Source organism: Podarcis raffonei, chromosome 12, assembly GCF_027172205.1.
Source record: "Podarcis raffonei isolate rPodRaf1 chromosome 12, rPodRaf1.pri, whole genome shotgun sequence".
NCBI classification, from domain to species: Eukaryota; Metazoa; Chordata; class Lepidosauria; order Squamata; family Lacertidae; genus Podarcis; species Podarcis raffonei.
In genome coordinates, this window is record NC_070613.1 from 34,442,525 (window position 1) to 34,686,308 (window position 243,784).

General features: G+C 41.3%; 3 protein-coding genes and 1 long non-coding RNA gene across 10 annotated transcripts; 3 read left to right on the top strand and 1 right to left on the bottom strand.

Moving 5' to 3' along the window:
* Positions 1-6,609: 6,609 nt before the first annotated feature.
* SP4 (Sp4 transcription factor) lies at positions 6,610-25,302 on the top strand. The gene is made up of 6 exons (XM_053410170.1): positions 6,610-7,122; positions 7,723-7,817; positions 8,114-9,647; positions 22,476-22,707; positions 23,180-23,379; positions 24,863-25,302. The coding sequence occupies exons 1-6, from the start codon at positions 7,116-7,118 to the stop codon at positions 25,108-25,110; spliced, it is 2,316 nt and encodes a 771-aa protein (XP_053266145.1). The 5' UTR covers positions 6,610-7,115; the 3' UTR covers positions 25,111-25,302.
* LOC128424229 (uncharacterized) lies at positions 10,678-12,256 on the top strand. Its single transcript, XR_008332954.1, has 2 exons — positions 10,678-11,064; positions 11,344-12,256. It is a non-coding gene; the product is annotated as an uncharacterized LOC128424229 (long non-coding RNA).
* Positions 25,303-33,121: 7,819 nt separating the features above from the next.
* On the top strand, positions 33,122-182,393 carry DNAH11 (dynein axonemal heavy chain 11). Of its 5 annotated transcripts, XM_053409651.1 has the most exons (82): positions 33,122-33,461; positions 37,127-37,267; positions 40,381-40,577; positions 41,341-41,530; positions 43,472-43,571; positions 45,065-45,276; positions 47,625-47,858; positions 54,784-54,951; positions 58,552-58,668; positions 61,067-61,204; positions 61,299-61,423; positions 62,376-62,571; positions 63,433-63,537; positions 63,882-64,277; positions 64,613-64,945; positions 65,083-65,337; positions 65,444-65,613; positions 66,120-66,342; positions 67,520-67,636; positions 67,745-67,831; positions 68,665-68,823; positions 71,046-71,129; positions 71,627-71,785; positions 72,768-72,890; positions 74,598-74,720; positions 75,158-75,382; positions 78,520-78,611; positions 80,522-80,648; positions 80,787-80,936; positions 82,344-82,577; positions 83,683-83,814; positions 86,579-86,739; positions 88,976-89,132; positions 90,937-91,082; positions 92,687-92,803; positions 94,258-94,396; positions 96,345-96,437; positions 97,073-97,267; positions 98,973-99,050; positions 100,014-100,146; positions 100,879-101,006; positions 102,271-102,419; positions 103,247-103,397; positions 104,153-104,284; positions 105,511-105,684; positions 106,920-107,124; positions 109,308-109,473; positions 109,790-109,892; positions 111,383-111,622; positions 112,731-112,892; positions 114,433-114,626; positions 115,536-115,698; positions 116,930-117,053; positions 118,535-118,677; positions 120,246-120,407; positions 127,318-127,551; positions 128,814-128,960; positions 131,571-131,684; positions 133,823-133,966; positions 134,369-134,551; positions 135,961-136,062; positions 141,706-141,840; positions 145,558-145,731; positions 145,967-146,202; positions 147,068-147,190; positions 155,732-155,936; positions 157,147-157,311; positions 158,197-158,337; positions 159,835-160,005; positions 162,517-162,639; positions 163,890-164,083; positions 165,087-165,235; positions 166,539-166,666; positions 168,049-168,276; positions 168,917-169,108; positions 174,550-174,669; positions 177,957-178,199; positions 179,564-179,746; positions 179,823-179,938; positions 180,364-180,476; positions 181,214-181,354; positions 182,093-182,393. In XM_053409651.1, exons 1-82 carry the CDS (start codon positions 33,228-33,230, stop codon positions 182,338-182,340), a joined length of 13,413 nt encoding a protein of 4,470 aa, XP_053265626.1. In that variant the 5' UTR covers positions 33,122-33,227; the 3' UTR covers positions 182,341-182,393. The 5 variants fall into 5 exon arrangements, with proteins under 5 accessions (XP_053265626.1, XP_053265622.1, XP_053265624.1 ...); XM_053409647.1 differs by having other exon boundaries at positions 181,214-182,252; XM_053409649.1 differs by lacking the exon at positions 168,049-168,276 and having other exon boundaries at positions 181,214-182,252.
* Positions 182,394-183,265: 872 nt separating this feature from the next.
* Positions 183,266-205,246, bottom strand: CDCA7L (cell division cycle associated 7 like). 3 transcript variants are annotated; one of them, XM_053409904.1, is made up of 10 exons: positions 205,002-205,246; positions 196,892-197,029; positions 193,863-193,982; positions 192,357-192,740; positions 191,148-191,222; positions 190,021-190,206; positions 189,088-189,219; positions 185,824-185,973; positions 185,483-185,619; positions 183,266-183,527 (listed from the first exon to the last, which is right to left on the bottom strand). In XM_053409904.1, the coding sequence occupies exons 2-10, from the start codon at positions 197,027-197,029 to the stop codon at positions 183,497-183,499; spliced, it is 1,353 nt and encodes a 450-aa protein (XP_053265879.1). In that variant the 5' UTR covers positions 205,002-205,246; the 3' UTR covers positions 183,266-183,496. The 3 variants fall into 3 exon arrangements, with proteins under 3 accessions (XP_053265879.1, XP_053265878.1, XP_053265880.1); XM_053409903.1 differs by lacking the exon at positions 205,002-205,246 and adding an exon at positions 204,728-204,847; XM_053409905.1 differs by lacking the exons at positions 193,863-193,982; positions 205,002-205,246 and adding an exon at positions 204,728-204,847.
* Between the last annotated feature and the right edge of the window lie 38,538 nt (positions 205,247-243,784).

Here is a 243,784-nt window from a genome sequence, read left to right on the forward strand (position 1 = left end):
AGTACAATAAATTGCAGCCTAAGAAAGCTGCCTTTGATGTCAGACAACTCTGCTTGTGCTCCAAGATAAAAAATACGTACACACAACCATAAATCAAGGTGCACTTCTTAGGCAGATGGAGATCTGTTCATGGCCATGCTCTTTTCCCACCTCCAAGGAAAAGAGGTTGAACTCTTTTATTTCTTAGCAACGACGTTTTCAAGCATCACATAATTCCAAGGAGTATCAGAAAGCAATTTTCTTTTCTCTCACACATAATAACTAAACCTTGAAGAAAAAGCAAGAATTTTGATACGATTTATAATTTGATTTTTTTTTAAAAAAGAAACTCTGTTTTTCTGTCACACGAAAAGCACTTCTCATGTGTCTATCATAATTCAATCAAAGAAAAAACAAGCATGACCACTATGAAAGAACAGGGACATTTTCTTAAGATATTGCTCTCAATTTCCCCTTACAACAGAAGAAAAACATTAAGTCACCACTGTACCCTGGGAAGATGACAGACTGGAAGTCAATGGCACTTGCAATTTAAATGTGTTCAAAACTGAGGTGTTGGTTGAAATGGGTTAGTGGGAATTAACTCCATGTCTACAGTCACTGCTAATCATTATTACCTCTAGACTTTGAAACATTTGGCTATGACATTCATGGAAGTACACCATGGTTAACACTGCTTACAGCCCTAGAGATGTATCCATGTTCCGAAACATTCTAATCAATGTCAAAAAAAAAACCCCACCACTGTCCACTGGGCAGTATCTAACTAAACAGATCCTCAGGAAATGCTTTTGGCTATGCAAGGGAAAAGCTGTTCCTCTTCTCTCCCCATGCATTCATGTATCTCCTTAAATCTGTTTTGAGTTTCCCCCCATTCCTCCAGAGCAGATCTGGGATCTGTGTGGAGGGCACAGGGAGAGGAGAGCGAGGGGAAGTTCTGTTGCACAAGTGCATGTCGTTTTGGTAGTTAGTGATTGATTTAGTTGGATAATGCCCATCTCTGGCAGCGTGCGAATACTGTATAGGTCAGCCTTGTAAATAAGCCCATTAAAGTTACTAGCCTGCAAAAAATTGGTAGCTTGCAGAAGGAGAACAGAGTTCCTGCAGCAGCACTTCTGTGATTGTGTGTATTTCTACAATTGGGTGCAGTTGCCTGCATGCAATTCCTTGGGGCCTATGGCCTTGGGGCCCAGTGCTTTCATGTGGCAATTAAAGCTGTAGTAAGCCTTAATTATATGAACAGAATCTTGGTTTTAAAAGGTTGTACTGCACACCAATCCTAGGTACTTTTTCAGGCAGGCTGGTCCTATGCAGTTAAGCACTCCTATGCCCACTGAAACAAAGGCATCAAACATGCCTACACTCTGCATAGGATTGTAGCTTCAATGTGTATTTCTTTATTATTCGGACAGCTCATTTCAGCACCACACTGCAGCTCTTTAAGCATGTGGGGAAACCTGTGTGGTGTTGGCATACGATGATTATTATGGAACTGTTCCCACAAAGGAAAATTAGCAAGTAGAGCCTGATTTTATGCAGAGTTACTCAGAAGTACCAGGGACGCAGGTGGCGCTGTGGGTTAAACCACAGAGCCTAGGACTTGCTGATCAGAAGGTCAGCGGTTCGAATCCCAGCAACGGGGTGAGCTCCCATTGCTCAGTCCCTGCTCCTGCCAACCTAGCAGTTTGAAAGCACGACAAAGTGCAAGTAGATAAATAGGTACCGCTCCGGTGGGAAGGTAAATGACATTTCCGTGCGCTGCTCTGGTTCGCCAGAAGTGGCTTAGTCATGCTGGCCACATGACCCGGAAGCTGTACGCCGGTTCCCTCGGCCAATAAAGTGAGATGAGTGCCGCAACCCCAGAGTCGGTCATGACTAGACCTAATGGTCAGGGGTCCCTTTACCTTTACCTTTTTACTCAGAAGTATCACCATGTCTTCAAGTGAACTTATTCCCAAATAAATGTGTACAGTCATACCTCGGGTTAAATATGCTTCGAGTTGAGCGTGTTCGAGTTGCACTCCTCGGCAACCTGGAACTAACGGAGCGCGTTACTTCCGGGTTTCGTCGCTTGCGCATGCGCAGACGCTCAAAATGACATCACGCGCATGCACAGAAGCGTCGAAAAGTGACGCGTTCGTGCGCAGATGCGCCGTTGCTAGTTACGTTTACCTCTAGATGCGAACGGGTCTCCGGAACGGATTCCATTCGTATCTAGAGGTACCACTGTATAGGATTTCAGCATAAGTTCCAATTACCCATGAAACTGAATCACTGATAAATACTGATACTGAAACTGATAAATACTTTATCTGAGAGTTTGCAGTACCCCACTATAAAGTGCCCACTTTCCCCCACTTAAGGACAAAGAAAGAGCCCTATCTCAGCCCTACCACGTCCAGCGTTGTTCTCACAATGGACATGCAGATGAACATAATAATTCTGCCTATAAGACAGCATACTGGCTCAGATACCGGAAGAAATATAGCCATTATGACTAGTAGCCATGGATCTTATCCTCCATAGGTTTGTCTCGGCAAAATGCTTGTGCCTTTAACAGCTGCATGGCAGGAGAAAATCCTGCAAACTGCACCTCCATGCTGAGAAAAGTATCACCTGTTGAAGTCTGCCTATTTCCTAATTGTTGATGGGAAAGGACGCCTGCCAGGAAAAAGTGGCAACTGCAGCAATCATTCTTCAGAAAAGGTTTTACGTTAAGGAATGTTGGAACATTCAGCAATAGCTGCCTATGCGCCTGGCCTACTTTGCTGTATAGAGTAGCAGGAAGCAACTTCCTCTCCAAGTGTGATTTTAATCAAAGGAATTTTGGTCATGATTTAAGTTGTCATGAACCTGCTCCCTTCTCTTCATATTGAATCTACACACACGTTTAAAGGTGGGCAGAAATACCTGGGCAGAAAGGTATTTCCTATTAAAATAAAAAATTACCTATCTTCTTTGCTAGTTTCTTCTAATGGCTTAGGACAGTGATGGCCAAACTCGGCCCTCCAGCATTTTTTGGGACTACAATTCCCATCATCCCTGACCACTGGTCCTGTTAGCTAGGGATTATGGGAGTTGTGGTCCCAAAACAGCTGGAGGGCCAAGTTTGGCCATCACAGGCTTAGGACATGCTTTGTGCAAATTACGTTTCACTTCAAGCAGTAGTCCAAGGCCACCTGAAGCAGGCAGTAGTAAGATCATTCCTTCACTGGAGCCAGAAGATCTCTTTTGTCCCCCATGTTGTTCAATATCTGCATGCAATTGCTGAGTGGAGTGTGTTGTCACCAGTATGCTGATAGGTAAAGGTAAAGGACCCCTGGACGGTTAAGTCCAGTCAAAGGCGACTAAGGGATGCAGCAATCATCTCGCTTTCAGGCCAAGGGAGCCGGCGTTTGCCCACAGACAACTTTCCGGGTCATGTTGCCAGCAAGATTAAACCGCTTCTGACACAATGGAACACCGTGATGAGTGCCAGAGCGCATGGAAACGCCATTTACCTTCCCACCATAGCGGTACCTATTTATCTACTTGCACTGGTGTGCTTTCGAACTGCTAGGTTGGCAGGAGCTGGGACAGAGCAAAGGGTGCTCACGGATTCGATCTGCCAACCTCTCAAACAGCAAGCCCAAGAGGCTCAGTGGTTTAGACCACAGTGCCACCCGGGCTGATAACACACAGCTGTTATTTCTTCTTTTCTGTAGGTGAAGCAGTGGATGTACTGAATCGGTGCCTGGTTGCAATAATGGACTGGGTGAAGGGTGAAAAATTTAAGCTTAATCTGAACAAAACTGAGATACTGTTAGTGGGTGGTTCCTCTGACCAGCTGAGTGGTGTGAGGCCTGTCTCAGAAGGAACAGGCTCATAGTTTATGGGTTTGCCTGGATCCATTGCTCTTACTTGAGGCTCAGTGCCTTCCAACAGCTTATGCTGGTGGCCCAAATATGACCATATCTGGACAGGAATAATTTGGTTGCAGCAAACTATGCTCTGGCAACCTCAAGATAGCCCTATCGCAATGAGCTTTACATGGGAAAATGGTCCAGAAGCTTCAATTAGTGCATAATGCAGCTGCCCAGTTATTAAGAGGTTTGCGGCGAACACCAATATCATAACACCAATTCTGTTACAGCTAGAATCATACGGTTGTATGATTCTGGGCCCAATTCAAAATTATGATTTTGACCTTTACAGCTCTTTATGGCTCAGGATCTTCTGAAACACCTCTTCCAATATAAATCTAACCATATCCTGAGACCCTCAGCTGATGGCATTCTCCCAATCTCATCTCTGAGGAAACCTCGGAAGAATATAAGAGGGGAGAGAGTATTTTTAGTTGTTGCTCCCTATCTTTCCCCAGTGAGGTGTGCCTGGTGCCTTCGCTAACTTAGCCAGTGTGGTGGCCTTCGCTAACTTAGCCACTAACCCTAGCCAGTGTGGTGTAGTGGTTAAGAGCAGTAGTCTCGTAATCTGGGGAACCGGGTTCGCGTCTCTGCTCCTCCACATGCAGCTGCTGGGTGACCTTGGGCCAGTCACACTCTTTGAAGTCTCTCAGCCTCACTCACCTCACAGAGTGTTTGTTGTGGGGGAGGAAGGGAAAGGAGAATGTTAGCCGCTTTGAGACTCCTTAAAGGGAGTGAAAGGCGGGATATCAAATCCAAACTCTTCTTCTTCTTCTATTTTCAGCACCAGGTTTAGGATGGTTTGTGTTGTTAGTATGCTGCCAAAGCTTCATGGGGTTGTTATGGGGGGAGGGTGGCGTTGTTTTGTATATCTTTATGTTTTGTATACCTTTTTTAATGAATGTGTTAATTTTATAATGTACTTAGGGTTATGTTTTTAAATATGTTTTTAAGTTGCTTGGAGACATCTGTGAAACAAGTGACTAATATCTAATAGTAACAGATGCCTTGGCTGTGATTCCTGCATTGCAGGGGGTTGGACTGCGCGACTTCTCGTGTCCCTTTCAACTCTACAGTTCTATGATTCTATGACTAATTAAGCACACTGCAGAGCTCAGGAAGATGGTGGGCATAAAACGGTGCTAACCAGATCATCTAGATGAGATCAGTGGATAGTGCTGGGTTGGCATTTTCCAACAGCTCTCAAAGCTGTAAATGTGGCAATGAAAGCAGGACAGTAACTGAGCTTGCAGCCACAAGTTCTCCAGATCTCACCTCAGAGGCTTGAATCTCCTGGAAGCCCAAAGATAGTGAAGGTTGTTACATAGGCTACTGCCAAAGAAGACCCCCAAGATGCAAGGAAATTACAGACTATCATTCTCATAAACCTGCAGATAGGGGACCTGAAATTTGTTATTCGATTCCTTCTCCCTGCTACTATGCTGTGTTTGTGTGTGTGGCAAAACCCCTCCTACAAACAGCTGCATGCTTTGAAAAGCACCAGGAGACCCAGTCATGGAACTACCACATAATGGGTACTTTCCTTCTGAACCATGGCATCTCCTGAACTAAGAAACAGTTCCAGAGTCTGTATATGAACATGAAGAAATGTGAACCAGAGTGCCTGTTACACCCTTGTTGGAATTCTTATTTGAATTTCTTTTTATTTCTGTCTTCTAGGTTTGTACCTTGCCACACCTGCCATAAACAAACTGAAAGAATATTCTAGATTTTGGTTGTTCAGAAATTCAACCTGTAGAGCAGGGATGAGGAACTTGCACCTCTCCAGATGGTGTTAAGACTCCAACTTTTTATTACCCTCAGCCAGAAAGGATGACAGGAGTTTTATTACAGCAACCTCTGGAGGGCCACAGGTATCCCACTTCTGCTGCAGATGCTTCCAAGTGCTTCTAAAGAAAACACTGCCAAAATGACCTTCATTCTGCACTCTTCTTTCCTTCTAAAGTTCAGAAAACAACAGCAAGGTTAACTCCCACGCTCGCAACGTGTAGCAGAGAAATGACAGGTCACAGCAAGAGATTAAGGAGCCTCAATCCAATCTAGGTTCAATTTACAGCAAAGCACCTGTCTAGGATTGCGCACGCGCGGGCTCTCTCGAGCACTACACTTCCCCACATGCAGCGCGCTGCACTAAAACCAATCACAAGCCAGGGTTCAAGCCCCGCCTATCCCCCGCCAAAAAACTCCTCCGAATTCGTATCTTGCGAAGGGGGGCAGCTGTCTCCCTGCGCCCCAGCAAAGGCAATAAATAAATAAGCGGTCTAGGTTAGCTAAAAGAAGAACTAATAAGGCTGCCCCGACCAGTTTAAGGAGCGAGGCCTTCCTTCCGAAGGATGGGCGCCAGCAGCGGGCGGGCGGGCGCGTCTGCGGCAGCGCATCCTTCCCGCGCTGTCAGTTACAGGCGCGCGAGTTGGCTCTCGCCTCCCCTTTTCATTCGTCGCCTGGCTCTCCTGGACTTGTCAATCAACGGCTTCGGCGGCCGGGAGCGCCGGCAGCGGCTAGCAGAGGGGCGGTTGGAGAACAGAAGCCTTTCGGCTTCGCCCCGCCCTTGATCCCGCCTTTCCCCTTCGCGCGCGCAAATCCCACCCCCACCAAGAAATCCCCCCCGCCACCTCACAACGGCGGTTAATAGCCCCGCTTCTTCCCCTCACCCAATACGCCCTCTAGCCACGCCCACCCACTCCCTCCTCGCGCCGCCGCCAGCTCTTCTGTATAGGCCGGCCGGCCTGTTTCAAGGCGAGGGCCTGGCTCGTGCGGCTCTCGCGCCGCCCTGGCTCCTCCCCTTTCCCCGCCTCCCTTTCCGCCAGGCCGGCCGCCCTGCTCTCTCAGAGGCTTAAGCCTGCTTTGGGTTCCTTCCTCAGTGGGTGTCAGCCTAGGCCTCGCCGGGCCCCGCCCCTCCTCCTCCTCCTCCTCCTCCACCCCCGGCGCCCTCTCCCTCCTCTCGCCCCCTCCCTCTTCCAGCTCCCAGTTGTCAATCAGGCGCTGGCGCTGAGGCCAGGCGGCGACGGCGGGAGGAGAGACGGGCACCTACGCCACAGCCCAGCGGCGGCCATTCGTGGAAAAATAGGCCGGCCTGCTCCTCCCAGCTCCGGCAGCGACCGGCCTTCTCGCCGCCGCTACACCCCCAGCACCCCGCCCTCCGTCCCTCCCCTCCTCCTCCTCGAGCCGCGCCTCAGCGGGCGTTAATGCGGGATGAGCGGTACGTAGCCCCCCTCCGCCCCTTCCCTCCCCCGCCGCTGCCCCCGCGCGCCTTCCCGCTTCCCCGTCCCCTCTGGGTCCCTCTGTCTCCCCCGGTCTATCCCTCCCTCTGCCCCTCCTTCTTCCATCCCCCCTTTCCTTCCCGGCCCTCCCTCCCCGTGCACATCCATCCCTCCTTCGTTTCTGTTTCCTCCCATTTTCCCCTCCCTTGCGCCTCCCTCCTCCTGCCCCTAAAGCATCCTGGGCCACTCAGTAGCCGTAGATGCTTTAGGGGCAGGAGGAGGAGGAGGGCTGTGGGTGGTTTTCCGCCACCACCACCCCCCCACCCGGCCCGCCTTACAGTCTCCGAGAGCAGGAAACCAATCAAGCCTCCCCTTTTTTTCTGGGTGTTCGCACGCCAGCCCCCCGTGGGCCGGGTTTCCCAAACCACGTTTTATTTTATTTTTATTTTTTAGGACTCCCTTTTCTGCAATAATAATAATATGGACTGAGTTAAGAATGGAGGGCTGGCGGGAATGTCCTGACAGATTTGCTCCTGGTTGCAGATTCAAAGTGAACAGCTATGTCTAATAGGTTGTGTGTTTGTTTTGTCTTTTGGTAGATCAAAAGAAGGAGGAAGCTATGCCCTCGGAGGGAGAGAAATCTCCTGAGGCTGAAAACAACAACAATAAGAAAAGCAAAACTGGAGCCTCTCAGGTAAAACATAGAGGAAGCGAAGCAAGGCTTAATTACTTTCAGTTCATTTCAAGGGATACTGCCTTGTGGCTTATAGGATGGGTACAAGTCTTTATGGCCTAGACATGTTTGGGGAAGGGGCAAGTTTTCTTGTATTTACTGCAGATGTTTGTGGGGGGCTATGAAACTTTGGCTGGATAAGCTATTCATTGCCATTTGTTCAGTGGTCATGTTTTCTAGCATTCTTTAATACTCAGGGATACTGCTTTTTAGTTTGCAAGTACTATTTATCTCCTAATACACTGTGTCTCTGTTAGGATTCTCAGCCTTCTCCTCTGGCTCTACTGGCAGCAACTTGCAGCAAAATAGGGACTCCTGGTGAGAATCAAGCAACTGGACAGCAGCTTATTATAGATCCAAGCCAAGGTTTGGTGCAACTTCAAAATCAGCCACAACAGTTAGAATTAGTAACGACTCAGCTTGCTGGAAATGCTTGGCAGCTTGTTGCGGCTGCTGCTGCTCCTCCTACTTCAAAAGAGAACAACATCCAACAGGCACCTTCTGTTGCTTCTAGTGCAGCAAGTCCCTCCAGTAGTAACAATGGAAATGCATCCCCTTCAAAGACGAAGACAAGCAATTCTTCTGCGGCAACTCCAGGACAGTTTCAAGTCATACAAGTACAGAATCCAGGAGGTACTGTTCAGTACCAAGTGATTCCACAGATTCAAACGACAGAAGGTCAACAAATTCAGATCAATCCTGCTACTACTACAACTCTGCAAGATTTACAGGGTCAAATCCAGCTCATCCCTGCAGGAAATAATCAAGCTATTCTTACAGCTACAAATAGGACAGCTTCTGGGAATATTATTGCTCAGAACTTGGCAAATCAAACAGTGCCAGTCCAGATTAGGCCTGGTGTTTCAATTCCATTGCAGCTGCCTATTGCCGGCACTCAGGCACAAGTTGTAACTTCATTGCCTATAAACATTGGGGGAGTGACTCTAGCATTACCTGTAATAAATGTTGCTGCAAGTGGTAGTACTGGACAGGTTACACAGTCCAGTGATAGCGGAGTTTCCAATGGAAATCAGCTACTGTCCACACCTGTCACAACCACTGCTGTTAGTACTATGCCAGATTCTCCTTCTTCCACTTGCACAACTACTGCCTCCACTTCGCTTACAAGCAGTGAAACTTTAGTAAGTACAGCAGAAACAGGCCGGTATGCAAACACAGCAACAAGTTCTGAGTCTAGTACTGAAGAACCTCAAACAGCCACATCAGAAACAGAGACTCAGAACTCTAGTCAGTCTAATGGATTGCAAAATGTGCAGGATCAAACAAACTCACTGCAGCAGGTGCAAATAGTAGGTCAGCCTATTCTGCAGCAGATACAGATCCAGCAGCCACAGCAGCAGATCATTCAGGCTATTTCTCCACAGTCTTTTCAGCTCCAGTCAGGACAAACTATTCAGACAATTCAGCAGCAGCCTTTGCAAAATGTTCAGTTACAAGCAGTGAGTCCAACTCAAGTTCTCATAAGAGCACCAACTTTAACCCCATCAGGACAGATCAGCTGGCACACAGTACAGGTCCAAAATCTTCAAAGCCTTTCAAATCTTCAAGTACAAAATGCTGGATTGCCCCAGCAACTAACCATTACCCCTGTATCTTCAAGTGGTGGTACTATAGCTCAAATTGCACCAGTAGCTGTTGCTGGTACACCAATAACGCTAAATGCTGCCCAGATTGCTTCAGTGCCTAATCTTCAAACAGTAAGTGTAGCCAACTTGGGTGCTGCAGGTGTTCAAGTGCAAGGAGTTCCAGTCACCATTACAAGTGTTGCTGGTAAGTGCTGTTAAGAATATCCTTTAGTGATGGTATTCGTGTAATGATAATATTTAACTATGATATGGGCATTTCTGCTTTTAAGTCTCAATAGCAAAATAGTAGATTATATATGCTCAACATTAACAATGCCTACAAAATACTGATTCCTTTTTGCTTGCACTAAATTGACTGCTGGAACAGAAGGTCCCTGGACCATCAAGAATGTGTTTTTGGGTGATGCAAGAGCCTGGGTTGGAAATGGGGAAGCCCCAGTGTCCCAGTGTAAAAAGTCCTAGTGTGTGTGTGGAGAACACAAGTGGCACCTTGAGTTTCAGCTATACGGTATAAGAAACAGCTTACAGTTTGCACTATTCAAAGTTACATTGGCTTGTGCTCAACTTTTGTCTTTCACCAACAGTTGTGGTTGGCAGCTCTAATTATTCTCATTATTTTAGCTGTCTCTTGTGAATGGGTGAATAAATGTGTACATGGTTTAAGTCATAAATCACTACTTAAAAGTCTTGATTACAATGCCTAAGTTGGAATGTGGCTATATCCTGCAACTAAAGAATAATTGAATGTATTATTACCTGAATTAATATGTACAATGTGTGTGTTCATCTAATGTTGTTCTGATTCTGTTCAGGAGCCTGGAATTCACTATGCAAACTGACTGCTTATTTGATTCTCCGTGGAAAAGTTGCAGATCTTTTTTTAAACCAGCAAAATGGAAATATAAATTATGTTGTAAGATGTAGAAACACGTGTGCAAGTTAATGCCCTGTCAAAATCAGTTGGAATTGCATACGATACAACTTGTATGTAGGATTGTAGTGTCTGAAACTTCTTAGAATTAGTTAATTGTTCCTAGTGCAAGAAAATTACTATGGCAAATAATAATTCTACTAGTGAATGAAATGAATTACAGTGGTACCTCGGGTTACAGACGCTTCAGGTTACAGACGCTTCAGGTTACACACTGCTAACCAAGAAATAGTGCTTCAGGTTAAAAACTTTGCTTCAGAATAAGAACAGAAATCGGGTTCCGGCGGCGCGGCAGCAGCAGGAGGCCCCATTAGCTAAAGTGGTGCTTCAGGTTAAGAACAGTTTCAGATTAAGAACGGACCTCCGGAACGAATTAAGTACTTAACCCGAGGCACCACTGTAAAGTAAGGTATTGTTCGTAGAAATGGAACACTTAATGTATTGAATAATGGTTTGGCCCCATTTCCAACTTGGAAAACAAGTAGGTATAACATGTATGGAGGGTTGGCATTTACATGCCATGTAAATCACAAAGAGGTATTTCTCGAAACCAGTTATCCCCACCCCCCCTTGAATAAAGGAGTACTTAAAGAATTGCTTAAAAGTAGCATTTCACATGTGTGATACATGAAATAAACCTCAAAACTTGTTTCACTTTAAGGATACAGTGGTGCCTCGCAAGACGAAAAGAATCCGTTCTGCAAGTCTCTTCGTCTAGCGGTTTTTTCGTCTTGCGAAGCAAGCCCATTGACGGCTTAGCGGATAAGTGGCTTAGCGGCTTAGAAAAGGGGGGGGGAGGGGAAAAACCCCGCAGGAACTCGCAAGACATTTTCGTCTTGCGAAGCAAGCCCATAGGAGATTCGTTTTGTGAAGCACCTCCAAAACGGAAAACTCTAGCGAGTTTTCCATCTTGCGAGGCATTCGTCTTGCGGGGCACCACTGTATTCAGATATAAAGCTTGTTCCCTCCTTGCCTTTCCCTTCCCTTGCATGCAGCAAAAACAAAAAAACATTTATGGTTTATTGGCAATTATAGCTGGTCATTTTGGCATAATTAGTCAGGTTACAATTTGGAAGTTTCTAAGTGCCATGAGGGAGAGGCAAGGGAAGGAGGTAGTGCGTAAGCCCAAAGCTCATGCAATGGCTTACCATTGTGTTTCAGTCGTCCCAATCTATGTTCTAGCATTTTCCATATAACTTGAGTTTTCATCTGGAGGTCGGGCTCAATTCTGATATATGTCCTGGAGACTTAAGTATTTGTTGCGTTCTGACAGGATGTAGTTGTCATGTCATGCTAAATTTTATAAAGGGAAGACGAATAAGTGGTAGTAGATACTGAATTGTTTACTTTTATTTCTCACTGAAGCTCCTCCTGAGAAGTTTGTCTTCTGATGGGCAGGAATGTGATTGGGAGGAAAAGGTTTGGGGATACATTTCTTTTAAAGGATCCCCTTTCCCTTTCCTATGCTTTTCAACAGCATCACTGAATAACCTCATCCCTGTTTTATAGGAATGTGGCAGCAACCCATATTCTGCTTCTGTCATGTTTAGCTTGCCCCGCAGTTATGGCTGGAGAATCTTTGAAAACTGATCTCTTGCTCTCACCTTAATTTATCGGTTGTATGGATTTGACGCCTTGCTGAATATGTATGGTGTGCATTATATAATACTTAATATTTTATTTTCAATCACAAACCTGGCTCTGCTGTTTCCAGGGCTTTTGCTTTGGCATAACTGCGCCATAACAGTAAGTGAAAAGTAACTGTCTTGATGTATGAAGTGAGAATTGTAGACAAGTTGTACAGAGACTGTATAAACAGCTGTTTCCTCCCCGCAGAACTTCAATAAAACATTACAAACTTGGTTCTATATAAGTTCATTTGTAGACATAAGCTGTAAATTGCATCCTGGTGTGCCATGTTGGGACTCCTGGTGTGTAGCTTCAGCGGACCAGGCCTCTTTCAGTACACATATTGGTGATTGCTGCCAGTTCCTTTACTGTTAGCAATAACTTTCCACTACTACTCTTCCCCCCCCCCCTTTTACTCCCTTGCTAAAACCATGTAGATTTAGTCAGAAGTAACAACCGTGGTCTCTCACATACTTCATTTTTAAACGATGGTGGGACCAGTGTTACTGGTTTAGTAAGAGATGCCCACCTGTAGAATAAACATAAGAAGAGCCTGTAGGATCAGTTCAGCAACCCATTTAGTCCAGCATCCTGTTTTTAGAGTGAGTTTGAAAGTGTCTCTTGAACATAGAAGACCTCTAGTAAGCGGCCTCTTTTTTGGACATAATGACCATTATTGTGTTACAGCATTTCCATCTTGCCTAGATAACATAGGAAGTAGCAAGGTGGCAGTAGATACTAATCTCTTAAGGACTTCATTTATTACTCTTCAGTAGTGTACATTATATTTATTAATGGTGAGGAGTAAGCAACTTTATGAATAAGGATTCCTTATATATTATGGCCACCAGCCAACACACATGGCTGGTGGCCATAATACATAGTCCCATCTTTCAAATTCATTACTACAGGGCAAGCACTAGATAGTCTCAAGTCCTGGCATCACATTGACAGAATGAGGTGCTAGGAGGGATTGTGCAAGTGAATAACTTTGGTTAAAATTACCATAATAGCTTTACCAAAAAAAACAAACCCTAAACCTCTATACAAATAGAAAACTAGCACAACAGCAAGGAGGCTGGATTAGAACTTTTCTCCCTAACAGGCTAGCTTTCTATTTGCATATGGCAGCATTAACAAAACCTGGTATCATCCAACAGAATCTGAAGCGAGTCAACTTTTACACCTTGTAATTCTGCTACCTCATTATTCGTATGTGTAGACGACACTCAAGACTAGCTGACCCCTCATGGGCTTTCCCACTTTCTACTCACTTAAACTTTTCTTTATTTTGTGTTTAAGTCCTCTGTTCAAATTGCAATGTGATATTACATATTATAATCGAAGGACTAATTATGGTTAATTCAGTGGTGACACAAGCCACTGAAAGTGGTGAAAGTGATCCAGAATCATCTCCTTATGAAGGGCAAATCTTCAACTGGAAATTATTTGAAACTAAAAGAGAATTAGCTGAAAGATATAGCTAATTCCCATGTTTAGCACAGGCGTTCTGTTTCAGAAAATGACCTTTGTTTAGCTATTATCTGTTTACCCAATTTTAATTCCCCTTTCCCCATATACATTTCCTGTGCTTTAAGTGTGGAACTTCAGAAAATTTAAGCAACCACTGATGCAGGCAAATATCAAAGTTTTCATCACCACCTTTTATTACAAATATCACTAGGTCTATATGTGTATGTTTAACAAGGTTTTCTACGTTGTGCTTAGTATTTCAGCCCTGAAAGGTTCATTTTCACTGATTCATATAACTGGGCATCAGCTTACTTATGATTATTCATAAACAGAGTACATAGTAGCTCTACTACTATTGTTGATCTAATTTAAACTTTAAGTCTGTTAAGGAGCTTGTTCTTTCTATATAGATTAAGACAGGACTGTTTCATTGTTATATGTTAATGTTTGTATAGATTCTTTTTGTCTGGTTGCTTGCCTTCTGTAACCTATACTGTTGTCTGAGTTGGATGACTATATTTCTGCCTATGTACTGAGAAGAAGAGTTACCATGTAGCTATTCTTCTGTAAGAAACGTGGAAAACAAGGGGCCTTGGAATAGTGAAAAGCGCTAAACATATAACTTTTAAAAAACAAGCCATTAAAAATCTTATCTGTCTCAGTTTAGAGCCCCAGACTATAGAACCTAATTATTTCATGTGAGCTCCATTGACCCTGAGCTGGTTCGCATTATATTGTAAGCCAAACTATGGTTTACCAAGACTGTATGGGCTTCTGGAGAGGAGCATGTTGCCACTTAGCTCCTCCCTGGTCTTTTTTACTGCTGCAGTAAACCAAGGTTTGGCTTAGCATGTCATCCATACTGGAATGAGTGGTTTTGCTCTCTCCTCACCATGAGTTGTCACCACACCTTGGTTACAGCTCATGGTTAGCTTAACCATGAGTTCCAGTTCAGATGACATGCTGTCAAACCTTGGCTTAGCTCAGTGTGGTGTTACAGTGAAAAACAAAGTTGGAAATTATTCTGTGCAAGACTGCTTTTTTATTTGGTCTCAGTAAGCCATTGTTTATTTGCCATGCTATTATCCACACTAAAAATTCATTAGCTTTGTACGGCACAAATGCTTGACTTCAAATTTCTCCCCTTCTTTTTTTCCCTTCCAAAAATAGTAGCTGTGGCAGACCACAGCAGAAATAGCAGAAGTTTGCTCTCCTGTGTCAAAGATACAGCTAGCACTAAAGTTCAGCTACTATAGGTTAAACTTACAATCTTTGGGAAACATTGAGCTCATAAATAAAGCTCATATCACTGAGGCACTTCTAAAACAGACTGTCTACTGTGTTTAATAACACAGGCTTTAAAGGCAATCCCTTGCTACTATTTATTATCCAAGCAGTTACCTAGCTCATTGAAAAAACCCTGTTGCATTCACTGAAGATATGTGCACAGTTGGGTTGTACGCCAGAACTGGACTTGCTACTGCTGGTTTTCAATATTGTATTTATACTTCGGGTCACAGCTCAAATTCTTTAAATCAGACATTTTAGCTTGCAGTTGGAAAAACGTTACAGCTCCAAGTACTCCTTGGCCAATTAGATTTTATTCTTTTCCCAATGTTTCATCAAAAAGGCTTTTCATTTCAGAGCTCTGAGCCTCTGTAAAAGAATTCCAAATAGTTTGTATCCAACCAGGCTGAGTCAAGGGATGGGTAGACTTGGTATTGTCAGGTTATAAATCTTCAACTGTAGCATGGGAGCAGCTTTTACAGATGAGACATGGTCTCTTGAGTCTCAGCAGTAGGATAATAAATTGTCTCAACAGTACTGGTGCTGTGTTAGAACACTGAAATGCCAGATGAGCTGAACAGTTCAATTACCAGTTTAATTACACTTTACTTGGAGAAAGGTGCTTACCTTGGTGCCATATCTGGTCTACATTTTGACTTTGGGGATACACTTTTCACCAAGTCTTATAATGCATCACAGTCCCTTAGTATTGACAGAGTAAAGGGCTGCACTAACACACAATGCTAACTAAAAAATGTATGAGTGACATTATTAAAAGGTTGGAATTGTGGCCTGGCCCCACTTTCACACATTTCCTCATGTGTTCCAAGTTGTCTGTACATAAGGCAACTTGCATAGGGTTCTGATCACATCTTTACCTAGAGATAATGATGGTTAATTTATACCACTTTTTGACCCAAAGGCTGCAAAGTGGTGAACAGCATATTAATACAAAATAAACACTAAAAGTATAATAAATCTATCATCAAAACAATGTAAAAAAGCAAAATCAAGATACACCCATACATCACACTGTATATGCGTTAGGAATGCCAGTTAAAAGGTAAAGGTACCCCTGCCGGTACGGGTCAGTCTTGACAGACTCTAGGGTTGTGCGCCCATCTCACTCAAGAGGCCGGGGGCCAGCGCTGTCCGGAGACACTTCCGGGTCACGTGGCCAGCGTGACATCGCTGCTCTGGCGAGCCAGAGCCGCACACGGAAACGCCGTTTACCTTCCCGCTAGCAAGCGGTCCCTATTTATCTACTTGCACCCGGGGGTGCTTTCAAACTGCTAGGTTGGCAGGCGCTGGGATCGAGCAACGGGAGCGCACCCCGCCGCGGGGATTCGAACCGCGACCTTTCGATCGGCAAGCCCTAGGCGCTGAGGCTTTTACCCACAGCGCCACCCGCGTCCCAGGAATGCCAGTTAACCCTGTGGCAAAGAAACAGAAAAATCAGCAATCAAGGCACCTCTTATCTCACACCAAGTGTGTATAACCCTCCTGTCTCACTCAGGGTGTGGGACTGGACAAGTTACACCAACAGGCTTTCACCCTGGGCCAGAAACCACTACTCTCTCCCGCTGTAGTTAACTAGTCAGTAGACAAAATACTTATCAGCTGAGTGTTAATAATAACCAGAGCCTGGAGAGGAAAAAAGACTTGCCATATAATACTTGTTCCCCTCCTGTCTCCTGTGGGGGGCGGGCAAGATCCCACAACAGCAGGTGCTCACTGTGAAGCATCACAACTTCCTTCTCTCTCTGCTACTGTCCCCAGGAGCAGGTAATAAACACCCCACTGTTACATAAGACCCTAGCTTTGAAAAAGCACCAGATCAACAAACTCAAAAAGGAGGTGCTGCCATCACCTTTAGTATCATCTTTTCAGGGTTGTCTGGAAAGGGGTGGCCTGCCACACTGAATACTGAGGGGCCCAGTCCTTGGAAAGAGCCACAGTTGCCCAAATCTTCCTTGTCTCCGTCCCAGCAAGCTGGGCTTTGTTGCAGCGTGCTTTTCAGCTAGGCAAGCAAGGTTACCAGGAGTGGGCAGGGGGTAGAGTAATGTTATAAATAGAGGCCACACCCATACGGGTGAATGTGCCTAGGCACCTGTGCAGATGAGAATTCAAAAGTAGGCTGGCAGTGGGGCCAGTCAGTGCCATTTCACTCCTTCCAAACATTCTTCTGTACAGAATGAATGTCTTCACAGAATCAGTTGCTCTTACAATTTATGCCTGTCTTAGGGGAATCTCAAGATCTGCCTTGTGGAACAGATGGCACTAGCTCTAGGTGGTTTCTGGTTTCAGTATGAATTATCAGTGCAGGCACTGAATTCACTTGGAAATGAAAACAGAAACATCCTCAAGAGTATCGAATGCAAGAGCAAAAACTGACCTGGCTTCTCTTTACTCTCCAAGTATTGTATTTCATGTGCAAAATGTCAGCATCAATATGAACAATACCTGTCATTTCCCATGAAAATGGAACGCTGGAAAGTTTTTAGTCAATCCTGTTCTGAACAGATGGAACCAATCAGAGATTTGGTGGCAGAGTGTGCATCTCTGGGCAGCACCCATCACCCATATTCTTTCACATTAGCTTAATGTAATGTAAGCTTGGAGCCAGTGTACTTGAATAATGATAATAACAATAATAACAATATTTACTATGACTTTTATTTTATTTTTATTTGTACCCTGCCCATCTGACAGGGCTGAAGGATCAAGGATCATCTTACATTATATATGCCCACTCAATTCCTTAGATTTGCAAGTGCCACATAATGTTCTTTCCATATTTCCAAGGAATCAGTCCTTCAGTGTGGTAGCACCTATGTCATGGACATTAGGCAGGCGCCTGCTAAAAACTGTTTTGTTTAAGCAAGCCTGTACTATCAAGTTAGGTAAATTTGATGTGTTTCTTAATATGTAATTTTATTTTATAATGTTAAAAACTCCTTTTATTTATTTATTGAAAATTATAAGGTTAACTTTTTAACATCTGATTTTATTGCAAATTTTAATGTCTATTTTATGTAAACTGTTCAGAGGGTTAGATGATTAAGTTGTACAGTATATAAATCCTATTAAAGAAAGAACGAACTAGTTGAAGCCCTTTCTAAAGAAAATGAAATACTGGGGAGTGATAGAAACCTAAATTTTCTATTTCAAAGAACTAATCAGTATATGACTTGGAAGGTGGTATTTTTTTTTCTTTTTTGCAGTAAAGGCCTTCAGTCTCAGAAAAGCATTTTGAAACTATTTTAGACAATTGTGGTGATTTTAATTCTTAAATGTATCATTCTGACTTATATCTCCCTATTTTTAAATTTATTTTTTAATGTTAACTTTTTAGTAAAAGCAAATACATATCATTTCATATAAGCTTTTAGAGATTTAAGCTTTCATGTGGAGTTTAAATGTGTTTTCTTTTCTATTTTGATATGGTCTGCAGACTAATTCAATACATTTTATTGGTCATTCAAGTTGTTTAGAACCACATTGCCACTTGCAGAAAAACATGGACCTCTACATTTGCTCTGGAGTTTTTGCAGGTGTTATTCACAGGGTGGAAAATGTGGCAGTTAGGTTCAGAGATATAAAGGCCTAAAATAAGCCTGGGGAAATAGTGGGGGTGTGTGTAAAAATTGGGTTTTCTGCTTTTCTGTTCACCTTTTAGTAAATTATGTTATTTGTATGATAAATGTATATGTGTATATGTCATTCTGCTGGCGTGTTGTAATGTGCTATTTGATTGCTGATCATCTTGAAAATGGTGTGGGTTTCAATTTCAAAAGGAAGGGCCAGATATACTATGGTGTTGTGTTTGGTTTTTTTAAAAAAAGGAAACCAAAATAGATAGACAACTGAGTTAGGGAAGTATCTTATATATTGGGTAATAAATTTTCAAAGTAAAGTGAATAGAAGATTTAGTACTACTGTATTTAAACTTGTGCTTTTATAAGAACTCAGGGTAAGCAACATTAGTTTAGAAATAAATCAGTTGTTTGGATTCAAAATATATGCTTCAAAACACATGCTTAGTAACATAGCTATAGCCATCTAAACCCAGTCCAATAGAAAAGCCTTCCACCATGTCCAACATCTGTTGACCATGATTTTTGAATAGACAATGCTGTGTATTCAATCTGATACTGAGTGTGTTCAGCTTTCAAAGCTTCTTAGTTAGGTCTGTCAGCCCTGTGTGATTTATTCACAGTAGAAGTTAGCATCCATCTATATGGTTTGTTTTGAGGAAAGGATTGACCCAGCTACAAGAGTAATCTTGTTATCTTAAACACATTTCCTTCAACATGAATTCCACTAAAATAGTAATTAATTTCAAGTGATCAGGGATCAGGCAGATTGAGAACATAGGTTTTTCACAACTTTTAAAAATGAGGGTAAAAGGATTCTCTCTTGTCTGTTCAGCCCAAATTGAAGCCTTCTGATTCCAGCCTGGTTTGCAGTTGCAAAATTTGCTCCAGCTTTCTAAATTGATCTTCACCATCAAACCATATATCTTTCATGTAATCCCATAGTAAGCTTTGTGCCCAGGACATATTTCTTTGAGCATGCCATGGTCTTAAAGGATCATAAATACTCACCTGAGAGTGAAGTAATCTCTAGATGATCCATTTTAAACCAAGGACTGTTTCATAAATTATTTGAGGACTCCCCTGCCTTGTCTTTCAAGAAAAATACTTCTCAGTCAGTCTTGCTCACTAGAAATATAAAAAAAGAAACTAGAATGATGAGTCTTCCTTTCTTCAAACAGAGCACTGGTGATGACAAAAAATGAGCCTTTTTCAGAATAAGAATAATTGTACCTTTCCTTTCACAGCAAGAGGTAATACAGGCTTTTGGAACAGTGCCCTCACTTTAGGTCTATACTGTTTTGCTGTCTTTTCAACGTAATTCTCTCAAACCTACCTGTGATTGACTAAACTGAAGCAGCCCACCAGTAGTGCCGATAAAAGTCCCCCCTCCCCTTATGTTGCCAGTCTTGAGTCTGAAAAATTAGGGGGAGCTGACAAGCACCTGTTAATTCACAATACATGGCTCATGGGCCATATTCAGTGAAGCATGCCTTAAGTTGTGCAGGCATATTCTGTATTGACTACAGCCAACCTTAGTGACCCATTTCTTCAAAGTTAATGTTGATTTTCACATGTCATTCTGATGATCAGTCACCAAGTTTAGAGAGATTCTTCTGGAGTTCTGTTGCAGCCTGCTCTGGATTTAATATTCTTGAATGCTTTAGTTTTACCTGAAACCTCCGGGTATAGGGTGGTACAGTGGTACCTTGAGTTACAAACGCCTCAGGTTACAAATGGTTCAGGTTACAAACTCCGCTAACCTTGAAGAGTTACCGCGAGTTTAGAACTTTGTCCCAGGATGAGAACAGAAATCATGTGCTGGCAGCGTAGCTGCAGCAAAAGGCCCAATTAGCGAAAGCACGCCTCTAGTTAAGAACAGTTTCAGGTTAAGAACAGACCTACGGAACGAATTAATTCGTAACTAGAGGTACCACTGTATATGAATTCAGTAAATAATAATAATGATGATACCTGCATAGTTGGCTGTACCATTTCCCACCTGTTTATCCAGATCATTTATGAATACATTTTAGTACAGTGGTACCTTGGGTTACATACACTTCAGGTTACAGACTCCGCTAACCCAGAAATAGTGCTTCAGGTTAAGAACTTTGCTTCAGGATAAGAACAGAAATCGTGCTCCGGCAGCGTGGCAGCAGCAGGAGGCCCCATTAGCTAGGGTGGTGCTTCAGGTTAAGAATAGTTTCAGGTTAAGTATGGATCTCCGGAACGAATTAAGTACTTAACCCAAGGTACCACTGTAATGGGTTTTACTTGCGTCTTGCTTGTGAAATTAAAACACAGTTCCACTAGGAAGATCAAAGGAAAATGAGTTATTTTGGAGAGCAGTGACTTTAGCAGTACAGTTGTACCTTGGTTTTCGAACAGAATGCGTTACGGGAGTGTATTCAAAAACCAAGGTGTGGCTTCCAATTGGCTGCAGTAAATTGTAAGCTGCACCGGATTTTCGGCTTCTGAAAATCGTTAGAAAACCAGAACACTAACTTCTGGGTTTTGATCGTTCGGGAGCTGATTTGTTTAGGAGCCCTGAGCTCCTTTGGGAGAAAGAGTGGGATATAAATTCAACCAATCAGTGTTGGAGAAGATAGTCCTTCATATGATCCTATCCTCAAGCCATGCGAGACTTTGGTAGTCAGAACCAGCACTTTTAATTGTGCCCAGAAATCAACTTTTAGATGTTCACAAGCTAATCAAATGACTTCCTTTATTGGAAGTATTCACTAAACTCTAAAACTGCTGCAACACATGAGCCTTGTATTCAACATTGAAATTTGAAGCTGATCCCACTCATTTCCATACTGCAGATTGTATTTCTGTTCATAAGTGTCCTGGAGGGATCAGCAGTGAGCTAGCCAAGTTTGCTGATGACACCAAATTGTTCAGGATGGTAAGAACAAAAGGGATTGTGAAACACTCCCAAATGAACTATGTAAAGGAGGGGAACAGGCATTAAAATGGCAAATGCAATTCAATGTAAGCAATTGTAAAGTGGCACACATTGTTTGCTTATGTGGTCTGAACTGGTGGTGCCTTGATGAAAATGTCAGCCCAAAAAAGATTTCTGGAAGGGAGAAAATTTGGTGCACTCCAAGAGATATTGAATCTTCCAGAAAGTTCTGATGGCTGGCCTAGGAAATGAGGAATCCCATATTATTATTAAATTACTATGTTATTAAAACTGTGTATCTTGTATTATCTACAACTTTTAAGGTGACATAACATTATTAAATTTACAGAGACCAGTTGAAGAGCAGCAGGTATAGGCAAATGCAACAGGTTTTATGCCCACAATTTCATTTATTTTTACACTATACTACAGTGTTTGAAACTACCATTGTTCTAGGCACATTTTGCAACAGGGAATTTCATTAGCGTGAGCAGTTTCTGAGCTCTGGGCGCAGTATTGCGCTTAAGATTTCAGATTAAAACTGCAGAGTGGAAGGAAAGGAGGACCTTTTTCTGCCTCCCCACTTCCAGCTACTGTCTGAAGACTGGAAAAGAGACCCTCTTAATAATATTAGGGGGGTGGGCAGGGGAAGAACTAGATGACCATGTGAAAAATGAACATAATATTTTAGCTGCAGTTTATTCATTTTCAGCTTTGTATTCTTGTTATAAAAAAGCATGCCTAGACATTCCGTTGTTGTGCCCATAACCTAGGTTTAAGGTGCCATTTCGCTCCTAGCTTTCATATCTCAGTTTCTAACACTGCTGTACTGTACTAGTACCAACTTTTACAGTAGTGACTTCCAAATTGGTAACTAGCTGCAGCCATTCTGGCAAAGTGCCACCCTGGACAAGGAATTCAGCAATTTTGTAATCATGAGTTCTCCCTTAGCGTTTGCAATTAGTATGACATAATTTGCAAGCCCAACTGTTTCCTTTTATATTAAAAAGGTGCTGGGTTTATTACCTTTTGGGAGAGACAGTTCTTCCAGTCCTAAAGTATTATGCATATAAATAAATTTAAGTGACTTTTCTCCATCTTACATTGGAATGAATATGATATTGAAACCATGTTGTGATTTTACTGTGATTAACTAAAGAAGTCACGTGTATTCTTATTTTGCAGGTCAACAACAAGGACAGGATGGAGGCGTAAAAGTACAGCAAGCTACACCAACTCCTGTCACTGTAGCAGTAGGAGGCATCACAAATGCAGCCATTGGTGCTGTTAGTCCCGATCAGATAATTCAGGTGCAGTTGCATGAAGCCCAGCAAGCTTCTGATCAAGACGTGCAACCTGGCAAAAGGTTAAGAAGAGTTGCTTGTTCATGCCCTAACTGCAGAGAAGGAGAAGGAAGGTAATTCCCATAATAGCTGTAAAGTGCCAAGCATCTTAGGGCCAACGGCGATCGTTTTGCTCTTGCATTTCTGTTCCTGCTTTGAACACTTGAGTAGACTGTTGTTTTAAACATCTCATTAAAAATCATTTCCCAATGATCTTTAACCTTTTTACATGCCCACAACATATGAAAAAAGTTCCCTCCATTTCCAACACAAATCTGATTCTGCTTTATACGTCTTAGCCAGTCTACTCGACTGTTCCTGTTGAAACGGGCCGGGATAATTTGTTTCATTCAATAATGTTTGCAGCTGACCTGCCATGACCGTCTCAAGTCACCTTCCCCCGAAAGCAGGTGTTTGTGACTGGTATGTCGCAATCTGATAGGGTTCAGGGTGGGGTTTTTCAGGAGTAGTTAGATCAAATTGTTTTTCTTAATGCGTTTTACAAAATTGTACTTTGGTTAACCATTAGTGTTTTGTGCTCGGTAGAAGCAGTAACGAACCAGGAAAAAAGAAGCAACATATCTGCCATATTGAAGGTTGTGGAAAGGTTTATGGGAAAACATCTCATCTCCGGGCACACCTTCGCTGGCATACTGGAGAAAGGCCATTTGTATGCAATTGGATCTTCTGTGGGAAAAGATTTACAAGGAGTGATGAACTGCAGAGACATAGGCGAACCCATACAGGTCAGTGAACAGTTTGTGTAAATGTTTTAAAGTGTATTTTATATTTTATAATATACTTATTATGCTACAGGTATATGCATTCTCATTTTTAAATGACTATAGAACTAAAAAGTATTTCTCCTAATCAGAACCTTGCATGGGTAAGAATGCTTTCTTTTATCTTTCCTTCATCTTCCAAAATTTATCTGTCCTGAATCTTCCAACATTCAGCTTCATCCCACAAGTTATGAGAGAGGTAGAAAAACTTTTCTCTATCCGCTTTTCTGTGCCACACGGAATTTTATAAACTTCTACCTTGTTACTTCTTACACATCTGTCCTCTAAACTAAAAAGTCTCAAACGCTGCTAAAGTCCCAAACTCTGAAACACTTCATCCCCTTGATCATTTTGGCTGCCCTTTTTTGAACCTCAATGCCACTTACTAGGACGAACAGGAGGGGCAAGGCAGCAGCAAGATTGAGGCAGCATGGTCATACTGCTAGGAGAGGCAGATGGATTCTGCAGATGAATTCACATGGCTCCAGCCTCACTGCCGTCTCATCCTCCCTGGTAAGCGACAGTGACACTGTTGCCTGGAGGCTGTTAACAGTTCTCTCCCACCAGCTTATGTCCAGTGAGATTACACCTACAGGAGACTTTCTCCTACAGAGCACAGTGATCAGTTAGTTAGATAATGGATGAGATAATATCTTCCGTTTATTACTGCCCAAGACAGCTGGGACCACTGCCTCCTGCAAGGATGTGTCGACCATACCCTGGATCCAGGAAGCTCATTTGACAGTACAATGGTACCTTCGGTTATGAAAGGGATCCGGAGGCCCATCTGTATCCCGAAAATTCTGTAATGTGCAGTGCTGCAGAGCGTTTCTGTGCACGCGCAAGCGGCAAGCCCACTTCCGGGTTTGCCGGGTTCGCAACCCGAAAGTTACGTTACCCGAAGGTAATGTAACTCAAGGGTCCACTGTAATGGATATGGACAGCATTTACCATGTTAGGCACTCTGATGGTCTCTTGGAGTTTTCTTAAGAAGTGCATATCTTCACATTCATGTCTTTGTAGGCCAATGGAAACATCATGTAAAAAGGGGTTACTTGAATCTGTTCACAATACTTGCATATATCAGTACACATCTTTACTGTGAGAAAAGTCACATGTAAAGGTTTTTTATTGATTTTCACATGATGAAAGAAAAAAGTCCTAAATCTTCCAGGAAGCTCATAAAAGTAGCAATTGCTGCAGATAGTACTAGCACTTTAAACTAAATTCATGTATGGGTACACATGCATGTACACCAGTTGTTTCGCTGTGTGGTCCCATAAATTCATGCTTCTGGTCTTCAAAATAATACTTTTAGAAAGACAAAATTAAGACAATATAACAAGTTGAAATTACTGTAGCTATACTGATGATTGGAGCCAGATAATTCTCCCATAATAGAAAAATTAATTACTGAACAGCTCTTGTTTTGTTTTTTCCACAATAGGTGAGAAGAGATTTGAATGCCCCGAGTGTTCTAAAAGATTTATGCGAAGTGACCATCTCTCCAAGCATGTCAAAACACACCAGAACAAGAAAGGTGGGGGAACAGCCCTCGCCATTGTTACCTCAGGTGAATTGGACCCTTCAGTTACTGAGGTGCTTGGATCTCCGAGGATTGTCACAGTTGCAGCCATTTCTCAAGATTCAAACCCAGCAACCCCTACTGTTTCAACAAACATGGAAGAATTCTGAAGGAACATTATTCAAATGCCTAGAGTTGCACTTAAGTTTACATACCTTTCAAGATACGAAAGTGGGCTGGTAAAAGTGTATTACAGAACAGGAAATCATGTAGTCAGTCTTGATTTCTGTAAGTATTCCAAGTTGGAGGACTAGCACAGGAAGTGTACTTTGTATAACAAGATAAAAAAAATAAAAAATAAATACAGGGCCAATTGTCATAGATAAATTATGGATACAGCAGATGAAGAAAAGATTGCTTCCACACTGTACTAATTTATGTAGCTATATCACGAAAATGATTTTAATTGGATTTTCCTTCTCTTTTCACATTCTATGTAAATGTTTGTTGTAACAACAAACAGTACAAATATACAACAGGATGTCTGTTGGTTAGGGTTGTTTTCACATGAATGTCTCTGGAATTTTCACAGGAACTTTCTTTGTTCAAACAGCACAACAAAAACGCATAATAATCTAGTAAAGATGAAAACTTTTTGTTTCTTTTTGGTTTGTGAAACATATAATAAACCTGGCCATCTTTGGTCATTTTTAAAAAATAATTCAGATGGCAGCATGTTAAATGGTTCTGAGGTGCACCTCAGATAATTTTGGCCACTACATTATAGTAGTGTGTATAATGACAATCAGTAAACACAAATTATTCTCTAGGAGAGATAAAGAGATCTATAGAGCCAGTGTATACTGTAGCAAATATTGAATCTTAGAAATATATTGACATAAGATTTTAATTAATTTCTATGTAAAAGTTAAATATAGGAACCTATGTGATAAGTCCTATACTTTTAACACATCCCATTTCAAGACATGGGTGATCCATTGCTAAGCCTTGGTTAACTTCATTTATAAAAAGTGTAATTTAAATATTTAAATTTTATTAGAATACTTGGAAATGGTGGGATATAGGATATTGTAGTAGACCTCATGCACCAATGTCAACCTTTTGTCAGTAGCAAATACTGTGGTTATCATACTGAGTTATTTAGACTTTGACATAACAGCCAAAGAAATGGATGAATACTTTCAACCAAAAATATGAATCTAAATTAACCTGTTCTGTTTCTTTCATTTCAAAAGCTACTTTTGGCTTGTCCAAAGGCACACTCAGTAAGGTTATTTGAACTGCAGGCCCTTGTGCCTTATCAGAAAATCCTTTTGAAAATCCCCTTGGTATCAAAAGCAGCTTGCTATATGGCATTGGGGGCTGCTATTTGAGAGGCTCAAGCCATAAGTCCCTTTGGAAGCATAGAGGTAGTTGCAAGTGTTGTTTTGGTTTTATTGTTGTTTCTTTTTCTTTCGGTTTTTTTTTTAATCCCATCAAAATCTTACATCCCCCCCCCAGTAGATAGGCTAGCAAATAAAATTATTTAAATATTTTTGTTGGATCAATAATTTTAATTCTTCAGAAACTAAACATATTTTAAAAATATGACTACTGTATATTGGTAGAGGTAAGCTATTACTTCCTCAGTATGCATTTTGTTAAGCCATTGCAGTTCAAAAAGCACCAGTTTGTTTTTTGTCACAGATTCAGCTGTAGTCACTGACTACTAGTTGACCATAACAACTTGTCGCCCTGGACAAAGATGCATATTCCAGATGAGGCTCACAATGCAGGGATAGGGATCCACTTCCAGATAAACAGCTGCATCCATATCGGCTACACATGCAAATTATTGTTTTTGTGCGTAGCTCTGCTTTTCTAGATTGGGGCATCTGTGCAAATTTGAGTATACAACAGAAATATGGCCAAATATATTTTGGAATTTAAAACATTTCCCATAGACATAAATATTATATTTTGCAAATCCACCGTTTGGTAAAGATCCCATGACTTTCTGGTTTTTATGTTTTTACACCAAAATATTTCAATGATGGAACTTGCAAGTACAGTGCAAGAAATTAATGTGTATCCTTTAAAAATTATGATTTATGTTTTTAACCTTATATAAACTCCCAGTTTTATGGCATTGCATGCATTTTTAAATACAAAGATCTACTGTTTTGTACTATGTACACTTAGGGATGCCCAGTGTAGTGAAATAGAAGCTGAAAGTCTTTTATACTTTCCACTTACATACATAGTAAAGAAAACAATTTTACACATTTCTACACTGTGGTTATAAGTGAAAGTTTCTTAAACCTTTTGTAGACATTTAACAAGTATTTCCATTTTAGTTGGGTTTTTATATATTATTTTGTATATTTTATTTAAAATATTTTCAGCTGATTTTATCTGGCTTTAAAACCTCAGACTCAATTTGATGATACATTTAATACAGATGACCATTAAGTAATGCTAATTATTATTTTTGCAGATCAGCTGCAGCATCAAACACATATTTTATCGTTAGGCTTCACAATCAGTGCTATAGAAGTAAAGCAAATAAAATGTTCTTAAAGAATCATGTTTAACTTAGTATTTTATTTTGTAAACAGAAGGTATGAGTGCTCTGCACAGCTGGTAAATATTCTTTTTTGCATATTTTATGTATGCAGATAGGAAATGGAAATTATTTTTTAATCTGCAGCAAATCCCTATTACAAGTGTATCAAAATCTGGTTGGCATCACAGAATCTTAATATAGATTAATCTGTGTTAGCAGGTGCACTTACTATTCCTGGAATTGGAAAGGTTTTAATAATCTGTTCTGCATACCATTCTGAGTCCACTTTTCAGTCTTAGAAGGATCGTAAATTTCAATGTCCTTTATTTGACTCAGTGGGATGTAACTTGTATGTAATAGGGCACAGATGTGCAGTAGTAGCTTATTTAATGCCACTTCACTGTTCATTCCCTTTGCCACCATTACAAGGTTTTGTTTTATCGTACTTATCAGTGCAAAGTGTAACTATCATGGTAGAACTCCAGTGTTGGAATAGGTTTTTTCTTTTCTTTTCAAAATGCTTTCTTGGGATAGGGTTGTGTATGTGTTTCCTGATTACATTAGAAATTGGTGTTAAGTCATTATTTATCACACTGTTTCATGAGAGAAGTAATAAAAGTGTGTTATTTAGAAGAAAAGGTTTATTTGTTAAACTTAGGTAAGCATGATGTTTGGGTCCTATTTTTCAATTTTATAACTGTTTTATTGCAACAATATTTGTATTTAAGTCTCCCATTTCTAATGCCTTGTGATTTTTTTATGCATGTCACTAAATTGTCATCCCGCAAAAATTGATGTGCAGCATAGGGTGTTAAATCTACATAAAGATTTTGAAACAGAAAAAAAAATAGTTGGTGGTAAAATTGTAAATGTTTTGCAGAAAACCTTATAAAAAGTTTTGTAGTAATATTTCACTTGTAAATTTTTTTGTAAGAAAAAGAGGGGGAAAGGGGGTGGGGAAGACAAGAAACACCCATTCTAGAATCTGCAAATTAATTCTGCCAGCAAAGCCTCTGAGGCATTAATTTTTACTATGCTAATTTGTATACATTTTGTGTGTTTTTGTGGATTTGAAACTAAAATTGTGTAGACGTTGTTGCCTGCAATAATACTTTGCAAGTAACCTATTAAAATTCTCTTGAGTTTGAATGTATGTTTATTTTTAAAAAACTTGTATTTATTTATAATATTTGTATTATGTGTACTAATTTAAAATATTTGAGTCCTATTTCCACTCAGACTCAGTATTCAAGCTGGTGTATACATAAACAACCTTTAAAACATCAAGATTGTAATAAGATAGTGTGTAAGCATATATCCTAATAAACATGCATAGGATTGTGCTATAAAAGTAATATGTAGTTCAGCAACAGGAAGACACAATCCTAATCAAGAACCATCAAAGGGTGAGAGCAGGTGTGCCCCCCACCATATATTTCTGAACTACAACTCCCATTAGCCCCAGCCTACTTGGCCAATAGGGACGTGGGTGGCGCTGTGGGTTAAACCACAGAGCCTAGGACTTGCTGATCAGAAGGTCGGCGGTTCAAATCCCCGCGACGGGGTGAGCTCCTATTGCTCGGTCCCTGCTCCTGCCAACCTAGCAGTTTGAAAGCACGTCAAAGTGCAAGTAGATAAATAGGTACCGCTCCGGTGGGAAGGTAAACTGCGTTTCCGTGCACTGCTCTGGTTTACCAGAAGCAGCTTAGTCATGCTGGCCACATGACCCGGAAGCTGTACGCCGGCTCCCTCAGCCAATAAAGTGAGATGAGCGCCGCAACCCCAGTCAGTTACGACTGGACCTAATGGTCAGGGGTCCCTTTACCTTTACCTTACTTGGCCAATAACCAGGGGTGATGAGAGTTGTAGTTTAGCAACATTGGGAGAGCAAAGTTTGCTCACACTTCGGTTAGAACCTCAGCAATGTGACAAACGTTTTATGTCTAGGCTGGGTCTTAGACAAAAAGGGTATTTGCATCTGTAAAGAATGAGCCTCCCAAATGAATCTCCCATCTGCACCTGTGGCAGAGGAAGTGCTAGATTGATGTCTTGCCTCAGTAAGAGTCAGAATGAGAGCCAATAAGCAAGCTTAATCCAGACAAGACTGAGGTACTGTTAGGGAGTGGATGTGATGTGGCCTGCTCTAGATGGAATTACACTCCCTCTGAAGGAGCAGGTATGTCATAATTTCAGGGTACTTCTAGATCCATTACTGTTGGCTTGAGGCTCAAGTAGCCTCAGTGGCACCACTGCCTTCCAGCAGCTTTGACTGTGGTTCCAACTGTGTCCCTTTCTGGACAGAGGCAACTAACTTGTCTTGTCTTTGCCCTGATAACCTCTAGGTTGGATTACTGCAGTGTGCTGCCCTTTAAGACAATTCAGAAACTGCAGCTGGTGCAGAATGTGGCACAACTGCACTGGCTACCAATTAGTTTCCAGGCTTAATTCAAAGTGCCGGTTTGGACCTATAAAGCCATATGCGGCTGAGGCTCTTCTTCATGTGACCCATCCACAGGCAACAAAGAGGGTGGCCATACGAGAATAGGCCTTTTCAGTGGTGCCTCTGTGGAATTCTCTCCCTAGGAAGACATTCCCACTGCCACCTTTATTTTTAGGTGCCAGGCAAATACTATCCTGTTTATCCAGGCTTTTGGCTTTTAATTTGAAGGGTTTCAGGAACTTGTGGCCCCTTTTAATATCGTGAAATCTGTTAACACCCGTCTTTAATTTTATAGAAGCATTTTCAGGCTTTTATTGGTTGTATTTGTCCTAATGTGTTTTAATGTACCGGTAAGTCACTTTGGGTCACTTTTGACTCAGTGAATCAGAACAGCAACATATGTAGGATCCAGGCTGTTAAGACAGCCCCCGTTTTCTTTTCCAAAGAAAACTAGCAACAATAAATACTAGGATTCAAAAATCTATGAAGGCTGCTTCTAATAACTCAATTAAATGACTGTCTTTAAACAGCAGACAATCCACTTCACTCCTATTCCACATCACAAGCTGCTTTTGAAGCTTCACTCAGTTTCAGAAGCCGTTTATCACTAACAATCTGCTTAATGGACAAATACAGGCAAGCCTTCCTAGAGGGAGATGAAGTTACGACTAACTTGCTAGTGTGTCAGGCGTGAGCCAGCAGTAAATCACACTGTGCAAGTTAAGAGTTAACAATTAGCAAAAACACAACCTGCAAAGGAGTGTCAGGCTTAATGAGCGCAGCAATCCATCTCCAATCATAGCTGCCAACCGTCCCTTATTTGGCGGGAAAGTCCCTTATCCAAGTGCCGTGTCCCGCTGCTGTCCCTTATTGATGATTTCCCTTAAATTTCCTGGTTTTCAAAGGAAGCAGCTCCTCTCCCTCCCTCCCTGCCGGCCAGGGAGGAGGGAGGCTCCAACTGTGTTGCTTGGCTGCGTTGCTCACCCAGTAAGGAGTCTAAGAACGACAGGGGTGGAGCTTGCATGCTTTGTGCCAATCAAATCGGCCGTGTTGCCTGGGGACTTGCCTTTGCTCAGCGCTTCCCAGCGGAGAGGTGATGGTGGTTTTCCTTGCTGCATCCCCTTTGCCAGGTTGCTGTGCTGTAGGAACCACCGCTTGAGGCTTCATTTGGCTGCTGGTTGACTAAAATCCCTTATTTTGGCTGCTGAGCCCTTATTTTCGAGGCTGCTGGTCCCTTATTTTCAGATCTGTAAGTTGACAGCTATGTCTCCGATAGGTCTTGCCCCCCATGAAGCAGTTGCTGAGACTGAAAATCCCTGTCTCCCCACAACTGCCTAAGTTTGCTCCTCTCCAGGTTTCCCCCCCAAGCAATCGAAGACTGTGTCTGCATGCTGCCAATCTCTCCTCTGCCCTTTTCATGCCTCTTCCTGTTCTGGGAGACAAGTGGGGTGAAGATTTTGTTGCAGCAGGAGGAGGCACTCATGACTCTTCACTAGCTGACTCATCTCTGCCTCTTGGCCACCCTCTTCTGCTTCCATCTCTGCTTCTGGACTTCTCTCTGCCACAGACTCCCCTTCCTCACTTAGCCCTGTTACCTCCTCAGCATCTGACACAGGCATAGGCAAACTCAGCCCTCCAGATGTTTTGGGACTACAACTCCCATCATCTCTAGCTAACAGGACCAGTGGTCAGGGATGATGGGAATTGTAGTCTCAAAACATCTGGAGGGACAAGTTTGCCTATGCCTGATCTGACACCTTCTCCTTCCTGTCTTCTCTCTGTGACCACTGGTCATGGTCCCAACACAACTCCCTAGGCTCTGAGCCTTCTTCCCTTGGTACCTCCCAGCTGGTACCTCCCACTAGTCCTCCCCTTCCCCCTCCTCCCCTTCGCCAGCTGGTACCTCCCACTAGTCCTCTGCGCCCAACCAGTCCATGACACAATGTCACACAAGAATCACAGCACATCTAGCTCCTGAAGATTTTTGTAATAATATTACTGATATTATAAAGGTGAAAAGGCAAAGGACCCCTGGATGGTTAAGTCCAGTCAAAGGAGACTGGGTTGTGGCGCTCATCTCGTTTTCAAGATGAGAGAGCCAGCATTTGTCCACAGGCAGCTTTCTGGGTCATGTGACCAGCATGACTAAATCGCTTCTGACGCAACGGGACACCATGATGGGAGCCAGAGCGCACGGAAACGCAGTTTACCTTCCCGCCACAGTAGTACCTATTTATCTACTTACACTGGTGTGCTTTTGAACTGCTAGGTTGGCAGAGCAATGGGAGCTCATCCAGTCAAGCAGATTTGAACCGCCGACCTTCTGATCGGCAAGCCCAAGAGGCACATTTTTCTTCAGCTCTTGAAAGCAAAAGTTCTAGTTGAATATTCTTCCTAGTCACTAGTGGTCTAAAAAACGGTAACAGGGAAGGAAACAAACCAACCACTGGCCAGTTTTTGACGCACTTCCCTAATGTTCTCCGTGAATCTGCAGCTTGCCTACTTCGCCATTTCAAAACTCTGAGAAACTGAAGCCATTGGCTGCAAGTTGGGCTTCTGCGAACACCTGCCCAGAAGCACTTTGATAGCGGCACCCGCCCTTGCCCAAATGAAAACACCGTTTGGAAACCTTATAAAAAACCAATGCATTTATCGAGCGGCTAGTTTTGCTGCCTTGAAGCGAGCCAGTCCATTTGCTAGTGGGGAGGACCTGCGGCGCGCGCGGGGGCAGAGACCCCCTGGAGGTGTGTCGCTAAACATCCGTGTGACGCACCAGGCATTTAAAAACCTTCGCCAGCCCTTAGCTTCTCCGTTGCCCCCCCCTTCCCCCCTCCCCCCCCCCCGGCGTCGCAGCGGCTGATGGTTCCTTCCTGGCAAGCCGTGGCCTTAATTGGCCAGGGCCGTGATTTGTTTCCCTTGAGGAGCGGCTTGTGGGTGGCCCGGCCGTGACTTTTTTCGCTCGTCCCCAGGGCAACGGGACGCCGCCGCTGATTGGAGCAGACAGAGCAGCGAGTTGAACCGGACGCTGGCGGGGGCGTGGGGAGCAACTCCGGGGCTGGCAATGAGGGCGAGGAGCAGCGGCAGCAGCAGGTGAGCTGCCCGCGCGCTAATTAGCGGGCGCTCCAGAACTGCGCGGGGAAGGCGAGGAAAGGGCGTCCAGCTTCGCGTCGAGAAGTTGGGAAGGCGCGCAGCCGCGAAGGAGAGCATTGCCAACGAAGTGCCCCAGCTGCTGCAGCTGCAGCGCCGCCGCCGCCTCCTCCTCTGTGGACGCCGGACTGGAGATGGAAGAGGACGAGGACGAAACGGCGCAGGAGAAAAGTTTCGCGGAGGACGCGAGGGCCCAGTTCGTGGGGCGCCGCGTGGCGCACTTGCTGAAGCTGAAAGACGACAAATGGAGCCAGTTCCTGGCGGAGGAAGACAACCAGAAGCTCTTGGAGGACTTTCTGGAGAACAGCCGCCTCACTTTGCTGGCTTTCTGCCTCCCTCTAGCAGGAGGGCTGGCAGCTGGGACGAAGGTAAATAATGGCCGAGGTGTTTGGGTGGGGTTTCCAGAAGAGGGGTGCCCTTCTGTGAGCTTGCAGTGCGCCAAGTGGACTGGTTTCTCCTTCGCCTCCTGTGGGCTCCGTCAACACCCAGCCATGTGGATGTGTTTGGTATGGGTGACTTCCAAATCTCGAAGCCACCCTGGAGTGCCAACGTGAATAAAATATTGGGGGGGGGGACAGGTAAGCCCCACCCCACATAATAGATCACATGTTGTGGGGCACACACATCATCTGAATAGCAATGCTCATCAACTTTAAGGGGTGTGGACCTCTCCAATATTTTATTGGGGGAGCTGAAGGGGCCTTGGATCCCATGGAGCCATTCTAGGAGATGTTAACTCCAAAACCCATCAGGTGTTGGGAAAAGGTGGTCATTCAGGTATGTCTGTACACAGACCTGATGTTCTACTATGTACACATCTCATAAGATTTTTTTTTATATTGATATGCTTGCGCTGTAGAACTATAACTTCAGATTGCTTATATACAAGTTCTCCATGTGATTGTACCTGTGTATACAGTCACTTTCTTGTGAATTGGGTTGAACATGACCATAGTCCACAGTGGACTGTTGTCATTTTCATAATTGGGGGGGGGGGGCTGCTCAGCTCAGTCAGTAGAGCATGAGACTCTTAATCTCAGGGCTGTGGGTTTGAGCCCTATGTTGGGCAAAAAATATTCCTGCATTGCAGAAGGTTGGACTAGGTCCCTTCCAACTGTATGCTTCTGTGATTTTATGATTCTATCCCACCCAACCTTCAGTGACAAAAAATATTGCTGGCTATTGTGGGCCTACCTATGGGCTGTACCCACCTGCAACCTGTTTGCTTTCTTTACAGCATCCATACATAATGAAGAAAATTGCTTGGTTTAGTTGTGGGGACTGTTCCTGAGAAGTTTCTAATTCATAGTTCTTACTTCAGAATGAGTTTGCCTTATTTAACACTAATCCCTAGACTAGAGCCATGTACCACTGGTCTGTCAATATATTTCCATTTGGTTATAAAAGGTGCACAGTTAATTCGTTGATAGAACCTCATCTCACATATCCTGTTTGAAACATGTTCAGTGCTGTAATCCTGTCTGGTTGCCCCAAAATATAGAACACCTTTCCTTTGAGACCTGCTAACGCCCAAGTCTAAGCTCTTTTTGGAAAATGTTGTAAGACCTTTGTGCCTGAGCTGGTTTTTTATTTATTAATATGCAAGTCTGATTTATCTGTTGTGAACTATAGTTTGATTGTGTTGTTTCTGTATTGTAACTCACCAAAAGCCTGAGCAATGTTACAGGTTACAAACTCAAACAAATGCCAGTGTGGCCGTTGTTTCTGAATCTGTAATGTAAACAATGTAGGTGCCTTTTCTGCCTGTTTGATGAAGAGCTTGTTTACTCATTTGAGAGACATTATCTTTTGTAAAATGCTATTGTGTATTGTATGTAACACTTGTTAATTTGCTTAGAAACTGAATTTCAGAAAGATTTGTATTGGTAATTGCTTCCATGTGATTCACAGCTTTCAAAAGTTTCTTTTCACAACTTACTTATCACAAGCTGTTAACTTGGGGTGGTTATGCTAAATTATCTCACCTTGACTTTACATGAGGTAAGATTGCAACTGGGATTGTGATGTAGCTGCTGAGTTATGATACCAGTTCATAGGGGAGGGGAAGTGAAGTCTAATACAGTGGTACCTCGGGTTACATATGCTTCAGGTTACAGACTCCACTAACCCATAAATAGTACCTCGGGTTAAGTACTTTGTTTCAGGATGAGAACAGAAATCGTGCTCCGGCGGCACAGCAGCAGTGGGAGGCCCCATTAGCTAAAGTGTTGCTTCAGGTTAAGAACAGTTTCAGGTTAAGAACGGACCTCCAGAACGAATTAAGTACTTAACCCGAGGTACCACTGTACTTCTTTCCTACTGCTGTGTCTGTGATGAGAAGGTTCATGGTCTGATTATCTGGAATTCTCTTTTCTTCTTGGTTTACTTTTTACTTCAGATTTGATCTTCATAACAACACACTTACTTTATAAATTTAGGTGGGGGGAAGGGCAAACAAAACGAGATACAACTCGTATCAATATGTTGCAACTAGAGTTAAAAGTTCCGAATTTCATTATAAGACAATTATTTTAAAACCATTGCATTGCACAAATAGAACAAAAATCAAAGCAACCCACTACAGTAGCTAATAATTTTGAAGTGTGCTTCATACTCTCAGCAATATGTAATAAATCTGGATCAACCCTAATTAAATAAGGTATCCAGATTAAAAAATGAGTTTACTAATTAGGGTTGCTATATGTCCTCTTTTTCCAGGACACATTGTCTTTTTCATGGGTATGTAAAACAAGTCGTCATAGAGATCCATAGTTAAAAGTAAAAGTCAGCAAATGTTTTCTTTTTTGCTCTTCAAAATATGGCAATCCTAAAAGTTTACTTTATTTTTCAAATTTATTAATCTAACATCAAGGTTATTAGTGTTGGTATACTTTGGTATAAATTGCCTCCATAATGCTGCATTGTAGGGAAATAAATGACAAGGAATAAGTTTCCATACATAGATTCTCCTTCAGTAGAGCAGCAAGGCTGTGACTAGGGATTCAGGGAATCCAGCAGCCCTATATACACACACACAAATAAAACACACATACACACACAGAGTGGAAGCTCCAATCCAGAAGCATATAAGCACCACAGCAGGATATACAACCATTAATTCACTTGTTGAATCTTCTGTACATCGTGCAAGTGTGCCCATCATTCCAGTCATCAAAAGGCTTTTTTTTTGTTTGGGATACATCGCAGCTGTCCTGGAAAACTTGTGCTCTATAGTTTCCAAAGTTGTTTATGGAATGTTGCAACATGCGAGCATGAATCTTGGCAGTCCTGGTACTGCGTTATGGTAATCCTCTGTAGTTGCAATATTATGGACCAAACCTATTGTGTTGAAGAGCTATTCCACTCTGGTCTGGTTTGCATGGAGCATGGTTGCTTATCTTAATCATGGTTCCTAATCTTAATTCACAGATTGGCACAGTTATAGTGTTGCATGCCACCCTACAATCTCCAAGCAGTGCAAGATCCCAGCGGTTCCAGGAGCTTGCCCAGAGTTCAGAGCTTGCCTCAGAAAGAAGGACAGTGGTCAGTGAAGACTGTGGTGTCTTCATATGACGTATGGTTTATTTGCACATATATGCAACGCGAGCCTATGATGGAGGGGTTCACGGCATTAACATCCCAATAAGGTCTTGCTTCTCCCATAGCTACAGCCTTGGATTCCAGCAGAAATCATGCATGGTTCTGTCTCTCAGCTGCCCAGCCTGCTTCCTGCTTCTGGTTCTAGCTCACACACCTCAATTCAGGCTTTTGTCTTTCTAACTACCAGTGAGGTAAGGGAGGGCCCCCTCCACTCATTTGTAGTCTGGCACAGAACCACATTACCCATTACCAAGAAACTTGTCTGGCTATTCCAGCAAATGGATTCTTGTTGCATCCAGGAATGCAAAGGGACTCTGGCATACAGCCTACCCTTACCCCCTACCCCCCCAACATTATATAAATTATCAAATGAATGAGTACATATGGTCACAATTCATTAACTTGAGAATTGTAACATATCTTTCTGGTTTAGATACCCAGTGGCGTGAAACTCAAAACCGTTTGTATTATGAAGAACACAGACTGTGTTGGAGCAGAAAACTTCAATGAAGCCCTCAAATTTGCAGAATTGTCTGGAGCACCTATGGAGCATGTAATGATTTTCTTAGAAGAGGTACTTCTAGCTTATGTATTTCTTTGTAATTTTAACTTCTCAGTCTTTAACACCAAATAGCTGGATTTCAAACCTCCCCCAAACTTGCGAAAGGGTGGAAAATCCTTTGTAACTTCCGATTTAGATCAAATGGTTTGACCTGGATGTTGGTTAATTGGGTTTATGAAGAAGGGGTAGCATGGGCCCGTAGTTATACAGAGCTGGGGGGCTGGTCTCTCAAGTAAAAAAACAAAACAAGGTATCTTTTACCTGAATATTCAACCCTCCTTTTTTTCCTTGTAAAGTAAAATATAAGGAAGAGTATGCAGACAGTAACACCCGGTAGCTCACAAAAGCAAACAGAATTTCACACATCACACTGACCATTGTTTAAAACGAACTATGGTTTAATGTGAAAGAGCATGTTGTTCGCATGGTGTATAAAATATCTTGCAGCTCTCCCCCCACCCTGCTGCACTTCTGTACAATGTTATCATCTGAACTTGGTTTCATTGTTTGTTTCCCCCAAACAATCCTAGAGCAGTAACCAAGGTTTGTTCTTGGCTTACTGCTTGTAGTTTGCTTAAAGAAAACCATGAATGAGCCCGTGCCGGGAAGATACAACAAGCCAGCCTGTGGTTTGTTTTGTCCGCAGCAGAAGGGGGAAGAAGCATAGTTGTCAACTTTCAGATTGAAAATAAGGGATCATCAGCCTCGAAAATAAGGGATCAGTAGCCTCACCTGTCCCGGGGACAGTCTACAGGATATCTAACAATCTGGGATAGCAGCGGGAAACAGCGCTGGAATAAGGGAATTTCCTGCAAAAAAAGGGAAGGTTGACAGCTGTGGGAAGGAGTGATGTGACAACTTTTTAGCACTCTGCCCCAACGTGCTAAGCATTCACATTAAATCATAGTTTAAAACCATGTCTTGTTGACGACACAGGAACCAGGTCATCGATTAGGATTTCTGCTTCAGGGTTTATTCTGGGGAAGTCAAAATGTCATTAATGAAGACTTAGTTTTCTCATAATATGTTGTAGAGAGCATTGTCCTTGCATGCTTTCCACTTAAAATGGCAGGCCGGGGTAGATGTTAATGAGAATGGCTATTTGAGAGCAAATTTACTTGTTAAATAAGTGATCAGTCTGCTTTTGCACTATTGATTACTCTTCTATTATATTATATTGATTACTCCCTCTATCATATACAAAATTGGTGATATCAAATGAAAAGGGATCCTTTAACCCCAGTTATGGAAACTTACACCTGGTGTCTCCTCTGTAGTTTTATATGTGGCAGGCAAGAACTTTTCTAATCCCCTAGGCTTTTCAACTACAGTGGTGCCTCGCAAGACGAAATTAATTCGTTCCGCAAGTTTTTTCTTCTTGCGAAGCACGGTTTCCCATAGGAATGCATTGAAAATCAATCAATGCGTTCCTATGGAGACCGTCCGGGGCCTTCCCCTCTGTCCCCGGACCTGTTTTAAAGCAAGGGGCAGCGGGGAGAAGATTGCTTCTCCCCGTTGCCTGCCCCGCAATCTCCGGGGACAGAGGGGAAGACGCGCACGCCTTCCCCTCTGTCCCCAGACCTGTTTTAAAGCAAGGGAAGGGGCAGCGGGGAGAATCGCTTCTCCCCGTTGCCGCCCCTTGGTTCAAAAGGGGTCCGGGGACAGCGGGGAAGACGCGCTGCGCTTCCCCGCTATCCCCGGAGCTTGCGGGGCAAGCTTCATTTTGCAAAGCAAGCCCATAGGGAAATGCATCTTGCGAAGCGGCTAAGAAAACGAAAAACTCCTTCGTCTAGCGAGTTTTTCGTCTTCCGAGGCGTTCGTCTTGCGGGGTACCACTGTAATTCTTAAATACTTTTTAGAAGCAGAGAGTTTTACTGTGCAGCTCAGCCTGTAGGCTTTAAACACTCTTGGTGTTTTGTTTTATTATATTTTATTGTTTATAATTTTAATGTTCTGAACTGCCCTGGGATATACATTATGAAGAGTGGTATATAAAAGCTCTAAATAAATAAATAGTCTCCATGTTATTCCTTTATTGCAAGCAGATTGGACTACAGACTGGAAATAAAAGGGTGAAATGGGATTTAGCAAGCATTAAGTTTAACCAGCAAGTTTGCATTTAGCAAACATTATCACTATGGGAGATGTATAGCAACAAGCAAGTGTATGTGAATGTAGTGATTACAAATCATATGTATTGTGCCACTGTGGCTGTTTACTTAACTAATTTATTGCACAGAGATCAGCTGAGAATTTCACAACAGCAAAAAAGCCTAGTCAAATATTTAATGTAAAGATCTTGCATTGCTCAACATGCTTTTGATTATTTCTTACTAGATACCTGACCAAAGTATTCATGCCATGTTGGGGTTTTTTATTTAAAAAAATTTCTTTATTTTAAAAAGACTCAAAAGTGAAGATAAGAGACAGAAATGCTAGCCATTTCACAATCAATCAAGGATCTTGGTTTTCCTCATTATCCCATGCAAAAACCTGACACTTCCTAGAACATACTACAAAAAGTAAAACTTGGAGCAATTTGTATCTCTATCCCTAATTCCTTTTTTAAATATAATAAATTACTTGAGTCCATCTATTAGTTTCCAGCTATCCAACACTTGTGCATATTCCCCCTTATCATCATAGATAATTTTTCTACTAATTAGGTTTGATTTACTTGACATTCAAGTGTTCTTCCATGACCTAAAGTACAATTTTTTTTGCCATTGTTTATATAAAGCCATGCCCAGTATAATCCAAAATGGAGCAGGATGGGCCTGAAAAAGAAAACATGTTGAGGCATGTCACTAAGAAACTGAAAGTGTTGCTAGTTTTGAAGCCTCCCCCCCCCCGCCCCTATCTGCAATGCATTTATATTAGGGTTGGCATATTTCAAAAAGTAAAAACCAGGACAACTCCAAAGTTGTCAAGCTTTTTAAAGACAAAAACGCCAAAAGAAACATGATTGACTTGCCTAATACCCAGGACAAAGCGCCACATTTCGGAAATTCGGCCCGGACGTCAATTCCGCCTTTGAAACCCAGGGAACATACAGATGTATGGCAGCCATAGTTTATATGTTGTGTTTTTCCTCTATCCCACCACTGTTTTCTCACTTCTTTCAGGTTGTACTGCCCATTCTTTCCAATAAGAAAAATAATGAAACGTGGCCACATGTTGTTTCCCTGGACATGGAACGGCATGTAGAAATCATGAAAAATAAGGCATATGTTATGACTGGAGCTATGTCAGGAAGAACTCTCCTTCCCATTCCAACAGTTGCAAGAGAGACGGAGTTGCATGAGATATGTACTGAAAATAAGTAAGGAGACTCACTCTCTCTCTCTCTCTCTCTCTCTCTCTGTGTGTGTGTGTGTGTGTGTGTGTGTTTACATCAAAAAAGAAATACATTTTGCTTCATGTTTGTTCAAGCAGAAGGTAAAACATTTTGGTTGAATCCTTAAAAATGCCAATAAAATGTGAGTGGTAGGAGTCACCTGTCAATGTGAAATGTACAATACCAAACGGATGTATTGATTACTGCATTATTTTTATTTTATTTTCTTAGAAAAGCACAAATTACTAAAGCCTATTTTACACCAAAATTAATATGGTATAGCGATAATCAACATTAGATTTTATTTCACAGAAAAATAAGTTGTTGTTTTTTAAAGGCAGATTTTATTAAACCATTAACAGTGATACCTTTTTAAAATGGCAAAATAAGAGTTTGAAACTGGATGGTCACAAAAACAATTTGGCTTACAATTTGGTTTGCCAAATCTGAACAAATTTGCCTGGTTGGACACTATTCATTTAGCATAGGGGTGAAATATGCTGGAAATGGGGTAGAACAGTTTTTAGTGTAAAACGGCACTTCCCAATGTAAAAGAGAGACTGTTCCAAGATGAAAAACAGGCAGAAAATGACACAAACCAAAAAATGTGATGGAGGGGTTTACAATGCTAAGCAATATAAACTGATCTAAGCACAAAGTCAGGCAGGAATATAGAGTGGTTAACATGCACTGTAAAATGTCACTGAATTTAAGAATGTGGGAATCCTGCCATTTTCCTAACTTGCAGGCAAGACTCTTTCACAAGATCAGTACTGCATGCAATAGAATCAATGGTTATCAAGTGGTCGCATCAAATACAAGACACTGTGGGAAGGAATTCAGCTGAAACTCTTCTTCATGGCTTTCACTCAGATCCTCAGGTTGAGCTAAAGTTTTGGGAAGAAAGAAAGGATAATCTCTTGTGCATATATGACCAGGTAAGCAATTAGCAATTCATGATCATTGTTGTACTTTTATCTTTGTATATAACATGAGTTAGAGCTGAAAATTTGGATAGTAGTTTTTAACTTGTAGATACTGCCAAGCAAGCTGAAGTTTGTTGTCTGTGCTCTGGTAATCTCTAGGTTAGATTACTGCAACATGTTATATGTAGGGCTGCCTCTGAAGATGGTTTGGAAATGTCAGCTGGTGCAGAATTCAGTGGCCAGGTTGCTCACAGTGGCAAGACGGTTTGAGCATATAATGACAATCTTGGCCTCACTGCACATAGTTTCTGGACCCAATTCAAAGTGCTGGTTTTGACTTATAAAGTCTTATACAGTTCAGACTGCAATACCTCAAGGACTGCCTCTCCCCATATGAACCGACCCAGACCCTGCAGTCATCATCTGAGAGCCTTCTTCAATGTGACCCCTCCACAAGAGGTCTGGAGGGTGACAACATGAGAATGGGCCTTTTCTGTGGTGGCTCCCTGTTGTGGAATGCTCTCCCCAGGGTGGCTTGCCTGACAGTCATCTTCAGGCGCCAGGCCAAAGGCCTCTATAGGGAGGCCTTTGGCCTTTAAATATCTGTGGCCTTTAGAAGTGGGTGGGATTTTTTTTTTTTAAATGTATTTCTCTTTCCTCTTGGTTTTAATGTACCCATGTGGGGTTCATTGTCTGTTGGTTTGGTTGTAAGTCGCTTTGGGTTGCCCTGGGCAAGATAAAAGTGACTTACAAAGTGAATAAAGGATAAATAAATTGTGACTACAACTTCCATTATCTTTGAGCGTTGGTCAGGCTGGGGCTGATGGGAGTTGGATTCTAGCAACATCTGCAGGGCTTCATATTCCATAAAAAAGGTAAAGGGACCCCTGACCATTAGGTCCAGTCGTGGCTGACTCTGGGGTTGCGGCGCTTATCTTGCTTTATTGGCCGAGGGAGCTGGTATACAGCTTCCAGGTCATGTGGCCAGCATGACTAAGCCGCTCCTGGCAAACCAGAGCAGCGCACGGAAACGCCGTTTACTTTCCCGCTGGAGCGGTACCTATTTATCTACTTGCACTTTGACATGCTTTTGAACTGCTAGGTTGGCAGGAGCAGGGACCGAACAACAGGAGCTCACCCCGTTTTTTGGCATTCGAACTGCCAACCTTCTGATCGGCAAGTCCTAGGCTCTGTGGTTTAACCCACAGTGCCACCCATGTCCCTTCATATTCCATACCCCTGCACTAAACTACAAGAGAATATTATATTCACCAAATACCTACAACTAGTCAGGTTTCCCAGGGATAATATTCCACACTTGGGGGGGTGCACCACTGAGAAGGGGGAGGCAGGGGAGGCCCCTAGAGCAAGACTGCTGATGGGCTTTAAAGAATGGCCGGGTTCATAAAGATGCAGATGGTCTGTCAGATACCTTGGTGTAAACTAAGCCATAGCAAAGTTTAAAAAATAAATAAATACTAGTGACCCATGTTCTAAGGGACCAGTTCCACTTGAAACATATTTTGAACTGAACTGAAGTTGCTTCAAAGACTGCTCCACATGCAGTATATAGCAGAAATTAGTTTTGATTCTTACCTGGGAGTGGATACCTGTGGTAAAGATAACTCTGTCCAGGAGGGGATATAGCAAGTAGAACCATGTACTTGATCCTTATGTTAAAAAGGGGCTGTGGTAGTTGAGATTTGGTGCAATAAACTTTCAGCCCCAAGACTCAACATTTTAAATAATTTTCTGGCCATCACCTTCAAGGGTATGATTTGTTAAGATTGGAAATTAATTTTCAAGTATATATCCAACGATTTGTGAAACCCTGCTGCTTGGTCTGTCCAAAGCTTGTTTATTTGAACACTGCCCACTGCATTTTGTGATAAAACGGATTCTTAAAACATACTGGATAGTTGCTGGAGATTCATTGTTCTGTTCTAATTCCAGCTTAAGAGTCCCATCGTTCAGAAAATGATTAGGATCTTAAAAGTGAAGATGAGCAGCTATTATCCCACTTTTCAAGACATTTACAAGGAAGTAGAAAATGGTAAATTTCTCTGAATGAAATGTGTACATTCTGTATACGTTTATGCTTTCGTGTTATGGAATAATCCATAATACTTCTTGATGTATTGCTGCAAGCATTAATTCCCTGACTGCGCTTTGGGACAGCCTTAGATATCCTCATAATTTATATGTATAAAATTTGGATATTTTTACTTCCATATAAAGCAAGATAAAATGTTTAAACAATTAGATTAACACAGAGTGTTTTGTAAACATTATTTAGAGACTGTTCCATGCGGTAAAACTGTTACTAGGTAGTTTTACTTCTAACATAAAACAGTTAAAGTTTGTGTATTACCCAGTTGGTCATGTTTTACTATTTTGTTTTCATATTGATCAAATGAAATGTCAATGTAATCTCATTATTTTTATAGGGCACTTTATCCCAAATGTACAAAGAGTTCAGTAAGTGATTAAGCTTGCATGGTCCTTGCTAGGCGGGTGAATATTCTTTCTTTTACACTTTGGAGGAAAGTATCAAAATTTGAATTTGAAAGTTAATCTTGTGTGTAAACAGCCACCAGGAGAAATCATTCTCTTGCATGTTGGCCAAAATTCATTAAAGCAGCTAGAATTTCTTCACAGATTTTGGAAAGTGTTGGCCATTAAAGGTGACACAGGAAAGCAGTGCTTCACTTTCATTTTTTAAAAATCCCCTAGATCGGAATAGATTATCACTTCCCTCCTAAACTGAGAGTAGCTGAAAGGAGACTTGGTAGTCTGTGATAACTAGTATGGCATTCTAGTATTCAGTGATTGGTTGGTTCATCTGTTCAAGAATTAGGTACACAGCCTGTTCTGGGAGAGGTTGCACTCCCCCTAAAGAAACTTGTCACTGGAGTCTCTAGTGACTAGGAGTGCTTATGCCTAGTTTAGGCACTTTGTGGTTGAGCGGTGAGTGTATCCCCTTTTCTTCCACTATAAAAATGACTTCATATATGAAATAGGTGTTCCTTCTGATGCCCTATTAGGGATCTCGGCTAAAGCAACCATGACAAATGGCTGCTCAACCTCTCCTTAAAAACCTCCAATGGAGAGCCCACCACATTCCAAGGGAGTCCGTTCCACTGTTGAACAGCTCTTACTGCCAGAAAGGTTCTTCCTGAGGTTGAGTTGAAATCTCTTTTCTTGTAACTTGAACCCATTGGTTCAGGCCCTAGCCTCGAGCAGGAGAATGTTCAAGAGTTCATGTGGAATGCTGCTGCTTCATATGTGAGGTCAGCTGAATGGTGGATGGCTATGCTTGCTTTTCTACTTTGCAAAGAGGAATGTCACAGAAACAAAATGCGTGAATTGGAGTAAAGCATTCAAATTTATCCTAAACACCATGCTGCCACACTGTTGGGAGATTCAGCAGGCTTTATTGTAGGCACAGGGATTGTCTTTTATGTCCTTTTTGTAGAAACTCTCAAAGTGTTTTTATCTCCGACTCACCGCCATTTACTATACTTGATTCTTTTTTCTTCTTCTCAGCACTCATTGAAGCCCAGGATATTGAGCTTTACTTGCGACCTCTGCAAAGACATATTCAGCATCTTCAAGATACAGAATTTCCAAAGATACATATTTTAATTCCCCCTTTGTTCCACACCATCTGTCTGATCTGGAGTCACTCCAAGTTTTACAATACGCCAGCAAGAATCATATCTCTGCTGCAGGAATTCTGCAATCTTCTCATTAGCCAGGTAGTACAAGGTGTGAATAGAAAACTAGATAAGCATGAAAAGCATAAATGCCTACTCAGGAGTAGTTTTATAGATTTCAGTGTGTTTTTCTCCCAGGGAAATGTGCATAGCATTTCAGCCTTAGTCAATAAGACTCAATCAATACAGGAGAATTGTTTAGACAAGAGAGTATAAATTTATCTGGTGTTAGTTATTTTTTAGCTCCCATCTCCCAAAGTATTTATCGTGAATTTTCCAAAGTCCCAAGATACTGTTTTTACAACTAAAGCTATATAACACACAAATAATTATAGTCATAAATTCTGCTGTTTTATGTGCTCTCTATTAAAAATACAATACGCTGTTTGTCTGACAAAGAGGCGGCATTCTTTAAAGATCACATAGCTTTTTACAAACTGTTTTTCATGTTGTCAGCTGTGTACAACATCCATTTTTAATATATTGTTAATGGAAATTGCTTATCAGATAGCAAAACTGTAATGGCAATATCTGCTAAGTTCAAGACCACAGGGGATTTATTAGTGAATCGGTTTACTGCTAGGTTACTTCATAGTCTGACATCGATAAATTGCCCTAATTGTAAAAGAGGCAATTCCAATAACTTAACAGAACTCTTAACTCTGATCTGTAAACAAAATCTCTTGGTGCATCGACTGTTTCAGTGGATGCAGTTTTTCTGCTTTTTCCATGCCAGTACCCTAGCTTCTATCTCTCTTGGGGAAAGCAGCAAGCGTAGGGACTATATAGATTGGGTGGTTGCAGAACTTAAACTCCAGATTGTGGGCAGCCTGGTGTCTGCTGGCAGAGACTCCATCAGAACAGAAAAGAGAATGTCTGTCTGTGAACAAAGCCCATTGAGATGCATTGTACATGTGCAATATACAGTGAGGGGGGGAAAGTATTTGATACCCTGCTAAATTTGCCCATTTGCCCTCTGACAAAGAAATGACCATAATTTTAACGGAAGGTTTATTGTAGCTGTGAGAGACAGAATAGCAACAGGAAAACCCCCTTGCCATGTTTGGAGAAGGAGGAATGCTGCTTAGGACCCCAAGAACACCATCCCCACCGTCAAACATGGAGGGGGACATATTATACTTTGGGGGTGTTTTTCTGCTAAGGGGACAGGACACTTTCACCGCATTGAAGGGACGATGGGCGGGACCATTTATGGTCAAATCTTGGGTGAGCACCTCCTTCCCTTAGCTCAGGGCATTGAAAATGGGTCGAGGATGGGTATTCCAGCATGACAGTGTCCCAAAACACACAGCCAAGGCAACAAAGGAATGGCTCAAGAAGAAGCACATTAAGGTCCTGGAGTGGCCTAGCCAGTCTCCAGACCTTAAACCCATCAAAAATATGTGGAGGGAACTGAAGGTTCAAGTAGCTACACATCAGCCTCGAAATCTTACTGACTTGGGGAGGACCTGCAAAGAGGAGTGGGACAAAATACCTCCTGAGATGTGTGCAAACCTGGTGGCCACCTATAAGAAGCGTCTTACCTCTGTAATTGCCAACAAGTGTTTTGCCACCAAGTACTAAGTCATCTTTTGCAAAGGGATAAAATACCGTATTTTTCACCCTATAGGACACACTTTTTTCCCTCCAAAAATGAAGGGGAAATGTGTGTACGTCCTATGGGGTGAATGCAGGCTTTCGCTGAAGCCTGGAGAGCGAGAGGGGTACAGTTAAGCGAAGTCGCGCTGGGCTCCCGACGGCTGCGCGGAGCTGCCTGCATTCCGAAGCCTGGGACCCGCTGAAGAGCGCACCCGGGCTTCGCGCACCTCTCCGCAAGACTGGTCATTTCTTCATCAGAGGGCAAACGGGCAAATTTAGCAGGGGATCAAATACTTTCCCCCCCTCTCTGTACTTGACTGTCTTCATAGACCCCACTCTATCTGTCACAACCGTGGGTAGTTCACTAGTTAGAGGAGTCCCCCCTCCCAAAAAAAGCTGGTTGTTGGTTATGCTGTAAGCTAGTCATGGCACATACTGTGAAAAACTGTAGCAAGCTAATTATAATATGGTTGCATGATTAACCTCCAATGAAATTCTGCTTGCCATGCAATACACTCGCAGTGAAAAGATGTTCACAGTTGAGCTTATGTATGTAAGAAGCATATATCTACTACTTGGAGTAGACATGAAGGTTTTGAAAAAATGCAGAATTTGTTTGACTTTTTTTGCTAAGTGATGTCAACAGACTTCACCTTCATTTATATAGCTGTGTGTTGCTGCAAACATACTGTCTTTTAAAATACTGCAATGGCACTGCCTTCCTGCCAGTGGCTCTTAGTTTTCATTTATTGGTGGTACATTTTAAAAATGTTATTACTTCCTCTCTGTAGGCTATATCATACCTTTCACCAGAAGATATTATGAAAAGAGAAACAGAAGAAACTTTGGAACAAGTGCAAGAGGCTCTTCATACTTTAAGAAGTTTTAAGGATAACTTTTTTAGCCAAAGGGAAAAAATTGCAACCTATTTCGCTAACAGTGAAGAGGTTAAACCATGGGATTTTCGGCCAAATATGGTCTTCCTTAGGTTCAATATGTTTCTAAACCGCTTGGAAAAAATAGAGGTAATTCTTACCAACTACTATCATATCTACCAATATTACAGTTAAGAGTAAACTACATAGGAAAATCTACTGCTGCTTCTTTTAAGTGAAGATGTTCCTTTACACACGTTGGTAGTGCCATATATAGAGAAATTAATGATTAGCTTTTAGTTTAGGATAGAATCAGTCTCCCCTAAAAGCTTTTCCAATTGGAACTTCACATTAAACTAATAGCAGAAAAGCAGCGTGCTCTTTGCAGTAATATTGTTCTGTTGTTTGCCCTGTTTATGTATACTTAGAAATCATAGAATCATAGAATCATAGAATCATAGAGTTGGAAGAGACCACAAGGGCCATCGAGTCCAACCCCCTGCCAAGCAGGAAACACCATCAGAGCACTCCTGACATATGGTTGTCAAGCCTCTGCTTAAAGACCTCCAAAGAAGGAGACTCCACCACACTCCTTGGCAGCAAATTCCACTGTCGAACAGCTCTTACTGTCAGGAAGTTCTTCCTAATGTGTAGGTGGAATCTTCTTTCTTGTAGTTTGGATCCATTGCTCCGTGTCCGCTTCTCTGGAGCAGCAGAAAACAACCTTTCTCCCTCCTCTATGTGACATCCTTTTATATATTTGAACATGGCTATCATATCACCCCTTAACCTCCTCTTCTCCAGGCTAAACATGCCCAGCTCCCTTAGCCGTTCCTCATAAGGCATCGTTTCCAGGCCTTTGACCATTTTGGTTGCCCTCCTCTGGACACGTTCCAGTTTGTCAATGTCCTTCTTGAACTGTGGTGCCCAGAACTGGACACAGTACTCCAGGTGAGGTCTGACCAGAGCAGAATACAGTGGCACTATTACTTCCCTTGATCTAGATGCTATACTCCTATTGATGCAGCCCAGAATTGCATTGGCTTTTTTAGCTGCCGCGTCACACTGTTGGCTCATGTCAAGTTTGTGGTCAACCAAGACTCCTAGATCCTTTTCACATGTAGTGCTCTCAAGCCAGGTGTCACCCATCTTGTATTTGTGCCTCTCATTTTTTTTGCCCAAGTGCAATACTTTACATTTCTCCCTGTTAAAATTCATCTTGTTTGTTTTGGCCCAGTTCTCTAATCTGTCAAGGTCGTTTTGAAGTGTGTTCCTGTCCTCTGGGGTGTTAGCCACCCCTCCCAGTTTGGTGTCATCTGCAAATTTGATCAGGATGCCCTTGAGTCCATCATCCAAGTCGTTGATAAAGATGTTGAATAAGACCGGGCCCAAGACAGAACCCTGTGGCACCCCACTAGTCACTCTTCTCCAGGATGAAGAGGAACCATTGATGAGCACCCTTTGGGTTCGGTCAGTCAGCCAGTTACAAATCCACTGAGTGGTAGCATAGTCAAGACCGCATTTTACCAGCTTCTTTACAAGAATATCATGGGGCACCTTGTCAAATGCCTTGCTGAAATCAAGGTAGGCTACATCCACTGTGTTCCCTTCATCTACCAGGCTTGTAATTCTGTCAAAAAACGAGATCAGGTTAGTCTGACATGACTTATTTTTCAGAAATCCATGCTGACTATTGGTGATCACAGCATTCCTTTCCAGGTGCTCACAGACTGTTTGCTTAATGATCTGCTCCAGAATCTTCCCTGGTATTGATGTCAGACTGACTGGGCGGTAATTATTTGGGTCCTCTCTTTTCCCCTTTTTGAAAATAGGGACAACATTTGCCCTCCTCCAGTCTGCCGGGACTTCGCCTGTTCTCCAGGAATTCTCAAAGATGACTGCCAGTGGTTCTGAAATCACATCTGCCAGTTCTTTTAATACTCTTGGATGCAGTTCATCTGGCCCTGGAGACTTGAATACATCTAAACTAGCCAAGTATTCTTGTACTATCTCCTTAGTTATTCTGGGCTGTGTTTCCTCTGCTGAATCATTTGCTCCAAATTCTTCAGGTCGGCCATTGTTTTCTTTATCGGAGAAGACTGAGGCAAAGAAGGCATTGTATCTCACTGAATTAAATAGGGCTTGCTCTGGTTAGGTGTATATAAGATCTAGGCTTATTAAACTGAGGCAGCAGCCCTGCACACAAGGGGTGAAGAGCCTCAGGCCTGGGGAGAGAGGTCTGTCTGGCACTCAGGATACTTCCCATGACACACTTCTTACCAGTCCTACTCTTGGACTCTCCTGAGCTGCTTTCAGGTGGCTGGAATGTATCCTTTAACTTTTATGCTGTCGTTGGCTTGCCCAGGTGGAGGATTTAAAGGTGTGCATGTGTAGAAAACTGACCTTTGCGTGCCTGGAATGTAAGATGTTGTACAATTACATCTGCTCCTCTACCCAATTTTGCCCCAGCCACTTTGGTTCCCCCTTGCCTACCTCCCACCACCACCCCTGAAATCTTGAGAATGACTGTCTGGGCGAAGAAGGCTCTCGCCCCATGTTTTTTTTTTCCCGAGTGAATTTTTATTGTTTTCCTTACATATTCTTTTCCAACAAATTGTAATAGCACCATACATTCCCTTTGACTCTGCCGAGCCGCGACCCCCCTCCCTCCCCACAACTGGTATATTTATCCTCTTTCCATCACGCACATCATTCTCATATTAGTACTATTATACATTGGAGGTGTTATGTCAATCCTGCTAGTGTCTTGACCTCTTTACAATTCTTCTTTAAATATTCAATAAATTTACTCCAGTTATTTTGGTATCTTTGATCTCCCTGGTCCCGGATCCTCCCTGACAGTTTAGCAAGTTCTGCATATTCTGTCAACTTCGCCTGCCACTCCTGAATAGTTGGTATATCTTGTACTTTCCATCTTTGGGCCAGAAGGGTCCTCGCGGCAGCTGTAGCATACATGAACAAATTTTGATCTTCTATTTTAATTTCTGTTCCTATTAAGCCTAATAGACACGCTTCCGGTCTTTTGGGGAAAGTATATCTAAATATTTTTTTGAGTTCATTATAAATTGATTCCCAAATTTTTTTACCTTATCGCAGGTCCACCACATATGGAAATAGTCGCCATCTGCCTTTTTACATTTCCAACATTTTCTATCTTTTTTCCTATACATTTTAGCTAATTTTACTGGCGTCAAATGCCATCTATACATCATTTTTAGCAAGTTTTTCTTTAAAGCCATGCATCCTGTAAATCTCAAACCCTCCTTCCATAATCTTTTCCACGCATCCAATTCAATGTTATGCCCATTATCAATTGCCCATTTTATCATTGATTCCTTTACTTCTTCGTCTTTTGTATACCATTCTAGCAATAAGCTATACATTCTTGATAAAATTTTATCTTTACAGTCTATTAACTCGATTTGGAATTTCGATTTTTTGTCTTCGAACCCATTTCTCTTTTTATCTTCCTTTAATAAGTCACTGATCTGGTGGTATTGCAGCCACCCTGTTAACATCTTTTCAATTTGGTCATATGGTTTGAGCTTTATCCCTTGGTCTGTTTTTCTAGTAATATCCTCATATGTTACTCTTTCCCCTTCCATGTTTACTTTTTTTGTTGTCAGCACCTCAATTGGTGATATCCACCACAGTGTCTTTCTTTCCAGTAGGTTTTTATTCCGATCCCATACTTCATATAAAGATTTCCTGATCACATGGTTTAGAAAACCTTTATGTACCTTTACTTTGTTGTACCATAGGTACGAATGCCAACCGTATCTATTGTCATGGCCCTCTAGATCTAATAGGTCAGTATTTTCTAAAGTCAGCCAATCTTTTAACCATACCAGGCACGAAGCTTCATAATATAAAGTCAGGTCTGGTAAATCAAAACCTCCTCTTTCTTTCTTATCTACTAGTATCTTCATTTTTATTCTTGGCCTTTTCCCCTGCCAGACAAATTTCGCTAATTTTTTTTGCCAATCCTTGTCTTATCCCTTTTACCACTGGTATTGCTTGAAATGAAAATAACAGTCTAGGTAGTATAGTCATTTTTATCACAGAGATTCTTCCTAATAATGACAATTTTAGTCTGCTCCATATGTCCATATCTTTCTTAATTTCTTTCCATACCACCTCATAGTTGTCCTTGTACAGGTTTATATTTTTTGTTGTCATCCAAATTCCTAAATATTTTATTTTGTTAGCTATTGCGATTCCTGAGTCTACTTGTAATTCTTCCATCTCTTCTTTCTTCAGATTTTTTGCTAGCATTTTTGTCTTGTTTTTGTTGAGTTTAAACCCTGATACCTTCCCAAACTCTTCCATTCTTTTTATTGCCTCTTTCACACTTTGTCTTGGTTCTTCCAACGTTAAGACTAGATCATCTGCAAAGGCTCTTAACTTAAATTCTTTTCGTCCCACCTTAATGCCTCTGACTTCTGATGATTCTCTTAGCCTCTTGTTCAAGACCTCTAGGACTGTAATAAATAGCAAGGGAGACAAAGGACATCCCAGCCTAGTACCTTTAGTTATCTCAAAATTATCTGATATGTTGTTATTAATTATTAACTTTGCTTTTTGGTCCGAATAAATAGTGTCAATACCTCTCAAAAAATTTTCACCAATTCCTAATACTTTTAAGTTTTCTTTCATGAAATGCCAAGAAACATTATCGAATGCTTTTTCCGCGTCTATGAACATTAATACTGCCTGTTTCTCATTTCTGACTTCAAGGTATTCAATTATATCTATCAGGTTTCTTACGTTGTCCCTTAGATGCCTCCCCGGCAGAAAGCCTGTTTGGTCCTTGTGTATCACCTTATTTAACACCATTTTTAGTCTATTCGCTAGTATATCCGCAAATAGCTTATAGTCGTTATTCAATAACGAAATTGGTCTGAAATTTTTTACATCTAATATATCCACCTCTTTCTTCGGGATCAGTGTGATATAGGCTTCTTTCCAAGTGTTTGGCATCCTTCCTTCTCTTAAGACTTTATTCATTACTTCACTTAGAACAGGTGTCAGGTATTGCGATAGTGTTTTATAATACTTTGCTGAGATACCGTTCGGTCCTGGGGCCTTCCCTATTTTCATTCTTTTTATTGCCTTTATGACCTCTTGTTCTGTTATCTCCTGGTTAAGCATTCTTTCTTCTTCTTCTGAGATTTGATGCAATTTATGGTCATGGATATACTTTTCTATTCTCTTATTGTCTTCTTTATCTTTCCTATAAAGATCTCTATAGAATCTCTGAAATACTTTTCTAATTTCTTTCGGGTCCTCAATCATTTTATCTCCATCTTTTATTTTACAAATTGTGATCTGTTTTTGTCTTGCTTTTATTTGCCACGCCAGGAATCTCCCAACTTTGTTGGCCGACTCGAAATTTTTTTGTCTCATGGCTTTTATTTTCCATTCGATCTCCTGTCCCACCACCATGGAGAACTGAGACTGCAACATTTTTATATTTCGTTTTATTATTTCATCTTTAGGTTTTGTTATAAGCTGTTTTTCGTTCTCCATGAGCTGGGATAGGATCTCTTCTTTCTTCTTCTCTCTCCCTCTTTTCTGGAAGCTGTTTTTTTGAATCAGGAAACCCCTTATTACCGCTTTGCTCGCGTCCCAGACTATTTCAATTGGTGTTTCTTTGTTTAGATTCCATTTAAAATAATCTGTTATTGTCTCTTTTGCAGTTTCCACTACTCTCTGGACATTAAATAAGCTCTCATTCATTCTCCATCTATGTGTAGAGGGGTCCTTTCCTTTTAATTCCATATATAGCGGATTATGATCTGATAGGGTTTTGGGGAGGATTTCAACTCTAGTTACTCTCGGTGTTAGAATCTTAGAAACCCAGATCTGATCTATTCTGCTGAAGCTTTGGTTTGGTTCAGAGTGAAATGAAAATTGTCTTACTGTTGGATTCCTTAATCTCCAGATATCAATTACTCCCAATGTATTGGCCATATCAAAGAAGGCCTTCGGCAGTTTACCTTCATATGTATTTCGCCTCTTTGTTAATCTGTCTAAATCCGGTACCACCACTCCATTGAAATCTCCCAGTAGTATCAATTTCTGATCTAAATACTCTAACATTATTTCATTCAACTTTGTATAAAATTCAACTTTCTTATCGTTTGGTGCATAGATCCCCACAATCAGCCATTTTCCCCCTTGAAACCCAATTTGTACAATCAATATTCTTCCCTCATCCTCCTTAAAAATTAATTTTGGATCATGCTTTTCTTTTATATATATTACCACACCTCTCTTTTTGTTTGAATGACTGGGCGAAGAAGGCTCTCGCCCCATGTTTACCAGAGAGTAAGTCCAACTAAAATCAATGAGACTTACTTCTGATTAGACAGGAATAGAATTGCAGTGTGAACATAGATATGATGAATGTAATCATAATTTATGTCGCCCAGGGAGATGCACTAAGCCAATGGCAAAGAAAGACATGAAATGGGTACCAAAGGTGACGTAGAAGATTGCTTTTGTTCTTAAAACCCCCCAACCCTGATGCATTTAGAGTTACAAAGCTCTTCCTCAATGTTTTTCCTCCCTCCCTTCAGTTTATTTTCTCTCTCTCTCTCTGCAAACTTATCAATGCTTCATATTTAAACATGTTCACAGAGCAATCCTATGCGCCATTTACATGGGGAAGGGAGTAGGGATGCCACTGCTGTATTGGTAGAAAGACCCCCATATTCTAATGCAGAAGGGGAGGAGGAAAACACACAACCAAGAAGTCCAAAAAAAATCAACCCCCAATAAATCACCTCTGCCCAACATTCTCCAAGAGTTTCTTTGTGGATAAACATCTTTGTGAAAGAAACCTCTAGTTTCTAGCTATGGGGTTCTTTTCTTTCCCCACTTCACTTGGTAAGTGTGTGTGTGTGTGTTTGTGTGTGTCTATGCGTATGCTACATGCTTTTCATTCTAAGTTAAATGTGGAATGCAGGGTTGTAGAGCGACACACAAACACACAAAATCATTTTTTCATTGTGGCAGGAATTGTGGTTACTTATAATGTTTATTGTTTTAGGATATTTTTGTTACTACGCTTGAGTTCGAGAAGCTGGAGAAACTGGAGTTTGGTGGAATCAAGGGGAAAATTTTGAATGACCAAATCTGCAAGTTGAATGAAGAATTCATGAAGTCCTGCAACATTTTTAAAGAGCAGACATATGATCCCTTAGATTACAACAATGTGGTAATATAGCATTTTTCACATTTGCATTTGGGTGGTGTTGTTTTTAATCCTAAAGAAATTGCAAGACTATACAGTGGCAACGCATGTGCATCATGGTAAGCCCATAAGCCATTCCTTATCATGCATGAGTGAATCGTACCTGGATTGCTTCTCCCTACTAGCTTTCAGAGGTGACATCCCATGATCCCTGGCTTAGAGTTACATCCAGTTGTTGTAATCATTGTTTCTTTCACCGAAACAAGCCATGATAGGTCTAGGTTTGTTTCTGTCTCACCAATCATTGAGGTTTGGAGCAAAGCTGACCACAATCCCACCAAAATGCTAAGCCAAGGATCGCGTTTTGTTTGCTCCTAGCTCTGTTGAGAAAAGTTGGTGCAATTTGCACATGCATTATAATCCATGTTATATAGCTTGCCACAAGGATGGGGAACCTCAGTGCTGGGAGCCAAATGCAGCCCCTCAGGGCTCTCTGGCCCTTGAGACTCCTCAGGCCCTGAACCATGGTGCTCCCCTTGCCAGCCCTTGTTTGCACTGTTTGTCTTGGCCTGGCTGGAATGTGTCCTTGAATTCTTATACTTCTTGCTTGCCTGGATGGAGATTTTGCATTTGTTTCTCTGACCACTTTTGCCTCTGGAACCATCTATCATGGGTATATGACCTGCAGAAGGAAATAACAGCTCTTGGGAGAAAGATTTCCCACCCCTGTCTTACTGTGACTTGCAAACTTAGTGTCTGGAAGGGAAGCACAACGTAGAGAAGAAATTAACAAATTTAGAGCCTGATCTAAGAATGTTCTCAGTGAGAATAAATTGTTCAGACTTGAGGCATGTATTCAATTAAGCTTGAGGCTCTTAATCTCAGGTTTTATGTTCAAGCCCCATATTGGGCAAAAGATTCCTGTATTGCAGGGGGTTGGAATAAATGACCCTCGTGGTCTTTTCCAACTCTATGATTCCATAAAAGTTTTCAGTAACTTTATGCTGTTTTCTTCCTCAAGTGTGTGTTCTTGGTAATTCGAATGTCAGTTTTGACTATAGGGTACCAAGTTTAAGCTCCTTATCCATATTTCATATTTTGAAATTTTTACTCTGCCCTCTGTTAATGAATGTTTGAAATAGGTTTTGTATTGTACCTGAGCAATACCTGTCAATTTTATTTCACTGAATGCTGTTTAAAATTAATATATGGTTCCTTGGAAAACATCAAACACATTCACGTGTTTTATGCTGCTCAGGACTGATGTGCAATACAGAAAGTTTTCAAACAATTCTGGTTTGGAGCTGGTTGACTTTTTAGCTTAATAGTCGCTCAAGCATATTATACAAGTGTGAAGGTGGCTGCAGATAAAAGAAACCTTATTTATCTGTGCAGCTTCGATATTGATGAAATGAAAGAGTAAAGCTAAGAACCAGTTATGCTTTTCTTGTCATCACTGTACATTTGTTTTCATTCACATTATCAGGAACCGTTTTTCTTTCGGTTTTGGAGTGAATAAACTAGGAAAAAGTGAAATAAGAATATTTCTTTCCTTGACAAGGGAAATGTTGTTCTTTCAAGTTGGGTTTGGGGCAGGAGAAAAGCATTCAGATACGTTGTTTATCACACCTGCATTTTGAAGTGGTGCTGTTCGAGGAGGGAGCCGTATGCATTTTTTTGAAGATGATTGCTTAAGTCATCTGATATTGTGGTGGTTCTCTCAGCAATTAAATCCATGGCAAACTAGCTACAGGTTTCAGGCAGAGAATCAAACCTAAATAGCTTGATCCTATGTACATAGTGTTACGAGTTTGGCAAGGTGCGGGTGGGAAGTGGAGGAGGCAGCATGCCGGTAAGGATTCAAATTCCTGGAAAGACTCTCCTCCCTGAAAGAGAGGGGAGTGGTTGTGGGCGGGAGCCCGAGCACCGCCCAGCAGGGGGCGTTGCCCCCTGCCTCCAGCTCACCTGGCTGGCGCTCACGTCCCCCCGATGGCCACCCAACCAGCCTTTTGCTGCAGTGCCAGCCTCTCCCTGGCCTCATTCCTCATCGTCGTCCCATCGCGCACCTATGCCTTCAATTTTTAGGGGTATTCCGTTAAAGGAATCTGGCGGTCGTGTATTCTGTCCGATGCCTGCTTGGCGGGAGGCACGACCCTCGGTGACAGCAGGGGTGAGCCTATAGTTGGATTAGCATCAACAGGCTCCACCTACTGGTGAATAAACCCACTTGTTTCGATCCAATGCCTAAGCCAATACCTTTTCATTGCTGTAATCAATAAAGTTGTGGCCTTTTCTAGCCCATCAACCTTATATCACTTGTCCTTGTGTCTTCATTTCACTTCGCGGGGGTCGGGTCCTCGAACCACAATAGCCAAGCTAGCTTCCTGACAACACAACAAGCTAGACCATGGCTTATTCCTGGCAGTGTCACAGGAGTGGGGCAGAACCAAACTGCCCACGATTTCAGCAGCCTGCACTATGGTTTGATGGGATGTGTGAACCAGGATATGTTTGAGGAAATAGCAATTCCAACCTACATTTTTTATTTGATCTGTTGTCCTAGATAACTCAGTTTTCAACAAAGAGTTGTGATCTGTGCTCCATGCCCTTCTCGCATGTGTGGAGTGTTTCAGGTGCAGCTATTTGGGTGCACTTGTGCATAGAGTTAGGTAACTAGCTCTCACTGAAGTAAATGAGACTTGAACAGCCTTTGAGCCGGATTGCAAGCTCGATCACTTGGAGACCAAACTAAACAATAGTTAACAATATTGCAGTGAAATATTTCATTGCATTACATTCTATAATCACACAGAAATTACTGTTGTGATCAAAAGCACTTGGTTGCTGCTGCTGCTTTACAAAAAGCATATAGAATACGGAGGGTTTTTCAAAGTTACTGTTTATGTAGCAAAGTCTATATACAGTAAATAAAACTGTGCTAAATGGCATCTAAGAGTTTGAGTCATTGCTTACTCTGTTGACGTATACGGTAGTGTATTTGAACAGCAGGTATTGTTGGTTAGTACTGCACGATAAAGTAACAAAAAAAGAGAACTGTAAGGCTTGTTAAAACTTGCTAGAATACTAACTTGAGATAAGACAGGTGGGGACCGTTGTTAGTTGACACCAATCCAGATTAATCTGCTTGGACACCGTCTAGCAAATGTTAAATCCCATAAAGTCCCATTGGACATGGTCCTGGCCTTGTTAATTATGAAGTATTTAAGATTTTGAGCTTTTCATTTGTGCTCTTTGGAGTGTTGATTGTACTATCACTTCTGCAAATGGACCTAGTAAACAACTTTATCCGGCCTTTATCTGGAATCCACTACAGCTGTTATCCTATCCATGTTTGTTGGGGGATAATAAGACTAGCTGGTGGTGCTAGGATTTGGCTGTATGATAGGATAATTTACTTCAAGGAACTTCAGACGATGATTTTAAATCAGTTCAATGGTAAAAAATATATATTTCACTGCACATTTCATAGTTATTCACTTCATCTTTGGCTTGAGTGGTCTCCATAAGCAGGCCCAGTTTTGTTGCTTATGTCCTACATCTTACAATACATTTTAAAAAAGATTTCCTTTAAAATCTAACTGGTTGTAAATTTGTATTCCACAGGAATTTGAAGAAGACTATGTGGATTTTAAACACAAGACTCTGGAGTTTGAAAGACGCCTTGGATCAATTTTTTGTGTGGGATTCCTTGATTGTTCAGGTTTGGAATCAGCACTTAAGGTCAGTTATGAAGGGCTTAGCAATGAAAATGTTGCTTCAATCTGTTGCCACTATTTAGAGCCATTACAGTAATTGCAATATCAGTTTGTGGGTGGAATGTGCGAGTTACTATGTAGGGTATAAAAATTCAGTGGAAAACTACCAGTATTTTAATACAGGGCGGGCAGTGCAATCTTTTATAGGTCTATTCAGATGTAAGCCCTGCTGAATTCACTGGGACTAACTCACAGGTAAGTGGGTTTAGGATTAGAGCCTCAATGTGTGGTAACTTTGCATGCATTTCGGCCCATGAATTGTCATAAAGCGTATTTGTGAATATGTCAGTAGATACGCTTAAACCTGACTGGGATTGAAAGAGTTGCTTTAGGAGAATCTTGTGTAATGTACATTGGGACTTTTTTACCTTTCGCTTTTGAACCTTATGAAACAGCTTTTTAATTTCAATCGACTATGCTGAGGTTTACCATTGCAGGGGTGTAGGAGGCAGCTGTTTGAGGAGCCCAAATTTAATTATTCACACCTGCTCTTGAGATTCAGGCAATACATCAACAGTAATAAATTCAACTCACATGAGTTAAACTGAGAACTGAGATAATTTAGTAGCTCCCGTTTGATTCTTGGCATCTTGCATAATTTGGTCATCAGGCACTGCCAGACACTTTGTACTCTTCAAAAGAAAAGTAACCTTTTCTGGTATTGATTTTATATGTCAGAATTTTTTAAAGGCAAGCATGCACTATGTTTAGCTTATTTAGTCTACGGCTATAAGAAGAATAGTATTTGCAAACAGCATATTTAATGTTAACGTTAAGGCAGAAATTTGGTGTGGAATGGTCAGAATATTATAGAGTTACTGCCTGTATTTAAATGCAACATAAGAAGGCAATTCTTGGAATATATATATATATATAATATCTGCTTCCCTATGCCACTAAAACATGCTTTCACTTGGAATAACTGTTATGTATAATTGTAATTACCGAACTTTTTTGTGTATAAGACAAGTTTATTTTCTTTAAAAATTTTGCTTAAAAAGCAGGGATCGTCTTATACATGGGTAGTGCATAGGGTAGACGTTTGATTGGCAGCTGCTGTGGCTGTTATTTATTGGGCGTGTTATTTGTTGCTGTGTCAATGGCTGGTGTTGATTGGTTTATGCTGCGGCAATTGGGCGGGCGATTGGCAGCTTCTCCCCGTGAGGGGACAGACGGGAGGCGGATTTTGCGACACATGTGGGTGGGTGATTTTCGGCAATTCCCCCTGGTTAAACCCCCCCCCCCCGCCGCCAAAAGCTCAACAACTCTGTGCCATCTCCCCCCATTATCTTAAATCTGAGTCCCCAAAAATAGGGGGCATCTTATACATGGGGGCATCTAATACACGGGAAACTAAGGTATTTTGTACAGTGGTACCTTGGGTTACATACGTTTCAGGTTACATATGCTTCAGGTTACAGACTCCACTAACCCAGAAATAGTACCTCGGGTTAAGTACTTCGCTTCAGAATGAGAAGAGAAATCGTGCTCCGGGGGTGCAGCAGCAGCGGGAGGCCCCATTAGCTAAAGTGGTGCTTCAGGTTAAGAACAGTTTCAGGTTAAGAACGGACCTCCGGAACGAATTAAGTACTTAACCCGAGGTACCACTGTACTTTTTAGTAGCAGCTGCACTCAGTTAATATTCACATTGGGCCAGCTGGAGTAAAACTTTCTAGATAATAAACTATAGTTTGTTATGCCAGGAACATGTGTCGGACCAAAATAGCTCTCCCTCTCCTCTCCCTCTTGCATGCTACCTTGGTGCTTTCATCAACCACAGTATCACATTACATCTGAAATGAAGAACTGTTAATGAGGTAAAAGTGCAAAAGTTGATGTGCACGGGGCGGGAGGGCAGGACAAGGTGGGAGCTTGAAGGTCCAGTGCTTGCTTCTAGCTTAAGCAAGGAATGTGACCTCTCAAGCTGCCCATTGTGTGTAGTTTCACTTCTGCCACTTCTAAATTTCTGTGCTTGGTTAGTCTGGACATAGAATGAAATTCTGTATAAACTCTGCATTTATTTATTTCTAAGTACCAAACTAACCCATATTTCCAGAAACATCAACACAGTTCTGAATCTGTACAAATTAACCAAATTGCATATATTCCCTTTTCTTGCATTGCTGATAGGTATGTATGCTTATTGTTTTTTTCTGACAAACTTATTATTTCTGGTTAAATAGGAAAAGGCAATTAAAGCAATAATCAGATCTTTAGCACTTTTGTGATATGCAGATTTTGCTCCAAATTTTCTTTAATTCTTGTAGAATATTCTATTTTGGTTTATTATAATGCCTCTTTCTGCATTGAGAAAATTGGATTTGTGTAACTGGGAAATCTGACACTGTCTTTTATTTATATAGCTTCTAGTGATTTTGGGATATTTTCTGGAGAAGCCTGTTATAGCAGACATTTTTAGCAAAAATCACAAAATTTTACTACAGATGTTTGATGAAGAGTTGGATAATTGCAAACACTTCTATGATGAGCACATTAAGCAGGTACATGACACCCTAAGTACAAAATGTTCCATGTTCAATTCTCACAATCACTTTATTCAGAATAACTTATCTGTTGTTTTTTTAACCACCACAGGTGGAAGCGGGGAATGAAATAATAAATAAAAACATGCCATTTACATCAGGGAATCTTAAATGGTCCCAAGAAATTAAAGCTCGCATACAGTCTTTCTGGTCAAAATTATCATTTGTTTCATATCCGTAAGTATATCTCTTTGGGACTGGAAATTGTTCATGAAAAATAGTCAGACTATCGCTTGATTGCTTTTGAGTTTCCTGCTTCCATATCAAATAGTTTCCTAGAATGAATGCAATGATCACATAAATTTACAGCACAATCCCATATGTGTCTCACTCTATATATGCTGGCAGCCTTAGTCCATATTTGTACACTTTATAACAAAAAAGGAAAAGCAGGGGGAAGAGACTATTTTCTATATGGGGCAGCCATTCCCAGCTTGTTTCTGGCCTTGGCCGCCTGTCTCACCTAGTTGCCTTTTCCCAACACATCACGGAAGGAACCGTTGAGAGAGGCCCTTGACCTAGCAAACAGAGTCGAGAGAGGCTGTCCCCACCAGCTATCACTCGTACACATGTGTTGCTTTGTTCACATGATGCACATTGGTGCATATTGGTGCATTGTTTGGACAGCAAGCAGGCACTAGGCAAAGAAATGAGGGAGAAGTGATGAGATGTTTGAAGGCACACACCTTTGTGTGTGCCACAAAGCGTAATCCACTAAGCTCACATGCTGGAGGGTGCTGTCCTATTGCCAGTTTTCAACTGCAGTTCTGCTTTGTTTCAGTCAGCAAAATGTCTTGGCCTACCTACACCCTTAGGGTGCTTCCAGATGACCTGCTTTATTGAGCAGCCATCCTGACTTGTTTTAGGGAGATTAGGTGATGCTGGCTATTCATTCTGAGTTGTTTGCGGGGGAGGTTTGATGATGTGTCAAAGCAAGTGTTATCCCTCATTTGACAGTGCATCTTCTCATCATTTTCCTTTCGCCAGAGGTCTGATATTTTGAGGAAATACGTTTGTTGCACAAGACCCTCACACTCGGCCTCATTGCATGGATGTGGCCACACATCCATTCATATTTCCACCACTTGTGGGCATCTTTCTAGTATAAAACAATGTCTTCTTTTTTTAGAATCTTAGAAAGCACAGAGGGTGCTTTAATCTATCAAAAATACATAGAGATGCTGACCTTGCTTGACCAGAATGAAGATCAGATCTATTGTAACTGGAAATCCAAGGTGGATGAAGTTTGCCAGTTCAATTTAGATCAACCCCTAATTAAGCGCAGTGATGAAGATGGTCTCCTTAGTGTGAATTTTGATCCTAAGGTACAGTGCAAGCACTTTTGTTGTCTATTAAGTATCTTAACACAATAAACAATGGGAAAATCTCAGTAAGAATGCATGTGAATAACTGGGCAGATCAACTGAAGAAGTTTCATTGAACTCCCAGGTAAGTGCGCCTGTGATTGCAGCCTGAGTCCTTTGTAATAATTGAATTTGTTGTTATTAAGAAAAAAGTACATGGATCCTACATTTAATGTTGAGTTGATTATTTTTGATTTAATTGATGAGCCTTGGGGTCCTTCTACAATTCTGATTCATCCCTGGGTGGGTTCGAACCACTAACTACTGTACCATGGGTCTTCCGCACATGACTTAACAGCAGGATTTACTTCAAGTATGGGAAACTTTGGTCCTCCAGATGATACTGAACTACCACTCTCTTCATCCATGGTGACTGGCAGTGCCTACAAGTTCCAATGGAATTGTAGTTCAGCAGCATTTGGTGGGCTTGAAATTCCCCATTCATCATCTACAGTGGTACCTTGGTTCTCAAACTCAATCCGTTCTGGAAGTCCGTTCAACTTCCAAAACGTTCAAAAACCAAGGCTGATTGGCTTCTGATTGGCTGATTGGCCCTGGAAACAATGCCAACAGTCAAAACGGACGTTCGGCTTCCGAAAAACGTTCGCAAACCAGAACACTTACTTCCAGGTTTGTGGCGTTTGGGAGCTGATTTGTTCATCAACTAACCCGTTTGGGAACCAAGGTACCACTGTACTTGGTTACATTGTAATCAAGGATTCTTTTCGCTCAGAAGTGCTTCCTTCTGTGAAACTAGAATCTTGGAAAGTGTCGCTCCGTAACTACCCTATGAAAGATTATATTGTGTATTGTTCTTTGCAGCTGGTGGCTATTTTAAGAGATGTGAAATATCTCTTGTTTTTGGATCGATCCGATATTCCACATTCAGCACTGGAGTTATACAAGAAAAGGGGGACATTTGCTAAGGTATGTGTTTTTAAGAATCTTCAGTTTGGCCTGAGTGTGTATTCTGCAGATTTTCCTTAGTACACATGACATTTTCTTCCTCACAATTGAATGTAAACTGAAAACCCTGGACAATTCAACCTTAAACACTCCAGAGGGCCTTCTCAGCAAAGGCATTCTGGTTATGGAAGTCTAGCTGGAGCCTCCATTCTATGGATCTAGTTAGTCAGGTGGTTGACCCACATTTCTAAGTGACCCATGATTTGGGGACCCATGATTTGGATTTGAGCTAATCGTTAGGTTGGAGTCATAGTGTTTTCATGGTAGAGATTTGAACATTCTGTTGTTGTTTTCTACACAAACAGTATATAGGGAACCTTGAACTCGTGGTCCAGTGGTATAACAAGGTTAAACAGACTGTTTTGGAAGTAGAATACCCTCTCATCGAAAGTGAACTGAGGACCATTGATGATCAGCTAATGGAAGCGGAAGAAATATTCACATGGCAGGAAGAGAACTGCTGGGAGTACATTGAGTTTGTGAAAGCTATGGTTCATGACTTAGAGCAGAGACTTCAAAGGTCAAAGGACAATATTAAGGTCATTCAGGAAATTATGAAGCATTGGATGGAGCATCCCCTCTTTTCTAGAAAGGACAATAGAAAAGATGCTTTGTTGAACTTGGAAGACAAAGAAGATAGACTTACTAAGAGATTCATGTTATTCCAAGAAGATGGCTGCAAGATTCACAGGCTTACAGAGGTAATATCTGGAACAAGTCAGCATGATAATGAGACGAGTATGAAATTTGATATATGCAACATGCACACACATCTTTTCAACCCACTGCAAAATATATATTCAAGTACGGATGTTAACTGATAGTAATAAAATGGTGTTTTGATATTTCAGGTCCTTTAACATGCACACTATTATCAGATTCATTTATAAACCCATTTTGGTGCTAATTTTCTACACATATAAATAGCTTTAATTCCCATGTGGATCTGATAGTTACCTAGTTATGTTTTTGTTTTAAATGAAATTTGTCTCAACAGTAGAATTGAAAGTGCCTGTTTTGGGATGTGTGTTTTTAGGAAAACTCCATGCTCTTTAAAGCAGACCTGGATTCAGATTACTGGAAAATTTACCTGGAGTTCATTGACGACATCATAATTGATGGCCTTTTTAATGCCATAATGCACAATTTAAATTTCTTCTTGGAAAACACAGAGAAAACATTGAGGCCAGCTCCATTATTCCAGCTTCAAATGATCCTAAGTGTCCCAGAAATTGAATTCAAACCTTCACTGGACAAGGAAGCTGCTGATGGCTTTTATGATTTAATAGATGAACTTTTAAGCAACGTTTTCAAAATATCTGCCCAAGTGAAGAGAGTGGCAAAACATCTGGGAATACAACATTACCAGGTAATACTTCCCCCCCCCAAATTAGAAGAAAGATACAATGCACTGATTAAAACAATATATGTGTTGTTCACATATAGAGGAACAGTAGTACAGTCATTGAAATAACTCCCCTCCCCTTTGTTTTTTTTTTGCTTTAGAATGACATGGACAGCATCCCAGAGCTGTCTGAGACCAGGCAAAGAGTTATGGAGAGAGTGGCAGATGTTATAACCAAAACTGTGGACTTCAAAAACTCTCTTGAAACTTACGCGTATCTATGGGTGGATGACAGATCAGAATTTATGAAACAATTTCTGTTCTACAGTCGTGTGTTGAATCCCGAAGAAACAGAAACCCGTGCTGACATTGGCATCCCTGATCAATGCCCAATAACTGAGCAATTCAAAGAGCAGGCAAGGAAGTGGAATACTTGCATGTATTTATATATACAGAGTCCCTTTCAGCTTAAAAAAAATGTTTAAATCTTTTATCCTTGTAATACTTACTTATCTGTTGCAGATTGACATCTATGAGAATCTTTACATTCAAATGAGAAAATTTGAAGACTTCAGGATATTTGAAGGCTGGCTTAAATTGGACATGAAACCTTTCAAAATTAGTTTGCTAAATATTATTAAGAAGTGGAGCTGGATGTTCAAGGAATACCTTTTAAGATTTGTCATTGACAGGTACAAATGGTATTTTTTGGGGTAAAATAATAGTTCTGATTTATTGATCTGTTATTCTCTTTTATTCAAAAGTGACAAGTTGAGACCTTTTAAAATTCACAGGAGAGCAGTAGAAATGAGGTCAGAGGAACAGCACTCACCCCAAACCCACTTTTCTTGTGATAGGAACAGAGGAAGCTGCCTTATATTGAGTTAGACAAGTAGTCCATTTAACTCAGTACTGTGTACACTGGTACTGTACCGTGTACCGTGTAGTCTGCAGGAATTTTTTGTAGCCCAGCCTAGGAGCAGATACTGCGAAGGAGGAAAGAAGCAAAAGAGACCTATTCCTCTGTCACTCTCCATTGCTTTTCAGTAAGGATAGCATAAACCTACCTGTTTCCAAGAAAATTTGAAATCATAGTCTAAACAGCAGCAGTCCAATGGTTATCATTCTCAGTGCTCATTCACTGTGTACATATATCAGAAAAATATTCTAGTATTGAAAATCCTTTTTTTTTTCATAGCCTTGCTGACCTAGAAGAATTCATTAAAATGACTGATGTTGGGCTCCAGAAAGAGCTAAAGGAAGGAGATTATGATGGACTCATAGATGTTATGGTTCACCTCCTGGCTGTGAGAAACAGACAGGCAGCTACTGATGAGCTTTTTGAGCCTTTAAAAGATACAATTATGCTTTTGGAAAGCTATGGACAGAAGATGCCAGATCACGTTTATGTTCAATTAGAGGTACTGTACATTTAGGAATATAATATTCCATAATTCTATCTGTCTGTGAAGATCATCGCTGAACAACCATCTCTCATTTCCAGAAAAGAAATAATTATAATGAAGCTTTCTCTTCACTCCACATTGCTCCCTCCACTATTAAGAGGTCATGGGTGTGTTATACATGTGTGTACACACACATACACATGATTTTTTTCCCTGTACACTAAAGGTTACTAAAATGAATGGAAACTGCACAACAGCTCTTTTGTTTCTTGTTCATTTTGGTAGGGCTTGGTATGGAGAACCTCATGGCAGACACTGTCTATTCTTCCTCCCAAGTTTTTATATATATATATATATATATATATATATATATATATATATATATATATTGCTGCATTGTGTAAATAAATGTGGTGACAAGAATGAAAAACAAAACTGAAGCCGTTGAACTTAAATTAGGCTACTGTGTACTAATTTATACAGGGTGAGTCTTTTAAAAGAGGCACCGTGGAACATGTGTACTCTGTATCCACAGGGCCTCTTTTAAAGGACTCACCCTGTATCTGATTCCAACTACAAGGTTAGAAGCTTTTAGGTTTTTTGTAGCTAAATTCTGGTTCAGACAACTTGGCGACCTAAAGAGAGCTGGTTCAGATGCAGAAACAGGTGACATATATCTGGAAGAAAGTCGGAATTGATCACTGAAATACATGAAAAGAATAAAATATACTGGTCAAGAGTTAAAGAACCATATAACTAGTTATTTTGGGAACACAGTGACTCTGGATTTCTGTTTTCTTAGTCAACAGCTCCAGGATTTTACATCAGTGACTTACGAAACTTCTAAAGAATATAGTGTTTGGGTCTTTCCCTTTTCCTACGGCTACAGAGATAAGTTGTCATTTTTGGCAAAAACCACCCATATTTGCCAGTTATGCATTGAAAAGTGTCATGAACTGGTTTTCACTTGGGTTGAAAAGTTGAGAGTAGCATTAATTGCAGTTGAATTTGAGCCAGGCAGTTTTATATATATACCCACCATCCTAAATAGTTGTGGGGAAGTATCCTAGCTCTTCCAGAGTGACTCATGAAAGAACAGCTCTTACAGTTTGCAGAATGTGCCTGACAAAACTGTCCTGTAGTATGAAGTATCCAGAAACTCTCACGACATCGATTTGTCTTTGTTCTTCAGGAACTGCCTGAAAGATGGAATGCCACCAAAAAACTCGCAGTGTCTATAAAGCATGAAGTGGCTCCTCTCCTGACTTCTGAGGTTACCCTTTTCAGAAAGAAATGTGCTGCTTTTGATGTAAGCTAAAAGGATGTGTGTGTGTTTTAGAATTTGTGTGTGTGTGTATGGTGTTTTTATGAGGACAAGATTGTTCACAAAATTTATTGCCTGCGTTTCTTTCATCAGGGGAAGCAGATAGGATTCAGAGAGAGATTTAGAGTGTATGCTCCCTTTCGCTTTGATGCCCAAACCCCATATGCTCTTCTTGATAAGGTAATGGAGAAATCTCAGAGGCGCATGTTATGCTGGTAATCGTTCATTATAAAACAGAGATCTCTATTTACATATTGTACAATTTGTATTTGACATGTTTTTGTGTTCGTGAAGCTTGACATTTAAGTGGTGTATTTAACGTGCGCACTTGTTTTCTTTTAGAGGAGCCTTAACATTTTAGAAAACAGCACATGCACATTTTAAAAACGCTCACAGATTTTGAAAAATAGCTCAGTAACATTTGTGTCGAATGAAATGTTGTTTTCCTCCACTTGATATTTGTATGCAGTTCACAGACGATAGCTGCAGTACTGAACTATTAAAAAGAACAAAAGTTTTCTATGTCCAGGTGGATGAAGAGAGCATGCTATGAATTGATGCCTCAGAAGGGCTTGGGCAAAGCTGTGCTGGGTGGGTTTGTGCTTACTGTCTTTGGAACAAAGAGTTTGTAACAAATTTATATTTAAGTGATCAACATAATAAAATTAAAATGGGCATTTTTTTTTGAAATAGTACTGCTACAAGCCTACCTGCTATTGAATATAGTGCATGTATGCTCAAATCTTTGGTGTTTGTATATGCCATTGTATGGATGTAAATGTACAAATCTTGAGGACAAGAGGTTCAGGTGATAGAAATCAGTGCTACTGAAGTGAGTGTGATTTATGCTAGTTGAAGAATTAGCCCATAAATGAACCTTGTCTGTCTTCTGGAATATCAAAAATGAAAATGAAACATGCGCTATTCCTACAAAAAGTCCTGTAAAATCCACCTTTTGTCTGTTATCCTGATTGGATTTTAACCAAACTTAACTTGTGTGTTACATCTCTAAGGCAAATCAGGAACTGGAAGCACTGGAAGAAGAAATGTTACACATCCAGGAATCTGCCAGTCTTTTTGAAGTGGTCATTTCCGATTACAAACAAGTGAAACAATGTCGGAAGGAAATAAAGTTGCTGAAGGGAGTGTGGGATATTAACATTTATGTCACAGTAAGCGTTTTTTGTTTGTTTCAAAAGAGCATTGCGCCACTGGCGGTTGCGTGGAACTGAAAGCATTTGAAAGAGTGGCAGTGTTGTCATGGCTCTTGAAGATTAAAAAAATGTTCTTCCCTCAAAGTAATTCTAAGACCTTAAAAAAAGTATCAGCACTATTTATTTTTATTTGACTTTTAGAAGGCAGCTCTGTTTAGGGAAGTTTCTAATGTTTAATTCTATTTTTAATATTCTGTTGGGAGCTGCCCAGAGTGGCTGGGGAAACCCAGCCAGATGGGAGTGGTATAAATAATGTATTACTACTACTACAACTACTACTACTATTTATTTTATTATATTATATTGCAAGGCTACAAGAGTTCAGCTGTGGACTCAAACCTATGGAATCAAAATGAAAGAGATGAGGGAATGAGAGAGAAAATCCCCCACAACAAATCAGAAAGAGAATGAGGGCGCACCGGCCTGGCATTTTGGTGGCTAGTACATGAATTGCTATGCCTTGCCACACACTTACTTAGCAGAATTTATATACCACCTCATTGCACTAAAACTACTAAGAAATATTAACGTTATAAACAAAAGTAGTTAAAAACAAATGCTTAAAGAAAATTAAAATTAACAGTTATTGACATCTGTGTCTGGATAGGCTTCTGTAAACAAAAATGTTTTAAGCAGGGACTAAAAAGAGCACAATGAAGGTACCTGCTTGGTGTCAATAGTTAGGGAGGTTCCACTCATCTTAGCGATTTGTGACATATTTCCCTAAATGTCGCATATGTTTAGTTTTGCTCAGTTTTGGATTTTAATATATTTTAGTGCATACTTGCAATTCTGTATTATGTAATTGGTCACTGTTTTCTGCAGCAGAACAATGCACGTATTTTTGTAAACTAAAAAATCTTTAATAATTTTTTTTAAATAATATTGGAGGGAGAAATAACATTTAATTCAACAAAAAAAAAAAAATCCAAAGGAGAAGATTTTTAGACTAACCCTTTCCTTGATGGGTTTTTGTGTTTATTTCTTAGTTAGAAGTCATTCAAACATGCAATGCCTTAAAATAGTCCAGCAAATGTAAACTCGGCGCAAAACTTGTACCAGTGTGAATGAATCTCAAAGGACAATAGGGAAGTTGGTGCACTTTTTATACCTCAGAATGCACATGAGGGAACACTTCTCTGAAAACAATCCCATTCTATTGATTTTGGGGGTTGTTTTAAACAAACTTTTAGTCGCTTTGTACATTACCATGATATGTATATGAGGAAGACAATAAATAAATAATAGCTGCCACATTGAAGGTTTATTATTTATAAAAAAAATACTTATATACCGCTTGCCATAAAAAAAAGCAGTGGTTTACAACTGCTGTACATACAATCATACAATATAAGCCATATGGAAATGTTGAAATCAGCAAACTATTGTGGAAAGATGCATTCTTAATTGCCTGCATAAGCCCTGGTGGAAGACAGAAGTTTTCAGCAGGCATTTAAAAGTTGAAACAGAAGGTGCCTGCTGAAGCTCACATTGACTGAGTTTTCCACAAGACTGGGCCAATGACACTAAAGGCTCAATTTCTTGTAGCAGTCCTATGAGCCTTTCCAACTCAGGGAATGGCCAGCAAAGCGCCTACTTTGCCTCTGCCTATTCACAAAATAGATTCCACTAGAATTAAGCAAGGATAGGAAGTACGGTCTGGAAAACAGGCCAGAATTTGCAGCTGCATCTTTTATCTGCCCCACAACCGACATCATATAGGGCAAGTGTGGCTTGGGGTATGGGAGCAGCGTTGTGGGCCAAATTAGGCTGGCAGGCTAGAGGTTCTCTAGTGCTGTTGTAGGGCTAAGTTAGGTAACTTGTGTACCTGAATTCCTCCTGGATTGGTGGTTTCATCAACTCCTGGTCATCTGCAGTGATGGTGCTGCAATGCTGGAGGGATCAAACCAGCAGTTCCTTCTATCTGCAAGCTCTCTTGGTGATAACAGGGGTAAAGCACATGAGACTGCCACTAGGTACCCTAATTCAATGCCCTGCACCCATTCCTCTGGCTTGTTTTGCTAGTTTCTGTGTTCATGGCGGTATACACCTTAAAAGTAACACACTTAACAAAAACAGCAACCTGTAATCTGCCCTACCTCAACTATTATTTTGTTTCCTTGCAGAAACTTGTCTCTACCAAATGTCATTGACATTTCTCTCTGTTTCTCCTGTTTCAGAGCAGCATTAATGATTGGACAAAAAGCCATTGGAAAGAAATCAGCATGGAGCAGATGGACACAGAACTCAGAAGATTTGCCAAAGCAAGTCCCATAGCTTCTCATATTTCCCCCATTTCTTTGGCTTCTTTAGCTTCCTTTCCCCCTGCCCATGCAGTGTTTGTTGTTTTCCCAAAGTATCAATTCTTTCAACCTTCACACCCATTTTCGACTCAAGCTTAGGTCTCTGATGCATGGAAAGTACAAAATGATGCTGTCACTTTTATTTTTCCTGACACAACATATCAGGTTAGATCTACAAAGAGAACTAGCATAAAGCAAGATGCTAGAAGCAGATAGAATTTGCATTATTTCTCTCTAGGTGGTGTTTAAAAGTAAAAACCCAATTCCGGCAACATGATTACAACATTAGCAATAAAAGCATACGTCATAAATAAATCTGCTAAGTCTTTATGGCGCCACAACACTTTTTTGCTGCTTTTAATGTTTTACCAGTGATGTTAAATAATGATTCCAAGTGCTGTGTGACCCAGTGTTGTGATGCAACATTGTCATAACATAGTTGCGATGCATTTCCTTAGGAGATGTGGTCGTTGGATAAAGAAGTCCGCTCCTGGAATGTGTATATGAATCTGGAGTTAACCATAAAGAACCTGTTGACATCACTGAGGATTGTAAGCGAGTTGCAGAATCCAGCAATGAGAGACAGACACTGGTATCAGCTGATGGATGCAATAGGTGTAAGTATTGTTTTTTAAAATTCCTTTGTAAAGATCTCTTGGCTCTTGTGTCATAAATATTGCTTCACTGTGGCATGGGAGGTGGCATGCTGCTTCGTTGCCTTACTGTGGTGGGGCCGGGGCAGCACAGGGTTGGGGTAGCAGTGGGTTGCCAGTAGTGACAGGCACAGATCCGCATGCACTTAGACACTGACAATCTTGTGCTTCACCTGCCCTTGACCCGCATTGCACTCCCTTGCCCCAACCTGGTGTACAGCAGCATCACTTCAGCCAGGTAGGCAACACAGTGGTGATTCCCATGATTTCTATGTCTGCACTTATGATTCTCAGAAACACTTCATAAAACTCCAATGCAGCCAGCTCACAGACTTTGTATAGAAGCTTCAGGACTTTAGTCAGGAGACTCCCTTTTCTTTTTGAATGTTAGTAATTCATACTCCAAAATGGAACACAATCCGCCAGGTCTTTTTCCTTCACAAGCTCTTTGAGCAATAAGAACAGAACAGGAGATGGCTGAAGGTCAAAAAATCATCGCTTTCCATGTTTTACCTCCATGGGTGCATATTGCATAAACGTATTCTTTTCAAATTCTGTCTTAATATTGAGCTCACAAATTAAGGGTGATTCCCAACCCTTAATCAGAGTTGATTTCAGTAGGTCTACTCTTGCGTATGACTGATAGTTATGTAGGTCATCCACCACTGTAGTCATAGCCTGACTTCTCCTTTCTCAAATCAAAAAGCTTGTTCTTTATCTTTAAGCTTTTGTTCTTTCCTCATAACATATAATTGTATTTTATTTGTTACATAAAATTTATATACCATTTGACTGGGTGGGGAAATGATACATTTGGACTCTCACACCTTGCCCATGTAGAGATGAGAGCTTCATAAGATGTTTGGGTAATTCACTCATTAAAAGATAAACAGGCAAAACTGAAGCATGTGTTGAAAGACTGTTGCTACTTTTCTGTATTTTGCAGCTTCATTTTTCAATAACCGAAGATACAACATTAGCAGACCTGCTGTCATTGAAGCTGCATAAGGTGGAAGATGATGTCCGGAACATTGTTGACAAAGCAGTGAAAGAACTTGGGACTGAAAAGGTTAGTCTGCTTTTCTCCTCCAAATTACTTTTTGGATTTTGGAATTTTGAATTACCTATTCTTGTTTTCAAAGTAGAACTGATCCACCATTGATGGCTTTCCCCCTTCCCCAACTTTTTGTACAGAGTAAGGTACAGTCAGAGTTTATTTACTTTTTCAGTACCTTTAAACTTATTTTTGTCTTTTCCCTCCAAAGAATGTGCATGTAGGCAATGATAAAACACTGTAAAACACAGCAGATGACTCTGTGGTTTAAACCACTGAGCCTCTTAAGCTTGCTGATCGTAAGGTTGGCAGTTCGAATCCATGTGACAGGGTGAGTTCCCATTGCTCTGTCCCAGCTTCTGCCAACATAGCAGTTTGAAAGCATACCAGTGTGAGTAGATAAATAGGTACCGCTGCGGTGGGAAGGTAAATGGCGTTTCTATGTGCTCTGGCTTCTGTCCCAGTGTCCAATTGCATCAGAAGCATCATGCTGGCCATATGACCCAGAAAGCTGTCTGTGGACAAATGCTAGCTCCCTCGGCCTGAAAGCAGAGATGAGCACCGCACCCCATAGTCTAATTCGACTGGACTTAACTGTTCAGGGGTCCTCTATTACCTGTATATATATAAAAAAGCAATCTTGCTGTGCTTGTATATTTATGATTGCATCATTATTTTTGCATGCTCATTTTTACTGATAAAACATTGCAGAAAAGCAATCTTAATCAGATAACATCAAGTCTTGAACAATATGTAGGAGCACAACTAAATAAAACAGCATTCACAAAGAGTCTAGATGTGATTGGATGGAGATTGCACATTACAGTGTTTTATCAGTGTGCACAAGTACACACTGAATCCCAATAAAACTGAATCCCCGGAAGAGTCACAGTGCAGTAATGCCGACAATCATATTGAGACTGCTCGTTTCAGTGTTTGTCGGCATTTTATCAGTGCACATTTGCCTTGATAATGTACAAAGCAAGAATTTTGAAAATGAATGAAAGCTTAGCCACACTGTACATTTTCCAAATCCAGAATTAATTTTAGATGGTGTCCTAGTTCAAGTGAATTCAGGAGGAGGGGAATGCAGGCAGGGTGAACCAAATGTGCAGAATGTGAAAAAAATTGCCATTCCCTACTTTTCTCTTTTGACCAAAAATGTGTGGATTTCTGTAAGGATTTCAAGTACTGTGGTACCTCGGGTTACATACACTTCATGTTACATACACTTCAGGTTACAGACTCTGTTAACCCAGAGATAGTACCTAGGGTTAAGAACTTTGCTTCAGGATGAGAACGGAAATTGTGCTTCGGCGGCGTGGTGGCAGCGGGAGGCCCCATTAGCTAAAGTGGTGTTTCAGGTTAAGAACGGACCTGCAGAAAGAATTAAGTACTTAACCCGAGGTACCATTGTAATATGTCCATGACCTGAGGCGAGGTGAGAAATCTGTGACCTTCCTGATGTTGTTAGACTACAACCTCCATGAGTGACAGCCAACATGACCATTGCTTGAGGATGATGAGAGTTGTCGTCCATCTGGAGGCAACAGGTTTCCCCACCCCAACCTAAGGAGTACATGAAATCTCACCACAGCCAATAAAAAAATGGTACCACTTTAGATGGATTTGGGCAGCACAGGAGAACTATGTAGACTATTGCTTGGGTAATAACACTTGATTTAAATATATTTCAAACCCATGTTCTAATGTGTTAACCAGATTCTCATAGAAATCAGTCAAATATGGGCTGCCATGGAGTTTTCGTATGAAGAGCATTACAGGACCAGTATTCCGTTGTTGAAAACTGATGAACAGCTTTTTGAGACTTTAGACAATAACCAAGTAAGATGTTATTTGCTAATGTAAATAGTAAATGTGCTTGTTGCTGAATTACTAATGTGTTTTTATAATTGGACTAAACCTAAGGCACTGTTTCCAGAATCTGTATTTACAGTGAATCTTAGCTGTCCCAGATGTTAAGTCTGTGAAATTATACGTGTCCTTGACTGTATACGGTTTTAACAAAAATTCCTGTCTGTGTAGGAGTTAGCAAAATTACAGGTCCTTGGTCTCTCTCTTTTTCCCCTAGATAGTATGGAATCATTTAATAATATGCTGTCCATTTGCAAGGTTTGAAAATGTCGTTTGCTGTGATTTACTGTAATAATAGCTTGCACAAGATTTTTTTTGTAAAACTTTTGTAGCTATGACTCCTATGCCTGTTAAGTAATTTTATTTATCCTTTAATTTTATTCCCACTCTTCTTCTTTTTTTTCAAGGTTCAGCTGCAAATAATTCTACAAAGTAAATATGTTGAGTATTTCATTGAACAAGTCTTAGGCTGGCAAAAAAAGCTGAATGTGGCAGACTCTGTCATTTTCATTTGGATGGAAGTTCAACGTACATGGTCTCATCTTGAAAGCATTTTCATTGGCTCAGATGATATCAGAGACCAGCTTCCTGAAGATTCGAAGCGATTTGATGGCATTGATGCAGATTTCAAGGTTAATGAGGAATATCATGATTAAAATCAACCATTCCATTGCCCCCTTTTCTTTTTAGCAAAAACATTCTTACAATCTTATATGTCAATGAAATCTCAATATCCAGCTCGCAGGATTGGATGTGTAATATATATTAAATCTTTCTATACCTTTCTATCTCCAAATATGCGGTACTCCTGTGATGTTTATGCATTCTTGGATCAGAATTACCCAGTTACTGGTGTTCGTGTGTGGAAGGAGGTGGAATGTTTGGAGGCAGTGATCTCTCACACTGTCACTTGACTGTTCCAAATAATATATTACAAGCTAAGATAGAATTATAAATGAATGCTGGCTGGATCCCCCAACTCTCAGCTGGTGCCTCTGCCCAGTTTCCTGCAATCACCCTGCTCCTTCTCAGTCAACCATGCCACAGACCAACCCTTCCAGTAGGGTCTTCACCATCCCCCACAGTTTAGGGGAGCCTTTTGGGTGACCTAAACTATAAGAGTTTGAATCCCCGCGAGGGGTGACCTCCCGTTGCTCGGTCCTTGCTCCTGCCAACCTAGCAGTTTGAAAGCACGTCAAAGTGCAAGTAGGAGAAGGTCAACGGCGTTTTCGTGCACTGCTCTGGTTCGCCAGAAGCGGCTTAGTCATGCTGGCCGCATGACCCGGAAGCTGTACGCCGGCTCCCTCGGCCAATAAAGTGAGATGAGCGCAGCAACCCCAGAGTCGGTCACGACTGGACCTAATGGTCAGGGGTCCCTTTACCTTTAAACTATAAGAAGAAACAGCTTTCTTGAGCATGACTTTCATCTGCAGATTTAGGGTTGCCATACGTCCTCTTTTTCCAAGACACGACCTCTTTTTCAGGGGTATAATTTCTGTCTGGGAATTTTTTTAAAAAATTGCCAAAATATCCAGGTTTTCTTTTTTCTTTTTCCCTTCCTGCCAGGCTGCCCCCTTCTCCTAGCGGTGCCTCCTCCACTTGAGCCTCCTTTGCCGGTATGGCTCAGCCCTGCCTGGGGACCATTACACGCCGCCTGCCACCTCCTCTCACCCGCTGCCTCTTTCTCTCCCGGTCCCTGTTTGTATAATAATCATATATATGTGTGTGTGTGTGTGTGTGTGTGTGTGTGTGTATATCAGCTTCTATTGCCTACATATAGTAAAGTAAGGGTAAAGGGACCCCTGACCATTCGGTCCAGTTGTGACCGACTCTGGGGTTGTGGCGCTCATCTCGCTTTATTGGCCGAGGGAGCTGGTGTAGAGCTTCCGGGTCATGTGGCCAGCATGACTAAGCCGCTTCTGGCGAACCAGAGCAGCGCACGGAAATGCCGTTTACCTTCCTGCCAGAGCGGTACAGTGGTACCTCGCAAGACGAAATTAATTCGTTCCGCGAGTTTTTTGTCTTGCGAAGCACAGTTTCCCATAGGAATGCATTGAAAATCAATTAATGTGTTCCTATGGAAACCGCTTGCCGGGCTGGCGGTGCGGAGAAGGGCTTTTCTCCCCACCGCAAGCCTTCAGGACAGGTCCGGGAACAGAGGGGAAGGCGCGCTGCGCTTCTCCTCTGTTCCCGGAGCTTTCGGGGCTTGCGGTGAGGAGAAGGGCTTTCCTCCCCACCACCAACATTAAGAACAGCATTCTGAATGTTGGCGGTGGGAAGGAAAACCCTCCTCCCACCGCAAGTCTTCAGGACAGGTCCGGGAACAGAGGGGAAGGCGTGCAGCGTTTCTCCTCTGTTCTCGGGGCTTGCGGTGAGAGGAGGGTTTTTCCTCCCCACCGCCAACATTAAGAACAGCATTCTGAATGTTGGCGGTGGGAAGGAAAACCCTCCTCCCACCGCAAGTCTTCAGGACAGGTCCGGGAACAGAGGGGAAGGCGCGTTGCGCTTCTCCTCTGTCCCCGGACCTCTTCTGAAGGCTGGCGCCCCACCGCCAGCCTTCAGAACAGCCATCCGAAGGCTGGCGGCAGGAGGAGGTCTCTCCGCCCCACCGCCAGCCTTCGGAGCAGCCTTCCGAAGGCTGGCGGCGGGAGGAGGTCTCTCCGCCCCACCGCCAGCCTTCGGAGCAGCCTTCCGAAGGCTGGCGGCGGGAGGAGGTCTCTCCGCCCCACCGCCAGCCTTCGGAGCAGCCTTCTGAATGTTGGCGGTGGGAAGGAAAACCCTCCTCCCACCGCAAGTCTTCAGGACAGGTCCGGGAACAGAGGGGAAGGCGCGTTGCGCTTCTCCTCTGTCCCCGGACCTCTTCTGAAGGCTGGCGGTCCACCGCCAGCCTTCAGAACAGCCATCCGAAGGCTGGCGCGGGGAGAAGGGCTCTCTGCCCCACCGCCAGCCTTCGGAGGAGCCTTCCAAAGGCTGGCGGCGGGACGAGGTCTCTCCGCTCCACCGCCAGCCTTCAGAACAGCCATCCGAAGGCTGGCGCGGGGAGAAGGGCTCTCTGCCCCACTGCCAGCCTTCGGAGGAGCCTTCCGAAGGCTGGCGGCGGGACGAGGTCTCTCCGCTCCACCGCCAGCCTTCAGAACAGCCATCCGAAGGCTGGCGGCGGGACGAGGTCTCTCCGCTCCACCGCCAGCCTTCAGAACAGCCATCCGAAGGCTGGCGGCGGGAGGAGGTCTCTCCGCCCCACCGCCAGCCTTCGGAGCAGCCTTCCGAAGGCTGGCGGCGGGAGGAGGTCTCTCCGCCCCACCGCCAGCCTTCGGAGCAGCCTTCCGAAGCCTGGCGGGGGGAGGAGGTCTCTCCGCCCCACCGCCAGCCTTCGGAGCAGCCTTCCGAAGCCTGGCGGGGGGAGGAGGTCTTTCGAACTGCTAGGTTGGCAGGAGCAGGGACCGAGCAACGGGAGCTCACCCCGTTGCGGGGATTCGAACCGCTAACCTTCTGATTGGCAAATCCTAGGCTCTGTGGTTTAACCCACAGCGCCACCCACGTCCCTTCCTACATATAGTAGGGGTATTTAAAATGAGAGTCGTCATAGCGATCCATTGTTAAAAGTAGAAGTCGGCAAATGTGTCCTCTTTTTTTGCCCTTCAAAATATGGCAGACCTAGGATAACTGCTAGTGAAAATGTGAATGAACCATTTTTTGTCTTAACAAAAATTATAAGGAAAGGCTTGTGAGCATTAAATATTGAAATGATTATTTCTGCACCTATACCCAGGAATTAATGAATGACTCAGCAAACACAAAAAATGTATTGGAAGCAACAACCAAGCCCAATTTATATGAAAAGCTTGAGGATTTGCAACACAGGTAAAACTGAGCTAATTGTTTTCTCTAATATATTCCAGTATACAATAATCAGCAGCAAAGGATTGCTGAAGAGATGGTCTGTATAGTTTGCTTTGGGATTCATCCTGTTTTAGATTATTTTAAAAAAATTAGACATGCGTTTATAATGAAAAATTAAACATGCGTTTATAATGCTTAACAATATTAAGAAGTGTGCTACAAACAGTGATGGAACGATAATCTGAAAGAAAAATAATACTGGCTAACTGCTGACCTTTAATTGGGAATGGAAAACTACAATGGTACTCATTCCCCAGCAGATACTTTTTTGGTTTTAAGGTTTTTAAAATTGAGGTGTGCATTATATTCGATGGTGCATTAGATTCGTGTAAATACAGTATTTATATGCTGGTGTTTGATAAGACCAGTTTATCAAACATGTTTAAATGTCTGTGCATTTTAATGACCCTAATTATGTTATTTGGGCATTTGAATTCGGCATTCCTAATTAGGAACACCACAAAGTCTGAACAAACACCATTCCATTAATTAACAGTAAGAGCAATTCTAGACTCTAGTTGGATGTGGCAGGTTTGTTCATGTTAACAGATGTATACAGAACTGCCCAATCTACTGAAGTAAATGGAGAAGCCAGCAGGAGCTATGTTTACTCATCAAAGCAAGTGATAGGGGAGAAAATTCCATTTAGCTTGCATTTAAAGGTGAACCTATCTAATTAGCACTTTCTGAAATAATATATGAAGCTAAACAACTGTCTTTCAAAACTTCACACTTTACTGATTTTTTGCAATGCAGTTTTCCAGCCAAGAAATTAGTACAAAAAGCATATACCAGTGTAAAGTATGCGTGTGTGTGTGTGTGTGTGTGTGTGTGTAAGTGCTGCCTGGTCCAAAACGCTCCTTTTTCGGTAAGGTGGTAGCCAAGCAGTTACAGGTATTCCTGAAAGATACAAATTACCTGGATCTATTTCAGTGTGTGTTCAGGTGCAGTTTGGGGACTGCATTGGTCTCTGTTGCCCTGATGGATGACCTGTATTGACAGCAGGACAGGACAACCTAGAGGGTTGTGTCCAAAGAGTAGCACTGGGAGACAGTTTCAGCTCCATGGTCTGTGTGCTATGGCGTACTCAAGGTACAACCTTGTCCCCAATGTGGTTTAACATCTGCATGAAGCCAATTTGGGTCCAGGATCCCTTACATTTCCGTTTGATATTTGGAGGAGTCACTGTTAATGGTCCCCCATTATGGAATTTCCTGAAGTCAGATAGGTTCCTTCCCTACTAAACCTCTGGTGTCTGCTGAAGTCTTCTTTATTCAAGCAGGCATTTTAGTGTAGTTTGATTTTACGCTTTTAACGAATCTTTATTTTTCTGTAATGTCAACTGCTTAGAGAATCTTCTTGTTAAGTGGTGTATAAATTGTTTAAATAAAAAGTATGGGCTGTTTCCAGGTGCAGTTGTATTGTTTATGTATTTTTTTCTTGTGGCACAGTTGAACACTGACAAACATTCATATTGCTGTGCTGAAGGCAAGCGATTTAAGGTTGCAATCAGTAGTAGTGCTGGGAGATGAAGGGCATGGGGCACATGCACTAGCGGAGACTGTTGGGTGCTCCTGCCAGCATATTTAAATCTTGTTGCCACCCAGCCCCTCCCAGTATGCAGAACTGACTCCGCCACAGGGAGACAAGGCTCCACTACCCCATCTGCCACTGGCTGCAGTGCTGTACATACTTAACTGAAAAATAAGCCAAATTGAACTCAGTGGAACTTCTGAGTAGATAAGCATAAAAATGAATGCTGCTGTCCTTGAAAACCAGCTTCCATACATACATACATACATGTTTTGGTGCAAAAAGTGCCATAGATAATTAAATGTGAATATCCGAAGTGTTCCCCTTTCCATTTTCAGGCTTTCTCTTTGTGAAAAAGCTCTCGCTGAATACTTGGAAACCAAGCGCTTAGCTTTTCCTCGGTTCTATTTCGTTTCATCTGCTGATCTGCTTGACATTCTCTCAAAAGGAGCACAGCCAAAACAGGTAAAGTTTCTTGTAATCGTGTTTAAAGCATTATCTGCAAAGAAATGCGATAGCAGAAAGTGAAAGAGAAGGTGATTAAAATCTGAGCAAAGCTGGGGTGACTGAGTTCCTTAATTGTATGCTGCTGTTTGAATGCAGGTGACTTGTCATCTTATTAAACTTTTTGACAACACTGCTGATCTTAAATTTCAAGATGACAAAGAGCAGTCCAGCAATATTGCCCTAGGAATGTACAGCAAAGAAAAGGAATATGTCCCATTCACTGCTGAATTCAAGTGTGGTGGCCAGGTATGTTGGTTTTTTTGATGGCAAAACTATACCTATCTGCTAAAATTGGAGGAAATGTGAAAGTAAATTGGGGTGGAAACATTCATACTGCTTTGCCAGAGAAGGGTGATTGGAAGCTGCAACATTGTACAGATGTAGCCACTGAATTCAATAGGACTTACTTTTGAGTAGACATGCATAAGGTGGTGCTATAAGAGTACCTGAAACATATTTCTGATGAGGCATGAATATATATACATAATGAAATTTTGCCTCCATAAATTCTTTTGCTTTTTTTAAAACAACAACAACCCTCTTATCTACCACCTGGTTTTAAAAAACATGAAGTTACAAGGGAAAACAATAAGTCTGTTGGGTATTGAAATGTTTAACAATGTAATTATGCATCTTTGCAACAAACTTTTCAAAACAACTCTTCCCCTCCCAAATCATACACACGTGGGTAGACCACTTCTTTTTTAAGACAGGTAGGATGCTTTAAAATAATAATAGTAAGCCAACTAATCCGAAGGAGAAATTCAACGTCTCGCTCTTGTGATTGTTCTATTTGTGCAAGTATGTCTGCTTAATAAACCCAGGACTACCCTGGAGAGGGCCACTGGACTAGTATTTGAGAATGCAGTGGTGGTAACAACACCAGTCTTTTTCACTGTCGGCACTGCAACATAAGAAGCATGATTATGAGCTGTAACGTGTGCAGCTGGCTTCACAGTAAATCTTGGCTTGTCCATCCATTGTCTGCCTTGCTTCAACATCTGCATCTCTCTGGAATACCAAGGAGTTGAACAGGCACCACAGTGCTGGAGAGAGCACCCATAAGCAATTTCTTCACTGGACTCTTGCATCTCTTCATAGTGAGACTTAATGTCTCAGCAGAATTATAAGCAATGTCCAACAGAAATATTGCTAAGCTCAGGTGGCTGTGAGGATGGAAAAACTGTGCGGAAGTCGTTTATTTTGTAATGTTCATCTAGGATACCACATACCATGGGTTGCTTTAAATGCAGGGGCAAACCATGGTTTGCTGCTTTGTGAGTGAGATCTGTACTCACATTCTCTCCCATTACTCTCCACATGGGCATTCCAGTTCCTTTCCTTTCCTTTCCTTCTGATTTACTGACAAACCTCAACTGGTTGTTACTTGCTTGGTTTACATACATTTGGGAGTGGCAGAGAGAATTTGAGCACATGAGGGAAGGAGGGGTGGGGAGAGGGAATATATGGACATCAGACATTCCCACAATTCAAACTGTGTTAATTCTGAATTGGCCCAGTACGTTGACTGCAGGCTAATTTGGGTCTCATTGTAATCAGTGGGGCAAGTTTGGCACGATTTCTAAGGGATAAGTCCACCTAAATTAGTGTGCACCCAAACCTAACATCTTCAATGGTTTGTTTTTCCAAAAGGTGGAAACCTGGTTAAAACGCCTAGAAGAAGTCATGTGTGAAACAGTGCGTCATCACATCACAGAAGCTGTAGCTGTCTATGAGGAAAAGCCCAGAGACCAGTGGATCTTTGACTATCCTGCACAAGTAGCACTCACTGGCTCTCAAATCTGGTGGACCACTGATGTGGGAATAGCATTTGACAGGCTGGAAGAAGGCTTTGAAACAGCCTTGAAGGATTATCATAAGAAACAAGTATTGATAGATTTCTTATTTATGTAACAGTCAAGCCATATTTAAAATAGGGCTAGTTTACAAAGCTTGCAACTAGGGGCGTAGGAAGGCTCTCCGGCACCCGGTGTGGCATGTCGAGGGGCAGGGCAAACCGCCTAGCGGCGCACGCACGGCACCGCTACGTACGGTACACAAGCAGCACCGCTACATACCGCCGGCAGGGTGAGCTGCGGGGAGGGCAATTCCCTGGGCGCTTCAGGGCGGGGCAGGTTTGTCACCCCCCCTCAGGGGTGGAACCCAGGGCGGACCGCCCTCCCCCTGCCCCCTTCCTCTGCCACTGCTTGCAACAGTTCAGTTGATAAACCTGAACTTTACTGCTTTAGGTTGCAGGTGCACATGTAGGATGTTGCTTGTTTGAATGCTTCCACAAAGCAGAGTCTTCCTTCATATAGGAAAGTGACATGTCAAGGAAAGGCCAGTTTTTGCTGTTTTCCTTGGCTTGCTAGTGCACAAAGCTTTCTTCATGGAGTAATATTGCAAAATTCAGTTCCCCTTCCCATGCAAGCTGGAAGTGGCACAGTCCTGCAAAAACCTTATGACTCAGTTCTTGCCAATTGTGTTAACGGGCGTTAAGACAAATGAAATATGTCTGTAGGAGTGATTTAGCTAGAGCGTTAAACAATGCCCTGTCAAGCTGTATTTATTGGCTACTCATTTTTATCTGTGATAAAAGAAGCATTTCCTTTGCCTGTTCATAGATAAGATTGTTTCTGTGTCTTTGCAAACACACTACAAAAAGTTTTAGGCACCTTACAGACTAACAAATTTTATTATGCTTAATAGCCAATGTGTAGTTTTCACAGGCTTGTATTACAGCAAGAACGAATATAAACGAAGGGAATAAAAGCATTTGTTTGATTGCAGTACCAGTTACTAGCATTGTCTAAGCTAGTGCATGTACTGCATATACATGTTTTGCATATGGGGGGGCTCATACCTCTTTGCTATACAGCAAAATTGCTACAACAGTTGAATTAACTAATTGCATACAATAAACCAACAAGTGGTGCCTTAAGGCTAGTGGAGTTCCATTTAGTAACATTTCTTTCATTGTTCCTTTTTCAAGATCACTCAGCTAAATGCTCTTATCTCTCTATTGTTGGGAGAGCTGACATCAAGTGACAGACAGAAGATCATGACTATTTGCACAATAGATGTTCATGCAAGAGATGTGGTAGCAAAGCTTGTTGCTCAGAAGGTAAAGTTAAATTTCCATCTTGTCTTCCATACCAGGGTCCAAGGACTGGTTCATACTACAGTGGTGCCTCGCAAGACGAAATTAATTCGTTCCGCGAGTCTTTTCGTCTTGCGATGTTTTTCGTCTTGCGAAGCACGGTCAGTCACAACTGCACCTCTTCAAGCGGTTTTTTAAAAAAGGAAACAAACTCGCAAGACGTTTTCGTCTTGCAAAGCAAGCCCATAGGGAAAATCGTCTTGCGAAGCAACTCAAAAAACGAAAAACTCTTTCGTCTTGCGAGTTTTTCGTCTTCCGAGGCATTCGTCTTGCGAGGTACCACTGTACTTTATTTTATATGTATGTATGTTTCATTTTTCATTTTCCCTGCTGCAGTCCTAAATGTGTCCCAAATATACTTTTTTTGAAGTAAAACTCATCCTAGTGATGCAGCAATAAAACTGCTAGCACATTTGCAAAGCTAAAGTTTTGGATGGGGAACTGCATGTTAAGATTTCTGCATTGCGGGGGATTGGACTAGATGATTCTTGGAGTCCCTTCCAGCTCTGTGATTTTATGAAATAAATGAGTAAATGCTTCCCAGAGGATCAGGTTATCATGCATGCAGGGTGATCCGAAATATGTTTACTGACGTTAACCTCACTTAGTCTTCTGCGACTAAGGCTGTAAAACAAAGCTATAGCTTAATGCTATGTGCATGAGCCTATAATTACTATGAGCAATGCCAAGTCATGAGCCTTGGGCTCATTTGCTCATCACCTCTAGCTGCAATGTAGCTGGAAGGAGGAGGTTGGCAGCATCCACTTATTTTGAACCAGAGTTCCTTGTTACATTTGAATGACAGGAATACTATGGTTTGTTATCAAGGCAAGTTCATGAATCATGGTTTTATCGTAGCCTTTTTTTGAATAAGCCAATATTTAACTCTTAATTCATTGGATAAATTTATGTACCACTCATATTGCATAGTTATCTGGATGGTTTAAAAACCCAATTAAAACTAGAATAGCAAACAAAAAAATAGAAGCAATAAAACACAATTATAAATAATACAAACAGAAAAATGGTATATATAAAAAATCAACATTGGGAGAGCAGCTAAATGTTGAGTAAAAAGAATGTGAGTGCGTGGAACATTTTGGGCACTTTTTTGGGGGGGCACTTTTAAAAATTGTATGCTCACTGCACCAGGTTAGCCAAACTTTGGCAATCATTCTCCATATGGGCTATGTTCCCTGCATATTCTATAACTCAACAGCAAATAATGGGCTGTACAGGTTAATTTGCAGGGATTCTCATGTGCACTTGTTGCTGAAGGCGAGGATATGTAGATAAGGGCATTAACTCAACACTGAATTTAGAAGAGGAAGACAGGGCATAGCTGTCCCCCTGTTAAAACACACCCAGGAAATTGCTACTAGGACAAAACAACAAACACCTCTTCCTGAGTTCTTTTTTCTTATAAAATCAGATTGGGGTGATGGGAACGGTGGTTATGTAGTTACTCCCACAAATAAGATGTGTATCAGTGAGGTTCTCTGACATAGGGCATTTAGTCTACTCAGGCCTTGTCTGGTGTGGGGAGAAAGCCTCAGGATCATTTATTTCCCTGAAATGTCACTTCTTCAGGTGTCACATATCTCCCCCGGGGAGGAGGGCTCAGAACCGCTTGTTTATCATCTCTGAAGCCATGAGGGCCTTGGAGCAGGCAGCTGAGAAAAATGTAGGAAGAGGAACCAGTAAAATTGGAGTTTTGAGCTCCTGCTTTGTCACAGCACCTTGGCACCAGTTTGTTGGTGCAGAACAGCTGGCTGTCTTTTAAGCTATTTGATGAGGAAAGAAACTGCTTTCAGAAGTTTTGCTCATGGGTTGTGATCCATACATGAGTAGGGAATGAGTCTGTGTCAGCTAGCACCACCCTAGTAACCCTTTGTTGAACATGGATGTCTGAAGTGGAGAAGCCTAAGTGCATAGGTTGGAACCATGTATATATGTGTGCATAGAGCTCTTATGTGCTTGACACATGGATGTCAGGGGATGGGCCATGAGCAAAACTTTTAAAAGGTCTGTTCAGACAAACCACTGATGCTTCTGTTTTGTGGTAAGTCTATGGGTCAGCACTTGCACAGCTTGTGGGCTCCACCTGGTTAGATGGTTTCAGCTTCCCTCCACTGGAGAGTGAGAGAAAGGGGATAGGGGAACTGTAAGTAGACTTTGCTATCTGCAATTGAGAAATAAAATATTTGTGTGCCAGAGGCAAGCACCAGCCCCACATCACCTGCCTGTGACATCACCTGTCTGTTTCCACTGATATTTTAGAGACAGTACTGCACAGTATGAGATTAAAAGGGCAGGTGAGAAACAAATGAGACATCAAATATATAATTGTTTCATGGAGCCCAGGGGATATTATTAAGGAAATATAAAATATGAAATTGAGTCATATCAAATCCCCAGAGTTGGTTTCTTGTAAAAGGTGAAAGAAATCTTGGCAGAAGAAGTTGTAATGTCTGCTGCAACAAAAGCCTCCATTAAACAGATCTTACATTATGCTTGCCTGTGTATGGTGTGGAAATGCCCAAGAGTGCATATAATCCCTTATAATTGCCAATATGAGGGATGTTGCTTGGGAAAGACTGGGGATGAGGCGTGAAAATGAGTGATGACAGTTTTGACATTTTGGCATCTCTGCTTTCTTTCATCTCTTAACACCCTCGGCATAGTAGTTGTGCAATGGAGATGTGGTTATTTGCTTTTGTTTTTTTAGGTCACCAGTTCCCAAGCTTTTGCTTGGCTGTCACAACTGCGCCATAGATGGGATTGGGCCCAAAAACACTGCTTTGCCAACATATGTGATGCTCAGTTCCAGTACTACTATGAGTATTTGGGAAATACCCCTCGGCTGGTTATTACACCTTTAACTGACAGGTAAAATCTGCTTTGGCTAATAGTGGGCTACCTCAACTTGATCCGTCTTGTAGAATGCGAAGGCTAAACATGAAATGAGCTGTCAATCTCCCCTGTGAGGAATCCTTAACATTGCAAATGTGACATTTTGACAAAAACAGTCACATTGTAAAGTAAAATAAGTGTGTTGGGAATAAAAGGTATCCTCCATATAATCTGAACAGTTATGTGTTGTGTTGCATAACAAGGAAGGAAAGGGATAGCCTTACACCTAAGAATGGTTGGACAAGACCCCCTAGAGTTTTCCTTTTACCCCCAGTGGGATTTTCCCCTGTTGGCATGAAATCACAGCTTTCTTGTATTATAGTTCCGTAGTCACAAGGTTGCCAGCCTTTCTGAATGCATGGGCATGTTTGGAATTTTGAGAGAGTGCCATGGGCACCGGCCCCTCTGGTTGCTTCTCACACGTCCTCTCCCAACACCAGACAGAAAGAGGCAGAGGACACGCAGGCAAGGACATGTGTTCTTGTGCACCCACATTCTTTAGAGTCTAGATAAAAGTTGTATCCCATGGAATGAAAAAGGATTTTATTGAATTTGCATGACTTTAAGGCTTACATTGGGAGTAGAGACTGCACAAATAAAAATCAAATACCCGGTGTTTGCCAGCAACATAGTTCTATGATTCTGAGCTGGAGTGGGAAGTAGCCGAGGATGAGGAACTAGCTGTTGTAGCTGGCCGTGTCATCTCGGCATCTGTAGAGGGGTGGCTGTTCCATGCAATTGGAACTTCTGCATGATTGGGGGTCCTGATCACATGGCACACCTAAATGTGAGCAGCTGTTCACATGCAATTGCTCCTTTGCAGATGTGGGGGTTTGCTTCCTATCTGCTCTTTGAACCCCTTCATACAAATGATGTGTAAAGGAAGATGACCCAATATATAGATGTGTAATGGAGGGTTTTGGGGACGCGGATAGCACTGTGGGTTAAATCCCCACGACGGGGTGAGCTCCCATTGCTCGGTCCCAGCTCCTGCGAACCTAGCAGTTCGAAAGCACGTCAAAGTGCAAGTAGATAAATAGGTACCGCTCTGGCGGGAAGGTAAATGACGTTTCTGTGCGCTGCTCTGGTTCGCCAGAAGTGGCTTAGTCATGCGGCCACATGACCCGGAAGCTGTACGCTTGTTCCCTCGGCCAGTAAAGCGAGATGAGCACCCCAACCCCAGAGTCGGTCATGACTGGACCTAATGGTCAGGGGCCCCTTTACCTTTACCTTTTAATGGAGGGTTTTGAAATATATTGGCATTGTCTTTGGCCCTCTTTCAACACTAATTAAACACATTTTTATTTTCCTAGGCTTTTAGTAGGGATGGATGGGATATATTTTGCCAGATTCTGTGTCCCTACTATGGTGCTATTGCCGAATAAGTATTTGCTGTATCTTGATGCAATTTTTTTGCAGGCTACTTTCTGTTGTGTTTTACTGTAGATTGCTTTAATTTCGTCTTAGCTTTTAACATTGTTACCTGCTCTAGGATCATGAAAATGATGGGCAAATTGTAGCGAATAAAATGAAATGTTTTATCATCTGGCATCTGCTTATTTGTAAGCCACTTTCCCATAAGAAGTAGCTCACAACATAGCAAATGAACAGTAAGCATAACCATTCAAAACATATTAGAAGCACTCATACATAATCATAATATCAGGAAGCTCAAAAAATCAATCCATAGAACATTGTGTAAAACAATAAAAGCAAGCTAACTTAATATAAAAGCTTAAATTAAGCAACATTGTATAAAGCAGTATGAAGAAGGAAACATATTGAAGCTAAACAGATGAGGGGAGGGGAAATTCTTGGTTTGTTTTTGTTCTTATTTTTATTATATATTTTGTGTTTTTTATATTGTATTTTTATTTTGTAAACTGCCCTGAAATCTACAAATGAAGGGTGGTATACAAATTTAATAATAATAATAATAATAATAATAATAATAATTAATAATAATACAAAAATAAAAATTGTGTCATTGTTAAACAACAGACCTCTTAAACAAGAGGCAGCCCCTCTAGGTACTTGATGATCGAATAGGAGGATATAAATATTCAACAACAACAACAGTTTATAATAATGATACCCTTACTGCAAGTTTATCAACTATAATGTCACTGCATTTTTGTGGATTAGGAATGTCAGCCACTAAAGTAATAGGCTGTTGGCATGTTAATAGTAACTGTGCTTTTGCTTGTTAAAGGTGTTACATCACTCTTACTCAGTCCCTTAATCTAACAATGAGTGGAGCTCCTGCAGGTCCAGCTGGGACAGGCAAAACAGAGACAACTAAGGATTTGGGCCATGCGCTTGGGATGATGGTCTATGTCTTCAACTGTTCTGAACAGATGGATTACAAGGTGCTGAGCCCATATTGAGGGGGATGCTATATGAGGGAAGATTGTCATGATAAGCGTGTTGTTATGCTTTTGCATCCCTTTTTGTAGCCACTGTTGATGGAATGACCACTCCCCACATCAAATGGGGATGACCACACCTTTTGCATGGTCGCACGCAGCTCCCCAGATCCCAGTGTGGCTTCTGGTGTATGGGCTGGCTTCGCCCTCCCCAGGCTTGGATACCTGGAGGTCTTTGCCTACCTCAGCCAATAGCCCAATCCCACCTTTGGAGGTGTTGCCAGGGGATCAGCCAGGTAAGGGGAGGGACCCAGCCTGCCCACACAACTGAAGATGAATCTTACCTGTGAAGACTCCACCTGTCCACGCAAAGCTGGGACACCAAATATCAAAACGTGCAGATTTTGTTCCCATGTCCTGAGCACACTCAGCCCTATGAGAATTGTTTGGAAGTTTATTTCTTTGTTGGCAAAGCCAACATCAGCTCCTAAGGTGCAAGGGTTATACAGACCGCCCCTGCTAACTAGCTGGCTAGGCAATCTACCTCTACAGTCCTAGGCTCTGACCCGGATAGTTGGAGCAACAGCATTATCACACCCCTTTCAGCTTATTTAAACTCATTTATCTGACACAGTATGGACAAGTGCCCTATGATTCCTTCTGAGTTTTAAGCCCCTCCTTGTGCATGGAGACAGACGAATATGGGAGATTCCAAAGGCATGGCTCTCTCTGGGACTGACACAGCCTCTTCCACCTCTGAGATGCCCTGCAATTCTCTTTCCGCCTCCTTTCCCCCGTCTCTGGCTACCTGGTCTCTTCCCCTTGACTCTACCACCATCCCCGGCACCTGCCTCATGGGTAGCACAGAACCCCACAAACCTCTGACCCTTGATCCTCTGGATCAACCTCCTGCCCTCTGCCTGCACATAACCACTCTCCTCAAACTTCTTCCTGCCCCTGACATCCCATTGCAGCATTGTCCCCAACTGCAGCTTATCTCCATAGGTGCATCAAGGTTGCCTTTTATGCTCCTCTCTTTTACATGGATATTGCTGTGATTCCTTTTAACAACTCAATAAAAAGGGGGTGAATTCCAGACATTCATTTGTATTCAGGAAAATCAAGGCACACCATTGGAATGTGTGTCCCCTGAATTACATCCCAAATTGCAAACAGGCATGTCCAGCTCCCAAGAGACTGCAAACTGCTCCCAGTATAACAAAACTGGCAGTGATCTACCCATTGTCATTCGAGGGAGGAGGAGCATGTGTGGGGTGGGTGGGCAGAAGAGGAAGATTGTTGTTGAACTTTTGGGGGGAGGGGAGTCCAGAGTTGTTGAGCTATTTTTGTGGGGGGATTACATAAACAACGCTGCTAACAAACACACACACCGCTAAAGCAGACACCAAACGAATGCCCACAAGACACAACGGAGGGACAGAGGAAGGGGGACAGGGGGTGATTGACCACGATCACCAGGGGATCTACCTGTAGATCGCGGTCAACCGGTTGGACATGTGTGCTGTAGAACAAAGCCAGTTCCTATATGCACAGTTCAGTGCCATCTTCTGCATAATGCTGTGATTTCTTGAATGCACTAGACAGAATAACCAGGCAACTAGTATAGATAAATTAGATGGAACTGCAATAATACAGGGTTTTGTGATTAATTAGTTGTATATCACTCACTTACACAGGCAGCTGATAAATGCAACAAATGATTAACTGTTGCTTTTCATATAAGGAAAAAGCTTTCTTTCAGAAAGACAACTACAAAATCTGAATTTTATACATTTATTTATTATAGTCCATTGGAAACATCTATAAAGGTTTGGCCCAGACAGGTGCTTGGGGCTGCTTTGATGAATTCAACCGAATTTCAGTAGAAGTTCTTTCCGTTGTGGCTGTGCAAGTAAAGACTATCCATGATGCCATAAGAAATAAGAAAAAGCAGTGAGTATATTAATAGATGCATCCTTCAAAATTGTTTAATGTATTCAATGTAATTTGATGATGCAGCATATGAAGAAACCACCCACTGGTTCTAACTTTCACATCCTCTTTGAAAAGGCATTTTCATTTGTGTCTGTCAGTCTATATTTCTATCTATCTAGAATGAGGATAATTTGCTGCTGTTTTACTGGGGTTTTTAAATCCTGTGTATCAGTTGTGACAGCCTGCTAAGCCTAATTCTTCTGATTTATTTATTATATTTGGTAATAAAAAATGGATTCGGAGAAATTGAACTTGCACCTGGGAGGTTTAGTCTGAAGTCTCGCATGTGCCATATACAGATTAGGTGGCCTTGGACAAGGCACTATTTCTTGGCCTTGGTTTCCACTATGTAAAATAGAAATATTTCATACCTCCGTAACAACAATTATGAAGCATTTTTTCACAGTTGAAATGCAGTTAAAGTCGTGGAGCAACAAGTGCAATGATTGCACATCATGTGATATTAGTTGGAAATTGGATCCAAAAATCTGACTAGCATATGATGCGGTGTATTACCCCCTTGTTAGTTATGAATTTCATTTTTATGAATTTTGGGTTTTTTATTAATTGAATCTGTTTTGCTTAGCTATTCAGTGGGAAATATATAGACCTATTTAGCATTTTTAACCGTTAACACTTCATGTTGGGATAGATCCAAAGTGAGCTAGACACACAAGCTCGGCTGCAGATCTACTCATGATCTGTGCTGATGGAAGGGGTTATTATTCAGCAGACATCCTTGTCTGTTAACCTATGCCAGCCTCCACCGCAGAGACCTCTTCTGCAGAGAATACCATTGGCAAATACTGTAACTCAAATCAGGGAGCCTGGGTGTGTGTGGGAGAAGTGGAGCAGGGTCAGTTATGGATCTGCCAGATCCTGTACTGGTCTAGCTCCTGGAGAGGAGTCTGATCTGAACCTTTCTGCTACGCCAGCATGGAGCTGGCACCAGAAAAGAATGGGGGTATGAATTTACTTCCCTACCATCTGCCCTGGCAGGTCTATGCGACGTCGCTCTATTCCACCTACCTGCTCCCCAGCTAGGCATAGGTTTGCTCTGCTTGTTACAACTAACTTAAATTTCATGGATTTCACTGGGGTGAACATGTGACCTAAAGGTCCGGACTCAACCCATTGTTTAGTTATTGTTTGGTACTGTTGTATGGAATGCTGAAAAGAAGTGAAATCAAACTACTTTAGGCATTCTGAAAGGTTTAGGCCTGCCCTGTCCAGTATGAAACAGCGTTCCTCCCATAGCATAGCATTAGCACATTTTATTTTCATTTGGAATGTTTTTAAAGTCACCTCAGTTTCAAAATAAGTTCTGCTATGCAATACCAGAGTGGGGTAAGTGAGCAGCGAAGCACAAGGCCCAAATCATCTTGGGTATTCAGAACTAGCTGTGTGAATTTGGTTCCTGGCCACAGAGAGTCTCGCTCTCGCTCTCGCTGTGTGTGTGTGTGTGTGTGTGTGTGTGTTTGAGAGGGAAATGGAGTCAAAGAGAATTGCTTAAATCCCAACCAATTTCAGCCTTCTTTCCTTATATCGTGCAATTGATGCAGATTTTTATTCCTTGGAGAAAGCATTGCACTGAAAGCATCGGTTGGAATATTTATTACTATGAACCCAGGTTATGCAGGCCGAACAGAATTACCTGAAAATCTCAAAGCTCTTTTCAGGCAAGTATGAAGCCAATTCACATTCTGAGTACTTATGCCACCTAATGTCAGTTGTTTGATTTGCACTTGACTTGTTGCACAATGATTGTGTGAAAGAGTTTTCTGAAGTTGCAGTATTGATAGCTTAACTAAGGGAGGCAAATTCTTTCTGTATCTTTGCTAAGTGTGCAGTAGAAGAAGTTGTTCTGTGAAAAATCTAGTTGCAATACAAAAATAAATGAGTTAGGATGAAAACCTAAAACTGACTGAATTCTCTTAAAGTACTGAACAGTATCCAGTATCTCCCTATTACTAAAAAAAAAAAAAGGCCCACAACTCATTTATTATGATGCAGGACAAAGAGCTAGTCAGAAGTTCCTTGCCTTCCTGGGCAGCAGGAGGACTTAGCACATTCCTTCCTGAATGTCTTTTTCACCCCAAACAAGAAAAAAAACTTTGTAAGTTCCCAGCTTTCCGTTCCATGGACAGACTTTTGGTTTCTTGTTTCGGATCTTTAAAATATGGCACATGAGATCCACAGTTCAGACAGTCCTGTACATTGTAACTGCCTTAATATGTCTCTTCCATGCCTGATACTGACTTATTTTCAATGACCTTTCACTGGATCAAGGCGGGGAACCACTTTTAGCTTGAGGGGCACATTTCCTTGTAGGCAGGAAGCCCTCCAGGGGCTTGCATGCCATTGGTGGGCTGAGCTAGAAGCAAAAATGGTCAAAGCAACAGATGTGGCCAACTGTACAAAGGAAGTCACATTCTAGCCATGCAAAATTCGGAAGTTTCTATGAACACGCTACAAGCAAGAGGTATTGTCCCAGTTCAAAGACACATTTCAGCCAAGCAAAAATACTCAAGGGCGTGGCTTGGGAAGAGCCCCAAGGTCCAGGTAGGCTTGGCGGGTCACATCTGGCCCCCAGATCCGAGGTGTCCACCCCCCCCAACTAGATAACCTGCTGTTCCAAAACTATCTGTGTTAAGTGCTTACCGCAGTATTTTAATTAGCTATTTGGTCTCACATCACGAAACTAATAAACTATTATTTTACACACACTCTAATTGGAACTATTCGGAACGGTATCATTTTGCCAGAATTCCATTCTGGAAGAAATCAAGTTGAAACTGCTGGTTTGTCTAGTCTTGCTTTTTACCAACATAAAGGGCCATCTTGCAGATTCCCTGTAACAGCATCTTATATTTTCATGATTTGTCTATAGGGGACTTGCAAAGCCTACACCGTCAGCTGATTCCTTTGAAATAGCACTAGTAGGAAATGCTAATAATTGCCAACGAGTAATTAGCCATTTTTTTGCTTTGAATAGTGCTTGTTAGCAATGAGTGACACACATAATTGTGACTCTCTTGAATTCACTGTCTTGAATTTAGGTGAGATGGGCATTTGTTATTCTCACAATGTTTAAATACTAATCCCTGTCTTTGGTTCTTACAACTTTTTTTAGACCCTGTGCAATGGTTGTCCCTGACATTGAACTAATTTGTGAAATTATGCTGGTTGCTGAGGGGTTTGTTGATGCACGCTTGTTAGCCAGGAAGTTTATTACCTTGTATACTCTCTGTAGAGAACTTCTCTCTAAACAGGTAAGGGAGCTCTTTTGGACCTTGAGATTTCTCCCATGCTAATCAAATGGTATTGTGCTACAATATAAACTTGCAAAATAAAATGTAGGATGCTTTTAGGATGCCTTTGAAAGCAAAAAAATTACTCGAGCTATTCACAGTATCTGAGAAAGCACACATTATCTGCAATATATCACATCTACATGCATTGGGGGCCCCATAAAATTATTTATGTTCTCCCAGTAAAGCCCTGTAGCCTACAACAGATGAAGCAGAACAGATGGAATTAAATGAAAAGGGAATTGCTTACCTTTTCATATGTACAACTTTGTCATGTCTGTTGAATATTGATTTAGTTTGGCTTTATTCATTTATTTCAGCATTATTGGAAACAATTGAAATAGTTTCTGTGTTGGTGTTTTGTTTTAGACAATGTAATGTTTGCTTGGTTCTGATTACTGTAATCAATCTTCTAGTCTGTAAGCATTCTTCTAATCTGTAAGCATTCTAATGTTCCAAAGGAAAGACTTGCCTATGTAATCCTATTAAATATTTTTTTACATTCTAATCTCTTAAAATGTTTATTTGGAAGTAATCTTCATTGATTTTCAGTGAAACTTGATTCCAAGTATATTACAAGTAATCTCTTTTTCATTTGCTGGATTGCTACAAAAACAAGAGTCTCTTTGAGATTGGCACACGTTGCGAGCCAGGTTATGTATGGCCTCTGCCCATTGCTTACCACAGTGAATCCTCAAAGCATTGAGGACAATAGTCTATCAGTGGCCCATGAGCCTAAGGGGTCTGCTCCAAGAACACATAGTTGCTGGTGTGATTTGAGATTAGTAGCCATGAGTTCCCGAACCTGAAAGCATAACATCAGGGGCAAAAGGTAAGGTTGGTAACACTAGAATATTCTGGGAAGAATATTCACTGTGAAGAGTGAAAAGCAGGATACAGACACAGGTGAAAGAAAAAAGATGGGTTCTGAAAGCAAGGAGCAACTCAAAAGGGAAGGAGCTAATAAAAAGGTTCAGGCAAGGAAACAGCAATTATTTGAGGACCCCTAATCCTAACCTGTAACAATCTTACTAATGAATTCATATTATGGTCACAGACCAATAAAATTGATACAAACAGGATGAAATACATAATACAGTCGTACCTTGGATCCTGAACATCTTGCGAGTCAAATGCTTTGGCTCCCAAACGCTACAAACCCGGAAGTGACTGTTCCTGTTTGTGAACTATTTTTGGAAGCCAAACTTCCGACGGGGCTTCCATGGCTTCTGATTGGCTGCAGGAGCTTCCTGCAGCCAATCAGAAGCCGCGCCTTGGTTTCCGAACATTTTGCAAGTCGAACGGACTTCCGGAACGGATTCCGTTTGACTTCCGAGGTACGACTGTAATAATGCGTATAGATTTACCCTACCAAGACAACAGTTCCCTAATCAAGCAGAACTGTGCCCAACAGAGCAGTCCTATAGTGGGAGTGGGAGTGGTGAGGAACAGAATCCATGGCAGAGCAAGAATAGGATCCACTTTAGATGGACTGTGGTAGCATTCTGTGACACCCCCCAGCCATCTTCCCAGGGAGCGTAGGATTGCTTCCAAAGAGTAATGCTCCAGGGAGGGTCTCCTCACGAACCGGAGGCACAGTGCGACTTTGTTGAGGCTGTTCTGGTCTCTTCCCCCCACTTCTGGGTTTCTGATGCTGCACCCATGCACAGTTGCACATGACATGAACACACGTAAATGGGTGGGATGCCTGTATATGGATTTGGAGACTTTGACTAAATATTCTCATTTTTAGAATTTTTTCTCACCCCACCATAGGCAACACTCATAATATCATCAGAAAGAAAAGCGTAGCAGAGCAACTTTGGTTCCCAGATTTTGAGAATTTATTTATTTAACCATGTTTCACAGGTGAGCATTTAACCTTTCCCCCCTTATGTCTTCACCACAGGATCATTATGACTGGGGCCTTCGTGCTGTTAAGTCTGTTTTGGTAGTTGCCGGCTCACTGAAGCGAGGAGACAAGGCTAGACCTGAAGATCAGGTATGCATAGTAGCACAGATTGGTGCTTCATAAACATAATGTTGGAATAGCTTTTCCCACAGTTTGATTTTAATTATAAAATTACCTCTTTAGAGCAGGAGTAAGACCACATTTCCTTAGGGGTAATTTGTCATGCTAGCAGCGGGCAGAAATGGAGCCCATAGTGGGTTGCAATGTTGCATAGCACGCTTCCTCTGTCTGTCTGTCTCTGCTATCCCATCTCCCTCAATCTCTGTGATTCCTCCGTCTATTTTGTCTCTTTCCTTTCACCACCCACATTAACATAGTTTCCTCTCTCCTTCTTCCCTTGCGCCTCTCGTTCCCATTCCCACCCTCCTCCCACCTTCATTTCCACCCCCTCTGGATTGTCTCCATCCTGGAGCACACACAAAACTGAAAATGAAAAGTGATGCGCTGAGGGGTGGTGTGCAGAGCAAGACTGGCCCAGTAATGGTCCAGAGGGCATTAGGCTGTGGGCTGAGGGTTCCTCATCGCTGCTTTTAATGGATGTCCATATTTGTTCTTTACTCAGAGGAATGAATGCTTCTTCAACACTGTTACTACAAAAAAAGTATTTTCTGTTGATTGAAAGCTCTTGCAGGTGTGATAACGTGTGGTTGACTGTCCTTTTCCAGGTACTTATGCGAGCCTTAAGGGACTTCAACTTGCCCAAGATAGTGACAGATGATATCCCAATTTTCATGGGCTTAATCAGTGACCTGTTTCCGGCTCTGGATGTTCCAAGGAAAAGGGACTTGCAATTTGAACAGATGGTTAAACAGTCTACCCTGGAGCTTCACTTGCAGCCTGAGGAGAGCTTTATTCTCAAAGTAAAATAATCCATTGCCTCTAATTACACCCCTTAAGAATTTCAATCAAAAAATAATTGCAGACAGGTTGTGTTGAATGTGAAGGTTATGCTTGTGTACAATGATAGCATTCCTATTGTGTCCTGAATGTGGTGGTATTTCAGTAACACTCCTGTACACGTGCAGGCCAATGTTATAAGTAAAGATTTGGGTTTCTGAAATAATATGTAGTAGCTACTGGTCCTGTCTAGTCATGAAAATGTTTCCTTCTCTCACTGCCAAATGTTCTTAACTTGCTCAGATTTTTGTCAGTGACCAGTGGTTATTAATAGTAGGTTTTCATGCTTCACATAGTATTGAATTTGAGGTGCTGGGGTTGTCATTTGTTTTGTTGTTGTCCCTTTATTCAATCAAAATAGAAGAGAAAGATAGATTAATCTTTGTAGAGTAGGAGAGTTCTATGTGGAACTTTTTCTTTTTCTTATCTGCATTCAAATTATGCCTCTGAAGATTTTAAACACAGCAGCCACACTTGCTTGCCTTTAGAGAAGATGGGTGAATGTTAGGATGAGGCTCACTGTGAATCACAGAAGCAGAAGAAGCCATCACAGCCCATCTCATGTGGATCCAACTCTCGTGTTTGCAGACAGGCCATTAGAAACAGCAGTCATGATATGATTTAGAAGTCAAACTTTGAGATCTAAGGCCACTGTTGTGTCTCATTTGTGGACAGTAGCCCTGAATGAGGGAATTCAGACTAAGATTGAAGCTGTCCACAGTGGGATGTTTGGTGAGAAGAAGCAGAGACCTGTGCTGCCAGCCTTATGCTCCAATGAAAGAGTCTGCTTGGATCAGCCCAACCCACAGTTTTGCATGTGCGGGTGACGCTGTGGGTTAAACCACAGAGCCTAGGACTTGCCGATCAGAAGGTCGGCGGTTCGAATCCCCGCGACAGGGTGAGCTCCCGTTGCTCGGTCCCAGCTCCTGCCAACCTGGCAGTTAGAAAGTACGTCAAAGTGCAAGTAGATAAATAGGTCCAAGCAGACTCTGGTGGGAAGGTAAATGGCGTTTCCATGCGCTGCTCTGGTTCGCCAGAAGCGGCTTAGTCATGCTGGCCACATGACCTGGAAGCTGTATGCCGGCTCCCTCGGCCAATAAAGTGAGATGAGCGCCGCAACCCCAGAGTCGGCCACGACTGGACCTAATGGTCAGGGGTCCCTTTACCTTTACCTTTATCTCTCTTATAGTTTTTTGGCCAGCTAATTTGAATTCATTTTGTAAGTCTTGCTGCCCCTTTAGTTGTTTTTTCCCCCTCTTCAGTCCCTGAAAAGGGACTTGTGCACTTTAAAAAGATGCCTAGAAAGAGGAGTTTCACCTACATTTGCCACCCGTCCTGTAGTTACTTGACATGAAGCAGTCAGTGACATTTGACATTAGTGTTTTGTTTATTTTACCAGGATATGGTTGTGTGGCTTAGCAAACAAAAAACCATGGGGAGATTTGTTTTCATTTCTTGAGGCTGATTCATTAATTCAAGTCTGGGTGTAGGGCCTTGAGAGACTAATGTGCCATCTTCAGGTTATCCTGTTTGAAATTATTTGGAGGAAAAAAATTTCCTGACTACAGGAGAGGGTGGGAAGCTGCTTTGTGGGAGGTAATTGGTGTCGGTGGTAATGGGAGGACAAGGAAACAAAACCACTGGCTGTGTATTAATTCTGTTTGACAGATTGTTCAGCTTGAGGAGCTTCTGGCAGTGCGTCACTCTGTCTTTGTAGTTGGAAATGCAGGCACTGGAAAAAGCAAGGTACTGCATGGTGCTTTAACAGTCATTTTTTATGGCAGATTTTACAAATGGGGGGGAAAAAGCAGCTCTACGCCAGCTGGCATAACACTGCATGCTTCTCTTCAGCCATCCCCCTCAACTCTGATTTTAAAGTGAAAAGTTGAGCATTGTCATGGTCAGGCTAATCATGACAGAGATGTAACTTTGCCCCCGCCCTTCCTGAGACTCAAACTACCCAGGGATTAGTGCACATACAACAACCACTTAATTAGGAAAGGATTCCTCCCTTCCTCTTTCAGCTGGTCACCCAGATGGAAAAGACAAAATCCAGTGGAAAAATAAAAGTTCAAGCGTGGGTGTGTTTAGGGGGCAGTAATGATTTGGAGTGGCTTCCTTTTATAGTGGAAGCAGAGGCTCAGCAGGAGCAGTCTGGAATACTATGATTCTGGGACCTCCCCCCACAATTATTCTCTCTCAGGAACAATACTTCCTCTGTTTGTTAGTTTCCTATTATTCCTGCTCAGTCTCAAAGCCTTAAGAAAGTGCAGTAGTATTTAGGTAAGTTTAATGTAGGTTTCTAGAGCCATTGCTCCCACATCTTTTTCATCCCATTGTCATTTCTCATCAAAAGGTCTTACAGTTTTTAAAATTTAATTTACTGCTGAATTTTTATACCCTGCCTTTCCTGCAAGGAGCTCAAGGTGGTTGTCCCCACACTCAGAAAACAGGGCTCCATAAATCCAAACGCTGTAAACTGAGGGTTGAGTTCAGACTAAGGCAGTGGAATTTAGGATGCATTAAAATTAAGGGGGGGTTAAGCTTGTCTCTTTGATTTAAGTGGGAACTAGTTTAATCTGGATCTGCCCCCAAGATGTTATGGAAAACTGGAAAAGCAGTGTCAATATTTATATAAGAACCTAACACTTTCCCCCAAAATTGAGACCTGGATCCTAACAAGAGAGTCTTCTCCTGGCTGTTCATCAGGTTCTGAAAACGCTGAACAGGACTTATATGAACATGAAGCGGAAGCCTGTTTGGAATGACTTGAACCCCAAAGCTGTGACGACTGATGAACTCTTTGGTTTCATACATCATGCTACTCGAGAATGGAAAGATGGCAAGTAGAGGAGATATTTTAATTACTGTAACATTCACCGCACATTCTTCATGTTTTCCTGCAAAATATCCCTCAACTGATGTTTATTTTGCTAGGATATTCATGCAGAGAAATCACGTGGTGTAGGCTTCCTGGGGCCACACCGTTTTATACTGCAGGCGAAGGGTAGGAAAGATCATCCTTGAATAATCCCAACTTTTTTGTTCTTAAACCCTTTCTTTGCATATAAAATGTAGCATGTTAAAAAGATTCTGCTTACCCTCCTCACTACTTTTCTACATGCAGGCAGTTATGGAGAAGTATTCAAACTAGAGTTCTTCCCCACTTGCAGTCTGAGGTGGTACTTTACATGCAGATCATTACTTAGTTATCAAGCTATTTGCCTGCAAAACCTTACCTTCTTCATCATATACTCTATGTCCTCTCTCAGTTGCCAAAGTATTCCAGGACTTTGTCACACAGTTCTGCTGTCAGCACTGTGGTATACAGGTAGGACTGCTGAACTTGATTCTGATTTCAGGATGTATAATCTTTTCCCCTGCCGTATAGATTACGTTGCCTGGACCCAAAGGGTTCCTGCTTTTGAATCCTGTCCTCCAAGTATAATATATGCTTTCTGTAGCCAGAACAAAAAATCAGGGAAACTCCAGGATGCACTTGGAAGTCTTTGTGCCCAGGGTTCATCATTTAAAAGTTCCTTTGCCCATAACATATTTGCCTCCCGTTTTTCAGGACTCTTCTCATCTCTTTTGAGAGAGCAAGCTAATATGACCCATAATTGGCCCAAGTGGATTGTCTTAGATGGGGACATTGATCCTATGTGGATTGAGTCGCTCAATACTGTTATGGATGATAATAAGGTGAGCAAAAAGCAAACACGTTCTCTTTTCCCATTGGACAACTCTGCATTTTGTCTCTTTCTTTTTTGTTTCCTAATTCGTTTTCCTTTGCCATACCTCCTCCATGTTTCTGATAGGTAGAATGTGCACCGTATGTTTTACATGGCATCTTTCCCCATAGTCAGGGTTCATCCACAGCCCCGTTTGGCCTGCCACTTTCCCCTGGGAAAACCCGTGGTTTCTCGCTGAATCAGACCAACTGGCAATCAAGTTTCCCAGGACAAAACCATTCAGACCCATGCCTGGAAAGCACAGGGCAAGCCTTTCTAAGCACAGGGCAAGTGGAAGTGTGGGTGAGCCCTGTGTCTTCAAAACCAGGCTGCATTGCTTTCTTGCATTCTAGTACCATTCATTAAAATTAAGGCCCATTCATACGTTTCCCACCATGTTTAACACAGCATGGCAAACCGCAGTCTCAAATGAGTCTGTTCTCATGTGTGCTAGGGCAGAGGCTGAAAATATGTGTTTCTTGTTGAAAACAAAACAGTTCCTAAGTAAATCCAACCCTTGGGGATTGTGGTTGCTTATACTCTAGTTATTTCAACAAGCCAAGTTCAAACCTGGGTTTCTGATCCTGTTTTGTTGACTTACGAAATGGTGATTTGCTTGAACTCACAAAACTGAGTTCAGATGTAATAGGGAGTTGCGGTTTGTTTAAAAGTTGACGTGAGTGCTTCTAAAGGTCTTCTCCTGGCATATGGCAAAGGACAGGAAAGGGAGAGTATGCAAGTCAACAGGTTGCTACAATTTGTTCCATGAAGTGGGAAACCATGGCCTTCTATAACTTCTTATCGAGTCCTTTGTGTAGATCAACTTGTATGGAGAGATGAGTTTTTACTTTACATCTAAGAATATTTTTCACAGCAGTAAACCACAGCTCTCTTTCTACACACAAGTGCATCTCTCCTAAGTTAACCAATTGTAAGTTATGTGCAAGTAGTTTTTGAAATTCGGTTGCCTTGAAATTAATTTGAACTGTAAAAATAAGCTTATCTGGTGTTTTCCTCACCCCGTAGGAATTGGTGGCCTTCCTTATATATAAATTGTGGCCATGCGTATTTCAGAATGCAGAATTACCCTTATGCAGGCCAAAGTATATTTTAATTTTAACATAGCCTTTAAATATTAACAGATCTTTTTACGATAGCAATTCTGATTTATTATCAGAATGGAAGCTGTGGATACAGCTGTCAGAATAACTTGATTCTGTGCTGCTAATGTCTAGGTGCTGACTCTTGCTAGCAATGAACGGGTTTCTTTGACACCATCCATGAGACTGCTGTTTGAGATACACCATTTAAAAACAGCCACTCCTGCCACGGTATCTAGGGCAGGTATTTTGTACATAAACCCGCAGGACCTTGGCTGGAATCCGTAAGTACCTCCTATGGCTCAGTTGGTAAAGCATGAGACTCTTACTCTCAGGGTTGTGGCTTCGAGCCTATGTTTGGCAGAAGATTCCTGCATTGCAGGGGGTTGGACTAGATGACCCTCTTGGTCCCTTCCAACTCTACAATTCTGTGAGTATGATTCTATGACATTCTGCTGTCAACTTCAACTGATTTTTATGGAAAAACAGCTGGCATATGATGGCTCAGGCTTGATTTATATTTCCCTTTTTATATTTCTCAGTTGTTGAAAGTGACTTCAAGGTTTCCATGAGGCTAACAAAGTCTCCCAAAACTCTAAAATAGAAATTGTTGTAAACACGAATGTTGGAGTATAGCTAAGAAATAAGTTTGGGGTTTTTTTGGCTCTGCAACTGTTTTTGGTCTGATGGCACAAATTTCTAATTTTGTTCAGTTTTTAGTATTTTGTAGGTTACAAATATTGTAATAAATAAGAAAATAAAGCCTGGGATTTTCCTCTAGTCACTTTCCAGTATTACTGCACACTAGCAATTTGTTGTTTTTATTAGTTTTCACAGTAATAATACTCTAATGTAGGAATAGCCAACTGGTGTCCCAGAGGGCAACTCACTTTCACTTGGCTCCCAGCACTTCAGAGCCCAGATCCTAGTGCCTTTCGTGCTGCTGCCATCCCAGACGGTATTGCTTGGCAAAAGGTTGTGCCAATTGTGGCTCTCTTAACCCAGTTAGGCAACTATTCCTGAATTTTCTCAGCACTAACGGGAAAGTAATTGTAAGTCCCTGCACTGATCCAGCAAATCTGTGCAGAAACCATTGTGTTTTCTTTTTCAGATACGTTGCAAGCTGGATAGAGACAAGGAGTCACCAATCTGAAAAAGCCAATTTGACAATTCTCTTTGATAAATACGTTCCTCCATGCTTAGATCAGCTCAAAACTAACTTTAAGACGATCACGCCCATCCCTGAGCATAGCATGGTTCAGGTATGTTTTTAGTTGTGCAGATACTGTTATTATCACCATTGTCTTCATTTATGTAACCAGCCCATCTTTCTGCAACAAGGTGTACTATAAAAACATATAAAAAGGCAACGAATAACACAAATATGCTACAAGCCAGCTTCAAGCTCCATGTGTGGCAAAGGATTCCTGCATAGGGGTAGTATTAGATGATCCTTGTGGCCCCTTCAGCTTTACAATTCTGCAATGGATTGGAGTTGATACAGACAGAAAGACAATAAATGAGCACTATGTATGTACAGTTGTATGGAAGCAGATTACCACAGACAGCTTCACCCACATGATGCTGTGTTTTCCAGATGTCTGAAAAAAGTCTTCAGTATGATCATCATTAGAGTTACATTCAGGTTTATTTATATAATTGGGGAGTGGGTAGCTCAGTGCTACAAAACAGCAGCAGTTAGCTCAGTTGGTTAGAGCGTAGTGCTGATAATGCCGACGTCATGGGTTTGACCCCCATAAGGGGCCACCTGCATATTCCTCCATTACAGGAGGTTGTTTGGGGTCCCTATTGACACTGCAATTCTACGATTTTATGTTTTGTATGCAAACTGTCTTGGGAATGTCCAGGAAACATGCTTGAAACATTGGAGAGACACTACCAATCCCTGTACAACTAGATAGCCCAGTGTTCTGACTTGATATAAGTCAAATTCCTAAGTACTCGTAACCTGCAAAATATTTTTAATGTTTTGTTTTTGCTGTCTTTCGTTCTATAGACACTTTGTTCTCTCCTTGACTGCTTACTGACTCCAGAAAATGTGCCCCTTGATGGTCCGAGAGAACTGTATGAGACATATTTTGCCTTTGCCTGTGTGTGGGCATTCGGTGGTGCCGTCTTTCAAGATCAGGTAGGCAGGAAGCAGTTTGCTTTGAGCTGTGCTCGGATAAACAAACTCTTCTCTTCCTCTATGACAGGCATTCCCAACTCCCAAGAAACTGCTATCTATTCCCACTGTAAAAAAAACTGGCAGTGATCTACCCATTGGATTGACCAAAGTTGTTGAGCTTTTTTCGGGGAGAATTCACCAAAGTTGAGCACTTTTTTGGGGGGGCATACAATTGATCGGGTACGCCCCACGATCGACTGGTAGATCGCAATCGACCTGTTGGACATGACTGTTCTATGACATGTGCAATGAAACCATAGTGGAAATCCACTCGTTTGACTGTGTCTCAATGGAGAGAATCAGATGGCAATCTCAAGTGTTGGAGATAGTATTTGTGTTGGGGCTCAAAGCCCAAGACCTAAGGTCTTGGATCACTAACCTCCCATAATTGCTGAAAGGAAGAATTGGGGTTCTAAATCCTAAAATGCGAGGAGAAAACAGCAATGGTAAATTTTTGCAGGGGAACTGATTAGGATTGCCACTGAAGAAGGAATTTCTTGCTTCCAACACACTTTGAGCAACATCAACATATTGTTGCACACCAACCCAATCTCCAAGTGGTGCAAGATTCCAGGGGTTCTAGGCAGGGTTCCAAGAGGAAACATGACACAGCACAGACTGTGGTATCTTTATGATACATGGTTTAGTGGGACGCGGGTGGTGCTGTGGTCTAAACCACTGAGCCTCTTGGGCTTGCCGATCAGAAGGTCGGCTGTTCGAATCTCTGCAATGGAGTGAGCTCCCGTCGCTCTATCCCAGCTCCTGCCAACCTAGCAGTTCAAAAGCACACCAGTGCAAGTAGATAAATAGCTACCACTGTGGCAGGAAGGTAGCAGCATTTCCGTGCACTCTGGTTTCCATCACGGTGTTCAGTTTGGGGTGTTTAGCACATCTTCTTTAATCTGTAAGGGAAATGTTCATGGCCACTAAAACAATGTGCAGAAGCAATTAATTTATTTGACATAGAATTTTCAGTATCTGGTTTGGTCTTTCACAGGAAGATGCCAACTAAGTTCTTCATTCTCCCCAGTGGAAATGGTTACCATCATTGGGGCAATAAAGAAGCTCATAGTTTCATGTAATTTGAATAATTTTATAAGCCTGTATTTAACCATCAAACTTGCTATGTACATTGAACAATTTACCCCCCCCCAAAAAAAACTAAGAACCTATTTAAAATTTTCCAGCTTTCTAACTATCAAGCAGAGTTTAGCCGCTGGTGGCTGAAAGAGATGAAAGCTGTGAAGTTTCCATCGCATGGAACCATCTTTGATTATTACATTGACCCCAAAACCAAGAAATTCCTGCCTTGGAGTGATAAAATTATCAGTTTTGACATGGATCCGGATACACCATTGCAGGTAAGCACATGTTTAATATAAAATGAGTGCATGTAGCTTTTCATCTTCTCTGGTGTTTTCATTGTTTCCCGCTCATTGGAAAATGAAGCTGTTGGGGAGTCTATTTTTGCATGTACAGTGGTACCTCGGGTTAAGTACTTAATTCGTTCTGGAGGTCCGTTCTTAATCTGAAACTGTTCTTAATCTGAAACACCACTTTAGCTAATGGGGCCTCCTGCTGCTGCCGCGGTGGCGCCGTCGGAACACGATTTCTGTTCTCATCCTGAAGCAAAGTTCTTAACCTGATGTACTATTTCTGGGTTAGCAGAGTATGTAATCTGAAGCGTATGTAACCTGAAACGTATGTAACCTGAGGTACCACTGTAATGTTAGTTTTAGTCTGTGTGTCTGTATCTGATAACGAGAAGAAATGTAATGCTCTGTGGTGGGGGCTCTTTCACAAAGATTAGCTTTATTTCTTTACTTACTATACAATGAAATAAGTTAACATTTTATAAAGAGGGAATTTAAGGCATAATGGTTACCCGGTTAGGGGTGGGCAGTGTTTGCGGCCCATTGCATCCTGCTCTGACACGCCCATTTAGGTGGCCAGCCATTGGGAAACCCCCGGGCTGGCTGCGGGGCACGGTGGGAGTTGCCTCCAGCCACCAATTTGAAATCAGGCCATGCATGTGAAAATGCTCTATGTTCACATATAAGCATACATAAGGGATGTGGGTGGTGCTGTGGGTTAAACCACAGAGCCTAGGACTTGCCGATCAGAAGGTCAGTGGCTCAAATCCCCATGACGGGGTGAGCTCCCGTTGTTCGGTCCCTGCTCCTGCCAACCTAGCAGTTCAAAAGCACATCTAAGTGCAAGTAGATAAATAGGTACCACTCCGGCGGGAACGTAAACGGTGTTTCCGTGCGCTGCTCTGGTTCGCCAGAAGCGGCTTAGTCATTCCGGCCACATGACCCGGAAGCTGTACGCCAGCTCCCTCAGCCAATAAAGCGAGATGAGCGCCGCAACCCCAAAGTCGGTCACAACTGGACCTAATGGTCAGGGGTCCCTTTACCTTTACCTTTAAGCATACATGCTCCTAGCAGTCACTTAGATTTTCACCCTTACATTGCAGAGAAATGAAAATTGAAGTACGTAAAAGGAATGAAACTATTTATTCTTATTTTTAAGAAAATGCTGTTTCAGTGGCATGTTAATACAAATCATATTAACGTAAGTCCTTTTGATGCCTCAGGCAGTCCTTGTTCACACATCTGAGACCACGTGTCTCAGATACTTCACGGATTTGCTCTTGGAGAAAGGCAAGCCTGTCATGCTTGTTGGAAATGCTGGAGTGGGAAAAACAGTATTTATTGAGCAATGCCTTGCTGGCCTCTCAGAAGATTTCCTGGTGTCCAAAGTTCCCTTCAACTATTACACCACATCAGCAGCACTACAAAGTAAGTTCCCAAACAGACAATGTTGCATGTGGAAGTCTGGTTACAATGAGGGAGTTGGCTGTTTATACATAATCAAAATTAAAAGAAAGGGTGTATTATAACATGAATTAATAAAAACTGAATACTCAGAACAATCAAATTATGCTCATTTTGGTCCCTGATTTAGCCCCCAAACAGTGGGGAGACAGAGCAGTGGGCATATGCTGGCTTCCTGTGTCTCCTGCATTTGCCACCAGCAAATGGCTGTTCTGGTTGTCATTATTATTGTTACTATTTATTAATTTTGTATACTGCCCTCACGCTAATATCACAGAGCGGTTCACAACTCGAAAATACAACATGAGAACACAAAATACATAATGAAATGAAAACAGAAACAAACCAGTAACTCCCCTTCCCACAAACACATTTGAAAGGCCATAGAATGTTAATCAGCCCAAAGGCCTGGTTATAGAGAAACATTTTTGCCTGGTACCTAAAGGTATTTAATTGTTAAATATATGGTTGCCGGGGACACTGGGAGTAGGGAATGGCACTACTACCCCTGATTCCTTTCTAACACTGGACATTGTACGGCTAAATTATACCCACACTTTCTTTGGACAGGTTAGATTCTTTTGGATATATTCAACGACTGTTAATGAAGGGTTCCTGAAACTGAAAACATATATGCAATTGCATGCCTTCCCCCTCCCCCCGGAACAGATCCTCTTAGTGATGAATGCAAAGTTTTTATTTCAGAGACAGAAAGTGAAGATTGCATTTTATTGACACGGGTATGGTGTATTTTACACTCCCACACATTTCATGGATAAATTTAGAGTGCTTCTCAAATATCTTATACCTCATATCACAGCTAAAAAGCATTACAGCAGCAAGCAACACCAACTAGTTAATGCCATTTTTGAGAACTATAATTCAAGCCTTAAGGCATTAAAACATGCCAGAAAGTTCAGTATTACTCTGTTGGTTTGCCTGCTGTTTTAATAAGATTATTGCAGCGCAATATGTATTAAAACATTGTGTACCCAGTCTTAGTATTGGAACAATGATAACTGTTAACAGAGCTTATGAAATGCTCCACACAAAGGTTGCATTTCCCCCCCTAACTTGCTTTTGTGTTTGCATTCAAATATCATTTTCTGCTATATTTTTGGCATTTGTGTAAGAGAGAAAAAAAGGGGGAGGAGAAAGGCATTAAAGTTTAACAGTCTTTAAGAGAAATAGTTAATAAAGTACTTGCTGCGGTTTTCTCAGGAAATAGTTAACAAATACATTTCACAGTTCTTTCATTAGTGTCTGCTTGTATTTCAAAGCTAACAGGCAGGATTAAATGTTAATATGCAGAAGATTATTTTTTCTTAAAACCTAGTTCATTCCAAGATAGAAACCACCCAATACCTGGTACTCTGGAAGGCCTGCCTAGGACCCTAAAAAATATGAGTGCAGATTGGACTACAGCAAAGCTTCCCATGTTAGTGCTGGGAAGTTAGTGAATCATGCTTTAAAGTGATTAATAACCAGTTACTGTATAAGTAACTTTAATAATGAATGCTGCTTCACAGCAAGAAAACAACAAAGGCTGGTAATTACATTTGTTACTGTAGAATGCCTTGTTTAGGAGGGCATTTAACCCAGGTTGCCAGTGGGCACATATGACCCTATAACAAAGGCAGGCAGGGGATGGGAGGGCAATAGTCATAAAAGTGCATATGCACGATCGTGCAGCCTGCTTCCATTCCTTAAACTCTTATCAGTATTGAGCCTGAACTTAGCCAGTGTGGTTTGAAGAATCACTTGTGCCTAACACCATAGGTTAATACCGTTCCCAACAAATGGTCCAGATTTGGTGAGCTCTGTCTTTTCCAGAAACGCCAGCATAACGAGTAGCATAATTTATGGCCACTGCATATTTGTAACTGCATTTGGAGTCCCCTTATGGGCTTACTATGCCCATGATACTCTGCACTACCAAGTGAGAAGGATCCTTTTCACATCACCAATAGAGTAGAAAAAGTTAAATGTGCTTCTGTAACAAACGCGGCTTCTGCTTTGATTTGGAGCTGAATTTGAGTCCCTGCACTGTATACCTTTTATACATTTCTGTCTCTTATTTGTATGTTGTCTAGTTACTAGCCTCTGCAGTATTTCACCCAGTAGTCATGTAGCATAATCCATTTCAGAGATTCTTGAAAAACCATTGGAGAAAAAAGCGGGTCGTAAATTTGGTCCAGTAGGAAACAAGAAACTGGTTTACTTTATTGATGATATGAACATGCCAGAGGTGGATGCTTATGGAACAGTTCAGCCTCACACACTGATTCGACAACATATAGATTATGGACATTGGTAAGTGACTCCATTTTGATGTTAAGTCAAACTTGTGTAATTTTTGAACAAACAAGTAATTCTGCTGATAAAAACTGTTAGTGCAAGTTTGCATCAACTGATGAGATAAATTTCAGATTTTCCATATCTGGATAATTGTTAATTGTCCTACTGCTTGCTCAGATTTGTCCTTTAGATTTGTTTACATTTTAATGCAAGCTGAATGGTCAACCTATCAGATATCTGTGTAAATGAGTTCTGTGTCATCATCACTGTGGTGTCATCTATAATAATTGATAAATTAATTCTAGATGTTTAAATATTTTTTCTGCCTCAGGTATGATAGACAGGCATTAACTGTAAAAGAAATTCATAATTGTCAGTATGTTGCCTGTATGAATCCAACGGTTGGCAGCTTCACCATCAACCCGCGGCTTCAGGTAAGGTTGCAAATTGTTTCATAGAAACCGCAATAAAGTGTATGCTTAGAGATTCTTGTTACTGAAGCCTTGACAGATTATTTAGACAAGATCTTTGTACTGCATTCACAAAATACAGATTGTGGTTTGGAGTATAGTTGACTTATGAGGCAACACAATATTTTGCTGAGATCTGTGACAGAGGACATGCTATTCATGTGAACCTGCCACATTTCCTTGGGCTGGAGTATATTTGAAGCACATATCAGGAACAAATCTGCTTCATCACCATTTAATTGTGACATAAACAATGCCTAGAAACTGTAGCCAAGCACTACAGGGCAAGTTCTTTGGGATGCTATTAAAAGTTGTGTTGCAGACATCAAATTGATTTTCTTTCAGTGCATCCCAAACTCTCTGTTAATAACTGCTGTCTGCTCCCAATCTGCATATCAGGCATATTGAATCCTAGAAAGAGCATGGGTTCTGGTTGTATCACATAGCTATCCTATAGCATTTTCGTGATGGCTTTCTCCTATTTACAGAGAGCTTTCTAGGGTAGCTGTAAAAATTAGTTGCATTGTGCCTTTTTTGTTTCAATCTGGTTGGATTCCTATAGTACCAGACTCGTAAACTAGGGAGCTCTAATAGAGGAGTGGTTCCAGGCTGTGCACCTGTGTGCACAAAATTCCCAATCCAGGAAGAAGTGGAGGACTTGAAACGCTGTTTAGGGAAGTCATGGAGAGTCCAGTGCAAGCTGTTCCTGTTGAAAGATAAGCTACTTCTAGTTCCTTGCATTACTTACAGAGATTTAGGGACTAGAGCAATATTTTGTAGGAAGTGATTGGACAAACAAGCTTTGCAACCAGAGACAAAAAGTCTTTTGTGGTCTTTCAAGGATTTTCATTTAGTGAAGGCTAGACTGTAAATTCTTTCCTCCCGTACACCTGGATGCTTGTGTGGAGAAAAACAGCACTTTAAACTTACTCCTTGACAAAAGCTTTTGATCTGAAAAATAAATAGCACGAGGATAAAAGGTAAAGGTAAAGGTACCCCTGCCCGTACAGGCCGGTCTTGACAGACTCTGGGGTTGTGCGCCCATCTCACTCTAGAGGCCGGGGGCCAGCGCTGTCCGGAGACACTTCCGGGTCACGTGGCCAGCGTGACAAAGCTGCATCTGGCGAGCCAGCGCAGCACACGGAAACGCCGTTTACCTTCCCGCCAGTAAGCGGTCCCTATTTATCTACTTGCACCCGGGGGTGCTTTCGAACTGCTAGGTTGGCAGGCGCTGGGACCGAGCAGCGGGAGCGCACCCCGCCACGGGGATTCAAACCGCCGACCTTTCGATCGGCAAGCCCTAGGCGCTGAGGCTTTTTGTGCCAAATTAATGGTTATACCCTTTGCTAACCGAAGTTCTGTCCTACATTTATTCATGTCATCAGTTATTCACAAATACGTACATAATTTATCATTGATAAGTAACTAAAGCAAGCATTTTCTTCATGTTTTAGAGACACTTTGCAGTGTTTGCAATGAACTTCCCATCTACTGATGCTCTAAGCACCATCTATAGCAAGATCCTTGATTTCCACTTTCAGCAGCATGGCTTTAATCCATCAGTGTTGAAACATACAGCTGCCACCATCCAAGCAGCAATATGGCTCCACCAGACAATGGTTCAGAACTTTCTCCCCACAGCTGTTAAATTTCATTATATTTTCAACCTTCGAGACCTCTCCAACATCTTCCAGGTTTGTTGTATCTCTCTCTGTGTGTGTTTTAGATACAGATGCTGATACTGATACAGACATAAATGTGATGTGTGCTTCTCTCTCAAGTTTGGACTTTCTGGGCCTAACATATACACATGCATGTGTATGGTGTTAAATTGTCATTTGCATGCAATAATTCAAGCTAGTTAATAAAGTTACAATTCCAGTTTATGGGGTTTTGGTGTTTCATCGTTGCTTTTTTAAAAAAAAATAGATTCTATCTGCACAGGCAGTCTATTTGCATGAAAACTCTTTTTTACTTCTCAGAATTACAGGTTAGAATTTATCCATTTTGGAATGTGTATCAAATGCTGAAGTGCACAAGAGAGTCTGTAATTAAGTTTGCCTTGCTGTTGAGGCTCAAACTATACATGACAGTGCCAGGTCTGTGTTTTGTTTGTTAAAATACCTAGAGATAGCCTGATTGTGTATGCAGGGATGTGCACAGGCGAGGAACTCATTTTGAAGAGCAAAAAGGGTGCTCAGGTGAAAGGAACTGAACCCTCCTTGCTTTTATGACTCACCCCACAAAATCCATCTCTTAAGCTGTGTTCCTTCCCTCATCTCTGCTAGAGTCTGATAGCAGAAGTAAGCTTGGTTATTTGAAAAGTGCATAGGTGGGCGGGGGGCAGTGAGACGAGAAAATATATCTTCACCTGCATACCGCCTGCCTCTTTTTATGTGATTGGGCATTTTAAGCAAAAGTAGGGTTGCCATATTTCTCCTCCCAATTTTTTTTTTGGGGGGGGGCAAGTGGATGAGCTTTTTTATGTTTTTTGCCCAAAGTGGATGAGCGTTTTGGGCAAAATCACAAAAAATGGATGGTAAAAATGGCACTACCAACACACATTGCTGTGCATCCAGATTTTCCCTGACATTTTGCTGATTTCCGCCCAGACACTGCATCCAAAAGCAGTATTCTGGGTATGTCCGTGAAATTCCGGATGTATGGCAACCCTAAACGAAAAGAGTTTCCATCATCTCAGACAAAAGTAATGTAGGAATATGCAGCTATCAGGATTGGTGTCTTGCAGTAATTGTCTTTTACCAGTTTTCTAAACATATTCTTTCTGGGGGTTTTTTGTAGGGAATTTTATTTGCTAAGCAGGAGTGTCTAAAGCATCCAAATGATCTTGTACGTTTGTGGCTTCACGAATCTTCACGTGTTTATGGAGATAAACTGGTGGAAGCAAAAGACTGCAGTTCATTTCATAAAAAGCTGCTAGACACTGCACACAGATTCTTTGAGGTAAAGCTTTGGACTGGTAATGGTTGCCTAATACTGCAGCACTGATGACAAGTTTGCCAATCTGAAAACTATTTAGGGTCAAAGTCAATCTCCCAAGAAAACTAGTATGGCCCAAATAATAAGCTGTTTTGCTTTTTTTTCTAATAACAAAGCATAGGAAGAAAAAATATATATGTCAGATTAATGAAGAGAATTTAGTAAGGGGAGGGGGGAAATCACAGAAGTGAGGTGTTTTTTTGATAGGGGCTCATTTAAGAACCCAGATCCATGCTGTAATAAGATAACTGACCAAGACTGATAGTGCAAACTGTGCGGCTGCAGCTAAACTTCAGTGGCACTCTCTTTAATTAGAAAAAAATAGAAATGCAATAAATTATTATTATTATAAATAATAGCTTTAGTAGCTAAAAAGTAACTTATTTAAAGCATGTCTAATTTTGCTTTTTTGCCACTAATGTTTCTAGATGTATAGCAACCCATATTTTCAACTTTTTTATATCTTGCCCTTAAAACAATGACACAAAACAGCATATTCTTAGTAGCAGTTCTGAATGGGGGAAAATAACTTAATTGCATATAGCCTGTATTTAACTCTCTGGATGAGAGAGAGTACATGGTGATAGAAACAAATGATGAACGCTAGCAAGCTGAGGAAGATTTAGTAAAAGAAACTTGATGAGCACTTAGCAAAAAAGACTTAGAATGGAAAATAAAGTGGTACTATTACTTCCCTTGATCTGGACACAATACTTTCGTTGATGCAGCTTAGAACTGTGTTACCTGTTTGCTGCTGCATCCCACTGTTGATTCATGTTAAGCTTGTGGTCTACTAAGGTCCCCTTTTCACATGTACCGTATTTTTTGCACCATAACACTCACTTTTTTCCTCCTAAAAAGTAAGGGGAAATGTCTGTGCGTGTTATAGAGGGAATGCCTACGGGTGGCATGCCTACGGATTTTCCTCCTCTAAAAACTATGTGCGTGTTATGGTCGGGTGCGTGTTATAGAGCGAAAAATGCGGTACTTCCGTCACGCCCGACATCCCCCATCCTATATACGTGCATCTGATTCTTCCTGCGTAAGTGCAGAACCTTACATTTGTTTCTGTTGAAATTCATTTTGTTAGTTTTGGCCCAGTTCTCCAATCTTGTTTAGGTTATCTTGAATCCTGATTCTATGTTATTGGGCATTGAATCCATTTATTATACTCAGAGATGACTGAATTTATCTCATGACTTTTGTTCAACCCCTTGGCCATTGGCTTTTCAGGCTCTACAGTGTTCCATCTTGTTTCCGATACTTCTTAACAGCTACATGAAACTACGGGGATAGGTCGTCCAGGATTTTGGTGTTGGATGCTATCAATACACTGACACATTTTGTTTATTTATTTATAATGCTGAGTAACAACCTCTGATCTTGGCAGTATGTAGGGCATTCTCTGCACATTTAAGGTAGGGTGAATAGCAATGCATTTCCAAGTTATGTGTATCCCTGTGTTTCAGTCTCTCCTTTTGATGTTATGTTGCCAACTTAATAGGATCTGGACGATCACATTCTTCTCCAGCAACCACTTATTTACTGTCATTTTGCAAATGGTGTAGCAGAGCCTAACTATATGCCTGTCAAGGATTGGGAAGGGCTAAGAAATATCCTTGTGGAGGCTCTAGAGAACTACAATGAACTGAATGCATCTATGAACTTAGTCTTATTTGAGGATGCTATACAACATGTGTAAGTAAATGTCTTGTCTATGGCCTGAATTCAGCATAGTTCGTTTATTTTTATTACTGCTACATATTATTAAAAAAAAATTGTACATGGTTTACATAAAAACATTAACACTACAAACTATAATTTTAAATAAATTTGCTAGAAAGTAGGTTAAAACAGAACAAAATTATCACATGCAACTTGTAAATTCTAGCTTGGAATTATCCATTTTTGTATGTAGAATATCAAGGAGAAAGCCACAAAATGCTGCTACTGCACCACTTTCATGTAGGACGGTTGGTGTAGTATGCAGTTAATAGAATTATTTTCTGCAGTGGTGCCATAGCTTCAAAATTCCCTCTCCATAAAGGTACAGCTGGTTCCACAATTACAATCTCCTTGGCAGCAGGTTCTCTCTCTCTCTCTCTCTCTGTACAATAGTACCTCTGGTTAAGAATTTAATTCGTTCCGGAGGTCCGTTCTTAACCTGAGGTACCACTTTAGCTAATGGGGCCTCCCGCTGCTGCCGCACTGCCGCCGCACGATTTCTGTTCTCATCCTGAGGTAAAGTTCTTAACCCGAGGTACTACTACTGGGTTAGCAGAGTCTGTAACCTGAAGCGTATGTAACCTGAAGTGTTTGTAACCTGAGGTACCACTCTGTGTGTGTGTGTGTGTGTGTGGCATTCTAAGGGTTATATTGCCTCAACCTGCTTTTAGTTTTATAGTCTTTTGTTGCTTCTGAGTCTATAAATTGTTCGAATGTATGTTTTGAGGTGTGTCAACGTATTTTAAATTAATTTCTACATTTATTATACACTCCCCCCCCCCAAATGCATCAGATGAAGCGTGCTTTAGAAATATTTTAAAAATTAAAGATAAAATAAGTCTTCTGTGGCCATTAGTCATGTTGCTCCTTTTTCATCATCAGATGTCGCATTAGCCGAATCTTGCAGTCCTCTCGTGGCTATGCACTTTTGATTGGAGTGGGTGGCAGTGGAAAACAAAGCTTATCAAGACTGGCTGCCTATATTGGATCTCTTGAAGTGTTTCAGATTACACTGAAGAAAGACTACACAATTCAAGACCTCAGGGTAAAAACAACAATTATTACATAATTGCCCTCAGAATTGCTAGGCTTGAAAGCAGGCTATTTAGAATCTGAGGGGTTGAAGTAAAGCATTCTTAATGTGTGGCTTGTGGTGCTAGTGAGAAGGTATCATCCAGGGGCTAGGAAAAGTTACTACTTAGTTTGTCTGCACCACAAATTTTGTAAGCGGTGGGAGGCAGGGATCTTTATTTGGGCAAGACCTCCTGGGAAGAGTTGCTATGATATCTTGGCCTGAGCTGTTTTGTTTCTTTACATAAAGAGTTAACTTCATTGGCACTTTGTGAGTTATTGCTGGCCGACTCCCGCCTTAGAATCATAGAATCATAGAGTTGGAAGAGACCACAAGGGCCATCGAGTCCAACCCCCTGCCAAGCAGGAAACACCATCAGAGCACTCCTGACATATGGTTGTCAAGCCTCTGCTTAAAGACCTCCAAAGAAGGAGACTCCACCACACTCCTTGGCAGCAAATTCCACTGTCGAACAGCTCTTACTGTCAGGAAGTTCTTCCTAATGTTTAGGTGGAATCTTCTTTCTTGTAGTTTGGATGCAGGGATTGACAGGGATACAAATTCCATGAGAGAGACCCATGCGATGAACCCCACCTATGTGGCTGGGTAACTTGTTGAACTGCATGGGATCTGATTATGTTAATAAGGTCTGCCTGATAACCTGGAGAATATTTAATAGGCACCGTTGCAAAGATGTATTGTGACCCTAAGCAGTTGCTCAAATAACCTGAATTGTGTACCTAGCTCTGCATTTTTTCCCCTTTGTGAATTCATTTTGATATTTCTCCTGAAAATAAAATTGAGTATGCAGTGAAATACTTCCAACCCATGAAACAGGCATTATTAATACGATTGAAGTGTTCTTGATGTTGATTTGTTTGGCAGAACATTAATAACAATTTTCTGAATACTAGGGGAAAGATTTTCTTTCATTGATTACTGCTTGTTTCCTTTTTTCCTTGCAAACTTATCAAACCACAGTTCTCTTCACCTGGTATCTTAAAACACATCTGGGTTTGTTTGTTTGTTTGTTTGTTTGTTTTAAAAATCCTCTGGAAAAGGATATGCCACGAAAATGAAGCAAAGATGCTAAACAGCAGCGAATAGCTCTCAAGTGGCATGTATTTTCACATTGGTTACCGTGCCACCCAGTTTTGTTTCAACATTTTATTGTAACATGAATGATTGCCTACTTTCCTTACAGGTAGATCTTGCCAATCTGTATATAAAGACGGGAGCCAAGAACATTCCCACTGTGTTTTTGCTGACAGATGCTCAAGTTCCAGATGAACGCTTTCTTGTGCTGATTAATGACTTGTTGGCATCAGGTGATTAGACCTACACATTTCTTGAAAGATCCTCCCAATGACAAATTATCTGCCGTTTCAATGAACTTTAAAAAGGAGATTATTTGTCTTTGAGATGCTTTCTGGTATGGCTAGGATGTCCTTTGGGAAAAAGTGTATTAACCCAGCTAAGTTGGGTATTGTGCCTACTTTGCTTAAAAACAATGTTGCTCTTCAGAAGCTAATATCAAGGTCATGGAATGTATAGGTGCAAGTTCCATTTGTAGGTGTTTCTTTTATATTGATTCACTTACACTGATTGAATGGATTGACTCCATCATGCCAGAAAGTGGGACAGGGTAGTTTTTACATGTGCTTTGATCAATAGTGGTAAAATCGTAGTGATTTAAATGAGAGCATTTTAGTTAGGTTAAGCATTTTCTGTGAACCACCCTGAGACCTTCAGGTATAAGGTGGTATATTATTATTATTATTATTATTATTATTATTATTATTATTAAATAATACCATCAACATATTCTTCCGGTTAAGAGAGGCAATTTTTATAGTAATATTAGAGACATTACAGAAACCATATTTGGGGGGCATGATGATGTCCTAACCCAGGCATCCCAAACCTTCGGCCCTCCAGATGTTTTGGACTACAATTCCCATCATCCCTGACCACTGGTCCTGTTAGCTAGGGATCATGGGAATTGTAGGACAAAACATCTGGAGGGCCGCAGGTTGGGGATGCCTGTCCTAACCTGTAGTTTTGCAAGGCACATTTTCCAAAACAAAATGGTCTAGAATGGAGCTGTTTGTTTGTAGCAAGGGAATTGTTATTAAATATACAAGATTTGTGGCTGCATTTTTTTAATTTTTGAACTGCCTTATCTTAAAAATCAGTGGGACGCGGGTGGCGCTGTGGGTAAAACCTCAGTGCCTAGGACTTGCTGATCGCATGGTCGGCGGTTCGAATCCCCGCGCCGGGGTGAGCTCCCGTCATTAGGTCCCAGCTCCTGCCCACCTAGCAGTTCGAAAGCACTCTTAAGTGCAAGTAGATAAATAGGTACCGCTTTATAGCGGGAAGGTAAACGGCGTTTCCGTGTGCTGCGCTGGTGCTGGCTCGCCAGCTGTAGCTTCGTCACGCTGGCCACGTGACCCGGAAGTGTCTTCGGACGGCGCCGGCTCACGGCCTCTAGAGCGAGATGAGCACGCAACCCTAGAGTCGGAAACGACTGGCCCGTACGGGCAGGGGTACCTTTACCTTTATCTTAAAGATCACAAGGTGGACAAACTAGTAGAAAACTCAATACAGATATAACAGTAGTTTAAAGCAAAACTGGGTCAACCCATATCTAATGCCATTTCTCAGACACTTGTTACCAGAGTCAGCCAAATTTTAAAAGTGTTTCTAGGTTTAGAGCCAAAAGAGCAAAACATATTGAAACTTGTAATTTGGTTGTGTTCATTTTGTAATTGTGGGTACTTCTTCACCCCCGTTTTTTATTTCATTGTAGGAGAAGTTCCAGATCTATTCAGTGATGAAGATATGGATGATATAATTGCGGGAATTAGGAGTGAGATACGGGGACTTGGTGTTATTGACAGTAGAGAAAACTGCTGGAGATTCTTTTTAGATAGAGTACGACTGCAGCTAAAAGTAAGAAACAATGGATCTGGGGTTATAAATAAGAATACTGAACTTATTTTTAAGTAGTGATCAACAGCTAAATACTAGGTATATGAACGCCATAGATATTACAACACCGTACAAAGCCATCTTCCTTTCCTCTATGTTTAGTGTCTAGCAAATTCAGAACCCGTGTTTTCAGGATTTAAGTTTTCTGTGTCACATTTTGCCTGTGCCCATCTAGGGATAAATATTCCCAATGTCTTTGATATCTTCCATAAGCTATGATTTCTAGGTATACGTTGCTATATTGTTTTCTAGTTTGTCCACCACTTCCTTGAACTCTGGTGGCCAGAAATTATTGATGTGTGCACAGTATGATAGTAAAGACAGCATTCTCCAGCTGCTATATATTATAGAACTGTTTCCTGGCTGCATTTTTAAAAGCCCTTGGGGTGAGGATAATGTCGGCAGTATGGAGCAAAATAAAGACACTAACATGACAGTAAAACTTTTTTTCCAATTGAAATTGGTCTATGCCTTACTTTGGACAACTGTTCCATATCACACGTTGCTTCAAGAAGACTGTTTGGTTTTTATGTTTTATATGGAGGAAATTTTGGCTCTCAAAATGTTTGGCTCTAGCTACTGGTTTTTGGAGGAGGGGTGTAGATAGTAGCATATATCTCTTCTAAACTCCTTCCTTCCATTGTCTTCAATCCTCTAATTTCACTCATGACTTCATTATTTTTAACAGCTTTTTAGAAACTGCTTTCAGAATGTGCATTGCCTTGCTACTGCTTTGCAGGTGTCCCACTGTGCAAAATTAGTACTTCCAGAGTCAGCTATAGGAAGTATCTATTCAGACTTTAAAGTAGAAACTGTGTGTTGCAGAAGATATTAGTTAAAACATCTGGAAGACAACATGTACTGATGGAAGAGGAGAACGTCTGTTGTGACTTAGGACTTCAGTTACTGGGTGCTAAATTCTATTTAAATCTGTTGGACTTTCTTCAAAGTGTCTAGGATGTGAGGCACAGCAAAGCATCATTTTACCGGATTATTTGGAAATATATGGGCATTTATCTAGTTCCTATTAGAAAAATCTATTTGAAAAAAGTGGTTCCTATTAGGAAAATCTCGAGGATGGCAGTGATATATTGCATCAAAACAAAAAACTCACCCATTTGTTTATTTAAATATCTCGGATCACACTGACCCAGCACAGGATCAGAAACCCAAGAAGTGGTATTATGTCAAATTGATTGCGCTGTTGACTGAATATGATTTTTAGGATTTTGCTTTGTTGATTAATACATATGAAGTTCATTAACTGATACTGGACCTAGGTGGGGAGGTAACCGACAAGTGGGAAGATTTTTGGTGAAGCATCAAGCACAGTGCAAGTGAATAAAACATTGTTTTTTGGGTGTAAAGTCCTAATTTGCCTAAATTCATTAGCTGCTAGGTAGATTGCATTTTCATTTGTGAGCCTGATTGCAGTGGCTCGCTGCCACTGCAGTTGACTAAGTTCCTCTCTCTTTGATCGCCATGTAATATACTTCATTCTTTCTTTCTTTCCCTCCTCATCTGCACAGATCATTCTGTGTTTCTCTCCTGTCGGTTCCACACTGAGAGTTAGAGCTCGGAAGTTCCCAGCCATAGTTAACTGCACAGCTATTGACTGGTTTCATGAGTGGCCGCAGGAGGCCCTGCAGTCCGTCAGCAGGAGGTTCATTGAGGAGGCGCCTGGGATTAAGGTACAGAGTTTCAAACTTGCCAGTCATATGCAAAAGCAGCAGCACAGCTCTCTGGAAGATCAATCATGGACAAGCTGGGGGGGGGGGGGTCGAATCCTTTTTGTTTCTTCACATACTTGTCTTCATTTAAGGTTGCAGAGTTCATGGCGGTTACCTAATACTGTGCAGCCAATATCTTCAGTGCAATTTTGACAGTTTGAAATAGGAAGAATTTTTTTTTTTTAAGGCAAAATGTACAATGATCCCAACATCTGTACATGAACTATTAGAGATCTCCCTGAAATGGAACTCTACCAATTCAGGGGCTTTGCTTAAGGTTTTTTTTTGGGGGGGGTTGTTTGGGTTTTTTTTGGGTTTTTTGGTGCAATTAAACAAATGCACTTGAATACCTGAAAATAGAAGGAATTGAACATTGCAACCCTGCAGTGATTTAATTCTGACCTTTTTTTTCACTTTCTAAGGCTCTCCAAAGGTAGAAAGCTGTGCATAAAAATATGAGAACTCAGGTCTCTCTTTAAAAGGGCATCTAAGTTGACAACATTTTGTCTGCTCTTTTCTTGCAGATTTTTGCAAGATGTAAGTACGGAATAAATAACACCGGGGTTATTCTTAAATAACTACAATCTAAAAAAAAAATCAAAGTCAGAACTGAATACTGTATGTTATAATGAAAGCTTATCAATTATTCAGCTTCATTTTCCTCTTTAGTTCCCCCCCACACACACCAGCTTTCTCTTGAGGGTGATAAAGAGCCAGGTGGAGAAATGCTCATAAAACATTGTCCTCCAGCTCTACAAGGTGTTTTGTTATGTTCATCGTTTGACTTCCCCCTGGATCAACTTTGACCAGGAATGGAAAGTTCAGGAAAGGTTAAGATTTGCATCAAGGTGATTAACCATTGAAGAAAGCCAAATATTAATGACCTGACATCAATACTAGTGCTGATGACAGAGATGGATGTAAAAGAAGCTTCGGTTCCTGCTATAGAAGGCATTTCTACTGTATAGTTCAAAAACTTGAAAAAGCAGCACTCTAGAAATGAATCAGAATTTTCTTCCATAAACATTTTTAAGGAAGGAGAGCAAAAGAAAACTAGACCTTTGTTTTGGCTGCTATTCCACTGTTTTAGTTTGCTATAGCAGTGAGTATTCAGTAGCATTGGTATCTGTTTGCTGTGATGCTATCAAGTTAGGTAAGGAATTTGTAACGATGGGAAGTATAGAATTTCAAGAGGGCTGCATGCATCAGTTCTCAGTAGTGCATTGCTTTCCTGTCCTGGAAAAGAGAATTTTGTGGCACTGTTGCAATGTTACAAAGGCAGCCATTAAGGGTCTGGGCTTAACAGCAATTATAAATCCATGCTATGCTTCTGGAAATGCGTAAACTGACCGGTGCTCGGTAAATGTATTTACTTAACATCAGCAAGAAACCCATTTCAGTGGTCAGGGTAAGGCCCCTTCTTGTGAGAAATGATACTTTAAAAAAACAAACAAACCAACAACTTCCATTTCATCTAAATGCAATAATACCAAATGATTGGAAAACAGTCAAAAAGAGGGCTGGGGTATGGAATTTAGTTTTAATTCCTTTACCTCTTCTGCTGCCAGTATTGAGCTGTGAAACAGCTTTTCTGGTATTACGAAGAGTGACCAATGACATCTACTGGCCATGGAGAGACTTGTCTTGATTTTCTGTTCAGGGCAGTGTAGAGTTTTAGTGCAGTTTTTCAGAAATGTAGCGCTGTCATTTCTTGTGATGCATTCAGTTTCTGAGTACATTTAGTTTCTGGGCTTCCCAAAGCTTTACTTTTATTCTATGTGGGGTTTTCCCCCCCAGAATGTGAAACTCTGGATACTTCTCAACATATATATGCTTACATATTCCTTTAAAAAAGAAAATATGCCAGACTTACCTCTCCCTCTTAGCAAAGCTTCAAAATAAAATGAATTTTAGGAAATAAACTGAATATGTTAAGAGCTACCTACAATGAATACTGGTCAATGTCGTCGCTGAAGATTGCCTTGATAAACCTAGCAGAAGTTAGTTACTGCAATTATTAATGCTAGAAATCAAAGGTAAATACTGTACATAGTAAGCCCTGCACATGTAATGGTGTACACTAGCAAACTTATAATATTGGATGAGGGCTAGTGCAGCCGTAGCAGTTAAGAGGAAAGTCATGACACTTCCTACAGATGTTACTCTGCACATGCCATTTTACATCCACTGAAGTTAATGATCCAGCGACATACTTACTGGTGGTGCAGCCTAGTGGGTTCCTAACTCAAGAGAGATGTTCAGGTACCCTTACTGAACAAAACACTATTGCGTCGATGTATTGGATTAATTTGTTGCTATTGCCTTTCTGAGTGTAAGAATGAGAATAAAATTATGACCCACTCCTCATTGATTAAAGGGGGAAATACATACTTAAAAAACAGTGGATATTATACCAATACTTTAGCCAACGTGGAGTGTCCCTGCAGTTTAGATTTAAATTAGGAATTGCTCTTAAATTATTAAGCTTTATGATACAATTGGCTATGGACATCTAGATGGAAATTAAAATTAATCTATGTTCCATCATTTTTATTAACCTTCCCATCAGAGTTTAAATCCCTCACCAAGCCTCCCCCCCAAATCACACTCTTCATTTATTTTGCAGACCCATCTCCATACCTTATGGCAAATCCTGCCCCCTCCGCAAGCATCGTTTATATATCTTATTGTCACTACATAATTCTATTTGTTTCAGTGCTTGTGCTGACAGAACAAATTACCTGTTTTGTGGTTCAGGGCAAGGGATGTGCTAGTGGCTTGAGTAGCTAGGTGGAACCAGACTGATGTTTCAAGTACAATCACTTTTGTGAGAAACTGCTTGCATGGCATGAACTGAATGAGAGAGGTCCTGGAAGAATATGGCAGCAGCAACAACAAAAATGTTAATTGGGGCCTACAAAGATAATTCCTCTACAAGGAATTGAGATGTACAGCAAAACCCCAAGATACGGTTTTGCTGAAGGGAAGCCACGTTTTTCCAATTCTTAAATTGTTCTTGTCTTAAGTATTTTAGGGTAGACAGAGAGAGAGAGGCTGTCTCCTCAGAGCTTGCACAAAACTGATTTTGCAGTTCTAGGGGTTTTGTGAAATGTAGCAGCTCTTCAGTTAACCTGCAGGCAGTGTTGCATCCTATTTTAATAATGTACCTGTTATATATATTAAGTATAGTAAATAAAATAATAATAATGAGGCACACTTCTTTGGGCATCTCACAAATAAAATGGTAACATACAACTTAAAATTTAGTAGCATAAAATACAGCAAAGAGAAGAATAAAAGCAGGCAACTAGAAATATATGGCACATAAACAGTGGTTCAGAACACTAAAAACACAGATTTTTAAAAGGCCTGGAAGAAGAAGAAAAGTCTTCACCTGCTTCCGAAAATATAATAAAGAAGGTGCCTTTGGGAAGGGGGTATTCCACAGCTGAGGGGAGAAGAGTAAGCAATGGATTCATGCTTGGCTCAGCACAGCACCACTAACCCAAGTGCACATGGAGTCTGGATTTTGCCCATTTGTTTTTAGCCTCCAATCAACAACAGCGTTCAAAGGCTAAAAGAAGGAACAGGAGCATTATGCTCAACGTAGTGAGAGGCGTAACAGGTAGTGGGAGAAATAATGGGGAGGTGTAAATCTGTACTCAGTGCCTTGATTTGAGGAAGTAAATTTCCTTTAAAAAGAGGGATGAGATGAAAGGGTGGTATAATCGAAATCAAAAGATACTATGCATGAGGGTTATTAGATAGCACCTTTAAAAAATGGTACGTAAACTCGTTGGGGAAAAAATAAAATTCCTGCTCCCTTTCTCTAGTGTATTCAGTCAGCTGAAGATTGATGGATGTAGAGTGGCTTTCTCTCTTATTTTACAATTTACTCCACACTGATTTTAGATATCTAGGGGAAACCTTTTATTTCCATTTGTTTAAAGGACAGTTGACCACATATAATGGTCATTAGTGTGCATGAGCTGCATTATCCAGTAAACTTGTGACAACAAATTCAAGATCTATAATTAAATTCATTAGTAGAACCTAGAGTCAACTTCTAATTGACCCAACCCCATGATTTACAAAGCTATAGTAATTGCATTGAATGAGACACTGTTAAGAAAAAATAAAAAATCAAGGCAGGCTGGAAGTTTGGGAGGATGAAATAATCAATCAAAATGAGACGTCACAGCCAAGTTTGCATTTCGAATGGAATTCTTGGACAGTGTTGCTGCCTACATGAAAAATGTACACATAGAGCTCCCATGTGAGTCGGCATGCAAATTTACATCAGAACTGGGAGGAACTCCACATGTAGATTGGTGATGCCTGCCTGCGTGGAACTCCTCCCTGTGATAAAAGTCCAAAGGAAAACCATTTGGCCTCAGTTCATAACAATGAGCTGCATTCATACTACTACTGCCTCTGGTGATCTTCTCTGCCGGTGATTGCTGCTGTTTTTGACAACGTATTTTCTATTTCAAACACAATTCAACATATAATATCTCACAAAGTATAATTCCATAGACCAACACATCATGCAAAGAGAGCATATCAAGAGAAATTAAAGTCCCATGGATGGACAGGAGATAAAGTCGATTCGGTTCCTAAATTGGCATATTGGCAATAACCACAATATGGTATGCTTATGATGTTCCACGTATCACTGCTTTGAGGATTCTAACGTTCCTTGTATGTAGATATCAGATTAGATGGAAAAATTGAAGATATGGCACATGTAGATATTGGATCAGATTGGATACTTGAAGGTATGGCATGACAAGGATTTCAGGATAATACCTTGTTTCGCCCAACCGGGCTTCATCAGCTGTGCATACTCTAAATTAAACAAACATGATGTAACATAATCCATATACAAACTAAGTAACATACAAATTAAACAACAAGTTTACATACCGTATTCTTGTATGACGGAAACATGGAACAAAATAAATTCAGTTAATCCAATCACTGGCCAGGGAAGAAGAAGGGCACCTGGAATCAGTACCTCAAAACTAACCTAAGCAGCTAATTATCAGACGGCAGCAACCACCTGTGTAGCAATGCATCCTGGTTCTAATGCATACTGCAGACATGGCAACAGGTGCTGGCTACAGGGCTTTCCTGCTCCATACTTCATCCTTTTATGTGTATGGTAAAATATTTTAAAGGGATATCAATGCATGGAAATTTATTTCTAATTGCTTGCTAGATCAGGGCTTGTCTGTGTGTATGTGAGCATGTACATGTGTATATGTTTGAAAAACAGACCTTAAAGGATTTCCTAGTTGTCCCTGGGAACATTTTAAAACATTTTATTTAGAGGAAATTTGTGTTGGTTATTGGTTTACTGCTGTTTAATCCTTCAGAGTTAAATAAAAAGGGGCAATTTGCATAATTCTTTTTTTTTAAAGGGTCAAATTAGCATTAATCATATTGTTTGCCTTGCTGCCTGATGGAGCTGATACAGCGGGGGGGGGGGGGGAGGCAGGAATAAGGTGTAGTATTGAACAAAACACCACCAAAACCTTGGAGATAAATGAACGGCAGAATAAATAATTTATGCTAATGAAATTACTGCAATTAGTAGTTCCACAATGACCCTTTTAGAAGCCACAGCTGTTAATGTCAGGAAGTGCTGTCACTGCTGACCTTATCATAAGAGAAAGTGACAAATTGAAAATGCAGGGAAGACCAATCATCAAAGAGGTCTGCTCAGAACGATTAGGGTTTTCTGAAAAACAGTGTGAATTACAACCAGCTGCTCTCTGGCCCAGCATGCCTCCCATGCTGTGCCATTTTGTTAAGCTTGACAACAATAGTTATTTTGCCCCACTGGGACAAGTTGTCTCAAGCCACTTCCAGCTCTACCGGAACCACCAGCTACTACCCAGGCTGGTTTTAAAATGAAACTGTTGTTACCAAAGGCTTTTCAGAACTGCTGCCTAAAGGTCTCTCATAAGGATCATGGCTGGGAAGTAGCCAGTCGTTCTGTAAGAAAGTCCCTGTGGCAGAGAGAGAGTGAGAGGGCGCTTGCAGAAGGGCGAAAATGATGGGCTGAGTAATTTAGCATCTTAAGCTCTGAGGCGGATTCTGGTCTCATCAAAAAATTATTTGAACATAGACAAAACATTTCTTTGGGGAAATGGGAGTTTGGTCACTTTGCACCCAACTTGTATACTGATTCTGTGTATTTAAATTGCACTCTCATTACTGTAGTTTAAAAGCAGCTCTTTTTAAACGAAGCTGCGTTTAAAAATAAGTTTTGTTTCGGAGATAAATTACAAGTTGTCTAAATGAACCTGTTTGTAATATTAATTATGCTGGCTCGAAACGTTTAGCTGTATCAACAACCGCTCATGAGTAATTTTCCTAAAGCTCTCCTAAGTATTATTGACAATTCTTTGGTAAATTATGTGTGACTTTTCTAAGAGTTGCAGTAGCTCATTTAATTCATATTAATTGATTTTTAAGTTTCCCCTGATTAATTGAACTGGGTACATCTTGTATTGAATGCAATAAATAATCATTAAAATGAGGGAGATGTGATTCCACAAATTAGAAAGTTAAGTATGGTAGAAGTCACTGAGGACGAAATGGAAATGGCTTACATTGATAGTGCAGCATTTTAAGTGGTGTGTATCTCACATGTCGGGACATACTGTACAGAAATACACAATATACATATAATGAAAAATAATGTTTTAAAAATGTCAAGGTTATTTTAAATGTTAAAATTAATATGTTTGTGCATACTTGTCTTAGAATCAGTAGTTTCTGCTACAGTTGGCTATATATTTCGTTAGCTGAATTTTTAACACTTGAAATTTAAATGCCCTTTCATGCCCTTTTATGTTTTCAGTCACAGTTTCATGACTCTATTTGCCGTTTCATGGCCTATGCCCACACCAGTGTAAATGAGATGAGTGCAAAGTTTCGGCTGAATGAGAGGAGATACAACTATACAACTCCCAAAAGCTTCCTGGAACAAATCATGCTTTATAAGAACCTCCTGGAGAAGAAAATCCAGAAAATGTCCCAGCACAAGGAACACCTTGTGAATGGCATTCAGAAGCTGAAAACAACAGCTTCTCAGGTAGTAATAGTAGTAGTAATAAACAGTAGCAGTAATTAATCACAATTCATAGCAGCTGCTAGCTTATATAATTGCAAATTGCTTTATATAGTAAATTGCTCCAGGGTGCCTCATGGACAGTAAATGAAATTAAGAGGAACAACAACAATATTATGTAAGTCCAAGAGCCTGGTGTAGATCTATATAATTATTCATATACAGTGGTGCCCTGGTTCTCAAACTTGATCCGTTCCAGAAGTCCGTTCGACTCCTGAAACCGTTAGAAAACCAAGGCGCAGCTTCGATTGGCTGCAGGAGCTTTCTGCACTCAATCACAAGCCGCAGAAGCCGTGTCAGACATTTGGCTTCCAAAAAACGTTTGCAAACTGGAACACTTACTTTGGTTTGTGGCGTTCAGGAGCCAATTTATTCGGGAGCCAAGTTGTTTGAGTACCAAAGTACCACTGTACAGCTAAAGTAGCCCCAGGCAGCATGACTGACCACCCTTCACTTCAGAGATCCAGGTTTGTCCCAGAGGCAGCTAATACATCCATGGTTTATCATGAAAGTAGGTCTCATTCCAAGTATCACTCCAGTTGGATATCTGAGCAAGGGCCCATTTAATATTCTACTCCATCATCTTCTCCGCATCCTGAAGAGGCCAGGCTGATGCTTCTGGGAAACCCATAAACCAGGTCTTGAGAGCAAGAGCTTTCTCCTATAGTTTGTTCCCTAAGAAACTGATATCCAGTGATACATCGCCTCTGAACATGGGGTTTTTATTTAGTTATCATAACTCATGTTCTTTATTAGACCTGTTCTCCATGGAAAATGGTAAATTACTCAGCTTTGTACAGGTAACTTTCCCTTTTTATTAGAGTGTAATACTAGCAATCAATACTTCAATTAATACACAGTCTCAGTCGGGTGATTATGAGTGTATGAAACATACCAATAATATAATAGTAAACCTGGTTTAGATGTTCATTCTGTCTTTTAAAACTGGGAGCTCTGTGTGCTTTCTTTTAACTGCTTGAAGATAGGCAAGTATGCATTTCTTTAACGGATAAAGGGAAGGGAAGAAAAAAGTGTGCCCCACAGTGTTCACTTATTAAGCAATTAAGGCAGATCAAATCATTACTTGGGGTCTTGTTGCAGTTAATAGTCACAAAAATGCTCTCATTGATATCCAGCTGTTGAGAACCCACCTTTTCAGAAAGCTGTCTCTACTAAACAGTTTCCAGAAACACCTGTTCCAAACTAATACCTTTGCTGTTCCTTAGGTGGAGGACTTAAAACACAGACTTGCCTCTCAAGAGGCAGAGCTGCAACTGAGAAATCAAGATGCTGAAGCTTTGATTACCAAGATAGGGCTTCAGACTGAGAAAGTGAGCAAGGAAAAGGCCATCGCTGATGCAGAGGAGCAAAAGGTCAGTGCAATTCCACAATTTAGTGTTGTTGAGCTATATTTAGTACATAATAAACCTTTGTAGGTGAACAATTTTGAACACCTACCTCTCCAGGGAGCATAAAATCTAAAGAATTATTATACTTACACATGTTTCAACATTTCACACCATGATTACCACTTGACCTTTCTTTACATTATGCATTTTTCCAACCTTTTAGCTCTTTTAATGATATGAAAGAACAATAAGCACTGAACTCATTCAAGCATATAATGGATGGGGATCTTGGGAATCAGGCCTGTATGTAATACAGTAAAGGTCAGAGAGTCATCTCTGAGCACTTCAGGTTTTTAAAGGCTTTTTTTTTTAGTTCAATTGAACAGCTCAATTGTTCTTGAAGTCCATTTCACTGACCTGCAGTTTCACTTCCAAATTTTGCATTTTGTGATGTACTTTCTAGGGTTCAGCATTAGCTGTCCAGATTCCGTGTCCTTCTGCATACTGAACTCATGTTTCACATTAATGTTACTTATATTTGGCTTCATTGACCAATATACTTTTTTAGTTCTGTTACATAAGACTAGATACATACAGAAAGTATGATTAAAAAAAGAAAGTGTCACATCTTGCTATTTCCCAACCTAATGACTTGTAAACCAGAACAACTTAGGAAATATGAGCCAAAAGGCATTGCCACTCATTCCCCGTATTTGCTTTGAACTCTCCTGCTACAGGCCCTGTACCACATCCCACACCCTGCTGATGTATCCCCCAGCCATCAGGAATAGCTTGGCATCGGCTGGGAGCTGCTGTGAAGCCTTACTGCATGAGTAGGATCTCATGATACTAGCACATGGGGTCATCCAATGAAGCTGAGTGTTGAAAGATTCAAGTTAGAGTCTAACCCAGTGGTGGCCAAACTTGGCCCTCCAGCTGTTTTGGGACTACAATTCCCATCATCCCTGACTGCTGGTCCTGTTCGCTAGGGATGATGGGAGTTGTAGTCCCCAAGCAGCTGGAGGGCCAAGTTTGGCCATCACTGGGTTTAGACTAAAGGAAATGCTTCTTCACATGGTACATAGTTAAATTCCCACAAGATGTAGAGATGAACACCATCAGTGACCACAGTATGCCTCTGAACACCATTTTAGGTCTTTGGACTGACCCTGTTCTTATGATGTTCAGAGCCCCACCCATACATACTCTCCCAAGCACACCTGCAGCTCCTGCGCCCACAAATCCAGCATTTAAAGCCCTCCACACCCCACCTCTATCAACTGCAAAATGTAAAAGGCAGAGTTTCCACCTATTCCAGGGATGAGGTGTGGGGAAAATGCTGCCTCTTCCTCTCAAAAGAGCAGGCAGGGGGCTTTATCTTTTATCACAGTGCTGTGGAATTTAGCACTAAGATCAAATATCCCCTCTGGCTACTCTTTAGAGAGCATATCTGCTATCTAGGGATCACTGTACAGACCAAGCAGGTGGTCCACAATTTGTGACTTGGCAGGTCAGATTTGACCCACCAGTTGTAGATTAGCTACTCCTGCTTTAAAGGTCAACAGCCTTGAATTGACCTCGGAATACAAACTTGCAGTCGGTTCAGGTTGTGTAAAACTGACAGGATAGAACCAAAGTGCCTGGAACTCACCAACAACCTGAGCGCAGCTTTTTGTACTAGGGTTCCCTCCCTTGCTGAGCCTCTGATTGCTGTTATTCAGTATTGTTCTGATGGTGTTAGGATTGGGGGGGTGCTGTTGACGTGTTTCAAAACACACTTTTTGAAGCAATAAGCTTCAGCACATAGTGTGATTATCAGGAGATAACTTCCTGTCAACACTTTAAAGAATAAGACTTACTTTTTGTGACCCTCAAAATAATCTCATCATATATTTCCTTAACTGCTTGCCAAAAACACTTTCAAAATGCATGATCAACATATCACTGATTATAATAAATTTAAAACCTTGTCGGTAGTGGCACCCACCCTGTAGAACACCCTCCCATCAGATGTCAAGGAAATAAACAACTATCTGACTTTTAGAAGACATCTGAAGGCAGTCCTGTTTGGGGCAATTTTTAATGTCTTATGTTTTTACAAATTTTTATATGCTGTAAGCCACCCAGAGTGGCTTGGGAAACCAGCCAGATGGACAGGGTATAAATGATAACAACATCATCATCATCATCATTATTATTATTATTATTATTATTATTATTATTATTATTATATTAATTAAAACTGCCTCAAAAGGCTTAAATTGGTCTACAAAGATTAAACAATGTAATTTATTCAAATTAAGAGGGCATTGGGCAATAGACATATCTTTCAACTACAGAGATCCAGAAACATTTTAATGCTACATATTGCAATAATTAACACTGGTCATCCCTTTTTAAAAAACCTGTTGAAATAATAGTGGTTCATCATGTACAGAACATGATAAATACATAAGTTTTAATAATGGCTTTAGCAATAGTGCAATGTCAGGTACTCACTGCCTTCCCTACATTCTATTCCTAACCGTGTTTGCTCAGAATTAAGTCTCAATTGATTTAATTGAAGCCTACTTTGAAGTAATTAATTCCATGATTGCTGCCTTAATCAAAACTTAAGAGTGTGTGTTCAAATAGGTTGTTGCCATCCAAGCAGAAGTATCTCGGAAACAGAAAGAGTGTGAGGATGACCTGGTGAAAGCAGAACCTGCCCTGGTGGCTGCTACTGCAGCTTTAAATACGCTTAATAAGGTAAATAGAAAACTATGGTATGGTTGTCTGTCATGTGACATGTTGACTGCAAATCCCCCCCCCCCGCCACCCCAAATACACTTTTCCAAGAATGTAGTTGGGGATGATTACTAGCGTAGTTTTCATGCTTTCATGGAGCAGACTTGAGTCTTTTTCTCTTTGTCGGTCTTTCCAGATTATTCCATTTTTCATGTAATGAATGCCAAGCTATATTAAATTATTTCATGGCATCCAAACAGCATTCCTTCAGTTTGGATATGTTGCATTTTACCAGCGCTCCAAGCACATTAATTTGCCCTGGGTAATCTTTTCAACACTTCTGCGTTTTGGAATGTGCCTTTTGGGACAATGACGTGTATCAATTTGATAGTTTTGATGAAAGTTGAAAGACTTCATGAACCCATTCTAGCGATCAGTTTTTGCATCTGATTCCATTTGGAATTGCATCTACTTGCGTGAAACAAACAACCTTCTAGCTCCACTGTGTGATAAAATGTGATACGCTTATCCTAGTTAAACACAGAACAGTATAATTAATAACACAGAAATATCCAAACCAATTAATATTTCCCCCATTAGAACTTAGACAGTATCTCTTATGCAACCATGGAAACAGTGACATCCCAGTTGTGACTATACAGTGGTGCCTCGCAAGACGAAAAGAATCCGTTCTGCGAGTCTCTTTGTCTTGCGGTTTTTTCGTCTTGCGAAGCAAGCCCATTAGCGGATTAGTGCTATTTGCGGCTTAGTGGGTTTAGCGGATCAGCTGATAAGCGGCTTAGCGATCAGCTGTTAAGCGGCTTAGCGGATCAGCTGTTAAGCGGCTTAGTGGATCAGCTGTTAAGCGGCTTAGCGGACCAGCTGTTAAGCGGCTTAGCGGCTTGGGGAAAAGGGGGGGAAGGGAAAAAAACCCGCAGGAACTCGCAAGACATTTTCATCTTGCGAAGCAAGCCCATAGGAAATTCGTTTTGCGAAGCACCTCCAAAACGGAAAACCCTAGCGGGGCACCACTGTATATTGGGTGCAGAGTGTTGTACTGTATCATCTTTTGCTCTGATACAATAACACCTGTTATATTCTTATAGTTTCCATTTGTTCTCTACTTATAGACATCTTCAGCTCTAGTAGAGGAAGGGGATCACAGATAGCCAAGTTACAGAACAATCATAAGTGGGATTGGGACAGGAGTTAACTGGTGGGCAATCTGCCATCTCCAAAACTCTGCCAGCTAGGGTGCAAGATGAAGGTGGAGCTTGTGTCTTTTATCCTCTCTGTAGCTTTCTTCAGTAGTTATGAAGTTTCTGTGTAGTCAGTTTAAAACTGACTCAAAACCCCCCCCCCCCTTTCTTCTTAGCATTTCTAAAATGCATAAACTTGAGCCGTTGAGCAAATGCATAACAAGAACACAGCTCTCTCCTTTATCAGTCATGGCAAGGATGACCTTGGATGTCCCAGTGGAATAGGGATGACACTCTAGGTCTTATCTTACGTCCTGACACACAGACCTAGTCCGGGAACAGCGCCAGAGTGTGTTCTTGGAGTTGGTGACCTCTTGCTCCAAGATAAGAGTAGGAACAGGAATATCCTTTTATGGTCAGAAGTACAGGAAGAAATACCCTTTTATGGTTAAGGATACCGGAGCAGGAACATATGTGATGTCAACCTGCGTGTATAGGCTGACGTGGTTGGATTCCTGGGGAAGGAGGGAGAGGGTGCCTGGAGGATATATATACTGCATGAAATTTCTCATTTATTTGGACTTGCTGCGGACTGACCATGCAAGTGCCTTTCTGCTGTTCCGGAGAGCAGAAATAAAGAACTCTTTCTCTGAACCAACCCTCGGTGTCATTTGACTTCCTTCCTCCTGTCCAGGAGCAACGCAGACCCAATCGGTGAACTCCAATAAGGCTACAGTTACATTGACTGTCAACCGATCCAAGGGCAACCCTGGCTGACCCCTGGAATGCCTCAGGTTGAGCCTTGCCACCCACACACCTACGTCCATGCAGCTTTCCACAATCATACTTAGGCAAAGCAATCCTAACCCTTGCCAATCTCTTCAAGTTGTCACAATGCTTTTTGTTCTCCCAGCACGTGTTTGACTTTCTTTCAACACCATCTTTGTTGCTGTTCTTCAGGTGAACCTTTCTGAACTGAAAGCCTTCCCTAACCCACCAATTGCAGTGACCAACGTTACAGCTGCTGTAATGGTCCTACTGGCGAATAAAGGGAAAGTACCAAAAGACCGAACCTGGAATGCAGCTAGACTCTTCATGGGAAAGGTTCTTGCAACATTATCACCATCTGTAAATTACATTGCAACTTGATGATATGACTCTGAATTTAAATAATAATGTTCATGTATATATTGAGACACAGGAGTAAACGTCCTCAGGGTTGTGGATTTGAGCCCCACGTTGGGCAAAATATTCCTGCGTAATGAGTTCACTAGATGATCCTTGTGTTCCCTTCCAACTACAGTTCTATGCTTCTAGGATTCTACTTATCATTTGCAAGTGCATATGCATAAAATGACTTACTTTTTAGATCAATACTTCTTTGCTATTTTAAAAACTGGGATCACTATGCTTGTTTGGGTTTTAACCTTTTGTATTTTGAAATCAACTTGCAGGCTTGAAGTGTTTTTCAACAATAATAAGTTAAGTGCATTAACTGCCTTCCAGGTTGATGAATTCTTGCAAGCTTTAATTAACTATGACAAGGAGCACATCCCAGGGAATTGCCTAAAAGTGGTCAAAGAACATTACTTGAAAGACACGGAATTCAACCCAAACCTGGTTCGCACTAAGTCATTTGCAGCAGCTGGTCTCTGTGCTTGGGTTATCAACATAGTGAAATTCTATGAGGTACTGAATGTGTTTGTTGCAATTGGAGAAATAAATTGGGAGAATAGCTTAGGTGTCTGGTGGCCGCTCATTGGAGAAGCAATATTTTCAGCAGAGAATAGCAAGATGAAGGTTGCACAGGGTACAAACTTTGTGCAACTTATTTTTATTAGAACATATCAAATGGATGTCCCTCTTAAGTTATGATCTAGCTGCTAAGATATGTGAGCAAGTTCAGTTCAAGCTTTCTCTTCACCATGAACTTACCAGGCGGTCTTACGCAAGTCCCCATCTCTCAGCCTCAAAAGCACTGGAAAATGCCTTATCGGGGTGTTACCATCATTAGTGAAATAATGTATGTGAAACACTTTGAACACTCTAAATGCACAATGGAAATGCTGAATAGTATTTTGCACTCTATTAGAATGTTAAGAACAGCATGGCAAAGCCAAGTTTTCAGACTATGGCACAACATAGAGAATCAAACCTTGTGATATGTGTGTGGGTACAGTGAAAGCAATGGGACTTAAATCAGGCATGATTAGCATGTCCTTAACTTGGTTTTAGTGAGGCTAAAGAATGGCTGATACAGTCTGGATACAACCCAGTATTTAAAAAAAACAACAACATCATGCCACCATCCTTTCACGTACACCATCAAGTACTGCTTTTTAAACCTCACAAGGATAGGGTGTTGGGTTCATAAAGCACCTTGCAATGTAACGAGAGAAAACCAATGGTGAGTGGATGGGATGAGTAGGGTAGAAGGAGATCAACAGTAGGTGGAGCTAGAGCTAATGATGTGAAGAATTGCAGCCAATGACAGGCAAAACCAACTCATTCTGCCCCCTCCTCCCTGATTAGTTTTACAAGGGCAAAACAGAGATTGAGGAGGAGGAAATGAACAGGCAGTGCCATTCTCCTGGGCAGGGTGTAAATAAGAAGTCAGGCAAGTGGGGGGGGGCAGGTTGAAGTTGGTGGGCCAATGCTCTGTTTGTCCTAATAAACCAGCCTCCCCTGGAGACATCAGACTTTTCAGCAAAGGAAGGAAAAGACTTCCATTCATATTGGAAGCTAAGATTGTGATGCACCAAATAACAAATGCAGAGCAATCTGATAGCAAATGGTTACTGAAATACAAGTGTTAGATTATCTATCATATTCCAGGACGTTACTTTTAATTAAATGTATATCTAATGCATCCAATTTATCTATTGTGTGATGTTTCTTCCTATGACTTGCAAGTACGTCTTGAAAACTTGAAAAGAAGGGAGGGTGCGATCAATTCCGGCTGAAATATTGCCTAATAAACTGTGGAAACAACTGAAGGTGGATCACCTTGCGATAAAAACATGACTATTTCATCACTTCTTGTTAAAACTTTTTTGTGTTATCATAGTTTTAAGAATTTCTAATATTGGAATTCCCAGGTATACTGTGATGTGGAGCCAAAACGTCAAGCATTGGCCCAAGCAAATGCTGAACTTGCAGCAGCTACTGAAAAGCTGGAAGCCATCAGGAAAAAACTTGGGGTAGGCCTTAATCTTGCACTACTTCGTAGCAAATCTAACAAGCTTGCATTCTTTGTGGCAATGCACAGAGGCTGTCTGTAAAGATAAGGTGTTTTATTGCTTTCTAGCCCTGCCAGGTTATGAAGCTATTGTTTTGGTGTCTAATATATGATTTAGTTATATTGGGCGTTATTGCATTTCCCCCCATAAACCAATTGAATATATCTTCTTTTTTTGTTTGGGGTGGGCACTAAATCTTTTAACATGAAATTAGAGAATTTCCCCCAAACCCATTCAGCCACATTATTAACATAATATACATTTATTTAAATAAATATAATTGTTAGTGATCACTTTTTGCAAATGTGCAAGATACAAAACTAGTCTTCTACTAGATTAATTCAAAGCAAATTCTAGCCATGGGGGATATGACCTCCTATTACTTGCAAGATAAATTGTGTGCTATTTTGATTACCCACCCTTTCAAAATATAATTAAAGATCTCAGCTACTTTCAAATTCAACTATGTAGCCTATTCCTCACTCCTTAATTTGAGTTCTCTGCCAGTGCTTATAATGAGATTAGATGCTCTGCCTTGTACATTTGTATGGTGGTAACTTTTCTATCAAGTAGCATCCTTTATCAATACTTGATCCATTTGCTCATTGGCCTTCAGTTCTCAATGCATCCCTCAGCATTATGTCTGTTTGCCATTTATTGGCCTACTATTCTTTCTATCGTTCAGCAAACCTAACACCTTTGAAAAATAGAGTCACAGGTAGTCGTCCCCATCTTATGGATTTCCAATGGAATCCTGTCCCATAAACCAGTGCTTTTCTATTGAGAAAGCATGGTTCTAATTTTTCATACAGAAGTATTCTTTTTACCTAGTAATTTTCTGTAATGATTAATAAATGTTGCAGCTATTACTTGGTAATCAATAACACATCATCAATTTGGATGGCACTGTGCTAACAACCCTTCATTTTTAATGCCTGCTAAAATATATTTCAAAATGACAAATTAAATCCTTGTCAGCTGTATGCAACAGCAAAATTAATGTTGTTGAAACGGATATTATTATTTTTAAATCTTTCCATGAAAATATTTTACATGATTGAAAAGGTTTATTTCAATCTACACAACTCTTTAATATGTAAACTTTGCTTCTATCTATGTGGTGCAGAAACGTCTAAGCTGTGGCCTGTGTGCCCTTGCAATGACTGAGGAGAGCCCCTGCATTTAGTACCACATTGCACACTGGTATCCAAAGACTGTCTATTCACATTTAGAGGCAATAAATGTTGTTAAAACATATTTTAGAGTGCAATTCACCTATGGATGTAAGAGATCTCTGAGCAGACTGTAGGGTGGGCAACACAACCCCCTCGGAATGCTCTTACATCCACGTTTTATGCAGAAGTAAGCCTCACTGTGTTCATTGGTGCATAATCCCCTTTTAATGGTGTTCAGGATTGCAGCCTCAATTTTCCCAAACATATTTCTCAAACTCAAAAACCAATGAAATGACAGCAAACAAAATTAAGTTGTAACCAAAGCTTTCAGTTGCTTTGAAATTCACTCTTCAATCTGGTCTGTAATAATCTAGAAAGGTTTGTGTGGATTTCCCAAACTGGCTTCATTTTGAAGCTGACTGTAAAACTGCTATATACCAGGCCGCCTTCTCACAAATCTTAAGTTTTGGTTTTTAGTTTTGTTTTACTATATATAACATTAATCACTGGATTAGCAACCAGTGATTCAGAAGTGTGTGCCTAAGTGTGCCAGCATTCTAACCCAGACTCCCATGCTGCAATGCTCCTAAAGAAAAGTCCTCAACAATTTTAGAGCTACTGTGCCTTTAATTAATTTCTTCTGTGTTTAAAATGAAAAGTCCCGCCCCCCTCCAAGGGGGTAAATCTTTTATTAAAGCCTCCCAGGAACAAAAATGACAATTAAATGAGAGTTTTTAAAGGGCAGTTAAGGTGCAATTAATTCCTAATCTCCAGCCATGCTTAGAAGAGAGAATGAAGATTAAATCTGGTAGGAAGGTTTTCATTAACACTGGAAAGTACCTTTTGTTGAATGGTACCTGTAAGTAAATCTTAGAGGACACTTGACTATGGATAACAACACTGCTAGATATTAGTACACTACTATGTGGAACCTTGGTGAACTGATGGGACTTGACCAGTTTTACAGAAAAGTGTTTTCTGATAAATTATGTGAGAATCTTCTTTTTCTTTTTCTTTTTTTTAAATAATTTTTATTAACAGACCAATCAAATCACATTAATTCCAAATTACAAAGCCAAATTTCAATTTTTTGTTGGGGGTACCCATATTTCAAGTTCCGAAAGGGATCCAATCATCTTGTTGCTGCTGCTTTGATGTCCACAAATCTGTCCAAATGATGTTCACAATTCTATCCAATCCTTCCTTGTTGTTTTCCACATCTCTTCTTGTTGTTTTCATATATTTTTCCTTTTTCTTTGTGACCTCTGATAGTCTCCACAAGCGAGTTTAAACCAATTGTAGTCCTGTGTAGTCCATTCATCCAAGGGTCATATTCAGACGGTTGCCGCTTTTCATCACTTCCATAAATAAACACACTCTTGCCGTCTACTCGTTAATCTTCACAGGTCTGTCACTCCCTTTCTCAGTCTTCTGAGGAGGTTCTGCCAGAAATCCCATATAAAAACAGATCCATAGCTTCCTCCTCCTCAGTCATCAGTCTTTCGACAGAACCTGTCAACATGGCGACTCCCTTTTTATTGCTGCGCCATTCCAAAAGCCCTTATTCTTTTCCGGATCTCCATACGCCAAACTTTTGGTTGATAATTCATTTCCACACAGTTTTTAATCATCCCGCTTAGGTCAGTTATGCGATGGTTCTTTTTGGGGAGGGGTTCTTGGGTAATCACATAGAAGAAAAGAAAGAAGTTCTCCCCCCCAATCCAGTCCCGTTCCGACATACCAGCCCTTTGATGTTCTTCTTCATGATGAATTCCTGTTAAATCCAACCCGTCGCTCTTACTTCACAGAGGTCACTTCAGTTAGCAGTCTTAACTCCCGTTCTTCACTTGAAATATGTGCATTTGCTTCTTCTCTAATTGTTTAATTCGAGCTCCTGCAGCCAGTTCACGCGATCAGAGACATTATCTGGGAGAGCCGGCTCCCACGGGGGCTGTGTGCTTAGTGCCTTCACCCCCTTCTTTCGAACTGGGGGGGGGTGATTTATGGCAACCGCAGGCAAGGCAGTGTTTCCCCATTCCCTGGGGTAAACAAGGGAGGCTGCATACTCCCATATCAGCCTCTTAATTACCCCGTGTAAGCTGGAGAGATGGTATTGTCGGCCATCTTCCAATGCGCCCCTGGTGGCCCCCCGAGAATCTTCTTTTTCATGGACACCCCAAACTGATGGAGAATCTCAAGCCCTGCCATATAATATACATTTTTTGTGGTGAAGAATTTTGGACTCAGTTGTGGATTCGGTTTTAATATTGTTGAAGAAAACAATAGGTTCTGGCTCTGCTCCTTCCAGTCCTCCTTTCCTTCTTGGTGGTGTCGGTTCAATTAATACTGAGCAAAATATTTCTCAGGAGATACTTTTCTTCCTATTGGAGCATTCCATCACCTTGCGGAGAACTATTGGTGAAATGGCTCCACCAGTTTCACCTCCCAGGCACATAAAATGTTGGCAGTCCATTTGCACTCAGCCCTTTCCCACTGTCAATTGACTGTAAAAAAGGAAAAGCTCAAACGCGTTAAATAGCCCCAGCATGTAATCATTTACATTTACATCTTCCTGAATTGCATTCTGGCATACCCAGGTACAGGCTGCATGTTTTGTTTTGTTTAAAAAACCCTATCCCAACATCATCCAACCTGGCACTTGAATCATAAAGAACAGTTCCAAGACTCACAACTTGCAACCCACAGAGCCAATCATTGCCCACCTCCTATCAAGACCTGCTTAATACAAGACAATCCCACCTTAGTTTGAAGATAGAGGCAGGCACAAAAGAACAAGAAGTTTATTAAGCTGTTGGTGAACAGCTACATAACTGATGAGCTGAATTTGGCATGATGATTCACAAGTTTTGCAGGCCCAGAAGGCAGGGAAAAAACAATCAAAGGCAACTAGAAAAATATGGGGAGGAGCTAGCCTGTAACTCCCATCTAATGAACAGCAAACAAACTTTGCTGATTATTCCCTTCCATGAGAAATATAAGATCCATCTTAATAGAAACAGACTCACTCCCCACCCTCTCAAAAAAGAGCCTGTTGGTCTTTTATTCAGTTCTTGGCACTAGAAGTATGCGGGGGGGGGGGGGAGGTGTCCACATTAGCCTTCTTGCTACTTGCTACATTCAAGACTTGTTCATAGTCCATTAAACATCATAGGATTGCAGTTAATGTTCCACATTGCTCAAGTCTCCATTTAAAAGCTCTCGGAAGAGCTGGTGGCATTTTGCCATGCAGAATGGGTCAACCTTCAAATCATTACCATAAATGCCTCCATAAACAAAATTGGATCAGCTACCTCATTACCCACATGAATTCTAGTCACACTTGTGTATTTGGTTAACCAGGCATTGCGGCTATTTCACTTCTCTCCAATTTTATCATTCCCAATTTTATAACTCTTGGGTTTCCCCCACCCCTGTGGTTCCTGAATTAGCTTTGGGTGGTCTCCCTGTCCATGGCTATAAAATACATTACATTGGCTCTGAGATTATAGCTAGATTTTATACGATTGCAAAATGCAACATATTCTTGAGGTTATAGTGGCACACATAATACCAAGATAAAATACTGGCATTGAAGACTTTACATCAGCCTTCGACCGTCTGGTGCCCTCCAGCTGTTCTGGATTGCACTTTTTATCAGGCCCTAATAGACATGTTGGCAAAAGCCACTTAACATCATTGACAGTTTCAGATGGATTTTATCTGATAAGCATCTCAGGAGTTCTGTCCATTTCAGCTGATCTGCACGAGCAAGATGTCTTTTGAAAGTTCTCATATATTTGCATAAATTGCTCAAAGAGTTTGGAATGTGGATCCAGCTGTTTCTCTATTGCCAAAGCGACTATGTCGTCTAAAGCTTTCTTAACATCAAAGGTTGTGACATCAGCAGCTGAGACGATGGCAGCTAGGGGGCATGATATGGGCAACTGAGCTTCTTGCATGAATTATAAATGCAACATGAGATGTCCAAGGGAAATGAGTGAGAGAAGATGAAGGAAATAGTAGTGAGGCAAATAGCATACAATATTTGACACTTGTGGCCTGCCATTTTGGTGAGGCTTCAGATGGTTACTGTATGAAAGTATTACCATTACAGTGGTACCTCAGGTTACATACACTTCAGGTTCCATACGCTTCAGGTTACAGACTCCGCTAACCCAGAAATATTACCTTGGGTTAAGAACTTTGCTTCGGGATGAGAACAGAAATTGTGCAGTGGTGGTGCAGCGGCAGCAGCAGGAGGCCCCATTAGCTAAAGTGGTGCTTCAGGTTAAGAACAGTTTCAGGTAAAGAACAGACCACCAGAATGAATTAAGTTCTTAACCCGAGGTACCACTGTATTTTTATTATTCACCAACAGGAGTATGTGAAGAATGAGTGATGAATGAATGAATGAAAACTTTCTCTTTAGGAACTGGATCTCAATCTGTGCAAACTCACAGCATCCTTTGAAAAAGCAACAGCAGAAAAAGTCAGATGTCAAGAAGATGTCAGCCGAACCAATAAGACTATAGAGCTGGCTAACAGGCTTGTTAAAGGACTTGAGGCAAGTAGGATATTCATTAATATCATTCTCAGGAGTTCTGATCAAAGCAGGCGAACCTGTATTCAAGAGAAGGGTCTTGGTGAAATGAAATATTTCTGGATTGTCAGGTTTTAGATGCCTCTGAGTTGCTGAAATGAGAGCCGCTTTAAACTATCAGGAAGAGGAAAAACACTAACCAATATGGCGACATGGATATTGTGCGAGCTGCCCCAGCAGGGAGCACCTTGCTTGCTCTCCTTCCCTACCTATTGGAGTGGTGTAGGTTAATGTGTGCACACGAAAGGATTAATTTGAGGCAGAGTTTATTGGAGCTTAGCTCCAGAACCAGGTTTCATTACCAGGACTGAACTCTGTGAAATAATAACACATTTCCATTGAGCATAAGAAGAATCTATCTTTCTACTTAAGTAATCATCCTCATTGCTCCTTATTATCCATGACTAAAGTGTGCACCAAAGATTTCACCTTCCAGTTACATGAAGCAGTGAGACTCTTTGATCTGAACTCTAGGAGAAAGTTTGCTACTTATTGGGAAATTATTGGGAAAAGCAGCTTATATAGCATTCCTTCTCTCTCGTTGAATAGAAGATGTAGAGAATTATTTTAATTTTTATTGAGCAATAGATGGAACTTCATAGATGATGGCTCCTAGACGGTTCCTAAAAAGTCTAGGTCTGTTCAGGCTCCAATAGCTAGGTTGGTTAGATTAGAGATTCCCTGGGCTAGAAATTAACATCATTTTTTAAAACTAGGAATTCATCGTAATCACCATGTGCTCCACCACCAGACATACTTAAGAAGTTCATTTCCATATGTCCCAGTGAGATGCTAAGACAATTGTTTATTTATTCCTTTAAGGAGCTCTATGAGTACGCACACTTCAGAACTCTGGAATAATTATACTGTAGAAATTTATTTTTTGGTGGGTGGGAAGATATTGTTGCAGGTGCCTTCCCCTGCAGTGTATTTAGCCTAATTGGCTATCCAGCCCTAGACATTATGCTGCTGTTTTTGCATCATATGCGATATGTTTGCTCTGTGGGTTGTATATCCCCAGAGAAAGATCTCTGTAACTAAGTCGCTAGATCTGTGCAGAAAAGTGAACACTTTCTGACAGCATGGTCAGCCTTTGGTTAATGAGCACTGAGACTGAATAATCTTCAGGTCAAGACGGAGTCATTTTGTATCCACCCACAATGCACTTAACCTTTGGATAAGTGGGCTACAGTCAGTGCATTGTTTCTTATGTTCATAAAAGGCATTAATCTTATTCTAATCAGTACAGAATATACACTTAATTAACAAAAAAAGCACACCCCCTATAAGGAATTTAGTTTTCTAATTATTTCCATCTGCAGAAAAGCATCTTCATATCAAAACAGATAATGATTTAATGGTTAGTTTGCACATAGTTGTTTTAATTATTTAATTATTTATTTAATAATTTTAACGTGATGGCACTAAGCCAGTGAAATCAGTGGGATCCAGGGAACCCATTTGTGTGCATGGGAAAACAGACAGGCATACACAGAGAACGTGCACAAGGAACTTCAAAAGTGGTTTGTGGGTCGTTACTGCAACCAATCGGAAGCCGTGCCTTGGTTTTTGAACGGTTCTGGGAGTTGATTGGACTCTCAGAACGCATCATGTTTGGCAACCAAGGTAAGACTGCATAGCAAGAGTGGGAAGTGTTTGGACGTCCAGATCTTGATGAGCTACAACTTGCCTTACTCCTAACAAGCATGACCAGTGGCCAGGGATGACGGGGGTTGTGGTTCATCAACACCAGGTAGGCCAAAGGTCCCCATATCTAATGTATAGGGTTGAGCTGTTGGAAACCAGTAGAATGCACAGGAGTAAGTCTCACTGGAATCTGTGGTCTTACTTATGATTAAACCTGCAGAGGGTTGCACTGCTAAAAATAGTAGTATTTATCGCTGAAGTGCCCTGCAGCTTGCATTCCATTTACTCTAGAGTAGTTTTGAAGGGGAAATTGCATTGCATCAACATTATAAGTAGGTAAAATATTTTTTTTAAAGAATTGCATATCCTTGGGTCCTGCCATGCCTTGCTTATATCTTTAGTTGCTACTGTGTTAGAATTCTCCAAGTTTCTGTTACTACCAAACAGTGACAATCCTCTCCACTTTAAAAGTACTTGTGTAAACTAAGAAAGAAAGAAAAATATAACAATTAATTGAGAGCATCAACACTTTTCCTCAGAGAATAAATTCTTTTTGACTTAAACAGGAGACAGTTAACTTCTGAAAAGCATCAAGACTGATGATTTTGTCTATATGCCATTGACCTGGAAGCTCAACCATTCAGACTAATAAATCAGGCAATTTATATTTAATCATTAACTAACTCCCGAGCTGAACAGCTGTTCAAAATTAGAAATGGGTCACCCCGGCCAGGATGATATTACAGGCAATCTATAATGCATTAGAATAAAATTATAGTGATTTTTAACTGTCTGGAAATTTATTACACTACATGTTCCAACTCTTAAACCCTTGTTAGCCAATGTCACTTGTGATTTATGATGCTGGGGTGGTACAGTAAAATTACTGAAGATTTAAATAGACAATCATTCTATGTTTAGTAAATCTTCAGATTTCAAAGCTAGTTTGTAGAATGAGGTAGGTGCACTTTATTGTTTATGACTTACCAGCCAGTGACAATGAGGGAAAGAGAATGGATAAATCAAAATTCCCTCCTGCAAGTTAATGGGTTTGTTTGGTTCACTTCAGCTAGTGATTTAAGAAAGGAACTAATAGGTTCTGTAAAAGATACCAGATAGCAAGAATGTTTTATACTGAAATAATATAGAATTGTGGATTGTAATAGCTGCTAGTTTAAACAGCAGAAACTGTTGTAATCTCCTTTGCTGGGCATACTTTCTGCATATTGAAGTTCAGTTTCATAGCTGTGTTTTGAAATTTCAGCTTCATTCTCTGAGAGCCTGTGAATGTGTAGCTGTTTGTTTATTGATTATAGGATTTGTATCCTGTCCCTCATCACAAGTGGTGTCAGGGCAAATCACAAAAAGGGAATAATATAGAATTTTTAAACCATGATCACCACTGCATATATTAAATGTTACATTATGGCCATGTTACCATGTGCATGACATCTACATTGCAAGCACTCGCACAACCAATTGGTGGAAGAGGAGACCTTCAGTTGGTGCCACAAGATACACAAAGCAGGAACCAGCCAAAGCTTGGAGGTAGGCACCAGCCGAAGGCCCTCTGCCAAATCACAGGTGTTGTTATAACTCGGCGGTTTCTTCCCAGCAAGAGGTTTGATGGGCACCTAAGTTTTGCCATGGGTACGGAATGATTAGACAGATCGAGTTTTTGCACATATCTCTGCTTAATATATGCTAAAAGCTGTTAATGGGTTGGCCGCCCATGATGGCCCCATATGGTCTGGCTTGGAACCTCCTTGACAACCATGGGGCTGTCTCAGTATATCATTGATTCATCACATGTTGCTGGGCATACTTTTGTCCTGGTCTTTGCCATAGAGCATATTTCTAATGCTCCGTTGATTGGTGGACTGTTTGTGTTTGTCTCAAATGCACTCAACCTGCCTAAATCTACTGTATTGATATTCACATTTTGGCAGAAACTCTAATCTAAGACCAAAAAAAACAAACAAAAAAACCCACTTGTGTGATTTCCCCATGCTACTTTATAATTTTGTCTTTCAGTCTGAAAACGTTCGCTGGACCCAATCTATTCAAACCTTTGAAGCACAAGAAATAACAGTATGTGGGGATGTTTTGTTAACGGCAGCTTTTGTTTCTTACATTGGATCCTTTACCAAACCCTATCGCCAAGAGCTGATGGAACGCATGTGGCTTCCATTTCTGAAATCTCAAGAAGTGAGTGTTTGCAATGCAAAACTTGGTATGGAACTCTTGTGTCTCTGGATTCTGTTTCAGCATGGTGTGTGTGTTTTTTTAATGAAAATGCAGTTCTGCTTTTCTCCAACTGAATGCAATTTATTTACCCAATGTGCCATTGCCAAATAGATTATATCTGCCCTTATTCACAATACCATCTTGTTGGCTCTTTTGTTAACTTTATTATAAAGTTATATTTCTCTTTGCTTCAAAGATTCGCATTCCAGTCAGTGAAGACTTAGACGTGATTGCCATGTTGACGGATGATGCAACAATTGCAGCATGGAATAATGAAGGTCTGCCCAGTGACAAAATGTCAACTGAAAACGCCTCTATTCTTACAAACTGCGAGCGCTGGCCACTTCTCATAGACCCTCAACTTCAAGGAATAAAATGGATAAAGAATAAATATGGAGCTGACCTTAAAATCATACATCTAGGACAGAAGGGGTATGTGTGCATTGAAAAAGTACTCCTATGCATAAATGACAACATGATACATTTATTTTCCAGGGAAGGTGGGTTTTAACCTATATAGTCTAAAGTTGGCATTGCTGTTTCAGAATTGATCTCCTCTCACTTCTGTTTAACTCTGTGCTTATCAAATCTGCCACTGCAGGGAGCCCTCCTAGTTCACTGAATGTATCTCAGGTGCTTCACTGTAATGTATCAAGCTGTTAAACTTGAACGCAGGCATAGGGTAATGCTCTCTGGTAGCTGTTTTCCAGTGCTACGGAACAGGAGGTCTCTGATTTGGCCATTGGGATCCTCCTTCCATCAAGCATACAATTGTTCAAGCTTCCTCAGGTGTATCTAGGGCAAAACAAAAACAGGTAGTCTGGACACTTTCACTTTTGTATGAATCCAAAGATTGAGCAGGGAGTGAAAGCAAGGAGCCGGATCATCGCTAGCCTACTGTGAGATTTGTAGGATGGGAAACTTTGGGGAAAGTTTGCTGACCTCTCTTGTGCTGTAGAGCAGAACACTCTTATATTGTGTGGGGGGGGAGTCTCTCAGTGCTCGCTCCCCCCCCCCCCTTGATCCATTCAAGATGCCTGCTGGGAAGGGGAATAGAGAGGTATGTGCCACTACTGACAACTTAACAGTTCCATACAGAGAGAGAAATTCAGAAAGCAGTAGTGTCATATAATCCAAATTTACTTACATGGGTACTTCTGCTGCACTACCATTCCCCCTGCTCTACCACATCAGATTTCTTCACTTCCCAGCTCCCCAAATTTCTTCACTTTCTACAGACATTAGTAATCCACCCGTAGTATCATCTTCTAATCCTATTTTATGTTGTTACATAAAGGTTCCTGAAAACTATTGAAAGAGCTTTGGCTTGTGGGGATGTTGTCTTGATTGAAAATTTGGATGAAGCAGTAGACCCTGTACTTGATCCCCTGCTTGGAAGGAACACGGTTAAAAAAGGGAAGTAAGTACCTTCTGGAAGAGGTAGATGATGCTCCTGTGCCTTTTTATGTATTGTTCCTTTAGGCAGTGCATTGTGAAACAGGTGTATTGATACTGGAAATTTGGATGTGGCTCTTGGAGAATCTAAATCTTTATGCAAACATCAGAACCCTAATAGAAACAACATAATTTATTGATGCACTTATTGTCCCTAGTTAGGAACAACAGAGTCTGACCACTGCTCCACCTAACTCAATGTTATCTAACTCTGTCTAGCAGTGTCTCTCCAGAGTTTTAGACGTGGGTCATTCCTACCTGTATAGAGAAGTTTTAAACATTTGTTGCTTCTTTGTGTTTTTATATTTTGTTGGAAGCTGTCCAGAGTGGCAACCTCAGTCAGATGGGCGGGGTACAAATAATAAAGTTGTTGTTGCTGCTGCTGTTGTTACCAGCTATACCTGGCATTGATTATTACCTGTACCTGGCATTGACTAGGAGAAACACCTGTCTGAAACCCTGGAGAGGTACTGCCAGTCATTATAGACAATATTGAACTTGGTGGACCAGTGGCCTGACTCTGTCATTCCTAATTGTGCCCATTCAAGTAGTCTCCCAATTAGTTGAGAAAAGTTGTCTTAAAGAAAGGGAAATATACCACCAGGAAATTAAAAGTTTTAGGTTCTCACAATATATTCTTGACAATAGGCTTACATATACAACACGTGTGGGTGTATATCTTGGGGGACGTGTCGCTGCTTGCCCAGCTTGCAACCTCCTCTCACTCTTCCCTCCACCTCCATCCTGTCTCCCCTTCCCCCTGCCATGGCAACCCTTTAGACTTTTTCCTTTCCACTTCAGCAGTTGCTATGGATCCCTGCCTGAGGGAGGGAGTGGTAAACCCTCCAAACCAGGTGCCACTTACCTGTGGGGAAAGAAAGGTACTAAGGAGGGACAGCTAAATCTCTCCCCACACTTCTTAAACCTCACCAAGCTGCCTCCTTCCCTTAGACTTTCTCCTGTGAGGAAGAGGGAGGTGCTCCAGGTGAGCCATGAAGGAACACTCCACTTTCTTTAGACCTTCTCCCACAAGGAGAGGAAGGAAGGGTCAAGTGGCCCAGGCAAACCACAGACAAACACACCACTCTCTTGAGAGCTTCTTGTGTAAGAAGGCAAAAGGTTGTAGCAGCCGAGGGAAGCCATGAAGGAACCACCTGTTAGGATATAGTTCCTTTCCACCTTTAGAACAGGCATGTGGAGTTATTGTATGTCACCTGTCTGTTTACTTCCAGCACAGTCTGCTGGGAACATCTGTTGTATATAGCTATTGCTATACTGCTGTTTTGCTTGGACACGAAGGGAAGCAGACATGTTTTTCCTTTGTTCCTGATGCTGAATAAACGCCTGTAAATATGCTTACATATACCTCTGTCTGCCACTTCCGTTGTGAAGATTTATTCACTCTGCTGATTAGTCTCTGAAGGCTTCTGAGGCTTGAGTCGCTGATAGATGCTGTTCCGAGAAACGTATTTCGTCCAGCTGCTGGCCGGTGGCTGGAGCCAGCTGGGGGCCTGCCAAATGTCCCCGTCTGCCCAGACGCATCCCAACACCCCCCACCCCCTTTAGACCAATGTTTCCCAAACTTGGGTCTCCAGCTGCTTTTGGTCTGCAATTCCCATCATCCCTGACTGGTCTTGCTAGCTAGGGACAATGGGAGTTGTAGTTGAACAACAGTTGGAGAGCCACGTTTGGGAAACACTGCTTTAGACCTTCTCTCATGAGGAGGAGGGAGGTGACAGGCTGCGGAGGTAGAGTCACAACAGCCTAGGACAGCTCTACAGCAGCCATCCTGCTTGGAGGAGAAGGCGGAAATGGCATAATTTGTGCAGGGGCAGCAGAGCCCCGATCTGTTGTGACAGTTCCTTTGCAGCTCACGTGGACCATTTGTTGGGCCACCTGCTGCTGCTTCTCTGTAATGGCCTGGCAGCTCTCAGAAGATGGTCATATTGCTGTAGTTCACAGAGCCACCTGTCTGTGGCTTAAGGAAACTGCAGCATGGCAACACTTAAAATTGCATGTATGGGGATGGGGACATTCTTTGAGTTTATGTGAACTACATTATTTGAACTTTTGTGAACTTAATTGTCATCAGACACTTAGGTGTATTGTTAATTGTAAATGATAAATTAATACAAGGGTATAGAGGATTTTTTTTTTTACATTTTGGTTTTTTTGTTGAGGGAGTTGGACAAACTTGTGCCCAATCACAGCTACAGTCAAATAATTTTCCCCCATTTGATTTCAAATACCATATTTTCAAATACCATATTTTATAAGATGATATTTTTTTCCTTAGAAATAATTGGCCAAAATTGCGGGTTGTCTTATACACGGATAGCAGAGGGTGGATGGGCGATTGGTGGCAGAAGCCAGCAGGAGATTGGCAGCAGGGATTGGGCATGTGATTGGTTGCTGCGGCAACTGGGCAGTCGATTTACGGCAGTTGGCGGTGAGTGTGCAGACGACTGTTGGCTGTGGCGATGCATGCAATTTGCAGTGGTGGGCAGGCAGGCTGTGCTCCCCCCCCAAAAGAAGCTCAATGACTCTGGGCAATCTCCCCCCCCCCAAAAAAAAACTTTGGGCAATTCCCCCCCCTTTTTTGTTGCTGTCCCAAAAAATAGGGGTTGTCTTATACATGGGGGCGTGTTATACACAAAAAATACAGTACTTTTTTTTACTTAGACAAATCTTGGGCTTACCCCCACGTCTCCTGATGCCTCACTGTTGGTGGTTGGGTGAATTGTGGGGCTTCGGCTACATCTGTAAATGAATTAAATTGGTGTGTGTGTGTATGAATGAGAGACGAGGGGATCTTCCAAATGAGGATACACTTCACTAACAAAAGTGAATACTGCAATAAATATATTCATTTCTGGAGGTGCCACAATTCTCTCTGTTGGTGTAATGCATGGTTCTCTCCATAGAATTGAATAAGCGGTGATTGATTTAATTGGTCTGAGTCCTTCCTTTCATTTTAAAAACATAATCCATTAAATAGTTGATCACATGTTGTACAGGTCTCAAGCACCAGTTTTTGCAGCAAAGTTTAGCAAAGTTTTCAACATTTTATGCTTTCTTAATTTTAGGAATTGTGTCAGTGTTTGTCCCTCCCCCCCTTCCTAATAAAGAAAGACTGAAAAGAGGCAGATGATAGATATGGTGCAGACCAACAGTTGAAGTTCATTAATAATTGGAATGTTGTAGAGTATGAAGTAATGAATACTAATTACTCCTTTCATGTCTGACAGCACCCTGTGGACCAATACATCAGCTCAGACTTTAATTTGGTTCTAGTAATGGTTTTATCAATAGTACATTAATTCTGTGTTTGAAAAGATATACAGTTGAACCTGACCCACACACTTGCTACTGCTGTCATAAAATGACCACATACTGACAACAACTGGGTAATTACAAATAATTAGATCCACTGAGCTTCAGACAATCCTAATTTTAAGTAAAATATATCTTACAATAGCAATCGACAGAAAGCATCGCTGGGAAGATTTATCAACTTGTGCTCCTTCCAAAGCAAATTTACTAGCTTTGCATATTAGCAAACCTTCTGCTCTATGAAGCCACTTCATAAAATTTTATCCTGGCTCCGTTTTATTGAGATTATTCTTGAGCTGAAAACTTGCTACATTAAAGAAGATGCAGCCCTGCAATGTGGTGTCTTAGAGATGGCACAGCTATTGTTCTGTGTACTAGTCGTAGCTTTAAGCACCGGTCTAGAGAGAGATATACGCATAAGATGTGGCTCACAAATATTGTGCATGGATAATAGCCATCCATAGTGTAAGGAGATATCAATACAGTTGTTATAATCCCTCCAGCGAAGCCCACCACTCACCTGAGCCAAAAATCCTTTTTTCACCACCACTAGGTAAGCCTACCAGGGCTAAGAAGAGGGCAATTAATATTTGTTGGATTCTATGTTTTGCTATATATAGGTATCCAATATTTATCTTTCTTTTCTTTTCTTTCTTTCTTTCTTTCTTTCTTTCTTTCTTTCATCTATCTCCTGCTAAGGGATTCTCCCATGGGACATGGGTGGCGCAGTTCGAAAGCACGTCAAAGTGCAAGTAGATAAATAGGTACCACTCCGGTGGGAAGGTAAACGGCTTTTCCGTGCGCTGCTCTGGCTCGCCAGAAGCGGCTTAGTCATGCTGGCCACAGCTGTACGCCAGCTCCCTCAGCCAGTAAAGCGAGATGAGCGCCGCAACCCCAGAGCCGGCCACGACTGGACCTAATGGTCAGGGGTCCCTTTACCTCTATCTATCTATCTATCTATCTATCTATCTATCTATCATCTATCTCCTGCTAAGGGATTCTCCCATGAAGCATCCAGATGTTCCCACCTTTTAGGTGGGAAAATCCAGTTTATGGGCAGAGTGTAGTTGGTAAAGTATTTAGAGAAGATTATCTCTCTAAGTTAGCCCCTTGAATAGAGCATCTACCTGTAAATTATTATTATTATTATTTTTGCATCTTGTTCCCCAGATTGTTTAGGATACCTGAAAGGAGCTTCTACTTCTTTTCTCAAATTTTTGATTGACAGCAAAGTTATATATATGTTTGTGTACTAGTATCTGTAGATCAGAAAGGCAGTCTCTCTGCATTCAATGGTCTTTTAACAACCAAATAGTTGTATTATTACCATAATTATAATCGAGTTTTCACAGTGATTCCTGTCACCAGAGGTAATTCCCTCTAATGCAACTCTCTAGTTATGCCAACACAGTTATGAGCCAAAGAGAAGGCCTGAAAAACAGATCTGTGTTCTGTGCTAAATCAGGCCTTCTGAAACATCAACTGTACTTCAAGACCTTAACGCTACTGATAGCATCAATGACTTGGTTCAAACATAATGCTAAATCATTTTTTTTAAATGAGCCTCAACTGCACAGGCCAGGGAAAAGGGGGGAGGCTATGAAACTCAGGGACACTGCAGCTCAGCCTCATAGCATTATATACATCCCCTCATGGTATGCATTTGATAATATTTAACAGATAATATTAAACAGTTTCCTTCTATCTTAAATCAGACAGTTCTGTGTGTCTTCGTGCAGCAGCAAGATTATTAACTCACTTTTTTGATACATAGGAAAGGCTCCTCTTTTTTTGCCTTGAACTTCAGGCTAGCTGTGCAACTTTGAGAATTTTTTCTCTTCTCCAGTAGTTTGACCAACTTGAACAGTTGGCCTGCTGTGATTGCTAAGTAACAACTCTATACCTGATATGTTCAGATTCACTCTCTGCATTAGCTGCTAGAGTTCGCTAGTTGGATGTGGAAGCTTTTAACTTCAAACAGCAGGCTTTGAAGCAGGGCTTTTTAGATGTTTTTTGAAAAAACACTTTCCCCCCTTAAAGCATGAAGATACTGCTCACATTTTCTTTCTTTCCTAGGAATCTGCCTTCCACTTTTTTTCACCTTAAAAGTTCACCTAAGCTGTTCTCAAATGCAGTAGTTTGTTTCCTTGTGGGTTTTTGTTCTCCCCTCCCCATCAGTATTTTAGGCCCACTAAGCATGTTCATTTGAGCTGTTTTTGTCCTCCAAACTCCTGGCCTAATTTCTCTCTAAAGTGTTTTGTACTACAGCTGATTTTGGGGTTCCCTTGAGGCTACTGATACCTCCACGTTTTGCAAAAATGGGGCCAGTTTGGCTATTTTAAAAACCCAGATTCATAGAACAAGTTTGCTATTGGTACATATGACTAGACATTATTATGTTTGTATATTGTTCTAAATGTTGTGGTAGTCAACCTGAAATTGACCAATGTGTGGACTGGGGATTTAGTTGAGGGGACAAAGATGGAATTTCATAGCATTACATATGGAGAAGCAACATGCTTTCATTGAAAATGTGATAGAAGAGTAAACAGCAAGGTTTGTACATTTATTTTAGTTTTGCATTTCCCTTTCCTGCAGAAGAACATTTGTGTACATAAATGACTTGAACCAAGGTCACAATATAAATCTGGGTCTATATCTCTCTGAGTAAGAGTGAACTCAGCTGCTTTTTCATTTTCCTCTAGAGGTCTCTACATAAACTTTAGATTCTCCTCTGCAACATGGAGGTGAAGTCCCACCATATTTGTCTAAGAATTTTACTCACATCACCTATTCAGGGTTTTAAAACTTGAGCCCATGCTTGCTACACCATCATCTCCTATACCATGGGTAGGCAAACTAAAGCCTGGGGGCTGGATCCAGCCCAATCACCCTCTAAATCCGGCCCGCAGATGGTCCGGGACTCACCGTGTTTTTACATGAGTAGAATGTGTGCTTTTATTTAAAATGCATCTCTGGGTTATATGTGGGGCATAGGAACTCATTCATTTCTCCCCAAAAAATATAGTCTGGGCCCCCACAAGGTCTGAGGGACAGTGGACCGACACCCTGCTGAAAAAGTTAGCTGACCCCTGTCCTATACTATCCTAGACATCAATGTCTTGCTGAATCTGACATACCGATTCTGTGATCTCTTCTCCTACTTTTTGCTAATGTCATAGCTGACCCATAAGAGCAATAGCACAAACATTTATTTTCCCCACACCTGCAATTAACAAAAAACCCAACGTAGCTGCAGTGATAAAACTCACTGAGTCATTGTGCAGTGCTTGCCTTTCATAGCTAATAACCACAGAAATTGGGGATGATTTATTACTTCTGTGCAATGAGCACCTATAAAGTAGAATCTCAGTGCAAGACTCCAGAACTCATTTTACAACAAGCCATTTTAGCGTTGCGGTAGCAGAGTATTGTTCCCCAGGTAAGATTCTTGATAAACAAACAAGAACAATGAGTTACAAAATTGCCCTCTTTGTTCTGTTGCTAATTTCTGAGCTCAGTCTTCCGTTGTCCCCCTGCATTATGAACCTGTAGTCAGCTTAGTCAAATGTTCAGCATATATGGTGCACCCAACCTTTTCCTACACATTGAAATGGCAGTGGAACCTTGTTCTTTTATTTAGCTTGATGAAATAGTATCACCCCAAAAAGAGATCTGTCTGTGCATGTGGATTGTTGTTTTGGGCTCTCTATAATTGGGGCATACATCCTTCAGAATGGAAGTTGGCAGTAGCAATCAACAGGGTGCCACAGGTAGAGCAGCATTGCTCACCAGGCATCCCAAAGGTGAGTGTCGCTGCCAGTTACGAAGAGGCGAGGCTGTCGTTCCCTCTGCTGCCTGCATTTCTTACCTCCTCTTGATCGAGGGGATGGGGGTGGCATCTCAGAATTGCCCTGCCTTCTGCCTGGTGCTGTACGCCTCTCCCCTTCCCCCCTCTAAGTGCAGAGATTGCCTCACTCTCATGCACCGCTTCCTCCCCGGAAGGAGCTGGAAAGATGAGGTGAAGGAATAGGTGAGAATCAATGGATACTTGTCTCTCCCCCTCCCTGTCACTAGTCTCTGATGCTCTGCCCCTTAGCAGTAGACCCCATAGCCCACTGGGCCCCTCCTCAGGTTCATCCTCTCCCCATTCTGTGCTACCCCTGGGCTCAACCTCCTCCTGGCTCTGTCAGCCCTTGACAATGTTGTCAGTGTCCCCAATGGCCATACTCCTGTTTTTCGCTCATTTGACATTTTTAGTTCATTGGTATTTTTAGTTCTCCTACTCCCCGTGTAGGTTAGAGAACAGGACATGATCCACCAGGGAAAGGGGGACAATAAAGGGGGATAAAAAGAGAAGTGAAATTATTCATGTGTGTTACTAAACTGAACTAGCTTCACTTTAAGGGGTCAAGTTTGAAATAGGGAAAGATATACGGTATATGGGGAATCAGTAAGAAGTACTGTACATTACTGGCAAACATGGATGTCAGCACCTTCCTCGCTACAAGCATGTTCCTCAGGAGGGGAAGAACACACAGAATACATCCTGCATTTCATATAATTAGTTTTGAAATACAGATGTCCAAAACTGTTCATAAGTACCCCTCTTGCAGAATTGCTCAGTCTATATTTATTGCATCCTTACAAATCGTTTGTAACCCAAACAAAAAATTAGACAGGTGTTTATTACAACTTAGAAAATTGTAAAGATGAATGGAAAAACTGGAAGCAACTGCTTCATAATTTCTGTGTTCATATAAATAAGCAAATATAATACTTTTCAGCCTTTCTCAGACTAATTCAGAAAACAGAGAAGTGGGACATGAGCAAGTGAAACCATTGATACCAGTAGGAGTAACTGATGGACCTGGCCTTCATTCTATAAATTTTGGGTTAATCTGGCATCCTTATTTAATATCCTCAACAGGCTGCTCATGTCAGGTGCATTCTTACTAACATCAGAAGTGAAAAGTATTAGTGTCGGTGTCAATAATGGGAAATGGATAATCCCTTTCTCAAGTAGGTGTAGTAGTCAGAGGCATATAAGTGGAATGCACCGTCATACAACTCTGTCCCATGTGAAATAGTTTCTGTGTTCATCGTAAGATGCTGATAAGCTGCATTAATCAATGCTGTGCTTTGTAACAGTTTTCATTTTAATTGATATCAGGTATATTAAGATTGAAGATCGAGAATGTGAATTCAACAAGGATTTCCGTCTCATCCTTCACACTAAGCTGGCTAATCCTCACTACAAGCCAGAGCTGCAGGCTCAGACCACTCTAATTAATTTCACAGTTACAAAGGATGGTTTGGAGGACCAGCTGTTGGCTGAGGCTGTTAGTATTGAAAGACCTGATTTGGAGACTGTGAAGGTAAACCCACGTGTGAATCAGTCAGCTCTCTAGCACTTTCAGCGCCCTCTACAAAATCTGTGTATCTCTTGTCATTTGTTGCTGCTTACTAGTGAATATGATGGTATTATGGCATCACACAGTAAATCAGAGTTAGCTTTGTGACGGCATCACTAAGTGGAAAATAACGCTTTCCAGTTGTCTTTAGATTAGACTAAATGTGTACGTTCAGGGCAGAGAATGCATTTCCATCACCCGGCCAACTAATCTTATACCCTTTTTGTAGGGATTTGGTAGAAATTCAATTCATTTCTCATTTAAAGTTAAGCCTGTCTAACTCGCACTTCTTGAAACAATGTGTGATCCAAAACAGAGCCATCCTGCCAGATTCACACTTTCCCGAATTTTGCAATGCTATTCTCAAGCCAGGTAATGTGTACAAAAATGCTTATACTGGGGTAAACTTTGCATAGAATGCATATTTTAGTGAAAATCACATACAGGAATTCATTATATTAAGGAAGATTGCATTGCAAAAATGGGTGCATTGGAAGAAATTTCATTCAAAACGGTACAGTGGTACCTTGGAAGTCGAACAGAATCCGACTTCCAAAATGTTCAGAAACCAAGGTATGACTTCCAATTGGCTGCATGAAGCTCCTGCAGACAATCAGAAGCTGCAAAAATCACATCAGACATTCAGGTTCCAAAGAACGTTCAAAAACCGGAACAATCACTTCAGGTTTTCAGTCATTCGGGAGCCAAAACATTCTGACTCCTAAGGTGTTTGAAAACCAAGGTACAACTGTATATTGATTCATCTTTGTGAAGACTTTAAAAAATATATCATAAACTGATGCTGCCACATGCCGTTAGGAGTGTAGGTCAGTGCTAAAGATGAATGTTAGAAGGATAAGCCATCATACCAAAATTTTAGGTGGATCTTGCATGCAAAAAATAATATGTAGACCATGCTTAAATTCCATTAAACTTTAATAAGCAGGGGATAACAACATACCTTGCCTGTTGCACACTAGTCTGCCTGGGTATGCATTCAGGTGAACAAATATATAAATTAGGTAGTACACTGTGATAGTCTGTTTCACACCCAAAGATGGCTGGAAGCACTCATAGGCACATACAATGCACTGTGAGAATAGGTTCTAAAAACTTCTTCTTGCTATCAGTTATCCACATTTACAACTAAAACTTTTTCCATTGTGTTTGCCAGTCTCTTTTGACAAAACAGCAGAATGATTTCAAGATTCAGCTGAAGCGCTTGGAGGACGATCTGCTGTTTCGCCTTTCCGCTGCTGAGGGCAGTTTCTTGGGAGACACTGAACTCGTGGAGAAACTTGAGACCACAAAGTCGACTGCTGCAGAGATAGAGATTAAGGCACTTGCAGTTTTACTGTTTGATACTTGTCTATTTCAAAGCAACATGTTATGTCCATACAATGCCTCATGGAGAGAGCATTGTGCAAATCACAAGTGAAGACAGAAGGGGCGAGGCTTACTCCTTTCCAGTCATTTTGGCATCTGTTGAGGCAGCTCAGAATAGTTTGGAGTTGGTGGGGTGGGGATAGATAGATAGATAGATAGATAGATAGATAGATTATAGAACTCCTTTCTCCATGTTTCAAGGTTCACTCATTTTGATGATGCAGCATTGAGTAAATGCAAAATAATGGAAGGCAATTTGTCCCACTTGGGATGGAGAGGGGCTTACCGTGGTGGTTGGATGAGAGTTGCTTACCTTTTCCCACTTTCCTTTCCTTTTAAAAAATGGGTGGCTAAACTCTAGCCCTTCCCTTGTTGTTGGACTACAACTCACGTCATTCCTAACCATTGACCATGCTGTCTGGGGGTGATGGGAATAGCAATGACATCTGGAGAACTTCCTGACATGTTACTGAAGCCACTGATAGGGCCTACAGCATATTAACACTAATGAAAGGATAAAAACGTAAGAAGACTACCTTCTGCCACCATGGAAACCATTTCAGGGATTGAGTTACAACTCATGAAGCTCCAATTCACCATAAGTGGCTCACCACACAAGTTCATTATTTTGGATATGATTTCTTCAGATGTTTGAAGATTCTTCTAGGATGGAGGCTCGTGTCTTTCCATCTTATATTTGGTGTAGCTAATCCCTCCTCTGTCCTCAGTTTGAAGATAGATTAAAATCTGCTGAAGTAGATGCTAGATTAACAGCACAGCCCTATTCATATAACAATGATGGTTTTCTTGATTTACTTTCAAATATGTTGTTCTACAGGTAGCAGAAGCCAAAGAAAATGAAGTTAACATTAACGAAGCCAGAGAACATTACAGGCCAGCAGCTGCAAGAGCATCCCTTCTTTATTTTGCCATTCATGATCTGAGCAAAATCAATCCCATCTATCAGTTTTCATTGAAGGTTTGTTCTCATCCTTATTCTGATACTAAAAAATAAACACAGTGTAGTAAACTTCATGAGATTTGCACTATTTTTCAGAAATGTGGGAGTGCTTAGGTACATTCATTTATATTTGTACCCCAATTTATGTGACCAAGCACGCTTTCTGAGTTTTGCAGTACGTTAAAAGCTTGCAGTAACTGTTTGATCATAAGAGTTAGGGGAAGGAAAAAAGAAAGAGTCATGTACGCTGTACAAAAATGGCTCTGCCATACCACCTTCTTAAAAATTATTGTTGATCTCCAGCTTCAAAGGGAGATATATCAGCAGGATTCATTTTAGAAGAGGTTATCACAATATCAGTCAGAGCTGCTGACAGCAAGTGTGTGTGTGTGTGTGTGTGTGTGTGTGTGTGTGTGTGTAGGTCTCCTGAGGCTTCCCGAGGGCATTTAACAACTCCAGAGTGGCATGTCCCTCTGGATCAGATAGGCAGGGCCCAAGTTTCTTGATTAAGCTGATCAACAGTAGCTGCAAATCCCCACTTTGGCAAGGAAGAAAGGAAAGAACGTTGAAGTGGGCCAGATCCTATTCCTCATCTCGGTCTACAGAAACAGGAAATGTAATGAATAATCTCTGTGCACCTGAGGTTTACATTCTTATGGTGGCATCCAATGGCACCTGCTTGTGAGCATTGAATGCCCTTTTGCAGATATTAAACTCAATCCTATGCAGCAGAAGCAACTGTGGTTGGAATAGTAACATCAAAGGTTTTATTTATAAAGCAAATAACAAAACAGAAAGACAACTGTCACATCCATCTTCAGCAGAGGAGCAGAGAGAGGGAGGAGACATTTAAATAGTTCCCATACTCATACATCAATTAAGTAATTAAAGGCAACCCGCAACATTATGCAATGTGAGAATGAGACATCACAATACTGACACTGCTGTCTTGCACAGTGTAAATCTGTTTGTAGAATGTGGCCCCTGGTTTCTCTGCCCCCAAAATTTGTGTGTCCCAGAAATTTGCTCCAGAGGCTCCTTTGCTCCAGAGGCATTCAAAGGGAGATGGAAGGAAGGAAGGAGAAGCCCTCTTGCACAAGCAGATGTATATTTGTGCTACACTGGATCTACGTTAATTGGTTTTAAAAGTAAATACCACTGCATTCCGACAACAGCAGACCAATCCAGAGATTACAGCAGCTAGTTTTGAGCAATTAGCACAGGCATAGGCAAACTCTGCCCTCCAGATGTTTGGGGACTACAACCCCCATCATCCCTGACCATTTGTCCTGTTAGCTAGGGATGATGGGAGTTGTAGTCCCAAAACTGCTGGAGGGCCGAGTTTGCCTATGCCTGAATTAGCAGCTTCTGTCTTTAAGAGATGGTAATTATGTTGTTGACCTTGTTTTTAAAGCATTCTGAATTACTGTGCTTTTGAATTATAGAAGCCAAATCCAGGTTTCAAAAATGTTCCTCAAGAAAAGGAAATTCTGATGTAATTCTGTGTTCCTTTAGGCTTTCAACACTGTCTTTCGTAAAGCAATCGAGCGAGCAGAAGCATCGGATGATATCCAAGGACGCATCTCCAACCTAACAGAAGCTATTACGTATTTCACCTTTCTTTACGTAGGCCAGGGACTTTTTGAAAGGGACAAGCTAATTTTTCTGGGCCAGACAACATTTCAGGTGAGAAAAAGCCAACTTTAATTGCTTGCATCAATTCAGACTAGAGATACTCATGTTGGTACAACATAAGAACAGGGGAGAATTAGCATGAAAGACTCAGGGGATATGGCACAATCGGGCATGCTCAGTTGTGTAGAGACTTAACTTCCAAAGTCCTGATCACCAATCCCTCAAAGTCCCTGCTTTAAATGTAGTTGAAAAGAATTTTGTTACTTCAGTCAGTTTAATTATAAGTCAAAGCTAGACGAGGCAAATATTTAAGGCTTTAGAAATGATTTGTATGGGAGAGAATGTCTTCCCAAAGGAGAAATTTCTGGTAGAGAAATTTTGTTCAGCAACAGATATTTAAGGTCATTATTTGTTACTCCAACTCATTATGCCCCTGCGGGGGGAATAGCAAACCTTTTCAGCATTTAAAGGAACAAATATTTGTTGGCGATTTACCAAATAAAGTACTGAGCATGTCTAAGGAGTCTTTCCATAGTTTCCTATAGTCTGCTCTGCCAAAGGATTTTCAAAATATTAAAAACCTACATTTTGTTTTCTTCAGAAAGTAGGTTGTCTTATTCAGGTGTGCACATTTTTTTGTATACTATTCCAAAGCAGATTGCATACTTTCACTTTCCAAGCTGTAAAATGATTAGCTGCTAAGGTTGAGAGGGGATGAGGAACACCAGCAGATCTCTGCCATGGCCATGTTAGGACCCATCTATACTCCTTGGCAGGAGTGCCAACTTGGCCCAGCGACCATGGGTGCCCGGTGCTGTGGGTGCTATACAGTGGGTGCCTGGCCCCTTCATGGAATTTTTTAGGTGCTCAGGCACCAAGGGCCCCAGGGGATTGGCACCTATGACTCCTGGCATTAAAAGCAGCAAGTTGACCAGTGAATGAATGGCTGTCTAGACTCCGTAGTGTGCCCTTCGCAGTCTCACTATCCACCTCACTAGACTCTTCCCCAGGCTACTCTCACACAAACCCTGCTCTGCACTCGCCTGAAGTGCATTTGCCTCACTGGAATGTGTCCTTGTTGTTATTATAATATAATATAATATAATATAATATAATATAATATAATATATAAATTTATTATTTATACCCCGCCCATCTGGCTGGGTTTCCCCAGCCACTCTGGGCAGCTTCCAACAGAACACTAAAATACAATAACCTATTAAACATTAAAAGCTTCCCTAAACAGGGCTGCCTTCAGATGTCTTCTAAAAGTTTGGTAGTTATTTTTCTCTTTGACATCTGGTGGGAGGGCGTTCCACATGGCGGGTGCTACTACCGAGAGGGCTCTCTGCCTGCTTTCCTGTAACTTGGCTTCTCGCAGTGAGGGAACCACCAGAAGGCCCTCGGCGCTGGACCTCAGTGTCCGGGCAGAACGATGGAGGTGGAGACGCTCCTTCAGGTATACTGGACCAAGGCCGTTTAGGGCTTTCAAGGTCAGCACCAAGACTTTGAGTTGTGCTCGGAAACATACTGGGAGCCAGTGTAGGACTTTCAAGACCGGTGTTATATGGTCTCGGCGTCCGCTCCCAGTCACCAGTCTAGCTGCCGGATTCTGGATTAGTTGATAATGCCTCTTTCCTTCCTGAATTGTGTATTGAGAGATGTAACTGGTTGTGTGTGCCAAAAATTCACTTTGCGTGTGTGGTAGAAGGTAGCCTGAAGTCATGTCTATAGCCCTGCCCACTTTGGACTGTGGCCCCCACTCAGCCTCTGGCATGCAGCCCCAAGAAGGATGCCCATAATGTAACGCAGCCTTTGGGCAGGGAAAAATATATATTTGCTGCTGCTCTAGAAGCAGGGAAACCATTTTTGAGCCCAAAGGCTTTGTTCAATCCCAGGGACCACATCCACACCAGTGGTTGGCAGGGCCCGTGTTCAAGGACACTTCCAGCCAGGCCAAAATGCTCAAGGAAGGTGTGAACCAGGGCCAGTCAGGAGTGTGGCCTAAGGAGATGGGGACGAGTAGGAAGAGTCATGAAGGCCAGATAAGGAGCCCTGAGATGCTGCATTTTTGTCCCCAGGCCTAAAGTTCCACACATACATATTTGAAAGGATGATTGCCTAAGAACTGTTCATTTGAGAAATGTGTATGAGTCCATTTTCTTCTTTTTTAGTAGTGCTGATTTCACATTTTGGAGTATTGCGAAGGGAATATATGGGTCTGCTACTCCCTTCTCCTTTTCCTGTAATTTTGTTGGAAGCAGCCCAGAGTAGCTGAGTGCAGATGGGTGGGCTGGAAAATAATAATAATAATAATAATAATAATAATAATAATAATAATAATAATAATAATCACTATCGTCATCATCATCATCATCATCATCATCATCAGACCAAGTGCAAAAAACGTATGTCTAACCAGAGCAGTCATGAAGGCAGAGATACTCAATACTTTGTGCTACTTCTGTATAAAATAGAATTATGGCAGTGCAGAACATTATAGAGTAACACCTTTCTTTGTAATGACTCTCACGGTATTTCCCAATTTTGTTCACTTCCTAGATTTTGTTGAGAAGTAAAGAAATAGAACTCACTGAACTGAATTTCCTGCTACGATTTACAATTGAACACACCTACAAAAGTCCTGTGGACTTTTTAACTACTCAGTCATGGAGTGCCATTAGGGTAAGTTTCACGACCAACCAGCTGCCTATAAGGAACCAAGCAGATGCCTGCATATACCCAGACAGCTTTATGCTTAGTTGTGAGCACCTTTTACACTTTTTAATGTGCTTCTCTACATTGCACAAAATATTCTCTTTTATATAGGAATGGCTTCTGTTTCTCTCCTGCTCCCACATGAAGAAGCAGGCTTGAGGGCCTTGCCACCTGCAACCCACTCCAGCATGCAGGATGTGAGCAAGGAATTACACTCCCCCCCTCTACACACACCCACCCACACACACCCACACACCCCACACACTTTTCTGCTTCCATCTCAGTACCGAGAAAGACCTGGAAGCAGATGACTGCATGGCTACCTGCCTGTCTGCATTGCCACTTTTCTTTAGGGGCTTCTCTACCTTTCTCAGTATAATTAATTAATTAATTAATATTCGTATGCCACCCTTCATCAGTAGATCTCAGGGTTCTTCATAATATGAAGCACCCCCACCTGCTTGCTCACCCCCAGATCTCTTCTTCACAGGCTGTCATGTGTAAGAGCACGAGAACTGCCTGTTGGATCAAGCCAGTGGCCAGTCAGATGCTTGATTCTGTTCTCACAGTGGCCAATCAGATGCTTGATTCTGTTCTCACAGTGGCCAATCAGATGCTTGATTCTGTTCTCACAGTGGCCAATCAGATGCTTGAGAGAAGCGTGCAAGCAGGACATGAGCACAACAACACTCTGCCCATCTGCGATTCCCAGCGACTGGTATGCAGAGACAGATGTCTCTGGCAGTACATGTAGGACATGCCCCTCATGGCTAGTAGCCATTGATAGTTTTGTCCTCCATGAATTTTCAGAAGAGAAGGAAGGGTGTCCACTCAGATGGGAAGGGAGGGCATGTTCAAACAAGGGAGACCATATATGAGAGAGGAGGAGCTGCTCTGAGTGGGGAAGGAAAAAACCTTTATGGGGCAGGTTTTGGACTAAAGTAGCTTGGGACTGCTTGTGGCCACCAAAGAAAACTTTGCTGGCTGTCTGTGTGCCCATAGATGCGCCACACTGGCAATGCCCACACTAAGGTTAAGTGGTCCATTGTGAAATTGCTAAGGTTTGGCGAAATCCTACACACTTTGGTATATTGCAAGAGAGTGTAATATGTGTGGTGAGAGAGGGTAAACAGCATCTCAATAATTGCCACTTATTTCTTTCTTAGTGCGAACAGTTGACGTGTCAATAAATCAGGCTTGCCATTGTTCTGTTTCAGGCCATTGCCTTAATGGATGAATTTCGAGGATTAGATAGAGACATAGAAGGTTCTGCCAAGAGATGGAAAAAATGGGTAGATTCAGAATGCCCAGAAAAGGAAAAGTTCCCTCAGGAATGGAAAAGCAAAACTTCTTTTCAGAAGCTTATCATGCTACGAGCTTTACGCCCAGATCGGATGACATATGCTCTGAGGTACTGCATGTTTGACTTTGTGAACTCCTTTTATATTTATCACATTTATTTATGTACTCCATTTATTTATGTGTACAAGTTGCATGATCTGTCAAATCGCACTTACAGAAATAACTAAAAAAAAGCATCAAACACATCAGCAGATGGCTGTACAGTGGCCATTCTAAATCTATGTGCACGTCATGAGGTAATCCATTCATATCATTCTCCTCCCTCCCAAACACTTTTCCTTTTGTAAGCCTGTGGGCAGGGACTGTCTTATTTTGCTGTTGTTGTTATTGATTGATTGATTGATTGATTGGTTGATTTGTAAGCTGTTCTGGGAGCCTTTTTGGCTGAAGAGCAGGATTTTAAAATTAATTAAATAAGTATCTAGCCACTTGTCTCACAGAACTGTCAATTCTACTACACCACTGCAGTCTCTTTTTCTCATTGTTTACAGTGATGTAGTGAAATACACACACTAGTTGAACAAGGCAAGTGATATGAAGTGACTGTTACATGGAGAGTCTTCAATGCACTCTGGATTTAAAATACCAATACGAAACATCACTCATTTATATGAATTAGACCTTAGGATTGTGGCTCCTGGTTAATTTAGAAACAACAGCTGGGATGTTTTCCCTTCAAGCCATACAACAGAACTTAGCTCAGCTTCTTGGGTTTTCTACACGTTGGTGGAATAGAATATATTTGAAAGGATGTTTAGGAAAATAGAGAGTGTGAGACTTGGGACCTAGAAAAACAGCTGAGACACTAAGGATGTATGCCTCAACCACCTCTTTCCCATCAACATGTGCAGACTGTATGCTAGACTCTTAATGCTCTGAATCAGGCTTCCCCAACCTGGTGAACTCCAAATATTTGGGACTACAAATCTCTTCAGACCCATCCAGGGTGGCCAATGACCACATGTCCAAAACATGTGTATGGCACCAGGATAAGGAAGCTTTCTCTATATGTTAACATATGTTCATTATATATACATTATATATTTTTGTAGAAACTTTGTAGAGGAAAAGCTCGGCTCAAAATATGTGGATGGCACAAGAATAGACTTGGCAAAATCTTATGAAGAAAGCAGTCCAGCCACTCCAATATTTTTCATTCTTTCTCCTGGAGTCGATCCTCTTAAAGATGTGGAGGCACTTGGTATGTTTTATTGAATAGGTATTGTTGGGCTGGTTTTTAAAACATGGGCAGGTGAATTGGCAACATTCCAAATCTTGCAAAACACAAAATGCGAACAGAATTTGTCGTGTTCATGTGGAATGCTATGAACCATGGTTTAATGCTACATGGACAAACCTCACTGAGCCCTAGCAAAGTGTGTTATTAGGGAGTGTTGGAAAAGAGAATGCATGTTTGATGATGGAAAGGGCCCTCATTTTGACATGCTACATTCAGAGGCATTCTGGTAGGAATTCTGACATGGCTGTGGGTAACAGGAACTCTCTCCAATAGTTGTTAATGTTGCTGATTTGCAAAGTCCGCAGAGCTTTTCTTAATGCATAGTTTATGATTGGTAACAACAGGGGTTTGTGCTTTGAGTTAGACAGAGCGGGAGTCGGTCTTTAATTAATGCATGTTAAGCTAACACAAAAAAGCCCACAAATAGTCATTATCAAGGAATAAAGCAGATTTAAATTTGGAATTGTTTTCCTCAACAAGAGTTAAGTTTTAAAGATTTTCCCCTCTCTTGCCCTAGCCCTCCATTCACTCTGGAAGGGTGGATAAAAAGTGTGAGGCTATTAACGCTGCAGCGTGAAGAAATTTTTAGATTGAACATTCCTCTGCTTGGCATAATGCAGGCTCTTTTGTGCTGTTTCTTACCTTTTGAGTAGATGAGGGCCAGAGGGCAATTTTCTCCATGCTCATGTAATCTTGTGCCCCCTGTGACTAAATAATGGTCATTATACAAACTATATTCAATTGTGTAAGAAACTGTCGCTTTGTACTTAGGATTATTATTCCCCACTGACTCTGCTGAGAATACCAGGTTAATACAGCTGTGACCTGACTGTGCTCAATTTAAACTTGGGCCTCACAAGGTGAGAGGCTTGCACATTTACCCACTGAACCAATCAGTTAAAAAACTGATGTGATAGCTACCACATGTTGCTCCCTTTTTTTATAAGGGAAATGGCTTGCACCCCCTGTACGAGTTTATAAAGCTCTGTAACAATACCTAGCATCTATCAAAATGTCAAAAGGTTCGTTATCTTAAAACCAAGGGAGCAGATTTCTGCAGGGTTTTTCCCCTAATACCAGCCATAAGGCTGCTGTTGAGAGCTCGCAATTTTGCTTGTTGAAATTGTGTTGAGTGACGAACTAATGTGTATTGTCCCAGTGATTGGTGAAATTAATGGGGCATTATCTCCCCCCCCCTTTCCCTCCATCCCCTTCCTCCTTTCCACTTTTGCTCGCCTCCCCGCCTCCGTTGCTCCACTTGCAGGCAAAAAACTTGACTTCACAATTGATTCTGGGAAATTTCATAATATCTCTTTGGGGCAAGGGCAAGAGGTTGTTGCGGAGGAGGTATTAAAGAAAGCTGCCAGGCATGGGCACTGGGTTATTCTGCAAGTAAGTGTGAAATGGCATGATTTGACGTTCCTTATGTGTTCTGTCGTGGGGCTTACTCTGCACATACTTAACCTGTGAAATGTCTGCCTGTAACAAAAATCATCAACAAGAAACAACCTTCTGAGGAATTCTGAGAGAAGACAACTTCACCTAGCATTATTTCTTTTCACCGATCATGATAGCAGATCAAAACGTTTGGAGAGCGGTTTGTGGGATTTGTTGCTTAACTTTCTGAAGTTAAGCACACAAATGGCACCACCTGCTTTATTACTGCTTGATTCTTTTGGCTCTTCCAAAATGGCTGCCACAGGAATGGGAGATCATCTTTCATCAAAAATATCTGTGAGGTTAGTTTTGCAAGATGGAGAATTTTCCTCTGTCCCTCAGTATCCATTATGCAGTGACAAATAAACTTGCAAGAGGAAAGTTAACAAAAAAATAAGGATTGGCGAACATGTCAATTTCATTGTTCCTCTTTTATCCAATCTTAATTTCAGTCCTACACATTTCTACATCTGACTTTGCAAAACAGCATTTTTGTACAAATTACCCCTTCTATGCACATTTTTTATGTGCCACTCTGTCTCATATACACATTTATGTGAAGCAATTTCCCCCAATGTAATACGTTTTTAATACTATTTTCATTAATGTATGCATTTTTATGCATGCGTTACCATTGTCTATGCATTTTTGTACACATTGTTTGGCTCAAGAATTGCATTGCAAAGTTCAAATGATGGCTGTGTTTTGGTTCACATATTGTTGTGAAAAATGTGAATTTTGTAAGTTCACCTTTAAATATAAACAGAATTGTATTTGTCCCCTACTCCTACTGAGGGTAGGTGGCATGTATTTTCTTCCATGCAAGCATGTGTGCATAAGATCCACACATGTCCACACAATTTTGCGGAAGATGTCCAAAGAAAAATATCCAGCTATGGAGAAACTCTGTGCCTCTATGTCCAGGTCATTGCTAGACTTTGGGACCGTGATACTTAGCAGTCAGACATTAGTACTTTTTTCAGCTTCTGATTTGTCGCTTTTGTTAATCGTCCCAGCGTTCCTAAATCCTACTGAACATTATCTGAGCTCTGGAGAGAGTTAGCAGGCTTAAGTGCATGGGTGGTTATAGTTGACATGATTTATATATGCTAGTGCTTAGCAAATCAAGGCCTAATAGCACCTAGAGATAATGAAGTCCTTCCTAATGTAACATATTAAAATAAAGTCTCTATCTTTTACTCCTCTCTGAAACTTAGAATTAAATCATATTTGGAGTATTAGCTGTTTTGTTCTTGTTATGCAACTGAGATAATTAAAGCTACATTTAAAATAATAAACTTGCTCTTATAATTGAAGTTTTGCATTCTCTCAAACAGAACATACACCTCGTAGTCAAATGGCTGGGGACATTAGAGAAGCTACTGGAGGAACACAGCAGAGAAAGTCACCCCGACTACCGTGTCTTTATAAGTGCAGAACCAGCTCCAAGTCCTGAAGAACATGTCATACCTCAAGGAATATTAGAGAACAGTATTAAAATTATTAATGAGCCCCCTACTGGTATGCTGGCAAATCTTCATGCTGCTCTCTATAATTTTGACCAGGTGAGGAGAAAATGTTCACTGGTAGTTTTGCTTTATTTCTTCTTCAGAATGAGGCATTCTGGGTGAGCACTTGCACTGCCTACCACATTGGGTTGTATGGTTTAGAAATTTATTGACATAATTTATATACTGCTTGGTTGTAAAAGTGTAAGAAACACTGTTTGAATTTTAAACAAGGTTTTTGTCTGTGGCGTTGCAGGCGCCCTTGTCGGCCATCTTGTCACAAATGCCTTGCTCTGGGAAAGGACCCCGTTTGCCCTTTCTCGTGACAAGGCAGGGAGGAAGTGGCAACAGAGAAGTGACCAGTGCTGTTGCCACAAACCAGAAATCAGAAAAAAACTAATGAGGGTTGAGAGGAGGAGGAGGAATGGGGACAACAGCTGGGAGGAGGAACAGGCAGTAATAAAAGGGGTGGCAGCAAGAAGGGAGTGCCCATTTTAGGAGGTGTAGCCCTTTTTTGCTGGTCCTGCAAACTTACTTTCAGTTTTACCTTTTGCTAAGATGAAAATATTAATAGATTCTTATTGTTGCTGTTTAGGTGTCATTAATCCTAGTAAGAAAACTACAGTTGTCGTCTCTAAAGGTTGTTGGTGATGTGATAGAAATACTGTTGTTTTTTCATAATCCTTTGTTTTAACAGGATACACTTGAATTGTGTACCCGGGAACAAGAGTTCAAAAGTATCTTCTTTTCCCTCTGCTACTTTCACACCTGTGTTGCTGGGAGACTCAAGTTTGGACCTCAAGGATGGAATCGAAGATACCCTTTTAACGTAGGAGATCTCACCATTTGTGTCAATGTCCTCTACAACTACCTGGAAGCAAACTCTAAGGTAACAACTTGGAGACCAAGTGTCTTCTGGCCAAGATGGTGGTGATATTTTTTGTTTTGTGTTCCTTAGTTTTAGAAGTGAACAAGGGAAGGTGAAATATATTTCTTTAGTGAAATGGTTGAAATGTGTATCTGTTGTTGGGTATACAAAATGGGCAGATCAAAGGTTTTCCACAGAAGATGCTTAAATTTCATAACATAGGTTGAACCAGTTGCACACTTGGTGGGTTTACTAAAGTAAGTAAGTAAGTAAGTAAGTAAGTAAGTAAGTGAGTGAGTAAATAAATAAATAAATAAATAAATAAATAAATAAATATGCCCTTCATTATGTTAACGAAAACAGTGCTTTACATGTGCATATATGCCAAATTCATTAGGCAGGTAATGAAGCATTTTGCACAACTGTAATTACATACAGCAGTCCTGACAGTTCATAACATTGCATTAATAATCACTACAATTAATTCTGATGATGGAAGCAATTTACAGCACGTCACATATATAAATAATGGTGTATTTCCTTCATGTGTCGTTATTATGTATTAAGGAGGCCACCTTGTTGTGACTTTCTCAGGAATGTTCCCCTTGAGTTCAAGTTTAAAGCTAGATGAATGATTTACTCTGTTTTGAGATTGGTTGCCAATCGGAAGATGCAAAACCATTCAGGTGTTACCATTCATTAAACCAATTATTCACATATGTAGCAAAGGTAGGTTAGTACTTTCTAAGTCTAGCAAAGACTTAGTAGGTTGGTACTTGCACTTAGGCACATGCAATTTGGTTAGCAATTAAGCTATCCAGTATTCTCACTCTAGCCTGGGAATTAGTTTTGTGCTACTTGCTTACTTGCAATTGCAGTATGAATCGGAATACTGCAATTTCTAGCTTTTCCAAATTAGATAAATAAAAAAACTGGATATCTACTGTGAATCGGTTATTTTGTGAAAATGATATTCAGTGTCACCATTTCAATAAGCGTTTTATTCTATAGTGATGCACATGGGACTTGATGTAAAACATTGCAATTTTTCCAACCATCCCTATGAACCAGGAGGCAAGTGGGAGAATATCCTTAATTGGTTCCTAAGCTGTTGTGGTCATGAAGGTTCTCTCTCACTCTGACCAAGGCAGCCAGGCCTGGTCAGGGCTCTCACTCATCCAAACTGTTCTACCTTTAGTCTCAAATCCCCTGAACTTAGTGAGCCAGCAGCCATATTTGGGCCTGGCCTGCCCTCTGAAGGAAAGCTAAACAAAATTATCCACCCAAAGTCCTTCCACAAGTCCAGCATGGGGAGAACACAAAGCATAATGGATAATTTTTACAGTCCTCATTTACCTTTTCCCCTTCCCCTTACATATTCTTACTTAGTAAGACATATACTCAGTAACTGACAATGAGATGGGGCATTGCTGTTCACCTGACCTCTGATTAGTCATGTAGCTGCTGCTTACTAGAAGGCAGAGGACAAGGAAGTTGAACCAATGCATGTCAGATTGTCTCCATCAGCGCCTTTGCACTGTGCTGACCTCCCTGCCGCTTCACCCCCCTTCTCTGTCTGCTAGTAAGTAGCAGCAAGGCAACTGATTGGAGGTCAAGTGAGCAGCAGCCTCTCCCCATGCCGTCTATTGCTTTGTATCTCTGGGTTCCCTCTAGGGTAGCCACATGTAAACAGGGATCCTGCTCCTTTAATAACTCTATAGAAGAGGGAGTTTCAGCAGGTGTACTTTGTCAGGACAAGCAACATGCACTTCCCTCTTCTCCATAACTATTAAAGGTGCAGAAGGCCTGCCCCCCTTTTTTTTTGCATCTGGCTCCCTTAGTTCCCTCCTATATTTGGAAAACTTCAGTTTGTTTGTCTGTGGTCGTATTTTGCTGCCAAATCATTGGAATGAGCCCACCAACATTACAGTTAATGACTGCAAAACTGGTTTTACAAGCACAGTCCTGTCTAAGCAGAAATTCACTGGGACTTATTCCCAGGTAAGTTGCTATAGGATTACTGCCTTAGTTTGCAGTTTTGTTTAAGCAATATATACTAGACTAGGTTTCATTTCTCATTACGATTCATCTTTGTCTGTTCCAAACCACTGCCCCTTAGTACTTTTCTCCTTTTCTGCATTGTACTTCTCATGTGCCACTTTACTGCCTTTTACTTTTTTCTAATATATGCATTTTTGGCAGTTACTGTATTGCAGAGTAGGGTTACAAAACATGCTACTGGAGCCTACTAAATATAGTGCAGCCGACTTCTAATGCATAACTTTGTGAAGCCCTAATGTGGCTGGTACAAATCTTCTCTATTAAACTTGTTTATCTAATTACATGATCAATTTCACTTTACAGATTTCCTTCTGTGTAGTTTTGCCCCCTCGGGGCATTTGCTGCTTACTTTTACAAAGGCCACGAGACCTTTGGGATGGCTGACTGCACTTTCTTCAGTCTTTTATTATTGATTTCTGAAAAGCTGGAGAACTTTGCTCTGTACTAAAGCAATCTACCTAATCCAGTAGTCTTCTGCTGGTCCAGAATAAACTCCAGCACTAGAGTCTTTCCAACTAAAGCAAGCAACTGCATGAGTAGGGATTATTTGGGGTGGGGGTAGATTGTCTGGATTAGGTGGCAATGGTATAGTAGGATTTAGTGTGCAAGATCTAGTATAAAATGGCATAAAGTGTTATGGAAAAGCTTGAAGGACAAAAGAAGAAATAGGATGAGTGGCCAACTGTTCATGACCTTCAAGTCTCCAGCCATTTAAAATGATAGAGAGCATCAGCAATACGTTTTAATGTTTAAAATAAAATTGAAGTGGCTACTATTAGCCCCTGCGAATTACTTTGCTAACCTGAGTTCATTTCAATATGCGACATAGCAGCAATGAATAATTGTTTGTTCTTGAATAATGTGTCCTTGATAAATAGAGGCAAGCTTATTTTGATAATGTAGGCTAAATTTATCAGTCCTCTAATACCACATGAATATATTGTTTTAAACAAACACACAAATTCCTGTTGCATTTCACCTTTAAAAACGTATAGCTTGAGATAAAGGTTTTGAAGTAATTTGTTAAAGAGACTTCTATAGAAACTGATTTTTTTTGTTTGTCCACTGAGGAACTTTTAAAATCCAGAATTCATACAGTTTTGAAATTATCTCAACACAGAATATGAATTTAATTATTTTAGAAATGTAACTTTTTAGGCATTGAGCAGTGATGTTTTGACATTTTTTGCCACTGTTTGGGGCCTTTTTCATCCTTCCCCTGCAAGATTTCTAATAACATATTGAAATATAGTATTGTCTTTTTGGTCTCTGGATTGCAGAGATCTGTATGATTTGCAAAACCCTTTCCCTCCAAAACAGAAAACTCATAGGCCTCTGAGAGTAGTCATACCACCCACAGTTTGTCAGGGCCTGCATAGCTTATAAATAATACCACTGAGAACATAGGCAAAACAAAAATGAATCAGTTTTACTGAATCACAATTATTAAACAGCTGGAAAGCATCCATGTTAACTTCTGAAATTTATTTTACAAAGCATAATAAGAAAAACAAATTCTCATGTTAGTCTTGAAATTTAATAATAAAAAAATTCCTTCCAGTAGTACCTTAGAGACCAATTAAGTTTGTTATTGGTATGAGCTTTTGTGTACATGTCACATCTTACATAGTGGCTATGTCCACACATCATGCCAAACCAACCTCCTCCAATTGTGTGCCTTCCAGTAGTTTTGGGTTTCTGCTTCCACCAATCCAGGCAAAACGACTAATGGTGAGGGATTATCTGTTGTGTTTAGCAAGTTGAGGTGTGCATGGACATGGTTTAGCAAGAAGGACTTGTAGCAAACATCTAGCTTCTCCACTGCCATGCCTCAACCCTCAAAGAGAACTTCAGAATCTCCAGCCATCCAAGCTAGGCTCCCTTAAATTCGACTTGTCTTGTTGTCCATACCAGGAATCTTGGTTGATCACTAACTGGTTGATTTCAAAACAAGCCAGTGGAAGATGACTTGTTGAACTAAACCAGAGTTGGGAATAAACTGCAATCCCTGGTGCTGGCAATGCAACAAACCAGCTGACTTGAAGGGAAACAATTAAAAATCTCCCAAAATCTGCCTCCTGGCTGTGAGGGAGGAAGGAAAGCACAAGCTCAGCTCACAGTTCTCTTCTGTTTGTGCACATATTGTTATACGATGGTTTAGCATACTACTCAAGCATGGTCACTGTTCTCAAAGGAACCCGCTGCTGCCACACAGCTTTCTTCTGAAACAGGAAAACAATGAAGTCTTGTAGCACCTTAAAGACTTGACAGAATTTATTGTTGTACAGTGGTGCCTCGCAAGACAAAAATAATCCATTCCGCGAGTCTCTTCATCTTGCGGTTTTTTCGTCTTGCGAAGCAAGCCCATTAGCGGATTAGCGCTATTAGCGGCTTAGCAGGCTTAGCGGATCAGCTGATAAGTGGCTTAGCGGATCAGCTGTTAAGCGGCTTAGTGGATCAGCTGATAAGTGGCTTAGCGGATCAGCTGTTAAGCGGCTTAGCGGATCAGCTGATAAGCGGCTTACCTGATCAGCTGTTAAGCGGCTTAGCGGATCAGCTGTTAAGCGGCTTAGCGGATCAGCTGTTAAGCGGCTTAGCGGATCAGCTGTTAAGCGGCTTAGCGGATCAGCTGATAAGCGGCTTAGCGGCTTGGGAAAAAGGGGAGGGAAAGGAAAAAAACCCCGCAGGAACTCGCAAGACATTTTCGTCTTGCGAAGCAAGCCCATAGGAAATTCATTTTGCGAAGCGCCTCCAAAACGGAAAACCCTTTCGTCTAGCGGGTTTTCCGTCTTGCGAGGCATTCGTCTTGCGGGGCACCACTGTATAAGCTTCTGCGGATTAGAGTCCACTTTCTCAGCTGAATTGCGTTACACATGGGAAGAGTGGAGAGCAAAATTCTAAGCAATGGCTGCAAAATGAAAAAAAGGTACAGCCAGTGACAATTCTGTGCACTTTTATGATGAGCAAGTTATAATTCCCTGCAGCAGCAGTTGATGTGACACAATCATTGTAGCTTTGCTGTCTTAATTATCACTGGGAAAGGAAGCAATTTTCTTAACTGAAAGCAAAGAGGATAGAATCAGGTGCCTTGAAAAGTTTTAATTTTTATTGGGTTTCGCAGCCACTCTTGACCATTTTTGTTTTTGTTCTACCTGTGTTTATTTCATTTAAGCACACACACCTACCAATGGCAGCAGAATGTGTCAGTGGTCCCATTATGATTATGTGCTTGTAACCACACACACACACACACACACACAACCACTCTTGGGATAATACAATACACTTCGTGCTGATGAAATCCATGTTTTATTATGCCAGAGCTATGCCAAGTGACTTTGCTGTGTCCTTCTTAGAAAGCTAACTGGTTCTTTAATTACACATTCCATTGTATTCCATAGGTTCCCTGGGAAGATTTGCGTTATCTCTTTGGTGAAATTATGTACGGTGGACACATCACTGATGACTGGGACCGCAGACTCTGTCGCACGTATTTAGAAGAATTTATGAAGCCTTCTCTGGTAATGTATAGATTGGGGGAGATGAGAAAAAGTTTGTAGACTAAATGTTAGGAAGAACTTCCTTACAGAATGACCAGTTCAACAATGGAACAGACTGCCTCAGGAGGTGGTGGGCACTTTTGTTAAGAGATTTTTTAAGCAGAGACACCTTCCAGGGATTCTGTAGCAGTAGATTTCCCGCACTGGCAGCTTGTCAGACCATTTGAGGTCCCTTCCAACGAAGATTCTCTTCCACTTGCATTAGCGACATTGGCAAGCAATGCATCCTGGTCTTAAAAGGCACATCACAATCTTAAGTGTGCTTAGAAGTAAATACATATGGTTTTGATGGAATTTATTTCTAGGTAAGTGTACTCAGGGTTGTGGCACAAAAGTGTAATCTAGGCCAGAATCATTTCTACATAACGCAATCAGTTTCACTGGGGTTTAAGAATGCCCAGATGGAATAGCAACCTAGCTGTTCTGTCTTTTCCAAAAGTTAACCATTTATGTAGAGGCAGTAGGGGATGGCAAGTAGAGCATCAAAAGATCATTTCTGCTATGCAACATAGATAGCCCTAAGGATATTCCATTTCCCCCCATTGATTCCGCATTTGGAAGTGTGTGCAGTGGTTTAAAGTGAAGTGAGTTTGCTTGCATCTATTCACTCTGTTGATTCTGCTTAGCTGAATAAAGCACTACTGGGTCACTGCCACCAGAGCTATACGTGGACGCGGGTGGCGCTGTGGGTAAAAGCCTCAGTGCCTAGGGCTTGCCGATCGAAAGGTCAGCGGTTCGAATCCCCGCGGCGGGGTGCGCTCCCGTTGCTCGGTCCCAGCGCCTGCCAACCTAGCAGTTCGAAAGCACCCCCGGGTGCAAGTAGATAAATAGGGACCGCTTACTGGCGGGAAGGTAAACGGCGTTTCCGTGTGCTGCGCTGGCTCGCCAGATGCAGCTTTGTCACGCTGGCCACGTGACCCGGAAGTGTCTCCGGACAGCGCTGGCCCCCGGCCTCTTGAGATGGGCATACAACCCTAGAGTCTGTCAAGACTGGCCCGTACGGGCAGGGGTACCTTTACCTTTACCTTTTTATTCACTCTGTAATGACTAGGTTTTCATGTGTCACAAAGCCACATTCAGTTTAGCACAATTGGAAGTCAATTGGAAGACCCAGGAGTGAGTTACCATGGAGATGGGAAGGATAAACACTACTGTACTTCTGACCTCCATGGAAGCTGATTTCTCTAAATGACAGTTAAGGTCAAGGGGGCATGTGGGAAGCTTATTCCGCTGGTACTGCTCTGCATCTAGCCCTTGGATAAGAATTACTATTTCTAGGCCAGGCAGTCCATTAACCTTCAAAAGCCTGAACTTTCATTCAAATAAGTGTCAAATACAGGTACAGAACCTGAAAGAAATGGTGGGAATTAGGTGCTCTTAGTTAACTAACCCTAGGTGCAGGTCTACTTACATATTCAGAAACAAGATAATTCATTTCGGTTCAATTGGACAATGGTCTCCTGCAAAGCACACTAAAAGAAACAAAAATTCCTTCGTTGACAGGCAAGGTAAACATAAGCAATGGCCAATGGATATACCACATTTGTCTTAGTTTTATGCTTAACTGGGATCTGGCATGTGTCTGTATTTATTTGCATTTGTTAACAGGGTAAAGTTGCATTTAATCATTAAGGTAGTCAATAGATCATGCATTTTGTGACGCACTTAAATGGGACTAGGCATGTATTTAACCAAATCAGACACTGCTGATTGATGGCTAGATAGAAAGGCAGGATTGCAGCCTTAAATATTTTAACCCAAAGCCGCTGGGTGGTGGAAGGGATTGAACTGCCTTGTCCTAAGCTGTCCAAAGTGAGGATGGGTGCCTTCTCAGCATCCATAGGATTGCACACTTCAGTAATAAAATAGCCCTAATTATAGCAGATATAAAAGGTTTACACAAAGTGTGAATTGATGATAAGGAAAACATTCTTCTTTCAAAATATTCAAAAAATGCAGGTTCAAAACTGAAGGAATTCCTACTGTAAGTTTTTTTTATAAAAACAAACAAACACACACCCACCCAAAAAAACCAACCCAGAAATGTTGGGTTGACTTTTTTGTTTTTCCCTTTATATGCTCGCACCCTACAGTTCTGCTGCAGATTGGTAATTACTACACTCCTGTTAGGGATAAGACTGCGGACGTGCTGCATGCACAAGGCCATGCAGACAGGTGCATTTTGATCACAGTGGGAAAATACTGGGGTTTCTCATCAGCAAGCACATAATGTGAGGATGTCTTTGAGAAACCTGACAGAGCCAGGTTTCCTGAAAGCATCTACCGTACATAGCTGTGTAAAAAATGCACATATAACACATCAAATATACACATTTTGTCACAGCCATAACAGATGGAGTTCCCATGCATCTATGGTAGAATAGGGTTTGTAGACTTCTAAGTTTTGCTTAGAACATTTGTTTTCAACAGCTTGAGCCCACTCTCTCCCTCAGCAAACTTGGGATCCTCTGTGCCAACAGAATTAGAGCCTGGTCAGCCCCCCCCCCAAGAATTTCAAGATGGGTGCAGCTTGCCCACCGGACATTCCCCTGGCTGGGCCTACCTGCAGCTGTGGCAGGCCCCGCTGGGCATACCTGCCTTCATGCACGCACTTCTTTCAAGCCAATCTATTCAGCTCCTCCTAGTTCCTGGTTGTCACCCCCCGCATAAACATTCCATGGATATCGAGTCATCATTGGGCTATTTGAGTTGGTCTCTCTCCCCTCCCCCCCCCAGTTTTTTTCCTGGACCAATCTAAAAATTACCCCAAGTTTTCTTATTCTTTCCTCTTGTGCATAGGTGGTAGTTTTGCATAAGCACTGAAAAACTTAGACCAGAAGTTCCTGTGGCATGGAGAAGGGGGTGGGGAAATTAGGGGTGGAATTCAGAATCATGCTAGTAATGTCATTCCATCCAAACAAACAGGGGTCTTCTCCACCGCCACCCCCACTGTTTTGGGGATTTTCACAATCCCTCAGAGCCAATTGTGGGGGGCACAGGGGGAGGACAAGGGAAAGCACCATTGTGCAAGCAGCACAACTCCCACTAGCACAACTATTGAGTTGAATCCAACCCTGTGTTTCATTGTTACAAATGGAGCTCTAACGTATCATGTTTCTTAGTCTGCTGCTGTCATCAAAGGTGTGTCCCATGAATTGACACTGCTTAAAGACATCTTGAGACCAGATTGTCTGAAATATGCAAAATACTCAACGTCGTTTATTTCCCCTCCCTCCCATCAACTACAGCTTGAAGGCGACTTTGCATTGGCTCCAGGTTTCCTTGCTCCTCCCAATTTGGATTACTCAGGATACCACAAGTATATAGATGAAATGCTTCCACTCGAAAACCCTGTACTGTATGGTCTTCACCCGAATGCTGAGATAGATTTCTTGACAGTTCTGTCAGAAAACCTTTTCAAAACACTCTTGGAAATGCAACCCAGAAATCTACTTGCTGGAGAGGTATCAGGGCAGTCAGTAGAAGAAAAGGTGAGATTATGGTGCACTGCAAAATCTTAGTTCCATAAGCTTATTTCGACCTCAATACATGGCTTGCTATGTAGGAGGAAGCTTGAATGAATCTTACCTTTGGGCAAAAACGTTTTGCCATTATGGTCATAAAGAATGTACAACAATCTCTGCGATTCCCTCCTTCCCCGGGTTCCAGCCAGACTTAATTAAAAACCAAAACAGGTTCCAACACAGGAAAATTCAGCACTGACATACATTGGCCATTAGTTTTTAGATCACATTTTTTTTCAGTTGGAGTGCTTCTCCTGTGAGAAGTGCTAGTCCTATGTTGGTGGTGTGGCCTTGCCCCCTCAAGTGAAGGAAATGCAAGTGAACAATCCATGTGTTCTTAGTCCCAGTTCACAAAGACCCCAGGATGATTACCACCCTTGTACAGTAATTTTTCACCTTCTGTTATACTGTCATAACAGCATAACAGGGTGAAAAGGGTGCTGCCCATCAACACCCAGTTGTGTGGAATGGGAGGGGAGGATAATGTGTATAAGCCTTCAAAGGCGCTGGTTATGATTCTACAGTAGTGCAGAATAATGCATAGCTAAACAGAAAGCTACTAGGAAACACAGCTTTTAGTAAGGAAAAATACCTACTTAGCATAATTGAAGGGGCTTGTACATTTGCAGACTCCATTTTGGCTAGTAGAGAGGCCTGCTTCTTTAGTGTGGCATCTATCAATACCACACTGCAGAATTAGAGGGCATGAGTGATGAGTGAATTATAAATTAAATTGAAGACAATTTAATTTGAAATTGGGACACACTAATCCAAGTTTCTCTTTTTTAGCTTGTTATCCCCCTTCTAAATGCTGAGCTGGCACTTTTAGCAGTGCCACGTAATGTTTGTTCTGTACTTGCAATGAATCAATCTCTCAGTGCAACTGCCTGTACTCTTTGAAAGTCCCTCATAATATCAGGTCACCTTTGCTTTGCTGTTTTTGGTGCCTGCTAAAAGCTTACTAGTTTAGGCAAGCCTACCCAGGCACGTTAATGCATATATTTGTTTTAAAGCAGGTAAGATTTATTTATGTTGGTTTATGTAAACCATTTTAAATGTTATATATAAATTTTGCAAATAAATAGCCTTTAACGTCTGCCTCCACCCATCTAGCATCAACAACCTGTTCTACAGAGTTGGTTATATCTGGTGTTGTGCAAGAATTCTGCCAATGTAGCAAAGATTCAGAGGTAGCTGGGTCAGGGCATTAGCAGCAGCAAAATATTAAACACACCAAGTGGCTTGCAGGGCACATACTGGAGGGACTTTCAAGGGAACGTACATGTGGTCAAGCAACTTCTGGTGATTTTGCTTTGCATTTATTTTTCAAGGTGAAGAATGTCCTGGATGAAATTCTGGAGAAGTTGCCAGAGGAGTTTAACATGGCTGAAATAATGCAAAAGTCTACTATACGAAGCCCTTACATTCTTGTTTGTTTTCAAGAATGTGAGAGGATGAACATTCTTGTTCAAGAGATACGGAAGTCGCTTAAACAACTAGACCTCGGTCTCAAAGTAAGAGAAATATATTTATTATGAAAACGTATTTAAAAGAACTTGGGATTTAATTTTTCTCCCTCCAAATGTCTAGGGTGAGCTGACGTTTTCTGTTACCATGGAAGCTGTGCAGTCATCACTGTTTTATGACCTGGTACCAGATGCATGGACCAAACTGGCTTATCCATCCACTTACAGCCTTGCCCAATGGTATGTTCAATCATAGTCATTCACTTTACCTGTCTTACACATAACAAGGATTCCAATTCTATTAAACATTGAGCATGTTTGACCAATAACTGCATAGCAGTGTCATTTTGATGTTAATCGTGAATGTTTCAGGATTTAAGAGGGTGGTGGCCTCTTTTTCCAGGATACATCTAAAGGCAGGGGATGTGGGTACCTCCAATTATTATTGAAAGACTGCATTCTTACATCTCAGGTAAAGATACAAAAGGAGGGCACAGTTGCCCCATTCATGAGTTTCATGTCTGCCATGAAAGCACAATCCCTTGAGAGAAGTAATAATAATCCACCAACAAAAGGCTATAGATTATAGGCTAGCAAATCACAATTTTGTTTTTTAAATTATCACTTCTCATGACATGTTGATCCCTTTGCTGCTTTTCCTTCAGGTTTAACGACCTTCTCATGCGATGCCGAGAACTTGATATCTGGACACAAGATCTAGTACTTCCTGCAGTGGTGTGGCTTTCTGGCTTTTTTAACCCTCAGTCTTTTTTGACTGGTATGTACTATTGACTTATAAAGGTCAAGTAAATTAGATCGCACAGTAGGGCTACAATTTTTATATAATGGCTTACTGAGGGTTACTTTTGTGGAATTTCCAATGTAACTAGCTCTTAAGAAATATGAATATGAAGTGCTAGTGTATTACAGATGGAACAAATGAGAGCACTTCATTATAAAACTTTCTCATCAGGGCTAAAATGCTGTAAGTCAAGGCACTGACAATTGAGTGACATACTGAATCAGCAATGCTTTAAGTAATACTTGAGATAGCACGATCTAGAAGTATCAAAAGCTGTAACGCGGCTGAATATAATAAGCAGGCATGGGGCCTTATCAGTACTTGGATGAGAGCCAGGATGGAAGCATAATTTAAGATATCTTCAAAATGCACTAAAATTATATTAAATTAGGTTCTATTAATTACAATACTATTTCCACAATCGAGAAAAGTTTAGCAGTTCACTTCTGTAGAAAGCATGTAACTAGATTGCAAAATGACTGTGCATCTAGGATAATTTTATTTCAGTGGGAATACATTGCTTCTGCAAAAATCTGTGACACACAAAAAAACAATAGGCCCAAATTTTTAAGAAAATGTAGATTTATTCTTGCAGCAGAGTTGGGTTAATTATATGTTCTTTGCTATGTTTAAGATTACCCCACACCACCCACAGTCATAGTTTTTAGCCATAAAATGATCCATCCACCTAACCCATTTTTCCCCCTTGAAAGCCATTATGCAAAGCATGGCACGGAAGAACAACTGGTCTCTGGATAAAATGTGTCTGACTACGGACGTTACCAAAAAAAGTAGAGAGGACTATGGTCATCCACCAAGGGAAGGGGCATATATATTTGGCCTTTTTATGGAAGGTAAGTTTACTAGAGTCGGTAAGCATTATGGACTCAAAAATGAAATGTAGATTTAGGCACCCACTCATGAAATGGGCCAGACACAGAAAATGAAAGTATACAACAAGTACCAATGTTGCAATCCAGAAGCTGTTGATGAGGTCTAAACACTTGTCTTTTTCCTTCAAGGGTGCTGTGCAGCCCAAATGGTACAAAGGAGTGAGAAATCAAGTTTATATTCTTTTCTGCTGTTCCAATTTTGAAAGCTTACATGAAATGAGGTGCTAGCAATCTTCTCTGAAAAAGCCACACTCAATAGGTTGACCCACTGTCTCAACAGAATACCAGGTGTCTTATACCAGAGGTAGCCACTATTGTGCCCTCTGGCAATTAATGACCCAGAATGGTCATGAATGATAGAAACTGTAGTCCACTAACATCTGGAGGCACCACACTGGCTACCCTTACAGAACAAAATTAAATACTACTGTTTTATTGTTAAATCCACTACTATTATGCAGCATTTTATATTAGCTGAGATACCTTCCACGCAATTCTATAGGTCCTTACTTGAAGATATAAACACTCCCAATATTCTCTACAGTATTCCAAAAATCTGCGAGTCAGCACATGCCTGGCATTATGCTATGGCTGTATTTACTATACTAGTGATATAACCCCCAGAGATACATTCAATGGTATTCTCTTAAACTACTCTTTTTAAAATTTAAGTAAAAAACTGTGTTTCTCTGGTTACAGGCGCTAGATGGGACATTCAAGCTGGAGTCATAGCTGAAGCCCGACTAAAGGAGTTGACTCCAGCAATGCCAGTCATCTTTGTAAGAGCCATCCCAGCAGACAGGCAAGAAACGAAAAACATTTATAAATGCCCAGTTTATAAAACGAAAATTAGAGGGCCTACATATGTCTGGACTTTTAACCTCAAAAGCAAAGAAAAGCCAGCTAAGTGGGTGCTTGCCGGAGTAGCCTTGCTTCTGGCAGTTTAGCAGGTACAAAATTCTAGCCCAGCCTTTGCTACGGTATAAGAGTTTGAGCAGGAGAGCTCTGTTCATGTTGAAATATCATGTATATTGCTTGGCGTTATCACACGCAGCCCTAGGGGATAGTGACACACTGCTTAATATCAAAGCTCTCTAATATGCAGAACATGAAAATGCACCTACAACTAGACATCTCAAAAGCAGATGAGTAATTTAACGGTGTGTGCAACTTACACCTGAAACATCGTTTGTAGGCAGAGGTACAAAAAAAGAGTAATCTTTAAAGGATGTGTACCTCAAGAAATGTGCTGTCCTGATCATTTTAACATCAATATAAAAATATATTAAAATAAACCTTAGGTTAAATACTCCAGTGTATAAAGTAGTCCTCTTATTGCCACAATCAGTTTGCTGCAACAGCCAATGTACTGCCTGTCTGCACCACGTTTGATCTCCTTTTGCAGTTCTCACAACCTGCATGCACATGACTGTGTAGAAGGATATGCATATCCTGGCTATGGTGTGTAGGTGCAGGCTAACTTGGAACGGTGGCCCCCAGGAGTTTAAAAGCTTTTGAAGTAACACCTACTTATATGGGAATTAATATTTTGGGGTAGGTTTAGTTTAACTAATATGCCAAAGAGATTTGTTGCAGTTGAAATAATAAACAGTAGGATTCTAGGAATTCTCCCTCTGGCAAATAATATGTTGCTCTAGCACTGTTTCTAAAATACTTGTGGCCCTACTGTGTGGCTGGACTCCTGACTCAATTGTCAGGGATTATGGCAGTTGTAGTCCAACAACTAAAGTAATACAGGTGCTTCATCCCTTTTTAAAAAGCAATAGACTGCAGCTATTTGCACCTATGTAGAATATTAAACCATTGGCAGCTGGAGTCTATTTCTAAGCAGCAAAAAGACCTCCATAGTAATGAATGGAAGCTGTTTTAGTCTCCAAAGTTTTTTGCAGCATACTGTGACAAATAATGCACAACACAGATTCCTTTAGCAGGTATTTTCCTGAGAAATCTTTGTCATATGTACAATATCTATTTTTAAAAGTAATGACTTCTGTCCTATATTTTATAAACATCATTGTAGTAAAACTCTTGATTAAGTACAAAAAGAAAAGAAAAGTTGAGAAGGTTTGCAATCTGGTATTTTCAATCATCTTCAGCAAGTTGTTTTTGCAAGCTGAAAAAGAAGAAGCAGAATGGAACTGTTTTATGTAGTCATAAGTAGGCCTGGGTGATGTATGAGGGGCAGAGCGTGATGGTGATATATTGTGGATTAAGCAGCCACTGCTCCCGCATCCCTCTGCCACCATACCACTGAAGGGCATGCAGCTCTGTGGAGCCGTTTAACAAAGCCCCCACTTAGACTTGATGAGCTGAGAAGCAGCCTTCCTTCAACAGTCCGCTTCTCAGCTGATCAAGTCCCCCCACTTTCAGCTAGCGGGGGCTTCATGAAACTGCTCCGCTGAAGTGCATGCCCCTCAGTGGAGCAGTTTAATGAAGCCACCCACCTGTGCCTCAACTACCTTGGGGCAGCTGGGCAGGCTCCCCCTTTCTCCCAGGAGGAAGAGGCCGCCTGCCCACCCGTGCCAAGGCAGCAGCTGCATGAACAGAGCATTCATGGGGCTGCCTCAGCAAAGGCAGGCACAGGAGGAGGTGGCAGCTTTCTCCTGTGCCTCGCAGGGCTGGGTTCCTTCCTCCACCCCAAAAATGTAAAGGCTGCCCTTGCAGGAAAAGCACTTCAGCCATCCTTCTAAAATGTGTAGGATTCATTCCCTCAGAAGGGCAACTTGTCTGCAGATTTCATCCAATTCTGCCCCAAAATAACAAGTTATAGTCAGTGCCTTTAAAAAGCGCACACACCATTTTTAAGGTGCTCAGCGCAAAAGCCCCTAGACTTATTTGTCTCTAATTGGGCAGGCTTTCTCCATAATGGAAGAGCTACTTTGTCTGAAATTTTCACTCATTTCTGTCAAAGGGAAAAAAGGTTATAGCCATTTCTTGATTTTCTAATACTGAATCAGGAAAGTGGAGGACTTGAACAAACCACAGGCCAAGTTGGACGGCTATAAAGTACCTTATTTTTCGCTCCATAGGACGCACTTTTTCCCCTCCAAAAATTAAGGGGAAATGTGTGTGCATCCTATGGTGCACACCAACTCCCCTGGCGCTTCAGGGATAGCCGCTTAAAGCCTTCGGAGCGCAGCGCAAGTTCCCGCTGCACTCCACAGGCTTCAGGTTCCTTTCGCTGAAGCTGGGAGAGTCTTGCTCTCCCAGCTTCAGCAAAAGGAACCCAAAGCCTGCGGAGCGCAGCGGGAACTCGCGCTGCGCTCCGAAGGCTTCAGGGATCTTTGAGGCTGGTGGTGGGAGAAAGCAGCGTTCCCCCCCCCCCCCGCCAGCCCCAAAGAGCAGGTGTAAGGGAACCCGGAGCCCAGCAGGAGGGGTCAGTGAGCAGCGACTCTTCTCGCTCTCCAGGCTTCCAAGGTAGCCACCTGAAGCCTCCAGAGGCTTCGGTTGAACACATAGAACGCACCTTGTTTTAGAGGGGGAGAACAAGAAAAAAAAAATCTCCCCCTCTCTGCGCGGCGCCCCTTCAGCGAAGCGGCAGGAGAAATGGAAGGGGCTCCGTTTCTCCTGCCGCTTCACTGAAGGGGCGCTGAGCAGAGAGGGGGAGAATATTTTTTCCTGTTCTCCCCCTCTAAAACAAGGTGTGTCCTATGGAGCAAAAAATATGGTACCTCTACTCAAGATGAGTTATCTAGTATTAGGTACAAACACAAATAGACATTCAGATAAGTAGGCTAACTTCAGAATTTATGGGAAATCCACAAGCAACTCATGCTTATGTGTACTTCCAAAGCAGAACTCATGCTTTGAGATGAGTGTGTCTCTACACATCAAGCGATCACATCTCATCATGTGGGGTGGATAAGTTCTGTTTGGGATGTAATGAACACATATAGTTCAGTTACTGACTGGGAAGTTCTTTGTTACCTGCCATATTCCCAAAATACCAAAGTTCAGTGGTTCCTCGTGTACTTCTGTGTTTCAGTTTCTTACAGCTTTTATCACCTGTGTAAATCCAAACAAAATCTGCATGCATACCACTGATATAAAATTCCAATAGCTTCCTACCTTTCGAGATATTCTTTTACATTATCATAACCGTAAAACTTTGCCAAGTGAATGAGCATTCCTGTGGCACAACGACCATCACGTTTGCGACAGTAGCTGCAGTTACAGATCCCACGGCACGGAGGGCAGAACCAGTCCTTAGAGAGAAAGGGGCATTAATTATTTTAGTCAACAAATATAGGTGCTCTGGCTTAGCACAGAAACAGGAAGGGAGGTAGACACACAAAGATAGCATGTTTTTTAAGTCTCGTATGCTAGCAATGCATCTACGAGAGCTCCCATAATTTAAGTAGCTTGACAATACATTGATATCCCTCAACCTGAACAGTTTAGATACCTACTGGGTCTAGAAGTGCTGCTTTCACATCTTCTCCGTAGCGATTACGTAGGCATGGTCCGCAGAACTGTCCCCTCACACCCCCACAGCCTTCGTTACGACAAACTGTCTTAGTATCGATAGTCTTCTGTCGACACTGATGGCATGTGCTTCCCTAGCATGAGCACAGTAAAAAAGAGAATTATATAAAGGAACAGTGTTTGGAAATAAAACACGGTAGACTTCTTGAACCAATTCAGATGATGCTTCCACAGAATTTCACAATATTACTGCTAGTGCAACTAGGCTCCCCACCCCCTGCCCCACACAAAAAAATGCTAAGCCCATGAGAAACATCATTGTTCGCTTTAGCTCCTTCATAAGTTAAAGTTTGACTTATATCAAAAGCTCAGAACACTGCAAAAAAAAAAAAATGATAATAGAAAATTCAATGGTAGACATCTCTGCCCAGGAATGCTGCAATGCAGATGTGAACTTGAAATTTACACCACAGCACTCTGTAAAACAGGCATAAAGTACTGGTGGAGTTACCCATTCAAACTCCTAAAAACTTATGAAGGAGTAACTAAAGCAGTCTCCACACAACCGGAAGCTACAAAAGTATTAAATCAACTGGGACTGCAATCAAACAACTGAGAGAAGGGGATGAGACAGAATTCAGAAAAGGACAGTCAACAAATGGGGAAAAGGGAATAAACCACCAGCACAAAGATGACTTCTCTGTCTGCGGTCCCACTGAAATCACCAACTAAGTCTTACCAAGAGCTATGAGCTCTATAACCAAAACAGACAAGAACTGGGCTATTCTCTTATTTTGTTAGCGGCATAATGTAAAACATTTTCTGCTTCTATGGGGAGGTGATTAATGTTTACATCCTCCAACTGCACCCTTTGGCTCATGAAGGAAAAGACAGACTATTATACTCTCAGCCAATATATGCAGGAATTATTCTGTTGGGAAGGAGTTTGAATGTTGAAGTTATTCCCTTTTGGGAATTCAAAGCATACAGTGGAAGCTCAGGTAACGTAAACTTCAGGTTGCAAAAGCAGCAAACCCAGAAGTGTTTCGCGGCATGCGCAGAAGTGGTCTCTCCAGTTGTGAAAACTTCGGGATGCAGCTGGACCCCCGGAACGGATCCAGTTTGCAACCGGCAGTACCACTGTATTTATTTTGTGCTGATGGAATATGGTAACACCGAAATTACTATGATGCATAATAGATATTGTCTGGTACAGGCTGCATAATTTTATATTAATTTTACAGTGCCCAGAGGTGTAGGAAGGGGGGTGCGGGCCGCCCCAGGTGTCATCGCTGAGGGGGTGCGCGCCACGCACCCATGACTCCCAAGTCTACCCCGAGCCCCCCAATGTGAGGGGGGGGTGACAAAAAAAATCTGCACTGGATACCACCTGACCTTGCTACACCTCTGACAGTGCCATACTTAATTGCAGTAATGTAATGTAAATGGCCTGGGTATGCCAGTTAAAAGGGTATGGTCTGCTTTAGAGCAAGACAACCCCGACCTTATTTTTTAACAAGACACACAACAACAAAAACACTGATACAAAATCCTTTCTCCAAAGCGGAGTTGGAATGGTACACCTCACAAGGTGCTTCCAAAATGCAGGGAGGTCAGCAATCTGGGTTTCTCTCAAACTTGATTTTCAGTTAAAAGACATACTAAGTGACCCTAATGTAAGATTTATCTTCCTCAAAGGTCTGTTTGATTATTCCTGTTCAACATTATGCTCTATTTATGTTCGCAATACCTGACAAGAACAATTTCTGGATGAAACTTTTATATTACTGCATTCATTTAAACAAGGTAAAGCGGGAATAGGTGGTAACTTACATCTTGTACTTAATGATTATTTTTGATAAAAGCAGGATGTCTCAAAACCCACACAAACTGCCTTCTTTGAAAACATCCCTCTACAACATACTACATAAACACAATTCCTTTGATATTTGGTGCATAGCCAATCGAAAAGCTATACATATATGTCAGCATTCAATTGCCTTTCTTGGAACGCCTAAAACTACACATCAGCTACTATTTTTCTTTCTTTTCTGTAAAACAACTACCGTATTTTTCGCTCTATAGGACGCACTTTTTCCCCTTCAAAAATGAAGGGGAAATGTGTGTGCGTCCTATGGAGCGAAGAAGCCATAGCCCCGCGACCCTCTCCCGGCTGGAGAGGTGATGCGCGGCTATGGCAGGAGCCTCTCCGCTGCGCCTTTCCGCTTGCTCCCCGACCTGCTCTTTGGGGCTAGTGGTGGGCTTCCCCCCGCCAGCCCCAAAGAGCAGGTCGAAAGGAACCTGAAGCCTGGAGAGCTAGAGGGGTCGGTGCGCACCGACCCCTCTCGCTCTCCAGGCTTCCAAGGTAGCCGCCTGAAGGCGACTGAACGCACCTTAAACGGCACCTTGTTTTAGAGGGGGAAAACCAGAGAGGGGAAATTCTCCCCCTCTCTGCACAGCGCCTCCTGCTGCTTTGCTGAAGGGCTGCTGGGCAGAGAGGGGGAGATTATTTTTTTCTTGTTCTCCCCCCTCTAAAACAAGGTGCGTCCTATTGTCCGGTGCGTCCTATAGAGCGGAAAATACGGTAATTTGTTTCCCTGTATGGGCATGTTTTGTTACTTGAAATTAAAAATAAAAATTTTAAAAAGGCTAATAAAAAGACAATTGTTTTTCTATTAATACCCTGACCGGGTGGGCAAGTCCATTGATGGATATCAGAAGCATGACCTGCCCTGTCTGTTCTGCCGCACTTTGTCATAGTGTCCACACACAAAAACATGATGAGAGTGCAGCTAACATTTAGGGGTCTAATGGGAGGGAAGATACCTTGCAGCTCCAGCCATTTATGCAATAAGCTCTCTCATAATCATTCAACACTTCCTAGAACATCCTTCCACACGACAGCCTCCACCCCAAGCCTGGAGGCTAAGAAATTCTTTTTCCGACAGCAAGGCAAAAAATAAACGAGGGTAGAAGCTCAGGAGATGCCTGGTACCATTGGTTTGGTGCTACATGACCCTCCTAAAAGTGGGTTTACAGTATCCCACTGTTTACTGGGTGTCTTCTACATGCAGTCAGCAGGAAAGGACACATCTAAATCAATACAAACAGTGCTGTGGCAATTTAATTACTACATAAATTTTAACGCCATGTGAAGAAACTAAATAAGTCAAAATAGCTTAATCTCAAGCATTACATGTGCTCAAAAAATTAGTTTCATCAAACCCAAGAAGAAGAGATGCACCTACCAGGACTTTATCGTAGATTTTATCTTTAACTGTTATTGCAATGTTTTCTAAATCTTCGTCTGTAATATCTTCAACTGTTCGGTTTGAACAGTATTTTGATGATCTTCGTCTTTTAGATGTCCCCAAATCGTTCTATGAAAGAAACTCACATCAACGTCTCTAAACCAATGACTTTATGCTCCACTATTTTAAGAACAATAAAAACCATACACACACACACACACACATAAACAGAGAACAGTCCCTCTCATCATTCATGCAGGTGTTTCCCCTGCAACTCAGTGTGCTTCTTTTCCCTTTCCTCCTCAAATTGTCTGCTTAGAACTCAACTTAAATTAAAAAAAAAACCCTCCCTATACTCTTTGTGCTCAGCTCAGCCTCACTTCCTAACCTTATCACTCTAGAAAGAAGGAGTCTCATTTCTTTCCTATCTTGTGCACATTACATACAGATATAGATATTCCATTCCAAACTGTGCTACGAAAATGTAGAATATCCCCCTCCCCTCATGAGCAGTATTTTAGGATTCATATTGCATTTCTTTAAAATACAATACATACTACATATAGGAATAAAAATATTCTATTTGATCTACTATAATGTATAATACTGGTTTGTCATTTACAGCATCCATTATTTTCTATAGCTTATAATAAAAACAAATGAACTAATCCCTCCCGAAAAGAACTAATCCAATCTCCAACCTTTTGAGACCCATTTACAAACCAGAGATACTTTCATAGGCACCAAACACAAATTGCTACCAAGCACACACCACAGCCTGTTCTATTTGGCTGCAATAAAATACTGGCTTGTTTTCGGATCGCTTTGCCCCTTAGTGTTGCAGTCCTTGTTACCAAAAATACTCTGGGGTTAGGTGAGGTGGTTTCTAAAAGCAACACAAACTAAAAATTGAACTAGTCCGGTATGTACCCCTTTTAGTCTTTTCTTTAAGAGCTTTTGTTGTCTGAAACTGTTAAGCTGCTCTGCAAATCTGACTGCAGAAGCCGTGAAGTTTTCCAAGGCAAATTTTTCTGGGGGACGAGCATTTCTGGTTGGGTTTGTTCGACGCTCTATCTGGCCTTCTGAAAACATTCTCCTTGGCGTTTTCTTCTGTTTCTAGAAAAAAACAGCGTTTTAATGAGTCACCATAGGTCTTTTTTAATTTTGTAGAATGTAGCTGCAGTAGTGCCTTTACCTGTTTGTGTTAATGAATAGATGCAACTTCTTTAACCTTTCCAAATTCACCCTTTTGAGGGTCTTGTTTAATACCACAGTGCCAATCTCCACATATAAAATGAACTTATTTGGCCCAAACTACAATAGCGCAAATGCATTTTACACTTCTACAAATAGCAGCTGCAAAGCTGCTATTTGCCCCAACTGGAAACACATGTAATGCCTAACAGCATTTGCATGTCCCCCCCGCAATTGATAAGTGGATATATTCAACAGGATAATGTCCTAGGAGGGGGAGGGCTAATCCCACTGCTCCATGGTTGCTTTTTATAAAAGTCTGAGATGGAGATCCATTCACAGTGTTCATCATTATGTCTAACTTGGCCCTTTTCTTATGGCTGTTAATGCTACAGTAGCAATTCTTGTAGTGTAAAAAGGAGATGCACAAAACTGTACGAAGTTGCTCTTCGTAACCCTTCAGTTAATTTGCAGGGGGTTTTTAAACACATTTATTCTTCCTGAATCTCCTAAACAGAATAAATGCATATAACGTAAAGCTGGTTATGAAAGAATGCAATTGTATAGTAACTGGAAGGGAAAAGTCACAAAATACACTAGTGAGAGCCCAATAATTTCCTAGTCATATGTATATGAAGGGAAAAGCTGGTATTTCTGTATGCACACACTTCATAACAGACATGATATTTGTTTTTAATGTTGGCCTGAAAATCTTAAGTCCATAATGTCTCCTAAGAAGCAGTTCTTAAACAGCACTGTATCACTGGGGTTTGGGGGTAGCACCTATTGGAAAATAAAGAAAGCCACACAGCCAATCTTAGCAGTGCATTGCAGGTTTCCCAAAAGTATTTACTGATACTTACCGAAGGAGTTGAGGTAGGGATTTTCACTGGAAATATGTCAGGTATTGAATTCAGTTCCGCTAATAACTGAGCAAGCTGAAATGAGAAAAATGACACTGAATTTCTTCTGTATAGATAAATGTTTAATATATGCACTGTCCTTTGAAATTTTCTTTCCCCCCCTTGTTTTTCCATTTCTCTGTGTAAATTATTATGGTTTCTTTGATGTGAAATTATAAGTCCTGTAATGCTACATCTTAAGAAAGTAAATCTGTTTATAGCTGTTCAGTTTCAAAGTGTGTTTTCAAAATACCAAAATTAAAGTGCACATTTTCAAAATTGCAATGACTCCACATATTAATCCAGTGTGGTTGGGTTTTGTCGTTAACTTGAAAGAAGAAGATACTGTAATGTGGTGCTTCCTTTGAATAAAGCTGTATGCCACAGAATATGCACCCCACCTGCACTGTAAGAAAACATTCAAAAGTTTTTCTTCTGTTTTAGATTAACTTAGCTTGTTGACATCCAAACATGGACTAACTGTGGTTAGCAGAAACAAGCAACTTCAAATCATCGTTTATGAAGCCAGCTTGTTTCACTAACCTCTGGCTTCGAGTAGCCAGAGTTTAGAATTTGGCTGACTTTGCAAACTGTGCTTAATCTAAAACAACTAGAAAATTCTGATCTACTGATGTTAGTACCTGCAAAGAGTTGGAGAGCCCAGAAACTTAAGGCTCATTCTCATACTGCTCAGCCATACTTTAGCAGAGGAATGGGAAATATGTGACCCTTTAGTCATCAAATTTTGAAGGTATGCCAGTTCCCTATCCGTGGTTCAGTGGCATGACCAAATGCTGCTATTAACAGTTGCTTTCACATTCAATTCAAGGTACTTTGTGCCTTCTTTTAGAGAGGTCTGACCTGAGCATGCATAGGGCTAGGCATTCATAGCGTTGGTGCTTATATTGTGAGCAGCCTGCCCATATTTTTGTTCCAGAAAGCTTTTTCAGTTTGACTATAATGGGCTATGTGTTTTGTGTTGCGCACTGATAAAGTAAGGTAAGGCAAATTAAAATTTTAAACATACATATACTTTTGGGTCTAGAATTGTCACGTCCGTAGCAGCCTGCAATTTCCTTCCGTCTTCTTCGTTATTAGTGCAAACTAAGACTGTTGAAATACATTTTTACAGTTTGTGTACGACAATGTCACCTGCATCCCAGTTCTTACCATGGCTTTATTTTCTTTTATATTCATGGCTCTTTTAAGCAGTGCACTAGAGCTTTCATTTGATGCCTCTTTAGAATCTTCCTCTTTAGAATCTTCCTCCGACCCTGAAGATGCTTCCTGATCTGCCACTTTCCACGTTTTATTATTTTTTATTTGTGTAAGAGAGCAAGGGTGTTTACTGTCCATCAAGCAGAACTTAGAAGAACGTCTTTTAGGTGCCCTCTTCTCAGCAGATTTCTTGGTAGGAAACTGCAATGCCACACGGAGGCCAAAGCTACTTCTCCTGGAGGATGCATTTGCTCTGCCTTCCTCCACCTCCACTTCTTCTTCTGTTTCTGCCGCCATCAAGGATAATGGATCATTTTCTGGATCTGATTCCACTGCCTAAAAACAATGCATGATACAACCTATAATAAAATTGCATCTATCATGCAATGATTTCCAGTTCCACTAATGAATGAAAAACACAATTTTCATTATTTCTACACAGGCCTTACTGAAAATGCATGTTTTTAAAAGTAGTCTGACTTTTAATTTAAATGGACAAACTTCCATGTAAATCAAGACAGCCTTGAGCATAGGGACACATCACTCCTTGTATGTGCTGCAACAAAACAAGGCCAAGAATGTTATAAATCATGATGGTGCTCAATTATAGACTAAAATGAGGCTCTAGAATAGCCAATGAATTAATTGCAGAAACACTACTGACTTCACAGGCACCATACTTATCTAAAGTCCTTCAACAAATAATGGATTACACTTAATGTGCAGAAATTAGTTGTGGGGGCAGAATTAAGCTTGCAATTAATTTAGGCAGTAATCCTACACACATTTGCCTGGAAGTAAGTCTCGCTGAACACAAAGGACATTACTTCTGAGTAGCTATGCACAACACTGTTTTGCAATAAATAATTCCTGGTTGAGGATCACAGCTCAATGGCAGAGTATATGGTTTGCATGCAGATGGGCCCATGTTCAATCCTTCACACACACACACACACACACACACACACACACACAGTAATATTAAAGGATCAGGTAGCAAGTAGAAGTTGTGATACCTAAGATCTTGGAAAGTTCAAACTGGGATTTAAATCTTACTGTCCCTTCACTGCACAATAACAACTCAGTTTCACATGGCAAAAGGAATGTCAGAAGACCCAGACCATGCTACTTGGGAGAAACCTCCACCCTTGGACAGTAAGCCAACAGTGACATTGGAAGGAGCTGCAGCATTAGTTACCAGTTCTGATGTTACCTTTATGGTATAGAAAGGAGATAAATTGCAGCAGTACCCACACTGCAAAGCTCAATGTGAGAAGGGGTATGAGAAAATCTTGTTTAGTAGGCTGTAAGTTTCAATCAATTTTTTGCAGCCTTCTCAGTCCTGAACCTCAGTGCAAGTCACAGTCCTAAACCACAATATTTATTAAAACAAGAGGCAAATCCACAGGAGAGACCAAGGTATATGAAGATAAATACTATGAAAAATGTGGCCTGTACCTCCATATCATCCTCTCCATTTACTTCAAATCCTTCAAATGTTTCATTTTCTGACTCGGTGTCTTCTCTGAAAATCTCTCTCAGTTTCTCAGTCAGGTACTTGGGCTGACAATGAATGTCCTGCAACACCAAGCACAAAACACATTGTTCACTGAACAATGAAGCAAAAAGGAAAACAGCCAAAAGATCCTCTCTATCAAAATCAGAGTAGACTGCTTAACAGTTTACTGTATAGATGATATGAACCGGGAAAGAACAAAACCCAGCTGAAGGAGATGGGAGGGTAAATGCAACCCTGGATAAAGCAACCAAGATACTTCAGGTGAGCAACTCCTTCCTGCTCCCCTCCCTTTGGAAAATGCAACTTTCTCCTTCCATTGATGTGTGTTTAAAAAATCTACTCATTGGCTTTAATACTAAGATAACTTTAGAAAGCTGAAGGAAGAAAAACTTCCCATCCCTTCCTCAGCTCTGTAGCCATTATAAAGATGCCTTCCTGAACAATGCCGCCCCCATGTGTGGTGTGGGGGGGACGGACAATAGGCTTACCTTCCATTAATTTCTTAATTAAAAAAATTAAATCAGCTGGGACATGAAAACGGTTAACGCAGCATAAGGTTATCAAACTGACATGTGGGGAAGGTGTGGGAGAAGGGAGAAAGGGGGAAGAAAGAGACCCAAGACTTACTTGGGGCAACTGCTCCTACCCCTTCAGCCCTCATGTACCATCCCACATTGTGCCCATCCAGAGCTTTCTCAGAAAGGCAGGAAAGGACGAGGAAGTTTCCTTCCATGACTTTCTTAAGGTACCTTAGGAGTCAAGCCAATATGCTAACACACTCTGAATGTCTGTCTCTCTCTGGCCAGATCCATACAACATTTAAAACATATGCAGCACACATTTAAAGCTCGTGACTCCCCCTGAAGAATCCTGAGGGTGCTGAGAACCAGCTTTGTAAGGGTGGAAACTACAGGTCCCAGGTTTCTTTGGGGGACGTCATGTGCTTTATATGTTTGTTGGAAGTGTTTTAAATGTATGGTGTGGATCTGCCCCTCCCTCCCTGTCCCCACCATCCCATACTCACACAGTGTAAGTAAATAACTTCCCATGATTGCTCTAGTATCAAAAAGTTATAGAGGTGCGTTTTTTTCTTGCAAGTTGTTTTAACTTTAATTTTGTTTTATTATGCACATAGAAGAGTCACAATGAACTTTATGAAATCAGGGGGAGAGGTTTGTAAAAGAAAATATTTCAAAGCACCTGTCAATCTTTCTACCTTTCTAAGGCTTTCATTCTAAGGCTAGTGTAGGGCGGGGGATGGGGGACTCACACGCATATGCAGAAAACATCAATCTTTGGAGAGTCACAACTGTGCATTATGAGAGCAGTTCCCTTGTTTTTCTTTGCCGCTTCCTCCTGCCATGCAAGACTAAATGACCTTTCATACAACTGCACTTCACTAAGTATCTTCATTCCCTTTTACAATGCTGCCCTCACTTCCCTGTATTTAATTATACACTTCTTTATATTGAGATAATGTAAGTGAAAAACAGTTACAATAGATTAAGAGAAAAACTTTGAGGGGAACACAAGAGAAAGAATCATTGATATACTGTTCCTTTAAACTCGAAAATCATCTCCTATGATAATTGGAGGGGTTCTCTTTGTAAAATTACTTCTTCTGCTGATAGCTGCGGTGCAGCTGCTTCAGAGTGGGGGGGAGCGTACACACAAAAGGAAAGTTACTTTAAATGAGAAATTGTATTTATAGTTGAGACAGATTGAAACAGGAATGTTGACATGGTTCTTGGAGCAGGATGTACATATCTCCTGGAAGGGACCTCACAGATAATTCAGTTCAACCCCGTGTCAATGCAGAAAATCTGCAGCTGCAGAAATATTTCTAGTGAAGCAGGGTCCTCCAGTATGGTGTCATCTGCAAGTGTCATTAGCTTTGTCTTTATTCCTTGATCCAAGTCATTTATATCAAAAATGTTGAAGAACCCTGCAGTATCCTACTTCTCACTTCTCTTAGAAATAAGAGGACCCATTGATGAGCACTCTTTTGACATAGGCTACAATTCCACCTATCAGCAACACTGTCAAGTACACATTTTACCAGCTTTTCAATGAGAATATTGTGGGGGACCTTGACGACAGTCTTGCTGAAATCAAGATATATTACATCTACAGCAGCTCACTGATCTACCAAATTGTTGTTGTTTAGTCGTGTCCGACTCTTCATGACCCCATGGACCAGAGCACACCAGGCACTCCTGTCTTCCACTGCCTCCCGCAGTTTGGTCAAACTCATGTTGGTAGCTTCAAGAACACTGTCCAACCATATCGTCCTCTGTCATCCCCTTCTCCTTGTGCCCTCAATCTTTCCCAACATCAGGGTCTTTTCCATGGAGTCTTCTCTTCTCATGAGGTGGCCAAAGACTACCTCTTAATAAATCTACACATTAAACCTAAGGTTAGTCAAGGCATTCTTTGCTTTTATCATTCCTACTGCAATTTGTTAAACTGACCTCAGAGATCAAAGCAGCAACTATTACTAAATCACATTCAAGCAAATATCTGGGTGGATTATCTTCACCAAGTTAAAAATTAATCATAAACTGCTAAAGGGCAGTGGTATGCATACATTTAGGCTATAGTCATGTCCTAAGCCTTGCTGTAATCAGAATCAAGCAAGTTTAACATGGGAGACATAATCAAGTCCTTACTATATGAAACACGGTGAAGTCAATGTATTAAAGAGATTTAGATTTAGGAAATTTGAATTTAAGTCCTACCTCTGCAACAAACAGCTGTACTTTTCTGCCTCATTTATTTCAACAGGAGAGTGCTAAAGAATGCACTTAAGGGTGTTTAATCTTCAACAGATAGTCTATGCAAAAAGTAAAAAGCACTACATTCCAAAAGCATTTTTAGAAAACAATTTCAGAAGAAGGATAATCTATTTTAGTTTTCACCATGGTTAAATATGTTTCAGATTTGTAGGAGATTTACAAGATTTCCCTACCTTTTTTCTTGACTCTAGTGAATCAAAACTCTCACAGCTGTCTTCCAGTGACAGTGTTTCCATGGGAACATCTGCTCCAAACCCAAGAAAATCTTCATCATCACTCGGGGTATTAAATATATCAGCCAATTTGAGCATCTGTTTTCAGTTCGTAAAGAGAAATGGAAGATAAAGTTAGCTATAGTAGTTACAGTATTAGTAGCATCTTTCACAAGAATGGCATGTTATTAACTCACCACTCAGTTTAATTATACATAGTACACATGAAACTACACAGGTCAAAACACAGAGGATGCTACGAAGGCTGATTTAGGTTGCAAATCACTTCACACTTGCTCAGGAGTAAGGACCAGGTGCCCATCGACCCTTGTCACAGCAGGATGGAACCCTGGCTCTGTCAAGAGATCGGAACCCAAACCTGGCCCTACAGGCAGAGAGAGGCAACCCAACTCCCCATTGCAGCTCAAAGCTGGAGCTATGCAGCTTCCCTCTGTGTCCGAGAGACCTTCTGAGCTCAGAGCAAACGGATGTCCCTCCACTTCTCCCTTTCAACCCTGAGCTCTCTTCTGCACCAGAGGAACACCACAACTCTTAGCATCTGCCAGGTAGTGAACCAAAGCAAGCCTCTGCCCCCTTCCAGCACTGTGCTGGATGGACGGTTGGGGTCCCACCTTCAATTTTAAGAGATGGAAAGAGAAGTGATTTCTTCTCCTGGCCTCCTACAGTGGAGGGATAGTAAGGGATTGCAGATTCCCATGTCATTTAATTGTTTTTAAATTATATATTAGTTTTCACTGTTGATACACAGTTCCAGTCTTATAAACTTTTACAAATTATCCCAGATTTTGCCTAACAGACAGTTCAAGACACAGGAGTTTGTAATACCTCAAGAACACAGGGTTGTGTCCAATGCTAATCTTACTCCAAGCGGACCCAGTGAAACCAATGGTCAGGATTCACTTTTGCTTATTATTTTCAGTGTCTCTATTCTGAGGAGAACTTAGTTGGCTACAACAACCAGCCTCTTAACTTTGTGATGTTTCAAGTGCAGCTCTAAAACAGCAAGCCAGTTCACCACCCAGAAAGGAGGATATTCTTCAAATGTTTAAAAGAGCACCCTAAGGGTTGGAGGGTGGGGGGGACCTATGAATTAAACTAAAGAAATCAACATTACAATGCTAAAACTTTAGAAATGTATTTGGTATGCACTGCCACTATACAGTGGTACCTCGAGTTAAGAACTTAATTCGTTCTGGAGGTCCGTTCTTAACCTGAAACTGTTCTTAACCTGAGGTACCACTTTAGCTAATGGGGCCTCCCGCTGCACTGCCGGAGCACAATTTCTGTTTTCATCCTGAAACAAAGTTCTTAACCCAAGGTACTATTTCTGGGTTAGCGGAGTCTGTAACCTGAAGCGTATGTAACCTGAGGTACCACTGTATACGCAAATACCTACGATGAAGTATCACTAGAATATTCCTCAAATTCTATTCACTACCTGAGAAAATATGTAAAACAGGCAGGCATTGTCTAAGTGAGGCTGACTGGTTTGTTTTTAATATGAAGTTCACAATGATAGTGATGATGATGAAAAAGCAAGAATTAGAAAATCTAACTCCAGTATATACACTGTACATTTTCCCTCCACACTCATACACGTTTTTATATGTTATTTTTATAACATGTTTTTCAGCACTGGAAAATAATTACAGAGTATGTAATTTTCAATTTTCACTTTCCATAAACTTACAAATTGTGCTCACATTCCCGTATTTCTTTTCTTCATTGTTTCTCCCTGTTCTCATTTGAGACACTAACATATAACAAGGCTGTTTTCCCCTTATTTTCCTCATCCATTCTGATATAGGGAATATGTTTAGGGAAGTTTTTAATATTTAATGCTGTATTGTTTTTAACACTTGATTGGAAGCTGCCCAGAGTGGCTGGGGAGACTCAGCCAGATGGGCGGGGTATAAATTATTATTATTATTATTATTATTATTATTATTATTATTATTATTATTACTACTACTACTACTACTACTACTACTACTACTATGGTGGTTTTTATTTTTCCAGTGAGGACCAAGGCATAGCCTTACACATATTAGAAGTCATGTAACTGGCGAGTTTTCCACTTCTGCCCAGATTGTGTACAAAAGAATTTTGAAACTTCTTGGTAATTACATTTCCTGTATAATTTCCAAAATACACTTATTAAAAATGATAGTATTGTGTTGAATAACCAAGTCCGTTCTTCCAGTTACATATGCTATTTACCGATCAGTAAATCTTCCTCCCACTTCTTTTTAAAAATTGGGGATAACTGCTTATCCTTAGTATGATAACATTTGATATATTCTGCTTATTAAACTTTTTGGTCTGGATTAATCAGAAGCTTTTCAAAGGGACTGTATGCACCCAGGGGTCCATATTTAGCTTTCAATTCTGCAACAATGCTTAGGGGGTTTAATCTATGAAAATAACCAACTAAGAACTGTTGCCCAATAAGTTTGGAAAACAAAACATGCTGAGATTTATAGATGGATAGTGTAATTTGTAAGTTTGGGGGCTGGGCACTGCCCCTGACCTGAACCATGGAAGCACTTTACCCGTTTAAGGCCCCGATATTTTTTGGGGGGGCGGGACTTTTAATTAGTTTTTAAATCAGGAGGGGAGCAGGGAAAGGAAGCACTGCACCTCCTTTTCCTGTCCTCTTAACTGCACTACAGAAGAAGAGTTCGGATTTGATATCCCGCTTTATCACTACCCAAAGGAGTCTCAAAGCGGCTAACATTCTCCTTTCCCTTCCTCCCCCACAACAAACACTCTGTGAGGTGAGTGGGGCTGAGAGACTTCAGAGAAGTGTGACTGGCCCAAGGTCACCCAGCAGCTGCATGTGGAGGAGCGGAGATGCGAACCCGGTTCCCCAGATTACGAGTCTACCGCTCTTAACCACTACACTACAGAGAGGAGGAAAGTCCAGTCCTGCTGGGTGCTGCTTCACCAACACACTCCCTGTAGGAAACACGCTGGTGAAACAGACCCCTACAGCCAGCAGGACTGCATCCTTGATGTGCAGTTCCTGCGGTGCTGCTGCATGTGCTCTGCCAGGCCTGCTTGGCCTTCATCAGTGCCACCTCCTCCCACTCCATGGCCACACTTCAGGTCGGATTTCAGACAATGAGTCTTTGTCATCCCTACCTGGAGATGTCAGGGAATGAACCTGGGACCAGAAACAGCTTTCCTCAAAACAAAACAAGTCAACAAAGTTCTCAGTGCGACTGGGAAAGAGGAGTTAAAAATGAAGCACTATAATACTGAACATTTTAGTGCCGTAATGCAAAATGCATATGAGGAGCTGTGGAGTCTAGTTGCTATGAATAACTGGCTTCCAGGAGCAAGTGCATTAGTTCCTGAACTATTGTACAGCTGAGCTAGCCGCTGCTGCAATTATCGTATGCCTAACTAATTTCTTCTTCTGCATCTGTACCAGAGGAGTCATTACGGGGGTGTAATTACAGATTATTAACGAGGGGGGGGAACCCTTTTTGAGTAAAGTCCCTTTTTTGATCTCTGTGTGTTGGTACGGAGGGACTCTGAATAAAGTAACACTGCAGAGGCTTCAAAAGAGCCTTTTGCATTCCAAGCCCTCTTCCCTCCATATTGATTTTCAATAGTCGTATTAAAATCATTCAGGAGCCCCAATGCCTTAATTTAAATGAGAGCTGTATAACATACAAGATTGATACAAGATAGACCTTGTCAATCAATGAGTTTTGCACAGAATAACTGTGGCAGTGCATCAAAGAAGCTGGTTTCTTGCCACCAAGAACTCACAACTTTTTACTTTAAAATGTTTATAAGTAATTTTGCATGTAACCACTATGCAGCCTTGACACAATAACTAACTGATTCATTTTAAAAGCTTCTACTCTGTTAAAAAAGAAACATCAACCTTGAAGGAAAGTGAATGTTTTGAAGTGGGTGGGTCTACTGACATGGTGAGAATTTTGTGAAATTAGCAGTTTGTCTACACCAGAGGCCTACAACTGGTAGGCTGAGACCCACAAGCTACTTGCATTCTTAGCTAGGGTGGATTGAACCTGTGGTTCCTTCTGGCAGCTGGGGAACACCCAAAGGTGCTCAAAGCATCTCCAATGCACAGCACCAAAACACATCCCAACCCCCCTCCCCAGCTAGTCAAGAGAAAACTAGGAATTGTTAAAGCAGATTAGGCTGATTGAACCTTGCCTCAAACAGCCAAACAACTGCTTCCAACAGATTGCAAATCTTTCAGTGTAAGTCAAGCTTCTCATTAAATATCACTGGGGATAAAATAGTGTCCTACTGAGTAACTCCCACGATAGTGAAAAGCACTCTTCTCATGCTACTTTCTGGACTTGGTAGCTGGGACCAGAACCATTGTAACACAGTTGCCCCAATTCTCAATGCATGGAGTTGGTCCAGAAGAATACCATGGTCAATATAAGAAAGCAGTGTTCAAAACTCCCAGGAATTTCAGGAGCAGCTTTGAGCTGTGGAAGCAGTACTGCGCCCATGATTTCAGATTAAAACTGCAGAGTGGATGGAAAGCAGAGGACCTTTTTCTGCCTCCCCACTTCCAGCTACTCTCTTAAGACTGGAGAAGAGACCCTCTTAAGAATATTAGGGGGGTGGGCAGGGGAAGGACTAGATGACCATGGGGAAAATGAACATAATATTTAAGCTGTAATTCATTCATTTTCAGCTTTGTATTCTTGCTATAAAAAGTGTGCCTAGACATTCCGTTGTTGCGTCCATAACCTAGGTTTATGGTGCCATTTAGCTCCTAACTTTCATATCTCTGTTTCTAACACTGCAAAAAAAAGGTAAAGATGCAGGAGCAAAGTTGAAATTCCCTTGTCCTGCTCCCAGTAGAGGGTATCAGGGTAACCAAGACCACCTCAGTCTCATAGTGAGGTCTGAACCCAAATTAGAGTGGAACTAGATAATCCGTATCATCCAAGAACGTAATGAACCATTAACAACTCTAGACCTAATTAATCACTCCCTAGACCTACTGATTAAATCTGTGAGATTTGGTAAATCAAGAGGGCATGTGATTGGGTGTGTTGCCACAAGGACCTTGTCTACATCACAAGGTTTCATATACTGAAACACATCCCACAACACATCAAACTGTGGCACTGGATACTTCCGTTGGAGCTGCAACAACTGCTAAGTGAAGGTGACTCCAGAGTAAAGTGACTTTATCCTCAAAATGTGCAGCTAGTTGGACAAAGCAAGTCACTAAATGACCCAAGGTTGATATTTCCCCACAATATCAACCTTGAGACTGCTCAGAATAGCTCCACCAGTCAGTTACTAGCAAGCTCTTAACTTACATGCCAAAATTATACAGAACTTCATGGCCAGAAGAGATCTCAAAAGCCCTGTACAGTATAATAAAACAAAGATAAAAACCAATTCAAATAAAAAAACCAAAGTCAACAAGGACAAAGCAATCAACAAAATGCAGCAGCAACCAAATCAAGCTTGTTGAATATGCAACAGGAGCTCATGGAAGGCCTTTCCACAGCTCTGGGGCTTTCATGAGAAGGCTGTGTTTTTCATGAAGGACATTCTGGCCTTCACCGGAAGCTTCTCAGCTGACTTTGAACTGCAAGGAGGTTCACATGGGAGTAGCCACAATGGCCAATAGTCAGGGATGATGTGAGCTGCAGTCCAACAAATCTCTTGAGTTTCACCACCCCTAACTTAGGGCTTCACAGGTCAAATGGAGAAGCGGGGATGCTATGAACCAAAAAGATGAGATGACCCTGATGTATCATTAAACCAGCTCAGAGCACAGGATGCAGCATTATGCTGACTCAGACCACTGATCCACCAACACAGGTACCTGTTACACTAACTGGTGGCAGCTCTTGCAGATCTCCCGGGTTTCAGACTACCATTTACTGAGGGCAATGCTTTCAAAGTAGGTCAAACATAAAACATTGTTATAACCAATAATAATGGAAGTAATGTTTCCATTGGTATAAATTAGCACACTAGGCACAAACAAACCCTACTAGTATATAGCAAACCAAGAGGGGGCAGCGGCAAATAAAATCTAAAGCAATGGAAGTAGGACTCACCAATGCTTAACAGTAGGATCTTCTGCATTTAAAATTCCAGATTAATTTATACCAAATACTTCTTGAAAACCAAGTCATTGAAGGTAGACTTGGACTGCAGGGTAGTTCATGAACACATTACAGTATGGCAATCAGTGCAGATAAATTTTATCTATCCACTACATTAAAAGTGAATGCTCTCCACTAGGGGTGGGAAAGCTCTGGTACTCTAAATGCTGTTTATTGTTTATTTAGAGTATTTGTGCCCTGCTGTTCAGTCAGTGAAAGGCTCCCAAGGCAGCTTACATGCAATGAAAACAAGAGAGTTCCTACTCATAGGCTTACAATCTAAAACACACACACAAGGAAAAAGGGACAGGAAGGAAGAGGAAAAGCCATAGGTTGTAGGACTCCCAACTTCTATCAGTCCCAGAAAACATGGCTAACTGTCAGGGCTGATGGGAGCTGCGGTCTGTTTTTAACCTTCCAACACCATTGAAAGCCAAGAAGTTGTAATCTGGCAAGTCTCTGGAAGGCCACAGGTTCCCCACTTGTCAAAACACTTCTCTAAGAGCTTGCAATCCAAAACCATGCATATCTACTTGGATATAGGGCCATCAACAAATTAAATAAATTTTTGTTTCACTGCTATTTTTCAGGGGGAAAGGTCCCAGAACTCACCATTAACACCTCCCTTCACACATGTGGTGTGCATGTGTCACCGCAGATACTATTAGAGGAGTTTCCTCCTGAGTAGGTGGACTGGCTCCTCTGAGACAGTGCTTGCCACCTGTGTGGTTTTTTTCTTTTCTTTTTTTAGAAAGAAACACTATTTTAAAAAGCTTTGACGTTTTAAATAAATCTAGGGAGCTTTTGTATTTACTTAAAAACAGAAATAGTATCTTTGTAAAGATGAGAAATACTTTTCGGGAGCAACACTCGCTGAAACATTTAAGGAAAACTTTGTAAGGTTTCTTTATTAAGTGGAAAGTTTTATGAGTCAGCTTACATCTGAGCTCGCCACAATGCAAGAGAGTTTATTTGCCAAACGCCCCCTTCTTTCGCTCCTTTTTCAGATTCCTTCACTTCCATGACTATCCTTACTGTAAAAAAGAAGTGACCAGGCAACCCTGTACGGGGCGGGGGGCAACTTTCGCGGCAAGGCCAGTCTCATCAGCGACTTCCTCATTTCCCGGACTCCTCGAATCCGGGCAACTACAGAGAAGCACACAAACTAGGGAAGGATGCAAACAAAGGCAGCGAGGTATTTCACTCGACTGTCCCCAACCCTGTCGGGTTAAACAGCAAGAGATAACGCAAAAAGAGGAGAAAAGCTGCAGCAAAGCAATGAATCCAAAGGCTGTAGAGAGAGTTGGGGAGATTATTTCTCTTCTCGCCCCCCGCCCAATTTCCACATCTGCAGAAAAGTCCGTCCTGCTGGACGCACGTGGCTGCTCTGTGGAGAAAAGCCAGGCACTTCCATTGGGAGACGTCCATGACTGCAAGGCCTGGCGCTGCAAGCAAGGCGTCGGGGCCATGTTTGGCGAGAGGGGGCTCAAAAGGAGACCACCAGACCCCCTGGGCAACCCCATATATTCTGCTCGCCCGCGAGGAGGGCGCGCGAGAGTCTGAGAAACTGGCGCCAAACTCCCTGCGCCCAGCGCGCGCCGCGAAAACCCGAAGCTCTGCGAACGCCCGCGGGGCGCTTCCGCCTCACCTTGCTCCTCGGGGTCTCCGGGGCCATCCTGCTCGCGCGCCCACAAGCCCGCCGCGCGCCCACAAGCCCGCGCTCACTCACGCGCCCCTTTCTTGCGAGAAGCTGCCGGAGCTCGAACAAGCCGCCTGCAGACGTCGGGAGCGGGATTGTACGACCCTTGGTCGTTCAAGGGGGAGACGAGTAGGGCTTTTTGCCGTCTTCCCCTCTCCCTTTCTTTTCCAGCTTACGCTTTGGAAGAAGTTATGCCCTCGGCGCTGTTTTAACAGCTCCTTACCAGGTCTGCTGGGCAGAGGAGCTTGTGGTTGGGGTCTCCGTGCGCACTGGGCACCACGGACTCTCCCCGAGATCGGAATGGAACAGTCCGGTGGCGGGAGCTGCGATGGGGCTGAGCGGCGCGGGTTCTTTCGAAACTTTCCCCGCAGAAAGGAGTCGCGCGGGTCTAGATACAGGGGCAGTTGTTCCAGTGCCCTACAAATCTTCACGGGGGGTGAACCGAGTCCAATATTGGCGCCTACCGGAATACAGTACATCTTTCCCCGCCTTTTGGGGGCGTGGAAGTCGTTCAAACTGAGAGTCGCCGCCTTTTCCCCTAGGCCTGGCTCCAAACATTACTAGCTGCAGTTGCAGGCGGTCATTCGCCAGGTGAAACTTTTCTCCTGCTTAAAGATGTAGGACTCAACGGGAAGTATGTGCATCTTGGATTAACCGGGCTATTACGCAGCTGTGAGCGATGCAGACGACCTGTTGGGAACCGTAATTAGATCTTATATACACGAAGTTGTAAAAGGAATCAAAAACTTTCACTGCCCTCAATTGCGTAGGGAAAAGCCCAGAATTGAATCTCAAGGAGGGATTGCAACGAGCAAGGACAATTCACTCATCCTCAACGTGAGCGGAGAACAGAGATGTACCCATATTTAATTCTCTACATAATCACAAAGCTGCAAATGCAGCCTGGATCTGGTCCTCTGGAGTTTAAACAGTCTAAATTCTAGATTAGCCTTAGGCTATCCCAAACCATTTGTTAAAGTCATTGGGAAACTACTTCCTATGAATTAGTGAGTGATTACAAAAACACATTTGTCTGTAAATGTACTCAAGCAAGGTGTTCATATTGAATACAAAAATAAGAGTAAAGCAAAGTATTTAATAGACATTGCTCTCTTGAGAACGGGCATGGATGTGACACTGAGATACTGCTTACAATATTTACAATTTTGTCCTACGTATGGATGCCAAAGTTTTATTCAAATCTCTTAAGCTACATAACTTCAATTTATTTTACATCCACTGGCCCCCTTTGAAAAGAGATCAGAAAGTCAAGCAGATTTCTGATCTTCAAACTTGTAACTGTATATTTCTAGTTTTGCTGAGATCTCAGCCTTCAAGTCAATTACATATGCTGTGTATTTAGATTTCTTTTAGACCCCTTCAAAACAAGTACAGTGATCAAAGTGAGCTTTTAATTTGAAATGGGTATTTCTTAAAAGGCACACCAACTTCTCACTATTTCATTATTCAAAGGCTATATTGCAGTCTTTCTGGTCCTTTTGAAAATAAATGTAGGGTTGAGTTTGTGTTTCATGCTTAAAATGCAGGATGCTGTTCTGCGCAGAACTTTTATTCTAGTATCCAACTATTCCCTGGTCTCATTTAGTTATCACATTACAATCAAACTTACACAGAAAATGCCAAAGGGTCAAATTGAACCAAATACATTTCTGCTTTCACCTAGTGAATGAATACGTATTGAGATTTAATAACCTCTTCAGCTGAAAAATACTCTTCACACTGCTCAGCAAGATAGAATGCCCACCTAAACTTTACAAAATTATGTCCTTCCATGAGAACATACACACCAACATCCAGTTATGACAGCTCATTCTCCAGCACTTTCCCTATAAAGAGCAGTGTGAAACAATGTACCAATACAGTGGTACCTCGGGTTACATACGCTTCAGGTTACAGACTCTGGTAACCCAGAAATATTACCTCGAGTTAAGAACTTTGCTTCAGGATGAGAACAGAAATTGTGTGGCAGCAGGAGGCCCCATTAGCTAAAGTGGTGCTTCAGGTTAAGAACAGTTTCAGGTTAAGAACAGACCTCCAGAACGAATTAAGTTCTTAAACCGAGGTACCACTGTATACCAATTCTCTTTGGTATATACTTTCCTCTGTTGCTTTCCTATGCCTTCAGCTCAACTTTCATTTCAGCTGTACTTTCATTCAAGGAGCGATGGGGGTCTGTTCAACCTGGCATGTCTCTGTGCCAAGACAAGACATTTTCCTGTCTCTTTCTGTCTCTGTCTTTGCCAGAACCTATAAAAACAATTCTGCAACTTTAAAGCTAAAGTTTGCTTTCTCTTCTCTCATCATCCCATTTTCCTTTTGCATCATGTCTATATGTGGGCCTTGGGGAAGGCCCTTGGGGAAGAAGACATGTTCCATGATGGATCTGATTCCTGCCCACTGCTGTAGCTGAGTGTTTAGGAAACTATGGTTCTCTGTTTCTAGTGTAGATTTGAGTCCTGGGAGCCCCCTGTCTTTTGCCTATGACATGACTGTTTCTGGCTAGACGCTCAAAAGTAAATAGGGCCATATTCACCCCTTCCATCTCTTGCTTCCCAACCCTACACAGTGATCTACTGGGGAGTCCATGATCCATGTTTATTACTTCTTTATTTATAAACCACGTCTCAGCCCGAGGCTATCAAAGTTGTTTACAACAGAATTAAAATAGGATAAAATAACCATTCTAAAAACAAAACCATTCCTACAGATGTAAAAGTAATATTTTATTAGTGACTGGGTCACATCTCAGTCAAATACATCTTCAGCAAGCAACTAAACATGATGACTCTGGGTGTCTGTCTAATTTTAGCTGCAGAAAGGTAGCCGTGTTGGTCTGCCATAGTCAAAACAAAAAAACATTTTCTTTCCAGTAGCACCTTAAAGACCAACTAAGTTAGTTCTTGGTATGAGCTTTCGTGTGCATGCACACTTCTTCAGATACACTGAAACAGAAGTTGCGAGATCCTTCTATATAGTGAGAAGGTGGGGAGGGGTATTACTCAGAAGAGTGGTGGGAATGGAATTTTTTTCTTTCCAGTAGCACCTTAAAGACCATCTTAAAGACTATTCCCACCACCCTTCTGAGTAATACCCCTTCCCACCTTCTCACTATATAGAAGGATCTGGCAACTTCTGTTTCAGTGTATCTGAAGAAGTGTGCATGCACACGAAAGCTCATACCAAGAACTAACTTAGTTGGTCTTTAAGGTGCTACTGGAAAGAAAAAAAATTTTTGTTTTAATTTTAGCTGGTAATTGATTCCCTGTGCATCTGTGGCTGCCCTTGTTTGCATGTCATGGCTGCTGCCTTTGACTACTTTTCTCCCTGTGTCCCAGGGGACCAAGTGTACTCTCTGAAGGCCTCTTCTGCAGATAGCAATGTGCGAGTTGTCTTGTGTGGCCCCTTCCTCCCTTTGGTTGTTGTGCACCAAAACAGATGTGAGGAGCGTAAGGTGAACTGAATCCCTGACTGTACAGATATTAGGCACCAGCACTGGTGATGCAGGGGATGAGCTTGGGACATGTACCCCTGCCTCTGACACTATTGGCTCCCGTTGTATGTGGACACCTTTGCCAGTGTAGTCCCCACATGTCAGGCTCTGGCAGTGTTTCTTGGGATGCTGGAGATGTGTCTATGGTTTTGATACCATATAGGAATTTTCTGAATTTTGAGTTTTCTCTTCCTCACAGGCTGAACATAAGGGAAGTAGCAGAACAGCAGCATATCTCCTGTCCCAGTGTCATTAGTATATACAGTGGTACTTCTAGTTACGAACTTAATTTGTTTGTTTTTTTATAAGATTTTTATTAAGATTTTTACATTACAAAAAATAAAAAAAGAAAAAATACAGAATAAAAATTGTTAAAAAACCATCAATCTTTCCATCACATTATTTTTCATTTACTTGTTTCTCGGACCTCCTCATACCTCTCTTTTTTGTATGCCAATTCAATTTATTAGCTCAGCAATTTGTTTCCCTCTTTATTCTACCCAAATCTTTATTCTTAAATTGTTGTGATCTTGAAATTTTACTTTTATAAACCCATTTTTTCATATTCTTTTAACCCATTACAGCTAGAAACCACTTAATTTCAATCCAACATTATTCTAAAGTTCATTAATTTTACAGTGTCTCTGTAAATAATCTTTAAATTTCTTCCAGTCTTCTTCCACTGACTCCTCCCCCTGATCTCGGATCCTGCCGGTCATTTCCGCTAATTCCATGTATTCCATCACCTTCATCTGCCATTCTTCCAGAGTGGGTAGATCTTGTGTCTTCCAATATTTTGCGATAAGTATTCTTGCTGCTGTTGTGGCATACATAAAGAAAGTTCTATCTTTCTTTGACACCAATTGGCCGACTATGCCCAAAAGGAAGGCCTCTGGTTTCTTAGGAAAGGTATATTTAAATACCTTTTTCAATTCATTATATATCGTCTCCCAGAAAGCCTTAATCCTTGGGCACGTCCACCAAAGGTGAAAGAATGTGCCTTCATTTTCTTTACATTTCCAACATTTATTATCGGGCAAATGATAAATTTTTGCAAGCTTGACCGGGGTCATGTACCACCTATAAATCATTTTCATAATATTCTCTCTTAAGGCATTACATGCCTTAATTTGTTCCAGAGTTCCGTTCTTAACCTGAAGCCATTCTTAACCTGAGGTACCACTTTAGCTAATGGGGCCTCCCGTTGCCGCTGCGCCACTGCCACACAACTTCTGTTCTCATCCTGGGGCAAAGTTCTTAACCCGAGGTACTACTTCCAGGTTAGCGGAGTCTGTAACCTGAAGTGTTTGTAACCCAAGGTGTTTGTAACCCAAGATACCACTGTATAGGAATGGTTGGCACAGGTTATCCAGCCCACCGTTCTCATTTTTTAGTTAGAATCTCATTTTCTTACTCATATTGAAATATTGCCCCTCAGGTAGGCCAAGCTTAGATTCACAAGAAATAAAACATTAAAAAATATGCAACCAAACTGAACAATTTCCACATAAATGACAACAAAATCTTAAAAAAGATACAAAAAACCTAACAGCAACTGCCCTTCCAACAAAAAAAGCGCCGAACACCCGAACTTAAGAGATTGACACAAACTAACCAGTCAAACATACAGACCCTCAAACATACACACCCTATAGCTTTAATCACCTTGGGCTATCCTTGCTGCTACCAAACCAGCTTCTATGCTAACCTTCTTAGCCTAAATTCCAATGAAAGCCTAAATTGCAATGAAGCCTTAGCCTAAATTGCAATGAAAGCAATATTTGATCTGACACAATGTAACAAACTCTCATTGATTATGGTATTGTCATCCAATTAAAAACATCCTTGGCTACATTTCAGACTATATCAGAGCTCATAGTGGTGAGTAAAGGGGCTGCCCACCCACAGAACCATCACGGTACTGTACATCAAATCACAGCCTATTTAAATGTTAGTTTGCATTGCATCTCCACAACAGAGAAAGATACAGTTGCCACTTATGGGTGTGAATAAGGAGCTTTATTGAAATGGGGGAAATAAAGTGGGGGAAATGAACACTACCAAAGTTTCTTGTGAAAGTGGAGACTTCTGTGTTCTCAAGATGCTTTTTATGGTTTCTGTTTTTGCCTGTCCTGGCATTCAACATTATGAAGCATTTCCATTTAGGAAAGCTGTCCAGGAGTTCATGCAAACCATGAAGGACTGATCTGAAATGACTGCAGTAGAATGTCCTGTACATTTCATTGAATTAAAATTGCACTGCATTATAATACAAATGTGCAGCTACCTTCAGAACTGTCAAATATTCTTTGGAACTGTATAATATCCAGGGCTATTTTATCCAGCTTGCTGCTTTCTTCCCTCTTTTTTAAAAAAACTTTACACTTTTATACAGTTATCCTTTTTTATATGCAGTCATTCTTTTCACCAGTATTTCATTTTAAAATGTTTGGCGATTAGGCTGTTCTTTCTGCTTTTAACTTAACAATAGAGTCCACTTCTTCATTTTACTGGAATTAATTTGGCTGTAACCTCCCCAACTGTATCTCAAATACCTCTCACTTTACCACTGTGGATTTCCCATGCATTACTGAATTTCTGCCACTTTTCAAAAACCTCTTTTCACCTTTACTTCAAAGTCTTCTCCTCTAAGCTCTGATCGTCTTTGTGTTATTACCTTTTCTATAGACTCTCATCAGTGTCTTCAGACTTGATGTTATAGCTAGATCCTAGGTGCTCTTCAGCTGCAACCCGATATATCACATTTGGTGTATTTTATAACTATTGGGTCTGGACTAGCCTTTGACTTTTCTCATCATCTTATGAGAGAATTTCTGGTGATTGCCCAGCCCTTTGAATATAAACCATGCAGTGAAATTCATAACCATAATTCTGCTCGAGACTTATGATACACCCTATAATTGGGCTGAAGCACTTTTGAACTGCTGCTTTCTGAGCAGAATAAATGTGTACATGAAGACATTATTAGCTGCTATGAAAACGTACCACATCTGTCCACTTATACAAGTCCCCTTCATTGTAGTCTTATAGTGGCATAAAATATAATTATACAATAAGGGCATCATCTGTTAAATGACCTTGCAAAAGGGGGCAAGTATGTTTTAATTGAATAAATACTGTATCTTTATGTTTTGTTTGTTGATTCTCAAAATACAAGCAGTAAACTAAAATCCATTTTTCATTCGTGCTTCTAACAGTTTCTAATTTGGGGGTCGTGGGGTCCATTGTAATAAGCACTCTGAAGATTTCTTATCCCAAGTTCCTGCCACCACATTTCTCCTAGACCTGTCAAGCATTTTAAGTAGCCTGCACTTTCCCACACTTCTCAATGAATACTGACATACCTAACTTAAAAGGATTATTTGCTGCTGAGAGGAATTGTAATCCTCTTTTTCCTGCTCTGTAAATCCTCCGGTAAGTAAAAAAGAACGGCTGAGACCTGTTTGGCAATGCAGGGTAATCACCATCTCATAAGATATAGCTCCATACCAAAAAAACCAAAACAAAAAACCTTAAAATTTACTTATGGTCACACTTGTCCAGGCACAGAGTCTAGGTGTTTTAATCGACGACTCTCTCATTTCCTCAGCCTTTCAATATTTGTACTACTTTTTAATAAAAAAACCACATTTTTTTATATCCGCAGTTTTAATGTCAGCCATTTGCATAAGAGCCTGAATCTTATAGACAACACAATAAAATGTTACTCCACATGATACAGGCAAGAAAGCTTGTGAGCTCATTGTGCTTTTTAGATTTCCTTTTTAGCTAACAACATTCACAGATCTTATTTGTGGTCATGAGCAGCTTATGGATTTCACTACAGAAGAATTGCAGAAGTTCCATTCAAACAATAAAGGAGGAGGATCCATTCTTATTCTTTCCCTGCTTACATGCAATATATTAACTTGTGAGGAGGTGATTTTCACCAATTCCCACCCACCCAGTCCCCACACCACCTTACATACTACTTTGAAGGATCCATTAACTCTTGAGTAGTTCTGCAGAGCACAGGAGGGTGCAGGAGGAAAGGGGATCAGTGAAAATTGCCCTTTCCAGTAGCAGGAGCATCCCATTCCCATAAATGTGATGTGTTATGGATCCAAGTCAAAGCCTGCATACCTTATACAGTGGTACCTCGGGTTAAGTGCTTAATTCGTTCCGGAGGTCCGTTCTTAACCTGAAACTGTTCTTAACCTGAAGCACCACTTTTAGCTATTGGGGCCTCCTGCTGCTGCCGCGCCGCCGGAGCACGATTTCTGTTCTCATCCTGAAGCAAAGTTCTTAACCCAAGGTACTATTTCTGGGTTAGCAGAGTCTGTAACCTGAAGCGTATGTAACCCGAGGTACCACTGTACAGCCAAACGATCTGTATTTGGGCTGCCAAACTGATCTCTGGTGCTGATGTTCCATCGCCAGGTAGCCACAAAGCTTAACACAATGCTTTGTGACCTGGTAGATGTGGCAACTCTTCCTAAGTACATATGCGCTGGGACAGTTTCTGATGACTGCATCTTGGAGCAACTTACTATTTCCTAAACTAGCCAGCAACAATACCTAAAAATGTGCTGAGTTTTTAAGTGGGTCTATTTCCAATTAACAGAGATTAAGGAATCATCTTTCAGCAAGACTTGAACTGCCACGATCTTGCTCTTGGTTTGCAGAGGTTTGGTCACTAGCTTAGCCTAGAAGAACTAAGAGTTCTTCTCAATGCCTTTTTTTCAGCCCGAGCACAGTTCCGGCACCTCTCAGGTGGGTGCCAATGCGGGTCAGCGCTCCCTCCATCGGCTTCTTGCCTTTACATGCTTCTGAGAAGCCCAAAATGAACAGTTCAAGTCAAAATGGAAGCTGGCCAGTGTGTGAGAATCTACACTTCATCCATCTGGGCAGGTACCTTCTACTCGCAACAGCAGCAGCATCCCAGAGTCTCACACAAAGTTCTTTCTCATTCCTGCTGCCCAAGATAACTTTTCCTGGAGATGCCATGGACCTTCTGAATACAAATTATGCACTCATCACTGAGGTGTGGACTCTTGGCAGATTAGAGCTGTTCTTTTCTGCTAGGCCTTGCATGGAAATTTTTACAGGGTTCTTTAAAGCACAGATTCCCCATCAGCCACCTCATGAATTAAGAAAAGGAGGAAAGCGTCATACATAAAGCATGCTTTCCTTCTGGCTTATACTCTATCAGTGGTGGTTTCTTCATAAGAGTTGGTATTTCTTATCTACTATCAATGCTATTCACTTATGAATCTTGCTTAGTTTGGTAAATAGCAGGCATTAATCAAAAAAGGAGTACTTTAAGGGTATTTGCTATGTAAGCCTGCAGGTGAAGAAGATCAGGTTCTGTCCAAAGAGGAGGACATTTTATAGGGTTTCAGCAGTCTCTTTTAAGTATGAAAAGTGGGCACACATTGCCTGTCATTTAAGTGCTTAATAAACATGAACCCAAAGCTTGTATTTTTTCAACTTTCAGTTTCCAACTCTACATTTTGTGTCCAACTGCATTCTAAAAAAACCTTGAATGTTTTAGCTTTGTTTTTATTCTGGCTGTGCTTGGTTTTTTTTAAAAAAAATAATTCAGGCCTTAATGTCTAATATTATTGACCACCGCTTTGTGGGTTTGTTTGTTTTTTCAATCAAGCAGAACATCAATATTATGAAACAAATTGATTTCAATGGGACTTAATCATGACCAACTTTTCACATTGGTTTCTATGGGAGTTAAGTGCAATTACCATATTTCTCGCCCTATAGGATGTACTTTTTCCCCTCCAAAAATGAAGGGGAAATGTGTGTGCGTCCTATGGGGCGAATGCAGGCTTTCGCTGAAGCCTGGAGAGCGAGAGGGGTCAGTGCACACCGACCCCTCTCACTCTCCAGGCTTCAGGAAGCTATCCGCAAGCCTTGGGAGCCCGTGGGAGTTCCCGCTGGGCTCCCAAGGCTTGTGGATAGCAGCCTGTTCTGGGGGCTGGGGTTGGGGGAAGCTCGGGCTTCCCCTGCCCCAGCCCTGCGCCTGGGGGGGGGGAATAAATTTTTTTCTTTATTTCCCCCCCAAAAAACTAGGTGCATCCTATGGGCCAGTGCGCCCTATAGGGCGAAAAATACGGTAATTTAGTCTGGATCCAGTCCATTATATATTAGGGTGCCATTTTATGTTACAGAATGCAGGGAAGAAATTTGAAAAGGCTATTTTTGTTCTTTTGTTCAACACATACATAAATGCATGTTTGAATCCTACTATAAAGTCAACTCGGTTACTGTTATTTCTTAACTGGGCAGTTTATAACCATGTATGTATATGTATATAGAAATATATGTGACTGCTGAACAGAACACTTTAGGCACCTGATAAAGAAAGCCTTGATCCATGAAGGTTTATGTCACAATAAATCTATTTGTCCTTTAATGGTGATGGGGAACGGTGAGGATCTGGCAGATATTGTCACAGCAGAACTCCCACCATTCCTGGCAATTAGCCATGCTGGCTGTAGCTGATGGGAGCAGCAAACCAACATCTGGAGGGTCAAAGGTTTCCCACTTCAGATCTAGGGTTTCCTGAGTCCTAGATACCCAAATTTTCCAGGAGGTATCCACGTTAGTCTATGGCAGCAAAAGCAACAAAAGAACCCTGAGGTATCTTAAAAGATCAAGATATTTATTATAGCATAAGCTTTCATGGACTTTCAGCTGAAAAGAGAACTCAAAGCCATGAAACTTGATGCCATAATAAATTTGTTAGTCTTTAAGGTGCTGCAAGGCTCTTTGTTGTTCTAGATGCCTAGTGTAAGCCGCATAACCCGCTTACCGGTTCTTTGAATACGCCATAGTGCTAAAGTACTATCATTGGGTCTTTTTATTACAATTTAATGCACAGATAAGGAAATGAATCAATCAGAAGACCCTGAAAAGTCATTGCATTTTCTTCTTTCAGTTGGAGCACCTCAAAAGAAATAGATTCCGGGGGAAGGGTTATATCTTCTAAATTTAGGATATGATTAACTCCACTTCTAATGCCTTGGAGTGCTTATCCTCTTCTGCAAATTGTCAATATTATCCCCCTTAATTATGTAAACTGAGAATGAACATCTAAAAATGCAGGCAGTTTAAGCAGTAGATATTTATATTTTCACAGCATCTTTCTCACTCTATTTTGATTATTTAAATTTGCAGCTGTCCTCTCGTTGCTGAGATTCTTTCTCCACCCACCAGATTCAAACATTTCTCATCTCTTGTAGATTCTTTTTCCCCTGTTTTTACACTCGTTTGGGTGTCATTTAATTTTACAAGGAACAAAGCTTGCCTTTATTCTCAGTTTTTTTCCTCTCCTAGCAAAACTAAACAGCAGCCAAAACAACAGCTTTTCTCAGATTTCTATAGAATTTGGAACAAATGAAATCTTGTAGAATTTGGAACAAACAGAAACAAATGAGGAACAAAGCAGTGCCAAAAACAGATATACTGACTGTAGAAACATGTTTTTTTAAAAAATTCATAAAGCAATGATTATACCTTAGGCCCACTTCATACAATATGTCATATCTGAGTAGGAAATTGCTTGAATCCTACCATTTGCGGTAAGATCCACCAATTGTGTCTCCCTGTTCTCTGTGCACACTGAAATTGTGAAATATTTGAGTATGAACTAAGTTAGGAAAAATGAAGGAAAAGATCGTACTGGGGAGGAAAGGTCTCTTATTACTAAACAATATATTAGTCAGTAGTCTGTCTACAGATTAATACTCAAAATAAAAGGCCCAAAGAAAGGTGGAAGAGGAACTTGCACCATTGCTGAAATCAAACGTACATTTGGGTGCCTTTGCTAACAATAAGAAACCTCATAGAAAATTTAGTTCCTATTTTATGAGGTAGCAATTTTACAGCAAAGCTCCCTGGAGAGGGAATATATCTGTGGAGAGCACACAGAATGGACTGCAAATGCTACTAGGGCTATTTATGAGAATAAATCAACCAAAAATCAATTGGGGCAGATATATTTTCCCAAAGCCAAATAAATATTTGTCAGCCTTTGTTACTAGGTTCATAATTAATATTCTTTCTTGAAAACAACTACATTTATAAAGTTTTTGCAGAAAATTCTAGTTTGGTTATTGTTTACTGGGCAGGAATAGGCTTATCTCACTTTCCCAGAAAGAAGCACTGGTATAGAACAGCCATGGAAACTTGCCACGCTGCCCCAGGAATAACATAATGGTTAAAAAAACCAATGCCAGGAAATTATCTGAATCCTCAACCCTAAAATTCAGTTCACGAGACATTTCGAAAAGCTGTTGTCTTTGAATGCTCTGCTCTTGTTTTAGGATTAGATAAGCTCCTTTTCCAAAATCAAACTACAACTACATTCTTCTTCTCCCCCCCCCAACCACAATCTTCTTGAAAGGTTAGCTGTAAAGCAGCTAGCCATCTCATACTGAAACTATCCTTGTTTTAATTCTGTTGATTTATAATGAAAACTGGTGTTCAGAGATGGGCAAGGCATAGATGTGACCTAATTTGCATCTTTGTTTAACTCCCTGCAGAAAAACACTGCCTGCTTCTTGTACCATTATCAATGTATGTTATCACCTAATAATGTGAATCATATTTAAGGATGCAGAAGAAATTCAATTCAGTACACATTTAGATCATAGAATTAGGGTTGGAAGGGACCCTGAGGATTATCTAGTACAACCCCTTGCAATGCAGGAATATGTGCTGTCCCATATGGGGATCAAACCTGCAACCTTGGCGTTATCAGCACCACACACTAACGGTCTAACCAACTGAGCTATCCAGGCTGATAAAAGGAAGGTCATTAATAGACACGGAAAAGATCATAGAATCCTGAATCCATCAAAGTTGCACTTTCTAAAACAATATATGAACCAAAACACAACTATCCTTCAAAACTACCTTTCAGCTACACTTTAAAGGTCACTTACCCCAAATAATCTGTTCACTGAACCTTCATCCTAGTTTGATTGCAGGGAAATTAGACGATGTTGGCTATTTATTGAGGATTCATTCTGATCAGTTTGAGGAAAATTAGAAGAGCCTTGCATCAAGTAAATGTTATGCCACACTTCCTAGTGTATTTTCCTGACCCTTACCTTATTGCAGGAAGTCTAATATTGGGGGAAGCACGTTTGCTGTGCAAGGGTGCAAAGTCAACTTGAATTGTGCAACTTGAATGTGCTGGTATGCAACTGATCCTACCAGAAACTAGAGACAGACTGGAAACATCCTAAAAGGCCACAAAGTGGTGCCCAAGTCTATAGTGCTGCTGGCTGATAGGGGAGAACCTAAGAAACAATGGGGGCGGGGGTGGTGGGATTGGAAGGCAAAACAATTGATGCATTAATCAGACAGCCTCAGCTGGCTACCTAATGAGGCACAGGGTTAAGAATGTTGGTTTCTGACCTGGGTTCAAATCAGTGATGAGCAATGAGCTTACTGAACAGCACTCAGCTTGTTAAGTCTCTTAAGCATGAATTCCCTTGCTGGTGGCATAGAAATATAAATGACCTGACTCGCAGGCTGCACTGAACAAGATAAGGATCATAAACCTTACATGCCAAGTGTGTTATCGAAATGCATGTTTGTAACGTTTGCTTAACTATCTAAAATTAAATATTTTAAGTGATAGGAACACAGTAGTATGGCATTTCTGCACCTTAACAGGCGTGTACTCTGCCACTGGCAGTGCTCAAAGTAGGGGGGGTCTCATCCCACTGTATTTGGGTCTGGCCTAATCTGAAATGAAATCACCACACTTACTTTTCTCTCCAACTTTCAGTACAGGTCACTGCAGAACACCAATGATGGTGGTTCAGTGAAGGGCATTGTTAGGAGAAGGATCATGGAGTCTGAGCTCTGGGTGTTTTGTGCCAGCCCTCCCTTTTCTTTCATTTTTTTAAAAAACTGTACTTACAAGACAAATGGGTGCACTGCAAAGTGCAATGCTGGTGAGACACCAGTCATCCACCATTTTAATTTGCCCAGAGGCATATGTACTTATAAATTAGTATGTGCAAGTTTCATGTATGTTCATATGGCATGTGCTAGTACCCAGAGAATCCTTAATGTTCCTAGCAATGCCCTGGGTTCAACTAGTCTGATATTTTTTAAGAGGCAGTGAGAAAAAATGCTATACTCCTCCTCTCTCGAAACACACTATCAGACCATTTTAGGACATGTTATAGTAGACATCCTGAAACTGTACCATTTCAGAATGCTGGTGGGAGATCAAAAGTCTGAAAGACTAAAAGATATTAGGTTAAATATTCTCATCACCAATCTAAGACGTTAAGCTTCGGTTTTTATTTCCAACTAAAGTTACTGCTTTCCCTTTTTGTGTGTTTTAGTTTCCAGACTCTGTTTAAAATAAAAAAGGAATAAAATATGTTTCTAATATTATTACAACTACCGGTAATTATTTCATATGAGAGACTTTTTTTAAACTTTGAAAGGACATTTAAACATATACTCTAGCATGCATACATGTACAAATCACATCAGTCTTTCTCAATCAGAAGAAAGCACACATATAATATTTGGCACATTCCCTTTTGGCTGTTTTTGTTCGTATTTGGTAGATGAGGTGGCCAGTCACCAGTTTTACTGGGTCCTGTACAGCAGCCTGAGGTAACGTTTTCTGGCATGGAGATAAAACAGGAGACTTCCCTCTCATTTCTTCATGTGTCAGAGAGGAGCAAGGTCAGAAGATAAAATGGAAGAGGGGCTTTTATTTTAGGGAAGGACAAAGACTCATTTCTAGAACATGTGTCTTCCATGCAAAAGTTCCCTGGTTCAGTGCCCTAGCATGTCCAAGGTTGGTCTGGGAAGGCTCCAGGCTGATACTCTGGTGAGTCCTTGCCTATCTCCAAACACTGTGCTAGATGGATCAATGCTCTGACTAAATATACAGCAGCTCCTTTGCTCTTAGCAACCTTATCTGAACAGCAAGTAAAATTAATAAGAATAAAATTCTCCAAAGTGGTGCTAAGGAAAAGGGTCAGGCCTCTCATCAAATATAGTTGAGATATTGTTCTTTGAAGGAAAGTGATCCTGGGTAGCCATGTGTCTTGCAAGAGCAGATAAAACTTATTCTTATTGACTATTTTCATGAATATTTACTTCTTTATGCATCGTTTGAGAAATGCTAGGCCAATAGGATACAATGCAATCCAAGAGATCAAGGAGCGAGTTGTTTTTAAGCCAACAAACATGCTCTCTTTCTCTCTTTTTACAGTCCACCCACTTGTAAAGTTTTGGTACAGTTTCTCAGTTATAAATCTGTGATGGTTTTTGTGTAGCAACATTGCCATCTGCTGGGCAACAGAATCTACCTTCAATGTTACCCTGTGAATTCACAGACAGAAAGACAAGGAAATTCTATTTTAAAAGCTCTTTTTCTTTTAAGGAACAAAGTAAGTTTGACTTCTCTTATTTGCTTTGTTCCCTTCCAAGTATTATTTACATATTTCATTTCTTTATATACAGCCATCTGAAATACGGAGCAGAAATTAGTAGCGTGTGGTGTGGGACAAGATGAAAATCCTACACACAGTGAAGTCAACTTAAATATCGTTTAATTTCAATTGCCTTGCTCCCAGCTAACAGGAACTAGATAATTACAAAATGTGGGTTATCTTTTGCCTGGCAATTACTGATTGATGGCAGAACCACATATAGAAAGCAACCTTTCACATATATCAATCTCAGACTTTCACCTACATACTGGAATTTGCTAGAAGTGTCTTAGTCATCTCAAAAAAAATTAAATTTACAGTCTGCATCTTTTATGTAAACCATATTGATTCCCATGCCACTTTTGTACGTTTTGGTAAGTAGGAAAAAATCAGCACATATATTTAAAATATATAGCACCAAGTGTTTCAAGTAGTTTGTCCCTATGTACGAAAAGCGAGGCATGGCAACCCCCCCCCCTCCTGGAGGCCATGTCCAAGAGCCAGCCCTTTCCTTATGACTCTGCAAATAGTTTGCCTACTTTTCTCTCTTTCTTTCATTCACCCACTCACATATGCATGTATGCACGCGCATACACACACACAGAGAGAGAGAGAGAGAGAGAGAGAGAGAGAGAGAGAGAGAGAGAGAGAGAAACAGGTCTACATCAACCCAGACCAGCGAACGCTGTGGGTCAAATGGTATTAGAATATAAGTCATATCCAATCTGCAAGCCAGAGGTTAAAATACAAATGCAATACAAATATTAAAACATCTTAATCCAATGAAAACACAAAGACCATCATTATGAAAAATCTGCAACAAAACAACATAGGATTGGAAGACAGAACAGCCATAAGAACCAAATGAATTTCACTAAAGCCATTTAAAATCAGTAGGCATTCAACACCTCTTGACTTAGTTAACTAATTTAGGGGCACACAGAAGAGTCTGTTAATTACCATAATGCTCTGATAAGATTCATACTCGAGGATGCAATCCTTCAGGTACCCTGATTCCAAAATATATAGAAATAGTAGCTGTAATTTTGGAAGTGGCACAGCTTTATTACATCCACCAAAATGTCACAAAATGGCTAAATAGTAACTAAACAGTAACTCCTACTAGGAACTTCCATAGTAATGCTTACATGATATTTGGGTTTGCCAGTTATCAGAAGTGATCCTCAAAGACCAAAACAAACGGAAGCTGTTCTCCCTTCTCATCTGTTGTAGATTAACATAGAAATGCTTAAACCTTTGGAAATGCATAAAAAGGAATAACAGCGAAAAGTGATTCTGTGGGGTGCAGCAAGAGAAAAAAAAAGTTTTTGCTTTTTTAACATTTGGGTAGGGAAATGACTAGGGACGTGGGTGGCGCTGTGGGTAAAACCTCAGCGCCTAGGACTTGCCGATCGCATGGTCGGCGGTTCGAATCCCCGCGGCGAGGTGCGCTCCCGTCGTTCGGTCCCAGCGCCTGCCAACCTAGCAGTTCGAAAACACCTCCGGGTGCAAGTAGATAAATAGGGACCGCTTACCAGCGGGAAGGTAAACAGTGTTCCGTGTGCTGCGCTGGCTTGCCAGATGCAGCTTGTCACGCTGGCCACGTGACCCGGAAGTGTCTGCGGACAGCGCTGGCTCCCGGCCTATAGAGTGAGATGAGCGCACAACCCTAGAGTCTGGCAAGACTGGCCCGAACGGGCAGGGGTACCTTTACCTTTACCTAGGGAAATGACTGTACTGAACTTACGCAATTCCGATTCTACTTCAAGTGGTGTTAGTAAGTAACAACTCCACTGAAACAAATAGAGAGGTAATGGAATGAAACAACAGTCATTGAAAAATGTGTATTTATATGCTATTGAATGCTGCTGGCATTTGCTTGCTAGAAATGACTGTTATAAATGCACATGAATTTATCCATAGTACATCGTATCATGGGAAGCTTTGTTTTATTGCTGTTGATCATTCTCTCTTATTATTTCTTCAAAGAAATGCAGGGTTATTATCCCAAGCATTAGCCAGCTGGCCTGCTGAAGTTTCCTTTCTGGATTTTCTTTCTAAAAAAAAATTCCCCATAGGCTAATCCAAAATCGTTTTTGGCTGCAGAATGTATTTTGTCATTACTACCTGTCGATTAGAAATGTTATTTAGCGTAGGTGGTACTAATTGTTTACTACTGGGAACCTTATTAGAATCAAAACTGATTGGAATAAATGTGAGTCATTACTATGAATAAAGCTGGATTCTTTTCATCAGATGATTTAGAATTTGTCCTTTTAATGTTTAACTATTTAATGTCAGTTTTGCTTATAATTGCCTAATCAGCAATTGTATGATGTTCAAGTGATATATGAAATTGCTCTTAAATCAGTGAGACCCTTAAAGGACATTATGTTAAACCAGGGATGTCAAACCCCAGGAGCCTTCTAGCTATTGCATTACTAGTTCCATTATTTCTGGCCATTGACCATGCTGGCTGGGCTAATGGGGGATGGAGTCCACTAACATTTGAGGGTCACTTATTTCCCCATATCTACACCAAGTAATTGGAATTAACCAGATGTGAAAAATAGGGGGATTTAAGATGACCAAGTACAGTGTGTTGGTCACTTCTAACTTGTTGGCATAATTTGATGCATCGACTTAGGGAACAGATTGCAGCAATAAAAATAGCACAGCCAGTGTTACCTTGCCCTGACTTTCAGTTTGTTGTGTTTGCAGAGTACAATAAGGCTGGCTTCATTGCAATGCTGTTCACTACAAGATGACTGGCTTCCCACATGAACAAAACCACTCTGTCTCGCGGACAAGCTTACTTGTTGCACCAGCTTACGTCATCATACAGGGCGACCAAAGCAGTTTCTGTGCCAAAACTGGGCCAAGACCCTGATTGAAATGGATCCAGAAAATCAGTTTCTTCCAAAAGCGTCTGGATCTGGTCTGTGACAACTTGCTCTAGAACCTTGCTCATGAAAGGGAGATTAGCAACTGGCTAGTAGATAGTTGGTTTTCCAAATCCAGGGAAGGTTTCTTAAGGAGTGGTTTTACCACTGCCTCCTTCAAACAGTCCCATTGCAGCATGGTATCTTGCTGTGAAAATGATTTCCTTTGGTTCTCTACAACAGGCTTCCTCAACCTCGGACCTCCAGATGTTTTTGCCCTACAATTCCGATGATCCCTAGCTAGCAGGACCAGTGGTCAGGGATGATGGGAATTGTAGTCTCAAAACATCTGGAGGGCCGAGGTTGAGGAAGCTTGCTCTATAACATACACTGTTGTTTTTAACATACATATGTTACTGTATACATACATAGATTGCTTTGCAATATAAATTGCTTTGCAATATATGTTATTTATATATTCATTTATGGGTGCCTCTTCCCATCTATATTTTCTGAAGTTTTTTTGCTGTCAAAGGCAACCTATGTGCACTAAGACTGGAAGCCTAACCACATCTATATCCACAGAAGTAAACCCCACTGAATTCAATGGTGCTTACTCCCAGAGGTGTTGATTAGAATTTCAACCTTAATCTGCATCTTATTGTGAATTTAAAAAACCAATGGACTACATTTCTCACTCCCCCCAAAAAAAAAGTTATTTAAAGTCCTCTTAAAGTGCTCTTCTTTGTCAAAGTGGGGAGAACCACCTGGATTTGACTCCACATTTTGACCACCTGAAGAGTGTTTTTTTAATCTTGAGTTATAATCAGACCATCCTTCCCCAATTCCTGACTGGGGTAAATGGGATAGGATGACAAATGTATAATGAATTGTGAAATCAAGTAGTGAAAGCAGCTGCAGTCCTAGCCCCTTGGCTGGTAGCATGACACACTGAATTCAGTGGAACTTACTTCTGAGTAGATATTGTAAGGTTTGCAGCCATGGATGGCTTTGTGATGAGTCATTCGCTTTCATTAACTTTGAAATGAAACACGCAGGGGAGGTAATTGGTTTGCAGATATCTGTTGATAGCTAATATATGTGTGTCTATTATCTGTTACATAAAAAAGAAGTATATTTCCACATCAGTGAATTAAGAAACAGAACAAAGATTTGGGCAAAATAAACCAACTGCAGCAGAACATAAATTACTAGATGAAATTGCAAATGAATATCCAAATGGATTGAGGTATATTTGTACAGCACTAACTATGACTTTCTTGGATATCGTGAGTTCAGTTTGGAGCATTTGCAAAAAGCCAGTCAGTATGCCAAAATCACTGAAAAAGCTAACTACTGGTCAGATCAGCATGCCCTCAAAATGGTTGCATTAATTTTGTTTATTTGAAAGTCTCCATTTGTGCAGCCTTGAGCATAGCTATTATTAAACTCATCTGCCTGTACTTGATGCTCATGGGCTACTCCAATCTGAGAAGGTAAGCAACTTTGGATAAATGAAAGGGGTTAGTTGGTAGTGCTGAATCCATTCACAAGATCCAGTTTATTTTCTGCAGTGGAACCAAGGCAATGGAACACTCTGCCAAAGGATGTTTGCCAGACCCCACTACCACTTGCCCTTTGACAAGTAGCTAAGGCACACATCTTCCATTAGGCTTCCCTTTTTAAAAATGCCCTTGCATTTTTTATCAACATTGTATTTGTAATGCAGTTTTAGTTTAATTTACAAATGTATGAAGTTTGCTACATTATTTTAATTTTTGATTATGCTGTATGTACTGAGAGCAGGATGGAAATATTGAAAGTAAGCAAATGGACAAAAGAAGTCTTAAAGCAGTAACAGAACCGGTTGAAAAGCAAAATGAATATGACCACTTTCTGCCTAGACCTAATTATCCAAAGGTGTAATTCAGGACTACTTGCAGCAGAGTGACTACTTAATTGAGGAAGCCCCTCTAAAAAACACTGATCACTGATCAAATGAACTGGATAAAGCTACTTCTAAATTATGATTTCTGACACTGTGGTTATAAATTATGGTTTGGGGACAGAAATATGTAGAAGGTAGCGATGTAGAAAACACAATCTGGCTAATTTTAGAATATTTAATCACATATCTGCTGTTCATACATTAAAGCATCCGAACAGAGGATTTCCATTTTGTGAAACAGTAATTTTTTTGCTATTAAACCCTCTTTTCTCCCCTCTGTACTTCTGGCTTAAATGAATGTTGTGGGGACACATGTCTGGCTTGGTGAATTTGAGCACTTAGCAATACTAAGACCAGATGCCTACTAAATAGAATGCCAAATAAAAGTGCTGGCATCATCCATGTTTTGGACAAAAGATTGGACGTTGATGATTCCATGGCAACCTGCTCTGCAGGTACTTGGAAAGTACTGCTACAGTCCACAGAACGCGCCACCCTTTCATGAATCCTAAGGAAGGGACATCATCCTAAACCAGCATCAGTTTCCTATAAGCAATAGAACCCTCAAAGGGGCCACTGCTGCTTCTTGCCAGCTGACCTGCTAGTTTCTCTGACCAGAGACAAACACATTGACAAACTAACTGTAAAGATGTTCTTTCTATCACACATCTCCATTCCAGGTTTAAGAAACGTCAGTGGATTACCCGTGCCCACTGAGCAAACTCAATTAGCTATCAAACTATACAAAAGCCTAGAAGTGATCGTCTCAATGCTTTACAACAGAACTGCATGACTGAACAATAAAGGGGAAGAGTGCCATCCCAAGTCTAATAAAATGCTCCCCTCACAACCTCCTCCATTCCTGTCCTTGAACTTTTGTCATGGCAAAAGTGTCAGTAACACAGGCAAGCCTATAAGCTCTTACTTGCCTTCCTCTGAGGAAGAATCCTGCATCTGTAGGGTCCTTCCAAGGACTGAGACATCTAGGACCTGAAACATTTTAAGCCTTATGGTCTAGTAGTACCTTGAAAATACCCTGAAACTGTTCCAACTCCAGCTATAGAAAAATAGCCAAGAGAACAAGAGTTTTATGCCATTTTTTGTGTGTATCCCAAAATTCCTGGTGCAAAAATTGTTTGTTGAGACAGGACTCCCCTTTGTAGAAACTTTGCTAATTCTTCTCCAGCAAGACTGGTTCTTCTATATGCTTGATATTTTTATCTTGAACTATGTTTTTCACCCCAACAGACAGTGAGCTTACCCACCCACCTCAATTGCTTAAAAAATAGTACATTGGCTACTTTCCAGTCCTCTGGTATGGAAGCTGATTTTAAAGACAAGTTGCATATTTTTGTTAGGATAGCAACAATTCACCCAATGAATTCTTTAAGAACTCTCTGGGGGATTCTACTCAGTCCCAGTGATTTGTTACTTTTTAATTTGTGAATAAAGCCTTGAACTTCATCTCATGGGACCAATATTTGCCTACATTCAGGAAACCTCCTTCCCAAAAAGGTCAGTTCAGGCCCAGGTATCTGCCATGCATCTTCCACAGCAAACAAAAGATGCAGATATATAAGGTTTCTATCACACACTTGTGCAGCAGTGTGGGGGACACTCAAGCACAGTCAGATTCCTTGTTCCATGGACCACAATGGGACGCATGCATGCAAGTAATATAATCCCAACAGGATGCTGATTTCTGAAGACATGTACCCTTCAACATTACTCAGATGAAATAGGGACATTCTGTTTTACCTCAGGAAGCTTCTCCCACATTTGTATATGACGTATATGTGTGAGGTGAGATCAAACATGGGAAATGTATAAGATCTCCCAATTACCTCTTTACACATGATATATTTTGCCCTGCCTATGAAATGTAATTTAACAGGAAACAGTTGCTGTAATTTGGAAGAATCAGGAAAGGAGAGAGAAAAAGAAAGAAGAAGAAAAAGGGGAAGAGAAGAATGAAAAGAAAGAAAAGGGGAAAGGGGGCAGAGAGAGAAAAAGAAAGTGAAGATGAAAGGAAGGGAAAATGATGAAGAAAGGAAGAAAAGGAAGGAGGACTGGGGAAAGGAAGGGAAGAAGGAAGGAAAAGGGGGAGAAAGGGAGGGGAAAGAGAAAGAAGTGAGAGGGGAAGGAAGAGAAAAAGATTGGAAATGGGGGGGGGGAGAGGATAAGGACATTTTTGGAAAAGGAGAAAAGAAGAAAGAGAATCAGAATTGGTGACAGGGTTAGGAGAAAGAGGAAATATAGGCTGGAAAAAGGTGGGGGGAGAGAAGTGGGCACAGTTATCATGATGGGAAGGTATTTAGCCAAAGAAAGTTAATTGTGAATGGTGCCCCCCCTTTTAATAACCTACAAAATGATGGATGAATGAATGAAATGATAAATGGGAGGAATTGTGTTTAAAAGGGGCAGGCTGAAAGAAGGGATGGGGGGCGGCTTAAGAGTGGTGGGGATTTTATTTTATTTTTGTGGGCCAGGGGTAGTATTTCTTATTGGTTCTCCAAGAAGGAGAAGACTCTAAAATATGCAGGGAAAATCTCTGCCTGGCTTCTCCCTTGCCCCCATATGCCTTCCTCTCCACTGCCCTCTTTCTCTTGCCTGGTCACACATTCCTAGGCTCTGTTTACTTAGGGGGCAATGCATGTGCTGAATGGAGCTGTGTAGCAAAGGAGGGGGTTAACATGTATCATTGAGGTGCAAAAAGCAGAATGGGGAGGAATTGTGGAGGGGGGTAGAATATGAAGGGGAGAGGAGATGGAGGGAAGGATAGAGAGCAGAGGTAGTTCCAGCATCTCAGCAGGGTAGGCTCCTATTTTGAAAGCGCTCTCTCCCTTCTCCTGTCTGCTGGGTGCTGCAGGCTCCAAAAACCACCTTTGTTCACACATGCCCTCCACCACCAGGGTTTGCTCCCCCACACCGGGTCATCTTCTCCTCCTCACAACGTACGGTACCCATGGGCAGGGGCAGAAGACGGGAGCCAAACTACTCTTAAAAGGACCTTGGGTAAAATTGCAGCTATGGCAAAGGAAGAAGCCATGATGGCTTAATTGTTTCTGTGGTGGTGCCAGCAAATTCAGGGCAGCTGAAGGGTATGTCATGGGGTTATGTTATTCACATATATATTACTGCATGGAGGGTTCTCACCATGATGAAGCAGTACCCAGTATTGCTGTGTGTGTGTCTATGTAAAGGACACCTAAGAAAGTGAGGGTTGTGTGTCTTATCAAGGCCTAACAGGGTGAAACAAGGACTAACTGGCACTCTTAGTGCTGACTTTCGTTTAGTTGTAGAGGGATTAAATTACATTCTTCACTTCAATTTAATGCATTTTAATGTTTATTTCTATATATGCAGGACTCCTTAATTTAGCATAATTATTGAGATGAACTTCAGCTAACATTACAAGAAAATTGTAACTTGTCATAAAACAAGAGGCCCATATTGTAGCTGAGCTGTTAACACACTGAGATACCCTGTTAGAATATCTTAATAATGCAAATAAGTCCTCCTCACTCCCCACTATGATAATGCTTTGGTGGCTTGATTAATTATTATGAAGCCAAATGGCTAACAAAAGAGGGTATAAATAAAAATATCTTCTCATGTCCAATAAAAGAGTGTAAATTTTAACTAAGGCGCATGACAGCAAGTGTAAGCAAGAATTATACACAATACAACTCACTGAATGAGTTAATATGCTCAGGGCCTTTGTTGCTAGAAATAGTTTGCTCTGTATTATAATCATCCATTGTAGCTGCACTCAGCTGCAATTTTGGTTTCTCCTTTAAGTGTATTCAATGACATTTCTAGTACAGCGCAGGCTTCCAGTGCTAGTTATGCCTGACATAAAGGGATGGTGTCTGTACAGGTGCACCTAGACACTTCAATCCTCACATTTTTAAGACTCCTTCAGTAGCAGGGGAACCGAGAACATAAGTAGACTTCCCTTTTGGAAAAGTGCCACAGTATTCAAGTTTCCACAGTTTTCCATAGATTTAACTTTGGATTCTTCTGTTGAGCCTCAAATTAACAGAGAGGGTTTGGTAAAAGCAAGTCTTTGAAACAAAACATTTGGTAGGAAATTTGGGACAGACAGAAGGAAGTACCCTACTTATTCATCCAAAGCGTGATTAATATATGGAATTCATTGCTAAAGGATGGGGTAGTGGCCATGAGCTTTAATGGCTTAATATCTAGTACTAGGCAAACCATTGTTTGTTTAGAATACTTATATCCCACTTTATAGCTCTGAGTGGCTCTCAAAGCAGTGGTGTTGCATCGTTTGCCAGAGCCCAGGGCATGTGCTCCGGGCAGGGGTGGGTGGGGTGTGGAGGGCGAACAAAACCCACAGCACCAGCCAGCCCTTGTTGCTGCCGCTGTGGGGACACACACGCTGGGCAGGGGCCGGGCTCAGAAGTTTCACAGAGCCCACTGTGTCAGCCCAGCCCTCACTACTACAGCAAAGTAGGGCCATGCTGCACCGTCTGCCTACCTGCGCAGGGAGAAGCCTAGCCAAACGACGCTGGCCTTGGTGGGCAAAACCCTCTGACATTGGCTGGGCAGCCTTTCAACAAGGGGACTGGGGATGCAGCAGCGAGGCCAGGCCCAGAGACTGCCGGTGGCAGACAGGACAGGATGCGGATCCCTGTGGGGGGGGGCACCTGGTTTGCGCCCCCCTCAAAATCATGCGCCCAGGGCTACACTCCCCCAGCGCCCTCCCGCTATGCCCGTGTCTCAAAATAAAACCATGCTCAAATCTGGTACAGACCAGTCTAGCTTTGATGGCTTTAAAAAGGGAGAAGTAGTTTATTTACATGGAGAATACTGGGTAAGTATTTCCCGTGCTTTTTTTTTTTTACAAAAAAAATGAGGTGCCAATACTCACATGTTGATAAAAGTGCCATGAGTAGCACAAAAACAGAGAGGTGAAAGTGCTCCTTACTTGTGAGCACTGTCCCCCAAAAGCACTGGGTCTTTCATGGCAATTTTTTTTCTGTTTAGGATGTTGGGAGCTATAAAAGGAGACTTTTGATAAGGAGATTAAATCAACACACTTTTGCCTAATGAAGAACAGTTAAAAATATATAATAACCACTTAGCCATTTCCTTTGAGGTTCACTCTCCCACCAGGATGACTCACTAGAATATAAACCCACAGTAGGGGGATCTAACTTGGAGACAAATACAATGAATCATGTGATTTTGACAAACAATTTACTCTGTGGGGATACCCCTAACTCACCACTAGCATTCTTTCATTGAGACCATTTTATTTTTCTTTGCCACAGCAGGGACAATAAATTTCCCTCATTTTTACACCAAAACAACCTTGCCAGTCCAAGTGAGAGAAGAATTTGGCCCTAGAAGAGGGAAAGGATGTCATCACTCTTGAGATCCTAAATAGATGTGCTGCTGGTTAACACCATGTGTATGTATATTTTCTTTTATGTTATTTTGATTTTGAATTCAAATGGATCACAAACGGTTTGCGGGGGGGCAGGGGGGAGGTCAAGGGGGGAGAAAGTAAAGAATTCAAACATTAAGAACAAAGGATCGGCTTTCATTCATTCAGCTCAGTAGGTTGTTGCCCCCAGCAGGTGGGTTCAATTTGTTTCACTGTCACATCAAAATTTTACAAGTCAATACATTCTGAAGTTTCATTGAAAACCAGAAATTAACATGATGCATAAGCAGCTTCCTTTATATTTGCCACATTTTAGTCATTTAACACTTGCATCACTAGACTGTGATAAAATGTACTTCTGTTTTTATCTGGGAGGTGGAGCAAGGCCTGGATTTTATCCCCTCTGGTTCCTTTACTGCCCCAAAGTTGACCAGTACGACTGCCGCTTATCTGACAGGCCTATGTGTGCACCCAGCTGGATTGGCGGCACATACACAACAGAGAGGTTTCCTTCCCAGTGCCCTTGTTGTCAAAGAGATCCATGTACTCTTGTAACCAGTGGTGTTTGCGGTGGACTGGAGGGGCAAGCGAGCACAAGCCCCCTCTAATTCTAAATGCATTTATTTATTTTCATGTGCATCAATACACACATATCCAGCTAGTCAACAAGAGGTTTAGAATGACCTCTGAAAGCACTCCTATTGACAGTGGCTGCCAGGCTTGGATTCTCTGCACTTTTCTGCAAGAGAGCCATGCCAGGCCAGTAGACAGCTTAGATGAATGCTACTTGTTCTGATCTAATGCTGCCGCTTCTGCAAATGTTACAAAATTTGGAAGGCCTTAAAACATAAACAAAGGAGTTCTGGTGCCTTTTTATGATCTGGTGAGGAGCTTGGGAGTGCTGCTGGACACAGCCCTGCTTTTTGAAGGACAGATGGGGGTGGTGGTAGCCAGGAATAGAAACCTAATCTGTCAAGGCTCTTGGGAAATGGGTTGCAAAAATCCTTTACTTGGGAAAGAGACACTAAGTGCTATGGCGCCTTTGATTGTCATTATTGCATTTTATTTTCCCAGCCAGTAGTTTGAGAGGTGCAGGACACATTCATTAGAAAGTTTGTACTAGGTACAAAGACTTCAATTAAGTTTCAAGAAGTACTCACATATTGGATGGCATAGTGGTTCTCATGAAGAGGCTTCTAACTTCCTTTCTGTCACGAGCAGGAAAAAGGTGTCAGTTGAACAGCGACTGAAAAAGCCACATGCAAATGCTATAGAGGAAAATGAACAGAAGCTGTACTATGTGAAATATAGTGGACTAAAAAAATATATACAAAAATATCTGTGTGTTTGCAGAAAATCACGTAAGCATTGTCTCCCAATGCAAGCAATCAGCAGGATCAAGCAACATGGACAACAACTTTTATTGTTTGTCTTGTTATAATAAACAAATATTATTCACTGCTAGAGCCAGACACCCAAGCTCTGCAGTCTGTGAAGTTAGATGTAATGAAAATGAAATCACCTATACAAGAGTTACTGGGGATAATGAAACAACACAGGAAAACTAGTGAGGAAACTTTTAGCAAAATAATAAAGAAGTGCAATTGCAGATGAAGTTGATGTGGAACTTATAGCACCTAGACAAACCATACAAGAGAAAAACCATGCCACTCATCACAACCAATCTGCACAAGAGCTCTACCAGTGATCCATCTACATTTGCTACCTGCATTTTTTTATTACATCAGTGAGGACTTGTTTCAGTGATGAAACCCAACCTGCTTACATTTTTCTCAGATTTACTACACTGAAGAAAAAGTCATTCAAGCCCATGTCAATTCCATTCAGGAACTTTACAATTTTGAAAACTTTGTGGCTGTATCTGTGACTCAGTATGTGTTGTGGGCAAACAGACATAACAAAGAAACAGCCTTACTCATCTATTGGAACACACCAAACTGTTCCAAGCTATTAAAATAGCCATCCTTGCAGCACTTTCCCTTCCAGGTACAGGCACTCTCAAACAAGGGGCTTACCCCACAATTTGTTACACCCCAATTGCTAGACTGTGAGATTTTGACCAGCTTCGGCCCATCTGAAGCGGAAGCTGATACAGGCTCGTCTTATCTTGAGCCCAAGCAGAGCGTCGTCACACACAGCGGAAGGATAAGCAGTATGTGCTACATTCTTAACTTTATTTACACTTCTATGCTGAGAGAATACAAACGTGCATCTTGCCTCTGCGAGAGCAGAGAAGCAACTCTTCTCGGAAACGAAGAACACCAAGAGAAACAGTGAAAAACAGGAAACCAGTGTACATCACATCCAGTCTCCCATTCCCGTGGGAATCCAACAGTAACTCTGACTGTGGAATGCAAAACAATGTCTTGTGACTGCAGTTGCTGCTCAGTGAGGGAAATAGAAACCAACATAGACTCCCATTATTAACGTATACTGTTTTCTTTCAGAGATCTTAACATGCGGGACACAACTATCACATCTAAATCTACTTTGCTGCTCCTGTTTCCACACACACACACACACACACACACACACACACACACGTGCCATCCCTGCCCCAAATACACATACTGGAAGGGATGCAGTTTGATGATGCTCATGTGTCTTCTTTGTAATGTGTGTTTGGTTCTCATATAATTCTTTCATTCTAAATATACCGTATTTTTCGCACGATTGGACGCACCGGACCATAGGGCGCACCTAGTTTTTTGGGGGGGAAATAAAGGGGGGGGGAATTCCCTTTATTCCCCCCCCAAAAGCAGGTCAGGGAAACCGAACCAGGTCGAGGAACAGCGGGATAGTAGCGATGCGCCTCCCTGCTGTCCCCCGAGCTTGTGGGGCTGGCTGATGTCTGCCTGGCGCGAGGGGCGCTCTGCTTCAGGGCGCCCCACCCGCCGGGCGGCAGGCTGCTATCCACAGCGTGGGGAGCCCTGCGGGGAACTCCTGCAGGTCTCCCCACCCTGCGGATCTCTGCCTGGCGCGAGGGGCGCTCTGCTTCAGGGCGCCCCTCGCGCCGGGCGGCAGGCTGCTATCCGCAGCGTGGGGAGCCCTGCGGGGAACTCCTGCAAGGCTCCCCACGCTGCGGATGTGTTCCCGAAGCGCCGGGCGCTCTGCTTTCAGGGCGTCCGACGCTCCGGGAAGCAGGCTGCTATCCGCAGCGTGGGGAGCCCTGCGGGGAACTCCTGCAAGGGTCCCCACGCTGCGGATGTGTTCTCGAAGCGCCGGACGCTCTGCTTTCAGGGCGCCCGACGCTCCGGGAAGCAGGCTGCTATCCGCAGCCTAGACACGGCTAGCGGAGCGCTAATCCCGAAGCTTGGGGCTGCGGAGCTCAGCGCGCCCCAAGCTTCTGGGTGCCGGCAAGGTCTAGACGGCTAGCGGAGACCTTGCCGGCACCCAGAAGCTTGGGGCGCGCTGAGCTCCGCACGCCCCAAGCTTCGGGATTAATGCAGCGCTCCGCTAGCCGTGGGAGAGCTGGGTCTCCCACGGCTAGCGGATAGCTTCCTGAAGCCTGGAGAGCGAGAGGGGTCGGTGCGCACCGACCCCTCTCACTTTCCAGGCTTCAGCGAAAGCCTGCATTCGCTCCATAGGACGCACACACATTTTCCCTTGCTTTTTAGGAGGGAAAAAGTGTGTCCTATGGTGCGAAAAATACGGTAGTTAACATTTAAAATTGTTATAGAAGGCAAGCAACAGTAATCATCTTCTTTGCCCTAATGCCTCTCTAATTGGCAAATTGGTGTGCATATATGCATAAAAAAGGCTAAATAAAAACCCAGAACCAAGTAGCACAAATGTTGAAACTATGAGAGTAAAACCAAACGCACAAATCTAGGAATACCATACAAAAATGGATTGAGAGAACAGGATCCCCCCCAACCGCTCCAACCTAATAAAATATCCTTCATAAACTGCTGATAGTCTATGGTTAATGAAGTAGATGCTGAAAGCTGACCAGTGTATTGGAAATGAATACAGGGGGAAAGAAATTATTATACACAAAATTGGCAGAACAGAACAGTGTGTCTATTAAGCAAAAGGAAATAGGGTGTAGCTGAATATTTTCTCTGACCAGCTGGTGAGAACAGACAGGGAGCAAAAGAAAACTGTAAAATGTAAAGCAAAACAAAAAAAAGACAAACATGATGGATGTCCTGTGAAGAACTAAATAAACAAAACTGCTGATATTATACAAGTTCAGGATGTTGTAATTATCATTATTTTGCAAAGCAATGATTGGTCAATATCATTTATCAGATATTGTTGGTGGAATGCATAAGTCCTTTACCAGTTACTTCATGAATGGTATAGTGAAATATTCATGTATTATTTTTCTAAAATGCAAAGTTTATTGGTTTTTAAGTTTTTCCATAACAGTACAAAGAAGGAAAAAGAAAACATATCAGCAAAGGATGTCAATTCACAATACCATTTTGAAAATCAGGCACATGTGGTCAAAACCAAGCATTAAAAAGAAGGAAAAGGTGAAGGGTGGGTTGGATAGGGGGTGAAGGGGGACGTAGGGCTTTGGCAGAGCCCATATGGCATGTATACCACACAAATAGTTCAAAATAGGGGTCTCAGATCTCAAAAAAGTTATACTCTTTGCACTTGCAGGCAAACATAGATTTTTTCGTATGCTGCAAGAGATGAAAGGGCCTCCAACCAACAAGCTATCAGAGGAGCCTCGTCCAGTCCTTCTAATGCAGTAAAACTAGCCACTTAATCAGCAAGAATGTGTAGGTGGTTTTCCTGTCCAAATGAATTCTTGAGTTTTGCTCCCATCTTTCTCTCTGCTGCTATAAAGGGTAGCACTGAGACTAAGATGGAGAATCTGACAGATGTTGATGGCAGACTGAAGTTGCTGGGGCAGTGACCCTTTCACCAAAACAGACCAGCCTCCATTCCTGTCATGGGATATTTATATACAGAAACAAGATTTGGGGATAAATGTTATTTTTTACTTCCAATATCCTTCCATGGGGTCACGAAGAGTCGGACACGACTAAATGACTAAACAACAATCCTTCCTATCTAGGAAAACGGGAATGAACTCCAAAACCTAAACTCTGTTCAATATTCTTGAATAATTATTCATGATTGTCAGATATATATATATATATAATCCAGTGTAAGCCAAATTCCAAGATACTTTATAGATTTTGCCAGCAAATGTATTTTTGTTATTTGGAACCAATTGTTTCTTCATGTTTTCTTGTAGCTTTACTCCCAGCCTTCAGATTTACTACAGTTGATTTTATATCCCATATTTGTGCAGTGTTTTAATGAATTTTCATATGATTTTTTTATATTTACTGTAAGTCACTGTTACGGGGCAGCATACAAATGTTATTGATAAAGAAACAATAAATGTTCAAGTGAAACTTCATTTAAAATATTTTTTAAAAGAAAATAGATCACGGTGGTGGAAACAAATGAAAAAGTTTATTTCTCAACCATGGCTGCACATCACCACTAGAGGGTGCTCCCAGGGGGAATGTAACATTGCTGATCCAGCATTTTTTTCCTCAGCCCAAACTGAAAGCAGAAAAGAGCACAGAAGCATTTAGGGAAAAAAGTCAACAGGTTACTGGCCACTAGAGGGAGACGTCACTGACTCTGGGAAATTGGGGACATTGATGAGAGACAATTCTGGGGTTGAGCCATTTATTCAGTCGTTAAGGTATATGTGGTAGGAATTGTACTCTGGATTTGGAGGACTGAAGACATCTAGCAAATCTACCTGGAGGTTTTTCAAAGATTTGCAGAGGTATATACTTTGCAGAAGTCCCAGAAAATATATATAAAGAAGTAGGAAGGCACTTTTAAAAAGCCACCAAGCTCTAAGATAGCCAATGGGAGAAAATGAATTCATAAAGAGCAGAGAAAACAATAAGTGTGCTTTGGAAACCTAAAATTAATGCGCAATATTAAGCACTAGGGTTGCCGAATTTCAAAAAGTAAAAAATCAGGACACCCCCAAAAGTTGCTTTTACAAATGTGATTTTTTTATTGACTTGCCTAAGATCCAGGACAAAGCACACCACCTTTTCGAAATCCACCCGGACGTCAGTCCCCCTTTGAAATCCCAGTAATGTTCAGGAAATTCCAGACCTATGGCAGCCCTACTAAGAACAGAAGAGAGTTCTAAAAAATGTTATGAAAGTAGGTTGCAGGATTCACAACTGTACAGAAAGGAGGACCAGATTAAAATGGCTCAGTGGGAATACTTAATGGAATATTTCAGAGCATATAACACAATTTCAAATATGTGCCCATGGGGAATGTTTTCTTTGCAGGGTTGCCAACTTGAATGAAATATTGCAGGAGCCCAGGTAACTCCCGCCTCGCATAATCGATCACATGACACAGTGCACACACACCATTTGAATGGCATTGCCCATGAACTTTGTGGGGGCCCGGCCCCTGCAAATGTTTTATTGTGGGGGCCAAAGCCCCCACAACCCCTAGGAGTTGGCTCCTATGCTTCTTTGTATGCGTACAACCAATTCTATAACTAAGTCTGTTATATTGCTCTCCCTCAGCACAGGCATCACTTGCCATCTGTCTCACAAGTCACAAAACCGTTTTATACCAATTCAAGCATTCTCCATTCGCCAACTTTCTGCCACCAATATCACAATTCTTTAGGCGGAGTTAAGCAAAGGAAACTTCATTGACCCACACTGGTCAGATGCCTTCCCCAGGTTTTGCCTCTGAACATGAAAGATCAATTTCTTGAACCCTCCCTTTAAGACCCTCTAAAATCATTTCTATAGTCCTATCTTAAGAAGCTATGTGGAAGTTATTTTATTTGGAAGACCATTTTCAGAAGTTGAAATCAGTTACAAAAGCATGAACATCTTTCCTCTCCCAGATAATCTATTTTGTGGTTCCTTTTGAGCACTTTTATGCACTTTAGAGAATGTGCACAAGCTACAACTGGGTTAAATCTCTATAACAGATGCCTACAACAGCAGTAGTTTTTGAAACTGACCTAAAACTTCACATCTTTATGACACTTCAGTCATGGATGCAATTCCTATGTCCTTCAAATGCAACATGCCCATTATTACACAGGAAAATTTGTTGGGAACTGAACTCATACCCCCAAATCATCTTGACTATGTGTGTTTGTTAAGACCATACATACAGAATCTATTCCCTAGATTCCCAGAACCAAGATGTTTTGATTGGGAAGTGAAGTTACTTGTCTTGTCAACAACATTTATAATTTGACTTTACAAAGCGCAGCTCTGTAACGTGTGTTATTTGACCAAAGGAATCTGCAGGCTCTAATCTAGCTTGTTAGTAGCTTGAAAAGTGTGGTTTGCATGAAGCTGCATGAATCAAAATGAATTATGAATCTGAAAATTGGCAATTATGTTGCATCACACAGCTCAGAGCACAATGATAAACCACAATCCAGATTTTTCAGTTTAAATGGTTTTACATTCATGCAAGCAAATTAACCATAAAATGGTTGTGGGGGGGAGAGAAAAACAAAATATCCCAAGAAAGAATAAACTGCAGATAATAAGCACCAATCTGGTGTTGAATGCTGCCCAAGATACCAATTGTTTTAAGTCACGACAAAGACAGCTGAATGCTCATCTTGTGGATATAGAGCATGGATGATTGCTTGCCATGAGTATCTTCTCTCACAAATAACAGTTTTTTCGCTCTTAATTTTCTGCTAAATTGGAAGCTAACTGCTTCCCACATTGTCATTGGAACACCTGCAGCTGTGCTGGATTTCTGCGCACCATTTCTTTTAGGTAAAACAGCACTCCACTTTCCTTCAGTTCCTCATTATGCTTATGTCTTCCTTTCATTGCGCTACAGCACTAATGATTCAGGCAGGCTGGTCAGTCATTAAGTGACAAGCAAATGATACCGTATGCAACGTGTGACTAATCGGTCTGAACAAATGAAATCACAGACTTGCTTTTCCCATCATTCATTTCCCAAACAGTAGCAATGTGGTGCACAGCAGGTAGTTCAGTTAAAACCAGCCTTGTAAAACAAATTTCCTGCAGCCGTTTTAAGTGCACGCGCTGTGATGGGTTTGAGATGCTGCAGTTAGGAGTCTGTGCCCAAGGGAATGAAGAAAGGTTTGGGGTGAAAGCAAAATAGGGATGCAGGGGAGAAGGAGGAGGAATCCTCAGTACATACATTACTGTAATTAAGGGTTTAGTATCTTATTGATGTGGTTTCTGTTTGGATAGCTCTCAGAAATGACTGTTGCATTAGCAAACCCCAAACATAAAGCACTTATCATGGAATGAGCAAAGAGAAAAGGGAACACTTGTTTCAACCAAATTTTCAAAGATGCATGTTTAATATAATCTAAAACCAAAAATATTTACTATATGCAAAGCGTGACACCATTTTTAAAAAGCAAGAGAAATAAGCGCATGGAAAACTCTAAAAGCTGGCCATAATTCTACAATATTTCATATGGTTTGGAAGCATTTAATATTTTCTTATGAAGATTTTTACAGTGGCAATATATTTGTTAGTTATGTTTGTCAACATCAGACTGATTTGCACAAAATTTACCAATCATAACTGAAATTAGAATATTGTTACAGGGACCAATTGGCACAAAATGTCCTATATTTGGGACATCTGGCTGAAATGTCCAAATGTTCACCTTCACACTTTCAGTTATCCCATTTTTTGATCTGGTTTTACCTACACTACCCTATTCCAGGTGGTGAATTTTTAGCCAGTGCTTTCCTGAGAATGATCAGGCAAAATGAGATCACATCACCTCTATTCCCAGGGTGGTGCACTGGTTGTGATCTACTAGGCCAAATTCAATGTGTTACAGTATAGAAAACCATTAAATGACTTGAGGGTCAAGTACTTCTAAGAGCAACAAATTTGAAACAATAAATGAACAAAAGTTATGACGTGAACACTGCTTTACATGACATTATCTATTGTATGGAGAGAGCTGCCTGTGTTCATTAGTTCATAATGTAGACTTGGTAACCATTTTTGGTCAGGGATGCTTGTTGCAGTGTGAGAAAATCATAATATGTGCCCTGATCCAGTTTTTGTGGGGACAGGTTAGACTACAATCCTGCAATCCGTTCCAGTCTTATGAGTCTATCAAGCCCAGCTATTAAGATCTGAGAATTGGTTTAGATCCAAGATTCCAGATATTTCCACAAATGATGTGGATGTATCTACATGATTAAATGATGTGTATACACTATCAATATACCGGTATACTGGTTTTATTATATCACTTCAAGTCTTCCCCCAAAGGATCAGGCAGTTGTAGTCTGGTGAGGTACTGACAATTCTTTGCTAGAGATTTCTTATAACATTTGCTACTGCAAACAATAAAATGATGTCGCAGAAATGTGGAGCAAACAAACCTTACTGGAACTTGGCTCAAAATTGCAGCAGCTTCCCCTAGGTTCAGTTTTTGCCTGTTTTCAGAATGCTTTCGCCATGCACCCATTCATCAAATACTCTAGTTCTAAGTATCATCACATCTCCCATGAAATGAAATATTACTCTAGCAGATTTTCCTCTTTCTCTTTTGATATAGTGATAGGTGTCTTACAGAACATACCTAATCAGAAGTTAGCCCAAAATGAGTTCAAATGAGAATTTATTTAGGGGAACTTTGCGGCAGAACCAATTCATTAGTTCTGTAAATACATTATTGCTTGTCTGTGTTTGGTGCAAGTATATCTGGGTTTTCTGTTGCTATATACAGTACATCAATGGGGTACAATGTTCAGTACTTGGCAGATTTCTTCTATGGCTCCTGTAAACAGCCGCATCATTATTTTGAACCAAACACAATCTTGGCATCATACTGTTGTTCATTTTGTAGATATTTTGCAGATTTTCACACTTAATTTTTATAGATGGCAACTGGTTATTTTTCATATTTTGCAGAGCACAAAACATGTATGTTGGTCCACTAGGAAAAACATGCACCAAAAATGGCAGTATTTAAGTAAAGAAGTTACCCTACTGTTACTTGGAGGTGGGGGGCATATTTCTGCTGCTTGACATATGGTACCTGATTGTGCACCGGGTCTTTTAACCTTCCCAAATACAGAACTTCTTAAACCCTTGTTTTACCTATTCCCTATTATTCTTATATGTGGTATTAAGCACTTCTTCCTTTTTACATCTTTTGAAACTATTGATCTGTTAAGTTTAACAACTACCTACTGAAGATAAATCCATGAAGATAACTTTTTCCACAGGGAGATCTGCCTCACATCTTCTTTATTATTGTTTAGATGTCAGGTGATTTTGGGCTGTGATATTCAAACTTATTTCTTTTTTAAAAATCGGATAAGAAAAACAAATAAGAATAGAAAACATCCAAAAATCTGTCGAAGCTTTGGGATTCCAGTAGCTAATTCAAGTACATCTTATCCCTTTATCTCAAACTTTTTAGTGCAGCAGGGCTTGTTGCACTGTCATGATAGTCCTTTCTATATGCACTTGAGTTGTGACATCCTTTTGTTTAAATATAATAACCATTTCCATCTAAATGCCCAGCCATCAATCTCTCCCCACACTGCCCTCCCTCATAACATTCGTCAGTCCTCTCCTCTCACTTCTAACTGCCATCACCTGTTTCTCCTCAGCATTCCCAAAGGAAGTTCCCGCCAATTCCTTGCCTATCAAACAAAAGATTCTAAATTACCTCAAACCATTTGCCAGTTTGTAATCACTCAGATAACAGTTTTACAAAAATGCACAGCCCTGCAGCATATAGATAAACAACTATATGATAATTATATCCTTCATATATATACTGTATTTTTAAAGCCACCCATAGTTTGTCACAAAGAGTTCAACTCTGAAGCATACAACAAGCAGAAGATTCATCTCAACAGGTGTAGAGAATCCATTTCCCTCATAACTGAGGGTTGTGTCCAACTCAGAGGAGACCCATTGGAATGAATGGACTTAAGTCAGTCATGTCCATTCATTCCAGGCCTCTTTATCCAGTCATTAGGATTCTCCTCAGATCACAAAGGTGCTGAAGTCCCTTTGGGGTTACGAATTAAATATTTGCGGGCGTCGGGAGCCCCCAAAGTTGATGGGCATTGCCATTCAAATGGTGTAGGTACACCCCGTCATATGATCGATTATGCAGGGCAGGGGCCCCCAATATTTTATTCAAGTTGGCACCTCTGACCCTCTTAGAGTGCTTTTGCTGGGCTGGAATATGTCCTTGGACTTTCATAATGCTTCTTGCTTGCCTGTATGGAGGCAGAACCATAGTTAGGTGATCTTGTGCCCCTGGCAGAACCCTCCAGATTGCTCCCCCTAGCCACAAATTAGCTCTTCTTTCTGCCTCTCCTCCAACCCCCTTCTTTCCATCTATTCAATTCACCCTCTATTTAAAACTATTTATTATGAAACAACGATCAATATTTATATTTATGGACATATTTTTAGCCGATTTTGCAGGGGGGGGGGCAATAGCCTGCAACTCCAGTGGGGGCCCACCTTGTCACCCCATAGCTACGGCCCTGTATGGAGGTGTGCATGGGTGCAAACCTCTGACTTTTGCATGGCAGGAATTTAACCTGCTGCACAAATAAGAGCTGCCTCAGTTGTTCTGCACACTTTTGTCTCTGCCTTCCTTCACACAAAAAGGCAACTGACCTAGAAGTAAAAAGTTGTGTCCATTTATTATGGCTGCTTATCAACCCTATGTACCACTTAGGTGGTACCTAATCTTTGAGGGGCTGCTAACTTTTCATGTGTACTACTAACCTGAAGAATAACATAGAATAATGCCATCTTCTCAATTATTTTCATTCATGATCCATCTGTGATGAAATAGAGACACACTTTTAGCAGATGAGATGAGCAAACTCATTTGCACATGCAGAGACTTAAGTGCCGTATTTTTCACTCTATAAGACGCACCAGACCACAAGACGCACCTAGTTTTTGGAGGAGGAAAACGAGAAAAAAAATATTCTGAATCTCAGAAGCCAGAACAGCAAGAGGGATCACTGCGCAGTGAAAGCAGCAATCCCTCTTGCTGCTCTGGCTTCTGGGATAGCTGCGCAGCCTGCATTCGCTCCATAAGACGCACACACATTTCCCCTTACTTTTTAGGAGGGAAAAAGTGAGTCTTATAGAGCAAAAAATACGATAAGCCATAGCACCTTGTTACCTCAGACAAAAAGGATGAATGTATGATTCAAATATCACACCATTCAGCTTAAATTTAAGGAGTTAGTCTATACTGATTTCATTCCCAAATACTTTTATCAATCAACTGTCAAAAGACAGGAACAGAGGCGAATGTATGCATTATATTACACAGGGGGGGAAATCAGATGTGGGACAAAACAGTAACTGACTTCAGAGTGTGACAATTTTCACTTTAATGCTGTCCCAGCAGTTTAATTAAATTCAGTATGTTATTGTAAGCCCTCAGTTTCTGTCTATGACAATATATATTAAATATTTTATATGCAGGCAATATAATGTTGACTTATGAATGATTGTATTATTATTTTACCTTTTCCACCGAGAAGTAAATTAACCCCAGCAATTTTAGTACAAGAAATAATAAATGTGTAGAGTTTAACTTGTTTTCAAGGGGGAACCTTCACTCACAACAGTTTATGTACAAGTCTGATTTATGCGGCGTGAACATTCAGGCACTTTTATTTGCTTTCATACCTTTTATAGCAAATTGCACAGTGCTTTGAAATACAAAGTGGAAACTAAAGCTTTTGTGTACCAAATGCTATGCAAGAGATTTAATAGACAACTTTTGCATAAATATGCAGCACTTCCTACAAAATCCTGGAAAGCATTCTTTATTCAGATAAAACAACTACTGTCAACAACAGTGGGGAGTGTACTGTGTAAGTTTAATTATATTTATTGATTTTAAACAATAAAGAAGGCTAGCTGAATGTCTGCCATAACTGCAAAGCTGCCTGGTATCCAGTTATGGAACAATTCACAAAAATGAAACAAAGAAAGGGGGGGGGTGGGAAAGATTGTCTGAAGACACCTCTTCTATATGCTCTTCTCTATGGAAAATGTGCCCCCTCACCCCTTCCCCAAGCCACTTCTGGCTCTTCTTGAATTTGACACCCTTTAATTAACACTTTTTTTGGTTGGCAGTGTATACTGTAGGTTGCTTGCGTGACTGGATTCCTACCCCTGCAGCGCTATTAGGCACCCCGTGGAGCACAAACAAAAAGCCCCAGAGAGCCCGACCCAACTATTTTCCTATGAATAGAACACCCTTTCTTTATCAGGATGAAAAGGAGATGCGAGTTCGCCTGGGCTGTGTATCTGGGGGAGTGGAAATGGAGGGCTGCTATACATAGATAAATAATTAGTGTGCACCTGTTTGAGGCAATATTTGCTAATATACTAAAGTGTGTGTGCATGCGTGTGTGGCTAAAGGGACTGACAGCAACAACGTTTTGAGTTGGCATACAGAATGCATACAAATGATAAATTCATAGCTACTGTTATGAATAACTCTGATCAGAATGACCCTTCTCATACATCTAAAAACACTTGCACTTTTCAAGAATAAATGGCAAATACCAAGGAAGTGGGGCAGTCAGTAACTACTTAGAAAAAAATAAGAATGTGCAAGGGTATTTTCTGCTATAGACCAAGCTTAGTTCCTGCCAACACCCTTTCTTAAAACCTCTGCCCCTATTTTACAGAGAAATAGAACCCCCTCCTTTTAGATGCTA

Bases quoted from the DNA above. Each gene is read 5' to 3' on its own strand.
- SP4 (XM_053410170.1), top strand. The intron at 7,818-8,113 runs GTAAAACATAGA...TGTCTCTGTTAG, and splicing joins GCAAAACTGGAGCCTCTCAG to GATTCTCAGCCTTCTCCTCT. The intron at 23,380-24,862 runs GTCAGTGAACAG...TTTCCACAATAG, and splicing joins ACATAGGCGAACCCATACAG to GTGAGAAGAGATTTGAATGC.
- DNAH11 (XM_053409651.1), top strand. From the start codon at position 33,228: ATGGAAGAGGACGAGGACGAAACGGCGCAGGAGAAAAGTTTCGCGGAG. The intron at 133,967-134,368 runs GTTCTTGCAACA...ACTGCCTTCCAG, and splicing joins CTAGACTCTTCATGGGAAAG to GTTGATGAATTCTTGCAAGC. The intron at 178,200-179,563 runs GTGAGATTATGG...TTATTTTTCAAG, and splicing joins GGCAGTCAGTAGAAGAAAAG to GTGAAGAATGTCCTGGATGA.
- CDCA7L (XM_053409903.1), bottom strand. From the start codon at position 204,754: ATGGCCCCGGAGACCCCGAGGAGCAAG. The intron at 192,741-193,862 runs GTACAGGCCACA...CATTGTTTTTAG, and splicing joins ATGGAGAGGATGATATGGAG to GCAGTGGAATCAGATCCAGA. The intron at 185,620-185,823 runs GTAGGTATCTAA...TTTCTCTCTAAG, and splicing joins AAGCAGCACTTCTAGACCCA to GACTGGTTCTGCCCTCCGTG.